Consider the following 288,358-nt stretch of genomic DNA (forward strand, 5'->3'; position numbering starts at 1 on the left):
TTCCTGTACCTAAAGGGGGCCTAAAGGAAAGCTGGGGAGGGACTCTTGTCAGGTGGCGTAGGGATAGGACAAGAAGTAATGGCTTTGAACTGTACAAAGGTAGGTTTAGATTTGATATAAGGAGGAAATTCTTCACACAGAGGGTGGTGAGGCAGTGGCATGGGTTGCCCAGAGAAGCTGTGGATGCCTCATCCCTGGAGGTGTTCAAGGCCAGGCTGGATGGGGCTTTGAGCAGCCTCGTCTGGTGGGAGGTGTCCCTGCCCATGGGGTTGGAATTAGATGGGTCTTTGAGGTCCCTCTCATCCCAAGCCATTCTATTATTCTATGATAAAAAACAAAAAGCAGTTTTGGACAAAAAGTAGTAATATGACTGAGAATTACTGGGAGGTCCAAACCATTAGGTCAGCATCTCAGTGACACACAGCAGACCACAGCTGACTTAACCTCGGTGAGTGCCACTGCCACAAACATTCTGCCGTTGTCCCTGTGGATTCCTTATGACTACTTGTGGTCAGATTGGGTTGTCTTGCACGTACGAACTGAAGACAGAATAGTCTCTAGGAGTGATCTAATTACTTTGGAAAATACTTCGCTAGCACATTGAAGATTAAAACTTCTACGCAGGACAGATTCCCAAAACTTAAGGAATAACACAGACACGAAGCTGTGTGTTAACATTAACTGAGTGTGTGTTGCTCTGGAGGTTACCCATATAATCTACATTATTTCCCCCTCGCAGAGGGCATCTGATAAAAACGGTCAAAACAAGACCTGTTGCTTTCTCCTTCTGGACCACAAAGCCTACAGCAAAAGGTTAAGGGAAAATTAATCACTCAACCAAAGTGAAAACTCCTGTGTGGGGGCAATTTATTGAATACTGCATATTCAGATCTTTTAAGTTCTCCATGACTTGCAGAAGAAAACAGTAAAACGCTAGGAAAATACAGCAATAACCTAAAGCTGGTTGGGCTGTGATTTCAGCACTGATGCAAAACCAAATAGTCCAGCACAAAGGAAGTGTTTGGAGTAACCTCTACCCTGAACTACAGTAAAAGCTAACCCAGAGATGCTTCAGATTCAGAATCTCAAGTTCTGCTATTCCAAATGTATTTCCACGGAATACTTTATAAAAAAGGGGACAAATCTCTGTAATTTTATAGAAGTGACATAGCAAAGACTGAATAGCATTGAAAACAGTGAGCAGTAATTGTAATTTAATTACCAACAAGAATTTGTTTTGTGCCCAGTACTGAAGTACTTCTTAACGCTTCAGACTGCCAAAACACATTAACTTAAACAAACAACTAAAACCCTCCAATAAACTGACCTAACTTTACAAGCACTCTGGAGGAAAGTTCACAACCTACTGCTCAGCAGCCGAGCTCTGCAGCCGTAACCCGTTTGAAATCAGTTGCTATCAAGAATAAATACAAGAGACAAAAGATAAAGTGCCAGGAAAGGTTGCAAACTGCATGTCTACTACATATTGCAAGCTACAACAGCTACTAAGACTTCCGTGTGACTGTATTCTTTAAATGCTTGTACTTATTTCAAAACCAGGAAATGAAGATTGAGTTCTCCAGGAGCTGGGATCATACTGCTAATTAACGCCAGGTTAATGGTCTGCAGACAGTTACACAGACACTAAGAAAAGGATTACAGTCACGGACTGTACCTAACCCAAGCAGCAGCATATTCTAACTGGCGTTGGACAGAACTGCCTTCCTCCCCAACACACACATATTACACGGTCAGCACCTACAGAAGAGGTTCCCACATACAGTTTTATATGCGACAGACGATGAAGCAGTCACCCACCCAGACTTCCTCATCCTGAACGCTACAAAGCAGACCCACAGTAGGGTACAAAACCCAAATTTATCCCACGTGGCTTCAGCAGCAAAATGCATGAAGCAGAAGCAATGTGTGTTCACATAATGTTACAGACTTCTGGGCAGCAGGGGGAGCATTTGGCTCAGAACTGCACTCAGTGAAGAAAACGATCTATTTTAAACATTGCTCACAGCATTCCCAAGATTATCGGGCAGCAGTGCTTTGAATCAGGAAAGAGACACAGTCCAGCAGTATTGTGCAAGAGTCCAATGTCAAATGACTGCTGACTCTCAACTTCAGTACTGCAGCATGCACCATCAAATGCAGTGATCTTGAAGAAAATTGGTAAATATATTTAAAAGCAGTGCATTTTCATTTTAACCTAGAGAGAGGGGGAAAAGTACACACGAGGAAAAACAAAAAGCATTAAGATATACAAGAAGAGAAGACTTGGTTTAACGTCCCAAAATAAAGAATCCTGCTGGAGGTTTTTTTTCATACACATTTTCTAGGGGATCACATGAAGACTGACCCATGCATCTCAGCTTACGCTGACTGTCTTTGCAGAAGATGACAGGTAAAACCACCTTCAAACAGGAAGCCAACTTTCTTCCTGTTGTTTAATCAACAATTACTAAAATGAGACTGTTTCTTTCTTCTGCACTTCAGCTATGCCCCAGGATTTGTGGAAGGCCAAATACATACAGATAAACAACGTGGTTAAATCTGCAGAACATTTTGTGTGCCAGTAGAGTGCTCTATGGCTTATTCTATGGGGGAGTGGGACAGCACATGAGGGAAAAAGTGTTTCATGCAGAAAGCACAAAGAGACTGCCAAAAGTGAGTGTGGGCTTCTCTTTCCCCAATGAATGTAGGTAAAATCCCTCTTGCTTTAAAAAAATTCCAAAGTGTCATCAGGGGAGGAAAAACAAAAGTAATGATTCTTGCCATACAGGTAAAGCATATGAAAAAATGTGTAATAAAACCTCTTTTACATGACGCCCCCATCTTTTTCCCTCCAGAAAGTAGAGTATAAATACACTAAACAGCCTAATGACAACATATCAGCTCTCATTACATATCACAACTGAAATACTAGCACAGAGACAACCAGAACACTGACAAGATGTGCAAAGTACTCATCTTCAGCTGCCTTTCAGTACTAATGCTTATGACTACAGCTTATGGAGCACCTCTATCAGAGAAAGACAACACTCTTACAACTTTAATAAAAGATTTAGAAAACCTGGGAACAAGCATGAATGTAAGTGGATGGATTTCCTGTATTAATTCTTTACTATTTGTCTTTTCTACTTATTTTTTGTCTATTAACTTTGTTCACAAAAAATAACTTTTTACCCCTCTTCTCTACAGGGGATTGATCTTGAGCTCTACACACCAAATGACACAAAGGTGAGTTCAAGCTTTCTGTCTTCAGGACTGCTAAGATATGGCTATTTTGAAGTTATGTGTTATTGAATTAGACCAAAGTAATTCACTTATCAGAAGACCTGATACAAAAGACAAATTTGAGCTGTCTGAACTTTGTGTGAGGATAGCATAAGCTAACCTAGAAGTACTGGGCACAAGGATAGCAGGCTAACCTAGAAGACATTTCTGCTTTTGATTTGTATTCTCAAATATTAACAGGCTAGCGTACAGTATTATCTTCTTGGTCTGTAAAATACGTAACACTAAATTATTTGTATTACATTAATTTTGCTTAATGCACACAAAAAATATTCTATCAATCATTGAAATGTATTATATTTGCAGGAGGCAATCTAGTTGTATCAATACTAACCCAAGAACAATTTTGAAAAAAAAATAGACTTAGAAATGGTTTAAATATTTATATGAAATACTCATATTTTATTGAAGTGAGATGCAGAGATATTAGTAGGTTCTGTTTAAGAAGATACAAATCTTGTATATCCCATCAATAATGAAACTCAGTTATGCTCTACCTAATTCTTTTCAGGAGCAAAACTTAACCACCCCAGCTTAGATATATTTAGCTGTACATTCACGTTTTATGGTATTCACTTAATACCTAAGACTTAGTTCCACAAGAAAACTGTCATCGTGGTTGCATTTTTTTTTCTAAAATATTGCGCCTCTGAGTACAACAGCATTCTAAGTAGAGCTGGACTACCTAACTATTCACCATCAACAGGCTGCTGATCTGTACTGATTTTCTGATATAGCGTGCAAGTATACCAATTCATCCTCATGCAAGTTAACTACTTTGACCCTCCAATTAAACTTTTAATCCAACAGAATTTTCACTTAACAGTAATTTCGTTTGAGTAAAGATTTAAAGCCAGATTCTGCAACCACTTCCTCATCTGAGTCATTTTTCTCATATTCTGGCAAGATCAAGATGTAACTATCTCAGAGCTCCAGTGCTCAAACGCAAATGTATGAGGCTGATTAATAACTTATAAGAGTGCATGAAACAGCTTTTAAAAGTGATGTGTAAAGATACTTACCCAGATTCAAAAGTGAGATCGGATACAACTAGAGCAACCAGAGTGCAGTGACTGAAGATGGCGCTAAAAAGGTTACTGTAAAGCTTGAGAGGTTTTACTATTAATTAACCCTTTTCCTTAAGACATGATTTCCACACAACTGGGAATAAGTCTCAGTTTCGGAACTAATATAGCAGCTTCATATTCTCATAAGATACTCCAATGTTCAAAATGTCCTGCAAAGATTGTCCACATATCAGAAGCTACAAGAATATAACACAGAACTAAGGCCACAGGTAGAACCTCAAAAACATGATTTTGAGGGGAAAAAATGAAATATACATTTTATAAAAAGCAGCCTAATTCCTCATACAAGGATAAGAATGTGCAAATAAAAAATAATAATAATAATAATTTAAAAAAAAAAAAATTCAGTTGTCCTCAGAAACAATTTTACATATCTTTTGATTTTGATGACTGTTTTAGGAGTGCAGCTGGCAAACTCTGCAATGTTACTTGAAAGAAATAGTCACCTTGGAGGAAGAAATTGAAGATGAGGATGAAATTGAAGATGAGAACGTATCTAGTGTTCGGAATATCAAAATGAATCTCCAAAAACTTACGGTAGGTAACCTTTTTACCTAGTTACAAAACAAAACAAACAACAAACAAACAAAACCACGTTTTAGTGCTAGTGAAAAGCAACATTAGAGTCAGCATTTTTATGCCTCGAGGTTTGTGTGTTATGGTTTCTAGAGCGTTCAGGATTTTGTATAAAAATATGATAATGTTAGACTATTTGACACCATCTATTGACGTAATACTCCAACACAGTAAAGCAGGTTTGAGCCGTAGTAATTATGCAAGTCAACATTTTAAAAAATAGGAAATTTGTTTTCTTTGCTGAATCGTGTAAGGCACCTCATGCTTACAAAAGCTTGTTTTTAGAAGGGTAACACTTATTTACATAAGCCATGGCTTAGAAAACCATGCCATAAATTTATGGCTTTAAAGGACCCAAAAGTAAATGTAAAACAAATAATACAGAAGTACACTTTGATAAACTACATATATAAACTCCATGGCTAAGAGATCCTTGTATCACTCCAGAACTCCTCAGGCTAGAAATTAAGATTTGCATCTGCTACAGTATTTATCATAGGAACTGCATGTGTTTAGCTTTTAATATTTTTACATTTACAAGAATCTCCCTTATAAGCAGCGTCCTTCATTGTACCATCCCTTAACAGCTGCCCACTGAAAAAAAAAAAAAAAAACCCTCCTGAAATATTAAGGGTTTTCTTTCTTCTTAAAAGAGAAATTTAGCATACAAAAATTGACATATCATTGTCAAAAACAGCTGATAACATAGCTACCACCAATCAACAAAAATATCTGTATTGCAGGACCTAATTCCCCCAGGAACGGGATGCAATATCTGTGAAGCTAATGCCAACAACTTCCCTGAATTTCGCCGAGAGCTGACCAACTTCCTGAGATCTATGCTAAAATAAGCAGATGACCATTTCTATTTTTACTGCTATGTTATTTATTTAACTATTTAATTACAAATAATTTATATATTTTACCCTGGGGCTACCTAACTTGCTGTCCACTTTGGGACCACTGTATGCTCTTAGTGTGGGTGATAACGTGTCTGTTCTAAGATCACATTTGATCCTTTTATGTAAGCCCTACGGGCTCAAAACATATGTTGGTAAACTAATTTGTTCTCGCTTTGTCAATAAACCTAAAATGTCAACTATTTATTGAAAGAATTGTTAAAAGTTACTTGTAGATGATATTTAATAAATTTCAGTAACCTATAAAAATATGTTTAGAGTCTTCTTTGTTAAATGATATTGTCTTTCATTGGTGACTCACTAATCTGCTTTTTCTTAAAAAGAGAATTTTTAAAAATAACATTATTGATATATGTGTTCACATACCATACTCAAAACAGGACACCTGCAGACAATCCAAGACTTTCCAACTTTTTAGAAGTGATATAAAATACCAGTTTATGCTGGCATACAGCATGAGGTGTAGCATGGAAAAACAGAATAAAAAGTATCAAATTCCTAAAAAAAAAAAAAAGGGGGGGGGAGAGAGAGAGAGAGAGAAAGAGAGAGAGAGAAAGAACCTCCAAGCTCTAAACTTCTTTGTTACTTGTTCTACTTAGCCACACAGTCTTTCTGCTATATTTTTTGCAGGACACATCTCTCATTGTTGCAAGGAAAATCTGTGGTACTCAAAAATCTCCAGACACAGAGCAACGTTACTAAAACAGTAGAACACCTGAAGTCACAGCTATACAAGTAACTTAGGTGCCAGCATCCCCAAATGCTTACATTGCCAATTCTTTCCAGCCATGACTGACATAACATTGATAATTAATATATAAATCCAAGTGAACATATACCACATTCATTATTCACAAAAATCTTCTTCTGGAACCTCAGAAATGTGCTTACTTGAAATGAAGATGGAGTCAGTCATGTGACACTAAGTTTTATGCAGAAGGAGACTAAGAAGAGCATCTTTTACAATCCAAAAACCACCATGACATGCTAACAATGCAAATTGTAATGGATGAAAGTAAGCCGTACTACAACAGTTATCATTTTATCATTTAGTCTTTGATGTGTTTTGCTGGTGGGTGTGGTATGGAGTATTTCGAGTCATACTTAAAAACAGACTAACAATGGAAAAAACAGCAGCTTTCTTGAGTGCTGCAAATAGAAAATAAACCTTAATGATAGCTTTCTGCCAAAAGTTGGAAAATACTTACAGAGTTGATATCTGTTGCTCTACTTAACTTCTCTTCCCACAGTCAAGTGCTTTGTCCCCACCCACAAGGACTCTGAAAAGCAAAATACTGTCAGTCATCCTAGCCACAAACAGATCAGCTCCACCCTCTTCTCAATCAGATGCTTTCCAAATGACAGCCTGCAATAACAGTAAGACCTAAATACTGCAAGACGCAGAACATAAGAAAATAAGCAAGAAATTTGTAACAAATTCTTTCTCCTTTGTCAACCCTTATAGAACACTAGCTTTTTTTACACACTTTCCTTTTTTACATGATAAAATCTTAAAAGCAGCATGCAAAAAAAAAAATCTCTAAAATTAAGCGGGACAACATTAAAAAACACAGTAAGCACTGAGCCTATGAGACAGCATTAAAGAGAGCCTAGTCTTAAAAACACATGTAAGAACGTAAGAGTGATCTACACAATACTACTGATGGACTACTGAATACTACTAACAATTATGGGGAGCAGAGGCTGGCACCTCCTTCTGTGCTTCCTTCCCCTTCTCAGGAGGTGCAGAGGGCAGGGAGGTCGCCTCTTCTCCAGGCTGGGCACCCCATGTGTCCTAAGCCTCCCCTGATCTCTTCCCGCTGAGCTGCTCCCCAGCCACTCATCTCCCAGTCCATACCAGTGTCTGGCAATACTCAACCCTGTAATACACAATAAAAGTTTGTTCATTGTCTTTTGTATTATAAAAACAAGGAGTTCCGTTTGAGGAGCGGGAGTTGCGAAAGCTCCCTGCTGAAGTAAGGAGCTGTATAATACTTGGCTAGGCACTATGAAAATTCTTCTGCTTAATGTGACAAAAAAGAGAGCCCCCTCCCCTTCTCTCCTTCTGCATCTCAGTTGCCTCTTTTGTTCAAAGACACTGCTGCAAAGCTCATGTAACCATCTCCTGATAAGTTGCTAAACTAGGGTATCAACATCCTGCCTTCCTGTCTCACGCTGGGCCAACATGACCAAATAAAAAAAGAAGTTGAACCACAACGCTGAGGAAGACTATGGCCTTCGTCTTCACGACCACCAGAGGGACAGAGATGACCCCCTAGCAACAGTGTGCGCAGTTGCAGAATATACCAGGATGTGCTGCATAATCCCGGAATTACCAAGATATAAAAAGGGAGCCTGGCAGGGGTGAGGTGCACGCCGTTGGCGGAGCCGAGACTCCCCGGCCGCCCAGCGCTGTTTTGCTTGCTGTTGCTTACTCATTAAATTCCTTTCTATTACTAATGCAATGCTCTCTGAAAATTAATTAAGGGGGCAATTTATAACAAATTTGGTGCCATGACTTGGATGAAGGCAATCTGATTGAAAGACCTTCGGAGGGGGCGCCCCGCTGATTTCAGCAGCCTTTGCTAGGATTACTTTCATTCAAATCCTTCACCGACGAACCCTAAATTCGGCAGCAAGCAAATAAAGCCGGCAACCCCTAGTAATCTTTGTGCACGAAGCCCGAACGAAGACTCAGGAGTGAGTAAGTATAGGCCGGTGATCCGTTCGGTTGGGGTTGGGTATCCTGGAGCGTGTCGCTGTGAGACGTCCAATTGCAGACGAAGCGAGTGTGGACCCCTCGGTAGTGCGGTTCCCACATCCTGCAAGGGACTGGGCCACGAAAAGGGGGAAGCGATTCGTGCGTGTGTGTGTGAAGGCACTCCGGAAGATGGGACAGAAGAAGAGTAAACCTTCTGGTCCCATGGGTGGGGTAACGTCTGATGTTAGGTTACCCCGGGATTAATGATTAAAAATTGGGAGGATTCCCCTTTTAGGCGGGGAAGGAATAAAGTAAAAATGATACATTATTGTGTTGAAGTTTGGGGTGGTAAACAGATTTGAGGAGACCACCTTTACTGGCCCGTATTTGGGTCCTTTGAAGATTGGGTTTGCCAGGCCCTAAATATTTATGTAAACTCTAAGGAACCTTTTAGTTTGGAAGAAAGTGAATATGCACATTTGTGGATCAGCTCAGAAACTCGAGACAATTTATATCCTCTAAAAGAAAAAGGAGGGGATGGGAGGCACAAGAAAAACCGAGAATTAGAAATCCCAGCCCCACTGCCTCCCTATATTCCACCACTCCCACCTGTAGCCCCTCCGACTCCCGGGCTTCCTAATCCGCAACCCCGGGGAGACTCTGATAGTGACTCCGACTCTAGCGCTCAGGGACCAGTGACTAGGAATATGTGGCCATCCCCATTAACTCCGGGGACGTCCAAGATTTTAAGAAAGAGACAGGAGGAGGGTAAGTGAGCTTTAATGGCAACTGGCACAATGTTTGCAGCTGCTGAGCTGGAAACATTAATTCTAACTGGAATAATAACTGTACGTTGTATATTGTATATATAAAAGCCCGTGCATTTTTGTTAAAATGTTCTTTTATACATATGTTAATATGAAAATATGTAAATATAAGAACTGCCATTCAGGTGTATGTCTAAGGGAACAAAATTTGCCCAGGCATATTATCGGCTCATCAGGTTTAAATGTCCTCAGTGTAATTGTCTACAGGCAGTTAATTTACAGTGGTCTGATTTTACTTGTGTATCTATATATTGTGGATTTTGGAGGGATTGGGATGACTAGTAAAGAGCTTCTAGGAAAACGGTGGAATATTAACCACTGTAGATTACAATAGGAAAAGTTCAAAGCAAAGAAATCCCGAGGAAAAGCCCCCTAGGATGTATACTAACATATTGGAGGGATATAGTGGGGTGAGAGGGTACAGAGAGTAAAAGAACCCTTATCAAACATTGTAATCAGTGGTGGCCACTTTATAAACTAGAGGATGGAGCGGAGTGGCCCCTAAATGGAACTATTAATTATAACACCATATTACAGTCAATGTTGCTTTTGTGGAAAGAAGGAAAACAGCTGTTGTTTCAGCATCTTGGAGGGAAAAGGTATGGAATAAGTTGGCCCCTGACTGAGCCTTTGATGTTGGCATTAGAAAAGTTAAAGGCTAGAGAAAGATAAAGGAAGTGTTAAAAGGTTTGTTGAAAGTGTTAAAGGTATTCAAAGTTGAATGAGCAGGGAAAGAGGATGTAGGAATGTTAATAGTTCCACCTCAGCCCGAGGCTGAGATCCTAAAATCAGGAATGTTGGCCCTCTGGGGCAAAGGGATCTTGATGGTCGAGAGAGAGTTGTTATGGAAACAGAAAAGCAGCTAACTCTTAAAACAACCTGAGTTCATGTGTGAGCTCAGATTGCCGATGGGACCGCTCAGGGAACTGTGGACAATTGCATTCCCCTGACCGACCCAACTGAGACCCTAATCATCCCGAAAATTATGATCGGTTAAGTAAATACTAAGATCTGGTTGAATTGGGAATTGAGAATATTGTTCCGAGATACAGAATTATAGAAACACTTGACTCTGACCGAGGCCCTCATTTTGTCTCCAAAGTGTCTCAAGAGACTATGAAAGCTCTAGGAACAAGTAGGGAATACCACACTCTGTGGCATCCTCAAAGTGCTGGAAAGGTAGAGCGAATGAATGGTGAAATTAAGAAACGACTAACAAAACTTGTGCTGGAAACTAAGGCTTCTTGGGTAAAATGCTTACCTCTTGCACTGTTAAACATATGGACGCAGCCCAGAACTGATGTAGGAATTTCTCCTTTTGAAATGCTATATGGTATGCCCTATGACTTGGAATTGCCACTTGATCACCATCAATTCTAATTAAGACTTGGAAAGAGACTTCTTTAACACCACGATGGGGAAGGCCCCTATGTTGTTTTGCTTACCACAGAAACGGCTATTTGAACTGCGGAGAAAGGATGGACGCACGCCAGCCGTGTGAAAGGACCAATCCGGGAAGGTAAATGGGAGGCAGCTCCAGGCCCTGACGACTTGAAGCTGACACTAAGACGGGCTCAATAAGTATTGTGTATTATCTGTGTATCGTGGGAAGGGGAGGAGGCCCTGTTTCAAAGGCTCCCTAGTAGGTTCCCCTGAAGAGCACTGCTGCTGCCAAGAAGAACCGATACCTTGTAGTTCACTGCAACCGAACTGACTGCTTGCTGTTGCTTACTCAATAAATTCCTTTCTATTATTAATGCAATGCTCTCTGAAAATTAATTAAGGGGGCAACTTATAACAAACCCCACGTGCAGAACCTGGCATTCTCCTTTGTTGAACCCCATGCTGTTGCTAACTGCCCAGCGCTCCAATTTATGTGAATCCCTCTGCAAGGCCTCTCATCCCTCCAGGGAGTCAGCAGCACTGCCCAGTTTAACATCAGCAAACTTGAGGAGGATGCACTCCACTCCTGCAGCCAGGTCACTGATAAAAAATATTGACCTGGGCTGTCCCTAAAATTGAGATCTGGGGAACACCACCAGCCAGATGTAGCCCCATTTAGTACATCCCATTGAACTTTACCATTAAGCCTGTTTATCACCCAGCATAGGGTGAACCTGTTTCTCTCACAGTTGGACAATTTGTCCAGAAGGATGCCATGAGGAACGCTATCAAAGGCCTTACAGAAATCCCAAATATTATGTCCACCACCTTCCCTTCATCCACCAAGCAGGTGACCTTGCCATAGAAGAGACCACAGAGATCAAGTTACTAACGCAAGATTTTCCCTTCACGAACCCATGTTGATTATGCCTGGTAACTGCTTTCTTCTGTAAGTGCCTTTTGATACACCCTTTGACAATTTGTGTAACTTTTCTAGGGACTGAGGTTAGATGAAGAGATCTGTAGTCTTCTGGGTCTTCTCTCACACCCTTTCTGTAGATGAGTATAATGTTGGCTAGCAACATAAGCTCTTTGCACGTCAGTAGTTGAGGCAAGTTATTTATCTCATGTTAACAAAATGCACACTGAAAAACTGTGCAAACACAGTCATGACATTCTGTAGAAAAACTAAGGCAAAAGGTAGTGCAAAAATACCTCCAGAACTAAATGTTACTACTTAGACCTAAATTTCTTTTGTCATACATACACTTTATGATAAAAATATGTAGTTTCTTTTATGTACAGATCAACAGACGTAAGCAATGCTACTAGAAAAACACGACACAGATTTGAAGGATCTAATTCGTACAAATCCTAGTATTGGTATGTTTAATGATGAAGTATTTACTTCACTGAAGTTAGAAAGGCCTACAAATTTGGAGACTTTTAACCAGCAATTTCCTGATTTAAAGCAGGTTTCAGAGCAAATTTCTGATCAAAACTTAACATTATGATGAAGATTCATACTCAAGTTGCTGTAATTTTGCATTCCACTGTGAATGAAAATAGTCGATTTCAATATCTTGAAGTCTTTAGCATTAAGAAACCATATTCTAGGCATTCACTTCTAAATTCCATTTCTAAACAGAAAAAGCCAGTGAGACGTTACAAGCAAAAAAAAGTTCTTCTGGATTAATTTTGTTGCATACAAGACAGTAATTATTGTTTTAAAGGGTTCTTAAAAATTCAGTACTAATATGATAAGGGCAGTTTTTCATGTGCATTATCCATGCATATATTAAATACATAGAACTTAACACTGGGCTAGAAAATAGAACAACAGAAAGCAAGTGTAGCAAACAACAACAATGCAGCAGGATCTTTGCAAAAAAATATTTTTTGGGTCAAAGACGTTACAGCGGTGGTCACTACTTTTCTGTGTGCAAAGAGGTTTAGACCACCATAGGATTTCTGTATGATAAGGCTGGGTAACGTGGAGTTTAACAGAAAAGGTAAAAGCTTAAGCAAAATGAAAATATACCGCAGGCAAAATGTCAGTTGGGCAAAACTGACAAAGATTAGTTTATGTTCGTCCACAGCATTTCTATAAAAAATGCACGATGGATTTCTCACTAAAATGTGTACGTTTGCAAACACAGTATTTGAATACGTTTATGAAGTTGTATTCAACTTCATAAAGTTGTATTGTACACGTTGGCCATGTATTCATGTGGCCAATGAACAGATCTAGTTTCATTTAATGAAACTAGAGGTGTACTTTCCTACCTGTTTTGCAATACTATCACTGAAGTCCATTCAGTTGCGCTTTGACCTACTGTCAAAAAGAAAAAAAATATATTTTTAATTCTTATATTCTTTACAATAAGTAAACTCTCCCATCTATTGAATGTGCAACCGATGGTAGGTAATATCATGTACTATAGTAGCTGCAGGATCAGCTTCTTTATTTGCCTAATTCCTAAAAGAAATCTCTGAAGAAATAGAGTATTACACTGAAAGCACCTGAAAACGCATACCAAGGTGAACTTGGTAACTTTTCCTGTAAATTGAAAACGAGCAAACTAAAACAACAACAGAGCCCCACCTCAATGGAATCCCATACAATAAATAAATAAGGGCTCCCAAGTAGCTAGCACATTGTACGGGCCCCTGCCAGGGCTGTCCTGGCAGAGCCTCCAACCCTGGTTGCCTGGTTGCGCAGCCATGAAACCCATCAGCATGGGTCAGTGGGAGCAGCTCTCCTTCTTGGACTAGGAGGGTTCACTGCCTAGTGCTGTGGGACACATTATGGGATGAAGGGCATGACCATTTTGGGATTGCATAGGACTTATTATGGGTTGTTTTAGGGGAGGAACCGAAGGCAGGAAAACTGAGGTGTTTATGTGATCTGGGGAAGAACAAGCGTGCAAAAATGAAAGGGTAAGGAGGTAAAAAGGTCCACTCATATAACAGTACGCTGGCCAGGACATGGCTTTTGTCTTGCACTTAATCACCATGGTCTGTTCTAAAATTCCTCACAGACACTCCTGAGTGAGGGCTCTCCACTCTCTGTCTAAATTTGTCTGTGTTCCACATGCCCACACAGTTGTGTTTTCTGAGCAAGTGCAAGTGTGCAAGGGAGCATGTGATTGCCAGCAACAAACAAGCTGTGGAGTAGACCAAGTGGCCTAGGAACAAGGGGGTGAACGGGGCCCTAAGGGACAGCTCTGTGTAGAGCACCTCTGTATCTCTAGGGCCATGAGCATGGTGGGGGCAGCTGTGTGTGAGTGACTGCACAGCTCTGGAGGTGAGAGCAGAGTGGGGCCAGCTGTGGGGAGCAGGGAATTCCCAGCAGCCCTCTGACTGCACCTCTGACAGTCTGTACCAGCAGCGGGCACAGAGCTCTAGCCTCTGAGATGTGTGTGTCCAGATGCCAGAAAAGGGGGAAACCAGGATCTGGGGGTAACTACTGGGCTGACACTGTCTGCACACAGGTGCTGGAGGAAGCCACCTTGTACATATCCACCTTCTGCCCGCCAGAGCTCCATCTCCGGGGGAGAGACTGAGCTCCCACCCCGAGGCTGCTGGTGCTGTCTGTCTTCCGGTGAGTGCTCCTGTGTGCCCCTCTACCATCACCAGGGCTGGCTAGGGACATACGTGGTGTATTTGCCTGCCAGGAATACATCTTCAACTCCTGGACGTGCAGATGCAGCCTTGCCTCTCAGCATCTTGGATCCAGCGTGACTTGGTTTTCCTCTAACAGGTACCCTAGGTACCTGGAAACTTATAGAATCATCCCTAGCTTTGTAATTCAAAAAAAAACTTTTGTGAGAAAACAAGCCCATAGAACAAGTATATGCTGAAATTTACTAGCTCAACGTATTCTCCATATGCTGCTAATTAAACAATGAACAATCTAAATATTAAAACTAAATCCATGCAGTTATTACATAACATTTCAAGGATACAGCTATCATACACATCCTAACACATCTTATTCACAACACAACCTCTCTCATTGTGGAAAGGAACCTACAGTCAGAAAAACAGATTAAGAATAAAGCACTGAAGAGTTGTTTTTTTTTGTTTTATAATCCTTTTACAGTAACAAGCCAAAACATAACTACAGCACTGTGTTATTACTGATGTGTGAAAACTTTTATATAACAGCTTCCCAAACTTAGATGAAATACAAAAATCAACACAATGAAAACGTAGTATCTAGTATATATACACTAGTATTTCACAACAAACAAAACCCAACTATTAGAGTTAACAACAACTTCTTAAACATTACCAAAATATTACCATAATTGTATCATAACTTACAAGGAAGCAATTTTCCTCTCAACAGACAGTATTTTTTATATCATTATAGAGACAATTTTGCAAGGACGAATGAGTGTAGCGATGAAGTAATCTGCGGAAGGAGGTGTCCACCCAGTCTCACATCTCACAGCTGTTGGGGCAGCCCACACAAGTTGAAGGAACCTTGTTTCTGGTAACTTCTGTGCTACATCACACTACTCTCGTTTACAGCTTTGACACCTTTAGAACGCTTTAAACCCACTACTAAGAATAGTGATTGTCAGAAAACAGTTGATAACAGCCTGATAATTCAGTTTCACATTTGGAAGTACACAAATGACTTCTTAAACCATTCTACCACCACCAACAGGTAGTGAACTACAAGACGCTCAGTGAAAGATAAATACAAAAAAAAAAAAAAAAAAAATTCTACCAAAGGATGCCTACAGATAAAGTACAAATTGTCAGTGATTCTCACACATTGATACAGTTTTTTGTTAGTTTTTAAGAAATTCCACTTCTACTGATTATTTTTTTCCTCAAAGACAGACAGTTATGAAAAATGCAGGGGGGTGGGGGGGGGGGGGGAAGAGAAGAGACTGATGCACAGCAATCCTGAAACTAACAGGAAAAACATGTCAGTGACTCCCCCGGGGGGGGGGGGAAGTGATGAGGTGATGCTGGGAGGTGAGGCAAACCAAAATAGCCATGCAATGTTGTCAGATACTCCTACCTGTGAAAAAACTGTGTTACACTCAGCTTAATACGTGTATTTAAACTGATGATAGGAAGCTCTAGAATGATTTTATCCCTGTGAACATTAACCCGACAGTTAAACGTTTTACCTAACGAGAACTGCATTTCACTGAAAGAAATCACACAAACCAAACTTCACACGCAATCCGCCTTGCAGTTAGTCCTTGAACTGTTCTATATGCGGAGGACCTTCACAATCCAGGACCCATAACCATGTTCCTCCAAGTAGCTGTGCAGCAACTTTTTAGCTTCTTGATACGATTGGGGACTGAATCTAAAAAAAAAAAAAAAAAAGTATTGTCTTGAAATCCTTCAAGATCCATGGTCCCCAGAGATCTGCATTCTTTAACACTCATATAATACACGTGAGAACAAACCTCACAGAAAAAAATGTGAACAGATTTTACAATTCCACTACTTGCTGACAGTGAAGTACTGTTACAGAATCCAAGAACTTACTATTTGTATATTTTTGGGCATTTACTGGAATAGGAGAACTGTTCTGTTAAATACAATGTGATCTTTTTTTCCCTGGCATCTTTTCAGTTCCAGTAACATATTTACACTGAAAATAAATTAACATTCAATGACACTCAATGAAGAAGAATACAGAGGAGTTAGACTATGGACTTCCAAGCAGGGACAAGTGAGTAAAATTTATTTACAGCAACAAAAACTCATAGTAACTCCTTTAGGTCATTTCTCTGTCTTTTTATACCACAAGGGAAAGCTTAGGAATTAGTGATAATGAATGATTTCTACTTTCCTCTCCCTCTGCGAAGTAAGAATTCCTACACAAAAGCACTCTGTGGCAGAAAAATACTAATGCATGTATGAACTGAATATAAAACAGTTGGATTAAAAAGACAAAAAAGCTTCCAGCATGAAACTAATCTTACTGTAAGCAAAATGTCAAGCAGCCTTCAAATCCTGAGACAAAATATGAAAGATTTTCATAGAGGATGCGTCAAGATTAGTTTCACTTGACTTTACTTGAAAACAGCAACTTCAGAGAGCTTTAGGCAAAGATGACAGGCAATAAAAGAATCCAGATGTTCACGTGAACTCTTCAGCAATCCAGATCATCCCAGCCTACCAAAGCAGTTTTGAGAGAAGCCTTTCAGAGATTTAATATATTTTTTCTCCCTTACCAGCTTACCTTAGCTTCGTGGTATGTAGCAATTTGAAGTAAATCATTTCTTTCTGCTTCCTTGGCCAGCAATTTGAAACGACTGAGCATTGCCGCCTTGCAAAGACGACTTGCCATGTAAGTGCCACTTTTGAACGGTGAACTGCAGTCAGAATGACAAAAAGCACAGTAAAACTCAGTAAGAGGTGCCTATCAGGTATATTGCTCTGATCATGATTGTATTTTCTTGCCCCAGTGCTTTGTGAATTCAATCACATGATGCTGCTTCCACTTTGAATGAGCAAAGCTAATGCAGGTAAGAGAATGTAAAATAAACCAAGAACTGTTTACAAACTGGAATTCATAGGAACTCAGATGTTACTTTGTTCCATGCATTCTGAAAAGCAAAGTATTCACTACAACAACTAAATATATATTAATTCACGTTTCATATTTTGGTATGTCACTGGATTGTTAAAAGATCTCTAAAATTACATCTAACTATAGGATGGACACACTTAACATAGGAGAGAATCTCTCACTTCGGTAACAGCGTAGGCTCCATGCATAGCTTAAAAACTGAACGTTCGAGATGAGCCAAAACAGAACAGCAAGTCTATTATTTTCAACATAAGGGAGAATAAAATTCTGACCGTTCAGTGGTTTTTCCATTTAATCCATCCACAACCTCCACTGATGCATCTGACAGCGACCAATTCAAACTCAGAGACCAGTTTTTCATATCCATCTGAATTGGCTGTGCAGTGTTCACCAAATAAATATGAGATCTGTTGACCACATAAAGCATGGGAAGCTCTACTGTGAGTGCATCATCAATACGCTGTTTTACAGCGATTTCTAACCCTCTCGTATCCTTGCAGTTTCCACTTCCTGTTAAAACAAAACCAGTCACATGTAAGAAAATCAACAGATTTTCCAGTCAACATTATATCGATTTTTCTACAAAAAAACAGTTCAGAAAAATCAGTTCCAATATTTCTGTTCTGTTTTGAATGGTAAACTAGTTAAAATGACAAAAAGCATAGTAAAACTCAGTAACAAATGCCTAATATGTATATTGCTCTGATCTGAGCAAACTGAAAAATTTCACTTTTTTTCCCCCTCCCCAGAGCCATCATCATTGGATGCTTCCTTTTTTTTGGAATAAATAACTCTTCATTAACTTTTGACCTCACAGAAGACACCATTAAAACAGAACTTCCATGTTCTCCATTAGAAAATACACTAGCCAATGTGTTCATATTGCTCCATACTAAAACATCTTTTTTAAGGGAAGATCCCAGATTTCTTATGGTAGAAACTAACAAACCTCAGATTTCAATTACACACATTCAAAAGAAAAAAAAAAAAAGCTACCTGAAGAAACATTAAAATATACATATTTTGTTTATTTTGCCTGCCTAAACAAACATATTTTGGTCCACAGCATCTCAAGAACGGTCATAAAACATGTTACTCTTCTATTTCACGTGTATTATAGATTATTATGCTTACTTTGAACACCACTCAAGTGAGCACGAGGAGCTTTTCTATTGCTTCTTTTAAGCAAAAGTGCCCCGACTTCCTTAGAAGGGACATGGAGTTATTCACCAGTTACCGCAAAATCTTTTGAAGAACTTCAGAAACCTTCTTCAGTGTTAGAAAAGGAAAAGCTGATACAGCTCCAATGTCTGGGCAACTCAGATATGTGTACTAAGTCTCATAATGCAAACGCTCAGAGACAAAAACACCTTAAAAACTCAAGGATAATACACATTAATTTAATTTCGCCTTATAAATAAAAACAATTGAAATGAGCTCCGATAGCAGCAGCATCTTCCTGAATGCTACAGAAACCTGAGAATTCAGCATTACCCTGGTAATCCCCATTGCACAACAAAACAGCTATTTGCAATAACCAATACAAGGTAGTGAAATAAAAAAGTTAAAAAAAGACAACTACTTTCTAATATAGCTGCTAAGGTAACCCAGGGTGAGGCTTACCCAGAATTGGACATTCTGATATTTTCAGTTAAATACTGGAGCAGTTTTTCCACCATCGCTCACTTCTACAGTTAAGTGACTGTCACCTTAAAGTCACCACATTTGATCAAATAGTTAACACAGTATTTGTCACACTTATTTGGTATTCTCTCAATATTTAAAATTTCATTTGTTTTAGAACAAAACTGAATTTCTGGTATTACTGCATTGCCACTATACTAATAAAGGGAGGGCCATCTGTAAAACTAAAAAGAAACCAGAGGACAAAACAATTAGACTAATTGAGTTTCACATTAGGCCATTGCCAAGATAAGTAAAAACAAAACAAAACATATCCAGTAGCTTTTCAGAAAGAAAAAAAAAAAACAACAACAAACTACTCTGCAAATCTTTAAAGACCCACCACTGTTTAGTTCATTTTTTGTAACATATAATCACAGTAGAAGATGAAGACATACCAAAAAAAAATTGTCATTTGTTGAGCTTACCTACAAGAATACTGTTGATATAAACTGGTTCAATGAAGTGACTCAGCAATGCTCCCTGAATACCAACCACTTCCCATTTTGTTAATTTGTCAGTGGCTGACATGCTCCTTGCTCTAGCAGTTTTAGGTGGACAACAAACCGAAAGGTAAATCCTGCCTTCTACAGCAACATGGAGACTCAGTTCTTCACTAGCTTCATAAGCAGATATAGATTGGGGATTGAGATGTCTAAAGTAAGACATGAAAAGGAATTGCAGTGAGGAAGTAGTCAGAGATTATTATGAAGTGGTATCTAATGCTGTCTGCCCCAAAATACCCAATTGATTACTTGTGACTTTATTTATATATAGATAGATATCTTTAAAGTAACTTACTTTGTATATAAACCGATCTGCCATATTAGAGTAAGTTATTTCTGAGTTTGTCACAGTAGTGTACATGCACTGACCAGAAGAGACCAAAAGCGAGAGAAAAAACTAATGGCGGATCTGTGATCTGTTAACTATCATAGGGTAGCTGGCAAGCTGCACCCAGTCTTGTTAACTATTTCCTTCTAAGAGCAGGCTATGACAGAGAGAAAGTGACCTGAAACCTTCAGCACTTCTTGCAGGAAGGATTCCCCCAGTCAGCACAACCGACAACAAACTGACTGTGACTTCCAGCCCAGACGTCTACCTTCTGAGCATCAAAATAGGGTATGAAGGTACCTGGCTGCCTTGTTATTCCACTGCACCACTCACTAACGGGGAAACAAAGCAATATTCTTCATTTTAACTTGGTTAAGCCACCGAATGCTGCTGTTCAGTCTCAACACTATTACTAAAATTTCAGGAATACAACAAAGGTTAAAAGTATAGAGGTTAAGAACAGACTTGACGAGGCAAGTATACTCCTTTCCTGTTCTTTTTTCTACAAAGCAGAGCAGCTTTGTAAAGTCTTTTATAGTATGCAATCCACAACTTTTTGTAGTCGAGTCCTGGGGTACAAACGATGACATTAAACTACCACATTTGCTTCCTTAATGGTTAAATTAAGAGTATCTCTGGGTGAAGGATTAAGAGGCAAATAAATGATCTGTAATAAACAGCATCATCCTGAAATTACACCCAATGTAAAAGTTTTGTGTATCTTCATGTTAAGCTGCATCTCAGACACTTATCACTACCACCCTGTACACTAATGCTTCCAAAACTCAGAAAAATAATCAGCAGAGGCCCCCTGCTATTAAAAACACGTAATGATGCCTATTTTTCACACTCACATTTGTCAATGTAAACAAACTCATCTTCCATTACAACACATCTGAAAATAGCTGGGTACTTACAACTGTGATTTCAGCTGCGCAGATCCTTTTGGCAGCTGATTCATATAGAGGAAGATGTTTGTATTTTGTTTTAGGACAAGCAGCTTTGAGCCAGGTGCTGTGCAAAATATGGACTTCTCTGTGCGTGCTGGATTTTTATTATAGAACAGCATAAGATGTCTATAAAAATATCTAGAAGAAAGTGGTAACAGTAAGTGGGAGAAATGCAAAGTTGTTCATGAATATGTGGACAGTCATTTAATTTACTTTGTTCAGTATGATTTGATCATAATCTAGAAGGTACTAACTAAAAACATGCAAAGGCACTTATATTTACCTTAGGAAAAGGAAAACTAAGAACTGGCTGCAAAAGAAGTGGTAACTATCGGTACCCACACTCTCACCTAAGGAGAGAACGCCTTGCGGTAACGATGGCATGGCTGTCATGTAACACTCTTCCATGGGGCTGATAGTCCTGACTGTAATTGCATTCTCCTGTTCCCAGAGCTACAATTTCATACTGTCCACCTAAAAAGAACACATTTTTATGTAATCAAGCAATTGCCTTTTTCAAACTTCTCCTTTAAAACTAGTTAAACAGATCTAAGAATGAGTATTTTCAGTTTAATGAAGATGTTCATTTAATAACCTCAAGAACTCTAACATCGAGGACAGCACCATTATGCTTAAAAAACCACGGGGAGAACAAGTAGTATTTGGCTGGGCGGGGTTCATTAATGCAGGTAGGGCAAACCACGTGGAACAGGCTCCATGGATGGGCTGCTGAAGGATGCTGATGGTTTGCCTCACACTGCTGAAGGCAGCAGCACACTTAAGAACACTCAAAAACAAAGCCTGGGACAGATTGCTTGATGTTCTGGCAGCAGCCCAGACAGAGCACTGCTCATGTCAACATGTGTTACCACACATCAGTGCTTCACTATACAGAAGGTGACAATGATGACACGATACATGACAACAAGTAACAGTGATAGTCTAGCGTACAGCAGTACATTTCACATGGCCACACCTAAATTTAGACTCTCTTTCAAAAAAATCACTTAAACTCTTAGTGAAAAAGACTTCCCCCACATGTCATTAGCCCTGATCCCTCTTTTTATTCTTTTAGCCGTCTTTGAGGTCCACCTTGGCATCTCTACCTCATCCAATTTTCTCTCCTTGGACCAGCTTAAGAGCAACACACAAGTTCTCCTTACCCAGGATATTTGTGGTAGCGCCATCAGGAGAGAGCATGTCAGAGGAGAACAGCTGCCATTTATGTCTATTTGTCAGATCAGAAACACATTAAGAAAAGCTCTCTGGGAACAAAGACCAGGCCTGCACTCAGGATTACAGCAGACTTGCCTTTTTCAATGATGAAGGCAGCCAGTGAACTGCCACAGCTTTGGTACTCCGGGTATTCAGTAGTCAGGCTGCTGAACAGTCTTTCCAGCATTGCTGAAAATTTTTGATATATGAGACGTCTTCCTTCTAAATAGAAGAAGAAAAGCCAGCAAGAAACAAATTTGCAGGGGAAAAACAGACAGAAGCAAAACACTTCCCAAATTATCAATTGAAACCCATAATAAAAGCACTACTGTGAGCATACGTGGTGATTCTGGCAATTTTAAGGATGGGCACGAATAAATGAAGGACAAGGATACCTGAAGGATACCTTCATGGTTTTATTAGTCATGACAAACTGGGGATATGGATTAAGATTGATCATCTACTGGAAAGAGCATTTCAAAAAAAAAAAAAAAAAAAAAAAAAAAAAGGACAGAAATACTGCTTCTGTCACACATTCAAAACTGCAATTCAAGCAATTTACTTAAGTGGCATCTACCAGCCAGTTGCAGAAGCAGTGGTCAGTCTCCCACTTCTGTGACTTAACTTGCGCCATTCTTCAGAGAGATGTCTAAAGCAAGAGTAACTTTACACAGGTCACTAAAGGTTTTACGAACAGCATTAAAGAAAAACAAAAGCATTTGATGGGTAATCTGAATCAGTGTAGAAAAACAAGACTATTCCTTACCAGAACAGATCCGCGAAACATAAGCAGAGTTTGCTGGAGCTTTAGGCTCAACAGGAATACAGGGAGGACCTAAGAATTGAATAGAATTTCAAACTGGGGTTGACATTACAGATTTCCAAACATGGATGGCACACTATTTCCAGCAAGCTAAACTTTCCGGTTCCCTACAAATCGTTTTTCTGATTCTGAAGTCCCTACAAGCGTAGAACTGTCTAGGTAGCAACCCTTAAAAGAAGTTAAACATCATGTAGCTCAACTCTTTTGGAAATAGTAACTCAGTGTTTTGAATTTTTTTTGTTAAGAGTTCTCAACCACTTAGGATCAACTTCACGTTGCTGTAAACTCATGAGCAGCAAAACAAGTGCAACAGCAACAAATAGATTGCTTCAGTAATTCTCCTCCCTGTGCTACAAACTCTGATGCAACTCCTAGTATATAAAAGACGAAGGGAAAACACAGTTTCAGAACCGCATGACAGGTAACTCCACTCAAAGGATCCAAGAAAACCGACGGAAGGCACGATACAGAAACACTCCATGAAGCTCCACTGAAACTCTGCACAGAAAGTCTTTAAGCAAGGCTTTTCAAATTCTGTTTAGGTGCTGCTCGAGTATTTACCTGACTTGTCAGAAGTCACTGCCCCTGAATACTCCAACTCCAGGATCTCATCAAGAGCCAGTTTAGCTGCATTGAATTTAGCTTCCTTCTTGTTCTTCCCCAATCCAATCTTGTAGCAAACACCACTCAACACAGCACAAAAGGCAAAATAAAGACTTATGACGTTGCCTTTAAAGGAAAAAAGGGCACACAGAGTTAGTAATTCTATATAATGTACCTTTATCAATAGCTAGCACTGTGTGCTTCCAGCCCCAAAAGCCAGCCATACCCTGGGCTGCATCAAAAGCTGAGAGGCCAGCAGGGTGAGGGAGGTGACTGCCCCCTCTGCTCTGCTCTCCTGAGACCCCACCTTGAGTCCTGCGCCCAGCTCTGGGGCCCCCAGCACGAGAAGGACAGGGAGCTGCTGGAGAGAGTCCAGGGGAGGGCCACAAGGATGGTCAAGGGACTGGAGCACGTCTCCTATGAAAACAGGCTGAGAGAGCTGGCTGTGTTCAGCCTGGAGAAGAGAAGGCTCTGGGCAGACCTTACAGCGGCCTGCCAGTACCTGAAGGGGGCCTGAAGGAAAGCTGGGGAGGGACTCTGTCACAGAGCGTGGGGACAGAAGAAGGGGGAGTGGCTTTGTACTGGAAGAAGGTAGGTTTAGATTTGATGTAAGGAGGAAATTCATCACTCAGAGGGTGGCAAGGCGCTGGCACAGGCTGCCCAGAGAAGCTGTGGGTGCCCCATCCCTGGAGGTGTTCAAGGCCAGGCTGGATGGAGCTTTGAGCAACCTGGTCTGGTGGGAGGTATCGCTGCCTATGGCAGGGGTTTTGGAATTCGATTGTCTTTAAGGTCCCTGCCAACCCAAAGCGTTCTACGATTCTATATCCTATGAGAAGCTTTCATGACAGAGAGCAAGAGGGACTTGTTTTAAAAGAGCTCTTTCCTCTAACCAGATCAATAGTGACAGCACCCTTTGCTATAGAATTTCTGAAGAGAACAACAAAACCAAAAAAGAGATCAGATAAAACCCCCAGAAATAAACTGAAGTTAAGTGAGTTTCACCTTCAGTAATATGAACGTAACAAGGAAAGAGTCCTATGGCTGTGTAACAAAGAGGCACTTCTACTACATGGTATGGACTGGGTGAACACTAAAAGGGAATCAAAGAGATCACATTAAAAAATAAATAAAAACAACATTCCACCTCAGGAATTGGCCAACTCGCCAATATTGTATATATTTCACAGAGGGGAAATGCAGTCATCTAAAATGGCTACAAAGACCTCCAATTAACCACAATTAACATGCAATTCTTTGTAGCAAATTGTGAAAGAAAAGATGATCCACAGAGAGACAAACTGGAATACAAAACCATATTTTGTCTGGTTGAGTTCATCATCCTTTAGATGAACAGTGGACTTCCAAAAAAAGGAAAAATATGGCTGGTCTCGACGAGGTAGATTGAATTATATAGAGCCCAAGCTGGAATGAAAAAGGGGGAAGACAACCAGGCAAAAGGACACCTTCTCTTACGAAGAACACAGGAATGCCCGGGTTTGCTAATCCTGCCCTCTCAGACAAAATAAAAGGAAAAAAAAAATACCAAGACAGCATACAACTGCTGCACCCCAGAGAAAGAACTGCTTACAGTAAGTAGAAGGCAAGAACGACACACAAAGCTGGGAATGAACTGGGCACGAGGGAAGTCAGTCTGCAAGTCAGAAGCAGCTTCCACTGCAATCAGCACAGTACTACCTGAGCAACAAGCAGCCATGGGGATGTGAAAGCCAACCTCTTCTGAGATGAAAAATGATTACAGTTCTGAGAAGAAAATGCTTGTGGATCTGACTGCTGGCCAGGACTTCCCTTCCTGGTTCCTGCACAAACAGAGGCAGGACTGACACCTGTATTGCTCCAAGCACGTGGCAACACAGGGCGTATGTTACAGCTAACGTGCGCCCAGAGAAGACATAAATGGCTGCACGAGGGCTGAACAGTGATTTCACATAATTTAGTGAGAAAGCCAGAAGACATGCTAAGGTCTTCTGTAACAGTAACTGCCTAGGAAGACTAACTGCTTGACTACACAAGATAAAACAAAAACGATGTCGAGAAGTAGCATCCAGAACTTCATACAATGAATCCAATCAAATTCTGTGGTAATTAATTATAAAACATGACTGTGTAGACAGTAGAAGGGTAAACAAAAAGCAACATAGGTGGCAGTAGTTCGTCTAACACTTAAAAAATAATCTGTATTAGCGCCATCAACACGAGCCAGAGAAACTGAAATCATCTCTAGGATAAGGAAACACAATTGTAATTAAGCAAAGAAGTACTTACCTGGCGCACTAGTTTCTTTCAATTCAAGTTTTACTCTGTGCATATTTGCAAACTGATACAAAGCAGACACCGGGTTTATTTTGCCCTGCTTGTATGTTTCAATAAACTCTGCTAGCACTTCCTTTGAGGGAAGTTCTGATTGCGGAGGTATACGGGGTGGTTTTGACAGTAAAGGCTCTGGAATAAAAACAAAGAATAAATTTAAATAAAGAACCGAACAGCCTCCCCAACAGTTTACATCCGTTTAAAATAAATGGGTTTTAGACACTTCTTCAAAGACAAAGCAAAAATATTTGCTCTAGCAAACAGTATTGCTTTCTATTAAATCCTTTTAAATCCATTAAAATATAAGCAACCCTGGCATGGCTTGCACCTCCTCTTCCGAAAGCACCAACGTGTTTACTGTGAGTACCAAGTCCGCTAACCTCTGCGCATGGACAGATACTACACGTAAATCCAAAGTATACTTCAGCCCCAACTGCAAACCAGAGATCAAGTGAAAGTTGCTGATGGCACACTCAAAGCAATCAAGCACGTGGTTTTTCACACAACACAAGCAGTGGAACTCCCTGTCATGACACCATCAAGGTTCAGGAAGCACATCCATTCAAAAAGCAAGAATTGAAGAGAAGCCACCCCCCTGCAAACTGCTGCCTAAGGCAGGGACAGCACCTCCCGCTGAGGTGGACACGGGCTGAGAGCAGCATGGGCACTGTGACCCTGCGGGGCCCCACCATCAGCCACACCTGTGAGCAGGAGAGTAAGGTGGGGAGGATCCTCCATCTGCCCCTACAGACCCCACGTGTGCTGCAGTGGTGCAAGTAGAGCAAGTCCTCCAGCCCCAAAAGGCTTTTCCACACTCTGGCAGCCTCGAGGCAAACTCACAACTCCTGAGTTTCATTCAAAAGACAAGCTCTTTCCAAGGTGCACAGGGAATCTGGAAAGTTGTCTTTGACCTCCCCTCTACCATAACCAGCAACATCTCCTGCACCATCTAGTGCTGCAAGGACTGCTGCGGTCTTTGAAATTAAGCAACAACGACGTCAAACCTCTTTCCCTTTATCAGCTCCAGGATGGATGGGATTTTCAGTTTCAGGGTTGCCATATACTCAACCACAGATCTGGGTCTTCCAGCAAATACAAGAAGTAATAATAATAATAATAAAATGGTATCTCAAAGCCCCAGACCCATAAATTGGTGCCTTTTCCCTATTGCAACTATTTGAAGAGATAAAACTCCAAATGCATCCAGTGACATCCAAGACTACAGTTAAACTTTTCTTAACAATCTGTTAACATTTTTCCAGCAGTATCTATCACATTAATTGAGCAATCTCTGCAGCATTTTTATTGAGAAACCTGGAATTTGAAATTACGAAATGCTACAGACTATGGAGTCAGTCTAGCCTAAAACAGTTTTCTTATGCTAACAAACTTGCATTGCAAAACAAAACTGGAAAAGGAGGAACAAGTTCAAGGAGGCGCTAAGAAAGTCATTTGAGAAAATGCAAAGATAAGAACAAGTTGCAGAGTTCCAAAAAGGACAAAGTCATAAAAGTTACTCCCAGTAGCATTAAGAGGTCATTACAACAGCCATTCCTAATGAATAAACTCAAAACTATACCTCGATTTTGTGCCATCTTCTGAGCAAAACCTCGTCCACCGTACCTCTCAGAAGGTGAGGATTTTGGCCTTACAGCCAAGTACTTTCCTAAAGGCTGCTTTGTAGAAGGCTGAGCTGGCAAAGTTGTCTTCTGCGTGGGGTCACATTCAGGTGCTGGGGCACTCTGGAAACAGTCACTGTTACTAGCCATTTCATCAACCTACATTCGATAATAGCATTATCGGATGTTAAAAGCATTCAACAAACTCGTCTTAGCTAAACCATTCCTCAGAAGAAACTTCCACAGCAGACACCCTCCATTTCCCTACAGACCGAAGCAGAACCAAAACGCGTCCTCCTTCCAAGTCCTACCTTTTGCCAGCCAACGTGACCAAGCCCAAAGCCACCTCCCCACACACCTCCGACACCGATTTGCGGGGTTTTATCCCTCCACCACCCCAAGAAGCAGCCCCGAGCGGAGCTCTCCCCAGGGCCCGCTCAGCACCACCACCAGCGCCTCACACGCAGCCGCCCAACCCCGCCATTTTCTGGCGGCCGAGGCGCGAGGGAGGGGCCGGGGCCTCGTCCCGCCGCAAAATGGCGGCCGCGGCGCGAAGCCTCCCAGCCACGCTGCGGCGGGGCGCGGCCCCCGCGCTGTGTCTCGCCGGCTTCCCGTGCCACGGCCGGGGCAGGGGCAGGGCGGCGCCTGAAACCGGAGCCTGAAACCGCCGGAGCGGGGCCCGGTGCTTCCCCGGGCCGCGGGGCCGCCGCCCTCTCCCTGCGGCTGGGCGCCGCCGCCGCCTCTCGCTCTTTCCTCCCTGCGGGCGCCGGGAGCCCGCGCCGCCTCGTCCCAGCGCCCTGAGGGGAAGGGCGGGCTCCCGGCCATGAGGTGCGGGGGACGGGCAGCCCCCGCTGGAAGGATACAGGATGCCAAGTTACACTTAAAACACTTTTTTAATCAAAGAGGTTGAACAAAAAAAAATCTGTACAATAGTTAAATTTTAATACAAGTGTAATAAACTTAACGATTTTTTTTTTTTAGCACTTAGGCAATCACAGTTTCATAAGTTATGTATATATATAATTTACACGAGTCTACATTGACGAATCAATTACCAGTCACATCAACATAGGGTTTTGTGTTATGGCAAATAAAGTTTCTGAAAATTCACAGTTAATCTGCAAATATTTTGAAGATGCAGGAATCATATTGCACACAATAAAACAGTGGAGACTGAGGAGCAGATTTACAGTGTTCCAGCTATTCCTTCACAGAATATACATTGGTCTTAATCATGCAATACTTCAAATACAGAATGGTATCATGTACCACAGTAAACAGTTACTCACAATGTAAGTTTTAAATAGAGTAGCAAAAAGCTGTTAGGTTTCTCTTTAAACCATATTTAAATTCTTACAATAAAACACTTCGATAAAATCAAACGGAATTACGGTTGTCACATTATAGTTTTAGTATTCTTCTTTGTCTTTTCCTTTCTTTTCCTTTTCATCCTGTAGTGCAGTACCAAGTTTCTTTATAAGAACTGACAAAACTTTGTCCAAAGGATCCATGACACCACGCTGCAGCCACTTGGGAATAGTAGTCCTTGCATGGTGAAAGCCCAGCTTTTGAAGGATGTAGTCAACGCCAACAGGATCAATTTTTCTCCCAGTCCAGGATATTAATCTAACAAAGCAACAACAACAATAATAGGCAACTGGATCTCGAATTTACATAGCAACTACCATTTGTCTATATAAACACCCATTGTTACTTCTGCCCAACAGGCTTCAAGCTTGGTATATACAGATAGTTGAAGATAACCAACTCTCAAAGTAACAGGATGCTCAGGGAGATAAGAATTCATTTGGCCTGGGTTGATGTGTGTTTTGATATGCAGTGAATGAACACTTACATGCACTAGTAGTGTCAGCAGAGGTTAAAAAGCAAACAAACCCTGACAAAAAAAAAGTCATTTCTAGGGATTAAATGTGTATATTGAGAGCAGTGGGTTGCTGGTATATATCTGGTATATGTGCTGTTCTCTTGTGTTATGCTTAAACTGCCATATAGCAACTTTTATAGATATATATTTTTATTATTATTTTAAGGTGACTGCTGAAGTAATAACTAGAACTACCTAAATTCCTGCTCTGGAAGAAAAAAAATCTTCCCTCTTGGCATGGTAGTGAGGAATTTGTTGCCAAGTGTCAGCAAAGTATATATGTGAGGAAAAAAATGAAAGAGTTGTCAATACCTGAAATTTTCAAATTCATATTTATCATTAACATGCAACTCAATTTTTATATTATGCAAGAGTATAAAGGAAGTTCTTCTGTAGAACTGCTTGTAAGAAAAGAAAGACAGCCCTTCAAAATAAAAACGGTAAAATACATGGAATGGGCTAAAGTTGTGCCAGGGGAGGTTTAGGCTGGATATTAGGAAGAACTTCTTTACTGAGAGGGTTGTGAGGCATTGGAATGGGCTGCCCAGGGAAGTGGTTTTGTCACCATCCCTGGAGGTTTTTAAAAGATGTTTAGATTTAGAGCTTAGTGATATGGTTTAGTGGAGGACTTGTTACTGTTAGGTCAGAGGTTGGACTCCGTGATCTTGGCGGTCTCTTCCAACCTAGACGATTCTGTGAAAACTGCAAGGTGAGAAGTTACATGCTAGAAACTGAATGAAATGAAGGACAACGTGAAAAATAGTCGTCTGTGGTTCTTGATGAGTTTAGTTTTATTGTCCTGATTTTGAAGAGCCTTAAAGATTCTTTTAACCTAAGTTTACCTTCCAGAAGTGCAATCTAGGAGTTAATTAATGTGATAATTGCATTATCCAGCTTTTGTCATGTCCTGACCATCTTTCATACCAGCACTAATAGCCAAAGATGAATCTCTAACAGCATCCATGTGATCAATCCTCTTAGTAGCTGAACAGAATCAACTTGGAAACGCTTGTGTTTTGAAGGACAGTACCCACAGATAAAATGCGTAAAGAGATTGTGGATAAACATGGTTGTTACCTGAGCGTGGGTTCCAAATGCCAAGTATTGCACATAAATTCTCTCCAGTCGACTGTAGTGTAAGTAATGCTTTCCTCTGCTTCTTTCTCAGTGGAGCTGTCCTCAAGTACACCAACAGAGTTTTTCTGCCCTGGACGAGAAGCCAAAATGCGAGGAGGAAAAATAGCTACAAAATGGAGATGGGAAAAAAGAAAAACACACAACAAACCATCAGTCTGTCATGAGCATTTGATTTGAATCCTCTTTGGACATCTTAAAAGAAACACCAGAGCAAATCTCAAACAAGAGAAAAACACGTTATGTTTCAGCTTGTTGTAACACCTTTACAGAATTTCTGGCCAACATTTTTGGTTTGAACAAAGTGCTAATAAAATATATGAAAAAACTTAATCATTGCTGGCTAATACTGGGATGTGGAATTCTTCTCCCTACAATCCCAAAGCATCCATGTACAGGGTCTTCCAATTTCATCACGGCATGAAACAAAACATATCACATTTCATAAACAAAATTCAGACACACTCCTAAGTTTGGATTTTTATTTTTTGATTGACAGAGGAGGAGGATGGTGAGGTAACAATTAAGTTCAATCTTTGTCCAAAGGCATCAAGGAGACCTGAACCCAGTTCTTACTTGAGTTTAAATCATGGAATATGGAAAGGGAACAGCAGCTCTTTCTCCTCCAAACAGCACATTTTATAAAATAAAAAACAAATCTGTGAACTGGGACTGAATTTTGAGTTACTCTGGATAGCCTGAAACCAAGTATTTTTTGACAAAGTATTCACCAAAAAAAGTTATTTTCCTCTTTTGTTAGCTTCTGCACCTCTTGGACATCTCAGTATAAAGCACTTTTAGGAAACTTAGTATCCCTGAGCTCCATTGTACACAACATATTTTGAAACGGTTATAGAAAAGCCATTTGTAAAATAATAAATTTTAATGTGTTATACTATTTATGTTATACTTATACATACCATCATCTAACATGAATGCCAGATGAGTAATAAATGCAAACTACTATGTGTAACACTCAATTTCATACACCAGAAAAACAAATGTGACTTTCACTATGGTGGTAACTCATTGTTTACACATACATTACTGTCTTACATTAGTCTTTCAGGAAAAAAGTACAGGAATGAGAGTCTGTACTAGGATTTCTACGGAAAATTTGGAAACTGAAGAAGTTTTAGAACTTTGAGTAAGCTGCTTTTATTTTGAATATGCTTTTTAGATGTCATCATCAAAGTAACATCTCGAATTTTACCTATGATGAGCATCTACAGCGCTGTTCTTTCCCAAATCTTAACTGATTTAATACGTTTCAGATACTTGTGGAAATAATTGTAAAGCATTAAAGATGCACAATCATGACCTACTCTTCAATATGCAGATAATTATAGAGCACAGTCATTTAGTATTGCATAGTTTATTCACATTAAATTTACAACAACCAAAGTCACTGTTCGTCACACTTCACGTATACATCGATTTCTGTTGTCTTCAATTCACTCTTTCTAGCAACGGCCACATATTCTTTAAGAATCCATGTGCCAAATATGAATGCTCTAACTAAACGTGTTCATGTGTAAAGCACTCTAAAGTCACTAAAGCACCCTGTATGCAGCTACTCTGCTTCCAGTCTTACGGGGCCTGACTTAAAGTCAGCTCAAATATTCCTGGACAACTCCGTGCTTTTTGTGGTTAAACTTCACTTACCAGTGATCAAAAGAGGTAGCTACCATTTCACAGCACTAACAATTTCACAAACATTTAATACTATTTCTGTTGATTTCAATAGCAGCAATTTAGGCACTTTTTATTATTATTTTTAATTAAATAAATTTTTAAACAAGTCAACTGTATTTAGAAAGCATGCAAATATTTACTATCAAGTAGTCTGACAATTACAGACTGTCAGGCCAGTCTTACCACAAATAACAGCTTACCTTTTTCTTTTTCTTTTAGATAAGCAGACACCAAGTCATGTAGAAACATAATCAATTCAGCATCCATAGTTACACAAATGTGGTCTGTAAATTCAGTTACTACACTGCATTCCACCTTTGGTTTAACACTTGTATCTACAATCAGATAAAAATAGTATTAATGCATTTTAAGCACTTGCCATATACAGAACAGTACACAGAATTTCAATACAGATTACTTGCAAATGTAACTGCTGGTACCGAGTAGGCTTTTCCCAACAGTTCTGACTGTAGTCTGAACATAACATTTTGAAAACTGACAAGGTATCTGTATTGCCTTTGAAATGTAATTGTTAGACTTGTGAGTTCCTTTCTGACAACAGTATGGCGCAGTACTTTTTCAGCCTGGAACTGCAGACACCCAAGGTAACATGGACTGTTTCTAAGGGCTTCACAGAGTTGATTTAAGACAAAAAAGCAAGGCTACTGGCAGCAAGTTTGAATTAACTGTACAAGAGTCTTCATCTCCATTGGAACAGTTTTAGGAGCCTGCAGAGAAGACTGAGAATTACTGGCATACTGCAAGCACTTTTCTTGCATCACAGGAATAGAAAACCTTTTTCTTTCAAATGTAGCCCATCTTTAATTTTCTTAGCTTAGCTCTGTAACACTAACCAGGAGCAGCAGCTGTTGCAACATTTTGGTTTTTAATTTGAAGGGAAGTTGCCTCTATTCATGGTATTCATGGTCCAGAAATATGGCAAATTGTTTTCAGCCAGTATCATCTTACTATTACTAACCGGTGCTTGTTAGACCATTATTAATTCCTCTACCCCAAAAAACTCTCATCTCAAGGACAGATTTCTCCATAGAGAACATAATAGGATGGAAGAATCTTGTGTGCATTTGCCATTTATGGAAGCTTAGAAGTGTAGCTGGCAGGTTAAAAAAAAATAATCCCGTAGATAAAGAGCCTCCTGTGATCTTGAAATTTCCTAGATCTTCACTTTCTCATCAGAACTCCCTCTGCATTTTAAACTGTGTACTTTCTTGCACATCTGCAGTAATTTTCAGATTAAAACCTCTTTTCTTATTGCCACAGTATCTTTGTATTTAAACCCTTGTTCATGAGAAACAGCTTTGGGTCAGGAAATGCAAATGATTTTTACTGTACCTTGTAATGATGGCTCTTGGGGCTCTTGAACATGAATAGATTTAAAATCCAGCTGCATTCTTGGCAATGCAAAGATGGTTTCCGTTTCATGATTGTAACTGGAACCGCCTCTAAAGCCACTTAGCAAGCTTGAGCTTTTCACAGTTGTGCTGCTCTCTGGGTTATTAGCATCAACATTTCGAAGTAGGTTTAACTCTACAGGGATAATGGGAAATACCTTAATTCGCTAATCCTTGTTAAAAATAAGTTCTGTCAGTACAGAGAGTGACAAATTTTCAAATTAGTTGTGGCACTTTCACACACTGAAATACATCTCATAATAAAGAAGCGGGGAAGAAATAGGTAAATAGGTTTATGTATTAAAACATATAAGTACTTCTAAGAATTGTTTGTTTGTTTTGTGGTGTTTTTCGTTTTGTTTTGTTGTGTGTTTTTTTCCAAGCTTACAGTCCAAATTTTATTCATCTGACCACCCCATCACAAGTTTATTCTAATAATGAACTTTCAGTTAAGTCAAATATAGACCACATGTTCAAAAGCACGCCCTCTGTATTAGGAAATATGATAGGACTTAAAATGAAAATAAATGTTTCCAATGGATACAACTAAGACACAGAGGCAACATTGATGTAAATCACTATTTAGAAGGAATCTGACTTTGTCACAATACTTACGGCATAACACACATGCAATATCATCTAAATTACTTAATTAGTTTTCAGTCGTTAAACTTGTGACAAGACAGAAAGTTAAGAAAGTTACTAGATTGTAAAGCTTTTCATTATATCCTTTAACCAGCTCTCAACAGCATGGCTCCAAAAGGTCACATTATCAGATGTTGTTCTTGCTGGTGTACACAAATGCTCTGCATGTAGCAAAACAGAGCTATGTAAAAGCATTTAACAGAATGTGCCTCTGCTTGTTAACTTCAACCATTACATCCTGTCATGTCTTTCAAAAGGTATAAATATTAGTACTTAGTATATTAGTATTATTAGTATTGACAACTTGAAAATATGTTTTCAAGACAATGTAAACTGCTCATTTCTAACTATATACCATATTCTGCCATTCACCTTTCACAGAAATTCAACTGATTCTTCTACTGGTTCTATATTTTTTGTGAACACAATAACAACAGCTGTATTTTAGGATTTGGTTTTGAGAGTTTTATTTTCCAACTAAGTGATTTAAGTATATGATTCAAAATGTTTTGATTCCTGGAAGCAGTGATCACAGATTAAAATATATTCCCACTTTAACTTCATCTGTTACTTCTTCATGTACAGTGAAATTACTCAAATGCATCCTCATGTTAGAAAATCTGGACAACTACATGCAACAAGAAATATCTCTGCATGGGGTGAAAGAGGAAAAAGCAGAGGATTAAAAGTGGAGCTACTGCAATAAGCAATAAACATCCCATTCACTAACAGACCACTTTTGGCTTTACTGCACAATTTGCAAAAAGGTCTTCGCTCACTAACACTTCCAGCTGTTCAGCATATGTCATGTTTTATTCCACAGTTTACTGTAAGGTTCTTAAGAAGAAAACTGTTATTTCTAACTCCCTTCTTCATAACCCACTTGAAATATAGCAGCTTTTAACAGCACGATCTGTACTGACTGACAAGCAAAATCCCAAAACTTAATGGATGTGAACCTCACCTTCATTCCTCGTGGCTGTCACATAATTGAACCACTCCTTCACACTAGCAACTCCATGTGGGGGATTTTCATGGCGGCGCCTTGTTATCTTTGTGATTGTTGCCATGGGGCTTTCAAGTGCTCCACATGGTTTGGTGACCATGGTGTTATGGCCCAAATGAAAGTCTAGTGTCTGTACAATGTATGTAGAATGTTCACTAGTACCTGTATTGAAGATGTGAGGGATATTGGGTTGGGAGAGAAGAAAAATGGGAAAAAAACTTTTAAGGATCATAGGGTTTTTCATATCATTTGCACAGGTATCTACCATGAATAATTACTAAGCCAGTAGCATTAAAACCCTCATGTAATGGTTGCAAAATAACTGGAAAAAATAATTTCTAAGTAGCTACAGACCAGTAAAAACTTCAACATAAAGACAAAAATAAGCAATAAGACCTCCAACATTCATCATGTAGAAATGAAGGATTCTGTGAACACAGACATGCAATTAACCAAGCAAACAATCCCCTCCCTAGATATATTGCCAGGGACATATTTAATAAACTTTAACTATACAATAATATATTTTGCATTTTACCACAGATAATGAAACGGTGATACAGATGGAGAGGGAAGAGATTATTATTTTAGGTACACAGTATATTTTAGGGAAATAATCTTGATTCAGAATTCAAAGAAAATAAGTTTTCCTTGGATTTATTCTGATATACCAATATATTCTTAAAGTTAATTTAAAGAATTTTAAAAGATAAGGGAATGGTTTAAATTACCATCTTCCCAAACTTTCTGTGCTTCTGTCCAAAATGCAATATTGGGTTCTTCAAGGTGAAACAAGGCCCAAGATTTTGAACGGAAATTAGGTCCATGAAAACAAGCCAGTGTCATATGGTTTCCATGCAAACTCATGGATCCTCCAAATTGCATTCCATCTTCTGGCAATGGCATCTGAAATAAGGATATATGGCACCCAGACAACACCTTCAAAACTCCTGGCCAATGACGGTGATGGGCTGCATCCAGCACTAGAAAGGAAACACACAATGGCAAAAACAAAATTTAGGAAAGAGAAAGATACAGAAAAGTTTGCTGCCGTAACTCCATATTTTATTAAAAATAGAAATATGATTAGAAATAATGAATGGGATTTCATTGACATCGTTTCATCTTTGCCATCTAGGGTCATTGCAGTTTACGAGAACCTGAACAAGTGTACTTGGAAACCTAACTTGTACTTGGAAATCTAACTTGTTGCGTTCAGATAAAAGATGTCTTCAGCTCACAATTAACATAAAGTAAGCATAGCACCACACAGCTACTCAAAGCAGAAATAATTTTTATGAAATAGACTTAATAAATTTGCAGTTTTCAAACTGCAAGAATATTTTAGCAAAATACACATTTTAACTAAAACCTGAAAAATGTTATAAGTTAGTTCCTTCTTGTACCACAGATATAACAAGATACCCGAGATATATGTCCTCCTCATTGAAAAGCCTCAATTTAAAGGGCATAAACATATTGAAGAGATTATTTTAAGTCAAATAGATGTGCTTACACGCATAAAGTTGCTCAGATTATTCTGCACAATTGAAACATCCAAGCTGGAAACCATACAGTTTTTTGTACCACTTACGTTGTTCGTGTGAGCTTCTCTCTAAGTTGTTGGCCATTGTCTTTGGTGGGAGATAAGGAACTGGTCCCCAGGTAGACAAAGCTCGCTTGCTTGTGTCAAACTGCTGAGTAAAGAACTCCTGGAGTTTCATTCCTATTTTTATTAGGTCTGGTGTGGTCGATCTTGAAATCATCACTTGGAAGATATCCCATTTCAAGTCCCCATGGACAAATATCTCACTAGATATTAAAAACCAGGAGAACATTTGCCGTTAAGCTATTTCCTACTGACACTACAAAAAAATAGACCCTTTGATTTCTGTCAGACTTACAATTTCAGTTATCAACATTGGACACATTACATACACATAGAATTCACCGTTACCAAACATGATAAGCTTGAAACACAGCAAACCTTTTATCAGAGATGCTCGAGTCCAAAGCATTATACAGATTGATTTTCCATTCATCCTGTAGTTTAAGATCTGCATTACTGAAAATCCCCATTAGGATACTGGATCCCATGTAGTCAACACGTGCTTCAGTAGAACCCATGGTAATCTGAATTTTATGATTGGGCTGTTGGTTTGGGTGCTCAGAAATATGAGCTGAAATAGAACAAAAGCAACACAGAAATACAGCATTAAAGGCAAGAAGATCAGTTTTACCAGAAACATCACCATTATGCCATCCTCACGATACAGAGAGACTGAGGAAGCGCTGGATTCTTCCAGATGCATGGGAAGGTCCTGACACTGATGTACAGCAAGAATACCCACCCAGTCTCTTTCCAAAACCGCTTGTCCTTTTCCTACACCTTAAGCATTTGGGAAAGTCTAGGAAGAGCTGAAACGCTCTCAATCTCTTCAGTTGACATCTGTCCAAACAGCTGAAAGGGGCTGGAGAGTCGCACAGCTAGCTGGTGCAATTTTAGGGCAGCCCTGACACTGAATGCACCCTTGATCAGGACGCTATTCCTTCAATTCAAAATGTGTTTCATAGTCAGAAAGCACAAATACGAATGCAAAGTCTTTATGCTGCCTATTACCAAATTCACAAAACAGGAGAACTGTGTCCATGCTTTAGCTTTCCAAAGCTACTGTCCAGAGCATATACTAACACCAAGCAGCTTTCCAACTTACCCACCATCTCCAGTGTGTTAACATCTATGGTACCTCCAACAACCCCCCCTCTGGAGTCCAACTGGGATCTTCCCAAACCAACAGACATGCTAATTTCCCGATCTCTGCTACTGCCCACAGATAGGCGACCCTGACTTTTCAAACCACTGGTGGTCCACCTAGAACAGAGATGAAAATAAACAAACATTTTCCAGGCTTTCAAAAAAAAACCAGAAACTTATTTACTACTTTGCAGTAAATGTGGGGCTTTATGATAAAGCAGCTACCAGTATTCACAAGGGGCTTTACAGTTCAAAACTGGAAAAGTTAGGAATTTCAAGTTAGAAAACAACAGGCTGTTAATGGTCAGTGGTGATTTTTTTTTTTTTTTTTTTTGCCCCCAATAACAGTGTCTGCTACAGTATGCTTGAACGTGTTTTATACTTACGTGGTATTGCCCATTACATTGCTCATATTCATTTGGACATTTAGTTGTTTCAGGTTCATAGCAAATACAACTAGTGTTTCCCATGGCGTTCCTTGTGGGCTTCCAGCTTTATTTGACTTATTAAATGGAGTTGACGTTTTTGTGAGCGCATCTAAACAAATAAGTAGGCAAAAATTTAAATGATTCCACATACTAAGAAAAACTGGCAGAATATATACATTGAAAGACATTAAAAAAGACAGATTTACACCCTATTTAATGAGCACCACAAAGCTACAAGTAAGTATAAGTGAGAACTAGAGGATCTGTGGTACATATTGTTTTAGCTGTAATAGAAATTGATGTATTTTACATGTTGAGTTTTATTAAGATCTTTTAAATAAAAGATTTTAAATTTGCTGTTCAGCATGCAGGAGTATGTTTTATATTCTTTAACTGATTAAAAGTATACACAAAAAACAAATTATTAGTAGTAGAATATTCAGGTAGTGGTTATTTGCACAAGTGCCAAGTTCAAGAATTAGGGTTTTCCTCACTCTTTCCTCACAAAAACCCCAGAGATACTCTTATAAGATTGTGCAAAATTTCATATGAACAAGCCACTGTACTAGTGTGTATCCTTCTTCATCTGTCTTGTCTTAAAAACTGTTCACATACTAATATCTTGCTTTCTAAATAGAAAAAAACAACCCTGTTCTTTCTTTCCTAAAGATATTTTTCCTATAGTAAAATATATAAAGTAGTAACAATTTTCTTCATCCACCTGATGAAAATATTTAGAAAAATAAAAAAAATAGTTGTCTACTAACCTCTCTGAGGCACTGAAGAATCAGACACACTCCTGGATCTTGTAACAGCTGGAGACTTTAAGTTATGAGATGCTGTCCCAGGGGACATACTACTACTTGCACTATGTTCACTGAAAACATTAGGTGATTGTGCCATGTGTGTAAACGAAGCAGATTGGCAGGGTTGCTCCCACGTCCTACAATATGCTTTCCGTGATGATTCAGGAGAAAGATGTTGGCTTACCCCTTCGATTGAATCTGGTGTTCCAGGACCAGAGGCTACTGGAAAAAAAAAAGACAGACATGAAAGGCAGCAAAATTATTTTGTTTTTGTTTAATAATACCCTCCCACATACTAAACAGTGTTTGGAGAGTTTCAAAATAAGTGTCATTTGTCATAAATACAGTTTATTTAATATATGTATTATTATTTGCTTTAAGTAATTTAATGCTCTACTTTAGAAATTCTCTATTTCTTACTTCTAGATTTGTTTTTATTAAATTAATTAGAATGACTGCATATGGAGTTATAATACATTTCTATTTCTGCATTTTTATCTAGTCACATATGAAATAATAAAAAAATAACATATGTTTATGCAGTTCCTACTATAAACCATTGCACAAGAAGGTTTTCCCTGATAAGAAGCTGTATCTTACCTGGCAGATTTATTGTTTGATCACCTAGGAAAAGCCGTCTAGCAATGCTTCTCCTGTACCATGCCCTTGGGAAGGCTAGAATCTCACTGAGTCGCCGCATATCATATTTAAAAGAAGCAGATCCTATATCACAGACAGCTGAAAAAGAAATTACACATATACGCAACTGTAAACTCTCATTAGTAACAGGTTTTGGTAACCAAATGTAATTAACAGACCTTCAGTTAAGTCAAATACTTCTCTACCCCAGCAGCACAGCCTCTGCTGTAATGAAAAGCAGTTGCTAAAACCTGCAGTTTTACTGAGGCGTTGCAGCTTCTCCAAATTCAGAATATGATACAAACACATTTCTTGGAGGAAAGATGTAACCTAACAATATAACTTATGTTGGATTCTACTTGTGTAGTATCTGCATCTTAGACTCTGAAGGCTTTAATAGCAGATTAATCACAACTATTCTGCTACTTGCCCATTAACTCATGATCCCATGTGCAGTGGGAAAAAATATCATAAAAACCCACTGTTACTTCAAGGTTCTTTGAATGTTCAGGAGTCCAGCTCTCAATGCAGCTTCATAGGGAATTGCACTACATAGTAATTGCACTACACAGTCCACTTCAGTCTTTCTCCATGGGGAGATGGCTTGAATATTTCTAATTCTTATTTAGTTAAAAAAAAAAAAAGGAAAAAAAAAAGGTGAACATCTGTAAGAGACTGTCTTATTCAGGTAACAAAAAAGAAAAAAAGAGCTTTGAAATACCTGTTTCTGAAGAGAGGACTATGAAAACTGTTAGTGATTAACAGACTAAGTCCATCTGAAAACCAACTTTGGAAATACATTTAGCATAAAGTTAAATAACATTGTTTTAGTTCTGTTATAAAATGTATAAAGAGATCACTCAGCAATAACAATCTGACTTTGCCCACTGTTCTGTCCTAAGGAACAATGACATAACGGAGCATTCATAGCTGGGCACTGGGTGGCCTACAGAATTTCATTCACTTGTTTCTGACTCCTGCATGCATAGATGTATTGAAGCTACACTGTATAGACATCATGGGCATACTGTGATTGCTTTTTGACTTAAGCAAGTTAATGGAGAGTGTTTCTGTAACACATTGTTAGGTAGAATTCCACTGTGCTTTCTCAATATTGAAAGCTCAGAAACCCTGTACAAAAGGCTCATCATATCCCTTTTTTGTGATTTGTAGTCACTTCAACTGACTGTTCTAATAAACGTAGTCTTTTGGATTACTAATGCTCTTTTTGATCACTAGAAATGTTCACAGATTAGCAATGGGCATGTGGAAGTGAAATGGCACATTTAGTGTTTGAGGATTTCAAAACCACTATTTTAAATGATGCATGACAGAGAAGAAGGAATGGGAGGGCAGGTACAACAAGAACTGCAGGTGTAGTTAATACAAAAATATTTAAAAGCTAAGCAAGCTACTGAGTTTGTCATGGGAAACAAAAATCATAAATGAGAATTTGCCTTTTACATAGTTGTTTGTTACGACACTGCAGTCAGACTTTTGGGGTCTCAGACTCAGCAGATACATGTGTAGATGGACAACGCTATTCAAAGACTCTAGTCTCTCAGGCAGAAGGGTAAGGTATACTAACTATGGGGTGTTAGATCTGAATAAAATAAACATTGTTCCAGCAGGTGGAAAATAACCACTCTTTATTGCATCATCTTAGCATGAGAAAGTTGAAATACTACGATTATTACTAAATAGAGATTTAAAATCACTTTCTCCTGACACTATCCAACAGAAGTACTTGCAATACAACCAGAATGACACATAACTTAAATCTGACTAACCAGAAACAATTTAGGCTTCATCGCTGTTATGGGATGGCCCACTATTTTAATAACATATCAAGCCCTACTTCATTCAAAACAAACAAAAAAACCACTGCACACCTACAGGTATATGGTTCTTATATAATATCTACAAAGCTGCTGAGCATAAAGTATGTTATTAGAACAGCACTTCGCTAATTAGCTAAATAGATGGGATTAAAATGAAAAAAAGCACTTACCAGATATGTTTATCAAGGTAGTATCTATCTTGCTTGTAGCTTTACTTGCAGACTGACTCTCAAAAAAGGAAGAACCTCCTGAGCGCCTTATTCGTGACAAGCTGACTTTCACAAACTCTAGGTTAATGCTCAAAGAATCCTTCCGACCAGTGACTGAAGTTGATTCCTCATCCACATTACCTAGAAATAGAAAAGAGAGAGTTTAATCTTCCACAGCCTTTTCAAGCCTCCAGTTCAGAAAGCCACGCCAAACTTCTACTACGTCACCAAAGCTAATGAAAACTTGTACTGTACCTAGGGCTGCTGATCCAGGAGTTAGAACAGTAACAGCAGACTTCTGCTTTCCAGCTCCATATGGATGGAACACGTAAAGGGAAAAGTCAGACATGCAGGCAGTAAAGCTCAGGCCTGAAGAGCTGCTGCTAGAAGTAGTCAAGTCTGACTGACTGCTGCTGTGGCGTGTTCTGCCAAGAGGACTGCCTAGTCCAGGTGATGAACCTAAAGTCAATTTTTTTTTCTGAAAGTTAGTTTTAATACAAAAACATTTTCAAACATGAAATAATACTGAAAGCAGGAATACTAAACAGACCAAATGCACATCAAATTACACCCTTGTAGTAGCAATGTAGCTTAAATATTCTGTGTATTGGCAATAGCTGTTTATAACAGGTTAGTTTTATAAACAACTAAACTTGTTTAACCAAGGAAAGAAAAATTCCAGTATACTGTATCTGTGCGAGCTTTTACCAAAGGTAAAGAAACTGATACATGAAGCAACCCTACTGAAGTCATAGTACATAAAGATAAATGTGACACAGAAAAATAGCCATATGGTCTGTAAAAGCTCATTTTTAGACAAAGCTTATTTTCCAATTTTAGACAAAAGAACATTTTATTTTTGCTACAAGCTGCATATAGTATAGCCATTCATATATATTTTACCTGGTGCTCCAGATTTACTAACTGAATTCTTTGAGCAACTCTGTGAAGTACTGCCACCAACTGACACACTTCTGAGGGGTACATTGTACCTAACGTTTCCAGTTCTCCTCGGTTTGAAGAGAAAACAAGATCCAGGGATGGCAACTTGAGCATACATTCAACTCTTGATACTGGCAAGCAACTGAACTTGATTTGAGAGGGCTAAAACACAGAGGAAATAAAGCACATTCAACTTTTTAATAAAGCATATAAAATATGCTTTATTTTATATATACCACCCCAAATTTGGCTTGTAAATTTATATATATATAAATTTATATCTAAAAATATAAGCTAATTACAACCTTCTCAGACTGGTTTTAGAATTAATAAGATAACTCTAGGCAAGTTTGTATAGATACAGGGAATCCCTCCAACAACAGGAGTATTATTTGGAAACAGTTTTTAGAAAACAAACCCAGGAATCCTGTATGCAGCATATGACATGGACATACCCCTCTCTTCCTCCTCCCCAGGTCAATTCATAGTTTCACCTTATGGAAGAACTATAAATGACTCTTTAGCTTGGCTAGATGAGATTACAGAAAAAGTTGAGAGGAGCTATTGATTGTTGTGGTTAATTTTCCTAAGCATAAAACAAACTTCCTTTTGAAGATGTTCAATTTGGGAATGTAATCAAATTTGTACCATGACAAAATGTTGTTTTAGCAAAGCAGAAAAAAACAGCAACATGCAGATCAAGCTCAAGTACTCTGCCTCAGTCTGGAGTAGCATTATTCCCTCTGAAGCAAAAAGTCTAGACTCATCAAATATGAAGCAGTATGAACATGTATGTAGATGAGCACTGTACATTCCTGTATTTTCACATTTACCATATAAATGGAGAAAATCTGTTGGTTTGTAATGGTACCTACAAATAACAGATGTAAATACTAATTATGAACGATATTTAAGAAGTGATTGGACTGTGCACTTAGTCACATGGTCTAAACTTTTGGGTAGACCTGTGAGGTGCCAGGAGTTGGACTTGATGATCCTTATGGGCCCCTTCCAACTCGGGATATTCTATGATTCTATGATTCTATATCTTCCCAAGAGAAGTCCAAAAGAGACAAGGAAGAGGTAAAGGTTAAAAATGCTTGGAAATTTTGTGATTTCTCAGAATTTCTGTTGGTCTCCATGGGACAGTGTAGTGGGCGGAACCACGACAGACGGAAAGATGTCAGAACTTCTACTGAAATACATCTTACCTATTATCATGCTAGACATCAGTATCTCAAAACAGGCGCCTAAAAATATTTTTTTAACTTAAAAAAACAAACAACTTAGAAGCAAAGACTGTCTCAAAGACTGTGATTGAAGTTACTTACTATACTAAATGATTTAAAACCTCACCTGAACTCGTACATAAACCACCACATCTACAGGGAAGGATGAATATGCTGATGTCGATGATGATACCAACGATGTCGTGGACTCTTCTAACTGATCTTGTATATCAAATTGTCCCATGTCTTCATCTTGTGAACTAACAGCTTTTAAGAAACACAAGAACTCATTAGAAAGTGGAATTTAAAGAAAATACAGCTCAATGCCATCAGAACACAATAAAGAAATGCTAGAATACTAAAATATGAAGATGCAACTTACCTGTGTAATTCCTTTCAATCGGTGTAATTGGAATGGTTTCAAGAGCTTTCTCTAGAAAGTCCAATAAGCATGGGCTAATCACCATTTCCTCTGGCAATGACTGAAGTGCAACCCATGCGTATAGTTTAGCAGTTTTCACTCCACCGCTTCCTTTCCCTTTGGCTGCAACATTGAAAGATAAATTTGTCTAATGTAAAACCATTTAACTGTAACTGATAAATATTAGAAGATACTTCATAACTAACAGCTGTTTCTTCTAATTTTCAGCACCATCATCTGGAAAGGCATAAATCAGATCAGTTAGAAAAAAATTCAACTTTAAGATTTTGCTAAGAAAACTGTGTAAAAAAGAACTATTATCCCATTGTATTTGAATTTAATTGCATTGTGCTTGTTCTTCATGAAGCACTCCTATGTTTTTTTATTTTTAAATTTTAATAACACCGAAATCAGCCACACAAAATTCTTCTCCAAACACAATGCAAAGTAAACAGAGCTGACTGGAAATGGAAGACAACTTAGGAAAAGAAAATACATGAGTTTGGGAAGAATGACAGTTTAAGCAGTAAAAAAAAAAAAAAGACATTCAAAGATTAAAACTGTAAATGGCAAGTCCTACCATTTTTATGCAAAGAATAACTGAGGATTCTAAACCCACATTTTTTAATGACTGGAGCTAGCAAGACTATAACGGAAAAGACCTGTCTTTTAATGTATGGAAAAGGCTAGCACTTGGAACCATGCTTATTAAAAATATAAAGATATTTCTGGCAAATTATTCACAGAAGGTATTAGAAGCAGCTCAATTACTATCTGTATGAAATGCCACAATTAGAATGAATAGAGACAAATTATATCATTTATATTCAAATAAGAGATACTGATTTGAAGCTCTCCAAATAAAATATAAACATTGAATCACTAAAACAGAGATGAAAAAGACTTTTACTTTGCTAAAATAAGCAGCACTAAATTTTCATGCTACGTAAACTATTCTGTGCAGTCCCTGTGTTTAGACTGTCCTATCTTGCCCTTATTGCAGATCAAAGACAGCAAGAGAAGATGGTTTTCACTGCAGGGGAAAAGTAATATAAATAAGTACAATGTATTAAAACAAACCAAAACTAATTAATATTATAAAAATACAATATATAGAGAAGCAAACTAACTGCAATCCTTAGATTTGGGAGACACTCATATCATCCTACAAGTGTAATTTCCAGAAATCCTTCCAAATCTAAAGCTTATAGATATAAAACTGGACATCACATGATTAAAATTAAAATGGCAAATAGAAGAGAAAAAGAGAATAGATAAATACGCATTAAAATTGAGAAGTAGTATAAACCAAGATAACACAATACGTAGTAATTACGAAGAAGATGGCCATTTAAAGGAGTAAGAGCTAATGGCTTAACAGCATGGACAATTGAGGAGAAGTGTCACATTTCACTGTTCTCTCCCAGCATACCAGTTACTAATTTTTCCTGCTTCACAAATTTTGACAAAGTTTTGACTTTGTTTTTAAAGTGATACTCCAACATCAAAGGCGAGAAGAGTGAATGTCTCAGAGGTTGGAGGTGCAATCTACATACCTCTAGATCTGACATGATGTAACAACGGGCTCCTACTTGAAAACAGGAATCGTTTGAGATAAAACAGAAGTTTCAGAACTCATGTTATTCCAAATCATGCTTATTTAATTGGCTGCAACAGTTGAGGACGCTAGTCTGGTATTTTGATTAACACAAATATCTTTAATACAAATACTGCTTTCTGGAATTGGGTTATTCCAGATAGTACTGACAATACTCAAAATTGCAGAAAGAATTTCACACACTACATGTTTGGGAAAAAGCAGTGGAAAACTTAAAAAGTATTCTTCAAATGTTACAGTGTATGAAAGCAAGGATTCATCTCATTTTTTTTCTTGGATTACGAAGAATAATGTAAATCAGCACCCACTTTTTATACAGATACTTAAGCTTTGCTTTTCAGTAATAAGCTTTACTTTGTTAAGTGAAAACTGGGAAAAGGCAGTACAGCCTTTCTCTGTCATATGGAGTCTCTAACACATATTACTGAGACTGGTTTGTCCAGAGATTTCTAAAAATGCAGCCTTATCAACTGCATTCATGCAGTCAAAACATCAGGTTTCTGCAGTCAAAGTTAAGATTTGATAAACATGTTTTTCACTCATGTCCAGGCAGATCTAAAGCTGGTAGATTATATGAAGGAAAAATATATATCCATGACAGTTTTAGAAGGTTATTGTCTATAAGTACCTGATGGGATGGGTGGGGGTTGGGGAGGAAGTAAGGTGTTAGTCTTGCTGTGGATAGTGCTAGATAAAGGAGGAGATGTGGCAGTATCTTTCATACCATACAGCTTGGACTCTTTGGAAAGGGTTCTTGGCAACGAAGATCCTCGAGAAGTATTTGGCGATTCAGTCTTTAAAGTCTTTGAGTTGTAGTGTAACTGAAAGCAAAGAAAGATTAATGTTCTTCATAGCTCAATTCTATACAGCAGTTTTATGCCACGCCTTTCTGCTTTTTTCATTATTTACCAAAATATCATTGTAAGATACGTTACATTCCAACCCATGTTCTACAGGTACAGCCAGTGCACATAAAGATCTGAAATCTTTGTACAAAACACAGGTAAATTATAAAAGAAAACAAAAAAGGAAACACAGCAACAGAGGAGATGAGCTATTTCTCTGTAAACCTGACACCTCCTGTACAACCAGCTATTTTTCCTGTCCACATTGCTTTCTTTCTGTATTACTGCAGGGTGAAACTAATCCTCTACTACAAGTCTGCATACACAAAATCGCAAAAAATAAAAAAGAACAAAAACAATTCCAAGCATTCATACCTCCTATATGTGGATAATACACTGTCAGTAAAATTACAGAACATAATAAAAGCTGTAGACAATCTACAGCTATTACTAAATTTGACTAAAAGCAACAGGCAGGACCTGAGGCATAACTCTTATCTCTGAAAATAGCTTGGAATACTAGAAGGTGGACATACAAAGTCTTTCCACTAGAGGAAGACCTGAAAAACAGTCTATCTCATCTGAAGAACATTTGATTTATGGCACTGAAGCTTCCATGCAGCAGTGATCTGTTTTCCTGCTCTTACTCCATAGGATTTCAAATCACAAGTACAAGAACATGAGAGCTTTGTATGTTATACAGGCCAACTACCAAGCTGCCCTTCCTATGAGTTACAGACACCAAGCAGACAAATCTTTATTTTAAAACAGCATAGAATATAAATTCCCTGTCAGAGAACAAAATATCCAAGACAAATGCTTAGACAGCAAAACATAAGTGGAACTTAATTCTTTTCATTATGTAGTATCACAAACACTGTTTGTACAGAGCTTCAGTTGACACAGCTCTATTTGTGATGGTACAAACGAGCTTTTATTTTTATTCCCTCCCTAAGAAAATGAGGGGAAATCATCAGTTTTGAATGTAGTATTACAGGAGTCATTATTTCTATCTTAGCAGTACCTACACAGAGCTGAAAAGACTTTGGTGAGTTGCTCTGTATCGTTGAAATTGCGTATACTGCACCAATGGATTTGAAATCAGATTTTGGCAGAGAGAAAGACTCAAGTGTTTCCTTGCTCAGTTATACACAGCTTTTACCTTTACGTCCACACCAGGAATGTAAAACACTGTTGTTTCCACATCACTAGATTTTGTCTGTAGAGATGATGGCACTTTCTTGCCAGCAAGTAAGTGAGTAGTAGATGCATAATTAGTTTGAAATTTCTTCTTTTTTGACGGAGACTCTTGATCCAAACTTCTGGAACTCCGATCATAACTCCTAAAATAAATACATTGGATGCTATTAACACCACTCATGTCACCTTATATGGTTTTAGAAAAAAAAAAAAAAAAAGTGTTTAACTAAACAAAGCAATGTGAGAATATTAGCACGCTTTTTCAGGAAAAAATGGGAGTCCTTATGGACCAATGAGGCAATGCATAGCCTACTATTAGTCAAACCATTCTGTTTATTCATGAAGTTGTAGCTACTTGTTTGGAGGCTGGAAAAAATAGAAAAAATAAATAAGAATCCATGTACTTGGAAAGCCTTAAATTTTGTTTATGGAAAATAAAATGATTAAAAAACAAACCAAAGGAAAAAAAATCAGAAGAGAGGCATACACTGATTTTTGCTAAAGCAGTGCAATCCCCTGTGCCATACTCAGGCATGACAACTGCAACCTGTGGTGATGCTACAATGTAGTAGAAAACTAATCTATAGATCTTCTGTGCTTTTCAAACAGGTCAGTGCTTAAGAATCATTAATTAATTAATCATTAATTATTATATGGTAATAACTTAGGAGATAGAAATATCAGGATGAATTCATCAGCTAAAGCAGAATAAAGTACCAATACTCTTCTTCATGAAGCCACTATGTAATAAGACTCTTACCTTCGTAAACTAATGTCATCATGTTCTTGCTGAAGTGTTGTGGGATGCAGTACACATTTTCCACAATCAATTTCAACCCTGATATCAAGTTCAAAGTCAATATTTCTCTCTGTGGTTGTGCCAGTCATACTTCTGTTTGTAGGTGTTGTTGGCCAGCGTTCAGTGAAGAGTTGGTGGACAGCAGCAAAGCCTGATGCTTTCTTGCGGGAGGTGCTCCTGCCGACACAATAATGGATTAGATATTAGCACAGCATTCACCTGAACAGATGGTAGGAGGCGCTCTAGACTGTGTTCACACTAAGTATATGACATTTTAAGAAGTTTTCCGGAGAAAGCCTTATCTCATATACAGCAATGCAATGATCCATCTCTATTGATATACTACTAAGTATACTTTCTTATGCTATGGTAACACAAAGAGCCATTCTTAGCTTAAATTCTCAATCAAGAAAAGGCATGAAAACTTATACAATATATTTTTTTTAATTTTTAATATGATGCTCACATTATTGCATCCATTTTGTGGAGTTATAAACACAGAATTTACAAGTTGGAAGGAACCCATAGGGATCATCGAGTCCAACTCCTGGCTCCATAAAGGACCACCCCAAAACCAGACCGTCTGTCTGAGAGCCTTGTCCAAAGGCTTCTTGAACTCTACCAGGCTCAGTGCCATGACCACTACCCTGGGGAGCCTGTCCCAGTGCCCAACCACCCTCTGGGTGCAGACCCTTTCCCTAACCCCCAGCCTGACCCTCCCCTGTCCCAGCTCCATGCCGTTCCCTCGGGTCCTGTCGCTGTCCCCAGAGAGCAGAGCTCAGCGCCTGCCCCTCCGCTCCCCTCGTGAGGGAGCTGCAGGCCGCCATGAGGCCTCCCCTCGGCCTGCTCTGCTCGGGGCTGAACAAACCAAGGGACCTCAGCTGCTCCTCACACACCTTCCCCTCCAGGCCCTTCACCATCTTTGTAGACCTTCTTTGAACACTCTATTAGTTTTATAACATTCCCACATCGTGGTGCCCAGAAGATATTTTTAGCCTTCAAATTTTACTTAAATTCAATATTTCAAATGCATTTTTGAAATTTCCATGTTCTTCCTTAGGACCATTACTTACGGTGGTTTCCTATAAAAATATGCCCTCTCTCTGTCATGGTCATCCTCCTTCTCAGAATCCTCACTGCTTGATGATAAGCTGTCATCCCGACGTCCTTCTTCAGGCTGGAAGGGAATGCCAGGTGAGAAGACTGCTGGAGTTTTGGGTGAACCAAATACCGAACATGAGCCTTCACTAGCAGATGAGTAATGGGAGGGACCATCAATAGTTACAGACAACAGGTCCATTTCTGTCTCCTCTGGAAACTGATTGTAAAGAGACAAAGAGTAGTTAAATTTCTACAGGTATTTCAATTAAGAATGCATTAGATAGCTCTGGAAATAATAAAAAGAAAAGCAAGAGTGCTATGAGAAACTCTCAGTCCCAAGTTCCTCATAATGCAGTGATATCAGGTACAGAAACTGCAAGATGGGTTATGAAAAAGAAAGAAATGAAAGCTTGGTGTGAAGACATTTGCCATCACCTAGTGATTGAGCTCAAGCTGTTAGCTAAAGATGTATCATGCTCTGATCAATTCATACAATCAGAAGGAATGGATACATTTCACGTAAATTGTAAACATATTTTGAAAGAAAAGAACGAAAGGAAAAATCATCATCAACCTTGTAAAGGGGTGAAGTATCCAGAAGCGTTAGTGAGGTGTGCATGAATGCTAACACAGAATGTACGGTCTCAATTTGCAATTCTGGGCTGATCTCCTCAACATTTTGAACAGAAGTACTTTGACATGAAATGAACTTCAGGTCACTTTTCTAAAAGGGTCCTATCTTTATTTCTACCATAAAGAACACCACAAGGAATTTTCAAACACTAACTTTTTTTAACATGTATGTGAAAAAATACCTAAAAAAATAACACCAGCACTACCTATACAGTCTTATTATAGAGCTACACAGCCATCATCTGCAAATCCAAATGAGAACTGTGCTGAAGTTAAGAACTGGCATCATAATGTCAGTAAGAGTTTGGGGGCATGAGAGGGAGGAATATTCAACATTTGACACTTCTAAGTATTTGGTAACATTTTGTTACACCAACAAAACTTAACCTATATATAGGTTAAGTTTTATATATACTTATATATATATACTTATATATGTATATATAAGGTAAGATAGCTTTAAGGAGCAACAACAACAACAAAGGCAGGATTATGAAGACATTTAAATGTGCAAAGCACATTTCTACATTTGATTTCTCCTCCCCTCTCAGAAACAAGGATTTATTTCCTAAAAGGATAAGGTGAGTTGGAAGGTGTAAAAGGTATGTTGCTATCTCTAAAGTTGTTTGGGGGTCCGTTTTTGTTTTTATTTATTTAAAGAAAAAAAAAACCTACAAACCTTGCTGCTTTTATCCCTAAATATGTTTTTTTTTTTAAAGCATGTTAAAAAATCTATTTGCTCTCTATGTGTTAAGTTTTGAAACATTTCTTGCTCACTATGACTTGAAAATGTCTTTCTCAGCATTAAATACAGGAATTCCAACAGAATAAAGTGTGAGGAGACATCCTCCCACCTACCAATTATTTTGTACTGGTGTTAATGACTGCACTTTTAACACAATGCAACAGACGAGGACACCTGCACACTAAAATCCTTCCAAAGCACATTCTTAAGTCTAAACTTACGTCACTTTACAGCAGCCTTGATCAGAGTCTTCACAAACATGATCAGAAGTCAAGTAATTCATTTTTAAGAGGCTACTAAGTTTTAGGTGTACGTGAGGATAGACTCAGAAAGTTCATCAACAGCCTATCATATTCTTCTGCTTACTTTACATATTTAAATACTTCTAGATTTGATATACATTCTGTTTAGCTGCATGCTAAAGAGATGGAATATTGAAAAGCAGCTCCCTGCAAGGTAAATTAGTTCTCTGGCAAAGATGGTTCCTTCTCAGAAATACCTGAAAATACCCTTCCCCTGGACAGCTGGATTGTTGTGCAATCCCCAAAACTGTTTTATTCAACTTAATTAGAAGTGAAAAGAAAAAGAAAAATTAAAACAATTGCAGTAATCTCAGCCATGAAAAAACAACATAACCGCACCATTTGTAAAATAAGAAAACATAGCAACTGAAACAAAATTGAAGATTCAACAATCAGTCTCAGACACACAAAAGGCTATACCTGTAGGGCTACAGCAAACTTATTAATACCTGTTTCCAAAAGTTTAAATATATTTAAACATAAACACTATTAGATGATTCTTGCACACATCGAGTAAAAATGCCAACAGAACTGTATTATTATTGTGCCAACCTAAAGAACCCAACAAAATAATACTAATATTTTCCCTAATGTTTCAAAATGATGTCATCATTAGCAATCAATTAAGATTGCTAATCTTAATTGTTAAGATTAACAATTAAGAACTTGTTAATAGTTAGTTCTTAACACTTGTTAAGTGTTAAGAACTCCAAACACATCTATCTTCTGTCAAAACAAACCTATCTTCCAAATATCAGTCATTTGAGGCACACACACACAAAAACATAGAAGCAATTCAGGTCTGTCTAGGTGCACCCATCTCATGGAACTTGTGATCAAATGGCATAGGGCATACAATTGCATGGCATATAAACTAATTCTTACAGAATCTTGAATGTTGAAAGTTACTCTTGGCCCAGGAGATGCAGCATCTACCCGGATATCTGGGAGATCTTCACTGTCTCCAAGTCGAGAGCTATGAACAAAAAAACAAAACACATCTTGTTTAGTTTTCCTACAGGATTTTACATTCATGCAAACATTTACCTACACAAATACAAGGCAATACAAAAGCATAGTCAATACTTAAAATTTTGTTAAGAAGACAAGTATTTTATCATAATTGGAGCACTTATGAAATGGTACATGAAAAGGAAAAAAAGGAGGGGTGAAGGAAAGAGAAGGCACCTACTCGTTACTTGGAAAATAGTCTATTGCTAAACACTCTATGCCTTATTTATTTATGTGACTTTTTTTAATCCTGAGCTAACATGCAGAAATTATAGAAAAAAGCAAGACACACATCTACCAAATGGTGCATAAAACACATTGGCAGATTATGCATTTTCTCATCCAAGTGAAATTAATTATTTGGCCTTACATACTTACTACTATTCATTCACAACCAAGGTACTTAAGTTTTTCCACTGCTTTGTTTCTTATCATCCTAGCCAGAAGAATAATTGACAGAGCAACACAAAAGCCTAATTGTATTTCCTATACAACTTTTAGTTCTCTTCAGATAACCTTGTGAAAAGGTAGAAAAGTGGGTTTCATCCAACAGATCTTGAACTAGAACATTCATACCTTCAACTCTTACTCAGCTTTAATCATCAATTATGCTAATTAATTCTGAAGAACAATTTATTTTCAAAGGTACCTTGAAAAATAAACTTCTGAATACCTTTATTTAAAGCTGGCTTTTATTCTGGAATTTCTGCTGTCTGGTATTTTTCACACCTCAATTATTTATAAGTTTCCATTCACTTATTTAAGTGTTCAAATTTAAAACATAAACAAATTTCTACAAAGAATTCTTATTCTTATATTTAAAAAAAAATCAAAGAATTCTAACATTCATCTCCACCTTTATTTTAAAGTCTTTTATATTTAATATATAATTACGCAGCATATCTTTAATTCCAAACTCTGAACTCAGCAGCTGGACCTACAGAAGCAACAGACTCAAACGTGGATATTCTAAAACCAATGCAAATACTTTACTGAAAGGTGTCTTTATGCAAGTGTAGTTTGCTTAGCAGACATTAAATGATGAAACAAAAAAAGCACATACTATACAGGCGAGGAGATTACAGCAAGTTATCATTCACAAACTAAAGGAATGCCCCTTCCCTTCTCTCATTAAAACAGCCCTTTTCAAAAGCAGACGATTGAGAATCAAATGTAAAAATCAAATTTTTTTACACTATGCCTTTTTTGCCTTATATGCAAGTTTTCTTCAATATGTCACAAAGGCAGAATTCTATTAAAAAGCCCTGTGTTTTTTTTCTCTGTGCGTGCAAGTAGAAACATTTATTTGACATGCCACATGAGTCTGCCTAAGAGTGAAAAATTACTTTTTCAAATGAGTTTACCCATCTTCCAAAATAACCTCCTCCTATCCAGTTCAACCACATACAACAACTGCTGTGTAGTAAAAAAAATATATAAATAAATAAATAAATCTAATGGCCAATGGTTCCTCTTCCACATGCTGTTGTTGCCATCACAGATCTGAAAGTTTACCTTGTTCTGTCCATTCTCTTCAGAGGTGGTCTTCCTGATGCTGAAATACTCTTTGATCGGCTGTAGCTGGGTTTGTAGCTGAGACCCCATTTGTCTTTCAATGAAGCAGCCTAAATCAAGAAGAACATTTAAATGCAACACTGAGGTTAATGAGAAAGAAATTCCAGAAAGCTGAAGTCTTACTTTATGCAGGTGTGCCAGTAAAGCAAAAATAGATTTTTGTTTTGTAGTAATTATAATGCATCTCTATCCAGAGGCAAAGATGAAAACACTGGCAAATACTGATAAACTTTCACCTTTTACACTTGCTGGAATTGGTAGAAAAGTATGCCCAAAGTTAATATTCCAACCACTCTGACAGACATCCTCCCTACATACCACTTACAACAGAAGAACATGAGCTAGAACGAGAACACCTGGGACAGAGCTGCCAACAAATTATTATTCGACTTCCCTCTTTAATGAAGCATCATACTTGAAGCTGATGCACTGATGTATGCTGAAAATAATGTTCTGTCACTTTTGTTACCTGTGTCTGGGGTGACAGCCACAAATCTGTGTACTAGCTGCAAAAGTTGTTGCTTTTTTGTGCAGTTTCTTCTACTGCCTTAGTAGCTTGTTTTTATTTTTACAGCACTTAATGCTGGAAATTTAATGTTCATTTATATATAGAACTTGCTTACAGAAAACATACACACCAAATGGAATACAATACGTATCTATCGCTTGCCCAGGCTGTTAATGTGCTTGCATTTGTATTCATCAGTCCAATAAAGAACCATTTCAAAATGCTCTAAGAGTGAAGAGCAGACTATATCTTCAAATATATATGTTCTGATCTTGTGAATGTGCAATAAACCTATCTACATTACAGTACTTGTAAAATTTCCATCTTTCTATCCCTGTTATTACAGGGGAGAAAACACCCTTTCCCACCTCCTCCTGTGGCTAAAAGGGTACCTAAATTGTTTGATATTCTTAATCTTTTTCTTCATCTTTTTTTTAAGCTTTTTTTTTTTTTTTTTTTTTCCAGAAAAGAAAAAAGCAATGCAAGTGCTATTATATTTCTGAAGTCAATTCATCCTGCTCACCCTCATGCTGGATCGACGCAGCTTTTTTCGCACATCTCGGCGGATATCGTTCACAGCCACTGATTCCAGTTGCTGATAGCGCTGAATTTCTTGATTTATGGTTCCTTCACTTGCACCTAATTTTCTGGAGAAAAATTATGGGAGGGTTATCTTAGAAATACGTAGCACTGTGTTCACCATTTCAAAATCTGTGCTGCAATGATGTTCTGCTTTCCCTGGAAAATATCCCATTTTCTCATTTTTTTTCAGTAGTTTCATCAGTGCCAAATAAAGCTCCAGAAAGATTTATCCTTGTTTCATCACACAACTTTTTGTCAGTTACATTTTGTTCTTGAAGAGGACTTCTTGATTTTAGTGTTTTGGTCTCCAAATCAATTAGCAATGTAGACAGAGGACGCAGAACAAGGTTGCATGCAAAGAGACCACAAACAACAGTTCTAACATTATGTTAACTAAGGTGGAGAATAAGAATGTCTATGCAACTCTCTGATTTCAAAAAGTACTAGCTCTAACACTAGATTTAAGAACTTCTTATATACTTTCAATCATGTGACAGTTGTTTAATTACGCCCAAACATAATGGACAAATCTGAGACTCCTCAGCAGAATGCAGAAAAGTCCTTCTGTTGTGACAGTCCGAAGTCCTGCCACATCTATGACAGCCTTCTACAGTAGACTACATTCTGAAGAAAAACAAAAAGCACACCACTGAATAATTGGGAAAACTGTGAAGTTTTTGCTATTCTCAAAGAATCTCACTTTCCTGTAGCTCTTGTACATTGAGAAGACAGAGAGACAAAACATAACTTTGATTACTGAACTCGCATTAGAAGAAACACTTAACCTAAAATCCAAAGTTCAGATATGAGTGCTCTGGTGGATGCTAACAACTCTTTTATTCCAAGTACAAAAAAGCAAGCATCTCCACTTTATTATTTAGCATAATCACCACGCTCTATATTCCCATCCCAGACAGATAAATAGGTAAGTCTTAGCCTGTCTTAGATGAGAAAAAAAAAAAAAAAAGAGCCCAAACCATGACTGAAAAATAGTGACATTCACAGATAAAGAAATTTTACGTAATTCTTTCATCGGGGTTTTTATTAAATACAGCATACGTGATTTAATTTTAAAATATCACATACACTAGACAAAGAGTTGATTATAAAGTTTCTTCTTCCAGTGGAGAAGACTAAGCTTATTACAGTTATAAAGCAGTACACTTTGTTAAAGCAGTCACGATAATAAGTCAAGTAGTAACTGCAACTTTGGATCAGCAGGAAACTGACTGTAATCATAGCTGTAATGGAGAACCAGAAAGAATATAGACTAACTGTACACTTGGGAAAGAACTTGAGAAATTTGATAGAGTACTTGCATATATATTTTTTTCTGACAGATTCAGAAAGGACATTTTGTATTTATTAAATAAAGAAGGGAGAAAAAGAACAATTCCCACTTGAAAATCATAGTGCTGCAAGATAAGGAAAGAAAAGAAGTCAGCTGCAGTTTGTTATTCCCAAACTTTGTGTGAATTAAAGCAAAATCCAACTTACTTTAAGTCATCAATAACTTTAGCTTGCTCATTGAGTTCTCTAATATCAACTAAACGTTTCACAAATTTTCTTCCTCGCTGTTCTCCAGTTTGGATACTAGAAGCTCCCTGCCGTCGGTGATCAACAATTTCCTATTTAAAATGAAGATTTAGTTAATGCCCTCATCAAAAATCGGACGTAAATATGATTCAACAGTGAAGTGAATTTCACACCTTAAAATTTGGACTAGTGCATGCAAAAGAATCATTTCAACTCAAAAGGCAGCTGATTGGAACTCTTCCAGTGATCCAAACCCCATCATTCAGTTAGATGCACTATAACTACTACATACATGTCCCCATGAGCAGGATCTGCCTGCTTTCATATGTGATCTGCTAGACTGAAGAGAATCACACTCCGCTGACCCCCACAGATATTCTACAGGAACAGAGTATCGATGGTTTGGGGGGCTCAAACCCAGCAGGTGATTTACAATCCGCTGCCCAAATGTTAGCTTGCGTGCATCTCCATATAATGAACCTCCACCTGATTTCTAAACAACAAACAGCAACATTAGTGTTCTGGGATGTTTTCAACATCGGCAGGCAAGAGACATATACAACAGCCATTAAAGAACACCTGTTAAAATAGCTTAATGTGAAACCAAAAAAACAAGGTTAGCAGCATATTGAGTAGAAGTACCAAAAAAAAAAGTTTTCCTAATTTGCTTATGTTAATAATTTGCTATCTAAGAGAACTATCTACAGTCACAGCTTTTCCAGTTCAGGTTCCTGAAGATAGGTGTCATATTTCCATGTTTCCAAATCCAAATTTATACATAACAACAGCAGAAATACATTCTGTGACTTCTTGTCTTTGAAGTATGGTGTTAGAAAGATAACACTTTTTTTTTTTATTTTTTTTATTTTTTTTAAGAACACAAGTTATATGAGCCATAGAGACTACCATGTTATGCAAAAAAATCAAGACTAAGACCTTTCCATATGACTGAAATCTTTGTCAAGACTTCTTCAATCAGTAGCACTTATTTTGGCTGATTCACTTACTGCATGTATGGTAGGTGACATAGTGTCAACTTCATCCTCATCTGACAGGTCAGCTATGTTCACAGAGTTGAGGTCAGCAATATCATCAATATCTTCTTCTCCTGTCAGTGTTGTGAGGGTGTTGCCTAAAGCATTCAGTCTTTTCCCTATGTTTGGATCCATATGAACATCGATACCACACATCTTCCATAACACATTCAGTGTCCAGGTTCCAGCACTGCTACTTTCTGTAATTATTTAAAAAATATATATAATGCTTAACCAGTTTGTTTTTATTTTGTTTTAAGAACAAACAAAAATTTTGTTTTAAGAACAAACAAAATCCCCCGCAGTAAGTTCGTATTAGTTAGACAATACAGCATTTGTCAGTTATGAAGCACTGTCTTTTCTGCCCACTTGGGAATAACATTGATAAAAAAAATCATCTACAGCTGAAATGCATGTTTTAACTATTTCACAGATCCTAAGTTAATATTTCTTAAATATATATATATATGTATATTATATATACACTCAGTAGAACTCTGAGTTCTGAACAGGATTTCTAGAAGCAGAAAGCCTAAAAGATGTCCATCTGCATGAAAAAACAGTCACTTTTTCCTTTCTTTTAAAACCATTTTAAGTCCTTTAACAGTGATGCTCGAGGATGTTATAATACACATATAATGTGTCTGTCAAATACCATGATACCATGTCTTCCCCAGATTTTTCTAATGAGTGCCACCATGAGTGAGTGCCATGAGTGAGTGTCATCACAAGCAAAACTATGGGGATAGGAGACATCGCAGGTCCAACATCTGGGTAGACAGATGAGAACCATCAAGCAGCAGATACGATGACTGAGACAGACAGTGCCAAGTATTTTTCAAGACTTTGACGAATGTCAGAACTCAGCAGGACAGGGAGTTTGGGAAGACCATGAGCTGCCTCTGGAAGAACAGCACTGCTGTTATAAAAGACTATTCTCCAACCAATGGGCAAAGTCACACACCCTGTGTTTCCCTAGAGGTAAAAATCTAAAGCCAGTGTTACTGACTGGACTTAAAACCTGGAACAGCAGAGCAGTTCTACAAAAGAAAACAAGATACTAAGGACAAAAAAAATCCACAAAAAACAAAAGCACCAATCAAATTACAACATGGTTATAGAAGGATTCAATTTTCGTGATTTATGAAAGCTTTATTTATACAGGAATTAAATTATTTTAAAAGTGTATTACCTGCTGCAGCTTGCCCTGTTGTCCTAGAACATACTTCATATGTACCATCTGGTACAACACCTATATACAAAGCACATATACTGGTTAGGCAGAGTCAAAGTTGCTTTAGATCAGCCTTTCAAAATTCCCCCTCAAGTCCCTCTGCAACTTAAGTGTAATTGGTATTGGATTGGAGTTTTAGTTTTAATTCCCACTTCATTCTTATTTGGTACAGTGAATTTATGTGGTTACATCCAAGTTTATATCAACTTGAGATTCTATATAAATGTTTGCAACTTCAGTGTAATGTAAATTAAGATCTATATTAGAACACTAAAAACTTATTTGGATCTTATGACATTACATAAAAGCTATACATGGACCTCTTCCAACATCTCAGACAAAACTAAAAAATCAACGCTTGTGGAAGACATACAGTAACAAATCTCTTAATAAAGGAAAGCAATATATTTTAACAGTAATACAACCTTTTAGACTTGTATTATTTTGCTTTCAACAGGCCAAAGTCTTTTCTTTACATTTATGGGGAAAAATCAGCAGTTTAAAAGGCACAGCAAAGGTTAAAAAGGGGATTTACATCTGAAATACTACTGTGCAGTATGAAATCACAGCCACTTACATGCATTCATGACTAGATCTCCTCTTATTTCTGGTTTCCAGTCATCCCAACTTGTCTCAAAGCCATCAGCAAAGCGGATACAGAAGTTTTTAAAGTGACCTTTGCTAACTAAGGACTCTGAGGAGCAGGCAGTGATTAACGTGCTCTCAATAGTCAGGACTAAAGCAGAGCCAGTGTCAAGATCTGCAGTGTGGTTAGACTGGAAAAAGAAAATCCAAGAGAATTGACTGAAGATTGCAAAGTTAAAGTGATGTCATATATACATTTAATAATGTTTATCGTTCCCACTTAGAAAACTAATCCTGTTCTCATATCTTCTTGTATGTTTTCCTTCTCTATTTTTCCTTCTTCCTCTGCAGGAAGTTTCAAAAGCATCACATCTATCCAAACAATATCTTGAATTGCTGCTTTCTAGTAAACACAATTACCTGAGGTGTGTTTGTGATTGGCAGGCAAATTCCTAAGTCATTGACAGTCAGCTGAAGAAACAGGGTCCCAAAAGCCTGCGCAGACGTTTGTTGGATTCCAGGCAGCATATCTACTACTTCTTTTGTGGCCATATGAATGTCTTTATGCAAAGCCATTCTCTGCTCATTCCAGTTGTCATATGCAGCTTTGTAATTCAGCCAAAACAGCACAGCTTTACAAAGAAAACAGAAATGCTTAATTGAAATGAAAACATAACAGAAAAATGCACATTCACTAAAAAATCTTATTCTTTTCAATTTTTACTGTTTCTCCATTATTTTTAAGACTGTAGATGTGCAACAATGGATACGAGTGCAAATACAAACACATGCACACACTGAGGATGTACTGAAGAGGCTCATGCTGCAAAGGACAAGAATAACACTAAAATACAGAAAACAATGCTGTTCTCATATATAGAAAATACTTACAAAAGTAACCTCCTCCAAGCCACCTGAGAACTAATCGTTCAGCAAATGAAATTTTTGACATTATCAATTATCGATCTGTTGGCATGCAGTAGATCTCCTCAATTTCTCAGCTAGTTTATTTTACCAAACATTTTGATTTGGCTTGAAATAAACTAAATCTTCGATAATCAAGCCTCTTTGCCAAAAAAATGTAGCTTGCTCAGAATGAAAACAGATTTGTAGCAATTGTCTCTTCCATACCTCTATCAAAGGCCACAGGCTGAGCAAAAACAATTGGTCTGTTCAAAGTAATAAGGACAGCTTCTCTATCCGATGAGCCACTGATTTCTTCTCGGAGAGCATTTCTTAATCCAATTCTTGTCTTAAAATATGCAACTTGATGAAAATCTGAGCCAGCTTCTTCATATACCTTAGAACATTCAAAAATAGGAAGGGGGAACAGTTTGTGACACGGAGGAGGAAAAATAAATTTCTTTATTTGACAAAATATAAGATTACAACTAGAAGTAAAAAACTCTTCTTTCCCCTTTTTCTTTTCTATCCAAACCTTCTTTGAGGATATTCAGTTTCCTCCTATTAGATTCTAATCAGTGTTATTTTTCATATTTATCATAAAATGTTAACTAAAGTAACTATTTATATATCCATATCCTTTATGGAGACAGTACATTTATAGATGCTAAGACTTGTATTTTTTTTTCCAGGCATCACAAAATATTTTTGTATCATAGAGTTGGCGATTAGAGGTGCGAGTGGGTTTAAAAATCAAAGAGGTAAAACTGTCAGACTATGACAGACAAACTAGGCCAGAATGTAGGTCTAGCAAACCTTGGATCTTATCCAACCTTATTACTTCATGCATGTACCCTAAAAATGATAACAATATAGATGAAAATTTTGAATTTGACTCTATAGCAAGGCCATTACTGCTACAAATGACTAATAAATTTTAAGAGTATGAACAGTATGAAACAAAATTCCACAGTTGACTCCTTACTACTTTGATGCACGTATGTGAAAATTTTCTATTTCTTCTGAAAAGCTATCTTCAGCCACTTCTAGACTCAAGTGAGAAGACTTATTTTAAACTCTTTTAAAAAATGAGTATATTCAGGAATATTCAGGAAGCATTTCTACAATTGTGCACTACAGAATGCTTAAGTTTCTATCAAAAAAAAAAAAAGACAAAACAAAAAAGCCCTCCACAGTTTATACTCACTCCATAGCCTGATCAGAAAAAAGGAAAAAACAAAACAACAACAACAACAAAAAAACAAAACCAAAACAAAAAACAAAACAACACACACACACAAAAACAGCAATTTAGGACAGCCTCTTGGCTTGTTTCTATATTTTTAGGATCATGCCCTATTGGGTCTGAACACCACATGGAAGGAAGGATGTTGAGCACTAACCTGATGTTTAACAATCTGTCCTAGCGCCAGATTTAAATCCACCTGGCATTTCCCAAACAGTTTGAGGTAGCTGCTACTTCCAGGCATTGCTTTGGTTTGTAGTCTGTTTGAGAGTTCAAGTTCTATCAATCCAGTTTCAAATCTCACAGCTCGCATTGAGGGAGTTGTAGCTGTCACTTGAATTCCCTAATGAATAAGGAAGACAGTTGTTAGGATGTGGTTCAGAGACAGAAAGAGAAGGGGGTAATAAAACAAAAAACTCTTCTCATTGCACAGCCAAAAAAAGGAGTGCATAATGACTTTTCCTAACTCATTTTTTATGCAATGCCACTAAGCTATCTTAAAAGATTATACAGACCAAACTTGGAGTTAGATCTTTTTCTTCATGCAGATATGCTTGATGCAATTAGCTGTCATGTAGAAACCAAGCTGTTAAGCCTTTAGTAGCATCTAGAACCACTGTTTTGCCATTATACGATTACCTTAAACTGTAGGCTCAATGAGTAAAGAAGAATTTTTGGTTTTTCTCCATCAGTTGTGCCATCGTGTTCATTCCAAAGAGGTATTGGCTGCTCCCCTCCTACACACAAGAAATATTCACATTCAGAGTTCTAACACAGAAAGCACTTTAAGACATGTAGATATAAAAACAGGTGACATTGAATTCAGCCTCCTTTCAAACAGTAGTTTGCTAAAGATTTATAAAAACAAATAGAGGTTGAAGACAGAAGACGTACACAGGCGCAGATTCACCTCATTAAATGTAGCTAACAGCCAACTACTACATATGGTCAATTGTCTTAAAATCAACACTACCCTACATCTTATAGCAGGAACTACTGTGTTCATTAACTAGGTTTGCATCTGTGCAACTCCACCTTATGTAGCATGCAATCAGTATTTTAGTGCAACAGAAACCGTATTTAGAACATCCACTTCAGTATATTACACTAATTGGGAAGCTCCAGCCATGTAAATTACTGTTACAAGCTGCAAGGACAAAAGCTGTTTTTTCCCCCACATCGTTCTGCATTCTGCATCCAGACCCTGGGTCTGGATTGCTGGCACCCAACCATGTTCCTGCTGAATTACCACAATACAGAAGGTAGCAGTCACATTTCAAACAACATCAGGCTGCTATTCCCAATACAAATTTGTTGTCTGAGAAAGCAAAGAACCAGCAAATGGTAATAAATCCATCACAGAAAAACAGAGAAGAGACTAAACACTAGAGACTGAGGAACCATGTAAACTAAATCTAATATACCTTTCCTAATATACCACTTCATTCTCCTCTATAAAAACTGTTCTAATACAATAATGGCAGCTGTTAAAGGTTTATTCTTCCCCCAAGTGTTCTCTTAGTATGCAACGCTGACATTTTGCTTGAAAGAAACATCTGGCTGGGCAACACTGGTTTCTTTCTACCATTCAGAGATTCTGATATGTTCCTTTTTCTCCACTGCATCTTTTAACCCCCCTGAGCGTACGTCATCTTGACCCGCAGATTTCTTTTATGTATATTTGCGTGTGTGAATATGTACACACATACAAAGCTGTACATCGGTGTGTATGCACACACACCTTTCATTTAGTCACCACTACCTAGATTACCTTTCCTCACGATGTTTCCAACTACTACTGAATCTTTCCACTAAAAAGCAGCTATACTTCTATAATAGTTGTTTAAGATAACTAAAAAAAACTACTAAAATTCAACTACTTGAAATTCCACCCCATTTCTACTGTTCTTTATTTCTTTGCTTTTCTGTTCACCTCCTCACCTATTGTGTAATATCCACAGTAAATTTTATTCATGTATTTTTTAAACTACCAAAGGATAACTAGTTTGTAAAACAAAGCTTCCAGCCCTTACATTTCCATTCAGGGTAATCCCATATCAGTCAAAACAAAACAAAACAAAACAAAACAAAACAAAACAAAACATTATTTTATTTTTTTATTCCTGTCTTTGGGGTGACAGAACTTGTTTGCTGAAGTGAAATATCTCTGCATGGCCCTAGCTTTTTGGTTCTCTTTCAGTTTTGGAGGGTTTTGAATTCTCTTTCAGATTTCAGACAGATGAAGTCTTTAACACTAACAGCTGGAAGCGCTTGGACCTATTTTTAAATGCCGTGCAAATTCTGATTCAGCCTACATAAAAAAAAACCTCCATCAGATTAGGTAAGAAAATAGACGCTTTGTAACTGTCTACTCAAACAGCTGAACACAAATATTTCCATTTGATACTGAAAAAGAGACAGTATCAAGTGATTTTGCAACTGTTCTCTGCTTTGGTTTCTATGATAATGCTTGTTTCTTCTGAAACATTTTTGGAAAAGATGAAATAAAACAGCCATTTCTGCAGTATATGGCATGACTGACAAATCAACCTAATGAATAGCCAAGTGTCTTTTTCATCCAATACTGAAACATTCTCTAATAATAATTTAAAAAAAAATATCAAAGAGCTAGGAATAGGGAGATGCTGGAAAAATACCAATATTACTATTGGTATTTACTATTTTCCCCAGACACAGCTGTTTTCCTTAAAATAATATGCTCAAATTATTTTACATAATGCAGTAGATTATGACCTTTGTTCTGGAGGGGAGCAAAGTGAATACAGAATGTAATCATGTCTGTCAAAAGCAGACAGAGAGGCTCGTGTCCAGAATAACAAATTACCAGGTTTCCCAATAAAACATCCTGACTCTGAAATAGATACAAAAACTTCCAGAGCCTCTGTTCTTACTTCAAACTCAAGCTCTACTGCTTCTTCCTGTTCAATGCTAGATGCAAAGTAATGGTGCCTGTGAAATAAAGAGCTTATCTAGAGAACTATATAATGTTGCCATCAAACAAGGGTTAAGGATTTTATTTTAAAGTTGGTTTTAAGTGTTTCTGCTTACCTGAAACCTTCTGTATGACTTCATTTACCTCCTTCATGAACACTTTTTGCACAAATACTAAATGATTTAAGAGATCAGTTGTGAGATTATGTTCAAAGGAACCAACCTACAGAAATAAAAGCAAAACAAAACTTTAAAACAGTTATCATAGCTATGTTTTTTTTTTTTTTTTTTTTTTAATTAAACTTTCAGGTATATATATTTCAATCCCAATCATAACATTATTGACATTTCAAAAAAAAAAGTTCTGTATTGCAATTTTTCTGCTGTGAACACCACAGGTGAAAACTGAAAACCTTTGCTATTATACAAAAAAGTTTATTCTCCTGCTTAAGTTTAGCTTAAATACCAAAATGCAGGAGGTCATTAAGGTTCAGAAAAGAATGCAAAATTCTACTTAATTTCAGATCATAAATAAGAACAAATATAGAAGTGAGCTGTCCACTTCTAGAAGTCTATTTCTCTAATTATTACAGATGAACAAGATTACTGATATCTACAATGGTAACCTTCATGTGTCCAATCCAATCTTAAAGAATATTCCTAAGGAACTGGAGTCTTCCCAAGACTGTTTAAGTTTTCCATTAGATATTTTTTAAAATAAAATCAAAACATAGATATTTTATGAAATTACTTGGGCTTGGCTTTTGGCTCTCCTAAGCAGTGCCTCCCTGTTTAGATTTACACACTGAACAAATTCAAGATCTGTGAGTATTTCTTCAGCCAGGAAATAACACAAATGGGTTGAACAAAGAGCAGCACCCATAATCTTCTCCCATAAGGATGCTAACATCAGAAATCTCACTCACAAACATGCTAAACAATTTTTTTGACTGAAGAAATATAGAAAAGCGCCACTCTTCCCCACCAGATTAGTTTCTTTTAAGCAGCAAGATTTTTCTCTCTGTGAAAAGTATCTGTGCATATTGGTATGCAAATAGAACTTGTGTCTAACACTGTGTATAAACAGAAAATTTTAGATCATTCACTGAGGGTGTATATAGGATATATATCCTTTTATCTATGCAGCTATCTAAGCATAAAGAAATAAAACAATTCAAATACAAATCTTTAAGTATCTTTTGCACATTGTATGATAATTATCTGATATAGAAGCATAAGTTATCGGTTTAGAAGTTTTACTTGAATCATCAGTGTACTATGCTTTTATTCAAGCTGACTGATGAGAAATATTCACTCCAAAAATAAAAACAAAAAATGTTACTAAATAAGTCTTTCTTATTTATTTGCACAAAGTAACATATTCAAAATCCTCCAAATATAGCATTCTTGACTGTTTAATATGTTGGGTGCTCATCCGACTAAGAACACAAAGTTCGATTTCTATTTCATGCAATAGCAAATGTTATATTTGGATCAACCCCTAAACCCAAGAGTTTTGGAGAAGGCAGATAATTAAAATAAGATGAAGTTGCAGAAACAGAAATAAAACAGAATGGAAATAACTTATCAAAGCTGTCCACTCTTTTCAACACCTACCTCAGCCACACAACGTAAGTAGTTCCCTTGTAGATAGTAGCCTTGTTTAGCAGGTAGTTCATCTATGCTCCAGATTTGATCTGAGTAAGTATCATGTTCTTCCATGATGTATTTGCCTGACATAGTGACAGGAGGAAGGTTAAGACTTGCTGAAGGAGGAATGGTTGACATATCAGTGGCTGAGACTTTTGAAGTGAAGCGCAATCTGTGACTTGGAAGCTCAAAATTAAATCTTGTCTGGGCACCTGTAAAAGGGAAATGGGGAAAAATATATGATCTGGCAAAAGAATTTCAATTATTTTTAAATTTAAGAACACTTTTGGGATAATAAAAATAAAAAAGGGCACGTATCTCTACAGCTATACATACCCACCCACAAGATTTTGGGTTCTCTTAATTTTTAAAGAAAACAAAGACTTGACTATACTTTGACAGAAAAGTGAGTCTAACTCATCTAAGGCTCTGTAAGAGTATTCTTGACTAGAAATCAGAATTTGATTAATCAAGCATCATAAACTGATTTTAACAGAGGGGGAAAGCTATGTATACGAATGCATACATTTCTTAATCCGACCTTGTATTCTGCCTTCAAAAATCATGTATTATTAAAGCAGGGTAAATTCTCTCTATGGCCCCACTTGATTGAAGTACAGATTAAAAAAGCCAACAGCAACAGAGTCAAACCTATCAAAATCACTCAATGGAAATATCCAGTCCTCTTGGATTTTTTTTTTTCAAGAAAAAATGAAAAAGCATAACATTTCCGAAGTGTCAGAGAGCTGTTACCTGTCATTCCGTGACTCCTCATTCTTCCCATCTTATATTCCGCCTTTAAAGAGGGCAAGAGTGCTGCTCCAATAGCTATACCATCTATCATAGCACTGAATTTAAGAACTATAGGCTTCTTTTCTAAGCCTTCTGGCAGCTGTGGAAATTCATTTGTTTCAACGGGTGTTTGATTAATACTCGTTGGAGTCTTTTCAGAGGGCAAAGGAGTTGCAACGTCTTCTTTTGTAGGCTGGGGACTGGATACCAAGACAAAGATCAGAAAACACCTCGTTATTCTAGCCTGACTCTCCCACATGTGCTCAAAGTAGCACAAGGCTGTTGGTGGTCTTCAGAAATGCCAGGCCAACATCACTTACGCAGTTGATGGTTGCCTGATGAGATCTGAAATCTGCTTGGAGAGCTGGTGAGAGCTGCGCACCATCATGCTGTGCAGCGTGGCAGGGTGCTGAGGAATGTTGATGCTGATGGCTCCAACCTTGACCACAGCAGCATTGTTTGTTTTCAGCCCCCTCTGGGCACTATACAGGGCCTGGGATTTGGCAATGCTGCATTTCACTACAGTTCTAACAGAAACGAAAATAGGACTTAGTTGCACACCCTTTAAAATAGTTACAGCTTTATGTTCAAATGGGTTTTTAAGAGTTATTTGAATACTTAGAAATTCAGCTGATTGTTTATAAGCTACATACACATGACTTTTTCTTCCATTTTACACACACAGATGCACTACATGCCACAGACAACTAGATTATAAGAGAACTACAAGGCATGCATTGCAAAAATACCTGTTAAACTGTTATTCTGGCATAACAAAAGACCAATGGACTTTATGCACACTAGGCTACACAGACACAGACAAGTTTTCACATACAGAAACAAGAGCCTTCCATCTCAGTTCCTTTTCAGGAATACACCCAACTCATCCTTTGGGTAAGATGACTTAGTAAAATCTGACTTCAGCATCCAAAACGGTCAATGGAAAAAATACTCACTTAGCAATGTGATACACTGAGTAAACGATAATTGCCTTAACAAATTAATCCTGATGTTTAATAGACTTCATATTTTGGAAAAGTATGAGTCAAAACTTGATTTTAATGTTATTTGAACGAGGATTTGGTCCACAATGATTACATAAGATAAAACTCAACTGTACAAAGCTGCCAGTTGTTGATTGTGGAATGAAGTTTTGGCATTATCGGATTTCACTAAGCTCCTATTAAAAAGGACGCAAGAGGTAACACATTGTTTCTCATTTCTGCCCAATGGGAATATATTATGTAGCCAGCAGAAAGAAAAACAGCCTCAGAGAGAAAGACACACAGTTTTGGATATGTAGAATGTTCGCTAAAATGACTGAAAAATAGCCTCTGTAAGATTGCACCATTCAACTAAAGTTTCTCAAATGCTAACTTAATGGACGTAATCAAAGTAATTTTTGCATCATGATTTAAACTGTTACGCAGACAGTTTGTTTTCACGGTGAAAGCTACATTATTCTATGAATTCTAGTCCCTAAGTAATGTTTCCTCTGTGAAACCCTAGCAAAGGGTCAGATATTGCATGTTAAACATTGGCTAGCCCAGAGCATCCCTGGTGTGGAAATACAAAAAGAGCCATCTTCCCCCTGCTTACAACAAACAAGTCCACAGCACTGTTGGGCAACCACAGGCCTATCAACAGTGAATTAAAATTTCATGGTGGAAGGTCAAGCAGAAATTATTTCAATTTTTTTTTGTTTAAGAATTAACATAAATATGAAGGAGGAATGAAATCTTAATTCACAAGTATTTTCAGAAAAAAATAAAATTACTTAAATACATTCTGAAGAAAAGGGCAGGCTTACTCTATTCCACCTCTTTAAAAGAAAAAATTGTATCTCTGTTGATGTTTCCGTATTTCCTGTACAAATCATCTCCTCCTGTTAAGCTTCTGATTGAACTATTGTGGCAAATCAAGAATACGAATTTTTTCTAATCAATAATGCAAAATAGTACCAGATTAACAGTTGAAGCATTTAGGGTTTGACGGACAACTTCCAACTCATGGGAAGCTGCAAGATCTTTTCCTGTTGCATACTGGATAGACAGTGTAGTCTTAACTGTGCTTTGCTTAAAAGTTAAAAGCAAATATAATTGGAGTTAAAGGCTGTACTGAGTTTATAATAAAATCTGAAGATATGAATTCATGCCACTGCAAGCATTTCCTTAATTAAAAAAATACACAACCTCACACCAATACAGCTGTCGTGGAAGAATCAGACTGAAAAGAATTTCCTCAGTTTGGACTTCCCAAGTATTCAGCAAAATTAACTGTGCTTCTCTGCTTAGATATTGGCTTATTTCACATAACTGATGAATTTCACTGTGCAGTCTACCCAAAGCTTACTTCCATGACAGGACAGAATGCAGACCTGGGTGGCTGCGTATTTATTCCGAATGAGCACTGCACATCACTTATCTGTAGTTTGCTTACATATGCTGATACACATACAACAGACCTCATTGAATACTGTTATAAAAAATAATACTTAAGTTACGGACAAGGCACACATTCAGAAGTAATCCTATGTTCTTACATCAATTCCATAAACAACAGCTCTCCAGGTTAACTCGTGCCCAAAGGCTTTGTTCCGCTACAGAACTGGCTACAAGGCCTCCACTCAGCCTAACCCATGCTAGGGAACTATAGGAAGACGGCTTCCTATAGAGAGTTTGTCCCATGTACCAATTCCCACCTTGACCACTACTCCAGTGAGACCCTCCCAAGAGCTTAGCATCAGGAAAGAAAAAAGCAACTAGAGAGAAAACACTGCATTTTTTCCTAAGAGGAGGGTAAAAAAAAAGACACCTGCATTCACACATAGGGAACTGGGGGACATGAAAAGGTTCACCTTCGTTTGCAGTAGATGCACAGGCATGACTTTAAGGAAAACATTTTGTTAGCACAGTCTAGTCAGCATAGCTGGTATCTTAACCCAGCACTGAGGTATGTAAAGACAAAAGAAGTGATCCTGATCAAATCACAATCAGTATTATCACTCCAAGCACAGCAGTTTCTTACCAAATTAAAAATAAATCTAACCTCCACGTTTATCAGCATTGTTTCACCTCATTAAAATAAGCACAGAAGCACATCTAAAGAACTGAACAGTCAGTGAAGCTGTTCTAGTGTTACAGTAGTGACAATACAGTGTAATAATGTCTGCCCCTAAAGCTAGATTGTTAAATGAAAACTTAAAAGTTGGGGTTTTTTTTTGGACAGATATTTGCAGACTACATGAAAAGCTTATCTAGCTAATATTAGATGTTAATCTAAGATGTATTCAAGCAACATCTGCCTAGACAATCACACACACTGGGAATGCAGCCATTAGCTACACAACACAGGTAGTTGCAAGACTATTAAACATTATAATATGACATACAGAAATTCTTGTTTGGCTGTGCTTGTAGGAGATGTAGGAAAATCCTCCAGTCTAGAGATGAAGATTGAAGAGAAAGCAAGAAAAACAAAAACAAAGCAAATAAAGAATAAATATTCATGCAAAATTAGTCAGTTAATTATTTGTAACCCACAATATGACACTTACTTTCAAAGTTAACAAGTTGAAGGTTTGGGGTTTGTTAGTTTTTGTTGTTGTTCAAGATTTAATGATTATTTTCCCCCTTTTCTACCATTCCTATACAGAAGTTCAGTAAGATTATAGCATAAAACAGACCTGAAGAACCCCAGCCATCTTCAGAAACACTACATGGCTGTCAGATTAGAACTTGTAATTATTCTTCTGAAACACATTTATCAGGCACAATTTATCTGGGGGTATTAGTAAAATTCTGTACTATTTAACTTATTTACATTATCTTCTAAACTAAACAGGGATAAATAAAAGAGAAAAGAAAAAAAAAAGAGAGAATCAAGTCATGTCATTTAGCCCCTTTTCAACAACATTATTAATATCCTAAAACCAGATCACATACTGAGGGTTACCCAACTAACATTCAAATTGTGTGAGGGTGTTCTATGTTACAAAGATTTGTAGTTTAACTGTTGTTTTGCAACTCAAAGAATTCACCTAGAAACAAAGAAAAATAACGCATGCCTTTTTTAAGTCTGTGTACCTGACAAAATAAAAACAACAATGTGGATGCTGAGTAAGTCATTCAAGATGTTCATGCACAAAAAAGTGATTTTTCTTTTCTTTTCCAATTATGTCAATTATATAAAGGGTGGAGAATGGATATTAGAATGGTAAAAATGACAAAAGAAACATGCAACATGGGAGTTCAAAAAGATATCTATCTGAGTAACAATCCAGATCTTAAATAGGATAAAACAGTGTCATTAGGTTTAATATTGCCTATAAAAACTTGTTTTGTTTAGTAGAACCTACAAGCTTCCAAAACAATTAGAAGCATAACAGAATCAGTAAATACCAAAGTTTCTATGTGTACATCACATGGAATTAAATTGGTGCAGGAAGAGTTGCCTGTATGATCATTTATGTAAGACCCGTTCCCTACATTTTTTCCAGTCGTCACCCATTTACACTGCAAATGTACAATCGACAACTTACTAATACCTTTCACTAGAAATAAAAAGGAGCAGGAGTATTCCCGTTCACAGAATTACAACTAAAACTTTGTTGGCACCCTAGACTGAAACCTACCAACGTCCTGTAAGCTATAATCCTCAGCTCACTCAGAGCTGAAGCCTTTCATAGAAAAGCTTCCTGCCAACAGGTACACACAATTAGCTTCAGGACGCAAACTCAGGCCAAGCTCTGCAACAGCTGCATGACTGTCAGACTCTGTAACTTAACAGATTCTATCTAGAAACATATCTTCAAGGCTTTCTGCACAGTAAGCTGCACAGCTTTACCATCACACAACCGATACCACTTCTAAGCATTGTACTTGAGTTATTTTAAAATCATCAGGCTTCGTACTTACTGAATGTTTGGGGTGATTCCCTCCAGCAGGACAATATTGACACCTCCTATGTGAGCAGTGGCACATGTCTCAGTCATCTTTTGATGCAGTACATCTTTAAGAAAATAAAGATATTTAACTGTACTTGATTCAGTGTAATACCTCCAGGTATGCCTACTGCTTTCAAAAATACAGTAGCAACAAAGTAATTCAAAAATTAGAGTCTCTGTAATCACATTATGCTATATCAAATTTAAACTCTGGCCAGAAGAAAGCTTTTGAAAACAAAAGGAGTAATTTCATCTTCTGAAATAATTTTGTTCACCAGTCATTTTCTGAAAATCCTGCATCCTTTTAATTTTCTCAGCATCTTAGCAATAGCTTTTAAAAAGAACATACTGACTGTTACAGTACCCACACCCAGACACGACGTACATTTATTTACAAATAAAACATTACAAATACATATACAGGTACGCACAGGCACACATACAAGGTAAAGCCACTACTGACTTTAACTACGGAGTACGTCTAAGTTCATTTATCTCACCTTTCATTTTTTCTTTCAGGGTGAAACTGCCGTGGATTCTCTTCAGCTCCGACTCCATTGTGAGACCACCGATATCCGCCTCCAGGTGGGTTCGATTTACCATGCCGATGCCAAAGACTATGAGGGTCACGTGCTGGGGCTCCGAGGTCACCAGGCTGCGCTTCCTCTGCGCGTCTCTGCCATTATCCTGCTCGTTCTCAAACACAACTCTACAAGCAGGTTCAGTTGGGCTTCGAACACCTACGAAAACACAAATATTTAAGGATATTTTAGAAGAAATTCTTAACATATCTGATTTACTTTTGTGTTTGAAACCAAAGACCATACATCTCGCATATAAAGAGAACTCTTTAGGCAAAGAAAAGTTACTGCAGGTATCATATCTGTGGGTATGGTATTCTGTACAAGAATGATATTCCTTTCTTCAACAAACTCCCATTTCAGTATGATACACTTACAAGAGTAACAAGGGACTGAATTTTAAATCAGTTGATTAACACTTACTTGACTAAGTCTGAGATTGAAAGAATCAAAGCATAATATAAAGCTGGGAAAATACTTTGTCTTTGTACACCATCTTGGCAAGTTAACTACAAGATGCTCAACCCCACTCCCTGCTCCTTTGTTCAAAGTTAGATGAGGTAGACAATTTTCAAAAACCCCTTCTGGTCATGCTGTAAAAGAACAGACTTCTGCAAACTCATGTACTCCAAATTATTTGGATTCGTGAACTGATTTACCTGTTGGTCCAAAAGTTTCCGAAGACTTCTCTAAAATTCCGGTTGGATCAGAAATTAGTGAATAGAAGTTCAACAGTTTGTACATATTTTGCCAGCACTCTGCAGAAGGTTCACTCTGTTCTGACACAGTAATAGAGTCAGAGTCATCCATGTGAATAGTCACGTGGTCAACTACATCTTTTGAACCTTTCCTGGACACTTTAGAAGTTCTCCTTTCTGACCTGCCCAGGGAATTCTTGTTTCGAGATTCTTTTTTATTGTTCTCGTTGTTTGTTCGTTTGCTCTTGGTGTTGTTCACCCTGTTACCTCCATTAAGACTTCCTCGAGAGCTTCGGCTAAAATCAGAGGAGCGGAAGTCTCTGTGTTTGCGGGTTTTAAAAGTAGGTGTTGGAGAAGCTGATCCAGCTGTGTATCTGCTAAGCTTGATGTCCGTCTGCGTGGCTTTGATGTCATCAATCATCGTACTGAACTGATGAATGAGACGAACCAGTGCCATATCCACGTGCTGGCTTATGGACTGGCAAGAAATTGTAAAGTTACAGTGAAAAGTATTGTAATAGCGTTTATTCAAGTCGTGAAAAGAAAGGGCATTGGTGGAGTTATGAGGCGTGCACATGGATTTCTCCATTACAACAGCGCTAATACTGAAAGTTTCCAACATTAAAGCTGGTTTGAATTCAAGAGGAGGAAGGTTGACAGCTCCTTGCCTAGGAAAGAGAAGGTAAAAGTTACACTTTGTTTATCTTCATGACTAGCATGGAGTCAAATACTTTTTACATGATGGTACATCTGATTTACCCCATCCAAATTTTCACTTCCTTCAGAGTATCACATTCTTAACACAGTTTAAATATTGAAAATGAATTTTCGTACTTCCACACTGTGTGTTACTAACACAATAATCATTTAGTTCTAGGAAAACTTAGTTTGGCATGCAATTATTCTATCATAACATGAAGTTATGATAGAAGCTTATAACCCAATACACTCAAGGGGAAGAAAAAAAGAAAAAAGACTCAGCATTTACACTCAAAATAACAATCTCATTATAGGATTAATCACAAAATAGCACTTCATAGGCTTTCAAGTTTCTCCCACTGTTATTCCCACCTTTACCCCCTTCCCCACCCCAGTCTCCCATTTACAAAAGTAGGTGAGATTCAAAGACTTGAAATTTCCAAACCACTACACAGGAAGATAAAAAAGAAAATATTATAACAGGAAGAGAAAACAGGTAGGATCAGAAGAAAAAAAGAAACTGCTCCTTATTCTCTAGAAGTGCTTTAGAACTCCATTTGACTTCTACTTCACAATGAAGGCCCTTATTTATCTTCTTTAACCAATACATGTATTTTCAAATACATGACATACCTTCGAGCTCGCTTGCTTTTTCTTTCCTTTGCTGTATCTGAATCAACAATATCTGCTCTTAAGCAGTCCAAAGTTCCTGAGAAAGAAAGGTACTCTCCAAAGTACATTCTGTAGCAGAGTGGCATTGCATCCTGAGACTGAATTCCCGTGTAACTTAGAAGAGGTTTGAAGACAACCTACAAAACAAAATCCACCAATTTACTTCTCACTGTCTAGATTATTCCTATATTCCCATTTCCCTGCTCCATCATTTGTTGATCTATCATATTTACAGTAAATTAGCTATGTAATATGGCAAAAAGATATTACAGTGGTGTAAAACAGCAAACAAAGAAAAAAAAAAGTTTTATGCACTTTTTGAGCACAAAGATTGACTACACAGCAAGCTAACATTGAGCGCGTAGCTTTAGGAGTAAGCTTTCTGCAGTACAGTTGAATGTTCCCCCCACTAAAAAGTACGCTGTCAAACTACGCTGTTCTCAGAAATGCTCCAAACATTCTTTGAAGTTATTAAATCATGTTCCATTATTCACCATTAACAAAAGTTGCTACAGAAACCTCAGAGGTTTCTTGAGCCTTTCCATCTTTGCATAGGAATGCGTAAGATAAACACATACAAAACCAGGATAACACTCATCATTTTAGGATTTAATAAATATTAACTAGTTTTCTCTTACAGAACTCCAAAATACATCTGTAAACCACGCCTACCTGTGCATCTGCTAGCTGGACAGCAGGAAACCCCTGGTTACCCTCTTCTACACCTGCAATGTCATCCTGACTGGTGCTGTGCTGTGAGTGTGTGCCATCCAGGGTGTTCTGGTCACTAGATAAAACGGTGTTGAAGTCTGAAGCAGAGGGTATTGTAGGAAGATTTGGTGTAACACCTAAAAAATAAATACCCATGGAACACGAACACCACAGCAATTTTCAACACCACCAACTCTATAAAAACTCAAAGTTAATTAATGCAGACACACTTGCTATACACACAGGACATCAGACTCCTGATCTAGTCTATAACCTCTCAAAAATGGCATTCAGGGTATCAAGTCTGATATTGGTCAAAACTCATATTTGAAAAGCAGAGACTTTTCTTCCTTCCCACGGCCTCTTGCCTGTATTGCACTCTCCAGGGTACTTAATACATGCGTTTGAGCTACAACAGAAAACTAATTTGCCTGTACCATCAAAAAAAGCAACGATCAACCACAGTTACAGGTAATTACTTCTAGCTATCAATGTGCTATGTCTGTTTTTTATTAGTCCTAATGTAAGACACGCTAATTAGATCTTTATAGATTAGTGTTTAGAAAACTTGCTCTGCAATGCTGAATTATTTGTGCCTTGACTCTGGATTGGACTGGCCTGCATGAGACAGAGCTGCTCTGCCAGTGTATGTCCAGGCTGAATCTTCCGAACTCCAGTTTACAGCACTTACCAGAGAGCCACAGCTACGCGTGTTCACAGAAGAATAATTGGGATAGACCTAATTTCAGGAGTATAAGCTTGTGAACAAACTATGACAATCTCAGCATTAAAAAAATGTACCTTTATCTGAAAGCAAAATTGAACGCTATACTTCTACCCTGTGGTTCCTTTGCAGAAAAGCACATTACAGTTTTCAGAAGGGCCACACTGGCTGAGCAATAAGTAAAGCACAAAGGTGTTTTCTGGAATCAGACTATTTGTTCAATATTGAAAACAAACAAGAAGTGGTAGAAAGACTGTTAACCAAAGAAAAATTCAAATTTAGTGTTGCAGAGAATAAAAATTTACATGTTTGAAAATGATAAATGGCAGGCATATAATAATAATAAATAAGCTGCAACAAGTTGTTACGTGTCTTTCTTCAATACGCTTAAGTGCTTCAGTAGTGTATCTGTCCTTTTCTCCATTCCTTTAAACCTGATGACTATTTCCCATCATAGCTAAAAAATATGTTTATACTCTGCTTCAAAATTGAACTGAGAAAGATCAAGGATTCCAACATTCAAAATCTTCATTGCAAAAACATGCAAACTACAGATGAGAACTAACTAACAAAAACTAACAAAAAAGGAACCTTGCAACGAAGGATGATTGTACAGCTTACCTTTTCACAGCTACACATGGTCTTGGCAATAACATTTACAGTTCCAAATGTAAGGAAAAGATTTTTTTTTTTGAGTGAGGGTGAGAGAAATGAAAAAAAAAATTGTTTTAATGACTTTTTTCCATTTTTTGGTTTGCTGAGAAGTCCCACAGGTAGTATTTATGTCTGTTAAACTTAAGCCACTTGCTCTATTACTTTCAGAAAAAGAAGTAATAAACACAGGAACAGCCAACCCAGAGTCATATCTTAAATCCAGCTGTTAACAACTATACCTGTTGGAAGACTGTTGTGTCCAGATTTGGTGGCTGGACTTTCCTGTACCACGCTTCCTCTGTTGCCCACGGCATTTGACATCCAGTTATAGAAACTCACAGAAGATGGTTCGGACAGCAAAGGATGTTCAGATAACATATCTGTGGCCACCGCGTTTCCTACGCAAACAAATCAGAAGCTTTAGCATTTGTTGAATCAAAGTCAGCAAAAGCAGAAACACAGCACAATTTTACTGAGAATACACATCTAGTATTAAAATAGTAAGGCTAGCCCTCAAGTTTTATTCCAATGAATTATGGGTCAGGAAGAACTCTCACAAACTATATATGCTACCACAGAACTTCCACCATGACACTAATAGATGTTAAACTACAAATGTCATTGAATTTGTTCATTTCTGCCATAATTAAGCCGAAGAACTCATTAAGAAACCAAAATACCTTTCTTTCTCTGTATTTCATCCCCAGATACTAAAAAAGAGAAGTCTTAGACAAAATGCAAACTTACCCATTTGTCTTTATATAAATAGTAACAGTGCATGATGAACACTAACACAATGTAAAAATTTCAATACACGTATTTCAAATTTCTACAAAGCACATTTGTTTGAAGAACCATTATTAAATATTAAAAAATAAGCAAATTACTGTTATATACAAACTAACTTACTGGAACATTCATTTTGGTCCACTTTTTGACCTACTTACAAGGTCAAAAACCAACTAACAAATACAGATTGATCACTTAATTTGCATATTAATTCAGAACAACTCACTTATGTAATTATGTATCTACATATATGCCCTCAGAAACTAACAAATCTGTGTAAAAGGAAAACGTTTTAGTTTGTTAGCTGTCATATTTTTTCCTAATCTGATGTATTTGATGCTTGCTTATATGAAATCATATGGTGCAGTGATCTCTAGAAAATATAGTATCTTTTCTACTTAAATTCTTAAAGTCAGCCCTCTCTTCCCCTCCCTCCCGCAATTTCAGCTACATCATACCTGTTCTTGTCAAAGAACTACTTTTAACTGCAGTTGTACTTCTTTGAGGAGTTCCTTCCAAAAGATTATGCAAGCTAGGAAAGCTTCCAGTAAGATAGCTGAGCAGACTCTCTTTTCTTGGACTTTCCTTGACTGCCATGCCAGAACGGCCAACATGCACTGGTGAATCCGTAGCTGTGTCTCCACTAGTGTAACTTAAGGAATGATATGGATGTATACCCTTGTAGACAAAACAAAGAAACTAATGAAGTATTGTGTTAACTGTAAAAATGGAAGTGAAATTTGTTCTGAATATAAGATCGGAACACAGTAACTACAAAATCTAATTCCCAGAAAGTTTAGGCATGTAGCATTCCACTTGGGGCAGGTTATATGCCATACAGCTATTGTGTATAAAGGTACTAGCAAAATTATTTTAACACTTGAAAAGTAAAGTGCAAAAACAGTTAAAAAAGCTACAACATGTAACAAGTGAAATTGCAGATGTGTAGAATTCATCTAAGACAGATCTCCAGAAGAAACAATACCAACCACTGACTATAAACCTCATTTGGATTTAATTTTTGCCTGAGTCCCTTATATCCCTAGTATAATGTAAGTGCAACCTCCAGGAAAAGCAAAGAATGGAAGCTGGTGACTTCCAGCACCAAGAAGAAGGCTCATGCTACACCTAAAGGCATACAACTGCAAAAAGCATCTCTGCCCTCACAGCTGAAGAGGAGCCAGATGTGCAAAGCATCTGGGCTACTTAACCCTAAGCCATGCAAGACCATCGGAAGGAAGCAGTGAGCGGTATCAGTGGATGGCTCCCTGCTGCAGAGGACAGAGGCACACATCTGCTGAGCTGACTTATCATCTAGAGAGGTTTGCTGTTTGGGGGGTGCTCTGCAAAACAAAGGCTAAAGAGAAAATCCACAAACTTTCTGTTCAGAAACTAGAAATAAAAATAAAATCTTGCAGCTTTCTGAACATCTTGTGGAAAAAGAAAAAAAAAAAAAAAAAAAGACTGATTTTACTGCAAATTATTGAAATGTTTTGTTAATTACACTTTGTGTAATGAGAGTTTAAAATTCCACTTCTGCTCCCATAGATTAAAAGCCAGAAAACCACTAAAGTTAATACACATCCTTAAATTACGCACATTTATGTTGTTTTTAAGTGGACTCTGAAGGTAACTGGCAAGATAACCAATAAAGAACAGATGCAGAATATATATTAACTAATCAAACATTGCTTTTATGGGATAAGGAGCACACAAACATTGCTTTTATGGAATAAGGAGCACGCTCTTCATGTATTAGTTATGCTATAAGCTTACCTTTATTTTCAGAACAGAATCACTGTGAGTGTGAGTCTTGGATAACTTCCTCATGATCTCAGCACCAGTTACAGGCCCAGAAGAGCCACCAGCAGGCGGAGGACGATTAGCTGTTCCTTCCAAGAGCATTGTATGCTCACTGACAGTAGCTGGAACCAAGCAAACAACTTTTCCTCATTTGGATATATTATAAGGAACCAAGATTGTCTATTATTAGACACATTTATTTACAAGCAGTCACGAACTTCCAGGTTCTGACACATATAACTGTCAAGGGAATTCAAGGGAATTTAGACATATAAGAAAACCTCAAACACTGGCTTAGTGGATTTGCTTGATAATACAAGTACAAATCTTTTTGTCCTTCCAATGCCATACAACTGTTGCTTTGTGCTACAGATCCAAAATAAACTTGCTATAGTTGTGAGCTCACTTGCACACAAAACTCCTGCATATCTCTCTCTTTGCAACTAATCCCTTCCTAAGAGTCCTCAAACGAGGCAGCATCCACTACAGGATTGCTTTTTACCTATCCTCATGCTGAGCCCAGTCAAATCTCACACCTGCAAAAATAAACAGGTACACTTATTACTGCATACTACTGTTATTCTCTATCTTTTAATAGCCGGAGGAATAAAACTTTGTTTCAAGAAGACAAAGATGCATCTGTTACCTCAAATTTCAAAACAGGGGAGCCCGTACCTTTTTTGTTATTTTAGAAGAGCTGTCTGGAGAACACAGACAATTAAAATACCAAAATGTAATTTTCCATAAAGAAACAAATTTCACTTTTTTGCTACTTCTGGCATGTCTGATCATTTTTTGAATTGTGGCGTTTCTGTGCACCATCAATTACTTCTACAATTAAGTCTACACAAGAAGGCAAAATTGCCACTTAAAATGTGGCAAAAAAAAATCCTTCATGCAGCATAATTAAAATTTTCAAACAAGTACACCTTCACTATCGTTATCTTTAAGCTTATGACTGCTGCTGGGCTCTTAACCAAAAGCAGATTCTTCTCCTGATTTTAAATATTTTTTCATCAATGTTACGTAACTCATATTTGAGAAAAGAAAAACAAATACTGCATTTCTGAGAACAGTAACACTGCTCATAGATGCAAAAACCACTAAATAAGTAAGCCAATTCAAGACAGCTATAAAGAGCATTCCAGCAACATTTTGTACCCTAGGAATATTTGAGCCCTTCCTTTTTATGGTTCTTATTTAAGCCAGCTCTGTATCAAATAGAGAGCTTTATCCGTAGTTTTTGTTAAACTAGAAAGGTGTAAGTTGGCAACAAAAGTATACCACAGACAAAGTAGTAAAAATGGAAAAAAACTAGGATTTATGAGAATATGTCTTCACAAATGGAAGAAGGTAGATTTGAAGCTACTCCTGGAAGACTTCACAGAATTGTGTTACAATTCTAAATCAAGATCAGAAGCTGGAAAACAAAGTCCTAATCGCAAGCTAGCAAATAATAAGGTTGATGTATTTTCTGCTGTAAATGATAAGACGAGGCATGTGAAGCAAGAAATGAGGTCTTCTCTTGTTTTTCCTCAAATGAGTGACAATTAGAACATTACAATAATATTATTACCAGCAGCTTCAAAAAGAAGATGATTTTATTAAAGAAGCTTGACAATTCTAAAAAAAGAATATCATATATTCAGGCATTAGAACTAAGTAAGATGCAAATGCTCTGAGAGGAGATACTGATGCCTGTGAACTTTTAGAGGGCAAAAACACTGAAATACCTGCATCAAATTCAAACTCTGCTCCATCAGCACTTGTGTCACTCTGAAGACCCCCTCCGTTGTCTAATCCAAGCCCATCCTCATTCTCGTGGCAGGCATTTGTCTGCAGTTTCACTGGCTGAGCTGGTCTGTGTAAGCTGACTCCTTTAAAGGCTGGGGTCACCACAATGAACTTCATCCATTGCCTTGCCAGTGCAACTAGACCTTTCTTTAAGGTAACTAGGGCAGGAAGGCCATCACTCTTAAAAAATGAACAAAAATGCATTTTAACAAACTGTATATAAAAAATCAACATCATAAAAATATTTTTAAGTAGACAAAATACTCCCATTCCTAGATTATGATAGAACTGTGCTTGCACCACACAATACCTGAATAAGTAGTCACAGGGCTAACAGATAAGAACTATAGCTTCATTAAACACAGTAAATAAATTCATTTACAATAAAAATCCCGAGGATGTAGCCCAGTGGGCCAAGAATAAACAACAGGAAACAAGACTATCAAATATGAAACACGAAGTGCTGAAGTAATTATAAGGCTTTAAACTACAGACTAAAAATCAGAGCAGCCCTAGAGTGACTGTAGAAACAACTGAAATTAAAAACTGAGCGTTTTTTTTCCTTTGTTTGTAAGCAGTCATTTAAAAACATAGAACTGACGTAAAACCAGGGATTGTTTCAATTGCATCACTGAATAGTGCTTAAAAAAACACACACACCTTTATTTTTACCACAAATCAAACAGAGCTATTTCTGCCACAAATTGTGCTATTTATGATCATTGGGCTCTCAGTTAAACACAAGGAAAAACATATTGTTCATATCTGTCAGCCATGCAAATGGATTATGAAAATGATGCAAAATCAGGGACAAACACTCTTCCCTTATGCCCAACAAATGTGTCCAAATAATTATTTACTATTACAATCCAAGTATTGACACTCTAAAGCCACCAAAAAGATTAAATCCTTAAGTCTTACATTTTTTACAATTCTAGCTTTTTTAAACCGGCGAAGTGCCTGTATTATTCTAATATTTCTAAGACATGAAGTCTAGTTCTCAGAAAAAAATAATTGAAATATAATCTAATTCGGCCATGTACTTGCATCAATAATTGAGATTTCATTTTAAAACTACAAGTTTTTACTACTTCACTCTTATCTCTAAGAAAAAGTAAATTTGATAAAGAGACCATTAAATAAAAAGGCATGTATTTAAAATTGTTATGATTTCATATATATTTGCCAATAAAATAGCTAAATAAAAATTAAGCACGTACACAGGCCACAGGCCAAGAAAAATAGCAGACCTAAAAGAAAGTGACGTGTGAGAAGCCATGTCTACTTAGCAAATGAAGTATTTATGCACCAGTTTAGGTTTATTTCCTTGTTTTTCGGCTTTCCTTACACAGTTACCTAATTGAAAATACTAGAATTGGTTTAAACTAACATGCTGACTCATTTACATTTTTACAGGGTAACTTACCATGGTGGCATCCTCAATAATAGAGTAATTTGCTTGGTGAAGGTAGTGGTGCAATATATTACACAGTAAACAGGAAGGATTTTCTTGCAGGAAACGAGCCACTTTGGTGAGCCTGTTGTACTTGCTTCTCAGAGGAAAGTGCACGCTTTTATTCTAGATTAAAATGCAAATATTTTTCACACATGAACATACTTGCAAACAGAACATGCATATGAATGATAAATTCAGCTACAATAGCACAAACTTTTAACTCCATTTTGAACTTCTACAATGAAATTGCCACATGGATAACTACCATATTTTTTAAAGTGGTATCTGAAAATATCATATTTGAAGTTTGTTTATATGCAGTGATAAAGCTGGATTCAATCCCACACTTTTGCAAAGTTATTTCTGGACTAAAGAATATATTTGCTAAGCTAGCTGAGATTTCCAAACGAACTGTTAATTCCTAGTTAGATAAAAAAACACTTTTCTAATTTGGCTTATTGGTAGAAAGAAGAATTGAAAAAAAATAAAAGGAGGTAACAATAGGGGACTGCTGCAAAGGGCAATTAGTAGAGCATAAAACTAGCGTGACACTAAGCTCTCAGTCTTGCAATACACGATGGGATCTCACCAAGAGATATCACCACTCTTCAAAATCTTCCCACTAGATGGTGCTAATTAAACAAACAGCAGAAAACTGCCTACACACACAAAAAAGCTCCTTAGCAAATCACACTAAGACCCAATTTTTATAACAGCTCTACCAATAATACTTTTCAACAATGAAAAAAAGTCTATTTTGCCCTTCTCACTAGAATTGTTCACCCTCACTTTGCTTTCTCTAACAAGTGGATCTGATGAGCACAATAATTCAATGCACTGCAGGGGCACAGAAGTTCATGTTTTCTCCTCAATACCCTAAATATTCCATGATCAAAGCACACTTTCAAATTTCATAAGACATATCAGATATCAAAGCCATACTTCTTTCAACAGACAGAATCTCCAATTATTTTACATGGAGATGCACACCTGTAAGAAGCACAAGACTTCACCACCAGTAATAGCTGTTTTTTTTCCCCACTGAAATTTAGATTTTGTGCAAAAAGCACAGGCAGTAAATTCTTGTAACCAATTCTTGAAAAACCGTCTTAGGAGGCACTGTGAGTTTCAGTGAAAATATTCAGATCCCCAAATGAATATGTATTACATATTACACTGCTCTGTTCTGATTTGCCTCTTGATTTTAGGAAGGTCATTTACCTCTAATGCTTCTGTCATTATGCAACCCATAACAGCACAGATGCGCAATGTTCCTTCAGTTTCTAGCTTATTTAAAGATGACTTCACTTGATCAATGGGAACAAGCCAAGCACCAACTGCAGGAGTTGCAGTACTCAGGAGGTTCAGTTGCCTAATTGAGAAAAATAACAAGCATTAGGTACTCACATTCAGCAGCAGCAATTAGCAAGATTTTCTACTACTACTACTACGAACAACATTCAAATAGGTGGAATATGAGAACATTAACTGAATCCCACATTAATTGTTATACAAGGTATTGTGATGAGATTTTGCTGAAGGACTGAGGCAAGGATATTAGGCAAAAAAAATCACAAAAATATTTTCTAATTTATAGTTATATACTGACAGGAATATTTAGTTTGTTGAATTGTATGTTTACAATGTGCTTGTTCTATACACGTACAAAATTTCATTAAGTTGACTTTGACCTTTAGAGATACTTAGTATCCATTATAGAGTATATAACAGAAATTTTCAGGTGTTGACAGAGTATGAAAAAAATATCTCAGAAAGATTTATCTTGAACCTTAGAGTGCAAAGTCAATAAAATAAAGGTTTAAGCATTATGCTGAAGACCAAAGTAGTGAGTGGCTCTCTCCTAATCGAACAAATATTCTCAGTCACACTCCTTGCTCTCCTTCATGCATCTCATTCTCACCGGAAGTAATTCATTTTTTTTATTTCTATCATATCTAATTAAAAATTTTCTAGCAACACTTTCTTATACATGATGGCAGTTACAAACTGAAGCAAGAACTACTGTGATATATGTAAATTCCAAAACCAGCATTTCAGGACAAGCTTCAACAATTATTGAAGTTACATTCAGAATTTACCACATACAACTGTAATTTACCAAACCAGAATTGTTATTCTCTTTCTCTTAAATCAGATAGAGTCATACCTTGAAAATACATGGGCTGGAGAACGCACATTGGTAGGAGCTGCAAAACTAAACCAAATTTCTTTGATCGTCAGCTTCATGCTGCAGGAGTCAGGGGGAGGAGGCATCAAGGGTATGTCTTTTTTCAAATCATCAGATTCAACCCCTTCATCCTTAAAAAACAAAACACAAAGTCTTTTACAAAGTATTAGAAGGCACTAGCCTACTGTGCACTGTTGACAAAAAAATAGTTTCATATCCATTTAGGCAAAGAAAAATAACCTAATGCTGTTCATCAACTCTCCCAACACTAATAGACCTTAGAGAAAGCTTAAACTGTAATGCACAAGAAGGCAGTTTGAATCAGTTGGTACAGGAACAGATCTGTCAATTTTCAGTTTTATACTATAAATCGTAATCACTTTAAAGAAACACAACCTAAGACCAATCAATTCAGCCCAGTATACATACCTGCTCATCTGAAACTGAGTTTCCATTAATATCTGAAGAAGGACTTATTCTGTCACAAGGGAGGTTATCATCAGACACATCAGTATTATAACCACTACCAGTTGGAGAATCTGAAGAGTTATTTGATGCGAGCAGTCCACCTCTCTCTGTAGCACTTGATTTCCCCATGACTCCGAATGTATTATACAATACTGCACCAGATTGCCTTCCACCTAGAAAAGCACACACATTATGTTTGCCATGCACAAACTTCTATGTTACATCCCACAGAAAAAAAAAAAAATACACTTAAGAGGATAAACACATGATTTTGGTTAAACAACATGCATTCCCAATTTTACATACAACTTAAAAGCTAGTTGTATAGCTGTTCCAAGTGGATGAAGAGTAATCACAATGCATGGAGGCTGCTTTTAAACACTATTCCCTGACAAGAACAACTTGAATGACAGAAAATATATGTAAGCTCTTTTTCTTTATGAAGCCAGCTTTCCTCCTGAAAGCAGAATTCCAGTCCTACATTCATACACATAGTGTGGGTATGATTGCAAGGTCAGGATTTAAATAATCAGTGAAAGCACAAACTCTTACCTTCACTTTAGCTTCCAGAACTGTTGAAAATAATGTTCATGGAATTATTTCATATACTGTCATAAGCAGCAACAACTACAAATTCCTGTATTTTAGAATTTACTATGTGATATAATTTATGTACTATAGACATATTATTTATTATCATCCATACTCACATATTTGAAATCAAATAATGGCTAAAATAAGACCCAACAACAGAGCTGTTATCAGTATCATAATACTAAGTAATACAAAGCCTATATAGTCTTACCTTTTATAGTCAAATTTTCAATTCCACACTCGAACATTATCCAACCCCACTTCTCCTGACTAGGACCGATTCGAGTTACATCTGGTACAGCTTGCTGGTCTGTTTCATCCACAAAAGCAAACTCATCCAACTCTTCCAAAGTAAAAAGAACTTTTGATTTCCCAAAGGGAATAGCTGTTATTGCACAAGTTCCAATATCTGAAAATAAACATATTTAGCATTCTGTTACAAAAACTTCACATCTTCAAACAGCCCTCAAGTTTACAGTAACTTGCAAGTAAAGTATTTTGGAATACTCTTTAGTATTCCTCAAACAGGAAGAAAAAAAGAAAAAAAAATCAAAGTACAAGCAAGAAAAAAAATTGTTCATAAAGCCCAAAACCCTTCCTCCTAGAATGTTTATTTTATTTGGACAGGGTAATTTTTAAGTCTGGAAAAGCAAGAACGGAGCAACTCAAAATTCAATCTTTTAGATGTTACCAATCCTAACATATATGCCTTCTTCATCTTTTTACAGTCATGGTTCCAAAGATATGTGTACAAACAAGCTCTTTTATCTCAAGACTTTTATCTCAAAGTACCTATTAGCCCAAAGTTTTTATCAAAAATATTCCTAATAAATTCCTAAAGCTTAACAACAACAAATAACAGCAATACTGACAGTGCTCTTGGATAATATACTTGAATAGAAATGCATTTGGTATTAACTATAGCATAATTAGTGGGTATTTTAAAATAAATTTCTGAATTCAATTCAGAGACTGCTTCTCTGTTGGAAACATGCCTTTGTCTATACTGCAAGAATAGAAAGCAGTAAGTCTCACTGATTCCTAAGAAAACACTGCCTCAAGTAGTTTTTGATTCATTACAATCCTTGCTGTCTAAGATCCAGGAGGGGACTATGCCACCTTCATTTCTTTGATATTAGGATGAAGATTAAATATAAATCCTTTCTTCTAGTGACATTTCTGAAGGAACATTTTAAGAAAATTTATACCTGTTTCCTACTACCTCTCGCACAGAGTTAAATGTCAAATATCTGGGGAAAGTAACCACACTAAGTCAATTTATATTCTGTCCATACAATCCTCACTCTGTGCCCCCAGTTGGTTAACAGCAATCACTTTCAAAGCATAAGTGAAATGCTAAGTTCTCTAGAAAGACATTCCTCAACCCTTTTAAATAGAAGATGAGCTTTTTGGTTACAAGTCAAGCATTACCTGGCCTTCTCAGAAGTCTGTAGCATACCTCACACAAGACACTACAGCTGAGATTTCACCCAACTAAACAAAAATTGAGCTAGTCCCTTCTATCTTCTCCAATTTATTTTGTTTTCCTTTTGCTCACTCATCTTTACAAAGGCTATTTTGTTGCGTGGTTTTTATTCATACTAGTTTCACAGAACATTTCTTCATGGCCTAAAGACTCCTGCTCTTCATGGGACACAGTAAAACATGGCACTAGCTGATACAGATTGCACCAAAACTGAGTCAGATTTAACTTAGAAAGCAATCAAAATTTCAGCATGTAAAAGGTACTCAAGACTTCTTGCCAAACCACAACATAAGATCAGTCTCTACTTTTGCTTATCTTCATCTTTTCCGCCATCAGAAATTATAGCAACCAAAGTTAATTCATGAGCTCTTGAAAGAATTTCCTTAACAAAAACAAGAATGAACACAATCACGTAGATCTCATTTTCTGTTTTATAGGCACTACTGTTAAAAATCTACAGCTTCTCAAGCTGAAAGTGACAGTACATTCATGTTATACCTATATTGAAATTGTTAGAAAGTACTAAGAAAGCTAGTAAGTGTAATTCATTTGCTGCATTGGGTGAAAAAAATGGCAGCTGAGAAGGAAAGGAGATCAGCTGGAAAGAAGGGAGCCTAGACATGAAATTTTATCAGTCAATCTTTACCATGCAACCTGTTTGCCACAAAAAACGCTTAGAAATCAGTCTTGATGTTTTCCCTCTGTCTACGTTTAAAGTCATCATATTAGTAAAATAATAGAAAGCAAACGATTCAGAGTAACCATCCTAAACTTCTTTTTGGACTACTGCATGATCTCTAGTTTCAAATGTCTCTTTATCTGTGTTGATAAAAAATGAGCTTAAGGCAAACTATCACCTTCTATGAAAACTGACGTTTTCACAATAAAAAAAAAGCTTACCTGTCGTATCAAGGCCTCTAAGTTGCCCGTGAACACGATGGATGTTCAACTTAGCAGCAATTTCTTTTCCTTTTTCTGCTCCAGCATTGGATCTCAGTGAGCCAGAGGACTGGGGCTGCATTTTACTGGCTTGGATATAACGATCAAATGTGACAGAATTCCTCCCAGTTTCTGCATTGTTCGAAGACTCCTCCACTATACCCCTTTGAACCCATGGGAGAAAAAACGATTAAGCAAATCTCTGATAGACGTGCTATTCTTATTTACGTAAAAAAAAAAAAAAAAATTGAGTGACTTTAAGTGACATAAGCACAGCAGTATTAAAAATTCTTTGTAAAGTCAGAAGATAATTATACTTTGGTAGAAAATTACTGAAAATTTCTATTTTATCCTGCATAATGTAAGTTAAATCTTAGGTTCCAAAATGATTCCAGAAGGGTTACTCTGCTTCTCAAAGAAACTGCAGTTTTAATTAGATATTAGCTGTTAATTTATAGCACACTGACAAGACATTTTATTGTTTAATTCGTTCATGACAACTTTTTAAAATACTTCCTTTCAGAACTGCAGACTATAATAAAAAAAAAAAAATTGTGAACACTAAGTCTTTTGGCTAACATAACAACAAAAAAAAAAACACCAACAGTGACATATTTTATTCTTACCTATTCATACGAACTTGTGTAGCAATTCTATCAAAGCACAAAGCTACTAATGAAACATGAGTCACAGTTTTACCAGAAGAAACCCCTGGAGATTCATCAACAGATGCTTGTAGTAAACACAGGTTCACCTGTATGTAAAATTTCCCCAAAGAATAAAGAAATTTAGAAAAACGTTACATTAATCATACATCACAAACTTCTGATATAGTTTTGTCTTAAACTTATGAGTAAAATCAAACTTTTAAAGACAAAACATCCACACCAAGATGTAAAAACATTACTTACAGACATTGCAGTCAGTTATCTCTATAGCAATTATTATTTAACTTGCATACCTTTACCTACCCTAAGATCGAACATCTCCTAAACAGTCTACCCTACTCATCACATTAGTTATCTATCACAAATACATAACTTCACTTAAGCTTCCCAGTACACACAATAAGGGTAATTTATGAGTTACATGTCTACCAATAAGCTAAACAAAAATCCTTACCTTTGGTACACTAACGTTGGCCTGAAGGCCTTTAATTGTCACATTATCTTGCTTAAGGGATAGATTTGTCTGTGCTGGTCCCTGGTTTGTTGTTCCTGTAGTAGTGGCATCTATTTTTGTTCCTCTAATGTCCTGCTTGGAAGATAACTTGGAGGGGAAAAAGGTGGTAACACTTAATAATCTATTCTCATTGAAACCTGGAACTGCTAAGCTGAAGTGTTTAGCAGCTCTGAACTGTTCAGCAGCACTGAACTACAAACAGATTGTGACTGCATTTAAAGCACAATGCCATCATTTCTAGAACAAGGACTGTAGCACGTACAGGTATGTTATGTTTAGATACCAAAGGGTAGCAATGCCATTCTAAAATAAACTTTCTAATGACCAGATTTCAGCTAAAAGCTTGAGTTCTGCATGTATCAGCTATGCAGAAAAAGTTGTTATGAAGTAAATAAGTAGTGTCAATTATACTGTGCAGTCTAAGAAACGCCAAATAAAAAATATATACATTTAGTCAACTTGGACAGAAAGAACTTTTAACTCAGTACAACTACCATAAAATTCTTTTCAAGCTAGATTAATATAGCATTTAGCTACTGCACCTCAAAAAATTGAATTCAATTAAATCTTTTTCTACGTAAAATAAAGAAATGACTATTCTTTCAAAATTTTGGATAATTTTCTTGTTCTCTTCCTTACATTTTCTGAGAAGCTTGTTTTGCTGTTCTGTACAGCATCTTGAAGAACTTTGCAGTGCAGATCATCAACAATAGCTGCTGGGTGTCGAGAGCTCGCACAATGCACCATTGCTTCTATATACCTGTGAGAGGGAACAAGCCCACAACAGGACACTTAAACTTCCAGTTTCATGTAACAAACCATCTGTAGTATTTAATTAACACTGCAAAGAGAAAAATTAAGCACACAGAGAGAGAGAGAAAGTGTACTTCCAAGGTCACAATAACGTCCTTCTAGCTTCTTTACAGGACAAGCAGAATAATATTCAATGGCTGCAAGGCACTGCCATCCCATCAGTCATGTATTATTCAATCCTTTTATCTAAACCTCTGCTCAACCTAACAGCTTTGAGACAATTTTTAGTACAACCAATTAACACCAAAGTAGTAAAAATAAAATTAATTACCTGTCCAATGCTTCTGCTACAAGAGGAGTCAGAACTACATCTACCGTTCCTTTTACTTCTACTATTGCTGTTGTCCTTGTCTGGAAGACTGGGTGATCCAGTGTCCATTCTTCTGTTATTGTTTCATCATCTGTGTTTTCTGCAGACTTCTTATCCAAAGGAGTGTAAGGTGTACTAAACAAGTCAAATACATATTAATAATCCTGATTTGTGAAAGAAATACAACAGTGTACATCACTAAATGCTTGCATCTTGTATATTTGTTTGACACTTTAATAGGACTCCAACAATAACAAAACATCAGTCTTGGATGGTAGACCCAAGACTAAATCAAAATTCATCCAATTCAAGGGAAGAGCCTACAGGCATTAAAAGAGTTAACTCCTTAATATTGAGCCTATGCATAGTGATGTGAGGTTATAGCCACATATTAGAAAATGTTCCTTGTCACAAACAACATATAAACAGGTCTTCAGCTTGTGAAAATTCTCCGGAGGCACTCTAGGTATCATTTAATACTCAGTAAAAGGCATACAATGGCAGGTTTATTTTTCTGCATAGCTCAGAAAGCACACAAACAATTTCAGGGCAAGGCCCTTACTGAGATTCAAGTTCAGCTTTAGGCAATGCAATGGACACTTGCCATAAGCACTTCCCAAAATCATTCAAGTAAACTGCCATTGAACTTTCTTTTGACCCAAACCAAACATTTTGTAATAAAATACCCTGCTTTGAAATAGATCTGTACTAAAACTAATGCTAAAAATCAAATTTGACCGGGCTAGCAAGAGCCAAATTACTTTACTAGAGTAACAGGGAAAAAAAATGTTTTAACAATGTTACACAATTTTCAACTTACTTAGATGTTGATCCTGTAAGCTGCATGCCTCTATCCAGTAATGAATTAGCTGTGAGACCCTGCTTAACAATCTAAGAGAAAAGTACAAAGAAATATATTACATTCCTTCTATTTATCAAAAAATACCCAAGGAATATTCAAATGAAGATTCTCCTTATTTTTTTTTTTCTTAAAAGAATCCTTCACATGCACATACTCCAATATAGTGTAAAAAAATAAAACTTTGATTTAACTTTATCAATGGCTTGACATTAGATTATGAAGTTTTTGCATAGAGGTATAGTTTAGTCTTTGCATAGAGTATAGTATTGCTTAGAAGGAACTTCAAATAATAATCTATGAAAGCACTGCATAAACATATAAAGCTTTTGCTACAAAGTGATAACAAGATGAAATTTCAGAGCTTAAACACCTTTTATCTATCAAGTCATTTCCATCATGTTTCATATGTTATGTCAGTTCTTTTGTTAAATACGTATGCTCCTATCACACTGGAAAAAAAATGCAAATGTACAAAAATAGTTTTATCAAATTATTCATTTCAAATTTACTGTAAAGTAACTCATTTACCATTCAGCAAAAATACCATCAGTATTAAATGTACTGATGCTAAAATTTCTTCATAGCACATATTTTAAACAAAACTCATGCAAATATCCTTCAGCTGTATATCATTCAACAAGTAGCATTTCTAATACAATAACAATAATTCAGAACACGCATCCTATTCACCTAATCTAACAATCTTTTTCTTTTCCAGTCTTCCAGCCACACAGCTGAAGACTTGAAGTCGGAATTCCAAAGTATTTCTTGACTACAAGCCAAAAAGTTTCAAGTGTATCGTCACTTTATACAATGTGTGTATTAGACCATTTGAACTTGTCTTGAATTTTTACTCGTTTCTCTAGTCTTCATTCCTCTATCTTTCATACCTTAAAAGTTGGGATAGAAAGCTGCTCAAACGATGATGAACTTTCTTCACTGGTTGGCGTGTCAAGGTCTAAGGGACGATGTAATGAGGATTTTGAAGTTCTTTTGTTAGTTGGATGCTTTACTGACCAGTTGATCACCTGGAACTGTGTAAGATAGTTTTGGTAACATGCCATTACAGGCTGCTGGGAAGTTATCTGCTCACTTTCTACAGTCTTCTCAGATTCCATGACATACATATTCTCAACATGCTCATCTTCTCCGCCTAGAGCTGAAACAAATGAAGCCTGTGAAGGATGAGTCTTAATTGGTAACGTTTTAATGTCTTGACTCATTTCTCCATGGACAGTACTTGTTAAGGGCCCTTCCACGCTGTGATAAATAGACCCTCTACTGTATTCAATTTTCTGAGCTTGCTTTTTTCTCTTCTTCCTCCCTGGGTAAGTTCCTGGTCCTTCATCGCTACTTATTGGCTCAAACTCTTCTGCTGCAGAAAAATAGGCTTCACTGTCAGCCATTGACATACTAGAATCCATTGAGCGGTACTGGTGAAATGAATTTGAATCTGCAGACGGTGTGTATGGAAAAGAACCAAAGCTCCTCCTCTGCTTTGGGGAGTCCAAGACATTCTCATCACTGCGAGACACATCACTGCTGAACTGCACACCAACTGCAACTGGCTGCTTGTCTCCATAGAAGGCTGCTGTGAGGCTCTTGGTGCTGCCGAGCCGGGTGGAGCACACGGACGCCTGCCGCTTCAGCGGAGACCTCATGGGAGACTGACCAACAGGCCTTTCCTGGCTGCTAGGGGATGCAGGGCTACCCTCTGCACCCTCACCTGCAACACTGGAAAAAAAATAAAAATACAATGGGCATTTAATTGGCTTGTTTTACTCCCAGTGCTTCTCTTTACATTATAAGAGCTGTCAAATGCTGCAGTGATTCTATGAATTTCTGTCAGTATAGCAATTATTTTCATAACACTGATGGCATATTAAATTCTGCCACTTGCTAGTCTGCTTGTCTACATAAGAGGAGATAGAAACGAATGGTAATGGCAAGTGTTGTTGTCATACATGCTGGGTTTTCTACCAAGATCAGGTAATCGATCCCAATTAGTTACCCAAATTTGCCTTCAAACCAGGAAATGGATGTTGGCAGTGCCATTGAAATTAACTAATACTCAGTAAGTTGCTAAATACAAGCTGTGTCCTGTATTAATATGCTCAATAGTCCCATTATACTCCCACCAGGACGGAGAGTACTAACCTTCCACGGCCATCTTCTCTCTTTGCACCAGACAAGAACTCCTTCTGTCCCAAGTGATCCTCGGTAGTAGACGACGGGCTGTCTTTCTCACCTGCCAGCAAGGGGAGGGCAGCGCTGGAACTGCTCGTTTCCTCTGAAGATGATGAGGAGCTATGGGAGCGTAATGGCACTTGTAGGCTTAGATGTTGTGCTTTTCTTTCTATTTCTATACCCATAGATCTACAATCCCAGTCTTTTCGTTTTACACCGTTTGCTTTACCTAGGATCATGAAACAGGAAAGAAAAGTTGAACATCTGATAACACATCTACGATGGCTTCTTTTCCACTCATTCAAATAATAATCCTTATTAAATAAAAGCCCTGGTTTTGAAAATGTAGACTAGCATGTTTAATAAAGATTAATAAAATCATAGCAGCAAAACATCAAATTCTCTTAACAGACTGCTTTCTAGACAAATAAAACAAATGCAAGTCAAAAAGCTTCTTTTAACTCAGAAAGGATCTGCATGTTAATACAAAAGCATATGAAAGTTCGCTCACTATTATCAAGGTATTGTCTGCACTCGGAAGGGCCCATACCACTACAGGACCTCTTGCACAAGAACGCAACAAACACTACTCACTAACCAGAACCAGACAGACCACAAAAAACAATGTGTTGTTAGCGAATTATACTTTGGGGCAAATAAGAATTAAGTTAGAGAACAACGCATTCTCACCATCCAAAATTTTAGGAATCTCCTTAGTAATAATCCATTCTCCTGGCTGCAGTAATGACTGCCCATAAAACATATCAGATTCTGCACTCGTACTTGAGAAAGCAGAGCTGCTTGAAGGTGTCAGTTCCTCCAGTTTGAAGAAGTCTAGTCCTGTTAACGTGCCACCAAAGAAGCGACAACCACCAAGACAGCCACACTTGTTCTTGCTTCTCTTATTCTTCAAATTATCATCAGGCCACAAAAACCACAATCTACACAAAGGCAGAAAAAAAAGAAAAAGCAACAATGAGACCACATCAGATTTAGTACATTTAAATTCAGTGAAAACCAGATTAAAAGATATTGCCCCTATATTTGTAAGCTCCTGTTTAATTTAGCAGGAAACAAGTAAGCACAATTTCTATCTGAAACACAGGTGTCACACAAAATGAATTATTAGCTCCAAAAAGGAATATATCAAAAACATATGCAGTGCTGAGGCAACTGTGCTCAGGCACAGATCATATCCACCTGCCACAACGTACATTAATAGTAACAGCTCGTTCTTTCAGCACAGAAGTAAGCACTGCAAAAACATTTCACTCTGGTGTATGTTGCTCATGCCAGAGGCGACTGCTCTTAGGGGAAACACAGAGTCACAGTTAGACATCTTATTCACAGCTGCTCAGTCTGTTCAGAAATCTGTAAGACCTATTTTCAGTCTAGCTTGAGAAAAAAAGGACAAACTGAATTCCCTCCCTCTCCATGACCATAATTTTGGGAGATGAGGGAAAACAGACTGAAAAGTATTTCCAAAAATAATAGCTTTGTATAGTCCAAGCACATTCAAGCCACCAACTAGATAGCTAAGCAGTCAACATACTTAAAAAAAAATAAAATTAACTTACACTGAAAAACATTCAAATCCATCTCATTCAAATCAATCTCTTACCTCTTTGTTCGGTTATCATGTGTCTCCAAGAAATGTCTCTGTACTTCATGTTTGGAAGGATGATCTGCAGCTAAAGCAATGTCAGCAGTGATGAGCCCCAAGTTGACAGATCCAGCTTCCAACCAATATGCCCTCCTTAATATTGGCTGAAGACCAGTTCTGCAGTTGTTCACCTGCTCAACGTATTGTCTCAATTGCAAGTCTTGAATAGCAGCACTTACACCTTCTCCAACAGACTGGTTGTGGAGGTTGCAGTTTGCAATACGGATAGTACCCATCTGAAAACATGAGTAAAAACATGAATTCTGAATACTTAGAAGTGAAGCAAAGATAAAGTAGCCTTAATCCAGTTATCACATCACCTATTACAACACACAAAGGTTTCAGTAAAGTACTCTCTCCAAAGATGACATGAGAACAGCTTTTTACATACAAGCACAGGCATACACACATAAGAAAGCAAGCTTAGAAATTAGCTTCAGACAATTGCAAAATAACAAAAATGAAGTCTGTACTTGGGAGTCTCCTGTTGTAAAGGGATCCAAAGACAATTCCAAACTGCAGACATGTTATAACAAACCATGAAAACATTTAATCATTATTAAATTCTTTGGTGTAATCATAAAAAAAAAAAATGTATCTTCTATTTTTGAATTCACAGATCCATGATTTATTACTACAATTTAGACTAAAATACAGATAATATACTTCAAATACACAGCTGTATTAACTGATGGAATACAGACATTCAACTCCACAATTAATGTATGCCTCAGTGAGAGAACCATGTTAAATGGTGCAAAATTCAAGATACAAGAAATTCCAAATCCTGAACCTCAACTCTGATCCTTTGTGTTATAATACCTTTGTTTCTGTGATCATATTCTACTTCTTTTATTGGTATAGCTCCAGTAATTTTGTGCAACCAAACAGGAGGCTACCCTGTCTCCTGTATCTGGAGAAGTTCTTGCTTTGCTCTCACACTAAGCTGTGAAAACAAGTCACTCCACAAGCAGCACACCTGCCCAGGCAGAGTCAATCCTCCCTGACATTACGGTACATAAAGGATGATGTAGCCCTGCCACACATGCTTAATTATAAAACTTCAAATAATATGAAGTTTCCTTCTATTTTTCTTGAAGGTGGATGGAGCTCCCTGAACAGCTTCAGTCATCTCCAAAAAGTCACCATGAAGTACCTGAATTTTTCCAATTTAATTTTCCAACTTTTGCAGCTGTCCTTACTTGCCCTGTGAAATGAACTCACCCATGGAAGAGCTATTCATAGGGCTAATATTAAATTATTACTTCTCTCCTTTGTTACAAACTATAAAAGAAGCACCGGAAATCCTTTTTTAAATATGAATGAAACTCATCAGGGATATAATTTTCTATAGTGGTTCGGGTTATTAAGCAGCCTTTGAAAATCCAGCCATTCATATTTATGCCTGCAAACACAGTTGATATTTGTGCTGATGCTTTATAATATTAGAATCAAAAGATTTTGAAGACTGAAGTGCTTTTTTTCTTTTTTAACTGCCACAAGGTAGCAAGCCACTCAAATGACAAGATATCACATCACTCAAAACGTATAAAATAATTGCTGCTCTCCTTCAGTTAAATTCTTGCTCATACTGTGAAGCTGTCCCCAGAGTGTCACATATTAAGCCTACCTTTTAAAACTGAATTTATTAATGGACAGCCCGACTATTAGTCATTAGCAGTACAATGCTTTTCTTCTTTTCTTGTGTTACTGTACTTTACTGTCTCTTCGCTTTTACTTAGCTACAATTTTCTCTTATATAAGATGAGAGAGAATATCGGCTCTTCTCTCCACATCCTTTTTTGAACAGAGACACCATGCAGTATTCCAGATTCAGTCAGGCAGCAGCACTAATACTTCTCCCATCTCTACCAATGATACATCTTAATTGAAGCAGCTGTCTCACACAAGTTATCACATGAGATGTCACACAGTGACTTGTATACATTCCTTCTCAAACATTTCCAGTTGCTCAGTTACTAACTTACAGTAAAAGTTTTTACTAACCGTCAGATACAGACACTAGCGTTTATATTGCCCAGTATTATTTTAATTTATTACACCAGTCTTACAGCTCACATTCTTATTTTGGCAGACATCTACCCCCCCTAACAATTTTCCAATATCATTAATGAAAGTATTAAATATGACCCAAATTGACCTACTCCTGGCCCAGTCCAACCATTTTAACACCAACCTTCTATCACTTAGTTTCGAATATTCTGCTTAGTCCACTGCATGTAAGCAAGCAATGAAATCAGTCAGTTATTTTATGAAAAAATACAAAGAATTCTACTGACCAAAATATTTTAATTGCTGTAAAGATAAATATTTTTTACCTTTATATTGGTGGCACAGCCATGTTCTACCACATACAGATCTGCTCCATCCATGGCTAAGCGTGTCATAGTGTACTTTAAGTCATCAGATGTTGGGCATGGCCCAGGGACACAGTTCATCTGAAAACCAGAGATTTAAACATATGTAAGGAGTTTAAACTGAATTTTATTTCTTATCCTTTTATTTATGTTCTGTTTAACAGAGACCTAAAGCTAGAGCAAAATATAGTTACTTGTTCCGCAATTTCAGCATGAATATGAGATGGGATGATTCTTCTGTCCAGCAACATAAGCGGACCCACCTGGCTCTCCTGGCTTCCACCAGCAAAAAGAAAATTGAGCCCCCTAATAGAGAACATCACAAAAACTGGAACCTATACATTAAAACAAGAAGGAGGTCAAGAGATGAAATTCAGGAATCATACTTTATATATCACAAGCCTCCTTAGGTCTTCAAGTGACTGCCCATACAGATTCCAAGAGGCAAGTACCAAAAGCAGAACCCATGATGACAGACAAATGGTTATCTGTTTGCTTGGGGCATAGCAGTAGGAGTCCCGTGTTCAAAAAAAGGTCTGTGGAAGCCATAAGCTGTTGACTTAAGTCCCCCATCAAAGCACAGTTTCAATAGAGGGTAAGGAGGTGAAAGCATTCAAGGAATGCAAAGGGAAGTGTGATCCTTGTTTCTTAAGAGAAACTGAACTACGACATGTGCCTCTTAACTGTCAACGTAGAGGAAAGAACTATGCATGACTCCTGCGGGCAATGTTTCTCAAAATAATTCATACAGTACTAAAACATGGTGTAAATCCACAGGAAAATACAGATAGAATCACTTTTCTTCCTAAAACACCTCAAATATCAAATAGGATATCCAATCTGACTACATATTCCATGCGTCTTGATAACTAAGACTGGATTTGTAAACTGTACGAATATAGTGAGCATTTAGGATGGATGAAAGGTTACCTTAGAGTCACAAAAACGACGATCAATTCCATGCTGACATATTATAACAGACTTTGGTCTTTCCAGTTCAAACTCACGGCACACAACATGAAACACGAAGGTCTGCCCCCATTCCAACAGACAGGCAAGCTGTAAGGAAGATGTTGTCTGATAGTAAGTATGCAAAATGAACTTACAGGATTCAACAGATTACTGAAAGAACATCACCAAAGGTCAGAAGGTGAGCAAGAGTAAAACCAAATAGAAGTCCCCACCGTAATATTCTGGCTTCATTACCTTGCTTACACATAGCCTATGGCTAACCCTAAATCCTGTCTTAATATAAGAAAATAGCTTTATTCTTACAGTCAAGCAGTCTCCTCATCGTAAAGACACAGCTCACCTTATTTCACCTCATAAAATGCCTCTAAATACCCTAACACCATTCATAATTTAAATGTCAGACTTCCTTGCATATAAGTAACAAGGTTACATTTAGAAAGCATAGGAGGAAACTGGCCAAACAGAACACTGCTGAATCTCTCTGGATCTGGTAATTAGCCAATTGCTGATTTAAATCTTTTATATAGTTAGCTTATTCATAAAGGAAATGAATCATAACTGTCTGTCTCTATTATGAGAGGGAAATGGGTTTTCTTTGGCTAACCAAAGGAAAGGGCACTTTAAATCAGGAGTAATTTAACTGGAATTTAATATAGCTATGACTGTCCTGCGCAAGATCTCTCTTTCTCCATTTAGTTGTATACCTTCACAAATTCTTGCAATACATCACACCGGGGAAGGAAAAAGACAATGACCTTGAAAGAGCAAGTTCAAGTTCTGCTTTGCAGCAGTGCTAACAAGAAAGTAAAATAAAATTCCTGTATTAAATATAAAATTGAGAATGGCTTTCTACGGGAAGAAAACCCTCAATTTCCGTCAAATATTTAGAAGAATCATCAAAATCTTATAACACTTTGATTGACTAGGTTTAATCTTGAAGCTTATAAGCACTGGAGTAAAAGCAATAGTTTGTGTAAATCAGTAGTAGCATTTCTGGGGAAATACCTCTACAGAAGTCTGTACAAGCAGCATGAAAATGTATCTGGAGTCTCTTCTTTAAATTTACAGAAACTGCTTGTAAGCCTGATTTGGATTTTATTTGCTGCAGAAGTCTTCTACTGAAAGAGTTGTTTAAAGCCAGAAAATTATGCCATTTTTTTTTCAAGGAATAAAAGGATGCAGAAGTCTCTTAATAATCAAACTGTAACCAGGAAATAGAATTTATGTATTTTTCTCACATTTCAGAACACAGTGATAAAGCAACCTTTTCTAAAGATCTCACAGCCCACATCAGAAATAAATCAAAGTGATTTGTCTAATGTGTGCTTGGAGCCATTATATATTGAAAAATGAAAGTAACAAAAATGGCAAAAACTAAAAGTAGTTAATATGAAGACTGACCTAAGAAACTTGTACACTGAAAGCAAACTATGTTCCAGTGAGACCAAGCATCAAAATTTATGAAGCTACCAGCTACTCTTCTGCCGAAGTTTGCCCATTCTATCTTCCAACAGGTCATCTCATTTTTCTCCTTCTTTAAAATTTGGCTTTGTCAGTAACTTTCTATAGAATGCCAAAACTTCATCTGCAAGATAAATCCTTGCCAGCTGCTCCATTTGATATCCTTCTTACTGGTAGCATCCCTGCAAACAAATGCCTACATATCTGCATGAACCTTACATGTGAGGGATAACAAATGGCTTTTCAGACTGCAATCACAACTGGGTACTTCATTTGCCCTTCCCAGAGTGTTAACCAGCAGGGTAACAAACCTGCATCTCCAGAATTCAGCATCATAAAATTGAAGTAACCTGAGAGGAAGTCAAAGACAACTTATCTTAAAATCTCTTATCTAAATTTATTCAATAGATTTTTCTTTCTCCTCTTTGTCATGTTACCTAGTTTATGGCTGAAATGGTCTCAACACCTGCCCTGTTTAGAATAGTAGTACTTATTCTACAATTACATCACTTAGAGTACACACAGATACTGTGGTTGCTTTTCTAATCAGTATTTAAGTACATCCACTTATATAGATGTAACATGCAGGTATTTACAGAGTGACAACAGTGTTTGCTCATACTCTGTTATGAGCACCCTTTCAAATGCTCATAAAACACCAGCCACCCTGTTATATCTAGATGGAAGATAAACATCAGATTCAGCTCGTTTGGCACCTTCTGTCCATAAAAATGGCCGTATTTTCAAACTATAAACTTAAGGTTATTTAAGGCATTGGATATATGTTAACGCATCCAATTCAGCTGAGACTACACGCTTTCCAAAATCCATGCTACGCCAGTTCTGCAAGGAAGAACAAAGGTAATACATTATGGCGAATTCCTAGATGATACCTGTGGTGCTGTAACTTTGGCTGTGAGACTTCCAGCCTGCACATCTATCAGCCATGCATATTCCAAAGTATCACTTCCAAGAGGCAAACCTTCTGCTGAAAACATCGCGTGAGCACGCAGCTGCAGACCCGACAGACTAATGTGTCCCTCTCGAAGAACTTCATCCACTGAAGGTCTCTGTTAAGGACAAGGTAACATTTAAGTTAAAATTAGTATTTTCAACAATATATCATTAGAAAGTGCAAAAAAATGTAGTCAGAGATATCTCTTACACATTCATTTTCACCTCTTAAATCCTGTTGATTTTTCTATGATTCTATGACTATACATTTAGTCTGTCCCAAGATTTCTCACCGTTAAGCATGCAGCAACATATATGCAAATCCTATGTGGGGAAGGGATCCTCATCTAACCCAAGTTTGTTTTAACAAATAGCAACCATCATCAACTTTCCCTTCCCCAAATTTCAATTTTAAGATCATTACAACTTCCCCAATACATATGCACCCACAAAAACACAAAGCTCAGCTACTACCTGATAGTTGTCATTCAGAAACAAATTCACTGGAGACAGTACAAGTTGAAGCATTGTTTCTCTAAAACCTTTCTTCATCTCAAAACACAACCTTTCCAAGAAAGCTGTAGGGCATTCAGGACCATCTGGACTGCAATGCTAAAGTAAAAAAACAAAACCATTTCAGAAACTGCAAACAGACAACACTGTTGAAACTGTCAGATTAGAAGCAAAGCTGTTAGCTGGAAGTTTGCGAAGTTTCCTTCAAGTTGATACTTTAAAAAAAAGCCCACGCCAACTTCAAAAACTTTTCCACAATTATATACAAACCCATTTGGGTGAACCCAAACCTTTATCTAGACTATTATTTAAATTCCTGGGGATCCTTCACAATGCAGCTGTGCAAAGCAGGATGCACCATTAGAGGACAGATTTGTTAATTATCAGAGAAATGATGGTCAATCCAAAATCCTGAACAACTGATGACACTAATCAAGTTTATCGAAAAACAAAACCATTTAAAAAAAATCTCCAGTTCACCTTCCAGGGAAGCAAAAACAATCACATTTTGAATTGTTTTAGATAGCCACAACCGTAATAAAGAGTAGTCAGACCTTTTAAAAAGCACCTCCCTAACCCAATGTTAGGGATTTACAGGGAGTTACATTTAACTCCAGATTACAAAACTGGAAAAAAAATTGCTGCTTATAGCAGCAAAATATTTTAAGATTCTAAAGCACTTACCACTGGCAACCGCCCATGCACTTTGTACAAGTTAACAAGTACAGTAATATCCCAGGGACGTAAAGTAAGAGGGTGAACTGGCTTGACTGAACTTTCATTTTCCTTTTTGTCATTTTCCACTCCAACAGCTGTCCACCCAGAGCTTGAAGACGTAGAGAGTGACAAAACAGGGCTTGAAATAACTTCTTCAAAATCAGTGTACATGTCATCTTCTCCAAAATAATTTTCCTGAGAAAAGGAATTATTTACTATTACCACAGGGAAAACAAATTAAAAACATACAGGCAAATAATGAAATACAAATCCAACCTTCTTCTGTACATTAGTCCTCCCTAAAATAAGCCATATATCTACAACTTATAGCTGAAGAAACGTAAATAGTTTTATTTTATGAAAAACAGGTAACTTAAGCGAGCAAATTGATACCATGTGCTTTGCAGAACTGGCTCTTAACAGTTCCCAAAGCACTGGTATTCCAGGTGCATACAGTACAAGTAACTATCCTGAAGCACTATTACTGCCATTTTTTTTAACACATTCTGTGCTTTTAAATATAAAAAAAAACTTCAGGAGATTATGAACACAAAGGAAGTCACACTTATCCACCCAGAAATTTCTGAAATTTTGTTGCTCTTCCTGCCCTCCAAAGATTAGTGTGATATAAAGGTAAATGTAATGAACACATTAAGTCTCTCAAGAACAATTTTTTCAATGATGCAAAATTATATTTTCACGTTAAGTCAGTATGTGGCAAGTGTTGGGGCTTAAACATTCTGGAGCAAAATCCTTTCCATGCAAAGAGGTTATGATGCAGACACAAACACTGCTCCCACCTTCGTTCTGAGAAAGTATTTCAGTCCCTCAGCCACTGACAGAAGTATTCCACCTATTACAAACCCCACTGCCAATTCGTGAGACACAGACCAATTGATACTAGAAAGAAGATCAAACTCAAGTAGATTTGAGTTTTGCACTTTGCAAATTTGTATTGCTTCCCTCTTCCCTTTTCTGTGCCTCATTTGCCTGCCAGACTTCCCAGTCCTTTTCTGAGCACAAGTCTACAAAGCAAACAAGCAAAGATGAAGTGTGCAACACAGAGGAAAAAAAGTAATTGCCAAGTATCCATGTCCTTGAAAAAGGTCTGCAGAAAAGGCAGGCGTTATTAGCCTTGAAATGATGACTGCCCTGGACACATGATTTTATTATCTTGTACTGAGTCTCCACAGTATTTTTTGTGTTAATAAACTATGTATGAATTAAGCACTGCTCAGTACTCAAAACAAAATCTCTCTGAGGTTAAGCAAAGCTAACTGGCTTTGCTTTTTAACAAAGGGAAAAGATAAAAGACAGTGCCAGGAGACAGACCATGGAGTATTTTTACTATGCAGACCCAGCAGAGGGTGCTATGAACTCCAGTATCTTACTCCTGGTACCTTCTGCCAGAGATTCACCCATCATTCATTCCAAGCCAGTAAGCCATCCAGTACGGAGCACAGTGCACTACACCACAAACTACCTCCAAAGAACAGAAAACTTTTCAAAACTGCACAAATAATGCACATACAGGAATCTCTCCCATGTGTATTTAAAAAGATCAATGAAAACATACTGACAATAACAATTAAACCACAAGACAGGAAAATGAGCATTAAAGAAAACAAACCTAGATATCTACTAAAAGATGCTGCCAGCACAGCTGGACAAACAGATGTAAACAGCAAAAAAAATAGTAAGAAGTACAGTAAATGCATTTTCAAAAACGAGTTATCTAAACTTTCTCTTGAGACTTAGAAGATAAAGGCCAGTTTAAAGCTGAGAAATCTGCACTTCAAAAATTAAATCATCACAGAATCAAGGGACCTAACGTAGCACTGCTTACATACATGTATACCTCCAGAGGAAATGAGCACTGAAGATGTGAGCTTGCCTAGAAATGTGCCTAAAGGCACAGGTTCTGATACATCTTTATATAAAAGTAGTTCTAAATGTAAACTATAATCATAACCATGGATTTTTATGATCCTATATGTTTATATATATATATATACACACAACTTCACAAAAGGAAAATTATGCTGATATAAGTCTCCACATCTATACTGCAAGTCTCCTCAGAAGCCTGTGCCAACTGAACTTATCCCAGCCATGTCCTATCACCAAAGTCATTCCAAACAAGCCCTTATGAAAATTTTCATCTAAGTCCACATATTCTGCAGAATTCTCATTTTCTGTTTCATACGAACCACTCCTGTTTCCTACATGCTTACCTTTATAGACAGAAAGGCTTTGAGCAGGGGTCCATACAGGGTTATCTGGGAATCTGGGGAGAGTTCCAGTTCCACGTGGAGCTTATCCGGGGGCAGCTCTGAGGGGTCGAGGGGCAGGCGGGTTGAAGCTGTGGGAGATGAAATCACACTCTCGGCTGTTTTCTGCGATGGCCTCAGCACAGATAACATTGTTTCTTCCATTTCTGACACTTGGGAGTAAAAGAAAGAAGAAAACAGATTTTGATTATGTTAGGCCTGTCATGAATGAAATTCTACAAATATAAATGTGTAAGAAATATACAACTTTATGCAACTTTCTAATTTGGATTCTAAAACTATGGTAATATAGCTATGCTACAGAACAGGTTTCTCATGCTTAGTAGCTATAAGAAGACAGGAAAATAGAGAATATTTTAGCCAACATCAACTATGCAAGAGAAAACAATCCTCCAACTTATGAAAAAAGATCAATTTATTTATCTTGCTTTTCAAGTTAAACAAAGACCTGCTTTTATTTCAGTGTAGCAGATTTCCCACAACCACATATCTATTGCAGAACAAACAAACGTGAATAAAAAGGCACATTTCAGAAGTTGTGTTAGAAATGTATTCTGAACCAATGATTTTGTAGGCCAGAATTTCCCCTCTACTCAATTACTCTAGTCACAAAAGAGTTCAGAAATCCAAAATTTTATTTTCCATTTCCTCTTTTTACTTGGAACAAAAGAGAAGCACTTTGTCTTTTTTAAGTGAGGAAAGGCCAATAGAAGGAAGCAAATAACTGGAAGTGACCGCCAAGAAGCAAAGAACTATATGGGATATAAAATTGTTGCTCCTTATGGAGTTGGACTTCAGGTGCTAGTTTAACTGGAAGAACCAGCACATGCAGAACTACCGTGAATATGTAGCCAGCAAACTACCTTCAAGGCTTTAAGTTACCACTTATTGCCTACAATGCTTGCTCAGTGCTTGCATTATGTTACAGAAGTTAGCTAAATGCCACAGTGAGAACATCAATTATTTGGAACCCGCACGTCTTTGGTCTTTGTTATGCAACATATTCATTCAAGCTTAGTGTTCTATCAGTTGACACAGAAGAAAATACAGATGGATATTACTGTAACAAACACACTGTGTCAGCATCACAGGATCAAATCCAACTGTAGCAGTGAGCTCAACTTGATTCTTTGAAGGATTATTCCTTGAAGGAAGCTCCAGGTGAAATTAGCTGTGTATATACAAACTTCCAAAACCAGGTTCAATTGCTCTGATTACAAGTGAATGTTATCAAATTTCAAATATGCAAATTTGACACAAACTGACAGAGTCTCAAAAGAGCACTTAATAAACATCTGCAAGATGAATCTTATTTATCCTGTTTCATACTCTAAAATCTGAGTTTTTAGATTTGAATTGCTGAAACTCAACACCTAAAAACCCTGTTTAATATCGTCTTCTAACACCTGCTCATTGAGGCCTGTTCAAATTAGCTCTCATTATTATTAGAAAATACCTCTCTCCTTCCTCAGTTCTTCCTTCTTTATTCTCAACCTGAAAGACTTTTATATAACCCCACAACTTCCTGCATACCTCCCTCTCCTGCACTTAAAATACTTGAACACAGAGATAAAAGTAAGGTATTCCATAGCTTTTTTTTTTTTTTTTGCAAGCACATATATATATGTTGAAATACATATATATATGTATTTCATCTCTAGAACTTCTAAACAAGCATTTTCAAAATTTAAATTTAAATTTTGAATTTTGAAATTACTGTTAGACTCGTTAGTCTAACACTCCTACCTGCCTGCCATGGTTCACTTCAAGAGTGCTAGCTACAATGAAATCTCGGAGTTCCATATACATAAATGTAACATGATGTTACTGTATCTCATGCTTATAGAGAGTTTTTAATATTAGAATGGTAAGAAAAATGCCATAATATTCAGGGGAAAAAAGGCTTAGAAAGTTTAAGTACTATAGTACTGCTCAAAATACCGTACTTCATATTTCATATACTAAGTGATACTTTATGCAGTAACCCATTTAAGAGATCTACTTTGCTAAGGACAAGGAGAAATTAACTACAGACAGTATCCTCTTTTTCCACAGGGAACTGGGACACTTTCTGAAATTCTGCATTGAAAGAGATGTTGACAGGTTTTAAATCAAAACTAGTGCATTCTCAAGATTAGCATTCTCCCATTTGGAAAAAGAACAGTACAGTTCAAAATCAATTTCTGTAAATTTAAGCAGTTAAACCCAACCCAACAAAGTTGCAGCGCTTCCTGAAATGCAACATGCTAAGAAGAAGGTATTGGCACTTACAGGATTGTTTTAACTGCTCATCTGCCTTTTGAGGATAAATTGGGTGCCATGAGTAGTCAATTGTAAACACAACACTCGGGACTGTCCAGCATTCAACCCATCCAGCCCTTTCAAGGAGAAACAGCATACTTTTATTTGAAGTACAAATAATTTCCCATCAACATGAGGTTGTTTCTTCTACTAACAAAATAAGTCACTACGACAAGCCAATATAGATACATAAACATAAATCAAAATAAAACTCACTCTTCTTGAGTGATGTTGCGCCACTTGGGTTTGCCTGTTTTCTGACCACTCTGACATTCAGCAGAAATGCAAGATTCGGGATTTATTTTATTAGACTGACAATCTTTCACCAGCATAAAAAGGGAATATTTACTAGGATGACAATCTGGTAGATACAAGCGAAGATCAACATCTTCTCCCTAAAAGCAAACGTTAATAACAGAAGAGTTTATTCACTTTACGTATAATGCTGCTCATGCTATTTGCACGCTCACGTGTACCATCATCTTCACTTTAACAGGCAAAGCGATGCACAAATCTCAGTTTTCATACGATTGCTGACCACAGCTCCCTCCAATCTGTAATAAAATCCTAAGAGCTTTGTAGTTCTTAGCAGTTTCAAGTCCAGTAACTTGAACATAAGAACACATCATAAGCTGTAAAACACAGGTGCATGGCTCTCAGGGATTCTTGTTCTTCTGTGGTTCAACTCATAATGCAAAGTTAGTGACTGGCACAAGACCATCCCTCATCTTAAATAAACCACACTTTTTTCTCCCTTTCCTTTCTTTCAGAAATAACCTCGCTTACTTTGCTATCAAATTATACAAACTTAACAACATCACCTTCAAATAGTTTTTATTGTTAGTAACCCCACACTGCTTCTATTTTAGGGAAAGCAAATCAAGAATTACAGCGTTCCAAAGAATTTGTTGTGTACGTAAAAAAAACTGTGAAATATCTTGAGGACATCTTTCCAAAATAGCTTCAGTTATCTATTCCAGAATTTTGTTTTTATCTTTAAACATGTGTTGGACTTTCAATCTCTAATGAGAACAGACTTCCAAGTGATAAAATACATATATATATAGACACCCACAATATAGCTATATATAATAAATATACATACTGTATGTGTGTGTGTATATATTATATATAAATATTGCATGCATATATATGTGTTTGTATTTACATGTGTAAAATGAAAAAAAAATAAAACAGCCTATAACTGGATGCTTCATGTAATCAAGGCTAATATATTTACTTCTGGGTTAGTTAAAGAAGAATTCTATGAACAGAAAGTGAAAGGTACTATTTTTCTTTCAGGAAAGAGTTTATGCAAAAGTTCCAAGCTGAAGAAGAAAAGGAAGTGAAACTATGTCACATTTAAAAGACAATGGGGCTGAGCAATGAGGGAAGAGAACTTACCTTTAAAGAGAATCTAGTATTGCATGTAGTTGGAACAAAGTCAGTGAAAGGCAGAGAGAAAACAATGTTTAATGTTTCTCCACAAGCTGCTAGATAAACTGGGAGAGAAGAAAACCAAGCAAAACACTGTTAGAATCACTCCCTATTTTGTTCTCAGGCAAATTATCAAACAGAGAGGTAAAAATTAAGGAAAAAACTGTTCCTGAACTCATGACAAAGGAAACTGCTATGCATTTAGAGTATAAATTACTATGTTACTATGAAAGTAACATAGTAATGAAAGTAACATAGTAACCCGACACACCTTTTCCCTTATAAAAGGGCATTGTACAATGAAACTACAAGCAGAAGAAAGAAAGTCAACTGCAACTAATATCTCGTGACTTTCTTTATTGCTTCACACACCGGTTCTTGGACAAAAACAGAACACAAAAAACAACAACAACAAAACACAGGGCAAGTTCCAGGCTTCTGATAAAGTAGTGAGCCATACTTTTAACAATAAGACAAAAACATGTTTTTTTATGCTTTCAGCTGTCTTACTGAAGATGTCAAGATCTCATGGTTTCTGTTTACAAGCCATCTGCTCTATTAAGTCAAATATTCAAAGTGTCCTCGAAAATGAATGCTAAAATGTGATCTAGAACTACTTTCCCAAGAAAAGGTATATATTTGTACAAAATGCACAAAATAAGTGAGGACATGCAGCACTAGAAGGATGGATGGCTTATGCATAACAACAGTAGCAAAATGTGTGGGTATCACTGAAAGTGTTTCATAGCAAATATCCTACCATTTTTATCACTTGTACATACACTTATTTCAAATTAAAAAAATTGACCTCACCATTTTCTTGCTGTTTGGTGGAACAGTCAATCCAGTTGTGCTGATTTGCTGCCCAAATCATTTCAAATTGATGAAACATGACTTTGAAGTTCCACATATAAGGAACAAATGAAAAAATGTCAGGTGCACTGTCACTGGACCAGTCTTGGATCAAATCTGAAATTACATAAAGTAGTAAAGATAAGTTAGTAGCAATCAAGTGAAAAATTTCTTCTTCTAGTTAACCTGGCTTTTCATAAATTGTAAATCTTAACCATTTGTCCCTTTATAGAAAAAGGAAATTCTGTGAAAATTAATATAACTATATGCATCATCACACCCATTTCTCAGGCACATATTCCATCAACACTTGCTCTGAACCCATCTCTTATTTCTCACTTGCTTTATAAGCTAGAATGCCATAGGTTTAATCGTGCTTTCTAGTTCACCTTTATTCAGTAGCAGTTACACATTTATCTATAAGCACTGGACTACCAAATAATTTCCTCTGGTTTTCCCCTCAGATACTAGGAATATGTACATGAGTCACACATCCCTACCACCAGGTCTAATACAGCAAACAATGTTGCTGTAGAAGCTCAGGGGTTTGCTTTGCACGTCTTGGTAGACTACACTGTGTACTACAGCACTTTACAAAGGACAACTCTGGCCCAATCAGGAGGATAACTTTATTAGCATGGCACTATGCCTGCACTAATTAATCCTCCATCCAGCAGGGCTAATTAGCGCAGGTAGTGCCACATTGATGGGAATATATTCTTTCTATTACTGCAGCTGGAACATTCAGCATAGTTTGGTGATGCAGGGCTGCCTTGAGTATGTATATTCTTCTTCACAGCCAAAATCCTAAGCAGCAAATTACTTTCCCTCATCATTTGTCAGCCACATTGACATGACCTAAAGCCTGAATAGTTGAAACTCAGTCAACCAAAGAAGAGAAGTATCAGAGAAATCAACATCCTCAGTGACAATTATTAAATGAATCAATAGCTCTGGTAAGATAAATTAATTTGAAATTTAGGATCACTTAACAAAACTGCAGATCAAATTTAGTTTAGATGTTAAAAATTAAATTATTCAGTATCTCTATTCATATATAAGATTACTGTGCAATTAGACAGTAATAGCCCACAAAAGACATCAGGAACTTTGTCCTCAGAAATAATCTGTTGTCCTAAATATGTGAAAACACATCACCTGCCTTTGCATACCTTTGTAAAATTTGAAGAAATTGTGAAGAAATTATATTTAATTTCATATATAACTTATTTAATACAGCACATACCTGTGAAGAAGCTTTTCTGAGCAAAGATAAAATGATATGTTGCTTTATAAACCTCAAGTTCACATTGCCATGTCTGTGGCATGTTCCATATCCGGGGATAACTGGCATTAATATGAAACTGTGAACGAGATATTAAAGCATCAGAATTACTTGAAAACATGACAATGCCTGACCCTGTAGCTCAGCAGTTTTCACACATGTACTCTGCTGAATAATTAAAACACTTTTCCTGCTGGGATGAACAGAATGCCTCTCCAGTTCCTTAATAATTTAATCTCACTCTGTCTTTCTGTGTTTGAAGGTCAAGTGTTAGTGTATTCATTTATGTGGAAAGGTATTCTACAAACTTCTGATGCTGCTCAACAAATACACCATCTGTTACTTTAGATGTACCCAACAACTGATGTGATGCTCAAAAATTAAACGTTAAATTCATTACTTCAGTAAAGTCATTTAAAAACTATTAATAGAAATAATAAATATACAAAACAAGTGATGTGGAACACAATTGCTCACCCCCTACTGACCAATGCACCGCCAACCCCAAGCAGCAGCTGCTCCCCCAGTTACATGTATACAGTTACGTGTATATACATGTATATATAAAGTTCCTTAGATATCAAAGCCTTGTAAAATAAATTTAAAAGGCTTATTTCTGCACTGCCTACGATCCTGAGGAACTTCTCTATAGACAGAAAAACATGCTCTTTATTAAAAATTCTTTGAAGGCTGAAGCTTTGTGCTTAATAATGCAAACTTACAGCTAGCATTTCAGCTTCTAAGAGAGTCCGGTACTGCATGCTGCTGGTCGCATCAACGTGTAGAAGCTGTCCTTTAATTGTAGGTGAATAGCCTAGTAGATAAAAAATATAAAATAAATATTCCAGTGTAACAGTTACACACATTTTAAGAAATGATAACCAGTGATTTCAACAGTCCCCTAACAAAACTAAGAAATATCATGGTGGAAATTAGCACTGTGATAACTCTGTCCTCTAACTTTAGTCAATCAAGAGCTTAACGTGTTCTATCTGCATATAGGAGGGATGACAGAAGTCTCGCTAGGTTTGGAAAGGCTTGGATTCTAGAGATCTCGGCTTAAATTGCAGAATGCATGAAAGAAAATCAAATATACAAATATATTCTCAATCAAGAGAACAAACACTTCAGCAAAAGGGCTTCAAACCAGCCAACAACATGAATAAATCCAAAACCCCAACCTTAACTTTGCATTTATCTGATTTTCATCTCCAACTTTGGAATTTGATTTATTTAAAAAAAAAATACTGCTGAATTATTAGTATGCATTTCTCAGCATGATTCAACAACTACACTAATCCTACACAAGATGTCTTCTTGCTTTGATTTGACACTGTATATGTAACCTGCTTCAACACACACATAGTTTAATGACCAATTTTCTTTTAATTACAGATTTTCTTTTGGCTTTCTTAACCCAAATAAATAATGAAAGTGACTTAATTATTTAAATACATAAATGATTTAATGACTTGCAGTGAAACATACAAGGAAATTCTTCTTGTTTCCTTATTTAATTCTATGCATATATTTATATGTGTATATAAATATATTTCTTTGTATATGTATGAATTATACATAACTTACATAAGAACATATGTATCTTACAGTTAAAGGTAAAACACTGCAAGATGCTCACACTTAGATGAATTAACACAACTGCTCAGGAAAAACATTAAGAAAACAAATTACACTTAGCCTTAACTCACCATTTTCACCTACTGTCATGGGAATGTTTATCTCCAAATATGATCCTGCACCAACATTTACATGTACAGCGTTAGTTTCCTACATGGTTAAAAAGAAAAAAAAAAAAAGAAAAAAAGAAAGAAAAAAGTCTAGCGTTATTTCTAGGCCGTCAATATGAACCAGTGTGTACTTTATGCCTCTAGCTATCATTATCCACACCCAGATTAAAGAACCTGATGACTGAAGTCTTTCTTCTCTGCTGAAAAATTACTAATGAACTAACTATGTGCAATGAAACAAGACATAAAGTCACACTAAACCCTATTTATAAGAATAGCAACAAGGAAAAAATTCAACCCCACCACGTATATGCATTTTTTGTTTCCCCCTGTATTCTCTCTACCCAGTGATATCAGGTATTCATCCAATATCAGAAAAGATAATGTCTTCATCAGTGAGAGCTCCATCCTAATGGACAATTGCACAGGAAACATCCAGATGAAATATTTCCACAACTGTAGGAGCTAGCATAGCTTAAGATATAGGTTCAAGGCATAAAAGAAGCTTATAATAAGCCAACAAACATTGATGCCTTTCAGCCAGTATTTCTCTTTGAAGGGTTTACACCTAATCACAGAAGATTAGTACAATCTCTACCAGCTTTTAAAACATAAACACCTGAGACAACTAAAAATATGTACAGCCAAAAAGCACACTGTAATCACAGTAGAAAAAATGATTTTTCAGACAAGACTTCATTACTCACCCTATTTTTGGTAAAAAGCAAATCAATGGTGGCATCTGCAATTATATTCATCCGCAGCTCAAAAGCAAGAATCTGTCTTGGTTTCCCAGGCTGAGCAATTTCAGAGACTTTCATAACTTGGTAGTCTGGCGGGAAGAAAAATTTCCACAAGCAATCCCTAGTGGGAAAAAAAAAAAAAAAACAATCGTTTTTATTCACAGCAGAAATGCATATACATTTTTGTATTTATTTGGTTCACTTAATGATTTTCCACTTAGTTATGCTGCTGAGTCTTAAGACAAACAGTAGATACTGTAAAAGGGCTGCTTGTTTGGAAGACTTCCTTATGATGAGACTAACTCATTACCAAAATAAAACTCCAAAAATTCCAAATAGTAAGAAATGCCTATTGGATGAAAGCCATAAGTCACACCTTAAAAAATTTAGAACAAAAATATCCTAAATCAGATGGCAAACTATGTCTTTCTTCTTACTCCTAATCTTTGGTTTACAAATCTACTACAGAAAAAAAAACAACGTAGTAAGTAATCTGTTTATGCTTTCGTTTGTGCACAAATAATCAACGTACTGTCAGAAATAAACAAAACATTAAGATGTTTGGGATTTCATAATGGGAATGAAATGAAGCCTACACTTCCACAGACTCATATCTGAACATGTAATTACATGAAAGAAAAGCTACAGTGATGTAGTACAGACAGCTTAGCTTCTTTGGTTCTCAAGGGGGAGGAAGCAAGTCTTTAAACAGTTTCTGTGCACTCAGCATCTGACCACTAAAGTAATATAAACGTTAAACAACAAAAAACAAACAACAAAACACATGCACACAGTCAAATCTGAAATAGTGACACCTGCCCAGGGAAACCCAACTCATTATCATATGAAATAATAAAAATAAATATTTCTAGAAGCCCTTCTATGAACTGAGAGAACAAAGTCCACAGAATCTCTACAGATTAGTGCTTCTTAAAAGTTCAGGCACTTTCCAAATTTATCTTCTATCCATGGCATGATGACAAAGTTTTCCCAGGTATGTATCTATGAATTATATGCACATTACATAGGCAACAAACTGCCTTTTGGCTAGCCTTTTAAAATTATAAAAATCATATCATCAAAGATCCTGCTTTCTTGGTACTGCTTATTAAAAGTATTGGTAATGATTCACTGACTTCATGTTCCTAGCAAAGCACTCCTTCTAGAAATTAGGGTTTTCTCTTAAGTTCAGTAAGACACTGTTGTATCTAATGACTTCTCTTTGGTCTGCCATCTTCACACTCCTAAGAGACAGTTAATCAAAATAGTTTCACAGGAGAATTAAAAAGGCCAAGAGAAGTATTAATCTGTAATTAGTAAGGGGAAAAAAAGGGAAGGCACTGATTATGCCACTTTTACTTAATAGTCCTTTACTCTCTAAACAATCCTACTGTCTCCAACAGAAATATTCATGTGCGAAATAGAGAAGGCAGAGTGAAGAATAGTATTAGAGCTCTGGCCAAGTATTCTATCACTAAAATATCTATATAATAAATACTTTGGAGACTGCATCGAGTGGTTGATTCTCCCAAGCAGTAATAAATGATCACACCTCATTTTCACAGCCCGATTATTACTTTCAATTACAAGATTAAACCCTTAAGTATGTAACACTTGATAGCTAATAAAACAAAAATATGAACATTGATAATAATCATAATATATTAATAATTAATAATACAAATTCACTGGCTTTAGAAGGACAACACCCTAAACAACAATGAATTTATTAATCCTAAACCACCGTGGCAAAACTCTTCTTTTAGGCTCCCTAGCCAAACCCCTACAAATGCCAAGACGAAGCAATCGCATACTGGAAACTCTGGAATGTTTCCTAATAATAAGAGATATTAAGGATTAAAATTGAAGATATAAATCATCATAATACCTCTGTCTATCAGCCCAAGGTCCATAGTTGAAGTCTGTTCCTTTTCCACAAACAATGTCCAAACCCCAGCATGGTGGTAGATCCTGTAATTTGCTATCTTCGTTGTTTGCTTCTCCATCATTACTTTCCTCTGTCTCCTCTGGTACAAGACCTGTATTACATAATATAATAAACAGATTATCTAAGGAAGCTGCTTCAAGTTAGCATGAAAAATGCTCGCTAAGCACAATACAATTAAAGTATTCTGATGTCAGTTTTATTTGAGACCACTATAGCACAGAGTTATCAAGCCACAATTCAATACCGACTCACATGGGAAGAGCAAGAAATGATCGAAAATACTTGGGATTTTCTGAAGTACTGCTCACTACTGTCAGTGAAATGCTGGCATAAACAGCAGTTTTATCTGGTAAGTATGCTTTTTACAGGTACAGGCTTTCGTGTAGCCACATTCAGTTCCCAGTCCTACTTAAAAACCAAGTTTTGATGACCAAGTAAAAATAATTTCCACAGACAATGTGGAAAATTAAAAGAAAAAATATACTACAGTAGACCAGGAATCACTAGTAAAAATTCAAGTAGTTTTTCAGCAATGTTCCGAAGTAGCCTCCTATCCTCTACCAATAAACATCATTACTGAATGATTTACTTTTTATTTTATTGAATGTTTTGATTTTATTTGTTTTATTGAATCTGTTCAAGATTCAGAAAATGCTTTAAGTGGATTCACAGTAAAAGCTTTTGCAAAAAAAAACAAAAACTGCAAAATAAAGTGGTAACATAATGCGCTGGATTTAAAGTGAAAAAGACAGAGACCACAACATTCAGAAATAAAGGCATCAAATAACCTTTAAAAAAACAAACAAACCAAAAAAAAATCAAAATATAGGAATAGGCATTAACAATAAACTGCCCCAATCTACAAAATATTCTTGGAAACCTGCATCATTTAAGTTTACAGCTTCAAAAAAACACTTGTTTTAAGTATTAATATTCATTGCTGTACACGGCATATAGACTCAAGAAAGGCACTACTGACAGAGTGCCTACATCTATATAAAAATACTCAATACTCAATGGTCAATAAAACCATTAGTTCTACATGTAGTTATTTCACCCTTGGAATTCCCCAGGCCTCCTAGATGGACTGGTCTATATGCTGACAAAAAAAAAAAAAAAAATTTGGGAAGGGGGGGGATTTATTTTTAAATTTACAAAAAAAATTAAGTACAAACCTAGGTAGTAATACTTATGAATGCTTTTATTCGCTTCAAAACATTACAGTAACTGTTTCGGTATGAAAAGAAATTATCTAGCAAGTGCAGAAAATTAAATAAACAACCTTCACATCCCTCAAAACTTTAACAGAACGTACCTGGTTCATCCATATAATAATATATATCAACATCATTGGACTGCATTACCACAAAACCTTCACCCATCAGCCTCGGTGGTCTGTAATGGAAAAAAGCGCAAAGATTAAAAATAAAAACACCAAGATTCAGTTTTATAAATGCAAATAATATTAAATGTATAAAGTTAAACATAATGGAAGAAACAACATGGGTCGGATTCACTTGTAACTTGCATGTAGTACATATTTAAGTATCATCAATAGAACTGCTAACTGCATCAAACAAGCCATTCTAAACAAATACTGAACTGAGAATATCTGTATAGACTTACACAAGTCTCATACAACTATTATTTTTAAAACTGAGAAGGTACAAAGGTTTGTGGAAAACCTCCTAGTGATCAATTCCTCCAGGGTCTTCCAATTCAGTGGAATGTCACTGCAGACCATGTTGCATACATTTCTGCCTAGTAATGCCAATTTAAAAATAAAAATAAAAATCAAAGATTCCAAAGTATTTTACAGGCTTGAACAAACTGAATGCCAATGCTAACCCACAAGCAACATGTCATACACTTGGAAAAGCCTTCTGATTCCAAGAGATCTCAGCAGCCATGCTAAAAAAGCCACACCGTATGTCTACAAAGAACAACAGAAGGGGCCATAGAATGTGTAGTTCTACATCCTCACGGCAAGTACAAGCACTCGTGCAGTTTTGTCCACATATGAGCAGGTTGAAGAAAAGCCAAATCCAAGCAGGAAACCACAAAGACACATCAAAACCCGTTTTCAGAAGTCACCTACGTGCAATTTGCCTTCATTGCTGAACCTCTGATGCCCACCCATTACGTTCACTGAACAAAAAGACCTGTAGTGCTGGAGATACACCGTATGCGGTATCCAGGAAAGTTGTGTGTGAAGGACTCCAGTTTGATGCCATCCCAAGGCAGCAGCTCCACGCATCCATGCCACTCTTGGCAGCAGCCTGACCTTAGGGCGACTACAAGAGCCAGAGCTACCTTATCTGCTAGGCTTTGGTGCCAAGGCATGACCAGAAGGGTAGGTGTAGCATGTGGAGGGGCCCAGCCCAGCCAGGGCACACACCACAGGCTGTCTGGATGCAGTTGTTTTGGAGTCCATTCCAAGTGCAGGTTATAATTTCAGTTACTCTCTTTCCCTCCCTATCACTGCTGCTTTCCAGGTCTATGTGCTACCTAAATTAAACACGCTTCTGAAAATAAACAGTGAACACTCAGCCTCGTCTGAAGTCTCCCCTCAACAAAGGCTGCTGTCACATTGCTGGGCGCTGTCTACCCCAAACTGCAGAAACTATTTGATCATTACATTATTATTATTACATAAAATAGCCTAGAGGTTTAGTTAACTCATGCATTAAAATCACAGGTTCCTCTCTGCACACAGACATTTCTCAAGCGTCGTAACCTACAATCAGCTACTGAAGTTCTACTTTCACTGTTTCTTCTTCATCAGGAGTTCCTTTCTCCTTGTCCTACAACAAGTTCTTTCACCTGCTAATTGTTTTCTTACTAAAATAGCACTCAGAACCAGAGGGACAAGCCATCTTCAGTAATTAGACCATTAGTTAAGAGGGGGAAAAAAAAGCTCTCTTCTTCCTTAATAACATTTCCCTCATAACATAAAAGGACCTAAATGCTACAGCTAATAAATCAAACACTTTCCCTACCACTAGTATGCTAGCCGTACTATGACACATTTCTCACAGTATTACAACATATACACACTTATACATTACATTTTACACTCCTAATAAAAATATTATAATGTGAAAATTATATTTTCACTGCAAGACACATCTTTCTCGCTTTTCAACCACTTCTGTATGTTTGCACTTGTTATCAAAAAGAATAAAATTTGATGACAAAAATACATGGTCAATGTGTGTGGCCTGGCAGAAGCATGCTGTCCATCGCACCACACCTCACCTCAAAGGCAGAAGAGCTCGGGGAACAAGGCAGGCAGCAGACACAGAGCCCACGTACTGCCACTGCTTCATAGGCAGCTGAGTGAGAAAGTCTAAATCAATTTTACTGTAAATGGCAGCAGCGAGAGATGAAATACTTCCTATTCATTTTAATTTTCCACTTAGTTGTTTTTCCTGTGTAAAATTGAATTGGCCTCCCCAATGAGATGTAAATATAGCGAGATCTGGAAAAACAATTGTTTAGCAGTTCCTGAATAGAACAGGGAAGAAAAGTACTTAGAGATTTATAATAGCAGTTTATGAGGGGAGCTCAGTTCATGCTGCCTGTGCTCCACAACGCACACGCTCGGGCCAGCAAGGCCAAAAAGCTCACGGCTGCTCAGCAGCCCCAGGCGGTCACTTCAGCCTCACAAATTTCAACGAAGCCGCTCTGCTTTGTAATGCAGGAGAGGAGAAGCTCACGGCGTAACAGCTGCCTGCCTCTGCCACACAACTAACTCCTCTGAGCAATTCCACAGCTGCTGTACCACCTCAGCAGGGCACCTTTTGTCAGGCAAAGTTTGTGTCTTATGTAAGAAACTTCATTTCACCACAAAGGTCAACCAGCTGCTGTGTGAGGTGGCCTGTGTACACTGCCAAATTTTACTTTTCTGCTCTATCTGGTACGTATTTTGTTCTGTACAGTACAGAATAATACACCCCTCTCACATGAAGTGTGCTCCCCACTCTGACAGCACAGAGAGTGAGTATTTTCATACCACACACATTTACTTCAGACTATACAAATACATTGGAGAAATCACATTCCTGTTTTAACAAAACTGGGTGTAGTCGTACGATATGAATGCATACAGCACACCAAACAACTGTTTACTTCTGCCTTCCCAACAGCATTCACCTATACAGACTTTGTGTTGAGTTTACAGCTTACAACAAAATTGTTAAGGTTTTATATAGAATTATATATAAAGATTTTGAGCTAAGCCTTCTTCAACACAATCTGAATTCACCAAGTCCACGGCCTACCAGCCACTGCCACTCGGCTGTAGGAGAAGTGGGAAGTGCTGGCAGGAAAGCCCTAGCAGCTGAGAGAAGGGCCAAACCCTCCCCTCAGAGACCTGGGCTCATGCCATCCTCTTCACCTTTGCACTGCTCCACTTCCAGCATAACACCGCTGAGCTCTTAGGCTAAACAGGAGTGGAGGAGGAGACGGGATTAGCACATGGTAGCTGGACACCTTCCTCGGTCCTCCTCCTCCTCACATTCTTCTAGAGCATATGTTTACTGGATCTTCATACTCAATTAAACCCTTTTCCTCCTTGTTCTTGTTTTGATCTGTCTGAACTCATTACACTTGTAAACAAAACAAAACAAACAAACAAAAAAAAACCACCTTTTTGCCTGTTCAATATGTTTCTTACAAGCCTTGTTTGTACACAAATAGGAAAGTTCAATTCTGTACTGTGGTGTGTCCATGGTTTGATTCTCTGAAGGAGACTATGAAAATACACAGAAGGTAACTCAAGCAGCTTATCATTTTACATTACCAAGAAGTCAGAGGCCACAGCAAACAACACAGTAGCCAAGAAAACCAGTCTTTTCTTTCATAATACCTTTGCTTATGCCAGTCCTAAGATGGCCATATGTTAGGGTGACAAGTGACAGGTAGTGAACCCAGAACTGATTTAGATTTAAGACCAACATGCATTTTTCTTAACAAAGATGAATTCCCTCATCAGTGTTCACTGCACAGCCATGCAAACAAGACAACAGCACTGCTTCCTCTAGCAGTATTCTCAGCCTAAAGCACACCTGAAACTATCTGCAAATAACTTGGGAGAGGAAGACCTAATGAGGCCATCTGACCTGTTCTCTTCTCCTCCCTCAGCAGGAATAGTTAGTTACACCTCACCTGACTGAGGTGGCAGAACCCTAGAAACCCCACCACAGGCCATTCACAAAGACGGGTTAGATAATCATCTCCTCCACTGTCATTACCATCATCATCCAAGACTATTTCCTAATATCTACCTGAAGCCTCCGCTTTGAGCATGCTGACTTAGTCACAGATCTCCAAACTCATACTGACCTGCTTTTCCTAGCACTTTTCTTTAACTTGTGTTTCAGAGTATTTATTTGCAAAAAGTGGTGGAGGTGTTGAGGTTTCCTTTATAAATCGCTGCTGTCAAGCCTGCTTTTTGATGTTTGTATTGATTAGTTGGTGTGCTACAAATTTCACTGTCACTTAACTGTTTTCTATACATATATTGCCTGCAGGAATTTCTGAAAGTTAAGACACGCGGCTTAATTTTTAAGCCAAAGAAGCACAAGAGGGCAGGCTCTCAGGATTCAAAAGCATTCCCATTTTTCAGTGAACTGGGTCATTTGTTGAATCTGCAGTAAATTAGGGCACATGTTTTCTGCGCACATTATCCTTCAGCCATCAGGAGCTGTAGGGATGGTAATAGCATAAAAGGAAAATACTTAGCGGAAGCACGAGAAAAAGCTAATAGTTTCAGTATCTTAATCCTATTTTGTTTTAATGTTGTTAGCTTGTTTTCATTATTAGTTGGAGAAGTTTGCTTTGTCGTCATGTTTGAAGAGTGGGATTCTGTATATACCCACTGAGTATTATTTAAAACTGAAAAAATATAAAGGTATTTTATAGGTGACAGGATTTGGCTGATACAAATCCAACCAAGGTAAAGTCAAATGAAGCACAGTTTATTTTGAAGCATCATAATTAATTATCTGGATACTGTTGCTTAGAAGCTATACAGATAGATAAAACCATTTAACATGAATGCATACATGCAATTGTCCAAGGATAGTATGCATTATTTACCTTTTGTTGACCAAATAAGACCTGTGAAAGACTTTGAAATTTAGCAGCTTTGTCCAAATTATCTGTTGAATATATAATTTTATAAGCATTGAATAAGATGATGCAGAAAATTCTGGCTATGAAATTCATACCGTATCGAGAGTATTAATATAGTATGTACATGAATGTCTATCTGGTTCAAGTGTAATAAAACCTGAAACCTAGTGTCAAAATACATCACGCAAGCACCCCATTTTTTTGGTTGCTTGTGTTAGCTTTATTTAGTTTGTTAAAGCCTCATAAACCTGGCTGTCTAGGAACAGAATATGAAGAGGTAAAAGGATCAGCAATCTGCCTTCAGAAGATAACCTCATTTCTACTACATCAAATGTTGTGCTGTTTTTCCCTTTTTTCTTTTTCTTTTTTTTTTTTTTTAATCATTTTCCAAACTATATGCAAATCACCTCTACAGAACTAAACACCTTAAATCTTGCGTAAATCCTAAACTTCTACTGTTGTCAAAGCCTGCATATAGTTATAATATCCAAGAGAAAGAATATAATAACTAAATACGGAATACTAATCATACAGCATAATAGACAAAACAATCTGCAATGACAGAAAGCCAACTCTTTTTTTCATGAACAGTTTCAAAGATCCAACATTTAATAACCTCAGGGTGTTAAAAATGCCAGCCATCTAAACCCACTAAGAAAAATAAAGTCACAGAAACACAATCAACTTTGTCTTGATTTTCTTAAAATAAATTATGAAATAAGGAATCTAAGCAATAAAAAAAAACAGCAAAACTTACTCATCATTTTGAAGACCAACATATCTTGGACTCGGAACCAGCATGACTCTAACATTTTCCAATTTTCCTTTCACGATATGCATAAACTGATCAAGGTGGCTCGAAGGTGGTTTTGTGGTATATGTCAAAAAAGCATCATCAAAGTTAATACAAAGTGTTTGTGGCTGATAGTGATTCCCAAACGCCAAGCGACCCTAAATTAAAAAGAAGACCCAATCGATTGTAATACACTGCTTATTGCATATATGTATAGATAATTCACCTATAATAATACAGTTTAACCATCCCTATGCAAAGATTAGGGACCAAAATCTTGTACATAACCTGCGCATAACTAAAATACCACCTTGCACAACATTCCAATATTTTATATCCTATTATGTCAGTAACAGTTTCCCTGTTTTTGTGAGGCAGCATTAACTCTTAAGCAAAATGGCCAAATATCCCTATTAAAAGATGTATGGAAACAAACAAACAAAAAAATGTGTAACACCCATTACCTAGCTTAATTACGTGATATTCTTGAAATCATTACAAGCCTAAGAAACAAGTACTTCCCAAAATAGAGAACATAACTTTGTTTCTATGAGCACCAAAACTATTATAAATCATGACTGAAAACAAAAATGAAATAGAATGTAAAAGAAAAATGAGGCACAAGCCTGATTTTTATGAGTATTTTTGATGAGATTTTTACGAGTATCAGGGACTTGTTTGACTTACCGTGCTCACATTGACTTTAATGACAGGAATAAGCGATCTCCATGAAGAAGAAGGGTCTTGAGATTCTGTTTTTACTTTAACACTACGGAAAAAATTGTTTTTATTATTTTCTCTTTTCTGCAGAAGAGCTAACCAAGCTTTTTTTTTCTAGGGATCTGCAGTGCACAGCTCTTGGGGAATACTTTTTTCCCATGAGAGTGCCTCCTCTCAAGGACCTGCTAGCAGCCTACAGACTCAGAGCCTGGAAGCATGTCCAGTTACACTTTGGTGCTGGTGTATTGTGAGCTAATACAGGTAGAAAACAAGCATGCCATGTTTTAACACAGAGCAAGTTAAATACATCTTCCTAAGGGGAACTTGGTCTGTTCTAAAAACACCTCAAATACTCATTTTAAGTCTTCGGTGAAGGATCTGTCACTTTGCAAAGGGAAAAGTCCTTCATGCAAGTGTTGGTAAGGGTGTTAAAAGAGAATTATGAAGAGATTGGCTCGAAGGCACAGCCCCTACCCAGATTCAGGACTGCCACAGCATGCTGCAAGCAGCCTACTACATAATTTAGTAACACATACTGGCCTGGCCAGCAGCATTGGAAGGACTCAAGTCTCATTAGAACTTCTGTCCCCTTGCCAATAAATCAGTGTGAGGTGATTCCGTCCAGAAAGAGGCTTGTGATTGAATACCTGACACCACTACAAATAAGCTAAATAGAGGAACTCTGTACATCCACACCATGCTTTATGGGGTACCCAGAAAGAGTAAAAAAATAATTAAGTTTGTGTATTTACACAGGCAATCATACACCACTAAAAATGTAATGCAAATCAGCCTGAGTGTAACGCTCAAAAACCATTTAGTCCTCACAACACCATATGGATCCTCACATTTTGTCTATTCAGTGTCCTGAGGGACTGTTACTTCTACTGAGCAATGCCGTTATTATTCTGCAAGCATAATCCTTTTCAACACCTCCTCCCTTTCTACAGAGTGCTTCAAATAGATTTTTCAACCTTTTTCTGATCATTAAACAAGGGGTATTTGGTTTGTTCAGTTGTGTTTTTTTTTTTAATTGTTGTGGTAGGAAGTCTGAGGGAAGGAAAAATATTCAGGCTGTCAGGCCTGTCAATGCAATTTCTCTCTCCACTATGCTTCAACCATTTGGCCTCCAGAGCATATGTTAACAAAACATTACCCAATTAGTTCAGCACTTCGCAGAACAAAGCATCAACAAAATAGCAAAATGAATAATAATTTACCTTTCAAGATTGGCATGTGTTCTTTGCCTTCCATTCACTTGTGCTTTTTCATCATCTTTCTTTGCTGGAATTATCGTGGGATCCAAGCCAAATAATTCTTGAAGTTGTCCATAAAGCTCAGAACGGTTGTACACATGAAATTCAAAGTCATTCACCATAATATACAGTCTTGTTTCTGCCTTTGGATCTAAATGAACAGTAGGAAAAGAGTTCCTAATTCTACCCCAACATTTCCTTTAAGTATTTACAGTTTTACAGATGCATACATTTTGCAAAAAACTATCTACGTGGTAGTTAACAGCTGCCGAACAACATATTAAGAAACAGTAAAAAAAAAAAAAAAAAGAAAAATAAAAGCACACAAAATATTTATGCCATTCCAAGCAAATCAATGAAACTTTGCAAATAAAGCAGTTGTACACAAAGCATAAAACCCGAAGGGAATTTCACCCTTCGGTCACAATGCAAAAATAAATCCAGAAAGGAGATGCACAAAATGGTAAATGAGGGTTATTCAGTCTCACATATAAAACAAAACAAACAAAATCACTTGATACACAGCACTGAATCCTCAGTGCCAAACCGAGAAGCATCTTTGTTTTATAGAGAAACAGAAAGCATAAATACGGAGAACTAACAAGAAGCATACTGATTTCATGTAGTCATTCCACATTTTCATGAATTTAAAATTTTAACTGTAGTAGCAACCTGGCTCTTTAATACAGAAAAGTGAGTTTAACATCTGCTGTTTACATACAGAGCTGTTTGAGATATACTTTCACCTTGAATAGTATGACCTAATTATGTAGTTAATGTGAGGAAAATGCTCACACAACTCCCCCCGACTACCTAGTTGAAAGAGTGCCCACTACACATTTACTCAGGAGATCTGAGTTGCTCTAGAATCTGATCTGGTGTCTCTAAGCCAAACACACCTTTGGAAACTGAAGCATCAATGGCTATGACAGCAGTCACCGATCTGTAACTCACAGGGATTAAACTGAAGGCAACGTTCCCCACAGACACTAGAAATGAGCACGCCGGAGCTACCACCACTGCTGTCATCAGGAGCAAGAGAAGGAACCCAGCAGCCCATTGTGTATCTACCCAAGAGCAAATATTTAGAGATCTTGACTGTACTTGTCAGAGAAAGGGACCAACATCATGCAGCTCATCAAGGGGAAGTGCAAAGTCCTGCACCTGGGGAGGAATAGTCCCATAACCAGTACGTGCTGGGAGCCACCCAGATGCAATGCTTTAGTGAGGTCTATGAGTACTTCAGGATCCTTCACTAGCCTTCTCTGAATAAATAACAACAAAAACCCACCATGGCCAACATCCTTAAATTTGTTAAAATGAAAACAGACTGAGGTCACACTGTTTTTATACTAACAAGACCAAGTTTATCACTGCTATCAACAACAAATTCCCCTTCCTGCTCCATTCCTCACTGCACCACCCAGCACTTCAGGTGCAAAATTCCAAAACCAAGATAAAACAGAAAAACATGAACTAATCTTTACTGCTCACACTTAGGCCTTCAAAAGATGTACTTTTTCCAAGCAAAAATTTTAGAAGACTTAAGGTTTGTGTTTTTACAAGAATCTGGTGGCATTTTAAAATATTTAATAGGCCAGTTTCAGTCTATGCATTTTCCTATAGGCACATTTCATGTCTATTTTGTTTTTCCTTTTATGAGGGATCTGAAACAAAGGTATGCATCAGTAATGTCTAGCTACAACAGGTTTTCCAAACACTCTGTGACAGCTGCAAGAGTAATCCTCAAAGAAACCAGAGAAATCCTTAGGATGCAATTTAGCAGCAGCCTTAGTGATTTGGTCAGGTATCCGGGTTGTGATGAAGCAGATTAAAAAGTATGGGGAAGAATATACTACAACGGGCTAAGAATTTTTGAAGATTTAATTTTCCTTTTAAAAATGAAATAATCTCTGATAAATAGTTGCAATGTAAAGTAAGCAGGGTTATTTTTCCTAAGAGAAAGCAATTATTAAAGAGAGCACTTTATTCACATTATTTTGTTGTCAGACCTATAGACCTCTAATCTTCTCAATTACTTGGATTATTTGTCTGCTAATTATGCAGTCCTAAATGCCAGCAGAAATGGTTAAAGTTTTGGAACACTGCCAAGCAAAAACACCACCAAAGACAGACACAGCTATCCTTACTGCAGTAAGTTCAATTCGTTTTTCATTCTGTAAGCCACTAGAGAAATATGTTTTAACTAGCAGATGGAAAAAAATTCTATGAAAACCTGCTGGATGATAACCTGTGGTTACAAGAATGTAATTAACTTTAAGACTAGCTTCTACTTCCTGAATTAGTCTTCTTACAATGTAAAGAATTTGTATTATGCAAATCTCGATTAAAAAAAAAAAACATGGGCAACCTTCCCCGTTTTATCTCAGTATTTTGAAAGGTGTCTCATATCTACCTGCATAACGTGTATGCAGTACTCTTACCACTGCTGAGCTGGTACTGAAAAAGCAACAACTGTATAAGCTTCCTGGCAAATCTAAGAGGCATCATGCAATCAGAGGCCATTCCAAGGGAGAGAGGCATAGCGGGGGGAAAGAAGGCCCTCCAAAGTTCAGTCACCTTCTCAATTAGTGCCCTCCTCAAGCGGCATACAAATGCCACCTCTGGACCTCCCTGAATTAGCAATGGAACTGTGACACTTGAAAAGTCAAGAGAGGCAGCCCTTGAGACACTCATCCAACTAGATTCTAATCCTATAAATGTCTAAGCACACATCACAACGTTATTTATGTTTTCTCAAAGTGTTTTCTGCAGATACAATTAATCTCTTATATCCAGTATTACGCCTCCTTCAGCCATAGATAAGGAAGAAAAATAAATGAGTTTTTCCCCACTTCTGCACTTCTATGACGACAGATGTCATCAAGACACAGGGTTATCAAACAGTAAAGAATATCCCTTATTGTAACACTTCTGCTAAAATACTGACAGAACAGCAAACCTGAAAACTAAAATCAAGTTTCAGAACCTCAGAAGTCTCTATTTGTCATGGTTATAAACTTCAATACCGAATCAATTATGCTCAGACTACAGCTAATGAAGGCTACTATTAAGATTAATAGCGTTGTCTTGAGAAGGCCTTGAGTCCCTGACTATAAATCCTTTATTTATTTCATTGTGTTGTTCTAATCCACTAACGTAGGTGAACTGGTTAAAAGAACTCTTACCTTCTGATGTTTTGATGTACTTCGGGTACATAATAACAATTGAACTACATGCACGCAATTGTGCAAAGGAAATATTTTTATGTAGATTACCTGTAAACTTAATTTAAAATGTTAAGCTTTTTTAAGATGCCTACCATGCTGCTTCTGCTTAGGGTTGTACATCTTCCACCAGCGAAATATGATAAATCCATCCTGGATTCTAAATTAAATAAATTAGATAAAACAGAAGTTAAAAGATTAATAATCCAAAATCCTATGTGTAGCTGCATGATGTGCTGCCTTATGCACTGCAGAGATCTGCAATTTCAACAGTGTACAAGCAATAGTAAGGCACAGAGAAATGTGAGTCTCATAGTACAGTATTATACAATTACCACGTTATCTGAACTTGTATAGAACCTACATGTATACCCATTGTCTACTCAGTGTTGTACAACTTTTATGATAGGAATCAAAGTTATAAACTATTTGCTAGTTTGCAGTTCATGAAACAAATTATTCTCACTTCTGGGATACAAATGCCAAACTACTTGGCCGAAGCAAATCTTCAAGACTTAAGCTCAAGAGTGTGGACTGCAAGCCATTAATTAAAAACAGTTCTCCTTTAAACTCTAAAATGTTTTCTTTTACACATATTAAGGGCCACTAGAATCTTATTCAGTACTCACTTCCAATTGATAATGCTCAAACAGCAGATCAGCTAACAAAATGTGCATCTCTAAGAATGTCAAAACACTTTAATCAAAATAGTTTATTTTTAACATATATGAGTATATGTACTACTCATTTGTAAAATGGCACTTGGGTATGTGTTACTTCGACATACACATTTTCTGTATTTAACATCAGTGTTTAGAACAGTGACTCCCTTGGAAATCCGTACCTGATAGACATGTCTTCTGTGATGAAATAGATTTCTCGAACCATGACTTTTCCAGACAGCACAGAGAACGAAAAGGAACCTAATTTGAGAGAATTTACAGGGTGTTAGCCTGAAATTGTTGATGCTTTAACTTCTGAACAGGAAGAATACAGTGGTCAGTTATCTGAAATATGTTTACTTGGTATCTTGAACTTCAAAAACACATTGACACTCAGAGGAGAAAGGAAGTCAGAGGTTTAGAACACACATGACAAGCACACGGCTCTAAGAGGTGTCAGGTTTGGCGTCATCCAACAACACAACTGACCGTCTGAGAAACACAAGTCACTCAGGAACACCCAGGTACCTTGCAAACTTTGTGGGACGATCTAGGGGAGCTATTTTGAACAATTTTCCTATTAAGCTATTGTATGCAAGAACTATATTAGAGAAATATAGATTCCTGATTGAAGAATTTTTCAAATTTTAAATAGCTATGAAGTTTTCAGTGCAATTGTTTTGACAAATTGTGTTTACAGCAGGAAGGGATTAATGAGTATGAAAAGATCAGCAGGTATTGCAATAGCCCGTAATTTTCCTAATGCTTTTCATTTCACTCACAAATGTAAGTAAACCATGATTTGTTAAAGCAAAAAACCACCACTAATTGATTGAAGCCAAGCTGTTAATCATGGGATTTAATTAATGTTACGTTCTTCTTACTGATTAAGTTGATAAAGAACACCATATATTTGGCTAGCTACGTCCAGCTGTCTTAACTTAATAGCAGTTTCACATAGAAATTATAATAAAAGCCTATAGATCAAGTGTAGCAGCCAGTACGATTTTCAGCTACACTGCTGTTCAAAAAGCTGGATTTGAAGCTAGTTTGGATTACAGTTCTTAAATTCTTGAGGACATATGTAAATTAATGCAGGGGTCAATTTGGTAGGTGGGTATGGCTGAGGTTGTGGTTTTTGGTTGTTTGTTTTAAAGTTAACACTCCATTTATGATCAATAGTTGCAGAAAAGTCCAGAAGTAAAGTAGTAGCCATTCTGGAAAGCAGCGAGAGGAAGGCATGCAAGAATAAATGAAAGTCAGAAGTGCAGTCAGAGTGAGGTTGTGGGATACAGCCCTCTGTGACTCAACATCAGATATTTCTGTAATGTGGGTGAGTGCCCAAGTGATTTGTACTGACCTGTTTTATTCAAAAGTGTTTTAAAATTATAAAAAAAAAAAGAAGAAAAAAAAAAGAAAAAAAATGTAATGGATTTTGATGGAAACGTTCTAGCCAGTATAAATTCAACGTATCACACTGCCAGTATGGACTAACATTATTAGTTGTTCTGACAGCTTATTTAGAAAGCAAGGACACTGCTATAACAAGGAGCCAAGCCTTGAGACACCACCATGCTCCTTTGAGCCCAACCAAACAGTTTCTCCGCCTGCTTCAGATGCCATATAACCAGCCCCAGAGGTGTGGGGAGTGGGAAGCTGTGCCCCTGAACACCAAATCACCAGGCAAAGTCAAGCAGCTCGTGTAGGCTCCTTGGGACCAACCTCCTCTTAGGAGGCGGACCATTAATGATATAGGGCTTTGAGAAGGTAATGGGAAACATACAGGCTTTACATACCTAAGTATAAAGAGTAAACAGAAAAAAGTACACCTGACAATAAAAATCCATCAAGTGAACATTAATACAAAACAATTAGACAATGAAAAAGAGGGTGTTTTCCTACCTAAACCAGAAATCATTTCCTGAAGCATGTCATTGAACTTGTTTCTTTCTTAAATTAAAACCATACTGATCATTTCCAAATTACTGTAACAGTAATTTTACCTCCACTTGGTTTTCAGCAAATCAAAGTATAATAAAAAGCAGTAGGTAAAAGCAACAGCGTTACAGCAATCTTCACTTACCAATATGGATGTAGCCATGCTTATATAGCCTGTTCAGAACCAATGTTAGAATGAGTCCAATGTTCCGGGAATTATAATAAGTTAGGTAGATAATCCATCCACAAGACAATATTGTCGCTGTTGAAAGATTACAATGAATTAAAATATTTTTAAAGCATTCTGGCCTAGATAAAAGCCTTACCTATTAAGACTATAAAACCCTTACCTATTGAAATTATAAAGTATAATGTTCTTCCCACTCTCAAAAAAAAAAAAAAAAAAAGAAACTGATGAGGCATTTCAATGGGAAGGAGGGTATGAGAAAGTTGTGAAAAGGGGAAAAAAGCAAAATGCAAATTTCAGAAAAGTACAGTCTTTTATTCCCCAATTTGAAGAACAGGCCTACTGAGGGCAGGAGACAGGCACCATACATTTCACTGTCATCTCCTATCCTCTTAAATTTCACAGATCAAATGGTAGCAAGCATTATGCCACACAACCATTGTATTTCAAAATACCTAAGAAAATATGATCTACAGAAGTCAAACGACATTCCTTCTCCACCCTTTTCCAAACCACGAATTGTAACTTAAATTTCCTGAACACAGACAATTTTACTCTCACACCTGAAACTACATGAATTTCCTAAGCTGCTGGACCTCGAGAGAAACAGACTAGTCTATGGGATAGCAGAAAACTGTCAACAGTTGGAACATGGAAAGAGGAAAAAGCAATCTCGTGAAAAACATGCTAAAAAAAAAAAATTAGGTCTGCTAATCCCCAAAGTAATTTTCACTTTAGTTGATTAAGAGTTGGTAACCTATTTCTAACTACAAGGGTTCTCAAAGATTCCAGAAGGACAAACCCAAAAGCAATGGGGCTGCCAGGGAATGGACTACTTCTAACTCTCACTCAATAAATTATCAACCTGCTTAGTCCAGAGCAGAATAGGGAATAATGCAATTTTTGTATTTAAGGTACCTCTGTTTGTTATATTAACTGACCTTTATAACAAAAGTTTTCCTTTTATATCTATTCTATACTTAAAAACTCAGATTTATTGTGCTTTTTATGGGAAAACTGAAGTGCAGAAAAACGCACAGGTGTGATGTCTTCACTCTGCAGAGATTTCAGGTAATTGATAAAAATTTTACTTAAAAAAGACTTGTTCATTTACTAGACCTTAACATTTTTGCAGTCATCTGTTCCACCACAGTGCCTGCACTTTGTCAAAAGACGAGGAAGAGAAGGGAGAAGAGAAAGACTTGTATGACTTTGTCTTTTTGTTACTGGAAAAGGGATCCAGTCTAATCAAAACTGAAGTAGCACATACACCTGGGCAAGTAAGCTGCTTGCCGTGTAAAACAAATCAAATCTTAGGTCAAAGCTCTGCACGGGTGGTAATTCCACAGGAACAAGGCATGGAGGGTTAAAACGAAACCCCAGAAAAGAAAGTGCTGCTGGCATTCAGAGAAGGCACGCTGCAAGGGCAGCATTTACCTCACCTTGCTTTTAGATGAGTAAGCTGCTCTATCAGTGAAGGAGAAAGGTGGCATGACTCACACTCAAAGGGTCTCATTCCAGTCGTAAAACTTAATTTGAGATTAAAGTTCATCTAGGCACTTAACCTAAAGCCAAGAAGGTCTCCTCTCAAGGTGACATTCTGAAGAAAATCAGCAAACCAATACACTTCCCAGGCACCACAGTCCTATACACTGCCTATATAACTTGTCTCACATCTGCCCCAAATTTTACCCTTTTTTTTTCCCCCACTCACCAAATTTCGTCTCCACTACTAAACGACAGATCCTATAAACTCTATTAATCTCATTATTATATTCCTTGATTTTAAAAGCCTCTTCACTGCAATTACATTTTTGGAAATTATATTTGAAACATTTCACTACATGTGATTTTTTTAAAACAGATTGTGCTAGAATTGTGCAACAACTCTTTGAAGAGCATGTTCATTTCTGAAATTCATCACCTCTTACTTGAATCAATATTTAGCTGTTTCAGGATTAAACAGAAGATAAACTGTTGACATCTTTTTTTGTTCTCTTTTAACAGGATGCCATAGGTCAGCAGATGAAAGCAGGGAAGGAACGATTGGTTGAAACTGGGTCAAGATTAATGAACATTACTTTAATGCCTTTGTATCCATACTTCATAATAACAGGAGGCTACCCAGAATTTTCTGTTGTGTCATTGTTTTTAGAATACCAGGCACCCCCTTACAAATGAAGAGATCAGCAGCTCCCCAAAACTGCATAGATGTACATAGATCAATCTACCCTTAGAAAAAAGGAACAGACTAGATTATGTCTTGAAGTTCCACCCACTCTTCCTTGGAACATAAATTTGTACATTTAATATGCTCAAGCAAATAAGAAAGCTAAGCAAAGCCTTTGGTTTGATTTATAGTTGTTAAATGGAATTGCTTATGTCCTACATACTTCCCAAGTAGTATTAGTAATTGTTTGTTCTGTAAATCCAGTGCAGAAAGTGAAAACCAGAGGAAGAAAAAAATCTGCAGACTGCCATTTGACACTTTTATTCTTTGGTGAAAGACCTGAACACCCCTAGGTCTTAATTCAAAGCTTCCGGAGACAGAATTTGCAGATCTGTTCCATGTCCTTTCCATATTTTATCACAAGCAACTACTGGCATGGTGACTTCTCTTATCTTCATCTGGATTACACTTAAAATTTACGTTGCATGCAGATTTTCCACTTCAACATATTAAAAGTGAAAATTAATAATATTCTGGAAGCAGCTTCAGCTATCTGCCTATATCCATTTCATTCAACTTGGCCCACTGAAAAATAATTGCAGTGCACCAATTGCCAACACACACACACCCAATTCCCAAAAGTCAAAAATGAAACTTTTTCCTCTGCTGCCCTTTGCTCTGGGTCTAGGAATCAAGGCTGAAAAGCAGGTATTGCTTGTTCTTGTAAAAGTCACAGTTCAACATACGTCTAACGCCTTCATCCAGACCTGAATCTAACTCAATGGTTATTTTGCTCTCCCTGCCCCACTCGTTCACATGTTCAGGAAATACAAGTTCCTACACACAACTATAAACAACAGCACCAGTGTTATAAAGACTAACATAAGTCTAACTAAGGTACATTTACAAGAACTACCTATAACTGAGCACCCTGTGCCTAAAGGCTTATTGTGACACAAAGTTTGGTGTAAAAGTTATGTCATTTAACACAAGTGTCTTTATACCATGATTCAAATGATGCATGCTGTATTAAATATCTGTAGAGTGAAGTTACTGTATCTGCCTCTCATGTGCTACAATGCCAATCCTGTCATTGTATTACTGTTAATCAACAGCTTATTCTGGTGTTAAAATAAACTTATTTTGCAGAGAGTTCTCCCTGGGCTCTTATTTTGCAGAGCAGCAGCTGCAGAGCATCATTCTCTGCACACTGGACTTCACTCCTGAGTGTCCCAGCAATATTAGTATTGAAAACAATACTGTATTTTCTTTCTGAATTACTTAAATAGCATTGTCATACATCACTAAGCAGTTATATGGCAAGTAAAAATCTGTTTTCAATGCTTTGATGTCTTTTGGCCAGAATTTCTCTATTGGTATACCAACGTTTTGAGAAGCATGTTTAAAAGTACACACAAACAAAAGAACAACACTTACCCAAAACAGAATAAATTCACCTTACCTACTAACAGCCAAACAACATTGGAGTCATGTTCTGTTAGGAAGTCCTCCAGCTGTGTGATACTTGGGACAAAACTATCATTTTTCCTTTGATCCATTGCTAAACTGTTGCTGTGTCAGCACCTATAGAACTGAAAGGAAAAAAAAAAAAGAGTAGTAAGTACAGCACGGTGTGGAGAACATTAGGAATGTTTAACGTGGTGTAACAGTCTGCTTCACACAAATGTGAATACATTTTATTCCTTCAGTAGCATCTTTATGATTCTCAGCTATCCTTTTTTTTTTCTCCTCTAGAGCAGAAACATTTCCACCCAGAGCAGAACACTCCTATCTGCTGAAACGAAGTTTCCAGGCACGTGCTTCCCTAAAACAGTGCAGATCAACAAAATCCCAGACTATGCTCTCTAAATTTAGTACTCTGACTGCCCTGTACAGAAAATAATAGCAAACAAGTTTAAAAGGCTGGTGTACCATAGCACTGAGTTAAAAGGCAACTGAACATAGAAGTAAAATTGTTAAACTTTCTAAAAATGTAACAGGAGACTAAGTGCACACTGTGTTCGCTTCGTAGAGGTTTGTTCCGTAAGATGTTCCTTTCAGAGCAGCATTAATTGCAGTTTATTTCAAGATAATTGCTCTATTGCGCTTGTGAATTAAGAATCTCTCGACTCCGTGCTGTAACTTAATCCCGCAGTAACTCACGTCTTTTCTACCACTTACTTCTAACGTGCAGGATGGCAAACGGATCATTTGAAAACAAAAAGGACACATGCTATTTCTTGCACAGATGCACCACTCCCTAAAGGTCATTTCTGTTCAAATCTCTGTTCATGTACCATTGCATTTCTTAACCAGCTCCTTAATTCCTGTTTTTTTCCCCCGAGTGCTTACATATGAACTTTTCTCCTCATTTTAACGGGTGACACTGGAGAGAAGAGGCAGCAGGGCAGTTCTTCGTACCAACAAAGGGGCAAAAGTCCTAGCCCAGGACAACAATTCAGAAGTTCAGGTTTTAATTCCTAAGGGAACAGAGACCTATGGAAGTATTTGTTCACATCTGATGGTTTCTTTAAGCAACTGAGTGAGGAAACCTGATTTCACAGAAATTTACTAGGATGGAAGAAACCTCCAAGACCATCTAGTCCATTTGTTTCTGTAGGGGAGGAAAGCAGTACATACATGTAAATATCTCAGACTCTTGGGGCTGCAGACTGTTTATGGATATATGCAGATGCCCAGGAGTTGAAAGGTAGTTAAACCTGGTACAAAGCTTTCACTCCCCATTTGTGAACTGCACTAAACCAACGTTTAATTCACAAAACAAAACAAAATAAAAGTTCAATCCCTTGTCTTGAAACCATCCCAGAGCAGTACAGCTCACTCAGCAGAGCAGCAGCAGCCACATGCAGCAGCCACACAGCCCCCTGACCACACACCCTCTCCCCATGCATGCCATAAAACTCAGGGATGAAAAATTCGGCTGCCTTCAGGTATAGCTGCCTAACGCAGCACAAGGTTGCCCTCAGGCATTGCTGCTTGAGGCAGCAGTGCGGCTTTGCTCCAGCCATCCCACTGCCATCCCACACCCCACAGCCACTTCCTCGCACGCTGGGGCCCGTGGCGCAGCCCCCTGCACCCCTGGAAGGCAAAGCTCAAGGGTGCACGGCCAGGCAGCCTTCAAGAGCAATGAAATATTTCCATAACCTCTTAATCCGGCGTGCCCAGTAATTCCCTCGCTTTGCGATGGATTTGCATCGGCTTATAAAAACTGGCTACATCGTGTCACTGGTACAGGGAAAGCAGAAACCCAGTCCTTCTGATCTCACGCGCTTATTCAAAACAGCCACAAATCATCTCACAACTGGGTTATATTAATTAAGTGTGATTAACAGGGAGTAGCTCAATTCCATAATATTTATAATCATCCAGCGCTATTTTACTTGCATTACTTTCATTTGAAGTTTTCTCCCTTGGATATCATCTGTCAAGCCTTCTTACAAGGAGATCATTCTGCTTTCTTTCTTTTTTTCTTTTTCTCTTCCCTTTTTCTTTTTTTAAACACCTTCCAGCTCTGGCAGCCTGCCTGGCTGTCAGCCTTCAGCCCTCAAACAAATCCAGGTAGGTTTCGTTTCCTTTCCTTGTCAAATGTCTGACACTCTCCGTCAGATGGGGAACACAAAACTGAATGTCATCGACAAGATCTTGGGTTTTGAGCAGCACGAGCATTTAGCTCAGTGATATGGTTTAGGGGGGGACTTGTTAGTGTTAGGTCAGAGCTTGGACTTGCTGATTTTGGAGGTCTCTTCCAACCTAGCTGATTCTGTGATAACATTTCTGAAATAATCCCTATTTCTAAGTGTTAGCAAAGGAACTAATATTTACCCAGGTATTCCTGTAATAAATAAACCCATGCCATCTCTCACTACTGTAACCTGATAAGAAAACATGGAAGAGAAGCTGAAAAAAAATGCCCTTTAATGCATTTGTCTCTCCTGCATCTGGGTAAGTAGTACCTTGAATTAGGAGTCCGTGTTTTGAAGTAAAACAAGTGCAGCCCCACTAACAAGCACTAGCAATTTGCTCCCTACCTCTTCTGATAAGAGAGAACAGAATGGGGAGGAAAGATGAGGAAAGTACTAAGCAAAACACAAAACTACAAAAGAAAAACCACCAGGCACTGCCTCCAGGAGTGGCGACAAAGCAGCCGCTACGGTAGCTCCCCTACCAGCAGGACTAAGCAGCATGACACACACATATTTTTTAAGTCCTTGTTTTAAAGGGACGTTACAACGGCAAATTAAATTATGTAATGGTACGGTGATTTGCTTTAAGACATTCACAATACCCTAATAAAAAACCTACATGCCAGCTTGTATTACAAAGTAGATGATGCTCCGCAGGCAGCCTCTAGGAGCTTTTAACCTGGGAATGGCAGAGGAACCGGGGAGACACCAGCCTGTCAGCACAACAGGGGGAGTCTGTTTCTTCCCTTCAAGAGAAGAATCAAACCCTCCTTTTGTGATCATGACCACTGTGGAAGTGTTGCCAAGTGGTCAGGATCACCTCAGCGAACAACACTAACAACCCTAAGAAAGCAACTTGTGATTTTCCTAGAAATTTATCTATTCCTAAGAAATTTCCTAAGAAATTATCATCAAAATTCCTACCAATTTAGCAAATTACACGTTTCCTAACTTCCGAAGAAATAAACTAGTGTTATACAACACTGAGGCAGGAAACTGAATGCTGTTACGGCTCTGTAGGACTGTGGCAAGACAAGACCGCGAGCGACGGGATGCTGATACTGACCGGCTGAAACAAAGGCTGCGTTCATCACATTTTGCCACCACTAGCCCAACCACAAGATGGATATCCTTGGAAGTTTTCTGGAACACTTTTGCTATTCACACACAAATAAACAAAGGAATCCCGCATCAGGCAACGTTTGCAAGTTTTAGAGCTCCACCACGGATCCTTTGAGGCCTGGGCCCACTGACGGCACCCCCTGCTCTCAATTGAGGCACCTGAGAAGCAGGAGGCAGAGGATGGGAGCCTAAGCTTGCAGAAACAGGCAGCACTACCGCCTGCACTGGGTGCACATGTGTCTCAGAGGGCACAGGTGCTTAATCCATTTTGATTACAAAGCAACTGCACCTCAAAGATTTAGGGCAACAGACAGCCGCTGCAGGCAGAGACTTAAGCAGGACGAGCTACTGATGTCGCCCTTGGGCATCTACATGGCGTGGAGGATGGAGAGGCAGGATCAGCAGCGTTAGGAGGCAGAGATGCAGCCTTTCCAGGACAGCCACGAGCTACTTTCCATGGACGTTACCTTCCATTACATGCCTCCACCCTCCGTGCCCTGTGCACTGTGCACGTGGCCCAGCTCCCTGCACGCATCCTTGCTCACCCCAAGGGCAAAACTCCTCTGAAGTCCGCAGAATCATCTAGGTTGGAAGAGACCTCAAGATCATTGAGTCCAACCTCTGACCTAACACTAACAAGTCCTCCACTAAACCACATCACTGAGCTCTACATCTAAATGTCTTTTAAAGACCTCCAGGGATGGTGACTCCACCATTTCCCTGGGCAGCCCATTCCAATGCCTCACAACCCTTTCAGTAAAGAAGTTCTTCCTAACATCCAACCTAAGCCTCCCCTCGTGCAACTTTAGCCCATTTCCCCCTCGTCCTGTCACCAGGCACATGGGAGAACAGACCAACCCCCACCTCACTACGGCCTCCTTTGAGGTACCTGTAGAGAGCAATAAGGTCACCCCCGAGCCTCCTCTTCTCCAGGCTGAACAAGCCCAGCTCCCTCAGCCACTCCCCATAAGCCTTGTTCTCCAGGCCCCTCACCAGGCCTGGCAGGGAGGTGCCCCACAGCTCTGTCCCCACTCGCACTCCCTGATGGAGCTCAGGGAGGAGGTGGAGAGGTTGAGGGCTGCCCCCAGGCTGAGCAGGCTGCCCCCCAGCTCCCACCTCACACACACGGTGTCTCCGCCACCCTCAGGGGCAGCAACACAACACCAGGCAGGCACTCTGCAGGGATGCTGACCGGTGGCTTGGTGTGCCTGTGGGTTCAAAGCGAGCTGCTAGTGTGTTCTTCTGAAGGAACAGCACGCTTGGCAAGTCTTAGGGGTGTCCTCTGGAAAGCACAGGAGTGGACGAGAAGCTGACCCTTACCAGCACCAGACAGAGCACACATCAGTGGAGATGAGAAACCCAGAAACCCACGTGCATCTCTGCACTTTTTTACAGTATGTTCTCAATGTCTCTACTGGTTTGTGATGATGATCCCAGAAAACAAGCCAGAACACAGTCCAGAAATATAATAACCACCTTTTTTTTTTTTATAAAGAACATATTTACTGTTCCAAATGTCACTTACAGCTTTTATGAGCTGCCTGGCACACTACCACAGAAAGTTGTGTGACTTCTGAGAGGAAGAAAGGAGAAGCAGCAGATTTTGGGGCACTGCAGTGACAGAATCACCACTCGTTTATTTTCACATCAGTCTTTTAAGGCGTTGTGTAGTCTCCCTGCTGCAAATGAGAGCGAGGAGAGATAGAAGGCCCAGCCCTCAGTTTGTGATGCCCACACAAAATACTTGGGGCCTGCTTTCCAGGTGCATGTTTGGATTGAATTGAAGATGTGAGGGTTCGATGTTACCTAGACTTGCTCCTCCCGGTCAGACAGGCATTCTTTAGAGGAGAAACACACACTTAACAGAAAATGTAAAAGTTTTAATTACTTGACTCATGTATTATTCAAATTTTATCAGTACTAAAAGGATGTAATTGATGGAAAATGAGGGAAGTCATCTGACAGTCCTGGGGGATGTGCTTCATTTCCAGCCTGCTCCCAGTATTCCAACCTGGACCAGGCTCTCAGCAAACACTCCGTTCCTGAAAACGCCACTCACTCAGAAGTACCTACATCAAGCCTTTATAAATACATTTCAGTTACATCAAATACATAAACTAGTGTTAATGTCAGCCTGAAGTGCTAACACTTAGCTTGAGGGGAAAAAAAAGCCCTGCTGGAACAAAATACTAAAAAGTTACAGAAGGCACGCATATATAAAATGGGTTACAACCCCAAAATAATAAAACAGAAGCCCATCTGAAAGGTGGATGGCCAACACACAACACCGCCGCAGATCCCATATCGTGCTTTGGCTTCATTCAGGCGGCTGGCTGGGCAAAGCACAGCACGTGAAGCTGTGCAGGGGCAGGGCAAGAAGATGAGGAGCCGGCGGACCCGCTGCCAGCAGAGGCCTTCCAGCATCCCCTCCGCCTGGCAGAGAGCTGAAGCCAAGGGAACAGCAACGCAGCCACGAGGGCTCTGTCCTACACCTGCAACTGGAGACGAAAGCAACAGGTATTTTACTCAGTGCCTGGGAACGTCACAGTAATATCGGTCTTGGGCTGATAGAAAAGGAGAGGAAAAAAGGAAATGCTATTTAATCCCATCCTATGGAATACTCTTTTCTTCTGGCACACCTTGCAGAGATGGCTGATTAAAACAGTATCCAAAGATGTGAACAGAAAGTAAAATTTCATAAGGCTCGGGGAAAAAAACAACCGTATACGGTTATGAAGCAAGTAGTGAAATAAAGAATGCTGCCAATCCCCCTAATCTTCTGACTAGAATTTATGGGGGGGTGAAATAAATGGGAGTGAAAGTTTACCAGGGACATTCCTCAGAGTTTCAGTTCAGAGAAATCAAGTGTTTACCAAGTATTTGTTAATTTGGAAAGCAAAGCAAAATCTGCTTTATAAAATAATGTCCACATTTCATTCCTTAAAAGTTAACTTCCAGTCGGAGGACATAACTCCCAGTTTCTACAGCATTTACAAGATAGCTGAGCTGCAATTGCACCCAAGACACAAGATTAAAGCAGAGGAGGTAAACTCCCCTAGTCCAAACAAATCAACTCTGATAACACGCACGGATGCTTCACATCTCCACTATGGGAGCCATGCCCACAATAGGTCCTTGAGGCCAAGAAATGGCATTTCCCTGTTCTACCCGCTTGGTCACTTTCTTTCAAAGGGTCTCCAGCAAGAGCTGGTACCAAGTCAGAGCCTGACGTAATTCAGCGATGTTCGAAAGCAGTCTCACAAATGCAAACACAACCCAGCTGAGCTTCCCTCTGAGGGCACACGATGTTATCAGCACCTAGGCGCACATTCAGCGCATTTTACAAAACAAGAAGCTGCCAACCTTGGCGTCTCTCCCAAAATATTCCGGCTAGGTCTGGAGACTTCAAGCCGGTCCCAGACAGCGTAGGAAGCTCAGTGAAGTCCTTAATCAACAAGTATGGTGAAGGGGAGGGAAGAGAAGTTGTTCTCAAAGCGTGCACACACACAAAGTAAGCTACGGGATAGCACTTACACAGCAATTCTGCTATCCGAAGAGTTGCATTTGCTTCACATCCTACAGCTGACTGAAGGCTGCCATAATTTTCAGCAGAAGAACTGAGATTCGGGCCCAAGCTCCTACCCCTCAGCCAGTGCTTGAAGCAACGGTAGTGGGAAACTGTAAACAAGCTGAACGACTGTGTTAATTGCACTAATGAGGTCCTGCTCCGACCTCAAGCAGACACAGCCCAACTCCAGCCAGAGCAGAGCTGGGAGCCACCCCTGTCACGCTGCTGCCTGGGCAGCACCACTCACACCGCATCTGCGCCACAGCAGCCTGCCTTCGTGAGCAATGTGTGTGCTTAGAAAAGGAGGTAAAATTAAAAGCTTTCTTCAAAGAAGCTGTGAGATGCAGAAGTGATTCTTGCAGCAGTCTACCTGCTGGGATATGTTATATCTAACAGAGAAATAGCAACTACTAGAAAAGCATCTACATTGCAAATACACATAACGCTCCTTGAGGAGGAGGAAAAAAGCTAGTTTGAGTGGTTTAGACAAGTACCAGCGTCCAAAAGGAGTAATAAAACCCTTCACATCTACTGATTCAGGCTCCAAACAACCCAGTGATGCATTTTATCCCAAACCTTTTGAAAACACTGATGCTCTAAATACTTCAACATTATGATAAAGAAAAATGAGTTACTGTGATAGGTGATTTCCCCTCCTTCCCCCCTCCAAAAAAAAACAAAAACAAAACAAACAAACAAAAAAAAAAAAAAACAGACCGGTTTTGATAATTTATTTGTCAAAGTGCAGGGCACGAGTCCCAGCACAGAGGACCCGAAGGGGTGCCTGGTGTGGAAGCAGCGCTCCCCCTGCGCGCCTGGCTCCGGCTGCCGCTTCCCTCACTTTTACTCCAAATTCTACAAAATACACAAAAACTCCTAGCCACGTGTCCCGGCTTCCTCACGGGAGGGGGCTGCTTTGCTGCTAACGCTGCCGGTTTGGGCTGCTGAGGGGGAAAACCCCCGCGGAGCCGCGCCAGCCCCTCAGGGCTCCTCACGGCCCGCCCGCGGCCGCCATCACGGCCCCGCCACCCTCACGGCCCCCCCCGCGCCCCCTCCCCCCCCCCCTGCGCCCCCTCCCCCCCCCCCTGCGCCCCGCACTTACGCCATTTTCCTCCGCCGCGGCTCCCCCACGGACCCGGAAGCGGCGGCGGCCCGGGCCTTCCCGCACCTCCCGGTGGGCACCGCCCCCGCCCCGGCCGCAGCGCCGCCGCAGCCAATGGGGAAGCGCCGCCGGGAGGTAGGGCCAACGGGATGGGAGGAGGCGCGGGGCGGGGGGTGGAAAGGGCCAATCGCGAGGCGCGGGTGGAAGAGGGGGGTGGGTGTGTGTGGGGGAGACCACGCCCTTCTTCCGCCCGGCTGTGGGAGGTGTTGCGCATGCGGGGAGACGGTGGTGACGCCGTGCGGGGGCTGGGAGAGGGCGGGGCTGGGGGTGAGGGAGGGCGGGGAGGGGTGGGGGAAAGGGGAAGGGAGCAACGTGAGGGAAAGGGAGGAGGGGAAGGGGAAGGGAAAGGAAAAGGGAGAATGATACGGGAAAGCGAAGAGAACAAGGGAAAGGGATAAGAGAAAGCGAAAAAGGAAGAGAAAAAGGAAAAGCAAGACCAAAATTTGTTCTTAAACACTTTAAGGTCCAGGGCGGAGCGTGTCCCACAGAGCCACAAACAGCTCGGGCTGGAGGGACCTCCACGCACACCCAGTCCCAGCCCCTGCCATGGGCAGGAACACCTCCCCCCAGCACAGGCTGCCCACAGCCCCATCCAGCCTGGCCTTGGGCACCTCCAGGCATGGGGCAGCCACAGCTGCTCTGGGCAGCCTGTGCCAGCGCCTCACCACCTCCTGGGTGAGGAATTTCCTCCTCAGATCCAATCTAAACCTCTTTCAGTTTGAATTCCCCCTCATCCTGTCATTATCCAATGAAGCAAAGAGTTGCTCTCCATCTTTTTTGTGAGTCCCCTTCAAGTCCTGAAAGGCTGCAGTGAGGTCTGTTTTCACAGAAAGGCCAGCCTAAGTCCAACATGCCACTGCGTTTATGTAACAAGTGAATACACGTGTGTATTTATAGCGCAGCCTCTCTAACAGCATGCTTCCTTTCGCCTTAGGATGGCCAGCAGTACTTCTGTATGAAACATCTTCAGTCCTTTGCTCGTGCAGCAGCAGTAGGAACTATTTCCAAAACCGATAGCAGGAGCAGTTTTGCAGTCAGAGGCAACAGCCTCATTTCACGTTCAGGTTTGTGCGTCTTGGAGCCCATCATTTGGCCCCTACCACTTCCACACCCGAGAGGTCAGTGCTCTTTTGCCAGCATCCTTGGGCCAGGGGTGGACAAACGCTGTGCTGCAGGCTCTCTTCTTGCCCAGGTGGGCGCCTGGGGCTGCACTGACGCCCCTTGCACCACAGAGCCGGGTGGCTGTCCTATTTTAGCACTGACTGGAGGTTTGTGGATTCTCACAGCACCCCTGCCTGATTGCCTGCTGCTTTTTTGAAGATTGCATTTTTTTGGATGTTTGTCTGCATTGCTGATTTCCATCAACAGTTTCATTCCTTCCATTGCCTCCCCTGACCTTTCGGGGGAGTGTCCACAAATGAGCTCCTGATATTTTCCTCCAGCTTTCTGTTTCTTCTCTCTCTTCTTTAAAGAATTTTCTCGTAATTTTCTTCCCCATAAGTAATGATGCTGGATTGCTTCTTTCACCTCTTCCTCCTATATGCTGATGCTAAATGATAAAATATATCTGACATTTGAAATTTATTTGTAGAAATTACATTTGAAAGGGTACACGATAACCAAAGGTTCAAGATGTGTTATTTGCATAAACAAAAAAGAAGGAGCTGATTCATTGACTTTGCCCTTTATAACCCAGTCAATGAGTCAATGATTCACATCTGAAGCACCAAGAGAGCTTCTCCTGACACATCCAGCCATCCTCGAGGTGCCTGTAGGCTAAGAGATGAAATACACAATGCACTGTAATACAGTTCAATACCTTAAAAGTCATGCAACGGGGTGATTGTCACACCTAGATTCAAATTCCCATGGAGGGGAGGTAGTTCAAGGGGTTCTTTCACCAAATCCTCTCTGGGCTGTACTGGAGGCTCAGCCTCTTTGTAGGGGAAGCGGACAGCTTGCAATGGCATCGCACGCATGCACGCAGCACAATCGGCCCCGGCTTGAACGCTGTCCCTGGGGCATAGCTTTTCAAGCTTGCCCAGATTTTTCTCATGGTCTAGGAAACAGCGAATCATTCATGCTTAATTCTTTTCAGCGAATGATGCTGCGTCTCCGGTTATCAGCATGGGAATTGACAAGAGGTTTTATAAATGTTGTCTCATCATATAACTTTCAAGTTGAGGAAAATTATAACCCTGTCCTCTACACTTGAACTTATTCTAAATGAGGTGGCATTCCCATTTGCCTCAGAATGTTTATTTTTATGCCTAAGACTCCAAGTTTTTTCTTCGTTTGTTTCTGTTTTGACTTTTTTTCCACTTTTTTTTTTTGGTTGGTTGTATTTGTTTTTTCTTGAAAGAGGGGTGGTTGAGCAAAAGCACCATCTCTAAATTATCTGTACCTCTTCTGTTTTTCAACCAAAGACATCTCTCCAAACATTGTTCTGAATGCTGCCAAGTCTGTTAATTCACATTGTGTCTTTGGTTGATGCCACTCAAGGGTCAAAGTCAAGCTAATTCTGAAGTTGTCCGAATGTATTTATACAAAACCAGAAGATTCTGGGTACATGACACTATTTAACAACAGCAAAAATGTGACTGGAAACTTTAATTCCCATTTCTTGGACTTACAATTTACCTTTTTAAGGCAGCTGGGTACTACCGCCATTTCCAGGGGAAGCGAGCAGCCACTGCTCCAGCTGACGTGACCCTGCAGCCCACAGGAACAGCCCCTCTAAGGGTCAGCACTGGGCGCATCAGTGCTCCTCCAACAGAAACATGACAGAAAGTCAAAAAGAAAACAAATCAAGCAAGCAACACTTCACTGAGCTGCCGTATGCAAGTGCTTGAGCAGCTCGGATCTTCTTCCCCCTTCAGCCCACTAATCCCGGAGGTATTTTCCCCACGATCCAGGATCCTCTCCCCAAGCAGCAGGCAGAACAGGCAGGGAGCCAGCCCAAAACACAGCTGCAGAGCCTCCAGTCCATGCATCCTCCTGCCCCAACCACCACCACAACCCTTCCTCACCCCAAAAAGCATCAGGGGCCTACACAAGTTGCCTGCCAGCAGGGTGAGCAGGATCACGCACCTGTGGTTGAGGAGCAAGAAGCTGATTCATTGTCATCAGTTGGTTTAAGAGACAATTCATTTAATCAGGAAACTGTAAAGAGCCTTCACAGTCTCTATCAGATTGAAAAGCCTTTGTCAGGCAATCCTCTTGCACTGAGCTCTCTAATGATATATGGTTGGGAAATTGTTTTCCTGATGCTGTGCTCAATATCACAAGAGGCTGCTGAAGTGCAGATGCGGGCATCTCACATCTTGGGTTGGGCTCACTTGGACTGAGAGCAGCATGGTAACCAGCTCAGAATTTCAAACATTTCCTTCCCCCAGCTCTGAGAAAATTATCATGGATCGGTAGGGAAAAAGCAGGAGCTGTGCTTTATGAAACTACATTCTTTCTCCAGTTGTGCTTCAGCGAGTGCTTTGAAGCCGATGGAGCAGTGAGCGTATGAACAAAGTGCTGCTTGGTTTGTGCTATCTCTAAATGACACCAGTGTTTACTGTATGAGTTCATTCTCAACTGCATTCAAAGCAAACACTGAGCTCAGGCATAAATATTGTATAAATTGTATAAATACGTATCCAACTCCTTTGTACAAAATACTTGAGATGCTGCCTATAGCATAAGCCAAAAGCCAGCAGCCAGTGGCCCAGAAACACACCCATGCCTTAGCTTAGTGGCGAAATCTTAAATTCTTTGGTTCTTTTCATTCAAGGATGAGATCACAGACACTCATTTCAACAAAACAACGAATATTAATACTTTGCATTAAGTATATAATTTGCCAGAGCTGGAAGTCACCTGTTACCAATTACAGAATTAACTTAGTTTATGCTTGACCTTCATCAGTACCTTGCAGGGTTTTTATTTTATTGCGAAGTCGCTTCATTCAAGTAGCTTCACTGAAGGTTGTCTGTCTTTCAGTGGAAGTCGTCAGTCTCCTGTTGTATCTGAAAACTGATTCCAAAACAGATTTCCTTGGAAGAAATCCTCCTAGCTCTGTGCTCCCAGATCTTAAATGAATATAGGAAACACAGTGAAGGTTAAAGCTATTCTTCAATAAATGGCTAAAAAAAAAAATCTGTAAGAAAATATTATTTACTCCACAGGCTGCCATGTTCCTCTAAACTAAATAATGTAGTTTTAAAGTCAATCAGCAGTAAGTGTGGTGTATTAAAGTTGCTAACAACACACGGCTATTTTACTTTCTTCAAAGAATTACTTTAGCAAACTTTTTCCTTCCAACGTCATTAGTGACTGTGATTGTAAACCAACACCTATAATAAAACCTCTATTTTAGACAGGTGCTGTTCAGCAAAATGTGCAGAAACGATCTCATGCATCTCATTCAGACCTCTGTTGTGCAGATTATTCTGTGAGGAACCAGGCATCAAACCCTCTAAAATGAACATTGATTTCAGCCACTCCAGGAATTAGCTTGCAGAAGCCAAAAGCCATTACCTACAACTTGTTAAAATTCTTCTATCAAAACCATTTTCAGACAGCATTAGAAATCATATACCCGTGAAGAAACTGTTACTTTTAATTTCAGAAAATAAAAGACAGGTGAAAACATGCAAACATCTAAAGATCCCATCAAACCTGTCACCATGTCTTGGCAATTATTAAAACACACTTGAGTGTCCTTATGTGGCATCTGTACAGGTTTTTCCCCAAATCCTTCATGTGGTATGTTAAAAGCCCTCCTTCCTCAGCTTTCCCCCACATCACTTGCTAGGCATGCACACAGGAAGCTTAATGGTGCTGCAGCTTCCTTTTTTGGTGCAGATTACAACTTCCTTACTATTAAGGAGATTGTTGCTATTAAGGAAGTTATTGTTGTTATTACGGTCCCTGAGACTTCCTTCATCCCATTGCCTTTTCCTGCGATCTGTCCCCTGAACCCATTAATAACCTGTGCCCGGCTTTGGGTGTGTGTACGGTTGGTGCACCGTCTCTCTGCTCCTTGGCATGGCCACCAGCATCACTACATGCACTGCAGGCAACATCGGTGTCCAGCGCTGTGGAGTTATACCTTGAGCCTTTCTCCTCATTTTTGTTTCTGGCTAGCTGCATTATTGGTTTAGATGGGATTTTACTGGGTGCCTGTAGCCCTACCAGTACTTGTTGGGGAACTATAAGCAGTTCTTTCCTTCACTGTTCACATATCACAGCTCCACATGTCACTTTATTATCAACACATTCTTACTTTGAATTTGAAAAGTGGTCTACAGAGGTCTACAAACTAGAAGGCCCTCCAGGGGCAAATTATGGCTAGGTCTAGCACATGTTCTAGAGGAAAGGTAATTGATCATTCCCTTTCCAGACCACAGAGCCAGGACACCCCAGGAGAACGTGGAGCACAATTCGGAAACCTCTCCCAGCAGAAAGGCATTGGGCTTGCCTGGCTGTGCAGCTCCCGCTGCAATACTTACGGGACCTGGCTCACAGCAGCACAGAAGAGAGCAAAGCATTTGGTCCCTGCTAAAACGGGACCACATGCAGAGAATGCAAAGGGAGGAAAGGAAGGAATTTGTTACATAAAAGAAAGAAAAAAGTTGCCTAGAAAGTTGTCTCGAGTACAACTGACAGTGCAGCTGCGTCTTGCTGATTATGTTTTATGCTGTTCTGCTGGTAATAAATTTCATGAGATTGTAGGTTAGCTCTAGTTTTTGTTTTTGCATTTCACTTATTTTTAGTTATTTCTGCTCTCAAAAGAAGTGCATTGTACCAAAACACATTATTAGAAGTCTTTTTGTGCTAGATGTATAGGCAAATTGTATATATTTTTTGTCTAAGTAATCTAAAACCTAGTTTGAACATATAATAATCATTCACAAAGTAAAGTTTCTTTTTTAAACTGGAGCCTCCATTACTGGCCTCAGTAGTTATCAGGAAGAATGAACTGGCACACAGCAAGTGGGTGTAACACTGTGTTGCCAGAGAAAGAGGAGAAAGCACAGGCTTTTTAGTTGTTCGTGATTATTTTTAACTTCAATTTCCTTTGTAATTATTTCCTTTCCTGGATTCATAAATCTGCAGTAGCCTGTTACATAAATCTCATCTATCCCATGTTTACAAATAATTCTGACTTAGACTCTGTGCCTTTTGCACTTTGGAAATTCCCACAGACTTGGAGTTTGGGTGTACAAAGACGTATGCAGGATACCACCCCATGTTTAATACTAGCTCTATACAATAAGTCTTTTGTAAGAACAAATACCCACCTACATTTTTTTTCAACCTCCTCTAGCGTTTTTGTTGGAGAAGCTACATTTCACTTGCTGTCTTAAAGACTGCTGTGTCGCAGGATAATACTGAGACTTTGTGGGGGTTTATTCCTCTCAATGCTTGTTCATTTTTGTTTTTAAGAAAAGAGGAAGGGGTGGGGGAATCCAACAGTGAATTCTTCACGCACAAATATACCATGGATTTTAAGGGGTGATGTACTTGCGCAAGTGAGGGAATAATCACACTTAAGTGCAGTTGTTATGAAAATGAGTTAGAGGGGAAAGAAGAGACGACGAGGAAAAAATAAAACATATACTGGAAGGAGAAGAAAGGTATCTGTGTGAAGGCAATAATCACGGCACTGAGAACCAGACCAGAGGTTCTCAGAATGGTGCTCACAGAGAACAGATGAGGCAGTAGATAGTCGGCTGTGCAACAAATTATAGTGCCATACAACTTACCCACATTCAGTGCTTGAAATCCTCATGCCCTGTGTAGCCAGTGGCTTTGGAAATTGACCGGGAGATCCTCTGACACGCTATACATTGGTAGTGTCATCTGTTCCTCGTCCCCTGGGACAGCTGCCTGTGCAGTATTGGCAGCGAACATGCTCGGGTGGAGCAGTGCCTGCTCCTGTCCATGGGGGAAACAACGGCCATGCAGGCATTTTCCAGGTCTTCTGACAATCTTCTGGGATAAAAGGGAGAAATAATGGTGAAACATGGTCAAAAGTGCGAGAGCAGTGTCTTAAATTCAGTGTAGGTACCTCCACACACAAGGGCAGTGGCACTGGATTGGAAAGATAGTGCAGGTCATAGCAGCCATGCCTCTCTGCCCCTTGGAAAGCTTCACTCAGGGTGTAGAGCTTCTCACCTTCAGGGCTTACGGCACCTAAGAATGAGCAAGGTGACTTTTAAAATGCAACTGAAACAGCAAACAGTGACAGAAATAGAAAAGGAAGAGGATGAAGACCCCCTGTGTTGGGTGAACTCACTGACCCGGCGGTGCCGGGTGAGGAGAGCGAAGCAGATGGGGCAAGGCCTGCTCCTGCTCTCGGCGCAGGCCCCTCGTGTTCTCCAGGCCAAGCACATTGACAGGATCACCGTGTAACCAGACCAGATCCCCGCTAACCCCACGTAGTTCATAAAGCAGTCCAAATAAATATGTTGTTGGTAATATGCGTTGTTGGTAATATGATGAAAACTGGCCAGCGGTAACGTTTAATAATAATCTGGCAACCAGTGCTAACACTCAGCTCACAACCGTAGGCACACCTAATGTTGAGGATTTTAACTAATAAATACTTCACAAATTGTGTTTACAAGCAATAAACAATTTATAAATAAGCAGCTTCTCAGGTTTGCTTTTGTTAAACTGTCTAGCTTCCCTGCTTGTACCCTGAGCATTGTATTGCACCCTGAATTGTGGTGGTTGCCACTGTGCAAGGCTGGGTTGCTTTTGCTTTAAATAAGGCTTTTTTGCCTTTTGCTCTCTTCATTTTATTTTCCTCGCACTTAACTGGAAAACGATAGCTCAACATTTTCTGTTTGCACACTGTGTCCTCTCTGCCTACCTGAAGGTCCTAAGCCATCCTTGAAAACAGCTCTCACCAGCAAGTATCCCTGAACTAAGGGTGAAAGTTATTTAAACTGCCAGTGTTAAAAAGACAAAACTGATAACTGGTTCTGTGCTGTTTCAAAAGCTGTTATCTCAAACGCCGGATGCTTCTTCTGACAGTGGTGAAAACAGTTTTCCCCCTGTTATGACAGCAGGTTTCAGCTCAGGGTGAAAGGGAACCTTTCCGATCACAGGCTAATTCCCCAGTGCTGGAAGAACATAAAACAAAATCGAACAGCAAGCTAACTACATTTATTTGAGAGAGCAAAAGACAGCACAGCTGATCTGCTTGGATTGGGCTCTGTCCAGCATTTCAAGCATTCCCACATTTCCAGGTCTCTGAGCAATGCAGCACAGGAGCAACACATGGATGCTGGCTCTGGGGAGGCAGTGAAGCACTGCCTATCTCCTAGCTAAAGGAGCTGCACCATTTCCCTTTCAGCCTGTGGTTAGCCTCCTTCGCAGGGGTCAACAAGTGCACAGGAAAAGAAGAGTTTGTCTGCACACTTACCCATTGCCCAGGATGCAAAGAAAGCCTTATTTTTAAGCAAGGAAAGAGTCAGTAACACTCTGGGAACTGGTTATCTCTAGGGTGCACTTTCAGGAAATGTTTATGCTTTTTTTTATATATATACTGCTTGGAAAAAAAGTGTTAGGAAACCAGCACAGCACTGATCCAGAGAGCTTGTAAAGGAGGAGATCCACAAGTTGTTTGCTTTCACCTCTGTTCCAGTGTCCTTCCTGTTTCTTAAGGGTTCTTCACAAACATCTGTAAATTCTCACAGAAATAAATCATATTATTCTTTCCAGAGAGATGTTTTTTTGTACTTTAGATAACACTGTGTTGTGAAAAATGTGACAACAATGTGTCAAACATTAACACATTTTCCCTTAGATGCCCAATAGGTAGCTAAAGAAACAGCCTTTTACTATTTTGTCAGTCAACAAAACAAATCTAGGCTTTTCACACAAGTGCCAACAAATACCAGGTTTGCCACGACTCAAAAAAATAGTAGAAAACTGGTAAAAAGTCTGAAGATTCACTTCCTAACCATTGTGTATTTCTTTAGTGAACTTCCCTTAGAGATGCTACTAGAAGACAAGAGGTGACATGAAGTTTCAGGGAACATAGGAGGTTTTTAGATTTCTGCTTTGAATCCTTTTTGCAGAGTTTACATTTTATTATTATTAAATTTACATTTGCAAGGGACAGGGAAGGACAGCAACTGAAAAGCAAACTTATTATGGAAACTGTTTCCATTATTAACTGTGCAGTATAAACAACCTTTCTGGTACCAGATTTTACAAGTGCGACTTAAAATTCTTTAGAATTATGCTTGTGCTAAATTGACAGCATTCCTCTGATTTTGACCATATTGGTCGCTAGTTTTGCAGACTTAGCAAGAAGGAGAACTGCTTACTTTAGCACCAGCACTTCCACTAAACAGCAAACCTTCTCAATTTTGGCTTCAGTGCACTGTATATGCCAAGTTCATATTTCAATCCAGAATGAACATTTGCGTCAGTCCAGAGTCAGCTCTTGCTGGCAGGGAGCAGCCCTGTCAAAGCTTTAGATCAAATGGTCACCCTCCAGATGTATTTGTCTTTGTCACTGTCACCCACAGACACTTCCTCTGAAAGCCAATGGCCCGGCAGTGATGCAGCTGACTGCTGAGCAGGGTATATCATTCAGGCATTAAGATGGTGTTTGACTGGCAGAGCCCCTAGAATTGCCGCTGTTTTTAACCAGCACTTTCAATACTTCATATTGATTCTGGGCCTAGCCCCAAACCCGCTGAAGTCAATGGGGATAGGCTCTGACGGGGTCTGATGACAAATGATGGAAGTGATGGATTTGGTACAACTATCTGAAATCATGTAACCCTCCTGAGGGCTGGGTTTGTTTGTTTTTTAAATTTGTTCTCCATTTTCTTCACGATTTTGTTCTTTGTCACCTGCTGCTCTGTCTCTTACCACCTCATCCCCAGCTCCAAAGTTTGGGATGGAGGAGGTTGATGCTCAGGGACTGGAAACATGCAGTGAGAGCAGGGGTGAGGTTTGCCAGCTGCATTGCTGGTTTGTATTGCAAACAATCCTAGCCTGGCACCATGACATGGCCTTTTGGGGGCATCAAGAGCCTTTCTGCACTAAGGACACACTTTCTTCAAACTAGGTCTGCCCGGGACATATGGGTGAGGTCTACCCTGCCTAGCAGCTATGTATGGTGAGAACCTCCAGCACTAATCTACCATGCGCAACTAATAAAAGCTGCTAATATCTGTAGAAAACAGCAAAATTCAGTACCTTTGAATGGCTGCTGTTGGGCCCTCTTCATGCAATACCACAAGGTTTGTAGGGCTATATTTTTCTGAGGGATACAGTGGGGGTGCTTGCATTTTGGGCTCGCAAGACTTTCTGCAACCAAAGTGGATTTTTTTGTGTTGTTTTGCTTTTCTTGCCTTAACTACCAAGATGTGCATTTTAGATTCAGAAAGTAGAAAGCTCCAGCAGGTACTTCAAAAGATTATCATACACCTGATGCTAAAACACATTCTTTCACATTCTGTGTAAACCTCTTAAAAACAAACAACAACCACAACAAAAAGAGCAACTCTCTGGCCTGTGCGAGTTCTTCCTCTGTCCTCTTAGCTGGGTTCAAGTAACAAAGTGACTACAACGGCCCTCCTTCCATTCAGCTAGCAACTTCCAGATGACCTTAAGAAAACTTTGTCAGCACTTTACTCTTGCGCAATTCCTGTAAAAGACAAATGTAATATTGAACTAAACATATTTATTTTTCCTTCTCAGGTGAAAATGCCAAAGGGCACACTCAGACAAACTGTTTTGCAGAATTTCATAGACTGTTTCAGTAAAAGCTTTCATAAAAGAATCGCAGTATCCGCTGAGTTACCTTGCCTCAAACATCAGCTGTATGCTTCTCAAGCATTTAAGTTGCTGCTTCTGTAAAGTCTCTGTCTTTATCCAGACTGATAAGGCCTCTTTATAGCAACTGCTATTGATTCCAGTCTGCCGAAGGTAGCACCAGCAGCAGCAGCAGCATTAGGCCACCATCACACAACCAATCTTCTCTCCTATTTGTTAGCAGCTATCTGCAGACAGTCATATCCTCACAGTTCAACCAGGAAACAGAATATATGAGCTCTCCTCACCCACTCCAGCACAAAATCAGCTGAGTTACTTGACACAGCCACAGCATCAGTTTCAATTAGATCAGCTGACTTCTGCAAAGCTGTTGATGAGGAGCACTCAAGTGATTTGTTCCACGAGCTGAACTGTATGGGTAATTTCTGGCAGAGGAGGAACAAGCAGCTGTGGATAGCTATGTCTTAAGCTACCTCCATCTTTCCAGCAATGATTGTCAGTTCACAGCTTTAGTATAGGAAATGCTTAAATTACTGTCAGGAGTTAAAACACAGTACCATTTTTCAGGAGGACATGATAATATCATGGTTTACCAGAGGTTTCCAGAGCCTTCTCTGACCATACCTTGTAGGTTCGTTTTATTTTCTCTGCGATGTGTGAAAGAGAAAAGCACATGCAGATTTCCACATTTGCTGTGCCCCTGAACTTGTGAATTCACTGGTCTTTTTGAATTGATTTGTTAGTTACTGAAAGTTCAGAACAAATAAAAACTAGAGAAAGAAAGAAAAAAAAAAAAGAATAAAAACATTTTTCCACCTTTGTAAGATTCTTAGAAGTTAATTACAAGTTGAAATTTAAAATTAGGAAGAAGAAGGCCAAATAGGCTTTTGTTCTTATTGAACCATATACAAAGACCGAATTTTATTATGATACAAAAGGAAAGAATTTGTCATCATTAACTGTAATGTTTTTGGGAAGGAGGTTAGATAGGAGACTTAGCATCATTAGATGTTTTTATCTAAAGATTTCCTGCCTCAAGTAATTGTTCTGAAGAAGTAAACACACAGAGATTATGCGATTTATTCTCTTTAATGAAGTTCTATGATATGTGTTGTTTTGTAAGCTCATTTGAAGAATTTTAACAGAATCTTTGGGTTTTTATTTATGTATTTATTTTACAGATGCTTTGCAAAACTGTGACCAAATAATATGTTTAATGTTCACTGTGTTGCTACTAGCTTAGTTCTTTGAAATCAAATGAAGCCCCAGGTTAAGTGATTTCTTTCCATATTTACCAGTGGCACAACACCACACAACACTGACACAACAAACATGGTTACAAATATATGTTAACTAACAGCAACACCATCCAACAATTCTTATCAGAAAAGTCAATTTTCATTTTTTTTTTCATTTTTCAACCAAGTTCTATTAAATTTGAATTCTTAAAATAGAACCATTGAATCATTAAGGTTTGAAAAGACCTTTAAGATCATCTGGTCCAACCATCACCCTACTACCGGCACTTAGCCATGTTGAACCTCATCCCATTGGCCTCTGCCCGTCAACCCAACCTGTCCAGGTCCCTCTGCGGGGTGTTCCTGCCCTCTGGCAGATTGACACTTCCCCCCAGCTTGGTGTCATCTGCAAACTTACTGAGGGTGCACTCAATTCCCTCATCCAAATCATCAATAAAGATATTAAAGAGGATGGGCCCCAACACCTTCTTCTTTGGGAAGTTCTAGTTGTCTCCCCATCCTGTGGCCTAAGGGCTTAAATTTGCCTGGAAATTAGTCTTTGTGTCACTGATGAGTCTTCTGCTTTCTACATTAAAAAAAGAGCCAAATCTCACTGAGTATGAAGGTTTCTCTGGCTGCCCCCAGGCCTGCCACCAGCACATACAGCCCTACAGCCTGCTCCCCTCAGGCCTTGTAACAAGCCCTTTGGCAGGGATCCCATCCAGCACCCCAGTATACGACCCCCGTCTCTTCCAAATATTGCAGCCGAGTAGCAGAGACTCTTTCCTTCAACATTTGGAATGTGTTTTCAACTTCTATGGGAAACCATGAAGAAATTTCTGTAGGTACCCTTCCTGTCAGCTGAACTAACAAAAGTGCTTTTATCTTTCTCTTTTTATCTGGTTGTACAAAATTCTATTTTTGAATGCAATTTTAAAGAGTTTTTCCAAACAGATTTATCCTCACATCCTTTAATAAGATGTTTCTCTAAAGGATTCTTATCAGAACTTTTTATCTGTTCTTGTATGGCAAGCATGGCCTATTAGAAATTAATTTTAAACTTATTTTCCTGATTGAAGCAGCATTTTGGCAGCTATTAATGGTGCAAGTAGCATTCTGTCACCAATGAATTGGCTGATTACAGAATTTGGGATGTTCACAACTGGAAAAAATCACGAATGCTGGAAGGCATGCACTGCTGATGGTCTCAAAACTTGTCTGCCCCAACCGATTGCCCTCCAGAAATCTCTCTGATTAAAGACCACAACATTTGGACAAGTTCTTTCTGTACACACAGAGGCTTTTTCTGCTGAGGAGATAATCTGTCTTGTGAGGGACTAAATAATGAGAGTTTCATGATCATTATCTTTATTTCCTGCTGTTCTTTGTTCTTGTGGTGTTAATACTTTCCAATATCATCTGATAATTTACCTTCCTCACCTTCCCCTGCTCACTGTGAGATCTGAGTACCTTGAAGGGTCTTTCAATCTCCGTGTTCTGATCTGTTTTTCAGCATGCTTCTTTGCTTTTGGTATGGTTAACCTCTGGTCAATAAATTAAATTTGTTTTGTTTTCTACCTTAAGTGTAGAATCTGATCCTCTACCAGTGATTTAACCTTTGCTATTCTGCAGAACAAAATGAGACTAGTTTTTACTGTCTTTATGATGATATTACTTTTCCCCTGTAGCTCTCAGTACAGTTCAGCAGCGTGAAAAGTGAGGGGAAGTAATCTGCCATTTTCTTTCTCACCAGAAGATTTAAATACTGTTCGCTCTTCTGAAGAGTCACAGTGGAACTGCTGGTAAGGACTCTGTAATGATTTGCCAATGATTTTTCAAATGCTTCCATCTTCTTCAAATTTTCCTTGAATACTTTTTCCACACTTACATATGCGGAAAACTGAAGAAAAGAAAAACCACAACACTTTTTATAACTTAGGAAAGTATTTGTTTTCTAGTATGCTACCCACTTGAAAATAAATTCTTGCTAAATTTAAAAAATAAAAATAAACATATCCTTTTGCTAGAAATCAGTGTGATACAGCTCAGCACAAAGAACTTTCTTTTTCTCCTATAACTTTATACACATCTTAGGGGGATAACACCAGAATATGACTTTCTTAACCATTTTTCAGCTGATTCTGCAGGAAATATATGAGAGCTCATGCAATGCAATACACAGAAACCGATGCCTTCTGGAGATTCCTAGTCTCACTGAAATGGTATGAGCAGTGAAGGTTTAATGCACAGCATACAAATGCTTGCTGGCCTGGCAATGAAATTCAGTGACTGCCATTTATGCTCCTGCTCCAAAGTGTCTGTGTAGGACCTGCACTACTCCATGAGCGTGGACTGCATGGGAGAAACTTGCACAAGGATGGCCAAAGAAGCTGTACAGCAAAAGCTATACATCATTCCTCCCTTCTGAAGAGCATAGGGCTCTCTGCTCCAGTTTGCCTCCTTCGTTGTTCTCAAAGGCATCTTAGAGAAGAGGGAACATTTGTTCTGTGTCTTTCTGAAAAATGAGCAATCCTTTCTATTAACTGTTTAGTACTTACCAGATAAGTACTTATCTGTAAGATACCAGACAGTGTGTTTTGGGACAGCTACTCTCAACTTTTGCATCTGGGCATGTGAAGGACAGTAATGGTGGTTCCAAGCACAAGCATCCTCAAGATAAAAACAATTGCTTGTGCAGTGTCTTGAGATTATGTTTGCAGGATCCAAAGTAGTACAGTTCCCTGATCTCTGAGGTAAGACTGCTTTGGAAAAATACAATACTTTGAGTTGTTTTGTTAATAGCATCCAAGCACGCAGGTGGGATGTAGCTCTCCTCCTACAAAGCAAAAATACACGAATGATTAATAAAGGGTCTAGAATTCAGGGGATTATTCTGCCTGTGACTTAAGCCTGAGAAGGATCATTATCACCAGCCAGCAGAGGATCTAAAAATAACCCATGGAGCTGAGTTTAAAGCATTAGTTTAGCCTTTCAGTAAAATTCAGTGCATTCTGTTAGTGTGGTTAGAGGCAAATATTATCTTAAAGCAACTTATTGTTTTCTTCACAGCAGCAAGGAAATAAGCATTTCTTATTATCGGGATGACTGACATTATTTCAGCCCATCCCTAAGACTTGTGGCAGAACAGGAAGAAAGAACAAGGCAAAGCTGCAATTCCCCAGCAAGCATTTTTTCTCAGAAATGTGAAGGAGTGGATGCGTTAATTCTTGAAAAACCTGACTAAAAGTTCTGGAAATCGATTCACACTGGTGAATTGATTCATGGGCAGGTAGAGCAGAAGCAGCAGTACTGCTGAGACCTGCCAGCAAGTTTCCAAGCTGCCTGGAGGTAGTACTGGGAGAAGATCTCATGCTCCAAGTCACTCAGCTACTGCCCCAGGGTTGCTAACAGAGCTGTAGGGTAGGACAGGACTGGGATCTTCGTGAAGTGGGTAGTTGCCCGCAGAGAACTAACTAAGCTAACTACCAGCTAGTTTTGAACAGGGGATTCAACCATTAGGTGGTAACAACTTCTTGTCACTGAAGTCTTCATCCAAACTGGAGCAGGTGACAGTTCTCATGCACCTCCACTTCTAGGTATCTGGCATTCGAGGCAGGCAGTCTCTTCTTCTACTCCAGATTCTGAATGAAAGGTTTTTTAATAAATGCTTCTTTTATATGCTTCTGTAAAGGGTACGCACATATTCTATTTGGCCAAGTATTTTGCATCTCCTTCAGCTAGTTGGTTAGCATATAATGTAAGTGCTTGTGAGCTTTATCAGATGGTAGAGTTACACTGTTAATCTCCATGCGTTCAACCCCATGCCTGGTAATACAGGTCCTTACATTGTTAGTGAAAAATGTTTCCTGCCTGCCAATGAAAGAATACCATATTTCTCTTGCTAAAACAGTGATATTAGCCTCAAAAATTTGATAAATGCATATATGCATATGCTAGGGTAAAGCAGTCCAATACCAAGCTGCTAGGACTGCATTCATTTGAAAATAGTGCTTGAATAGACTAAATCTTCTGACTTAACAATTCAATCATTATTCACTTATTACTAATGGCTAAACAAATTGTTTCACTGTTCTTAAGAACACTTAAAATCTTTCTGTTTGTATTACTTGTCTAGAGATAGTGAGGCAGCCTGATACTTCCCTACTGCAAGCAAGATGTAAATGAAAAAACAAAACAAAACAAAACAAAACAAAAAACAGAGCTAAGGGAAGAGACTTAAAAACAGTTTTTAAGTGTAAAAAGCCATATCACTGTCCTTGGATAATAACAGTATAATAGTCCATTCAGTATGAATGTAATTATATATATACCAGCCTATTCAAATATGGGAAGGTGGATAAGAATGAGGCTGTGCCTGAGCCCTGGAGGAGTTGGCCCAAGTTGACGAGTGACCACCCTGCTGGTTTTGTGGTCACCCCTTAGTTTCTGGTTCACCGTCCTTTCTGCTGCTCCCCAGTTATTACTTAATATTCACTGGAGACAGCTCAGGAGAATAGGACTGGAGGAATTACAGACCAGTCAGTGGGACTCTGATAAGGGAACAAATTATAAAGCACTCACTCTCTATTCATCCAGAGGACAATAAGGGGATAAAATCAGCCAACGTGGACTCATCCAATACAGGTCAAGCTAGGCTCTTCTGCTTCCTACATGGAACACCTCATCTAATAGATAAGGGTTAACCTGTAAGCATGCTGTAACTTCACTTTAATTAAGACCAATTACACAGTCTTACATGTTTAGGTGAGTGTTGAAAGCTCACATTCAAAAGAGTTCCAAAGCTGGGTCTTGACCGTGTCAGACCTGGATGTGGGCTTATTTAATGTTTTAATTAACAAGCTAAAAGCATAGGGAGTGCATTTATGTAACACTCTTTCCAAAGAAAAACTGAAGTTTCCCTATGTTTCAGAAGAAACGTAGCATGTAAGTGAGATACTCCGTTGTACTCGGAACTTGACATGACCTAATTCACAGCGCAGTACTTCCACATTTGAGTACCAATCTCAGTCTCAAAAAAGGTTAGGACAAATTGGACTGGTGAATGAGTGGTGAGAGGTTTAGAAAATAAGGGCTACAAAGGAGAGTTTAAAAAAAATAATATTATTTTTTTTTTCCCACAGGAAAGTGAAGATTTGGAGAAAGAAAGGCGACATCAGACGGATAAAAAGTAGTTGAAAGAGCATGGTGACCATCTGTTATTCTCTGTGCCCTCAAGAACAGAGCAAGAATCAATCTACTTTCTTTATGGCAAGGGAAAAATCCATTTCAAATATTAAGATTAATTTTCTAATTGTGTTTCAGCATTTAGCAAAGAGATTATTTACAGAACGTACAGAATCTGTATTATTGGACATGCCTAAGAACAGACTACACTTGATCCCAGAAAACAGAACTGACAGATTGGATTATACCTAGTACTACATTTCTAGGGTTTCTGAGACCTCTATTTAATGAATTAGACCTTAATTTAAATGTGGTATCTTGTATTGAGCCTTCTAGCAATGTAGTAATGTAGACCCACAAGTATCATCAGCTCCAGCTACAGTACATTATTACCTTAAAATGGTCATTGAACAGTTTTCTAGATAAGAAAGTTTAATGCATAATTGATAAATATCTTGCACTCTAGTGATGGATATATACTAACATGCATTTTCCGCAGTCTGACTGAGAAACTCTTATCACATTCGTAAACCTAGTTACCTCACTGCCTAAAAACACAGGAGAGAAAATACATTTTAAAAGTGGCCAGCACTAAGTGGAGTGAACTGCACACATTCAGTGTTTCATAATCTGAAGGACCAGTTGTATTTACTGTTATTGCAATTACAAGACAGAAACATATTCCCAGAAGTGTTCCCTGGAATAGAGCAGGGCCTGTTAATACAGCAGCAAGATGGCCAATCTGAATTCAGGGCAAAAGAAGTTGGGCAATGACCCAAATATATTTTTCCTGAGCTGTGAATTAGTGAACGAGAAATGAACATTTTGGTTGAGATCAGCTCTCACATGGAGTGCTTTATTTGCCTTATCCCCAGCCTGTCCTGATTTTAATTGTATGTCAGAGTTATTTTTTATCCTTGAAAATTAATGAAAATAATTTAATTTCTCATGCAGAGATAAAAACGTGTACATATTTTATAGCAACTAATATATATATATTTGCCAGTGATTTATTTAAAAGCTCATAAAATTAATGGTTTTGTTCTAATAAACAGCAAAGAACAAGACATAAAGCCCTTGAGACCCCATATTCCCTGACTGCACAGAACTGCACAGATGGCGGCAAGCCTCACATAAATTTCTGCAACCTGAAAGCTGTAGTAAACCTTAGGTTTCACTACAGTCTGGAAGATGGGAGAGGTTTGCAGGCATATCACAGAATCACAGAATCACAGAATTTCTAGGTTGGAAGAGACCTCAAGATCATCGAGTCCAACCTCTGACCTAACGCTAGCAGTCCCCACTAAACCATATCCCTAAGCTCTACATCTAAACGTCTTTTGAAGACTTCCAGGGATGGTGACTCCACCACTTCCCTGGGCAGCCTGTTCCAATGCCTCACAACCCTTTCAGTGAAGAAGTTCTTCCTAACATCTAACCTAAAACTCCCCTGGCTCAACTTAAGCCCATTCCCCCTCGTCCTGTCACCAGGCACGTGGGAGAACAGGCCAACCCCCACCTCGCTACAGCCTCCCTTGAGGTACCTAAAAAGAGCGATAAGGTCACCCCTGAGCCTCCTCTTCTCCAGGCTGAACAAGCCCAGCTCCCTCAGCCGCTCCTCATAGGACTTGTTCTCCAGGCCCCTCACCAGCTTCGTCGCCCTTCTCTGGACTCGCTCGAGCACCTCGATGTCCTTCTTGTAGCGAGGGGCCCAAAACTGAACACAGTACTCGAGGTGCGGCCTCACCAGAGCTGAGTACAGGGGGACGATCACCTCCCTAGCCCTGCTGGTCACACTGTTCCTGATACAAGCCAGGATGCCGTTGGCCTTCTTGGCCACCTGAGCACACTGCTGGCTCATATTCAGCCGACTATCCACCATCACTCCCAGGTCCTTCTCTGCCTGGCAGCTCTCCAACCATTCCTCTCCCAGCCTGTAGCTCTGCTTGGGGTTATTGCGCCCCAGGTGCAGGACCCGGCACTTGGCCTTGTTGAACTTCATGCAGTTGACCTCAGCCCATCGGTGCAGCCTATCCAGATCCTCCTGCAGAGCTTTCCTACCCTCAAGCAGATCGACACACGCACCTAACTTGGTGTCATCTGCAAACTTACTGAGGGTGCACTCGATGCCCTCGTCCAGATCATCGATGAAGATATTAAAGAGGACCGGCCCCAGCACCGAGCCCTGGGGGACACCACTAGTGACTGGCCTCCAACTGGACTTGGCGCCATTCACCACGACTCTTTGGGCCCGGCTATCCAGCCAGTTTCTAACCCAACGAAGCGTGCGCCAGTCCAAGCCAAGAGCAGCCAGTTTCTTGAGGAGAATGCTGTGGGAGACGGTGTCAAAAGCCTTGCTGAAGTCAAGGTAGACCACATCCACAGCCTATGCAGCATCAAGGAATGTAATTCTGCTTACCCACAAGCTCCAAAGAAAGAGATTCAAAATGCAGAAGGCATTAGGCCAGGCAATTTGAGAATCAACCTCTTCATGCAGCTAACTTGGCTTATTACCCACAATCATCTCTGTTATCCCACTTTGATCATCACAGTTTTCAGAAGTGACTCAAGTTTGTGCCCAAGACTTTTTTATTTTTTTTTTTCCTGTGGAGGGGATGATCTGGCCATAAACTTGTTATGAAATTAGATTTTGCTTAACATTTTGAGTAGTGGGTGCATTGTAGGAATTATTAATGTTCTTTAAACTTTTTGAAAATATAAAGTATTCTGCAAGCATTAAAAATCTGTTTGTATGGCAATCCAACCATTCCCAAGCTAATTCTTGCACAGCATTGAAAGGCCTATAAGGAAAACATTTTTAAGCAGCAAAAATTCAAATACACTCAGGTCTCCTTTTTGTACTTTGCTCACAGGCCTGCAAGTGCTTGCCTTCCTAAGCAATGCCCACTCCTCCTGTCCATGTCATTCCTTGCAAGTGAAGATCTTCGCCTGAGTGTGGTATTAGCGGAACAGAGGGAGCTAAATCCTGCCAGCTTTGAATAGGAAGGAGGAGCACCTTTGTACTTGGGGCCTGGTAGGAAGTCAGAAAAAAAGATGAGAAATTGAATCCAAAATGATCTCTTGCACAATAAATAGATAAAGAAAAGGAAAAAAAAGTAAGGAGTTTAGTTCTTGAAATAAAAGTAAGAGAAAATCATCAGCAAACCCAGGTGTGATCCCTTTGCAGTCTCCATGTCCTAAAACAGGTGATTATGCAGGAATTAGCCTTGTGCAGATACAGATTTTAGTGGCTTTAAAGCAGATTTCATGCTCCAGACTTCTCCAGACAAGACTCAAATGTATCCCTTTAACACCTGAAATGAGAAAAAATCTTTTCTGCCACATACAATGGTCTGACAATTAAGCAAAGCTGTGTTTTGTTGTCCCTATAGATATAAACTGTTGTTTATTTCTGTACATAAACACTGAGGACAGAAGTACTTTATCAATTAAAAAATAGGATTTTGAAGCTAAACTCATTGGACTGTCTCTGCATGCTGTGACATTCAAATGAAAGATTTCTGGAAGTATAAGTCATTGCAAGTAGACCGTTGATACAGAAGGAAAGTACCTGGTGATTTTCTGGTTTTGCCACTTTCATGGCAAACAAAAGTAATATTTAGGGTGAGAAGAGACAATTACTAAAGATAAGTGACAACAACAAAAAAAACACATCTGCCTTTCAGTACGTCAGTACAGCTTAGATGTTGGGTTGGTGTTTTGTTTGCTTATTTTTTGTGGGATTGTTTTGTTTTGTTTTGTTTTGAGGACCCTATAAAAGGAAGCTCTCAAAAGTATCTCTCTACTATTTGGATTTTAGAAGGAAAAGCTGACAGCTGCTGCCCTGTAAAAGCTTCAGCAACTAGATGACCTGAAGTTTCACATACAGACTTAGCAGTATTATACAAAGATCACTTCATACCACAACCACTGCAGAAAAGCTTATGATGTTGGTATGCATTTTGTAGGGAACAGAATTGTTGCCATTGCATTTAGAGGAATATATTTCCAGTTCTCAAATGGTGATATGTAAAGTGATTTTTCTAACAGCAGTTGTTAAATCAGGGAAACATAAAGGCTCCATTTGTTGCCTTTCAGCTGGCTGCAAAACTCCTGTTTCTATCCTCATTCAACACCCTGGAATACCTGACAGCTACCGCCCTGAGTGAACGCTGGCAGAACGATTCTATCAGGGCAATTTTCTCCTGCCTGTCTAAATGCCATCCAGCTCCACTATCTTTGCATCTCTGAACAGCAACAGAATGGTAACTAGTAGTCTAGACTGCATTTTTAAAACGTTCAGAAGAGAGGGGAGGTGTTTGAGTATGATTTTATTTTGCAAACACACTGTATAATTTTATATTTGAAAGGAGCCACGTACTGAAACAACATCAATAACAAAACACTTCTGAGTGGTCTGATGAAAATTGCCACTTAAAGAGTATTCAAGCACTCTGGAGAGCTTATAAAATAGTATGACACCAGAATCTTCATGCAATTTCCAAACTGATCATTGGAACCTTGTTCTTGTTATCAGATTTAACTGGAAGTAGCCAACGCCTTCTTGAATTTTCACTATCAAAAAGGAACATTGCACATTCCATCCAGGGAACGTGATGCCGTACAACTTCCCCTTACATACAGCTGACAGATATCCTGCTCAGATGTAAATGTTGAACCAGACGCCACCAGCATTTTCCCGACATACCAGTCAGAAGATGGCTATCTCATATATTATTATTATTATTATTACTATTATTATTATTATTATACATTAATTATATATTACAATACACATAATATAATATAATTGTATTGTGATTATATATTCTATAATTATATATTTATATATTATAATTATATATTATATATTATATATTATTATATATTAAAATAATTCATGTTAATAATATTATTAATAAAAATATTATTATTGTTAATAGTAGTAATAATAATAATAGAACTAAGTTTGACCCTCCCCCCCCAAAAAAAAAGAACAAGAATTTCCATAACAAGTTCCTCCCCTTCCTAGCAAGGACATGTGATGCCAGCTCAGAGGCTGCCAGAGAGAATTGTTCTTTTAAAACCTCTGCATAATTATATATGTATATAATATAAATATATATAAATATAAAATATAAATATATAAATATATAATATATATATATAAAAAATATAAATATATATAAAAATATAAATATATTTTTAAAGAATATGAGAAAGAGAAAGGAGGATAGCATGGGGGGAAAAGGAAGTATCAAGACTAACATAAATGTTTGAGTTGCACTTCTTGTCATCTAAAAATAAATCATTTAGGAATAGATACCAAGTGTTTGGAAAGTGAGCTCTGGACCCAAATAATTCCCATAGTGTTTCAGTTCTGGCTTTAATTCTGTCGATGTTTCAAAATTTCAAAATATGATTTATTAGTAAAAAGGACCAGGGCACAATTGTAAATTGAGTGTTAACAGTTATATATTATAAGTAGTAGCTCTGTTATGATATCACATAAAATCCGCATTAAAATACAGCGATTTTGGCACTTCTTTATTTCATAAAATTCTAGAATTCTTCCATCTCCATTTTTTGCTAATGAAAAGTTATATTCTCTGTCACAGTAAGACAGAGATTGTAAGATTTACAATTCCTTTAAGAGCTTCTACTTAGTCACTACAATGCACCACCAAACTTCAGGGACCAAATGTAGGTGGCTAAATTGGAAAGCTCTTCTTAGATTCCCGAATGTGGACACCTAGAGTGAGCATTTGGAGGAGACTCTCTTTCTTCCGCTGATATATAAAGAAGCTAGGAAGACAGACTCTTAATTCCTTAAAGTGGATACCAGAAGCTAGACAGTGTAACAGTCTCCTTTGCTCCTCTTACTGCTCACTGCAGAATGTCCACCCAAGCTCCGAAGTAATTTAATAATTATGATGTAAGCGACTTGGAGGCAGATGGATCCTAAAGGCTTTTTGCATTTATTACTGTGATAGCTTTATAATTTGTGTTCTGAAAAAATGATGTGCAGGGATCAGCTGTACAGTGCTGCATTACTGCAGGGAGGTGCTGTAGTCACTAGACCACAACGATGGTGTTCAGCAGGGGACCAGCCATGGAAAATGAATTATTTGGGCAAAGGGTTAATATTCTGCAACAGCTTCCTAATAGAGGAGAGAGAAGTAGGTAAAACACCTAACTACTTTCAAGACAGCTCCCTGTAAATTTAGGGAGAGGATTTGGTCTCCCCAACTGGCAGGCAGGCAACCACACCAGATGCCCTGCTTTGTGCTTTCGCTAAGGGCACGGACCCGCCACAAAGAAGGCAGTGGAGAATGACACAATTCTGAGATGTGTACCTAATCCAGCCCTGCCTTCACCTGCAGAAACATTTATATGTTTGGTGTTTTTTTTTTTATTTTATTATTATTATTATTTCTTAATGCTGGGTTAATTCTGAGAAGAGGTTTTATGGAAGTGAGCTAAGTAGGTTTGTGGCATTGTACTTCCTGAATGATAACAGAGACAAGTGATCACTGAATTGTGTCTCATTTTTTACAGGGCAATTTAGAAGAGCAGCCTCCTCGCCCGATCTTGTTCTAGCAAAGCAGGCTCAAAATGTGACTTAAGTAAAATAACTCACTGGCATCACTTTTCCCTTTAAGATTTCCAAAGAGTTCTTTTTCTTCTCATTCAGTCTCATTAATAAATTATTGTTATTCTGAGGTCATCTGTAAAGCAGACTGCAGCACTGAAACCACAAGGTTACACAGAATAAATATGCTTTAACACAAATCTCACAATTTAAATATATGGAAGTTCAGAAGGACATATACACTTACTTTTAATATCAAATTTGAGCTTGGAACAATGCCCTCCTCCCGTCACTTTTAATAGGAACATGGAATCTGCCACGCTACATTAAGCCAATGATCCATCAAGCCCCATATTCTCCACTCTGCTTGGCAAATGCAAGATGCTTCAAAGGAAGGCAAGGTGCCCATCGTGCACTTGGCCAATTTTTCAATTTGAGTAGACCATTGTGCAAAAGCCACTCCATTCTTCACGTCAAGTCCTTGTCTCATGTGGCTACAAATGTTAAAGTAATCAAGTGACATGAATGACCCGATGTACCATTTTAATAGTATTTAAGGTTACATTTATGCTCTGATCTGGTCTGTTTCTCTTGAACTGTCAACTGGTTTTGTGTCCAAAGCTCCTCACATTCATTCTTTGTACATCTCCACTTCCTACTACACCTCAATCCAGCAGCTAAGCAAATCAAGTGTATTCACAAGTCCTTACAAATTTACATCTACTAAAAAGTCGGCTATGATTTGTAAATAGCAATTAAGGGACATTTCTATTAGCTGCTCGGCATTACAAACCATTATGCAGCAATCAGAGAGTTACAGAAGCGCCCCACTGAAGTTCCTTCATCTGAATTATATTCTAATGCTGGACATGAGTGTCTTTGTATTTCTGAGGTGAGAAAAGGCTCAGTACTTCACAGGTATCACCTGTGCTAGTAAATTGCTGGCTAAGGGACATGTTGTGCTGTGACCTACTAGAAAACACAAGATGTTTTTGTTATTTCTTTTGATTTTGCTTATTTCTCTATTTATCGTTTTGTAAACATATATATTTTTTTTCCATTCTTGTTCTCTGCTGTTTACCTTCAGGATTTCATTTACTGTTTTAGGGCTTGGGACCTATTTTGCAATGTTTTCACTTTTCTTTTCCTCTCGCTGTCTTGGACTTTGGTTATAACTTAGGAATCGGGGTTTGTCAAGCCATCTCAGAGAAACGTTGGTTAGGTCTACTCTCCTACAATAAGAGTATCTTATATTCTGGGCAACACACAGGTATCAGAAGGCCATTAGCAGTACTCTAGTGAGTGGCACATTTTCTATCTATATATAGATTATACGAAATACATGGAATCAATAGAATTTATAATCTCTACTGTTGTGCTCTGACTCTCTGCAATAGAGGAAAGTGGTCACTATGGCATGATCATGGTGTATGCATTTAAAAAGCAGAAGCAAAAATCTTTCAAGATTAACTACATAAAAAGAGACAACAAATAGAAACAATAACAATTTTTTTTCCCATTTAGGCTAATTGGGGGTATAGCTTCTATTGTTTAACACTGCTTGACAGAGTATCTGAGGGATCTGATAACTCTAAGGGAGACAAAAAATGTAGAGGAGACAAATGAAGAAAAGCTTTATACAATACATGGAGTGGCTGAGAACACAGAAGAGAACAATCACAGCTTTGACTGGAGGCCAGCTAAACAATACATCAAATGCAGCAAGGACTGATCAAAATGCCCAGGTAACATTTCCCTTAGCATCTCCCTTCCCCGTTTCCAACAAAACTCACTGCAATGCCAGGTGTTTGCTGCCAGGGCTTTGCTGCTGAAGTGAGCTTCAAATGCCTGGGCTACTAATAGTTGTTACTCTGCTGTGTGGGGATGGCAGGGTAGGGGGGAAGAGGAAAGGCGGGCAAAGTAAAGGAATGTAAGGAGGAAACTTGGGTACAGGAAGCTTTTTTTGATTTTCTATGCAAAATTTCCCCCTTACTTTTCTCCTTTGAAGCTCCTGCAAAAATCAAAGACATGCTCGTGCCATTTATCTGGATATCATTTGTGGTTTTCACAAAACTGGATGCTGACTATTTAATTGGCTCAGCACAATCAGACAATGGGGAATGTAATAGGGCTACAGGGAGGCACTATTAAGGAAAGTGTCCAGAAGCCCTTTCATGATCTAATGAGCTGCGTAGTGATAACTGGGGAGGTGGTTCACGGGGAAAAAAGGAAGAAAATGCCCAGACACTGATCATTTCTTCCCTCCATTCCATCTCAGTATCTACTTCATTTCTGTGGTGATGTCATCTCTGAAGATGACCGAACCGAATATTGCCTTCTCCACAAAATTATTTCATTTTTTCCTGTGCACCTCACTGGTTTTGGAAAAGTCATTGTATCATCGTAGAACTTTGCTTGTGTTCCCAATTATTTCACCCTCCCCTTTTTAAAATGCATTGGTTTATAATTTGGGGTCGTTTTTATCTGATACAAGTATTTTCATTACAAAGCATCAAGAAGAAAAAGCAGGTAAGTCAAGAAACATTTCTATCACTCATACATGACTGAGACACCATTTCTGTCAGATGGTCATCCACTGATTTGCAGTCACTCCCTTCCATTTTTGAGTGTCACACAGAACGGGTAACACAACAGATTCACTCTTATTAAAAGGTTTGCTCAAATTATCCTGAATTATGTTCAGCACTGCCTGAATCTGAAAATAGACCATTCCAAATGGACAAACCTAATAGCTGTTTTTAAGTGAAAGTGGTTTCACTATTAAGAAGTTAAAGGATTCCCCTTTGATGGCTTATGATATAATTTCGAAAATAGGAAGTGTGAGGCTCTTGAAATTATTGTATCTAATACTACAGGTTAGTTATTTTTTGAAGATTGCAGTTATAAAAGTGTTTTTATTAATCTCAGAATCTGATATAAGCCATATTTTTATTTCTACCAGTTTTTCAAATAATCCTGTATGTCCTTTTACATGGTATTTTTACACCCAGGATGTATATTTGCATGTGTGTTTTTAACAAGTCCTTGAAAAAGCCTTTGGATCTATTCCATGGCTTTCACATGATGCCCACATCAAAGTCCAAATTACCCAGATTCCCAGCTTTGCAAAGTTTCTGACTTGCCAGTCATATGTTTCTATCAACAACAGTTTCATCTCATAAAGAAACCATTTGTACCACTTTTTGCTTGTAGACTGATATAGATGCTCAAATTCCAATCTTTCAGTGCTTGCCTTTTGCTATTAAGAAGAAACTTTATTTGAGCTCTCCAGCAGTACCAAAAGCAGTCCCCTTTAGTTGAATTTAGAAGTCCTGGAGGGGGCCATTCCTAGACAAAGACTGCCTTGTTGCATTCAGTTCACACTCAACTGTTAGTGGGATGAAAAGTACTGAGGGAAGTGGAAATACCTCTGTTGTGGACATACAAATGCTTTCTACATAAAAGACATTTTCTTATGTCTGTCATGCTATTGCAAAATAGTTTGCATTCTACTGCTCTTTTGCTGAATAAGCATCTCTGTTTTCATTTTGAGTTTTAATGGGAACCGTAGTTACTATTTACTCCTAAAAACCAGGACATAAGGCTCCTAAAAACCAGGACATGTGCCTTTTAAAAATTAATGTGATCTGCAGGGGTCTCCTGAGATTTACTTTTTCTCCTTGATTTGTTTGAGGTACCAGTCTGGTTGAATTTGGCTGTGTTCTAAAATCCTGGGGAAAATTCTTCCATTTTTTTTCATGAGCTTGGGTTACTGTTTTTATAAAAGAAAAATAGGAAATTCAAACTCCATTGGAAGTGGCTGCAACATTGCCATTGAGCTGAACTCACCAAAAAGGTGACAACGTCCTTCCAGGTTTTCTTTCCTAAATAATTCCTGAAGTTTGAAAATGAAGTCCTGAGAATACCGGTAGGGGAAATGTGGCCTCCATCTCTCTGTGCCAGCACCTGGTCACACATGTGATGGGAAACACGGACTGTTGGAAGGCAGCAGCACTGAGGTTCTCTAACCCTTCTCCTACCTTTCCAACCATCTTCGTCCCCAAAATATCTATTAATTGAATAGGACATCTACCTGTTACTGACAGCAGTGGAGTTTTGCTAATTTTCATGGGAAAAGATATTGTATCGTCACTAGATTTTGGATAAGCTTCAGGAAATAATGTATAAGTACAGTCCTATCTCTCTTTTCTCACACTTTCCCTGTTTGTTGCTTGGAAGACTGTTGCCAGCAAGTGAAGTCTGTTTGCACAGAAACCCGTTTCTTCATTTCTATTATTTTTTCTGTTATTGAGCATTTCTGAGTTCCTAGAAACTTTGGCATCTCCTCACTCCATTTTCTGAAAAGTGTCTTCTCTTACATACAAGGAGGGAAGCTGTAATTAAGGTACATATGGGATCTTATTTCATTTTATAGCACAGAACATGTACATGGGATCCCCAACCTTGTAGGACGCATGAATTTGGTGGGAGTTGAAGGTACTGTGTGCTACACAAGAGCAGACAGCTGGCAGCTGGTGGCTGCTTTTATCAGATGTGTATATAGCTTCATTGTCTCTCATATGGATTCTGATTACTTCCTATTCAACGTCTCAGAGCACATCTTACTTCTGAGATAAGTCGTGCCCTCTTCATAATAAGCTTATCACCAGCAGGCTTAAGACTAATCCACCAGTTGCCATCATCATCTCCTGGTCACTTGGGAGTGATGACATTCAGAGTGCTCTGTGCTTCCCCGTGCTCTGAGCAGCAAACCATTTCAAGAGTAAGAATTATCTGTGGGAGCTCGAAGCCTGATTTTTGCCACACCAGATACTTGAATATTTTCTCACTTAGCCACAAACGACTGCGGAGCTCTGCAGGAGGGTGTTTGCCCATTCAAAGCACAGCTACGCTGCTTCACGAGATCTTCCTGCAGTCTACTCCCCTTGCAGTGAGCTGTCTGTTCCTCCAATGCAGAAACAAAGAGGCTCCGACGACCCACTGGGTTGCTGTTACTCACGTGGTTAGCAGCGGTGTGTTATCGCCTGTCCCGCAGCAGTGCATGGAAGGAAGGATTATATTTTCAATCAGCACACAGAACACTCTGCACTGTGGTTTTTCCTTCTCTTCCAACAAGAGGAATCGAATGCTTTGAGGCACATCAAGTAGTTTGCACCATGTGGTATTCATCCAGGGGCTCTGATGTGATTTAAGAAAATTAGGCAGAAAACTATGACAGAATCAGGTAATCTTCCAACCCCAACCACCAGCCAGCCTGGGCAAAGGAGCTTTCAGTGGTGAAAACCGGGATGGAGGATTTTCTCCTTCTTATGCTTGTCACTCAGATTTGTCTTTTATAACAGTAAGCTGCTACTTAACTTTCTTTCTTTTAAGGTGTCACGAGAGTAAATGTGCTCAAAAATTAAAATAATTTTCAGTATCAATTAAAAAAACAACTTGTAAAATCCACTTGCTTCTGAATCTAAAACCCATTGTGAACTGTTTTAGTTTGTTACGTGGCCTGTTTGTTACATGCTATTATTTTTATGATGCCCCGCTTCTCCTATTCTCATCCCCACAGTGACTCAGATCCTGCTCCCCCAATTAGAGAAAGATTGAATTGTGTCCAAATACATTCAGACTTAATTACTCGCACTGGACAGAAATCATTGCTAATTTGCTAAAATAGGAGCTACTCTGCACTCCATACATCCACCGTGACGCTCAATCTCATTAGTTGTTTACAGAACATGTCCTGCAAACCTGGAGGGCGAGGGAAGGAGTAAGCAGAAGGGACAGCCCTTGCTGGAGGTCCCTTGCTGAAATATGGCAAAACAAGGCAGTGGCCAGAAGGTTTCCCCAGCTGATGCCCTGCATGAGGTTGAAGCAACCACTTCCCGAAGGCAAATGTCTGTCTTCTTTACTGGTACCACAGCACACTGGAGGGCAAGGTCTGGAAGCCAGAGGTGGATAGCAGACACTGGCTCTGAACCCCATCTCTGCTGGGTTTCAGGTAGGGCTGAATGCCTGACCGTGGTCTGTGCCTGCAGAGTGCTTCCTTAGAGATGCACACAATAAATCAGTTGTTGTCAGAAGTGGTCCCTCCAGAGCACGATAAAGTGGGAAACACGGTGCTACTGCTTCCCAAATGGTGTCCCAAGGATTTCCATGAGACTTTGATTTGGGGCTGTCAGTCTAGCAACTCTCCTCAGAAATCTGTCTGAAAAACAGGGTGTGTTCAGTTGTGATTTTCCCAGTGAGCCTTCCCTACTCACACAAAACTCAGGGGTTTTACACTGAGCAGTGATGAAGCGGAACAAAACCCGAGTATGACAGAGCCACCGGGCTGTGTACGTGTGCCTCCCGATAACAGTCTTTCCTGAGCTTATCCCTGTAAAATGCATCATCCTAGCAAAACTCCTGAACTTTACAATTCCTGATTTAGCTTTCACGTGGGGAGCGGTCTCATGATGCCAATACCGACAAAATTCTATGGCATCACAGCTTGTGCCTTGCCAGACCTGACCCTTAATACCCGTATCTGGGGCTAATTTGAGGCATTCACTCAGTAATTCTCTTGTTCTATACTCAGCTTGATGACCTTGAAGAGAAAGGGATGCTAGTCCCACCCTGAGGGTCAGAACACATAATAAACTGAAACACCGAATACACACGTGATAAACTTTTCTCTGACAACTGGCAAGGGCGTAGCAGGATGCATTGTATTCACCCACCCATATTCGCGATGCTGTCAAAAAAAAACATGCAGTAGTTAAAGATGTTGTCCTGTGACAAAAATTTTACTTATCACTTGGTTGCCAGCATCCACTTAGCAACAGGGTAAGGTTCCTGTTTGCATTTGCAGGGAGTATTGAATGAGACAGGGGCAGAGAAACTAATACAAGGAAGAAAATCCAGCCTCATATAAAAATGATAAGTAAAGCAATTCTTACTGCACAGAAAAGTGTACCTTTTCCAAGTTTATAAGCTATATACAGTTTTTGGGGCAATGTACAGATAAGGGAATTGGTTCTGCAGTCCCTTTCCTAGTAGCACATTCATTAACTTCCAATTTCTACTAGAATAAGTGAAAGAGAGGAATAAAACTACTCATGTAGGTTCAGAATCCTGTGGATTTGTTCAGATGTGTGCAAAGACATTGGATATATTCAAAGAAGTATCTGGCTTGCCTTAGAAAAATGGAAATAACAGGTGCAAACGTGTAAATGTACACACAGTTGCCACTTGTAAAAATTTATTTATGTAAAAATAAATTTATTTATGCAAAAAAAATTATTTATGTAAAAATAAATAAATAAACAAATAAGGATATTTGCACATTTTGTGCAGATAGACATTTTGCAGGCCTTAGGAAATGTAGCTAGTATCTGTCTAATGGTTTTATTGGCAGGAGACTTCAGTAGCCTTTTTAATATCATAAAGTAGACCACATAATACAACTGCAATACCCAGCTCTGAGACCCTGGTTTCAAGTGGGTGATTTTACAGTATTTTATACCCCCCCCCCCCCCCCCCCCCCCACACACACACACTGCCTGGGCCTGAACGGCTGCACAGTGTGCATGAAAATACAGGCTCAAGCCTCAGGAATTTATCTTTTCATCTAATTTTAAAACCTTGAATCATAATATTAGCTCTGAGGCTGAGATGTGCTTACAGATCAGTGACATCACATCACTCTTTCTTTTTTCTTCATGCTGATTAACCTGTTTAGACTTTCATAGAAGTCCTTGGTATAGGAGCTAAACGTCCTTGAAAACACTGGGTTCTTGGCAAGTAGGCGAATTCCCAGTATGAGGCAAAGAAGGCCAATTTTGCTTTCATTACACTGTTGCTATTCCCACCAACTTCCCAATTTTCATGAAAGTAGTACACACACACTTTAGAGAAGGGTTCTGTGTACTGCACGACCTGGATTCTATTTCTAGCATTACCATGAGTGTCTTTTTGCCTCTCTTTACCCATCTCTTCAAGCAAATAAAGAAACACCGTTTTGTCTCTTGAGAGAAGATACTCTGACTTCTTTATAAAGCTGCAAAACAATCATTTGACATAATCGTATGGCATACAAGGTTATTCTGCAAGGGAAATTGTTACTAGAGGTTTCTTGCATATTGCTGACTCTTAAATCTAAATCACTTTGCTTCAACAAGAAGGTTTTAATGTCAACAATCCACGTTTCAACAAGCAGGGTAAATTTATCTTTGAATTAATGTTTTTTAAATGTACCTCGCAGAAAACTTCTGCCACGAGAAACCCCCTGAGCATATTCATTAAATGACCTTTTTTCCCCATTACCTGTCACAGCCCTACTGATTTGCATCTCCACTCAGCTAGGTGCTTCACAGACTTGAAAAGCATTACTGCTATGCTAGTTTAGGCTAAAATCTGAATGTATTTCCTGATATGTCTGGCTCATGAATGCCAGCTGTGATGCCTGTTACTGCATTTCAGATCTTTATGCCATTCATTTGCCTCTTTTAAAGAAACTGGAAAAAAAAATAATAAAAGAGAGGGAGAAAAGAGAGAAAGATAAATTTGGAACTCATGTTTTCAACAGTGTTTCAAGGAAATTTATTACTGTTGGTTCTTTAGACACCTTACTTCTATTTAGAAATGCTGTTTTTGATGACTCACTTCCAGCTGAAGAATACTACCAACAGAAATTTTTAAATCTGAATTGTATATTTTTCATAATGTTGAAAACAGAAAAATTCCAGCAGGGAGTAGCTGATCCATGCAAACAAAACCCCATTCCAATCTGATTTCAACCTGTCTCGATCAAGCCACCCTGGTGAAAGGAACGAGGGCCTCTATTCCGGCCTCATTACAATTTGAACATGAAATACTTATGGATTAATACTATGGATTTAATGTCCCCAACAAACAAAAGCATGAAGAATCATCTTGCAAACAGCACCTTTGATAATATTATATTGTATCTGTTGTGCTTCACTGTTTGCTGTAAATCTGTCAGGCTTTTCTATCAGTCTCTGTCCTTACAGTAGTATGCTTTTTTTTCTTCACTCTGTCTAAGCAACTTCCAGGAAACGTTTTTCTAAATTAAAATGACATCACTTCAAAACCCTGTAAATTCAAGTCAGTGTTCACAAACTGCACAAGGCTGGCATTGACTGTACAGTCTTTAACCAGATGAGCAACAGACGGCACAAGCCTTCCTGTGTTGGTCAGCCTGGTATTTCACTCACGTTTCATAGCTTGGTTGCACTGACATCTGATACTTTGATAACATCAAATATTTGGGGGAAGAATAATGATTTTGGAACATCAGGACTGCTAACATTATTAACATTTTCAAAAATGTGTAAATGGCTCATGATCAAAAGTCCTTCTTCAAGAACATTTGGCCATGCCCTGAATTTTGAAGGTGCAGTTTCACTAGACAGGTTCCTTGCTTGTTCTGGTGTTTCAGAAATGTAGCTTAATGCATCTTCTTTGTCTGAATCTGGCACTTTGACACAGCAATGATTCTTAAATTCTTACCATCAGGTAAAGGCAGCAATGGCTGAAGTCTAATCAAAGATTCTTATATCCCTGTCCTGATACTGTGTTCTAGTAGCAGCCTGATCCTTCAAACTGGGGTAATTTTTCTGTATATAATTTTAATATGACTGAGGTTGTTTTCCTACACATTTCAGTTGGGAATACAAAATAATTCTAAGACTATAACCATACAAAGTGCATTTGAGATATATAATGCATTCTCTTCTTCCCATCCTGATTAGTTTTTTGGGTAGGATTTCCTTCAAATAAACAAAGAGAAAAAATTCTCCACCGTTATTGGGCAGGAGAGTTCACATGCAAGCAAGTTCTGGCCAAAATTGACCAGAAAGCAAGCAAAGCAGGAAGGGCAGGATGAAGAAGAGCACTTAATCTAAATGCACATTAGGAGCACTGCATTTTGGCTGGGCAGCTTTGGAACAGTATCATGAGAAAGATGATTTGGTCATTTTTTCTTGTATTATCCTTCTCCTTCAATATCAAGACAAAATGTTCCCCTCTATGAAAAACTGGACTGGCACTTCCCCTCTAACATGGGCATTGAGGAGAACACAGTGATGGTGGTGAGGTGGAGCAGATTTGTCAGAAGTCCATGTTGCTAGGGTATTACGCTGTAAAAAAGTTACCAGACTTTGGAAACAGTTCAGGGGAAAGTTCTGTGGGATGAATTATATACTGTAATACGTAGCATTGTAATTGCTTGGAGAGTTAGCAGCAATTTACCCCTCAAAAAGGAGGGATGCATCAAGAAGGCTGCTGCAAGGATCGCTTCCAAGTGCAGTATCTTAGTGGCTTGGATAATTGAATAGATAGTAGTCATTAACCTTCACTGTAGAAACAGCAAACCAATTTCTCTTTAGACAATACTCATATCATGAAAAATACAGTCTGTGGAACACCTAATACAAATTAGTGATATGAAGCACAACAGACAAAGCAGCAGTGTGACTTTCTTACAGCAAAGAACCAACATTAAATAACCCTTTTATCTGTTTCTGAAAAGAAAAGAAAATAAACTGTGATATGTGGGAACCTCACTTTGAGTATATGTTTGGGAAGCAAGAGCATTTTTCGTCTACTTTCAGCTCTACTTCTATATTTTGTTCTCAGGAGAAACTGTAGAGGCAATAGAAAGCACATTTGTGTAGCCCACTGTGAAAACAGAAGAAAACAGAATACAATATGGGCACTATCCTTGTTGTAAGCCAAAGAGCCCCTGCCAGAACACAAAGCTTGATGCAAACAAACAGATTGTTGCATGCCTATGTTCTATAATATGTAAGACTTATTTGTGGTGTATAACTAGCCTAGACACCTAGACTGTCCTAGAGGAATAACCCCAAGTAGTTCAAAGTTACAGTAGCCATATAATACATCAGTTCCACAGAAAGCAAAATTTCCTCTTTCCATACATACCATGCATGTCATTCCAGTGAAGCTAAATGGGCTTTTCATGAGACAAAAGACATAAAAACCCACCTCCATAAATAGTTTAAAATGCAAACTAATTACACTTACAAAAAAATCCAAAGCAGTTCTTTCCTCAAAGTTGTAGCAGACTAAATCATCTTAGTGAAAGTCATGGTTGTTTTTTCCTTTGCTTCATCAGTACAAATTTTCTATGTGTGGAAAACAATAAAGGCAAAAGCTTGGCTGATCCTGAAAAGCATACAGCATGAGGTAGTGAGCATTTTGTACTGTGCCTATTTAGTGCGGCTCAGCAGTGAGAAATCCATCTACGCAGTTGCATTTGGATTTAAAGTCCACTTTCTCTGAAGCAATTGGAAAACCTGCATGAATTTCAATTTCACCGGGATCTGAGTTTCTGAATACAGGTTCATGCAAATTCACGCTGACGGCCACAGAGTGCTTTGAGAAAGTTTAAAGCGAGAGAAAAATGTCACCTCAGCAGTATGCAGGTAAAGCAATGGCTGAATTGTATATGTAAATCAACACATGTAGTTTCTGTGTACCTACTCTTCTGCATAATCTGTGTATGAAAATACCCACAGCCTGCCTTGAATTTAATGGGGTTGCAGTTTTGTGGTATTTTCCCTACCGCATAATGCACTGAAAATCTTGCAGAGATGTAACATCTCTGCACATGTAATGTCTCTGTACAGCAGGAACCCTCACGACGGGTGTCTGTGGAGCACAATTAGCGCTGATCGCATGCAACAGGCGTCCTCACACCTCGCACCGCTGCCAGCTTTACACCACGTAGCCTCAGATCGGTCACTCGGACTACTTTTGGAAAGCTGGACTCTCACCAGCGCCAAGCCCGTCAGAAATCCGCTATTTTCACTAGAAAATCTTCCTTCCACTACCCCCCGCGCGGGGCAAGACTGTTTCTGAGAGGAGCGAGTTAGTTTTGGGGGGACTTTTTAGGGGCTGGGCACCGCTGTGGGGCGCGGGCCCCTGAGGCGCGGAGCACCGCAGCTGCCGCCACCTCAGGGCGCCTCACGGTGTTCCCGCTCGCCCCTGGCTGAGGGGCCCCGGGGGTCCCCCCCAGGCTGTGGCCGCCTTCCAGGGCTCCCCAGAGGCTCGCACCCAGCCTCTTAAAGCCAGGGGAGCCGCTCGACACCGGGCGGCTGCCGCCCCGCCCCGGGGCGGCCGCTGGGCGGGGGCGTTGCTGGTGGTGGCCGCAGGTGGCGGAGGCGGCCCCGGCCCCTCCTCGGCCGGTTGCCGGTGCCGCCGCCTCAGTAGCGATGGTGCCCTAGCGAGGGAGGATGCCAGGGGGAGGAGAGGGGCAGAGCCGCCGCCGCCGCCGGGAGCCCCGTCTGTCGCTCGCCTCCCCGCTCGCCGGCACGGAGGAGAGGGCAGAGGGGCGGCGGGGGGCTTGCGGGCAGGGTCTGTGCCCCTGCAGGTGCTGTGCCCGGCGCCGGGCAGGGCTTTCTGCCTCCGCCTCCTCCTCCTGCCGCCTTCCCCGGCGCTGCACGGCGAGCGGCAGCAGCAGCAGCAGCAGCAGGGGCCACCGACCATGTCCAGCAAGAGCCGGAAGAGCAAGGAGCAGGGGAGAGTGACCTTCCCCCCGCAGCACCAGCAGCAGGACGAGGAGGAGGAGGAGGAGGAAGGGGCAGAGGAAGAGGAGCAGCAGCGCCGGCGCCGCGGCTGGAGAGGCGTCAACGGCGGGCTGGAGCCCCCTCCGCCACCTCAGCGCGCCGTCAAAACCCTCCGGGAGCCCTTCGGCTACTACCCGCCGCCGCCCTTCGCCAGCACCATGTAAGTGGGGCCGGGGGGCGGCTGAGCGGGGTGCCGGCAGCACGATGCCCCGGGGCAGCCCCGCTCAGCCCCGCCGAGCCCGGCACCGGCACCGGCACCCGCCGCGCCCCCTGGCGGCCATTTCGCGCCCCGCCCCTCACAGCGCGCTCCCCCGGCCCCTCTCGTCCTGAGGCGAGGGGCCCGGGTTAAAGCCGCAGCCAGGCGCTTCCTCGGGTTTGTCTGGCTGCTCGGGAGCCGTGTGGGGAAAGGGGGCTGTGAGCACGCTCGGTTTGCCTCGTGTCCGTGCGGTGGGTGTGTTACGCAGCTCCTCCTGTGCTGGGAAAGCCAAATTTTTGTCTTGGCAAAGGTCTACACGGCCTCGCTCCCCTCCCAGTGCTGTCACATTGCTCTTGTGTCTTTTAAAATAACTCGGATAAAGATGAACACCTGACTCCTCACAAAAATCTAGGACGCCTGTGCTGGAAAACCTGTTTTTGAGATATGTTTTCTCCATCTACGTTTGATGTCTTAAAGAGTTTGAGCTCCTTGGTATTAAAGACGCAACCATATATATGAACAGCACCCACCACTAGGACTTGCTGCGAAAGGAGTGAATTCAGTTTTACTAATAGGAAAGTTAACTTCTTTTTCTCTGATTTACTGAATGTTGCCTGCCTATGGGTTCACTCGTTTTGTGACGCGCTGCAGTTTGGTTAGGCTCCCCTCTGAGGTTTTGGGTATTTTACACTTGCAGGACAGCATTTGATTCTTAATTAAATATCTTGATTAATAAATAACAAATGCTTTGGCTTGAGTTTTAAGATAACGTAGTCAGCATGTATAGAAAGAGCCTTAAATAAAATCACCCTAGAGATGACTGTGAAGTACAGGAATAATTAGAGTAGGGTTGAGAGTGTGCTAATCGCAATTAAAGTGGTTTCTGCCATGCCGGTGCAGAAATTCTGCACAAATGCCTTGTCCCCAGCAATCTAGACCTCACGCGAAGGAATCTTTCACCTGCGTATAGTTGCCTGGAAGTTAGTTGTGCTCAAGTTGTTTGTCTAAGCTCCCTCTGTAGTCGAAGGGATGAGAGGAAATGGCAGTGGGCACGCCAGCTGAGCCATTTTTCTTCTTTCTCGAGGTGCCTGTCTCTTCCCATTCACCATAATAGGAGCCTAGAAGATTAGTTCAGGCTTGGACACTCGATTTTTGTACAGCTGGAGCTGGGCAGACGAATTGTTAGCCTTCAGTCTTAACTTTCTGGATCTCTTTTTAGTTAGCATCGCCAGAACTGTTGGTGTGTTCTTTTCCTTGACAAATTGATGCCAACAAGGACTGAACCTGGAGTTCAGACGTATACAGCTGTGCGTCCTCAGCCTGTAGTGAGCTGTGTCTGGTGGAGTTTCTTACCAGTGCATAACCCTTTTGAGCCTGTCCTGGGGGTTGTCGCAGCAGTGGCAGCAAGCTGCTGTCTTCTGGTTGATGAAACGGCTGCGGCTGAGCCATGCAGTGGAACTGGCAGGGCATTTATGAGAGACCCAGAGCTTATCACATCCCCAGGGTCATCCATGGTATAGCACTGGGCTTTTTCTTCCACAGTAACGTTTTGCCTTTGCTGCTAAAGCCTAAAAATGTCTGTAAATAGGATGAATGAGCACCAGTTCGCTTGTGATGTGCTCAGATTGATGCGTGTAAGGCTTTGGTGTGTGCAGAGTAAGAGAGTCCTAGACTGGAAGAATTTGTGATCTAAATATTCAGAACTGACAAGGGGAAGGAGGCAAGAAGATATGAAGCAGTTTGCACGGGGAGGTACACTTAGATGATGTTTGAAATGTCTTCACTCTGAAAGCTTGTAACTTGTGCAAGGTACCTGTCAATGTACATTGGCTCCCTCCTGTGCCAAATATTGCTGGAAAAAGTAATTAACCTTGGATTTCCACCAAGACTGCAGACTGGATGTAATGCTTCTGTTACACGTGGTACGATATGTCCCAGAGAGAAAAACGTGGACAAAAATTGCAAATGAAGTGTAGTGGGCATCTCACGCCTGACTTCCTGAGACTCTCTCAAAACCATAGCGAAGTTTTCCTGAGCAGAATGAGGGAACACAAATGAAGGACAGCGTAAAAGTGGCTTTAAAATTGTGTGCTGCCGCAGCCCTGTTTGCTTGGTTCTTTCCTGCCGAGGCTTCTTTGCCTTTTTTGATATGCACACAGATGCACTCCTCTCACCAAAATGCAGAACTTCTATTTCCACAGGAGTTCAGACAAGTTTTTTTTTTTTTTTTTTTTTTTTTTTTTTTTGTTTTGTTTTTTTTTTTGAGTAATTAGTGGTGAGCAATGGTAGGAAAAAACTCCACATAGTTTGGGGAGCAGGGGGAAGGAACAAATTAAGTGTTGGGTATACCTCCTCCTGATATCTCATAGGGCTTTGTTCCGTTTTTGACTGTAGCTCTTTCCAGTGCTGAGCCACAACCTCTGCAAGCTGACATGAGGGCGTTTTGGATGATGGATTATGTCATTTCGGAGCAGTGGGAGCACATAGACTGGGGTCAGATTTTGCAGCTGGCCTGATTTATGTTCTGTTCTTCAGCTGAATTACCCTGTCTCTTGCAGACTACTGCCTGGGCTGCCCAGAAGGGAGAAAAAAGCTGTCATTTAATACATTGCACGTTTGGTGCGGAGATTCCCAAATTGTGTGAAACACATGCAAGCTTCTTCAGAGTGTGGTATGCAAAGATGTAGGAATGTGGCACCATTTTTACTGGTGGAAAAAAAAAAAAAAAAACAACAACAGCCTCTTTTGGCACGTGACTGTGGCAGGGTTTGGAGGGATGGCCAAGGCCTCGTTTGAGTGAGGCAGTGGTCTGGAGGGATTGCCCATCTAATGCAGCCTGAGGCACTGCATGTGGAGCAGCACAGCCTCTTTGTGGGGGTAGCCAAGCACATGTTTGAGATCTTGTAATTTAAAAGATCTCAGGAGTAACGAGCAAAAACATTGCTCGTGCATATGTGCATGTCTGAACACTTAGTTCTGGGAGTAAGGCAGTTACCCATCTTCAGTCTTAAAGCTGCGATCTCAGAGGTTACTTGTGGCAGAACGAGAGGCACAGTCTGTGTCTGCTGTGTGGCAGGTGACAGTGTATTGCTTCTGAACGCGTGCGTGTGTTGCTGTCTGAGTGATGTGCTCGTCTGAGCTGCCTGTAACCGCTGGCCTGTGCTTCCTTTTCAGGGCTAGAACAGAACCAAGACTGCTCGTGTTGTACCGCAGGTTAGCAGTGGGGTAAAATGCTTCTAAGTCACTGGTGCCACCTTTTATTGCATTTAACAATTCAGGTAGAATAACAGCTTGTTCTTCTGCGTAAATGTTGTAAACTTGCTCTTTAGGTTTGGGAAGGCCCAGAATGAAACTTCTTTCTCTAAAAAAAAAAAAAAAATAATAAAAAATGGCTTATACAGTTTGCAGCATTAAAAAGTAGACTTGGAAATGTGATTATAGGTCTTCTCAATTGCTGTTCATAACATAAACAGCAGAACACAGGTGAATATCATCTGTCCCATATTTCTATCCTGCTACAGTTCTGAAAGCTTGGAAGTGAAAGGAGATGGGTAAGATGAACAGAGTAGAAATCAGTGACTGAAATAATCCTTGGTAGAAGCAGAGGAATCATAATGCTTCCTGAGTCCTTAGTGTGCTACTCAGGTTTCCACTACTGTATTTCAGAAATAACTATATCCAGAGGAAAAAATAACCAATTTCAGGAGTACTGTCCAGTATCAGGCAACACTACAATGCGGTATGAAGTCGTAGTGAATGTGATGCATGCAAGGCACAAGAGACAGAGAGGTCTCTTGCTTGATTGCTTGCTTAGTGGGGAAAAGAAATTTATTTTTTTTATTGCACATATAAAGGTCAGGCTTTTTAGACAAAACCTTTAAGGTAAACTTAAATGTATTAGATACAGAATAGTTAAAGAAATAAAACCTGCAAGAACATCCTTGTTTTATTCTGATAACTGAAAGATTGTGAAGTTTTCAGTACAGTTACTGGAGTTCTTCCTTCTTGCCAGTGAAGCCATTTGGCTCCTCAGAACAGCAGCAGAGCTGGTGCATGCTTAGGGCCAAGGGAAGCGTGCCCTGATGGGGGTGAAACTGGCGTGCTTCAGTTAACATCACTGCTTTTTTCCAATTCCATCCTTCTTATTTGTGCTGAGCAGCAGACAAAGGCTTGAGGCTTTATAGACCCCTTTTCTTGCAGTGAAATGTGAAAAACACGGGTGGAGAAAAAATGGGGGGGTTCAGCTGCTGCTTCGTGTCAGCAAATGGAGGCTGAACTCTGCTTTTTTTTTTTTTTTTTTTTTTTTTTTTTAACCTTTGTGCTCCATAGTATGTAGCATAATTACACAGCCTGGGTGCTAGGACTGGAATTCACGTAATGCTGCGGTGCACCTCTGGTGAAGGATTAAGGTACAATAATTGGACACTTCTCTTGCTTGGTGTTCTGTTCTTGTTTGCCACAGATTCTTATTTTTGTTGTTGGTTTTTTTTTTTTGTTGTTTGTTTGTTTTCAACTACTGGCATCAGGCAGGAAGAATATCATGTTCTCCATCTCTTCTTTCTTTTGATATGAGTTGTCACCTCCTTACAGAGTCAGGGTTGAGAAAATGAACTTTAAAAGCTCTAGAAAATAGAACACAATTAATACAAATTTACATCTATTTTAATCTCAGTTTTAAGCCACTCTAATGATGTTTAGAGATATGACTTGACATTTTGTTTTGATTACTGAAGTTGACAAATTCAGTATACTTTTTTTTTTTATTTATTAAAACAGTTACATATTTTTTTCTTAAATAAGCCACTTTTCCTGATCTTTTGCGATAGCTTAAAAAATCCTATTTGTAAGAACAGGAGAGCAGAAAATGGAATAGGCAGCCCTGTACCTGATAATTGCTGCATGCAGTGCTCTGGCCAGAGCTGCGCTGCCTCCAAGGTCTTTGAATTTGCTGAAGGAAGAGGAGGAGGAGACAGAAGGGAGGTATGGATGACCCTGACAGTTTGCTGGCTCTATGTGGAGCTGTACGCAATTTTTTGTTCTCTCTTCATTTTTTTCAGAAGACCTTGATGATATTTTAGTCGTGAAAACACCAAGCAACTTTCATCTTTATTTTGATAAGATATTGCAGTAACTTCAAATACATCATTTCTGTAACAAGATTTATAGCTAAGGAAATCTTCCTCATTAAGAAGATCTTCCAGTGCAACACCTTTGGAACCATGTATCTGTTTATACAGATGTCAGATGAGTCACCTCAGTCAGACAATGGATTTTGAAAGAAAGATAGATATAACTGAAAATAAAAGTGGCATATTTTAAATTATACTGAATATATAGGGGAAAATGTATTGTTCTGTATTCCATAAAAAGATAAATGAGATTCAGGGTGACTGTTCAGAGTCTTAAATCAAGAAATGAGCATGAGTCTGTCAGTTCCGAGTTTATTTCTTGTTTTTGTACACTCACTTACTTTTTCTATGTAATATTATAGTAAACAAATACATTTTTGTAGCTATATGTTTTAGGAGGTGGAAGAATGGAAACCTACTAGTATAGCAGGCAATAAGTCTTGTTATCTTGTTTGAAAGGTAACTATGAAAAGACTTTATTGTTACACTTCTTGGTTTTGTGGGGGAATAAGGCAGTAGCATACTGTGGCTGTTCACTATAAGCACTCTGGGCTCAAGGCACCATATCCGAATATTCCCAAATGTGAAATATACCTGAGCTTTACATATTAAACCAATTCCATGTTTGACACAGTCATAAATCCTGTTATGCAAACTAAATTTTCATAGATTTAAGGAAGGTGGTACAAGAATGAGGAGAAAAAAAAATACCTGTCATATGTGGCAAAGGAGTTTCGGCACATATTTCAAGAAGTAGTGTGAGTAATGCTAAATGGTACCTACAGTGCCACCCAGGTCATTTCTGGCAGTCTGGAAACACCAACCACACGTGGAAATAGAAAATGTAGATCCAGTGCTACGTCCCAGGGGAGCGCTGCCCTTGGTAATGGATCTCCTCTCTTCTCCTCTCTTGCTCTGAAATGGAACTCACCATTTGTGCTAACCCCAGTATTGTGTGGGGGCTACCTTTTGTGGGGCATGGAGCTTTGATAAAGTGATGGAAATGTAATATTTTGCTAAATTCTTTATACCTGATGTAGACAGCTGAAAGGCCAGGCATATTCTTACAATCTGAATGGAATTAGGTCAGCCCAATGAAAACCAGGAGGGCTGACATTGCAGTGTAGGGGGAAATCCAGGTATGTCAAAAAAATAAAATAAAAACATGCATGTGCATGTTGCATTTGAGAGAACATTGCTGAAGTGGTGGTTTTCAACACATGGCACTCAGGACATCTAACTTCTAAAGCTGTCCTGCACCTTCCACTAGGTTCTGTTAAATGCGTGGCCTGTGTGAGCCCAAGGTCTGAGTGCCATTATTTCTCTTGGTTCGGTCTTTTTGCAGACTTACAGGGTTTGCTTAAAAAGCACTGTTTATTATTCTGTTTTGCCCTGTGTTTATTTGGACCCCCATTTTCCAATGCACCTTACTTGGCTTTTGCAATGAGGGCAGAAGGATTAATTTCCTCTGCTGTTTTTCTGCATGGCTGTTTATTCTCATATCTGATTTTTTTTCAGTGAGGTGTATAAATTAATTTTCACAGTGCTCCTGTAAAACGGGAGGCAATTGTTCTTATAGATGAGGAACAGAGGCATAGAGGACTCAAGGCCCAAACTGGAGATTTATAAGGCCTGTTTGTCTCAGACTATGTAGTTTATATATATATATATATATATATATATATATATATATATTTGTGTTATATGTATCCTAAGCACACCCTCCATTAAATCATATTTTTATCAGCTGTGATGATGCCTCTCTGCCCATCAAATCAGCTCAGGTGATCTCTGTCCCTGCAGTTAGTGGATTAACTGCAGGCAGCTGAAGGCTGTCTTCCCAAATGCTGAGCTGGCCTGGAAAGGACAGGGGGACTGCTGGTAGGCTTCACGTTTATCTGCAGGCAGTAGCGAGGGAAGGTTATGGTATCCTAAAGGACCTTTTCAGGTCTTTGACCTGTGCTCTGGCAGGCAAAAACGCTTTTGTTTCTCCCTGCAGCTGTGACCTCTTCAGCCTGATCCCATCTATTCTGTTGTTTCAGACCTCTCCAGACAATTGCTTCTTGTTGTTTTCTCCAGCTAGGTGATGTTTGCTCCTCAGTCTCTTAGCCTAGTTTTCATGCCTGCTCCTAGACTCACTTCTCTGAAGCTCTCTTTTCCTCTGTAGTTTTCTTCCCTAGCTAGTTCCAGCTTATCATCTGATGTGGTTATTTTCTCAGTCTGTTCACATTTGTCCCTGTTGCTATTAGCCCGTGTTTTCTTTACTTTTTTTTTTTTTTTTTAATTGCCTCATACATCTAGTTTCTTTGTTTCTTCATCTTTCCCAGTTGGTTCTCAGATCCCTTTCCTAAACAATCTCTCATTACTACACCTCGATTTCTTCTTCCCACTTTAACCTGCCATCCCAGTTTTCATTCAGTAACTCACTTTCCTATTTTTTGGGGGAGCTATAGGGGCTTATATTACAAGAATGCTTTTTTGTTGTTGTCGTTTTGTTTTTCATATATATGTTCCTATGGTGACATTAGGCAGCTTCTTCCATTCAGCTCCTTGGTAAGTAGATGCTGTAATAGAGGTAGGCCCACATGGTGTGCAGTATTGCAGAACTCCAGTTGGAGTGAGAGCTGATCCCATCTAGATAGGACAGCACCCAGGGTCTGGAATCTGCAAGCAGTTTAGTTACCAGTATCTAGAAAGTCTGCTCAACATGTGTGAACTTCGGTTCTTCCAAGACTTCTAACTGGACCACAGTCATCTGTGAGTAGATCCTTCCAGATTGGTTTAACGTTTCTAGTAGTAAACACTAAAAGGCATGAGATCAGGCTTCGCTGCATGTTGCTCAGCAAAACAGCGGGAAGAAAACTTGTCTTCACCTCTAGCTTAGGCAAATACAGCATGGTGAGTGTAAATATTGCCTACCTTGAACCATCAGCTTGAATCCCTGTGGTGGAGGGTATTAATTGCTGTTGAAAGTGCAGCTTGGTATAGCAGATGTGTTCACATTTTGATTTCTGAAGAGAAGTGACATCTGATATTGAAGAAAAAAAAAATTGACCATACTAACAGAACAGAAATGGCCTGTGGAATTGAACCTGCGAGTGCCCTTAGATTGCATACAAAATACCTGCAGGCAGAAAGATCCCTGAAAGAATGCTTCTGGTTAATAGGTGGGCAAACAACCCACAACAAAATGAGCTACGTAGCCATTTTTGTAGCCTCCGGAGAGGTGGAAGCTGCAAATAGCCAACACTGAAATGCTGTGACATTTTCATTTCTCCCCCTCATTAGGTACATTGAAGAAAGTCCGTCTCTGAGGCGTATGACGATGATGAGGGAGAAGGGGAGGCGGCAGGCCATCAGAGGCCCGGCGTTCATGTTCAACAACAGAGGCACGAGTCTAACGGCTGAGGAAGAGCGCTTTCTGGACGCAGCGGAGTATGGGAACATACCTGTGGTGCGCAAAATGCTAGAGGAGTCAAAAACACTGAATGTCAACTGTGTTGACTACATGGGCCAAAACGCCTTGCAGCTTGCTGTAGGGAATGAACATTTGGAAGTGACAGAACTTCTGTTAAAAAAAGAGAACTTGGCACGGATTGGAGATGCCCTGCTGCTCGCAATCAGCAAGGGCTACATTAGGATAGTGGAAGCAATTTTGAATCACCCTGGCTTTTCAGTAAATAAGCGACTGACTCTGAGCCCTTGCGAGCAGGAGCTCCAGGACGATGATTTTTATTCCTATGATGAAGACGGCACCCGCTTTTCTCCAGACATCACTCCCATCATTTTAGCTGCCCACTGCCAAAAATACGAAGTTGTGCACATGCTGTTGATGAAAGGAGCAAGGATAGAAAGACCTCATGATTATTTCTGCAAATGTAATGACTGCACAGAGAAGCAGAAGCATGATTCTTTCAGTCACTCTAGGTCAAGAATAAATGCCTACAAAGGACTGGCCAGTCCGGCTTACCTGTCCCTCTCCAGTGAAGATCCTGTACTCACAGCTCTGGAACTCAGCAATGAGCTTGCCAAGTTGGCCAACATTGAAAAAGAGTTCAAGGTAATGCTGGCTTTGTACTTCTCTCTCTTTGTTATTTTTTTCAAGCCGATGCTACTTTATAATGTCCTTAGGTGCTTGAAATTATTTCCTGCCTGAACTTTTTCAATTGCAAATGCTTTTATATTCTTTCTCGCTCTTGATTTTGAATTCTCAATACATAAGCCTTCCAAAATAATTTCTAATAAATAAAAGTGCTTTTGTGCCCGCTGTGCATGGAGAAAGGCATGGTGTATTCTGATAAACTTGCATAAGATGAAAACCAACTTTGCTGTAGCAGACAAATATTGTTTTTCGTTACAGATGCTGAATAGCATAATGCAGGGAGCAGAAACGTGCTTTTCTGAAGCCTACTGCAGCACTGACCTTCCCATTTTGCTATTTATACTAATATTTGAATGAGGTCTCCAAATTGTTAAGAACACAGGAAGGATTTTTTAATCAATCTTTTAGAAATGTCACTTGTTCACAACTGGTTGTTAAGCTGATTAAAGATGTAGCTCTAAAGCAGTAACAAGAGCTACATCTGATTTAGTAAGTCAGCATCTAGACTTCTTTTTGATTTGCACTTCTGTTTAGTACCTTGAAAAGTACAGCTTTCCCCATGTTGTAAAAATAAAACAAACCCACCAACAAACAAAGGAAATACCCCAAACATCTGAACCTTAGCCCTCGTAGCAGCAGCAGGCTGCGTGTAATAAGATAAGCCTAGCTTGGGGAATGACAGATTGCTCTCAGTGAGTAGTGATATTAATAGCGCTGTATCTAGCTGGAGCAAAAATTTTAATGGGGTTCTTCAGGGTCAGCGTTGGGTGCCACTTGTTTAAATAATATCTTCATAACTGATCTGAGAGAGGCAAGAGATGCATTAATCTTTTCAAACAACAGCAAGCATTGCTAATGCTGGAGTACTCAGAAGTAGCATGGAACAGCCTAGAGGAAAATAGGCAGAAATGGAAAAAAGTCAACTTGGTCACGGGAGAAAGCATCAGATTTAGATGACTGAAAAAGAAAAGCTCCAGACAGAGCTAAGAGGAGAAAGGAAGCTCCTGTGTTGAGGAAGATTCAAATATTCCCACTCACTAATAAAGTATAAAAGTCAGCTTAAACCTTTTCTCTTCTTCCTTTGCTGAAGGAACCTCTGGATACCATGCTGTCTGTTGTGTAATTTGGAAAATGGATTGAGTATTTACTGGAATGTATTTATTCAGGAGTATAGCAAAAATGTCAGTTTTTTCTTATCCTCTGCTGAGAAAGTACTGAACTGGGAAAGCTCTTTGTGAACGTAAAATTGAAGAGTTGGGGATTTTTATATATGTGGTGCCTGTTGGCTTGTGTGCTTCACACAATGGATTACAGTTACATGCCTCACTTAGACACCATTATAGAAGGTTAAATCTCTGGTGTGTACAACTCAGTCTGCTTTATCATTAATTTCTTCTCAGCTAGGCCAACAACTGAAGAGCCACAGGGTCTCCAGAATCATGTGCCGAAGATGGAAACTTATGGGGCTTCTGAGTAACGCTTCAGCAGTTGAGGATGCAACTTTTTTTTTTCCTCCCAGTTTTTTAGGAAGAACTTGTCTGGGTTGACACCTCAGTGTCTCTACTATCTACTTTGTGCTACTGCATGTAAGGTGTGAGCGTAGCTGTTCAGAAATGCTGGTGGGCTCAGGCCCTCAACTGAAGCATCACATAACTTTGTAGGCCCCCATAATACAACCTCTTTCACCAAATGCTAAAGTAAGGCAAGCCTTATGGTAGTGTTTTGTTTTGTTTTTCTTTTTGGGGAGGATGTAGATGACAAGAACTGAACAGAAAAATTTCAATAAAATTACGGTCACAAGAAACTCGCGTGCCCTTGGCACTGATACCATTGACATGAGTTTAGTCTAAGAAGTAGAGTGAAATTTTGAAGGAGAAAAAGCAGCATGTTTCAGCTGGACTTTTTTCAAAATAGAACTTAAGTTGCTTTAATTTTTTAAAGACTAACTTATCACAGAATAAAAATATTCTGTTTTTTGTTTGTTTGTTTTTGTTTTCTTGAACTGTTTAGCCTCTTGATATTTTGGGGATGCCTAGAACACATGAAATTTACTACTCACACAGATTTCTCCATTTGTGAATACCACTTGCAGATTAGCCAACCTTCCCAGGTGTACGGTATAATTCTGTTTCAGTCCCTATTGTAGAAACTTCCTGGCTCCTTGTTAGTCTGGGTAGTCTAGCTTCTTACCAAAATGACAGCATTCCAGTGGAAGCACTGGTTTCCTTGTTGGCCTTGCATTGATCACTTTTCCCCGTTTCTTATGAGTGTCAGGGCATTCGTCTGTTCCCTCACTCCAGGTGGAAGGGGTGCTTGTTTGTCTCTGGCATCAGTTGTTAACTGCCCTTCTTTGGAGGAAGGGGGAATGGAAAAGTGAGGAGGAGGTAAAATGAGCAAGGAATTTTTTTAGCATGACTCAGTCTGGGAAGGGCTGAAATCACACAACTGACGAGAAGGCTGCGTCTTCCTCTGGGGCTGTGGACAGGTATTACAGGGCTGGTGGCAGCATGAATGTTATACAAGGCGCTGTGCTGACAGCTGCAGAGGTAAATTTAGGAGAAATCAAGTGGTGTTTCTGTGTCTGACAGAAGTCGATTGTGAGAGCTTGCCACATTTGATGCAATTCCAATTTGTAGCTGTATGTTCGGTGCTTTCTTTCTGTAGGTACATCATCCGAACGTGTTTTGCTAATAACTGTGTGCATTGTCACGTCCCGAGGGAGAAGGTTTCTAGTCTGACACTTGCACACCCTGTAAGTGAGAATGACGGATGGACTGTTGGTGCCTTCTCCTTTAGTATCGTCATGGGAAATGCTTAATTATTCCAGTCAAATTCTAAGCATTGCACAACGCCAAGCGTAATTGTTTCAGGGGAGAGAAAAATGGACAAAATCACTTTCCCACAGAAAATGGGTGGATGGATCTACTTAAAGGGATTTCTAATGACATTCATTATTTATTCCTACAATCCATGGCCCATCACATCACCTCTGCATGCTTCCAGCAGCACTGCACTTCTTGGGCATGGAGCAGTCACGCAGCAAATTTCTATCTAGGTGGCTTTCCCACAGAGGAAGAATATAAGGTGAAGCTGCTTAAAAACGCCTGAGGACAAAGCTTCCCAGTATATGCTTATTGAACTGAACTTTACATCTGCATATGCAAAGTCCGGTCTGCTCCTACCACTTAGCATTTGTTAGTGCAAATGCTGATGTTCACGTGCAAACCAGCATTTGCACAAGTGCATTGAAGATGTGGGAAAGTAGCTTAAGACATTCACTCAGGACAGTCAGTTCTCCAGTGCAATTAAAAAACTTAACTATGCCGATACCAGGTTTACCTCGTGAGAAAGGATTCAAAGAAACACATGAACCCACATTTTTCTTGGAAGATGTAAGCCATGTAGCTAAAAAGTACTGAAAAGGAGTAATAAAAAAAATAAAAAAAAAAAAAAAAAAAAAAGTAGATGGGGAAATGGGAGCCCTGAAGACCACTTTACTCTTTTTTTTTTTTTTTTTTTTTTCTGTCCTCAAGCTTCCTTACTTTGTACTTCTTTGTGAAATCCTTAATCTAAGCTCTAGTTGCTTCTTTTGCTACTCTTCATATATTTTATTGTAGAGTTTCTTCTTGATCCTATTACTTCTTTTGTTCTTGGCTTCCACTTATCTTTTTTTCTGCTATTTAGTTACCTTCTCAGATTTTCTTATCTCCCTTGTAAGTGCTGTTCTGATTTTCTACTTTTTTCTTTTTAATTCTCTAAATAAAAAAAAATATATATCTGTCATCCTCCCCTGAGGTTTATTCTTGGGCTTTCTAGTCCTGGTAAAATCAGGATAGTGTGTCTGAACATGCTGGTGACTCCTCTTTAGGTCTGGAAACTAGCTGGGGGAGCAGCAGAGATTATCAGTGCCTGGCAGTCAAAGCAGCAAGGTGGTGTTTTAGTGACTGCTGTAACAGCATATCATACCTCTGGCCAGAGCCAGAACTGCAGCGTTTCTCTTCCTTGCTGATCTCAGTCATCATTTCAGCAGGATTTCAAAAATTCCAGTTTTTGTCCAAGTCAAGACAGCTACCAAATCCTATAGCAAAATCCCTTCACTCCGCTGTACCTATTGCTTTCGCACTAAACATCAGTCTATAAAAGGAGCTGATTAAATTCTCTCCTGTCATGTTTTCAGGAATGTTTTACGTGTAGTAGAGGTAATTAGAAAGCAGCAATGCTGATGAAGTTCTGTGTCTAAGATTCGGGACCAGAATTGTGCATCACTCCAGGCTTCCTTGTTGTTTTTGATGTTTGTAAGTGATTTATAACCAACGTGCCTGATCAGAAAGAGTCTTCAAGGTGTGTTGAAACTGATGGCTTGATTCTGTTCTTTTGTTGAAAAGGACAAAACCCATTAAGTTAGAAAATGTTATGGAGTGACATCCTATGGGTATCTGTTGTTACAAGTGGTTAGGGACTTCTAAGGCGTACTGCTTTGTACTTGAGAGACTGGCTAGAAAGGCTCAGTCTGGAGCTAGATCTTGTCTTCCTGTAAGCAGGTGTTCATTATAATGGTTGGAGAATTAGGTTTTTGAATCCCAGCAGCACCACAAAATGCTGCGTGATACAAATATTCTAGTTTTTTGTCTCCTTGTTCTACATTTAGCAGACCCTGGCCGCTGCACTGCTCTGGATTCCTGAAGTTAACTGGTATTTGCCCTCTTCCTTGAGACCTTTGAAAAATGTTACTGCACGGTGATGGGAGGATTTCTAGCAGTCAGAGCAGCTGATGGAGCTTTTCTTTGGAGTGACCAGAGAGACACAGGGCAAGGTGACTGAGAAGCCACGTGATGGTGTGCGTGTAGCAGCTCTCAGCGAAATGCAGTCCCGCGGAGGCCAGCTCAGTTCTGTCAGTGAGAATTGCGCTCGCTGATGACACATCCAAATTCAGCCGACCAGAGCAAGTATCACAAAGGTCCTAGCTCTTTATATATCTTATGTATGGGATAAATCCCCGCTCCTAGTTCTGCTCCCTCTGAAACCAGCGGAAGATGTGGACGTGCATCTAAAAGCGGCACTTGTCTCTGTTCCAAGTCAATTTACATAGTGTTATCTCAGCTGAACTAACAAAGACTGTTCAAGCTTAAGCTATGTTTAGGCCCAACTTTCAAATGACAGGGCTCAGGTCCATAATCATTAGTGCAATTATGTCCTTGATTTGCATATACAGTTCCTACAGTTATATATGCAAACTGGCTAGCGAAGTAGTTGATCTCAAAAGGGCCATTTAATACTTCATGGTAAACATGCATGTGTGAATAATTGTATATGCTGTGTTTGAAATAGTCGTGAACTGTGCTGCTCGCAGCAATGTGCCTTTTGGATAATAGGAAACAGATATGTACTTCACTACATGAAGTTACTTGTTACATTTTCTTTAGAACAGTTTAAAATCTTATGGATGAAATCCGCTTAAGGTTTGTATTCATTTGATTGATTCTTTGCACATGTTGTTAATTTCTTTGCACAAAATTCTGCAGGAACTCATGAGGTGATCTTTAATATTGTTAAGGAGAACAGAGTACGCAGAGGTGGACGGGCTGAGGTCCAACAGGTGGTACGTGATGAACTGGCAGTGAGGCACGGCTCTGCAGCTCCACTCGTGAGCAGTTGGCCATTATCCACCAGTGTCAGCTACGGTATCTGCAAGATGTGGAATACAGGCTGCTATTTTTGATGTTAAAAAAATGTCCGCATAGCCATTAATTTCTTGGAGAGAGATCATTTAAGATGATAAAGCTAGCAAAACCAGCTGAGTCAGGAGGCTGTGACTTCATTGAAGAAGCATTTTGTTGATCAGGGAAGCAGAGTCCCCTTATTATCACGAAAAACAGGCAAAGAGCCCCGCTGTATAAGCAGCTCTGTTAGTGCATTACTCCTGGTTTGGCATTCCCCCGAAGAGTAGCTCCACTTTAAGGAACTGCCAACTTGTGCAGCATATAGTAGGGCTTTTCAAACACGGGCTTGGGTGCTTCAGAAAAGGAGTTCTGCTGGCATCATTAAGGACAAGGAAGGGCCGAGTGATCTGGTGACTTTGTTCATGCTCATTGTCTTCTCAGGAGAAAGCAAAGGTGTGTGTGGATGACTGAGGCCACAGATTCTGCTTTCTGCTATTCATGCAACACCCCAGAGGCAGAAGATTGCTTGAGAATTGGGTCCTGTGATTATAATGTGGATAACATTTGGCTGTTTAATTCTATGAAGCAATCAAATATCCTGAGAGAAACTTGATTTTACTAATAACTAAGTAAGGACCTGGAGAGGGAAAGCTGGCAAGTATTCCTACTGTAAGGTTCAAAGCCTCAGTCAGATGCAAACAATGCACAGACTGGTTTTCAGTTCTCATAACAGCATCTGTAAATATTATAGCCTATATTTAATAATTAAATTCACAGAATTAGGCTTAATCCATTGTACATCTCACCTTGCCTAGCAAAAACATAGCTTTTACAAGCAAGCGATCTATCCACCTATCAGGAATCACTAGCACTGTTATTTTTTCCAGTTGAAATGCAGGTAACTCTTGTATAGTAGGCAAACAATCTGTGCAAAGCAGCCTGGCCTCCAGCAAGCAGCAGGGCTGTTCACGGAGCAGGTAGGTATATTTTCTGGAGTGCCAGATAGCAGAGCCTGAGCTGCGAGGGAAGAAGCTTTGCACCCTCTGCCAAGATGAGTCAGGAGGCCTGATGTGCACGTGGAAATGAGTCCCTGTTTGTGAGAGAGAATGGTGAAAAGAAACATCCTGTGGTCTGTTGAGATAGCAGCCTGCATGTGATGCTACTGCCGTCACAATTCATTTCCCTTCTTACCGTAGTAGCGTGATTTTGCAGTGCTTTGCTGTTCGCAGGCAATAATTCACACTTGTAGCTACCGGTACAAATATATTCTGCCTGTTTAGGTCGTACTGATTGAGAAAACTGTTCACTGAGCAGTTGCTCAAAGGGTGTGTGACTGTAGCAGAAATTTACTTTGATGTTCACATTTTATGAAAGTGATGCCAGGTATACTTGTGTACCTGTGCGTGTACGAGATTTGGTGACAACTTACATGCAGGGAAATAAAACTTTATATTGGAATTTGTTGAAAAGTTACTTCTTGGCAATATAATTTCTTGCACAATGTTTCTGTGCTCTTTTAAGGAAACAGAGGATAATTAAATGGTAAAGAAAACAGTGAACCTGTATCAGGAGTAACTACTTCTCCTGTTTCTTCACAGTTAGCAAAGAAATGAGGAAGAAATATTTTAAGATGGGATGAAGATGCAGCCCACAAATAGACAGCACATATTCATTCATCCAAGGACAAAATTAGTGATGCATCATAAAGCACTTGAATAATACAAAACCATCCAAACTAAACTTTATTAAACTTTAAAGAGATGTCACCTTTGAGCATAGGATAAATAACAACACTAAAACAGAGAGCTCTTTTTCTCTGGTAAATTTACAAGTGCCTGCAAATTCAGGTGAGAAAGAACATAGCTTCTTTCAGCTTTTTGGTTTCTTTTTATATAGTACTGCTGCTGAAGTCAGTGAACTTCCTCCATCTTCTCATGTGCTGTGAGTAGTGGTTTTACAGCTACTTTATAGTGCTAAAGGAAAGTGGATTACCAACCTTATTCCTGTTTGGCTAACATGCTGCATCTGATTATTTTTACTTTTTTTTTTCCTGAACTATTTCAGTAAATGCCTTTTTTAGCTGTAGTGAAAATGTGGAAGCAACTCCTGTTTGAAATGGGAAATTAAAGGGGAAGTTTTCAATCACTAATGCATAGAAATTACGTTTTGAAAGCAACTTCATATAAACAATGCTAAGAACACAGGAATTAAGTAAACTTGAAGGCAAGGTACTGTTTTTGCACCTACTATGGTTATCTTTAATCTCTGCTCTGTCTTGGCAAAAATACTCATTTTCTTTCTTTGTCGTCTTGCTAATATGATAAAGAACCTGTGTGTGCTTTACTTAATATCCTTCACAAGCCTGGCTCTTAAGAGTTTATCTTTGTAGTACTTGGCTTCTATGATGATTGCTATTGAGGCCAACAGTTGCGGAGCCCTCCTCTGCAAGGCCTTTAGCTATGTAGGATTTGATGACTAATAATTTTCACATCTTTCACTTGAAAGCCTTTTCTACCCTCAGACCTCCATGCTTAAAAGTATGTGAAACTCCCTTGACTTGATTTCTTACCAGACTTTGCCTTTTTGAGGTCCTAAATCTTGGATGCTTGCTTATCCTTTTGCTGAATTTAATCCTGAACCCTGGTATTTTTATAATTGGTTCTTCTCTGCTATTCTCCTTGATTACTAAAAATTAAACTGAAATAGCTGTGTTGGTTCAAAGTTGTTCAAGCTCATCTATGACCAAAGAAAATAACTGGGTCCTGTTTGGGTCTATGATTAGGACTGCTTGTTTCCAAATCTGTATCTGGGACATCAGTCTTCCATAATATGACAATTCCTGGTAGTATTTTTCTGTATCCAGTAATGTTTCATTTTGATTTGTATCTGAATCTGACTTATGGGTTTGTTAGCTGATTCCTGCAATTACCCTATGCAGCTTCTTTTCCCCAAATAATTTGATGCTAGTGAGAGCATGTTAGTTCCTCTATCATGTTTTATAAATGCTAAGTTAAAAATTTAATAAAACTTAGCAGCACAAGCAACGTACTTAGACAAAGGGAAGAAAAGTTAGGTTTTGGGGGGAAGAAAAATAGATTTTTTTCACATGATGAAGACAGAAGCGTTAATGAAGTATTTTCAGAAAAATTGGAGCCACAAAGGAAAAATCAGTGTCTCTAAAAGTAATTTAAAAAAGGTAGTGATTGCAAATGAACAGTTCACTGATGAACAGTGAACACAGGAAAAACAAAGAGACAGAGGACTCAGAATAGCATTCTGATGGGGGGAAAAAAAATGAAGAAAAGCTGTGGAGTAATCAAAAAAGAAGGCTATGCTACTTTGAGCTGGATTCTAAAACCTTTGATATAACAGGGTAAAACAGGTACAGTCAAGTTTCCTCCTACAGCTATAGCTTTTTGTGAGGAGTTCGGATGCTGCATCACATGAAGTCATGGAAATCTGGCTGAGAGGTCACAGATACGCGTGAAGACTGAAGTTTCTGCCGAGCTAGATATCAGATAAGGGCTTAAACCTAATGTCACAGTGGTGGTGGAAGACCTACAAGCATAAAAAAAAAAAAAAAAAAGTGCAAATAAAGACTTGAATTTGCATGTTATACTGTTAGCTTCAGTTTTTGAAAAGTAACCACAAATTTTGCTTATAGGGAAGCAGCACAAAGGTGCATTTTTTTTCTTTGCTCTTGACTCAAGGCTGTTCCTCATGGGCTGTTTTCTCTAACCCTTCTGTTTCAGAATGACTATCGCAAGCTGTCTATGCAATGCAAGGATTTTGTGGTTGGTGTTCTTGATCTTTGCCGAGACTCGGAAGAAGTGGAGGCCATTCTGAATGGGGATTTGAATTCAGAGCCAGTTGAAACGCAGAGACACAGAGCGTCACTGAGCCGTGTGAAACTGGCCATCAAGTATGAAGTCAAAAAGGTAAGTGCTTTTAGACAACATAATAGGAACACCATGTCATCTCACTGGCCCACACGTGTTACGAACTGATGCTCTGTTGCATTAGAGGCAGCCATAGTGCGTGTAATCAAGATTTTCACAAGGCAGAAGGAGGCTACAGTGAAGGAATTTTAATCCATTTTGCACAGCTGAGAATTGGCAGGAGATTTTAATGATATAAATCAGCTGTGTTAGCAAGGTTATGCACAGTTGATCAGATTCTTCTAGTGATTAAAAAAAAAAAAAAAAAAAAAAACAAATGCAGAGACAGATTTTCACTTAGTAAAAGTAAAGATGTATCTTCCTGCCAGTCTGTGATAATATCTACTCAAAAGAGAAGGCTGTTGTTATAAAGGAATTGGTTTCAACCAAAGAAAAGACCAGGAATGTTCATTATTGCTTCTTGTTACTTTGCTTTCTGCTTTAAATAGGGCAAGTAAATTCTGGAAAGTAAATTTCTGAAAGTCTGACAGCTTTCTACTAGTGTTCTGTGAACACATAGGTATTTTTGGAAAGAAAGGATTTCCTTTTACTACTTTGAAAATGGAAAAGAGAAGATTTAAGTTGCCAAGAAATATTTTTTTTCTTTCATTTAAAATATGACAGTAAATCAAAGAGCTCATAAACAACTGTGTGGATTTCAAGAAGTGGTATTACGGTGAGAAATCTTGAGCGATTTACTTTGTGTATTTCTTTTTTAAAAAAAAATAAAAATCAGTCCTGAAAATTAGGGAATATGTGTGGTTAATTCATCAGTTACTTTCAGTTTGTCACTTATGCACCAGTATTTGTCAGCATTTTTAACGAATGTGAGTTCATTAAAATTTTATGAATAAGTGTTACGTAAAGGAAGATGGAGTTCAGTCGCACACATTTGATAGGATGCGTATCCATTTGTTGTAGCGGTCTCATTATCTTCAAGACCTCACAGCACTAGCACAGAAAATAGTTAATACAGTGTCCTACTGTGAGAAGACTCAAGAAATACAATATCTATGTATATTATTTACAGCTACCTATTTACATAGTTACTATCATTTCCATTCTTAGCAGCCATTATACTTTCATCATCTCTGCAAGAAGTCTTGTGTCTTTCAGAATAAAAAACACTGTATTATGTGGCCACCCGTTGAGCCCATCTGACATATAAAATGAATTGTAAGCAACCTGCTAGATCAAGTGGGATATGGTGGTGTTTTCATGTCCCCAAAATATGGAAACAAGTTGTAGACAGATTCCAAACAATAAATCCTTGTTTCTGGTATAGAATTGTTCTACAGCTGATAAATGCATATTAATTGCCAAAACTCAAATTAACATACATAAGGTATTAGATTAATTAAGAGTGGAACAGGGAAAAATAAAAGCACATAAGCATTTAAGTTATCATGTCTAAATAATGTTTCTTTGTTCTGTATTTTAAATAATGATTCTTTGTTTTGTATTTCAGTGTGTACCAAACCTTTTCTGAGATTCACATCTTCACTTTCTTGCTGAAGACTGTGGGTCTCTTCTAAGAGTTCATTGTTGCTGATTAAATTCATTGCTGAGCAAAGGGCCACCCAGGTCTGTTAAGAATAGCGGAGATCTACATAGTGCAAAAAAGACAGTTCCATGTAGCAAACTTGTTCTCGTCTCCTGCAAGAGATTAGTTACTTGCAGAGGAACTCAGGGTTTTGGCTCCAGTTCCTGACAAATACAGTTCCGACTCTACAAGACTAATGATGGTGGTGGGAAGACATAAACAGATAGTGCAGAGCTGTTACCATATTCATACAAGTGCTGTTGTCTCTAAGTGGCTGTTAGAGAGGGAATGGCAAAAATCAAGCCAGGACATTTCTCTGCTGCGGTGGGCCTTTGATGCTGGGTTGGCTCCCTTACAGCTGTGGCAGATCATTGCAATGCTCTGACCTCAGAACAGATTCAGGTGTGGGAACTCCACGAGGGGTACTTTGAATCCTGAAACTCTAGGAAGCAGGCAAGGTTTCTTAGGTTGCAGTATTTCTAGCCCTGCTTCTGGGTCAGGAACACTAAGGTCACTTCACCATTGCAGGACTGCTAATGCAGCCAAACGGAGCTGCAGTTCATGGAAGGGTTAATGAGCAGCGTGTCCTCTGCGGGGGGAGGAGAGACAGGGAACAGCATATGACAAGTGAGCAAATGCTCTCAAATGTTCACTGCTGGGAAATGCAGATTTTAATTCTGTTAGTAATGAAATTCTTGCACTTAATACCCTAAGCACTGCACTAATAGAAGCCCATCCTGTAAACAGGCTGTGATTTTTGGTGTTAGGGTTCAGGCTGGAACTGCAACCCCAACAGTGAACATCTAAGGGAATCAGAAGCCAAGAAAATTGGTTCCAAGTACTGTGCTCTGTGCTGAATTGTTGCTGCAGTATTGTTTTTAGTGTTGTATCTTAACTTTGTCTGTAGACTGCCAACACAATTTCAGAGAACTTGCTGACACTGAGCCACATTCTTCATGGGAATGATATTTCCAAGTGAAATCAATAAGGTTTGAGTAAAATTACAATGTTTAATTTTCAAACACTGAAGTTTCTCCTTGATAGGAATGAAAATCGGGAAATCTGTGTTATGTGCTTGTGTATCGGAGTATGTGAGGATCTTCTCCTGCTAGGTCCCAATTCAGTCATAAGGCTGTTAGGAATAAATAACATTCTAATCACCTTTAGTCATACAGAAAAAAATATTTACATGCTAATCATTCGGTTCATGGTCATATAACAGAATGTGTCTAAAATGTTAGTCAGTTACATGCAGATAAAATGAAAGCAGATAAGTTAAATTTGGGAATTCCTTAGTGACCTGATACGGGCCTCATGCGTCTTCATTGTACACTGGGGTTTGGATTGGGTCATAATATATTAGACAAATGTAATAATTAAGTAAAATCAGCATATATAATGAAAAATAAAAGACTGCATGAGAAGTAGGATGAGAGAAGAGATGAAGAAGGAAGAAGGTCTCAGCATGATATGGCTGCTAGGTAAAAGGTGACGTGAACTACTGTGCTGTGAGGAGATGAAGCAGGGGGGCAGGTGGATATGCAGGGGAAAAAAAAACAGGTTGCAGTTGCTTTCAAAATAAATACATAAAAATCAAATACTTTAACAGAGACAGAAGGATGAATTGCTGAGCTATTATGGATGGGACAAGTGACATGAGTTGCTATGAGGAATTGGAAGTGGTGCGTGCTTTTGCAATTACCAGCAGTTAAATACATTGCTAAGATGTTTAAAGAACCTTTAGATTTACTGCCAAAGAAGAACTTGCTGTAACCATTGGCATCTTAGTCGTTAACTTCTCCCTTTTCTGGGGAAAATTATAGCCCAGGCAGATCTCCTCTTGGCATCAGATGAGAATGTTGACAGATCATGAGAAATAAACTAGCACGCAGCTCTGGGTAGATGTAAGAGGGCCCTCAGGCTGGTTCATAGCCTTCGGCAAGCTCCCTTAAACTCCTTTGCTGCTTTTTCCCATTTCCTCTGGTAACAGGAGGAATAGCGTGGGTGTTTCTTTTCTCTCCTCTTCCCTACAGTTTTAAGTCTGCTTTTTAAACATGTCTTTGTAATTTGAAATTATTATTTATTTTTTCTGTCTTTGCCCACAGTTAATCTGCTGAGGTATTTGTCCTTTGATGACCTGAGTTGAAAAGGAAACGTATGCTCCCAAAGAGGAGATGAGAGTATGTCAGAATGTGTGCTTTGCACAAACAGCCAAAAAAGTCTCTTTTTTTTTTTTTTCTTCTGGCCAGGTTAGAAGCTTCTGTGGTACGTAAGCTTCAAAGGTGACAGCCTATTAAAGAGAATAAATATAAAATTCAAGTTGACATCAGTTTCTGAAGGACTTTTAAAATCTCTTTTTTCTTTGTTTGTTTTTTGTTGGCCATGCAGTTATAGGAACAAACTGTGTGAATGTGTGATCGAATTGGCTACCAAATCATGCACCAAAACACTTAGGGACTTCTGTTTTAAAGAAAAATAGATTAAAATATGAAAATTACTTCCCTGTTTCAAGTACATGCAACAGCCTCAATTTTTTCCTCCTGAGAGATTTAAGGTTCCCTGTTCTCATTGCCAATGAGTTAATTTTATTTTTTGAAGAAGTCTGCACTACTGTATGCACTTATTAATGAGGTTTGGAATATGAATGGAGTTTTGCAGAAAAGACCTGGCAAACAAGGGCATATATAGTACATTATGATCTCAACAGAGTACAAAGCCTGATAAAATCGATATACAATGTTTACAGTGTTTTTTAACTATAAGTAACTTGTGTCAAATCTCATTGTTAATCCAACATGGGGTTATCAGAATTATAAATCAAATCCTTTCAAATCCTTTTTGTGATACCAACTAGCATTCTTTAGTCCAATTTACTAGTAACCAGTTTGCCAAGTAGATACCTGATTTCTTCAATGGGCTGTGGTAAGTAGGCTTTTTACCCTTGTGCTTAACCAGTGTCCCACATGCTTTTCTAAGGTGGCAGTCTCATGGGACATGGCATAATTACAGTAATACTGATAACAATGAGTGCAGTAATACTTCAGAAGTGGACTTTACCAGAAATATAAATATAACAGGAGTGCAGGCAGCCATAGCACTGTTCCCTCCAACTCCTTCCACTTCTTCTGCACGCTCTTGGTTGTACGACGTGGGACTGTATGGTCTTTTCTTCGCAAGTATCAGATTGCTTAATCCTAACGAATTGCAACAGTGCTTTAAAAACGGGGCAACACGTGTTCATCCTTCAACTTAACCATGAGTGTTCTCAGTAAAATTAAGCTTTAAGAATATCAAAACAAGTGCAGTAGGTGGCCACAGCTTTTTTTTATTTTTTTTATCATTCCATAATTGCTTCAATAAATACATCCGTGCTGAAGTCTTCCTGACACTGCATGGGAGAAAGCTGGAAGTTGCATGGTTGGTTTTTTGTTCTGTTTATGTGAGTACTAGATCCGTAATATTTGCCATTTTAATATCTAAATGTCTCGGTGCTTGCTTTCAATTTTTGGACACTTAGGGAGGAATCTGTGGAAACTAGGGACTAATGAAACTTGTTTAGTGAAACAGTATAAAAGGCTCAGGAAAGCCAGTTTGTTTTATAATAACTGTCTTGAGAAGAAGCTGAACGTAAATCTCAGGTGCATTTTTCTGCTTATCTGTTTCTTTTCTTGAGTAGATCCTGTTAAATTCACTTGAATGCCCAATTTCTTTGTCTTAATGGTCTTAATGTTTGTCTGGCTTATTTATGTGTTTTTCTTTTCTTCTTTTTTTTGGGGGGGAGAGGGGCTGCTTGTTTTGTTTTGTCTTAAAGCACATGGTTACAAAAGTGCTTGATGATGTCTTGGCCCTGCTTGGTTGAAGTCAGTTGAAATTTTATCATTGAAATCAGTGGACATCAGAGTCAGGTCAGAACAGAGGAAGCACATATTTGACAGTTGTCTTTCACATGTCCATGTTTGAGTACAAGTGGTAGCTGTGCATGCTTTGACTGCTACAATCAGGATATTTTGTTTAAATGCTTAAATATTCTCTCAAAATTAAGTGTGCGGATTTGAAAATATCAGCGTTAGGTCTTTATATCAGAAACTATATTTATTCAAATATTTGTACAGATGGACTCTTGTGTTTTCCCCAATTCTGTTTGATGCTTGCTATAGATTGTATACACTCAGGATGCTATAAAGTATTAAAGTAGTATAAAGGAACAGTTATTTTTCAAAAATGTGAAATTTGAGTATTTCGTATTTTATAGCTGAGGTATCAAAGGTATGAATTTAAAATAGATAAAATACAAAACCATGGGATCTATTGCAAAATGCAATCTATTAGCATACTTAGAGCATCATTAAAGCCATAGGAGCGCCTTTTCATCTGACTAACAAACCAGAATTTCCTTGTGTCACTGAATAGTAAGTGTTATTTTCCATAACACACCAAAATGTCTTTGTAGGACCTGGCTTCTTATTGTATTTTTAATCCCAGGTGCATCCAAGTAGAAGCGGTACCTAGCACCATTGATGCAGATAACAGAAGAAACCCTTTCATTATCCATCTCTGTGCCTTTGTTGAGGTTTAAAATTCTGTGCCATAGTTTTGCTTCACTTATTTCTTGCCTAGTAAGTTTTAGACTTAAAATGTATAGGTGGGAGGTATTTGGAGCCTTTGCAGAAGAACCAAATCCCAGGGCAGTGATGTTTAAGGAAGTGGATGTGCAGAAAGGGAGAGGCTCAAGGTGAATTCTGGGTTCCCCAAAAGGTCAGGGCTCCCATCAGACTCTGCATGTGCCTTGGATCAGCTGAATTTGCTGAGAAATTGTTGGAAGTTAGCACCAAGGCTCAACTCTGACTCTATCCAGATGGGTATGCAAAGTTATTCTAATGATGTGTAAAAGACTTCCCTCACTGTCCACGTGTGTGACTCTGTCCTCAAAATGCTTCTTTTAATGAGCTCAGCAGTTTCTTTTTTACTTGTTAACCATTATTTTAAAGGAAAGAAAAGAGGCATGGTTCTAAAGGTCAGAATTAACATCAGATTTTTAAGGTTTACCGACCCTGTACATAGCAGTCATATAACTCATCCTATAAAATTTAACGTGTCTTGGTTTTCTTTCTTTTTTTTTTTTTTTTCTGCAGTTTGTGGCCCATCCAAACTGTCAGCAACAACTACTGACTATCTGGTATGAAAACCTCTCGGGACTGCGGGAGCAGACCATAGCTATCAAGTGTCTGGTTGTGCTGGTTGTGGCGTTGAGCCTTCCTTTTCTAGCCATTGGTTATTGGATTGCGCCATGTAGCAGGGTACTGACTCTTATAAATTGTGTATCCTATACTATTCTGAGTGCTGTTTTTAAGTTTCTGGCATTCAAAATGTAATGATGTGCCTCTAATTCTGTTGTTTCCAATTTTTAGCTTATTAATGATAATTGTAGTCGACAGCTAAGAAATGCATTTCACTTCAAAAAGGAAGTTTGCTCATCTCTTGCATTTTTCAAGGGAACCTGGTGTTTTCTCTGGGTTAAATATTTGTTTACTTTTAAGATAAACGTGTATGAAATAACACAGTTGTTGTTCTGATTGTTATCTGAAATATTTTCTGTGCTTATCTTTAGTGAAGATATTCCTCACAGCTCCATGTCACAGAAACATATTAATACTTTTTTTTTGGTAGCATCTAATGTGGAAAAGCAACATTTGTCCTTGAGCTTGAATTCTCAGTACCAGAAACACCTGACATTTTTCATAGTTCTCATGTCAAACAAATGCAGTGTACCTCCAGACGGGTTATTTGATATTGTAATTTCAAAATGCTTTCTAAAGGTCATCGGCAGGAAAGGAACCTGGGATTGTTTGCACAGGTAGTAAATGCTGTTTAGCGTGTGCTGGTCTGCTTAGTGCATAGTAGCTGACCCCAGTTTCTGAAAGCCATTCCTTGAAATAAGAAAGCTACTTACAGTTCCCCACCTGCTGAACTCATTTTGTTTCTTATACAATGCCCTCCGAGGGATGGACTTGGCGCTTTTGACGCTGGCTTGCAGGATGAGGCTAGTACAGATGCAATCACAGGCTCTTCTTTTTTGTACAGCGAGTAACAGCAACAGGCCCATTGCTCTTCCCAGCATTGTCTTCAGGAGTCAGCTGCTCCTCTCCTGAGCTACAGAAGGGCTGCCTGTGTTGTGTCTATTCTGTCCTAGCAGGTGCAGATGTTGAAATGAATTAGCTGAATTTATCTGGAAGTAGTATCTCTGATTCTTTCTTAGTCCACTGTGATGGAATAGTCATTGGTTTTAGTAGACATTTGCAGATTATTTGTTTGGGACCTTCTGCTCTGAAAAATGTTCTGTGGATGGAAAACAGTAGCCAGAGATGAGAAGATGAGTCTGATTTTTTTTTTTTCCTAGAGTTAGGTTATAGTCACAGGCAAGCTAATACAACTTTCTTGTTGTTAGTTGCTACTTGGGGCTTTTATTTATTTGCCATAGGCTTGCTCCAGCCCCCCATTGGCATCTGTGGGCATTAGATAAAACTTTTTCTGTGAGTGCCAGTGTACACTTGTAACTCCTTGGAGTGTTTCCCCATAAATATTGCCATTTAGAGTTTATGAAATAACATAAACACACACTAACGGGACAATATAATCCACGAGACTGCCTTTGAGAGAGTTTTGTCTGAAATGGTAAAGCACCACAGTTCAGGGCACTTGGAGGAGTATCATGTAAAAACAAAGTGTCAGACTGTTCTGAGCACTGAGTGCCATAAATGCTTCTGAAATACTTGACAGAAGAGTTGGTTTCTTTGGAAAAAAATGTGACTGCTTTCATTCTGCCTTTGCAGCTTGGAAGAATTCTTCGAAGCCCGTTTATGAAATTTGTGGCACATGCAGCATCCTTCATTATTTTCCTAGGCCTGCTGGTGTTCAATGCTTCAGACAGATTTGAAGGCATAACAACGCTGCCGAATGTCACCGTCACTGATTACCCTAAGCAGATCTTTAGGGTGAAGACAACTCAGTTCACCTGGACAGAAATGCTGATCATGGTGTGGGTACTTGGTAAGTATAATGCCCCTTCCATCTCTGTCACTGTTTGCCTGAAGGTAGAAATCCTAAAAGAAAGGAGAGAAGCCCAGGTCCCGAACCTTGGCTCTAGCTGCAGCACAGTTAAAATTAAGCCCTCAGGGCAGATAACGGCACACTGGAACTGGTGAAAGCTTCTCTGTGCTGCCCCCTCTCGTAGCATGGGGTTAATACTTGTTTGCTGATCGGCAGCGACTTTGCTGCAGTTCAGTAATTCTGACTTTTGTAACAGGAACACAGGCTTGCTGAAGAGAACACCACAGAAATTTTACTTGGGTTTCCTTAAGTAGGATCGGCAAGCATGCTGTGCTGCTCCGTGTGCGAGAAGGTGACCTCGGTGTTAATGAGCTGGTACAGCAGTGCCTGTGTGGCTTTGCTGCTTAGGTGGGGTTTGGAGAAATCACTGATTCCACCCGTGTCAGGGGACTAATGAGTCCGTTCTCATTATTCAATATTTTTCACAAAAGCTAATCAGCTGTTGGCCTGATTGAAGCTATGTATGGCAGGAAGTGCCATTTTCTAGCTTTTCATCAGTTAGGTGCTTTCTGTAGGAAAACAGCTACTTGATAATGTAGCATTCTCAGCTTTTAGAGGCTGCAGAAGAGAAAAGGAGTTCTGCTTTGGCTGCTGCAAGTTCCTCACTCTGCCTTTTGAATCATCTGTATCTCCTGGCTTAAGCGCTGCTTAATGTCAAACTCTGTTAGGATATGGAGATTAGTATACCTGGTATGCTGCCTGCTGGTAATCCTATTACAGACTGATGGAGAGCAGCCTCTCTGTGTGGCAGAAGGCAAGGACTGAGATTGTGGTGGTCTTTAGGACTCGGTCACTGTGAGAAATTTCTTGGACACTCGAGAGACAAGCAGCCCCAAGCCAATCCAGCATGTGGCTGCTGTGCATGTTGTTGGGGTGACAGCAAAATTACAATTGAGATTGGAGAATCCATGGCTCAAGCCTGAAGCAGAGCAGTACTCCCTCTGAACTACATGGCCAGGAAGTCAAGGAGAAAATTTTTCTTTTATTTTGTTCTTGCTAACAAACCTTTTTGAAGTAAGAGAAGGTCCTGATTGACAACAATTATATCTCAAAGTCTTGATCAGGCTGTGACCTGGATTAATCCCACATGAACGAATTTCTGAGGAGGAGTTTGAGTAAGAAAGCTGAGTTATAGCCGAATTCCACTTTCTGTGCTGAAAAGCATCTTATTCTGTAAAGAGAACCAGTATTGAAACTGTGCCATTTATATTTTGGCATCTGTGTAGCTGGGTTATTGTGCTTCTCTGTGTAAAATAAATAAGTAAAAAATCCTTCTGATTCATGAGCATTTTATGAATGTAAATGTTAAGGAAATGAGGGGTTCTTTTTCCACATTTAACTTTTTTCTTCTTTAGAAGCCTAACATGTTGTCATGTTGTTGGGCTATCGCACTTCCACTGCCAAGTTGTGGCTCTATACTATCCTGTATGGAGACAGCCAAGCTTTATCCTTGCATATTTATTTATGTCTTGTCATTTGATCAGTCCTGTTGAGACAGCCTTGCTCAAGTGTGTGACAACCCTGTGATGCTGCAAGTAGGTGAATTTTTGTTCTGCTGGTGCCGTGTGGTTTCGTGGAATGGGAGAACGCAGGAAATTTAAATGGAAATGGCGTGGCCAACTCTGCTGTGTTTTGTCGTTTCTTGTTGCAGGTATGATGTGGTCAGAATGCAAAGAGCTGTGGCTGGAAGGACCCAGGGAATATATTCTGCAGTTATGGAATGTTTTGGATTTTGGGATGCTGTCCATTTTCATTGCAGCTTTCACGGCAAGGCTTCTAGCATTCCTGCAGGCCACAAAAGCACAACAATATGTGGACAACTACATTGTGGAGAGTGACCTCTCTGAGGTCACACTTCCTCCAGAAATAGAATATTTTACTTACGGTGAGTTTAAATTTTCTGCAACATGGATGTTAAAGTAGAAAAACTAGCATTTGAAGCCTTAAATGGAATTTTTGCTTGTGTTTGTGTTCATAGCATTGTTCATGCTTACCTGGTAGGGAAGACACCATGATGGTTTTCCCAGGGTGAGGCTCATCCCCTGCTCCAGGTGTGCTGAGCCCTGCGATTTCCCCAAATGTGGGAAACTCGACTGCATAACTTGTGGTGGGTGGGGGACTGTGTTTGCGCTCTCCCCTGGCTTTTTTTGGGCCCTCGAGGTCCCTTCCAACCCCTCCAATTCTGTGACTGTTTCTATCTCCCCATCTTTCATTCTGTACTATTTAAACAACAGTTGTTATGATACCAATTTTGGCAAATGTTTACCAAAGCAAACAATGTGCATACGGACAAAAGTTCAAATGTAACTTCATTATTTAACTGTCTTTTGTTGTAACTATTTATACAGAGTTAAATTTGACTGTCTTAATTTTAAGTATTTGCAAGCTTTATTTTATTCTCAACATAATGCACAGCAGATAAAATTTTCATGTGATTTTTTTGCTTGGTTCAGTTGTTTCAATATTGTAATTCAATATTTCACGATAAAGGAAGGATGCGAGACCCAGTAATCTGTTCAAATAGAATGGAAGTAATAAACAGTTGGTTATTGCAGTGCAGAAATTAGAGATGTGATGAATTTCTTTTTGCTGCAGCAGCAAAGGCTGTATTTACTCCTGATGGCTCCTTCGATATATTACAATAGCAAATTTGGTTTTGTTGTTTACTTTAATTGCTATATAATCAATTTGAATTCGGATCTATGTAAATACACACTTAGAAACGTGGTATTTTGATATCAAAGGCTTTCAGTCAGCAGTGTTGTGTTAAGATGGCACAGTAATTCATGCAATAAGCAACTTAGGATTCTATATAACTATCTATATATATGATTCAATACAACTATTGTTTCTGTGTATATTGTAAAAATCATGATCCTACACCCTCTGCAATCTACTTTCAATGGCAGTATTGTCTGTGAGTTCAGTGAGGCCTTGGTTATATCCTAAATTATTAACAATGGCAAAAGCTTGGTGTGGTTCATGAGTGAAATTGTTCATCAGCCAACACCGTTAAATTCTCATGAATAAAACCCCTAATATGAATAATCAATAAAACAATAATGCTAAGAAAAGCAATAAGGCTTGTTTATTCTTATTATAGTTCAGGTTAAAGTGCGAACTGTAGAAGAAAATGTTGTGTTTTTTCAAGTATAATTTTTCTTCTAGTAAAAGGTAATTTAGTTTATTTTCATGCTGTGTTACTTACAGGAAATAGGAAGAGAGTAGCAGGTGCTAGACTCTCCCAATATTTGTCTTTACTAAATTCAGACATGTGTACAGCAAATCCTATCAAGATTTATTTTTAAACATTATGATAAAGGAGTAACACTTTGTATTTACCTCTGTATTTTGTATCTTCCAGCTAGAGATAAATGGCTCCCATCTGATCCTCAGATAATATCTGAAGGCCTTTATGCAATTGCTGTCGTTCTGAGCTTTTCTCGGATTGCGTATATCCTGCCTGCAAATGAGAGTTTTGGGCCCTTGCAGATTTCACTTGGGAGGACTGTTAAAGACATCTTCAAATTTATGGTCCTTTTTATTATGGTGTTTCTTGCATTTATGATTGGGATGTTCATACTGTATTCCTACTACCTTGGAGCTAAGCTAAACCCAGCCTTTACAACGTAAGTATGCAATAATATTTAAATGAAAAGCAGCTATGAAATTTTGAGTTTGTTACAAAGGTAACAAAGTCTAAGATACTGTATGCTCCCTCCTTGTGTCAAAATTAAACTGAAGACAACAGGGGTTTGTGGGAAATCAGATATCTCAAAACCTTAGAAAGCAGAATACAAAAGGCCAGTTCTTTCCTACTTGAATAATGGAAACTGTCACTGCAGTCTAAAGTAATTGTACTAGTATATTGTGATAATCATACAGGCTTGTAGACAACTGACTGCAACAAACTATTATTGATTCCTCCTGAATGATGTTTTCCTAAAGAAATTGCTGTAATTGTAATCTCTATCTGGGCTCTGTCAGACTTAGGTGATAAACAGAGATTCAGCCTAGGTGTCAGTGGTAGGTCTCCAAATAACACTTTCTTTTTTCAAGAAAGGGGCTTACTGGTTATGTAGATGGTGTATTTCTACCTTACTTCAGTACTGAAACAAATCTATAAACTGCACTGGATTCTTTTGGATCAGATTTGCAATCTACATGGTAACTTCTTATTGTTAGGTGTGTACAGAAGGACAGTTATATCTGTTTTCATGCAATGAGATGGTTTGCTTGCTATGATTTTCTCTGAAGCTTTCATTTTTTCCATTTCCGTATTTATTTTACTTTGTGACACAAAGTGGTGCTGGAAGTGTTAACTACTAAGGGCACTGCAAACCAGAGGTAATTTCACAGCATGGTAAAATTCCAAACTCTTCCCTTTTTCCCATGCTCATACAGGAGAAAGCGCAACTTCTTTGAACACGGTTGTATTTTCATATATCTAATTCCATGACTTTTCCTTAACGTGAATATGATTTTTGCACTTTTTTTTTTTTTACAGTATTTGATATCAGTTGTCTAATATGCATAATATTTGAATGCTTTTTAGAATCTTAGACTATTCTGAGTTGGGACCCACAGGGATCGTTGAGTCCAATGTCTGGCTCCACACAGGACCATCCAGAAATCAAACCATTAATATTAATTGCTTAAACAGCAGTGGTATTTTACTAGACAATATACCTATTCACATAGCTGTGTCCCAGTGATGTGGAAGTCAGCCAGCAGCAATGTTACATGGATTTCAACAGCAGTCTTGAGCAAATCCTATGAGATCTCTTTGGATTCTTGTTTTTGTTGCTAAACCTGGTGCTGCCCATTTTGGAGTGCACGCTTCCGAATGGATGGTTTAATCAGAAACTATTGAAAAGGAGTACAGTGGTTTTCTTCCCATTAGCCCCATTTTTACCTTTGTTAGGACAGGGAAGGTCTGCCCCCTGCAGAGTTAGACTGGAAAATAATGAGAATATCTTGAAACCTGAAAACATGATGGCTTTCTAATTCCTGTTCTTTTGCATGCTTTTATCACACCTGTATTATCTATGATGCATAGATGGAGCACAGTGAGGTAACTGAGCATACTGTGAAAAATATTTTCTTGCATCTTTGTTATTTTGATCAGTTCTCTACAAACCTGATTCATGGACAAGTTGCTTGAGACTGTTTATCAATTACTGTAAACACAGTTTATATTTATTTGTGTAGTAGTAATAATGTTGTCTTTTTTTTTCCTTAGAGTGGAAGAAAGTTTCAAAACCTTATTTTGGTCAATATTTGGCTTGTCTGAAGTAACCTCTGTTGTCTTGAAATACGATCATAAGTTCATAGAGAACATTGGTTACGTTCTTTATGGCATATACAACGTAACGATGGTGGTAGTTCTGCTCAACATGCTGATTGCTATGATCAACAGTTCCTATCAAGAAATTGAGGTAGGGATCTTTCTCAAATTGTTCTCTTCTCATGTTGAAAAAGGGCAGAATTATTAAGTATTATTTTAGTGATTGCATCTTTTGCATGATGCAAAAGTATGATCAAGGGATAACCTCAGTAAAAGTGATCACAAAAACCACTGGTTTTGGACTGACTCAAACAACCCGGCCAAGCTGCAAATCCTTGCAGGACCTGAACAAGTAGTTGTGGCAAATGTTTGTGTCTGAGGAGATGGCATCCATCCAGAAGTCTTAAAAACTAAAGTAATGTTCAAATGAAGACTGCTGTGAAGTAGAAAACAAAGCTACTGGGCATAACATTTTAGGCATGGCTAATTAATTCCCTGTTCACTTAGGATGCTTACAGGATGTTTTCTTTATGTAGTGTGCTTCAATCTTTGATGGATCATTAGGATATGGATTAAATGTATTTTGCTGTGTTCTTTTATGGAAATCTGGTTTTCAGTTCAAATCTTTAGCCTTTTTAGCTAAATGTGCAGGAGTTAGACACTACAGTCCTTACACCACTACCATGCACACTTCATTTATATAACTGCCTGTACTTGGAGTCTGATGCAGGTGTTTTATCTTCACGGCTGTTGCGACTGAGTCGCAGTTTGCAGTGTTTACAAGCTCTGCTTGTAATATGTATTTTTTTTTCTGCTTAAGATACAATATCAAAATTTGATTGTAGGTTTGCTGAGCTTTCCCATATGCCCTGAAACACTGCAGCAGTATTTCTCCAAGTGTACCAAATGACTTGGTTGAACAAATATTTGAATTTCAGAATTTGAGTTCTTGGCTGCATTGCTTATTAAAAGAGAGATGTTTTATTTAAATTTCAGTATGGTGATAAAGTATCTTAATTTTTAAAGGTAGTTAGTTAAAGTAGAGTATTTGGCATACAACTCCACTAAAAGTCTGGGAAAATTCAAATTGGATAAGATACTTGCTTTTAGAAATCAAACCCAAGTTGCTGAAATGAAAATAAAAGTATAATTATAGTTTTTCAGACCATAAATCCTGATATTATTCAGAGTACTACATTCATGCATGTGTGCACACGCATCAGCAGGAGGAAAAAAAAAGAAGAAAATCTCAGACTTAGTGTACAAATTAATATGACACTTCTAGTACTTTCAGTGACTTCTGGGGAATGTCAGGGAATTCAGCTGGAGAAGGCTGGTTATATTAAACCAGCTTTTCAACTTTGTAGTAGACCAAGTTGAGCCTTGCAATACTTCAGTAAGAATGTACCAGGACAAAACGGGTTTGTCATTTTTTTTTTCTGTGAGTACTACCACTTTAAGCAATGTCTGCCTTGGAGCCGGTACTTCGTCACTTGTTTGAGTACCAGGTTCATGTGACCGACTTAAAGAAAGAAAAAAAAAGATTTAATTCAAGAAAAGTTTAACTTTAAATAGCATGGAGTTTATATGATAGTTTTCACTCCGTGCAAAAATAACACTTGTTTAAATTGTTCAGATGTTTGAGCTAAGTACTGACGATGAGATGTTGACATAAAGAGACAGCTGAAATTTATTTAAAAGTTTTGATAGAATGGTTACATTTTTGCAGAGCTATTGGGATTCTTATTAGCAAGCAAATAAAATTTACATGAAAACAGAAAGGGTAGATATTTAAAAGAAGTTTTATTTGGGAGGAAGTTTTTTGCATTTCATTTTTTAAAAAGTATATACTTTTTTTCCTCCTTAATACAGGATGACAGTGATGTAGAGTGGAAGTTTGCTCGTTCTAAACTTTGGTTATCATATTTTGATGATGGAAAAACATTACCTCCACCATTTAGTCTTGTACCAAGCCCCAAATCTTTTTTCTATTTCGTCATGAGGATCATTAACTTTTCTAAGTGCAGGAGAAGACGGCTACAGAAGGACATTGAAATGGGAATGGGCAATTCCAAATCTAGGGTAGGTACTGAAATCTTTTCATTATCATGAAGGAATGTATTTCCATTCCAGCATTTTACTTTTCTTTAACTTTCAGTGTGTAAATTGTATTTCTGATGATAGTACGGTGATAAATGTAGCATTTATATTTATAAGTCTGTAATTCAGATTGTTTTGAACCAGTACATCTAGGCAAAGAATGGCAATAAATTTTCCTAGGACAACAAGGTCCAATGATTAGAAAAACATGGTTAAATCATAAATAACCGACTCTTCAAAGATGCAATTAATTCCCATAAGGAATGACCTAAATATTGAACAAAGATGCTTTCATCCTCCACTGGAAAGATTTTTAGTTCAGGATGGAAAAAAAAAAAAAAAAAAAAAAAAAAAAAAAGGAGATAGAACTTTTTCTTTCACTAAACCAGGTAAACAGAAAATGCTGTGAGTATGATAGGTACTTCCTGCTGCCACAAGCTATGTTCCCAACAGAGGACAACAGGAAAGAGGCAAATTAGGTGGCAATAATCTTTAGCACTTCCATGACATTCTGAATTTAGGTATCTGTTATTTTTACAAACATTAATGAATGCAGTGTCGCAACACCCTTGTGAGAATTGGATAATTTCTCTGATTTTTCAGGTAAAGGAGGTTTCATTTGGCCTTTTCTTGTTTCTTTTTCTTTTTTCTTTTTCTTTTAATACTTTTAAGTTAGGCTAGAGGTCCTGTATGTTAGAAGGACTCAAAACAATATTTTTGAAAATACATTTTGTTTTGGTTTATTGTAAATTACCAGAAATGGCAAGTCCAGTTATCTTTTAGAAAAGATCTTTTCTAGAGCCTGGATGTTTTGATCTGTTGGTGCTACTGAATCTTCCATAAAGAAAATATTTTCTCCAGTTTTCTGTAAGCAGTGAAAGTAGACAGATGTTTTCTAAAGTGTCAATTTTAATCAGTTTAGCCAAAAGCACTTTTTCTTTGGTACTAACTACTTAGTTACTCTGTAGTGCTCCAAAAGCCTTCTCTGTGCTCGCTGCTCAGAAGATGTGTTAAAAATAACAAAAATAATTGATTCCTTAAGATATGCCATTATAACAAAGCATTCAGTAGTACTTCCATATCATACAGCAGCAGCTTAAACTGTAAGTCACTAAAGAACAAAAATTCTATCTGAGTCACTACTGAGACAAGTCAGGTTGAGCTAGTTCTGTTAACTACAAACCAAATAATCTTCCTCTGGGAAGGCAGCTCACAGCCTCTCCTGAGTCGGGCTGAACTGGCACAGTTTTACGCTGTGTACAAAGATAAATCCCGGCCCAGTCCATGGGATTGCCCGCAGGAGAGCGGGCAGCCTGGAGTAGGTAGAAACACCCCACTTGTGGCCCACCTTAAGTGACAGGCTGTGTGCATTATAGGCACAATATATGTGACACAGAAAGCATCCAACTTACTGTGTAGGTGGAGGCAGACTTCTCTTTGCTCCCCTAGCCCACCAGAGAAGTCAGCCGTCATTGAATGACTGGTCACACAGAAAACTAATGACCGATACCGATTAGGGCATTCTTCTATGGATACACGATTTTACTTCACTCTCACCCGTGCATCTGAAGTAAGAATTAGGTCCCTGAGTTGGTAGTTACAAACCTTTGGCCTTAGTCACAAAAGCGTCTTGTCTGAAGTGATTTTTTTCTTGTTTCTCACTCACTGGTACAAAAAATAATGAATTATTTGGGACCTGATGACTTTGTGGTGGAATTTGCTAATCTGTTAATAATTGAACTCTGACTGTTTTCTAGCTGTATTACTATTCCTGATAATTGTGCTTTAGAAGAATACTTTGTACTGAGCAGGAAGGGTTTGGAGCATGTATTTGCAGTGAAATATATGCTCAAGTGTGCGGATGTTAAACACAGAGCACAACAGCTCTGTTAAAGCCAGACTCTCTCTTCTTGCTATGGTCACTCATCCTGACCTCCAAGTCATAGTTCATTTCCTCAGCTGTGTAAACATAATTGTTTTAGAGCTGTGCTGTGAACAGTGTGGCTAAAATAATCATTTTTTTTCAATTTATAAAATCAGACATACCAAAGTGGTGGGGGCTCAGAGGGGCTGACTTCTAAATGTTAATTCTAACATGCATATTAACTTTTCCTTATTGCTTCCTAGTTAAACCTTTTCACACAGTCGAACTCCAGAGTTTTTGAATCACACAGCTTTAACAGCATTCTCAATCAGCCAACACGCTATCAGGTAAGTACATCCACTGGTTGCTGTGTTGAGTAATAGAAGTGTACGAAGGTACTAGCAGAATGATTTTTTGCCTTCATGAGATGAAGAAAACATTATGTAGACAACAAACCCCAGGCTACTACAAAAAAAAAAAAAAAAAAAAAAAAAACAAACAAACAAAAAAAAAAAACAAAGGTTGTCGTTGTTCAAGCCAGATTATTGTAAACATTTAAAGAAACTGACCCAGACAAAACTTAGATTTTAATTTGACGTCCCAGTTCTGAAAGTTCAGGAAGCAAGTTTTGGAAACTGATTTCTGGGAAAGAGCTATGGAAGCATTGGTCTGCCTAGGTTAGCATTACTTTAACTTCATTTCTTCTCATGATGTGACATTCAGAAATTCTGCAGATGGGAATATTCCTGTCTGTTAAGAGGAGCCTGCTGGATGTTAGCTTCCTGTGTTCTTTCCTGTTCAGAAATAAAAGAGTAAATAGAAGCTCTTGTTCCCCTAATGAGCATGCGGAAGGTACATAATCCACCTGTACAAACTCTGTAAGGCAAGTTACATTAATTCTGGTAGCACAGTACAAGAGTATTAGTAAATATGAGGAATCCTGGCAGTTGCAGATTAAAAATACAGTTTTCATGGCTGATGTTGCACTATCATACTGTATTATTTTTTTCTTTTTAAAAGGTAAATAGCTATTTATTACTATTTCAGACAAATCCAAACGAAGAGTAGACCTATTCTAAATTAGGTATGCTTAGATACCATGCTACCGTGCATGGTCAGTTTGTAGCCTGGTAGTGCATCTGATGATTTCTTAAAAAGCGAATTGGTGACAAAAAGCCAAACTGTCTGGTTTCCACCTGTTAGCTGCATAGAAAGAAACAAAATTACATTCTATATTTTCCCTGTTGTCCTGTTCCATCCCAACAGTTGTGATATTTTGTAACTTAAGAGGTAACTGGATGAGAAAGGTGCTTATTTGTAATGGTGAATATCTGCATGCCACCAAAATAAAACCACATATGAAGCAACTGCTTTATCTGGGGCTAGTCGTTCTTTCACTTGCCTTCCTCTCTCACAACCTCAGAAGGAAAAGTGAATAGTTTCTATATGTGTGCTTAACCTGATCATATAACTGTTTTAATCTGGCAGCAAATAATGAAAAGACTGATCAAACGTTATGTTCTGAAAGCACAAGTGGACAGAGAAAATGATGAAGTAAATGAAGGTAAGAAACAGCATTTTCCAAATTCCAGAGAATTTTTGTCATATTTATTTGGAAGTATTACAGTGGTGCATGGAGGCTTCAGTTAAAACGAGTTTGCCTACTTCAGGGGCACCGAACTCACGTAGGTAGTAATGGAGTTACCCCTGTGACAACAAAAATAGACGATTAGAACTGAAGAAGTAGAACTTCTGAGAAATATTATGGGCTCCATTGGGGTGGAGAAAACTGGGGTACACACATGACACACCTGCAGTCACAGAGGAAACTTGTGAGGAATCACTCACAAAGTATTCACACTTCCACAGTCCTTGTCAGAGCTACAGGATATCTTTCTCTCCATTTTTTTTTAACTGAACACACAAGTAACCAGACCATGAACCACTTGTGTTCCCATCTTTGATAAGCTGTGTGGAATACTCATCTGTTGTTGCACATCATTTTGAGAGAAAAAAAAAAAAAAAAAGCTGTGTACTTACCTGTATGGTGAGGAAAAAATGAGAATTGTAGCTACATTTTTTAGTGTACAACCAGAGATCTTTTGAGAGATGATGTGTCTGAGCTTTGTGTCTGTGTCAGCACTGCAGGTGCTGGTGCATGCTCCCACTGAGCTGAGACTAAGGCACATCCTGTCCTTGCCTGGACAGGCCCCCAGGTGAAATAAAGAGGGTGCAGGCAGCATGGAGCTGACCACCACCAGTAAAACACACCTGCTTAGCATGAGCAGTTCTAGTCTGGGTAGCTGGGATGATTTCAGTGTACCAGAAACACTTACCAAGCTGCTCAGCTGGCAGGTGTGTGCTGTCCAACTGGTGGGAGTGACGAACAACGTGGGACAAGAACAGCTTTTATTGGCACAGATGGATCAGGCAATTGCACGCATATATGATGTGAGGGGTGTTACTAGCCTGGCCTCCACTGTTGTTTCCATTTAAATGCTGTTTTTGTCCTTGTGTCAAATTCTAACAATTTTAAATTGGTTGACTCTTTCTAATTCAAAGGCTGTTGGTAAGGAAGAGGAGAGAGACCCAGAAGCTGTGAGTTTATCGCCAGCTCTGCCACACTTTCCCTGTGTGATCTTGGCATATCACTTCAGAAAAAAAATCTCTTTGCCTTTTCTCCCTAAAAGGGGGGTACTAATATTTACCAGCTGTTCAGCAGTGTTGCTGTGATTAACGCATTAACCTGTGTAAAGGGCTTTTTTTGAGTCTTTGGAGTTCTGTATACATGTGGAGCACAACACTGGAGTTCACTGGAGCATCAGAATACCTTTGGTGCTCTCTAGGGGTGGACATGTCTCAGAGAATGAGGAAGAGGTAAAGCCTTCTGCCCCACCCCACCACCTGCTCCCATGGACATTTCAACAAGCAGGGAATAATGTGAAGCCGGCACTGATGTGACTTAACGTTATTTAAAGAACACTAAGCAGACTTTGCTGACAAGTGTTTGGTTTTGTGTTCTTTTTCTACTACAGGTGAATTAAAGGAAATCAAACAAGATATCTCCAGTCTTCGCTACGAACTCTTGGAGGATAAATCCCAAGCAACAGAAGAGTTAGCAATTCTAATACATAAACTCAGCGAGAAACTAAATCCTAACATGTTGAGATGTGAATGATTCAACAAACGAACCGTGGCTTCGACTACAGCACAACTATTTATTGGCAATAATATTTCAGTATCTTATACTTGAAAAATGTATTGTAGATTTTTAGCACTCAATAACTTTATGTACAGCTTCTCTCGAATTTAGTCTTAGGACGTTTTATTAACACACCATAAAAAGATTGCTGTCTTAATTTTAATCATCTAAAAGCAAGAATTGTCCAACTTTTTTTTTTTTTTTTTTGCACTTACGCATTAAGAAGGTAATTTTATGAGTTGCTGATATTTTAACAGGTTTCTGAATACATACTGAAACTTCTTTGCACTAAATTTGCAAGAAACAATTAAAATAATGGCTACAGTGTAGTATTCCGTTCCTTGTACCAGTAGGACCTTTGATAACACAGTAAACCAAGTAGAGAGCAGCTAAGGGTTACGTGAAGTCTGTATTCTTTATTAGCGATGCTAGTCGTGTGTAGGAGCTGAGACCTCACGGTGTGATCACCAAGAGTTTAACAAAATGGGGTAAGTGTGCCTGGAAGTGCCGTAGCACTGTGTAACGCCTCTGGACACACCCGTCCCTGCCCTCCCGTTTCTCAGTTCAGCGCCCTGACTTGCACCCGTGTTTTTTTAATGCCTTCCCGCGGCGCCGCGCTCTCGGTCTCTTCACGTGCTAGAGCTGATTTTTTAAGATGCCCCACGCCTCCGCTGCTTCCTTATTAAATAAAAAAAACCTTTTTTCCCCTCACCCGCGCCGCGGTCCCGCTGCTTTGGCACGGAGCGGGGCGGCCCCTGTGGAGGCTCCTCCCGGCGGCGGCGGGGAGGCGCTGAGGGGCGGCGGCCGGCGCCATGTCGGGGGTTGCCGGGGTGACGGCGGCATGGAGCTGAGCCTGGCTCGCGTCGACTACCTGCAGGTAGGGCCGGGGGGCTGCCCCCTCACCCACCGACCGCCTGCGGGGGTCGGGGAGGTGAGGGGAGGGGACGGGAGGTGAGCGAGAGCCCCTGTGTTTGCAGGTGGGGGTGACGGCGCAGAAGACGATGCGGCTGCTCCCCGCCTCCGGCCGGGCGGCCACGCAGAAGGTAGCGGGGAGCGGGGGGCAGCGGTTTTGGGGGGCCGTGGGGGGGGTGAGGTGTAACGGTGTGCTCTGCTGCGCCAGGTGGTCGTCGGAGATCAGGACGGGGTCGTCACCTGCTTCGGCATGAAAAAGGGAGAGCCTGTGGTAAGTGTAAACGTGCCCGTTACGCGTACCTTTAACCCGCCTTACGTGGTGCCAGTTCAGTTCTTTTTCTCTTCTGTGACCCAAGGCTTAGCTTAATAAAAAATAAATAAATAAATAAATAAATAAAAATCCTCTTATTACATATATATTATTCCCCTATTGGGATTGGTAGCCAGATTGCAAAGACCTTACAGAAACAGGAAGAAATCCATATGTCCTCTGGAATAAGAGTGGAACACAGGAGGAGGAGAGAGCTTGTGGCTGTTTGTTTTTAAGGAAAACAAAACCAACAAAGTGCTTTTTACAGCCGCCAGCTGTCCTACAGTAGAGAAATGCTAACAATAAATTGTAATTTATTCCTTTCTACAGTTTTTTATGCTTCTTAACTTAGAAAGTGGTTCATTTCTTTGCAATGCCAAAGAGAAACACACAGATGATTTTTGTCTGTATATACTCAGCAGTATCCATAGTTTTGCCAGAAATTTTAAAGCAGTTTTATTACTCTTTTTGTTAAAAGATGTCCACAAATACAAAATTGTGATTGCTTTCCTTTTTTTTTTTTTTTTTTTTTTTTTTCTTTTTTATAGCCAGTGTTCAAAACACTGCCAGGCCAAAAAATTGCAAGATTGGAGTTGGGAGGAGCTCTTAATACGCCACAGGAGAAAATTTTTGTGGCTACGGGATCCGAAGTTAGAGGTTTCACAAAGAGAGGGAAGCAGTTCCTTTCCTTTGAAACTAACCTCACTGAAAATATCAAAGCTATGTATGTATAATATTTTGTGTTTGTTTCATACCTGTAGCAGATTGTCAGCTTACAGTTTTATGATGTTTTTTAACCATATTGTGTACATGTAGGTAATACTACATGTCAGTCCAGCTTTAGCTTGTGCCTTGACATGAAGGAAGGAATTTAGAAAATTATTGTTAAGCTGAAAAAGGTTATGCAGGCTTGGAACCGTTCTAGAGGCCCTCTAATCGGTGCAAATGTAGATGAGCGTAGCTGGGGTTATTGGATTTGTGTATTATGGCCCTGTACCCTTGCTGTAGAAGACCAGGAGCTACCTTTGTGGGTTTTTTTGTTTGTTTGTTTGTTTGATTCTTCGATCTTGATTTAAGATGCTTACCATATAATAAACAGATTAAGAAAAATTGATAAGAGTGTATTAATGACATCTCTGTAAAGATATTCTTAAGATTTTACACAAAGATAGAACATGCAATTTGAGAGCTATAGAAATTGCATAATCTTAGCGTTTGTAAGAAACTTTGTATTTTAATTGAAGTAGCTTGCAGGGCTCAAAGTGGTAGTGTGTGTGTATTACTATACCTAAAAGAACATCACTGCAAGTATTCTGGCAAAATGCTACAAGAAGTGTTTTCTTTTTCTCAGGCATATTTCAGGAGCAGACCTCTTTCTTTGTGCGAGCTATATCTATAACCATTACTGTGACTGCAAAGACAAACACTACTACCTCTCAGGAGATAAAATCAATGATGTTCTCTGCCTTCCTGTGGACAAAGTGAATTCCATTACACCAGTACTTGCATGTCAGGATAGACTCCTCAGAGTTTTACAGGTTAAAATACTTGCTTGTTTTTGTTTTATGTATTGATGCTGTATTACTGGATTAATTCTTACGGGAATCAGCATGGTTTAGATATAAATACATGCATGTTCCATCCTATTTGGCAGTGTTAGTATCTATAGTGCTGGTACTTTTTTATTTCTTTTTAATAGAAAATCATGACAGTAAACTTGCAAAATGAGGATTGATACAACTCTACTACGAATAGGCTTTGGAAGTCATTATGGTAGTAGTTAAAAAATGGGTCCATATTCCACTTTTACCTAAGAAGTGCTTACACAAGGGAATTAAATGTATTATTCATTGGAAACTCTTACTTGCAAATTACTTTTGTAGCAAGTCTGAGTGGTGTCAAGTGGTAACACAATTATTTCTTACTGACAGACATGCTTAGATTTTGTCATAATTTTTTTTTAATGGTAACATATATCAAGATCCAAAAAAAAAAAAAAAACCACTGTTTTATTTATATAAACTTTACTCTGCTTTGGCTTAGAAATGTCTTTCCCACAAGGAAATTAGTAAAAATGAAAAGTAGACATAAAACTGTTTTGCCTTTGTGTATTTTTACTTATTCAAGATAGTTCTCGTCTTTAGGGATCTGATTTACTGTATGAAGTAGAAGTTCCTGGACCACCTACTGTTCTTGCTTTAAACAATGGAAATGGAGGTAATGGAATTTTGTATGTACATTCTACTAAATAATGTTCTTTTAATGTGTTTTTGAGATTTAAAAGCTTCTATTTGTTAATGACATTTTTCCTGGGTTTTGAATTTGATTTTTAAAATGTAATAGAAAACTATGTGAGGCCATTTCTTACATATGTATTCTACCTATAGAACAAGATACAGGATAGTGTATCTATGTAGATCTATTCTGATCAGATTGGAATCTAGTTGTACTACAGAAATGTTGAACTACCAATAAGTCTTCAGGGAAAAAAAAAAAAAAGCTGAAGTTACTTGCATAACTTACTCCTATTTGGAAAAGTGGGGGACCAAACCCACTTCTAATAATAGTATTGACTTTTTTTGTTGTTGTTCATGTAATAGAAAAGGTTCATACGTGGAAAATAGGATGAAAAGTGTGTTGACGGTAACAGAAATCCTGAATTTGAAGCTTCCTTTTTCGTGCAAAAGATCACTGTTTCTGAGCCAGAGTTGCAGTATTTCTACTCATTAGGCAAGAGGCTGAGAAAGGAGTAGTACAGTAGTTTTAGGTTGAGATGCTGGCAAAATTGCTGTGGAGGTTTGGAAGTAGGGATTACTTCTGTTTTTATCTGTTCTGATTTTGATTCTCGTATTGATACATATGTGCGTGTTTATTTATAAACATACACATAACAGATACACTCTCTATATACATGTATACATGGAATCATTCAGGCTGGAAAATGCCTTCAAGATCATCTGGTCCAACCAAAAACCAAAGCTTTGTCAGAGCTATTTAAAGAACATCTGTCTGAATCCAGTAGCGCATGGCTGTTTTAATTCTAAATGTTATTCATGTTTGATTGAAAGGCTCTTAGTGCAGCAGTGAGATGTAAGGTGATCCTCTTGTGTAAAGAGGAGAACTGGACTTCTGGGGTCCTGCCCAAGTGCTGGGATTGGGTTTCTTGTACATGTGGATTTTCACAACTAGAATCACTACCTCCATGTGTCCCTGGATGGATGAGAATATTGAGTAGAGCTTACATCAGCTGAGACTGTGGAAGGATCAGGCTTAAAATAGTTTGATCATCTTTTTTGGTAATCTGTTCTAACCTGATATAAATCGCTTTAGTGTGTTAATCTGGTGCTTAATTTAGTTTCCGTTAGGTTATTTGACAATGTTCAGATCTAGTTTTGGAAAATAGTTCTTATTTGGTTAAGTCTTGGGACAACATTCATGATTAGATGTGTGCTCTGAGTGAGCTACTTCTCTTCTGTAAAGGCAATTAAATAGTCTGTTGTTCCTTAAATTTAAAGTATTGGATTATGAATGTTTTTTAGGCAGAACTCCAGTACAGGGGCATCATTTCTTTTAAAGCCTGACAATTCTGTTACACCATACTAATATTATTTTCTTTTTTCCCCATATGGGATGCAGAGTATAACTACATGATATTTTCAAACCTTTTAAATAGGTGTGCTTAATTGTATTGATTCTAAATTTGACTTATGATTTTAGGTGATTCTGGAGAAGAAATTGTATATGGAACTTCTGATGGTAAACTAGGTCTTACCCAGATTACTGGTTCTGCTCCTGTGCATAAGTGGGAAATAGGAAATGAAAAAAAGAGAGGAGGTATGTTTCTCAGGTTTCTCAGCAGGTATGTTTTCAGGCACAGCTGGGGCTTTATTACAATATAATAATCAGGAAATATATTATATAGGTCTTTAGGAGATATATTATAATTTTGTTGATATGTAATATTAATGAATAAACTCTCATTTTTCTGATAATCTTATAAATAATTCTAATCATTTTGTCTTGCATTGAGTTTTCTGTACTTCAGTATATTTTTATTTCTACAGTAAAATTATGAAGTGTCCTTTGTAAAACAGTTCATTTGTATGATCACTTGAGGTTTTTATAATTTTGGTGACTATTTTGAATCCTAATATACCTGCCATATTTTTTCAGATATTCAGTGGCCTTAGAAGTCCCTTCAAAATTCAATGTTAGCATCTTCTCTGGAAGACGTCCAAAAAAAAAAAAAAGCCATTATTAGGGTTTTTGTCTGAAGATGGAATAAGGCTCTCTTCACAGCTCCATAATGTGATGTAACTTGTTAGGGCATAGTACAATATTTTCCCTATTTTAGCCTTGATATGCTGCTTTTGCAGCGTGTGTTACTACTTACTCCTTTATAAAGGAGAAGAAGAGGGATAGATGTTTTTTCTTAAATTTAGTGATCTCATGAAAGATATTGCTAACCTGTTTTCTTGAAATATCTCTTAGTATGTCCTTGCTCTTCATATGAAACGAGTCATAAAAGTTAAATTCCATCTCAGTTTTTGTACAAAATCTCGTGCTGCGTTCTTCTTCCAGACCCTATCTTTGTGTCCAGTCCAGCCATGATTAGTTCTTGTTGTAATGGCCTGCTTGTGGGTTTTTCCACTAAGATGACATGTAGCAGCACAAACTTGACCTGTGTCCACGCAGGCCTGATCCCTGTGTTTGTCTCGTCAGCCAGAATTATTAGAATCACAGCAGTCCATTTACGAGGGACTTTCTGTCAGCTGTAGGAGACTGACTGATTGCTGCTTCAGCTAGCAAAGTTGGGCAGAGAAATACTGAATCCGGAGAAAATTTGAAAGTGGGGTGCGAAACCCTTCAGAAGTGAGCTGTTTGAACAGTAGAAGGGAGTGTGTTCATTGCTTCTCACGGGGGAACCGTAGTAGTTTTGGTTGCCTTAAAACCCACTTCATTATCATGAACCTCAGGCACTTCAGCCCTCTAGTGGACCCTTTCAGAAATAGCATCGATAAAGCCAACCAAGAATTTCTGTGTAGTTCAGCCGGGATGTTACTGTGTAGTAAACAATTAAAGCAAAATAAACACTTTGTTTCCTTTTCCATTAGGTATCCTGTGTATTGATAGTTTTGACATTGTGGGAGATGGAGTTAAAGAATTGCTTATTGGGCGAGATGATGGAATGCTGGAAATCTACAGCTTTGAGAGTGTAGATGAGCCTGTCCTTCGATATGATTATGTAAGCCCACATTCATTATTCTCTTCTTTGCTGGAAAAATTAATTTCAAAACTGTGTTTCAAAGCTTCAAATATTTACAAGATTACTACTGCTAAAATGTATTTTTTTGGTTTTTGCTTTTTAATTTGATATGCTCTGTAATGCTGATAGCACAAACTTTGTAGCACTATGCTAATATTTAAGAAACAGAAATGGAATTGCAGAAATGAATTGCAGCAAAAATCAGATTAGTGTGGAGGATATGTTAAAGCTCTGGTTCTCCTAACTGCTGAAGCTATTGAGTGAAACCTAATATGGTGCTTCTCTCTCAAGGGAAAAAGAGCAACACCATATTGCATGTGGTCTGTTTTGCTTATAAAATAGTAAGGTGTTAGTTGTTAGGACTTTACTAAGCATCATTTCTTTGGTTTGAATTGCTGAAATACTGGATTTGATCCACAGTGATGACTTCAGCCTTCAGTCAGACTGCTAATTCATGCTGCAAAGATAGTGTCCATCAGGGTTTTGCTTTAACCTATCTTTTACTGTCTGTGTCATGCAGGGTACAATCAGAATGCATTTCTTAAAACATCTAGATTTATCTGTAATAGTTATCAGTTAGCGTACTCCTTTGTGGATCTAGATACTCTGCATCAATGTAGGTATTTTGCGGTGCAGCTAAAAGGAGGAGAGAAGCCTTTAAAGTTCCCACAAAAAAAAACCCACAAACTTCTAAATCAAGTGCAGTGATATTTCTCTCTGCTTGAATGTATTTATTTGAAGGCTTTATCAGAGAGCATTGCGTCAGTCCAGGGTGGCTGTGTAGGAAAAGATGGGTATGATGAAGTTTTAGCATCCACATATTCAGGTAAGCTTCATATCATTTACTCCAATAAGATTTGGATTTGGTGATGTGGTAAAAATAAAGTAAGCTGTGTCATTAGTGCAGCTCCTGTCTCAAAATTCTGACCTGGTAGGAACCGGGATAATGTGTTGTTGGAAAGATCTCTCTGATTTTAATATTTACACTTCAAAAAATGTTTCCTCCACTTGAAATATATTTCAAGATATTTATGTATTCTACACTGTAACACAGTGATTCATTATTCTCTAGTGTAGACTGCTCCTATGATGACATAAATGTCGTATGTCCAAAGGAATTTTTTTTTTGTGGTATTAAAAATGTTGATAGATACGCTTTTTTTTTTTTTTTTTTTTTAAATCTGTCATCATTTTCCATTCTTGTCAGCTTTTTGGGGCTCTGCATAGGATTGATTTTGCTTTTAGTAGAAAGTAGAGCTTCTACAGGTGAGGCTTTTCAGCAGCCCCTCCCAACTATCGGCCTGTCAGAGGCCATAATTAACCAACTACAGACGTCAGCTGCTGGGAGCCAAAATACTCAGTTCCCTGACTTTAGTTATCTTCAGGGCTAAAAAAATAGCCTACTGAAACCTCTCAAATTCAAAATGATGTATTGTGCTAAGATACAAAAAACTTGAATACCATTAATTTTCTATAAATGACTGAGAATTGTATTTTAATAGTCTAAGTAGGATCAAAAGGTGTTTCTATGTGACCTGGTATGGATTGTTTTGGTATGAGAGGCTGCAGCAATATCGTGGCTGAAGTCCTTGGTGGCTTATCTAGTGCCTGTGGGAATGCTCTAAAAATCTATCAATCACAGAAGAAAAACCCAGTGCTCACCTCTGGGTTTTCAGTGTTAGGCTTTCTTGTTACTTAAACTGGATAGCTAAGAACTGTGGACATATCAGCTTTTAGGGTGGGTTTTATAATAAAGCTGTCTCTCTGTATTCATTAGAGTAGGTAACTGGAGCTAGAAACACCTACATGTATTTAATCAAGTCAGCATATCGTATCTGAGCTGTTAGGACATAGGCAACTAATTTTTGCTTTTGTAAGTATGTGTAGTTAAGAAACTTTTTTTTTTTTTTTCACTTCAACCAGCAGCATTCTATCTCAAAATGCACTGTGCAATACGTAGTTTGCTGTGTTCACATTGCACATTTTTTTTTTTTTTTTTTTTTTTTTTGTTTTATTTTCAACAATAATACTGATTAGCAATAGCAAATTATTCAAGGTATTAGAGAAGGCTTTTTCAGAGGTGGGAAAAATGAAACTTTAAAAATAAAAACTGCTATGGAGGTATTTACTGCTCAAAGTACTTCCTGAAAAATGATAAGTTATGCTTTCCAATTTGTAAATTAAGACTGACCATAAAATTCTTTGCTCATTGTCTAGATTAATCCCCCAAAACAGGGTAAAATTAAATCTTGATTCTCTCTACCTAGTGTCAGAGACGAAAATCACTCTACATGTACAAAAACTAAGTGTAGATTTTTCTTTATAGCATAAAAGGAATATAAATTTCTTATATTGGTTTAGGCTGGCTGACAGGACTGACTACAGAACCTGTCCATAGAGAAGGTGGATCAGGTGAAGAACTAAAATTAAGTCAAGAAATGCAGAGCAAGATTTCATCCTTAAGGTAACTTCACTAGAAATAAACTTAGATGTTATGTAGTCTGTTTTGTCTGCGATGTTATGCATGTGGAAGGGGAGTTACCAGTCACTCTGCTTGGAAAATAGTGGACAGAAAAGAAACGTGGTTGCCTTGCAAGCATAATATACTTAATTTCTATTGTAGCTCTTATTGCTAATTTTTTGAAGAAATTATACCTGATTACTCTTTTCTAGGAATGAACTGGAACACTTACAGATGAAAGTACTTCAGGAACGTGAAAAGTACCAGCAGTCTTCTCAGTCCAGTACTGCTGTTTCTTCAGTACCCACATTTAGTGTGAACGATAAGTTTACATTAAATAAGGATGATGCTAGCTACAGTCTCATCTTGGAGGTGCAGACAGCTATTGATAATGTCCTAGTACAGGTGAGCATGTTTCTATTCTTGTTGGCTTTCTTGATCTATAAATAAAACAATCAGACTTCCTGGTTAAAAAGCCAGGTGATAATCGGTTAAGTATGTGTTTGTGTTTAACTATCTGAAGAGGTATAGGAGGGAATTGATGTGAATAGCCTTGCAGTCTTGAAGTAACTTGTATATTCTTGTTAAGGAACACATCTGACTTAAATCTTTAATGAACAGAACAACATAAATCTGCTAAAGTAGACCAAAACACATACAGTACTACCAGGTTTATATATGTAATTTTTGTGTTTACTCTTGCATGTCCCTTCTTGTTTAAATAGCAATTAGCTCTGTAACTCTTAAATGAAGGGTGCAGCTTCTCACTATCTTTTTAAGTACCTTCTGTAGTATAAAATTAGTTTTGAAATGGTGTGGGCCATTGTGGAACAGCATTTGATCTATATGTTACCTGTGACAAATATTTCTGGCAAGTCAAGTAGCTGTAACGAAACATCCTGCTGCTGCATCAGCTGAAATAAATGTTACCTTTGGTAGTTAGAAAGAATAATGAGACTGAATTAACTTCTTTTGGGATGTGCATGGAGAGAAACCTGCGAAAGAGGAATTTGTTAGGTGAAATGGCCATAACAAGTGTAAGAGAACTACTGTATGCATGTATTTTTAAGTTTTTAATTAAAAAAATAAAGTTACCAGAGCAATGCTAAACTACAACTAATTTGTAGGTCTATAATATCTGCAGTTTCCTTACCTAAGCAAGGAATAATGAAATTGTTTGATCTAGGCCTGAACTTATTATAGGTTTTAAAGCTTGGGGCTTTTTCTTTAAAGAAATAAAAAGTTCTGCCCAGTATTCTTCTGCTGTTGAAGAAGGCAATAAAACTGCTTATAATTTTTTTTAGGAAGTATGTTGTCTTTTTATCAGTATTTCCTGGCGCTTCTGTGAAGTTACAAGGCAGTACTGAATAAAGTAATTAATCATTTTTATAACTCTTCAATCGTATTTTCAAAACAGTGTTAGATTTTATTTTAATTCCAGTAAAAACATACCTAGATAAGAAGTGTTCTGTGTCAGAAGTATTAGTGTAAGTCAAAGGATTGTTAATAGTTATCTAACATGATCCTTCGTTTCCTGAATGAGCGCTGTAATCCCCTGGTGAAAACAGAGAAACACTTCAGTCCTGAGTATACTTCATGCATGTCTGAAAGATAAAGTTGCACATCTTATATTGACATTGCTGTAAGCCGCCCACACAAGAGTTCAGGACACAGCAAGAATAAGAGAAAGATCATCATGTTACTCTGGGATTAAATTTTCAGGAGTAAGCTGCATGTCTACTTAGCTTTTATCACTTGCATATAGATGATGAAACAATCACCCTTATTAAAATAACTGCTGACAGAGGATAAGTGCATTAGAAGCTATGCAGGAACTTAAGCTCTTCATTTTTCTTTCTTCATATGTTCTGCAGAGTGATGTCCCAATAGACTTGCTGGATGTGGATAAAAATTCTGCTGTTGTTAGCTTTAGCAGCTGTGATTCTGAGGTGAGTGAAACAAGAGAGATAACCATGTCTATATAAATGGTATGATGAACGATCTCAATACAGTATATGGAAAAGAGAATTTGTATTTATATGTTTGTAACTTAAAATACATGGAACAAAACCACTTATTTGGTAATTTGAGAGATCTTAATTTGATTAGAAATTCTGCAGAATTAGGTGTTTGTGGCAGGTCTTGACATAAGACAAAGCAAAATATGCATGAAGGGATGTGGGAGTGACTGCTGTTGCACTTTTTTCTGCCTACTTTGGAATCTTGAAGGCATGCTCAATGTTGTTCTCCAGTCTTTGTCATTTGTCAGTATCCTTTATGTTTATTTCAAAGCAATTTAGATGAAGATCATCATATTTTTTTAATTACTGTATCACGTAAAAAAACACTTTAAAGCATGAAAATTTTGCTGTGAAAAGAGTTGTGTGTTTGAGTGAATTTTTAATATAATTATAAACTAAATTACTTATGGAATTGTGTATGATGCTTCTTTGGGGAGAGGAGGCAAGCTGGGAATTGAGAAACTACCTTGGTATTATGAAAAATCTTTCCTGACGTCTTCAGTAATGGTCCGCTGAAGTGTTCTAGTTTTAAGAACTGAATTTGCACATCATTGCTCTACACCAGAGCTTTCAGAAATCAAATTTTTATTTTAAGTTTCTTGTCATTCAGTTTAGCTTTTTATTTATTTATTTTCCATTGTGCTTTCTTATTGATCGTTAGTTTTTGGATGTTGGGCTAATACTGCAGATGAGTGGTAAGGATGACAGATGCATTCTTCAGATGAGAAGTTTCTATCTGTATAATTTTCGTGGTAGTATTTAGGAATAAAAGAGACTTCAGATGATTTGTGTGTATACAGAGGAATTTTTGAAACTCTGTCACCATTAAAACTAATCGGAATTTTTTAAGGGAACTGAAGGTTACATTTTTCGCTTTTGACTTGTGTAAAATAGCTGTGCATAAATACCAAAACTTTACAGTACATCTTTGTTTATAATAGACCTGTTTTGTATGATCTTTCCTCTTTTTTCTTTTTTGTGTTCACAGCCCAATAGCAATTTTCTTCTTGCAACTTACCGATGCCAAGCAAATACTACGAGACTTGAACTTAAGGTAAAGTGCTCCAAAATGTTTTCCATAAGAAATTCTGCTGTGGGATGGAGAGATCTTCACCTGGATTGACTATTTAACCTGAGCAAATGATCTATCCAGTTTTTGCTGCTGCTTGTTTCCTGAGAAGTTTCTAGTCTGGTGCTACTATTCCTTTATATTTGCGTATAGAGTTTCTAAAGGCTTCTAAAAATGTATTACTTTAGAGGACAGCCTGAAATCTTTTGAGTGTCCCTAAAAGGAAAGCAGTTGGGAAATCCCCAGTAGTGAAAACACTTGATTCTGGAAACTGGGTGGGATTGAAAGTGGAGAAGTGTGGGAAGGAAAGCTCTGGCACTTTTTGTCCTCAGAAGTGTTTAAGGGAAGTTACACTGACGAGGGAATATAACCAGCACTTATATTTTGCAGAAGATGCAAATCCTGTAGTTCTGTGCTTATGCTAAAGGTATGTGAGTGTTGGGTTTCTTTTTGACAACACAACAAATTGAAACTTTTTTATGGCTTCCACTGGGGAAAATAAGAAAGAAAATTATGCTTAGTAAAGGTAATCCTCAAGGTGCGCATGGACTGTAGGTTTTCACTCCATGCACTCATCTGACTCTTCAGCCTCCTAATCTGAAGAGCATTTATGCAAAATCAGCAGTCTAAAGATTTTTAGAAATTCAAGCCTGTGTAAGAGGCATCAAATCTTGAAGAGTTCGTTTGGTTTTGTTGAGGTCACAATAACAGACCTAGTAGACAGAATTAAGGCACTTATTTTCTGGGTCCCTTTCTTAAGCAATGCCGTTGGGTGCTTTTTGACTCTGAGCAGGTCACTTTATCTGCCCATGTCTTCATTCTTTTAATTTAGGGGTATGACCCTGGCCACTTTTACTAGTAAAAATAGAAGCTGAAGAGTAAATGTCACAAGTTTAAAAAAAAAAAAAAAAAAAAAAAAAAAAAAAAAAGTTTGGTTACCTTCCCACTGAAAACTGTTATAAACTTGCTGCAATGTGTCGTCATAGTGCAGCCTGTTGTCAAAACACTGAAGTACCACTCTTGCACTTGGATCCTGTTGTGATGGATCCACTCTGCACGGGTTCTCCTGCCACCTCACCTCAGTACACTGTGGATGCCCAGGGAATTACTTACCCAGCACCTGCCACATAGTGTTTATTTTTATTTATTTATTTATTTTATTATTTCCCATATACACATAGAAGCAGTACAAGAACTTGGTTGTGATGATTTCATTTCCAAAAAGGACTCTCTTTACTAATGTATTTTTACTAAAACATATTGAGGTGGATGTCTCCCAGGTGACATAATCCAGGTTAGAAAACACACCTGTACTTGAACTCCACTCTGGTCTTCTGCTTGTGTAAAGCTGTTTCAGTAGCTCTTCTGTCTGGTTTCAGAGCTACCCAGATATATGGGATAGTATTTCTTGTTGACTCTGCCTGAGTTATTGGCAGGTGACAGACTTCTTTGTGCAGCCTGTGCAACTGGTCTCTGCACATAAGCAGTTGTTGCAGTGCTGCCTCTTCAGAGGTACAGAGAGTGCTTACTGTCTTGGATGTGTTTGCACATCCTGCTTAGTGGGTATTCTGAGAATTTAATTTAAATCTGGTTTCTTCGTTTTCCAAAACCAGCTCACGGGTAACTTTGATTGTTAGGATGAGATGTACGGTGTACAGACAATACCTTTAAATTCTGTTGACTCTTGAAATTTCTTCTATCTTATTCCTTAACAGCTATATGATTTTATTTTTTTTCTTAAAAAAAAAATAAAAGACAGGTAATAGTAATGGAGCCACTGAAGAATTAAAAACAAGTCACAGACTCCTTATTATAACTAACCAGAAATTAAGAAAATAAAACCTACTGCATTCAACTACTATGACAGCAATTCACTAGACACCACTTCGTCTAGTTTTAAAATGTTCTTGATCTGCTCTTTATATAGTGGCCCTATCAAGTAAATGTAGTAATCTATACATTCTTGAAGTACTGCAGAAAATCTACAAATTTTCTTTAATATGTTTTGAATAAGTAACAGTTTTCCAAATCTTGGTAAATCAATCTATTTTCTTTCATCCTTCTTGTGGTTTCTACTTTTTCCTCTTCAGATCCGATCAATTGAAGGACAGTATGGAACACTTCAGGCATACGTAACTCCAAGAATTCAACCCAAAACCTGCCAAGTTCATCAGTACCAAATTAAACCACTTTCACTTCATCAGAGAACTCATTCGATTGACCATGACAGGTATCTGCAAAGAGAAATTAATCCCTTTTTGTGTTGAAAAACTAACATGGTCCAGTCGAAACGCTTAACTCTGTACACATAAGTGTGTCGTTCCTAACCTACACTTTTGAGCCTGTATTGGATTTTATGGGTTTTATGGTTTGTTTTTTGTTTTTTTTTTTTTCAGGAAAAAAGAAATGCAGATTTAACAGGTTCCTGTTTTTCTTGCTGTTCTTAACCGGTTTTCAGATTATTTTTCACTTTGCTGACCTGGGCTGCAGTGCAGCCCCATGGATTAGTAGAGCTGAGGGCATGGTAGAAAGGAAACCCTCCTGTGATAGTAACCGCAATCTTTTCAGTTTCAGCCTCAGTCTCCCCTCCACCCCTTTCATGTAATTTTTTCTCATAGTTAATTTGACTGCAAAATTGAGCCAAGACTTTTCTTCCTTATCCTTGTGTTTGAAATCTACTAATTTATTCAATTTCTACTTGATTTCCCTATCAGTTAACATCTTGTATTGCTGCCAAGGTATTGCTTGCATTAGAACAAAACTGAAAGATCGAAGGACTGATACCAAATGCATTGACTTGAAATGCAAATGTGTTCTTGACATAAATGTTACATCTGTGGTTTACAGCATGGGAGACCGTTGAGGCTTAGTCATATTTTCTACGTTATTAGTTACTTATTTTTGATATAGGTTTCAGGTTTAACAGTTTGAAACGGGATATGCCAGAAGCTTCCAACTGGTTTCTTATCCAGTTCTGACATGCCTGCTGTGAGATAAAACCTGCGTGTACACACAGCTCTTAGTCCTGAAATACAGCAAAATGCCTGTATGTGCAACCTGTGCTACACAACTGCTTAGCAAGATTCCTGACTTCATGCCCTGTATTGAGTTAAGAGATAACCACTGGGAACTCAACTCTTCTCACGTATGGATTATCAATGCACTGACAATGCACATCCTTTGTAACTAATAGATTTTTTTATTTTTTACTTTCATGATGTCATAGACCGATGAACACACTGATGCTCAAAGGCCAGTTCAGTTTTGCTGAAATTCACTCTTGGGTTGTGTTTTGCTTGCCTGAAGTCCCTGAAAAGACTCCAGCTGGAGACAGCATCACATTTTATTTTCAGAACACCTTCCTGGGCACCCAGCTTGAAAGTTCTTACAGGTAAAATACAATTAATAAAGCACAATGTGTCTGTGCTTGGCTTTTTGTGTATTTCATTCTTGACCAGTCTGTGAGTACCATTTCGTGCACATGCTGCTGTTGCCCCCTCCAGCTCCAGCAAAACTATTTGTGAGAACAGGAATCTTTTGTAGAAACCGTCGTCATACATTACTGGGGTGAGCACTGTCCAGTAAGGTTGCGATCTTTAATAGGCTTCTCCTGAAGTTGCTCCAAACCCAAAATTGCCAGGGAGGAAAGGCAATTTCCAAAAAATATGTTTTTAGGATGATGTTTTTTTTTTTTTTTTTTTTAAATTTTGAAGAACATAAATGGTTTAGTGAAGTTGTTTTGTGATGCGTATTGTGTTTTTTTATACTAAGGAGCAGAAATAACTTGAAAGTCATTTAATATTCATGCAAACAAAAACATTAATAAGTATTTAGCTGAAAAATTATTTTTGCGACTTAGATTAGACTGATACTTCATGTGTTTAAGGCTAACGCTGTTCACAATTTGATTAGTTATATCTTCCTTCTGCAAATTATATACTTCTGCCTGGAAAGGGAGCTGCAAAGTGGGGAAAAAATAATTATTGTACTTAAATGGATTCCAGCCTGCATCCAGTTAATATGTGTATTGTTTACTTGTAACGTAGAAAGTTGTTGGGCAGTGGGCTTTAGGAGGGTGATATGTTTCTGATTGTTTTCTTCCTTTCTGATGTTGAAGCTTGCCATTTGTCTTCAAAGTATTGCAATGATAAAACTTGGGAGGAATTAATACCATCAGAAGTCTTACTTGTGTAACCTTAGTGCCATGTGTGAAAGATAAAACTGCTTTGTCTTTGTGCAAAGATACTGCTTTGTCTTGTGTCCTGAAGCAAATGACCTCCGAGAGGATTACAGTCTGAGTAGGAAAGAAAAGGCTAGTGTAGGTGTATACAGCCACCTAATGTATGGAGAGTCATTATGACCTCTGTAGAGGCTAATTAATATGAACATTCATTTGTAAATCTTACATCTTAATATAAGGACAAATCTAATGCATGTGTGTGCTTGTAAGTTTGTTCATGTGAAGTTTCTCTTCCTCTATAGAAAAGGTGAGGGATGTTTCAAGTCTGACAACATTTCTACAATATCCATCCTAAAAGATGTGCTTTCCAAAGAGGCTACGAAAAGGAAGATTAATCTCAACATATCGTATGGTAAAATTTGCTTAGGTGTTTTATTATCCTTGGTTTCATTTTATATTCTCAAAAATAATTTTATTTTTCTTGACTCCGTGCTAGATATAAATGAAGAATCCGTGAGGCACACATTAAAGCTCATCCACCCCAAATTAGAATATCAGCAGCTGTTGGCCAAGAAGGTTCACTTGATAGATGCTTTGAGAGTAAGTATCTGAACTTCTGTGGAAGGATTTTTGTGGGGATTATGTTGTCAGATATCAAGCTGTATAGCTAAAGTCAAATGCATGTCATATGGGTATCTGTTCTGTTTCTATTCCCAGGACATGTACTTTAATTATCTGGGAGACTGCCTTCTCAAAGTAAAACTCCAATTTATACCATATAACTAGTGAATAACACGTAAGATTACTGACTGATGTTGAGGATGCTTAAATCAGAGAGTAGAAGGCAGACAGCTTTGCCATCTAGCATTCTTTTTGCTTGTAGTTATTTTCCAGTTCCATTTTTGTCTCTCTTCACTAACCTTTAAAAGCGTGTGTGTTTTTTTTGCTTTAAGATCTGGAGGTGATCATTCACGCTAAATAAGTCTTCTTTGCTTTGTAATGTCATCCCAGTGTGTCATAATTTCTGAAGTTTCTCCATCTGCTTATTAATCTTTGCTTAATTCTGTCCTCAGTGATTAGTCTCTGGGAGGTACCACTTAGGCAGCTTGTTGGAGTTCTCCAGCAACCAGGATTTTATAGTCAGAAACTTGCTATCGTCTCTTTTGGTGTATTATTGGGTGTGGGTGTGAGAGAAAATGGACAACCAGTTATCTCTTGTCTTTCGGTGGAATCGGATACTAATTGTCAGAACACTTTAGTCAGTAGGAAAAAGGACTACCGATGATCATTGTGTGTATATTTATGTTATTATGGCTAAAGGTATTTTACTTAAGCTTGATTTGACCAAGTGGGAAGATAACAGAGAATTAATTTTTAATGCATGTTTTGTTTATGCAATAATAGTGAAGTTGAATGTCTTAGAGACAGTGTTTAGTGCTTGTAGTTTCTCTTTTAGTCAGCAAATCTTTTTTTGTCACTCATCTTTTGGATAATAGGCAGTAAAATAATCTAGTGCCTGATGAAAGCTATTATCCCAGTAGACTCGAGGTGCGTAGCCTTTAGTCTAGAAAAGAACGGCATTTTTGGGGGTGGTAGCAGGACTGCCCTATTGACCGTCTTAAATTGATCTGACAGTAGCTAGGGGCATTTTAGAAGAAGTCTTTAAAATCTCTTGCTCTCATGAGTTTGGTGATGCTTCCAGAGATTACTTTTACCTTTGGACTTTTAACACGTCACACATTCCAGGAATATACTTTGCCTAAAAATGAAGGCACGGTGCAGGCTTTGAGCCTTCAGTAGGTGTGATTCTGTAGGGGCAGAGCTGTGGAGCGATGCTGTGTTTGGGAGGAGCTGGAAGCTCTAATACATGGAATTTTGCAAATCTAGTGTATGAAATGACAAGTAACAGCTGGCATGTCATTAGAAGCCCTAAAAAATGAGGCTCTTTGAAAGTAACTCTTGCTAGTTTAGAAGGGGATTGTCTTGTTTCTGAAGTACTTCCTCTTGTCAAATCAAAGCTTTGTTTCTTTTTTACTTCTATGTTCTTATACTTAACTGCCTTTTGATTTTTATGATTTAAAATCTTTTCAAGGAATTACAAGTTCATGAGGGAAATGTGGACTTTCTGCTGCCAAAATACCGCAGTATTTTGGAAGAGGCGGATCAGCTGCTTGAGGAGTACAAGAAACAGCCTGCACATCTCGAGAGACTTTACGGTTTGTTGATCAGTTTGGCTTTTTGTTCTAAATGCAGATTAATGTCCAGAGAGCTCACTGCCCATTGCTGAAATAGTTATGAAGTCAGCATTAGTAGAATTGAAATAACTTGATAAGTGGGCTTACAAAGCTTAACTAAGGCTGCATGTTTGCACAATAATGAAATTCCAAAGTTAGAGGTAAGGCAGCAAAACACAGCATGTATTAGAACTGGTTGTTTTATGCCACTGTTAACTTGGAGGAACTCTCTAAAGTTCTTCAAGAGTTGTTCACCTGAGAATTACTGAATTGATTTGTTACTGTGAGCATAGTACTGAGAAGTGTGAGGATTATTTGCAAGAGGCTGTTACAGTTCCTACTGGGCAGCATTTTTAATGTGTGTGATGCTTGGCTTCTTGGACAGGATCAAGGGACAGGTGTGAGTCCAGGCTGGCATTATGAGTGTCCACAAGTTAAATGAGTGATGAAGGTCTGGGTGGCGAGGTGTTACAAAATAGCAGAAAGGCAGAACAACGCAGGTGGGATGGGAAGTGAGTGTGTTAGGAGAATACCAAATTTAGTGAAGGGAGTTGTGACCTGTTGTGGTGGTCTCCATGCAGCCTTCAGCTTAGGGAACCTCTGGCAGCTTCCTCTGGCAGCTGTAGGAAGCCTGTGTCTCTGGTGGGAATGCAGCCCTCATCGCGCACCCTGTGAGGTGGGCTCCTTCCTCAGGGTCTTGGATAATCAGAAATCCTGATTTGGGAATTAAGCTGTTTGGGGTTTGTTTAAAAGGCAATCATTGTTTTTAAAGTGATGTAGTTTGTGAGGCTGTTTCTGAAGCCCCGCTGAGGCCGGGGCAGGTGCCATGTCCCCCTGCCCGTCCCGTTGCAGGCATGATCACCGACCTCTTCATCGACAAGTTCAAGTTCAAAGGCACCAACGTGAAGACCAAGGTGCCGCTCCTGCTGGAGATGCTGGACGGCTGCGAGCAGGACGGCCTCATCGCCTTCTTCGAGGCGGCGGCCTAAGGGGCAGCGCGGCTCGGGGGCCGCCTCCCCCGGGCCAGCCCCATCCCACCCCTTCCCTTCCCCTTCCCCCCCCCTCCGCCATGAAGCGCCTCAGCGCCCGGCCCCGCCCCGCCCCGCGGTGCCGGCGCCGCCCCCGTTGCCCATTGGCCCGTTCAAGAGTCGCGGGCCGCTTGAACGCCGAGCGCGGCGCCACTCCGGGCGGCGGCGGGAGGCCGGGCTGCAGCCGCCCCGCGCTCCCCGCGCCCCGCTCCCCGCGCTGCCGCCATGCTGGCGGAGCAGGAGCCCCGCGAGGACCAGGAGAACGTCCCCCCGCTCCCCGCCGCCACCGCCAAGGGGCCGCTGCCGCCGCCCGCTGCCGCCGCCGCCGCCTCCCGCGTGGCGCTGGGCCCGCTGCGGGGCGCGCAGCAGCAGGCGGGCGGCGGGCGGGCGCCATTTTGCGGCGGCGGGGAGCTGTCAGCGGCGGGCGGCGGGGAGCAGGGCACCAGGCGCCGCCCGCCGCAGCCCCAGCAGCCGCCTCAGCCGCAGCCCTTCAGCGTCTACCGGGATGAGCCCGACGGGGAGCGGCGGCGGAGCGGCCCCGCGGCGCAGCGGCGGAGGAAGGAGGAGGGTGAGGAGGAGGATGAGGAGGCAGCGCTCGGCGCCGGGCTGCGGGCCGCCGTCGGGGCCATCGGGGAGCGGCGGCCGCTGGCGCCGCTGGGCAACGCCATGGAGCTCAGCTGCGGTACGTGAGGGAACGGGGGCAGGGAGGGAGCCGCGGGTGGCCATCCCCCGTCCCTTCATCCCCAGGGGAGCACAAAGCTTCCTGCAGCAGCCTTTGGGCTTCCCCACATTCTCCTCAGTGACAGCCCAAACGCTGGTGGAGCCCCCGTCCACCCGCGTGTTGGGGACAGGGCAGTGCCCTGCGCTGCCAGGTGCCCGCTCTCACGTGGCTGTTGTCTTCCATGTAGATTCTCCAAGTATTATGGATATTTCGATAACATCAGAAGTGGAAGAGAAAAAAACAAACGTTAACAATGTGCCTGACTATATCACTGATATCCATACCTACCTTAGGGAAATGGAGGTGAGATGCTGCCTATTTTCTTGTTTGCATGCAGCTTACTGGGGGGAATATAAACACTAGTTACTGCTCCAGTGACTAAAATAAAGCTTGGTTGAAATAGCTAAATGCTGTGCTTATTGCTGTGCTTATTGAAACAAGACCAGTTTCTCGTCATAAAGTTGACTGCTATGCACTCAACACAAGTTAGGAAGATTACAGAAACTGAGTAATTGATGCTGCATTTACCATTGCTCACTTCTGACCTGTTAAAAATCTCTTTACCTGTGGTAAATGGAGCATAAATAAGTGTTTCCCTACAGGCACTTTGTCCAAACTCAGTCTTGTCTGTCATCTAAACCTACAGGTGAAGTGCAAACCTAAAATAGGCTACATGAAGAAGCAACCTGATATCACAAACAACATGCGGGCTATTCTCGTGGACTGGCTGGTGGAGGTTGGAGAAGAATACAAATTGCAGAATGAAACCCTGCACTTAGCTGTAAACTACATCGATAGGTTTCTTTCTTCAATGTCTGTTTTAAGAGGAAAACTCCAGCTTGTGGGTACTGCAGCTATGCTGCTTGCATCGTAAGTGAAATTCCGTAGTTTAAAAGTCTTCCTGCTGGTTTCATACAGACAGAAATCTTGCGGCTCTCACATTTTTGATGCTTGTAGTTGGGTTGAATACAGAGGGCTTCACACTAGGTGAAAAGGCAGCAGTTTTCTACCTCAGAGCCTGGCAACCTGTGTGAAGCCCTGCAAGCATGGTTCTGGGATATCTGCGTGGATTGGCCTAATGCAAGAATTCATGCAAATGCAAGGATTCTAGCTGCAGCAGCAAAGTGCTTCTTAATGGTATTTGAGGAAATGCGCACAAAGACACAGGATTTTTCCTGCACCAATTATTACTCTAATGGGTTCGTCTGGAGTTTTAGTAACTCTTGAGTCCCAAATTGCTTAGTCCCACAAAAGCAGCCTATTGTAGCGCTCTCTGATTTCAAGTTCTGGTGATTCAAGACCTACTGAATTGAGTGCAGTAAACTTACTCAGTAACCGTACCTGGCTACTTCACAAGTCAGAATTTAATTTGGCAGGCTGGTTTTCATTAAATGTTGCTAGTTACCTGATTCTTCAGTACCTAAATATTTGCTCTTAACCGTTTCTCATGGCAGAAAGTTTGAGGAAATCTACCCTCCTGAAGTAGCAGAGTTCGTCTACATCACGGATGACACCTACAACAAGAAGCAAGTTCTAAGGATGGAGCACTTAATTTTGAAGGTTTTGTCGTTTGACTTGGCAGCTCCAACAATCAACCAGTTCCTCACTCAGTATTTCCTGCATCAGCAGACAAATGCTAAAGTTGAGAGCTTATCGATGGTAAGAATAATTAGCAGCTTGGTCTGTGCAACTTGAGAGTTACGTTATCACGAACGCACCTCACAGGATCTGTATTTGTAGAAAACCAATGGCACGGGGTTCTTCTGTCCAGACTTTCTCATCTCCTGGTATTTTTACACGTGTGAGTGTGCACAGTGTGCTGTGCGCTCCTCCAGAAGTGGTGCTGCACTCCTGGAGACAAAGGTCTTGTTGCTACTGCTCGAGGCGCTCCACTGCTGTTGCAGTCTGGCACTTGGCTGGGCCCAAGCATGAATGCTATCTCAGAGCAGGCCCAGATTGATGAATTTTAATCCAGGGTTTGTTTCACTGCCGGGTACTTCCCTCGTTCCTGTCTAACATTGCCACACACACCCACCCACCTGTTTGGCAGAAAGGACTTCTGTTTTTCCCCTTAACTCGAAGTGAGCTCTAAATCCTGAGGCCAGTTTCCCAGCAGAGCACAGACAAAGTCTCAGCTGAAGTTACCTGACATCCTAACTGTATTGCAGGTACCAGAGCTCCTGAAAATGGAAGCCTTTGTCTGATTGTGCAGAGGTCAGACCAGACTGCACCTTTCCCTCTTGATCCTCTTGATCTTAGATGCCTGTAAGAGAAGATGTGGTGCTGGAAAAGCATGCTTGAGAACAGTGTTTGACAGTGGCTACAGTAGATGCTGGAAGTGAAGTATTTGTGATTGTACTCGTCATGTTTTGTTGCTGTTTAGAGATGCTCAGAGCCAGAGGTGGTTCGGTGCACTCACTCTCTGTCTGTGCCACTGCCTGCTTTTATCAGTGTCAACCTTGTCTTGAGGAGAGTAGCTGCATTAATTGAAAGGAGCAAACCTGTGGGCCAGCTCTGAGTGGAAACTTGTAAAAGCTGCTCCTCCATGCGGTGGCAGGACTGGAAGCTTAATTAATGGTCCTAATGAAGCTGTTGAATGCTCTTCTACTTCCCTTCGGAAGCAGACAATTCTCGCTCTTGTCTTGCAGTATCTGGGAGAGCTCACTCTCATTGATGCTGATCCCTACCTGAAGTACCTGCCGTCAGTTATCGCTGCTGCAGCGTTTCACCTAGCAGGCTACACGATCACTGGACAAACCTGGGTACGTAGCGCTGCGCCCTGAGCCTTTGCACGCGTGCCTGGTGTACTGTGCAAAGTTCTGAGCGCTGGTCCCATGCTGTGCGCTCAGTTTGGGCTGCAGCAGTCGCAGCCCCTCCGCGCCAGTAGCCTGTTAGGGAGGGATTGCTTCCCCTGGTATTGGAAAAGTGGGGGGAGCCGTTCTGGGAGCGCAGAGGCATCTGTGGAGGCGCTGTTCTGGGGATCCTCCTCAGAGCTGTAAGCAGCTTCTGTGGGATGAGGAAGTGGGCAGGACAAGGAATCCTTCAGCTTCTGCCTTGTAAAGAATACGAGAGTTTCAGGATTGCTGTAAATCTACAGGAACTGCTGGTCAGAGCAGCGGGTATCAAGCTACTTGGTGCTTGGCAGAGCCTCATTATCTCAAGCTACTAGGCCAGCGCAGTTTTAATAGGAAGCTGAAAACCTCTGCCAGCTCATCCGTGTGACAGAAAAGTCTTCAAATGCTCCTCTTGCCTTTCTTTTTTCTCAGCCTGAATCTCTGTGCAAAGTGACAGGCTACACCCTTGAACACATCAAGCCTTGCCTCATGGACCTACACAGGACCTACCTCAAAGCAGCACAACACACACAACAGTCCATACGGGAAAAGTACAAGAGTACGAAGTAAGTATTGGTAGGGCCGTGCAGCAAGCACGTAGTTACGCTGGAGTTGCTCTAGCACGTGATGGCCTAACGAGGGCTGGGGGGAGTTAACTGAAGTTGAACCAGGCCTAAGTGAAGTGGTGACAAGACTTCTCAAGGCTTCTGCCCAGCACTCTCTGCGCAGTGCTTCCTGGTCAGCAGGCCTGTGGGCACTGCCCAAAGCGCTGCCTGAGCGGTCAGGTAGACACCGGAGGAGTTCTTGTGAAATTCCTGCAACTGGTGGGCAGGAGCTCCTAAAAATCTGTGTTGGCATGATGGCTGAGGAGCTCCAAAATGTTTCCTGCTGGCTGTGCTGTTTGAGACATGTGCTTTGCTGCAGTATCTGTGTTATTCTTTACAGCAGAGAGCACCTGAGCGAGATTACATCCTGCATCTTTTTTTTCCCTCCTCTCTAGGTACCATGGAGTATCACTTATTGACCCACCAGAGACACTAAATTTATTGTAATGATCAAGAGACTGATCTTTTAGAGAAATGTATATTACAAGAAAATGATGTACAGTTTTAAAAATGGTTCAGAATTCTAGGTGTGATCACTCAAAATATTAATACAGGTTCTGATGAGCTTAATTATGAAGTTAGTTGTATGTGGTTTTAATGTAAATCTTTTGTACATGCAATCTTGTTAAAATACTTCGCTGTGTTGTAATAAGAATGTTGTCTTCAAGCACAGGATTAACCATGCAGACCAAGTGAAGTCAGATGGCTTCTCTACGTAGAGATTAGACAGTACCACTAGCAGTGCATTATTATGATACTAGGGCTTTTTCTCCTTCCAAGAGTGACTTGGACTCCAGAGCAGTATTTTTGTACTGTCTAGTTTACGTTGAGACTTAGTATAGATCCAAAATGTGGCCTAACAGCTGTAATACTGGAAGAAACGCTATAGCTACGAGGAGAACACCTCCCTGAAAGTGCCTTCTGTGAGACTGCCTAGGCTGTGCCGTGATTTGTGTTTAATGCTTGCCAGCTCTTCATCTGCTTGGGTGCTCTGCTGCAGGGACTGCGCGGCTAGGACTAGGGTATGCAGAAAACATTCCCGCTAATGCCTCAGCTGTCCCCCCAGCCTGTCCATGTCTAGTAAGAGTGCTCAAGCCACCAGCCTGCTGAGCTTGCGCCTCTTCAGAGGTGGTGAAGCGTTACAGCTGCAGGGTGTGAGCTGCTGCTCTGTGCCCCTGAGAAGAGAGTGTCCTCGGGGGTGCAGGCTACGTGCAGGAGCGTACAAATTCTGTACAGCCTTCTCACTGGGGAGTGGCTCCTCTGTGGCGTGCAGCAAAAACGTAAAGCAACTGGTCTTACTCCTTAGTTACTGGAACTGTTACATGAGCAAAGTAGCACATAAGTGTCACTAGATGAAATGGACGTCTACCTTCAACCTGTATCAATGGAGTGAGTGATGTGCCCCTACCCCTGTTCTTTGTATCTACAGTAGCAAATGCGTGGAAGTGGGTTTAACAGAGCCATTTCCAGGCTGGCAAATAAACAAATTTTACATCTGATATTAGTGGTCTTACCAATACCTTAAAATCACCGAGTGTTAGCACTACCATCTTAAATTGGAATTCATTTCTACAGCTGTGGCAAGGGCTGAAAGCTGTGCCACTTTAACCAGGAGCTGATTCAGCACTGGGGATCCGTACACCTAATGGTAGCAGTATGAATTCTACTTAGGTGTGAAGCAGTTTGTGAGGGCTACATTAAAAAATAGTAATTAAAGAAAAATACCAACCTCTATCAAGCAGACAGGCATGCATTATGGTGAGCCAATGTACACGCATTGATTTGGTAATTAAGACCCTGCTGTCCTGCCTCCCCTTGTTCTGCAGCCTGAGCCCTTCATGGACCAACTCAGCTGCAAAAGTGCTCTAGCCACGAGGCAGCCGCTCATTGGGTTAAGGCAGATGGGTGCAGCAGAGGCTGCCTCTTTGGCTAATCTTAGCTTCTTAGGGTGTGCGTTGTTCTAATATTTAATGAAGAGCCATGTTTCATTGGGCTACTGTGTTCTCCAGTAGTCATCAGTTAGCTTAGTTCAGTACCTTGCCGCTGGAAAAAGCTAAAAACTAGTTGGGAAAAACTGCACAGTGTATCATGTCTGGTGCTTGGCATTGGAAATGCTCTAACCTTGCAGGAGACAGAGTGTGTACATAGCACAATGTGTGTGCCACGGCTGTGACAGCAGCTGGTGACCTTGGAAAGTCAACCTAAAATGGTGGCTGGCCATCTACTGGTAATAAACTGTGGAAGACGAGCAGTTTAAGGAACGCTTATGAACCCTGGCCAAGAGCACGTATTAGTACTGAAGTCAAAAGGCTTCTGTTCATGGTAGTAGTATTTACTACTTAATGAAATGTTGCCTTGCTCTGTTTTGGATAGAAGCCATTCAATTAATGTCCCATAGCACCGAGAAAAGTTCTCCCCTGCTCCCTAAGCTTTGTTTTTAGCATACAGTGTCTGACACAGCTTCCTCTACAGCCTTAACAAATAAAAATAAGCCTCAGTCCTAGGCTGGCCTTTTTGCCCAGTGTGATTATGTCCCTTCATCTGTATTGGCTGCTCTTGTTGCTGCAATATCATTCTTTACAGCTTTCATTTTCTAAACCTAATTTTAAAGGAAATTCTAGCTCTTGCAACTAAGCTTTGTCCAAAAAATCCCAGGCTGTGCTGTCCTAGTGTTTTGCCTATCCCCTATGAGTCCTCTGCTTCTTTTCAAAATAAAGCCTCTACGGATGTAGGGTATAAGCTGTTACGTATGAAGAAGATAGAAAGAGTAGTGGCAAAACACACCGTTCTTTTTCCTGAAGAAGTCTAAGGTCTACAGAATCAGAACAGTGGTGCTACGGAAGAAGAAAATCTTCACTCGTTCTCGTGCTCTTGACAACAATTTTGGATTGGAAGAACTGACACTAAGCAAATGCACTGGATTAGCTCCTGGAGGGGCAGGGAACAACAATTATTATTTTTTTTTGCATTAAGTTCTAAAAGTAACTCTGGGATACAGTATATGTGACCGTAACTTTTCTCTTGCCTGTATTTCATAAAGATCAGTGGTTGTATGTAAAATAGTCCTAACTGCTCTTGTAAATATGTGCACGTTTCTAATGTGACTTGGTCTTCAAACAAAACAGGCAGGTGAACTGCTGTGGAAACCTCTTCTGTTTTGCCTCATTTTAAACTCAGCACAAGTCTTTAAATATAGTTCAAGAAGCATTCATGTCTGTTGCATGTAATATTTAATTAAACTTTTTATAAAACTTACTGAAGTATGAGTTACCTGTATACAGAAAGCATTGCCAACCTCCTGGGATTTGGCCAGATGTCCTATGCTGTCAAGGACTTGCGTTTCTGCTGCTTTTTGTACTAAGCCTTAAGGTATGGAGTAACCAGGGAAAGGTCACAGGCACAGCACACCACTTCCCCCATATGAAGACCGTTCCACACTGCGTTAACACCTATCCTAATCCAAAGCAGCTCTTCAGGGCATTGAACCAGAACTGTAATTCATTTTACCAACAGAACTCTCAACTAGCTACAGCTTATTTCAGAATTCAGGAGTTGCTGAGGCTGTTTTGTGCAGAACAGTATGCATCATACAGCTGGGACCTGGGTATTCTGTGCTGCAGCTAGGTGCTACCAAAGAATTTCACTTCCAGAGACTTTTTATTTTAACCTGCATACAGTAAGTTTATAAAACAGACATAGAAGCAGGACCAGGCTGGGGGGGAGAGATTATCTACAAAAATAAGTTCAGTAATAACAAACGAGATTATTTATTATACATTACTGAAGGAGAGATGACTTTAACGAGCAGCTCTCTTCTTTCTCCTCCTTTTGTTAAATGTTTTCTTACTTGTATTTTCTTGTTTCGAGGTGGTCTGTGTTCTGTGAGCAAACAAGATTTTTAATCAAGTAAGTGTATTTTATTTCAAAGGAACACGGGTTGAGCATCTGTAACCGTGCAACCACTCACCATGCTCAGTGCAAAGTTCGAACACTTCCTAGAAAATGTTCTAAATACAAGTGAAGGTTTAGGCTAGAGTAGAGATACAGCAGTAAAACTAACTTCTCTGAGATACAATTGTAAGTTAGCCGTAGAGCAGCCTGTAAAGTCTCTACAGCACCTGTAAGGAGTGGCTGAATCAAATCCACGTGTACACTCCCATTCCCTTTGGAGGGATTAACATCAGTTACAGAGATGTGACTACCTCAAACAGCTGCAGGTCAGCTGGGTGCCTGGCCTCCAAGAGGGGAACAAACTAGCCCCGCCTTAAAGCTCCTCACCCTGCTATATAATCCCCTTGAACAACTGAGACCCCTCCTGGCCTTGCCAAAGTTCTCAGCACAGACTGTCATCATTCTGTTGCCTGGCATTCCTTACCAGCTCCTTCCCCCTCTTAATCTCACATGACGATTACCTTGTTTTGTTTGGTACTTCCTGTGGTTCCAGGATGACAACTTCTTCCTCTTCACTGTCAGACAGCACAATAGGTTCATCTGGAAGGGGGAAAAAAAAGATCAGTTTCTGTAACAAGTCCCGTAGCTAATAATCACAGCATTTCTAAAAAGATATTGAAAGGGGAAAAGCAGGCTCACAATTGCTAGTGCTTAACCCGGCAGTCTTGCTATAGTACAGAAAACAAGTTTTCTTTTGAAGAACACAAGACCTGTCCAGGTGAAGTCAAAGTAGCCCAACTCTCACTCAGAACTATGAGGGAGACATCTTGCACTTTTTAATTCTAGACTATTAACAAAGTAGTGTTGTAAGCGTATGCAGTATTGAGACAAATGAATACTCACCCTTAGCTTTGCTTATTGTACTTGTGTCCTCCGTTTCCATTCTCTGGCACTCAGAAGTGGCAGCCTCACTTTCACCCTCCTCTTCCACTTCCTCTTCCCTCTCCGATTCTTCAAGGTCTTCCCAGGAGTTCTCTATTCCTTCCCCAATTTGGGCTGTCCCAGGAGCGTGCAATATTGGTGTGGCAAAACTGCAGTAGTTAAGAAAAATTTTGGAGACACTAAGAATTAAGTTACCTAAAAGCAGTTAGAACCAAACCCAAGAGAATGTTGATATTCCCTCTGATGGCTATATGGCTACCCTGAGCTGGGATACATCTTGGGCATTTAGCTGCTAGTGGGACTAACACGGGGAGGGGGAAGCCTGCTTTTTTCCCGGACAAGAAACAGAAAACATACACTTCTGAAGGAGGGTCAGCTTTAGTTATGATTTCTTCTGCTTGTTCTTCCACGTTGTTGGTGTCTACAGCAGCACTTTCCATTTTGAAGGCAGTGATCTTTTGGTTTGGTATAGATTCTGCAAAGCCAAACTTCCCACCTTCTTTCCTAGTCAATAACAACAGACATTATTTCAAGGTTATTTCACATTTATGAATGTTTTCTCTCAGAGTTCAAATATACAAATACTTGCTCTTTAAAACAATTACAAAGAAACACAATTTGCTATTTCTTAAATGCTCGTCACCATCCCTTCCCAAAGCACTCACCTAACTTTCTGGTCGTTCTCCAAGGCTTTCTGAATTAGTTCTGTTATTTCTGCAACCTTAACAGCTGTTATTTTACTGCATCTCAGAACCTGTTACATACACAACAACCGTTTACAATGATGAAAGCACAGGATTTTTAACTAGAGCTGTAAGACAGATCACAGGAGTAACACTTAAAATTAGGTATCTAAGTAAAAGGGACCGGATCCACGATGAGGTGATCCAACAGATTAATACAACAACCTCTAGCTGTGCATGAAGACACAGTCTGAATTTGTTTACAGCCTCCAACAGCCAAATCACAGGGAAAAATATGCCTGTCTGACCAAGCAATGGCCCTTTTCTACATCTGTTCTTCAGCACAGATGCACAGTAGCACACTCTTCCACTGGGTCTAAAAATACTCGATGTCTTCCAGTGAAATCTGACAGCTATCTGTTTCCTTAGCTTCAAAATATTAAGGATATTGCAATATCAAGATTACAAGCCAGGAAGCAGTTTATACCTGAGACAAAGACCGGTCAAGGAAAAGATTTACCTGATCCATTACTAGCATAATCCCTCCACTGGACTGGATGGTACAAATTTCACGATGTTTATTCATGGCAATTACAAGGAGGCCGTCCATTACACGTTCTTCTCGTTCGCTTGGATCCACCAACAAATATGTGCTGGAATCAAAATTTTAAATATAACACAACAATATAAGTTTGAAACTGAGTTTGACTCCCCCAGGAAAGTGTTCTTATCACCTGTGAAAGCAGCTGGCTACCAGCACTACACAGTACACATACATATGTCTGTGGCTCCTCACTTTTGACAAAATTCTTTAAGAAATCTGTCTGTCGAGTTGCCCTTTTTTTCTACAAATCTCTATGTTTAAACTTAATTCTGCAGAACTGATAATAAGTTGTTTCTGTCAATAAGGACTTAAGAAAAAACACCTTACCCCTGCTGGAAGAAGGCAAAACTGACGCAAATAGGCATATGGTGGATACTCAAGGGGACAGGATCACGCTCCTCAGGAGAGTACTTGGAAAAGAATTAGCCCAGAAGACAATTATTTACAAAATTCATTTGGTTTTAAAATTATGTATTGCACAAGAGGTATTTAAAGATATAACAAGCAAGAAAAAAGGCAAACATTCATCATCTAAATATTAACAATCTTATTGGTCTTCTTGTATAATCCTGTTTACTACCTACATAGGCAAATTCAGCACGTTCATCACAATTTTTTTTACAATTAATGTTGCCCTAAATTGAAGTTGATATAGTTTTACACTCAGCAGGCTTGCTTACTACCCTTTTACATTTTGAATAGGAACACATGCACTCCCAAACTCTATGTATCCTGGAGTTTATCTGCTTACATCATCATTTAATTCCTTCCTTTCAGACAGAAAGGAACAGCTACCCAAGATACTATACCGGCATCTAGTACGACTTACCACTGTCACTTCCTCTCCTTGCACAGAGACATCTGGTCTGCGAAAATGACACAGGGCTACTATTGCTGCTATGCTAGCAGCATCAATGATGTTACCGTCATGATTTAACAGGTGCAGGTCCACACGGATTTGCCAAACCTGAGAAAAAAAACAAACGTAACTGCTTGGTAATGAGTAAATGTGATTCTGGAGAAGCTATTGCTTTTCAAGACACTTTCTGTTTTTGAATCATAAAAAGGACCAGTGTATATTCTTTGTGTCTTTCCTTGACAAATTAGGATGAAAAAGCTTGGTATATGTAAGACACCAAGCATGCTAGATTTAAAACCTGGTTAATTTGACACGATACACAACAGTCAAGTATGACTTAAAATTTGTTTTGCAAAGAAATATTCAAGTGTGCAGGATCCCAATTATTTCAAAAAGTCTGTATAGATCTGTAAGTTAAAAATACCTACAGTCAGATGGGTCCTCCTGAGGTCTTAATTTCTAGTTTTTGAAACAAAACAGACCACCTGAAAAACTGACTATACACACCCTTTATTTTAAAACCATTTGAAGTTTAGTTTTTCATACCTTTTCACCAGCAACAACGCAGAGAGATTCAGTATCTATACATTTGGAATTTCTCAGGCATCGCTCTATCAATCTGTTCAGTTTCACCAGTAACTCAGACTGCCTGTTAAAACAAAATTAACCCAAACTGAATACAATTATTCTGCACACTTACACGCTTCAAAACAGTGGCCCTTTTATAAGTCTTTTTAAGAAAGCTACATACCTGCCAGGCTCAAAACCAGGTGCGGCCATGGGCGACAGCTCGAGGTTAAAGAACAGTATCCCTTCTGTAGCCCGATTTGGCTTTGGGGGCACAAGTTCGCATGATACTTGGCCAAGAACCCTGCGGAGGGCAACAAACCACTAAGCTACAGAATGAGGCAGAAGATTGCTGGATAAAGGGATATGAAATTAGACTCGTCATCCACCCGTATGATATAAATTATTTGTAATTTATGGCCTACCCCTAACCCCAGCCCCCCGTTCCCCGCGGTGCCCCTCTGGGAGGCGGCAGCCACCTGGTCCTGCCCAGCTCCACCACGCAGCAGCCGCGGTCGGGCCCGAAGGAGATGCGCACGTTCCGGTAGTCGTAGCACTGCCGCCCGTCCAGCCGCTGTGGGGAACGGACACACAGAGAGACACACAGACGGACAGGGGGTCACACAGACGGACAGACAGACAGGCATGGCGGGGGCCGGTTACCGCGGGGGCGGCCGGCCCCGGGGCGGCGTGAAGGGGCAGGGGCAGGGGTAGGGGCGGGGGGGGTGATGGCAGGCGGCCCCCACCTTGCCCTCCCGCACGGCGCGCAGCAGGAAGCGCCGCTCGCAGTTGGACAGCGGCGTCTCCCTCATGGCGGAGCGGCCGTTGGGTCGTGAGGCGCGGCCGTTGGTGCCGAGGCCCGGCCGTTGGGTCGCGAGGCGCGGCCGTTGGCGGCGCGGCGCCTCAGCGTCATCAGCGCGCGGCGACCGTTAGGGGGGGGGGCATTGGGCGGGCTGCAGCCGCCTGGCGCCCCCTAGGGGCCAGCGCGTCCCCGTCCCGCCGCGCCTCAGGCGGGGCTGAGGTGCACCGGCAATCCGTCTTTTCTCACCCAGAATGGTTGAAATGTCTTAATCACACTTTCTGTTCAAACCTTGTTGACACGCAAAGTTCTAGACAAACTAAAAAACGAGGCACGCCTCAGAAGCTTCAAGTTCGTGTGAGCGAGGACAAGCGCTGTCAGATCCTCCGTGCTAGTTTTGTATTTTCATATATTTCAGTAACTTCAAAAATATTTAGTCAAAAATATAAGAGAATGTTCAAAAATATAAGAGAATACTGACATGAGATTATACAGACCACCTTGCTCGGTGGACAAAAATAAGTATTTTTTCTAAATGGTACCACATAGGAAGCAACACTAAGGAGCAAAATGATTTAACACTGGCAACTTCTCCTGTAGCCACAGACACAGAAACTTCTGGAGAAAGATTCTCTCTCACTGCTGCTATATGGCCGATCAGGTATCTGCCTTGAACAGCAGGCCTTAGGTGGAAAATTCTGCTTCTGCTTTTTTCATTGCTTAAATTTAGTGATGATGTTCATTAGTGAAGTCTTGGGGTTAAATTCTGGCAGTTTTGCCATCACTGAGGGAGAACACTGCTCTAGGACCAAGTTTGCTCCATATTCATAGCCCTAAACCCTGCTGTGCTTTGGCTGAAACAACTTTTTACATGAAAAGGAAATGTTAGGTACTAGTGGTTTGCAATCCCTTAAGATGTGATAAGAAGGAAATTATTTTGTCAGAGTTAATTTTGACTCATGTACAGTTGGAAAACTCATATACAAGTAGAGTTTCTAAATCACTGAAGATAAGTATATTTGGAGTAATTTCATTTATAATTAGCAGGAAGATACAATGTGTATAATAAAGCTTGGTAAACACTGATGGTCAAAGTTTGGTAAATATGTAAGTTGAATAACCAAAAAGAGAGTCTTAAAGAAGTGAGACACAAATTGTAAGCTTTGCATTTCAAATGTCTAATTTAAACTTTTTGCTCAGTGTATTACTGTAAATCCTTTTGCATCATACCAATACTTTTCCTTTGTTTTACTGAAGCCTTTGTAATGCTTTCACAGAAGTTCACTACAAATTTCACTTGAGTTGTATTGAAGAAGTATTTCGTTTGCATGTTCAAGAAAATATATAAATATATATATATATATTAAACCTTGAAAATAAATCATTGTGAGAATGATTTTTTTTCTTTCCAGTAGAGGGACACATGCATTCAATTAGAGGGGTGTATGAGAATACATGGTTCTGTGTTATCATACATGTACTTGGAGCTGAACTGAAGCAGTTGTAACATGTACGTGCACTTTAAAACAATACCCTTTAAGTCATGTCCTCCACATACACCCATACACATACACACAAGCTTTGATATTATAGTTCTTTTTTTTTTTTTTTTTTTTCCTCATACATCCAATACTCCAAACCATTAATCATCTTCATGATGCAAAGGAGTACAGATGCAGTCACAAAAGTGCAAATGAATAAGAAAGGAAAGTGGAGTTACTTTTTTTTTTTTCTATTAGTATTTTTATTATTACTTATTATAATTAATATGGCATAGAAGTGTTTCTTAATTTGTGATGAGTGCTCTTCAGGCTGAAATGCTTGAATTGGATTATTTTACCAAACTGAACCATGAGGGAAAATCTCATTTGAGGAATTAAATAAAAAAAAAAAAAAAGAAACTGCATCAGAATCTCAGCATCTTGACTGCAAGCCTCCAGCTACCATGCTTTATGGCCTTATAAAAATAGATTAATAATTGATCTCTTTTCATGGTAACCTTCGCTGTTATGTGCCCCATGCTGCTTAGCTGCAGGTCCTGCTCTCCGCAGTGTCTCCAGTATACACGTTTACACATGTATGCACAGCGTGATGCATACTGTGTTTCAGCATATAAAATTGCTTGGGAAGAAAGGCTTCACATAGATTAAATAATATAATTTATCATTTGATTTTATAAAAGCTTCTGAGACCTTGAAACACATCATCTCCACTTGAATGGGAGGGTAGGTAACCACTGCGAGCAGAGCAGCCTGCAGAAATAGGACTGGAACAGGAGATAGCGTGCTGACCGTCTCGGTGCAGCGAGGCACTGAGTATTCTGGCCCTGATCCAGAGGAGCACTTAAACAAGCTCTTTATCTGAAGCACAGCTGTAAGCGCATTTGTTCCTTATTTCTTAGAGGGAAGGTGTCACAGCTTGTGCATGAAACATCAAACATCTCCACCGTTCAAATGGATTTCCATTTCTGAGTATGAATTTTAGGGCACAGCTGTGGAGGCAATGCCTTCCCATCATGCTGGTGTGGTCACAGGGCAGAAACGTGAATGGTGCTCCAGCTCCTCTGTTGTATCTGATTGCCTGTCTTTCCAAATGAAGGTTGATGCTGCTGGAAGCCCCATGTCCTTTTGCTTAGAGGGGAGGAAAGGCCACCTCTTGTGCAGAGAGTGCCTGTCCCACCTTCCAGAGCTCTTGTTGGAAGTTTCTATGGCCCCAGTGTCCAACTTCACAACAAAAGATGTGTACCATTTTGTTTAATCAATGAAGAGCCAACGGCTTTAAAAGATTTGTCAGACGACTCCTCTTGGGATGATGTAGACAAATAAATTGTGGGGTGAGAGAAACAGAAGACACAATCTTAAGTAGTAAATCATTCCTGAGTTTGCAAAGCAACAAAAGTGACCTGTACTGCATACAGCTGGGTATGCTCTCCTAGGAGGAGGCTACATCTCCTTTTAATAGTGTCTTGGGTACATGGTTAATGGTTCAAAAAAAGCAATTTGGATTATCTAAGTGACTTTTGTAGCTGCTGATGTGAGACAAGTAGCTGTTAGAAAGAGCGTGATGGATGTGAACTTAAAACCAGATCTGGAAGCTGTACACACTTGCTGCTGTTTCTCCTGCATGTGATTAGCAGCAGAGATTTTCAGCACTGCCAGGAGAGAAGGTGGAAAGGAGTTGGAGAATTGTATTTCTAAAGGCTGGCAGAGCCTGCAAGCTGCACTGTAACTGGTAGTGTGTGGCCTTGTTAATATTTATGCTGCATTAAGGAGACATTGAGACAACTCTTTGTCCTAACTAACAGCAATGAAGTATTCAGAGGTACCCATTCTTTTGCAAAAGATCAGCTGTCTTTGCTAGAACTGGTTTTGCTGGTGCCTTGATTGCTTTCTGAAGGCAGATGTAGCTATTCTGCTAAGCTTTGCTAAGCACATACTTTTCCTCTGGCTTTTCTTTTCTTTTTTTTTTTTTTTTTTTTTTTTTTCCTTTCTTTGGGGTGACTGATGTACTCAAGTCAGTCCTTTCCACATGATACAATTGCCATGATACAATTGCCATGTTAACACCGGACATGGGATGAAAACTCAGTATTTTCCTGCCCAAACTGGGAAATGCTTCCTGAAGCCCAGCTCAGACTTGCTGCCTTGCTCTTCAGCTCCAGACCCTACGAGAGGAATTGGCCTCCTTCTGCCTCAACGCCCTCACCCTCATGTCTGGCAGGGGGACCCCAAGGCAGCACACACGATGCTGCCTGGCAGGGAGATGTGGAGGGGCTTGTTAAGGCATGGCCTGGCATTTTTTCAGGGCTTCTGGGGCCTGCCCAGGGGTTTTCTGCCCAGCTGTGGGCGCAGCTCAGCACCCTGCTGCCTTTCAGTGAGGTGCCCTCTTGCTCTCTCTTTGCTCCCTAGTTTGAGAGCAAGCCTTGATGGTCTTTTCATAAGCCCCCAATGAAATGATCATGCCAAGAGTGCCTTAGGGTAATTTGTCTGTAGCTGAAATGATGTAAACCACTTCTATGTTAAAAGGAAAGATTTGGTTAAAATGGGAACTTAAACTTTGTCACTGACTTCCTAAGGTCTGCGTCAGCTGTCCCAGCTTTGTTTATTGCCCTGGCCAAATGTGAAATCACTGAAGACTCTTCAGCTCTCAGAAGACTGGATATTTAGCAGAGGAATTAGAGATCTACAATAAATTATTGCCCAAAGACTAAGCATGGAGAGAAGATGATTTATCAGTGATCTACACCTGTCCTATATTCACAGGATTCATTCCAACTCAGCTGAATTCAATCACCTCGTACAAGGCTAAAGTTGGGAGGGAAAGGTGCCGCCCCTGCTCTGTGTGTGTGCTGCTGAGGGTGGTGTTTGGCCAAACCCCACCGCCCCAGTCCCTCAGGTGGGGAACTGAGGCACAACCTGGCTCTGAGCATACGGAAAGTCAGGGTTATTGGTAGGGGTACAATGTGACCCCGTGGTGGGGGCCACCCACTGTGGGCTCAAACAAAGTTTGTGATTTGGCCATTAGGTCTGGAAAACACAGTGTTTTCTTCCTGCATCCTGCTGCTGCTTGAAAGGCAGGTGAAACTGCGTAGGGGGTAAGGAGTGCTCACCCCAACACGGGTTTGTTTTGCCACGTGGGTGGCTGGTTACTGGGGGAGGAGTCGAGGAGACTTTGCTTGATGAGCCTTAGCTCATGCTGGTAGCACTAAATCCCCTAACAGATTCCTTTTTGACCTCCCCTTTCCGCTGCCAGCTCTGTAATAATGTCAGGCTCCAGGGAAGACCTGACAGTGACGATGCTTTAGAAGGTAAAGACTTCAAGCATAAGCAAACACCCATGTCAGAGGCAGAGCCACCTGATGTGAGAAGACGTGTAACAACCTAATCTGCGTGCTTGTCTCAGCCTGCAGCTCTGCGAAATGAAACACTGCCTGGGAGCTTCTGCAGGACAGATTTCAGCCTTTAAAGTGAACGAATGATTCTGTAACTGCAATGTTAATTTAAGGAGAAATTACATTTAATCTAGTCTTTTTTTCTAAAATCTGGTATCTCCAATTTAGCCCAGTTCTTTGAGCATATTCTGTGTGTGGCCTGGTTTCTCACTGACCATTTGAAAGCTGTTTTGCTTGATGCATTCATGAAATATCAAATTTAAAAAGCTTTGCTTGACTGAAATCTGCTCCAACTATGCAGACACGAACTGCTTGAAATTCCAGGGGGTATTGAAACTGTATCCATTGCTAGTGGGGTGGAAGAAACCCAATACTTGTATGAACTGTGATGGTTTCAGTTGCAATCTATGCTGGAGTAACCCTCCTTATCTGCAGGCTTTACTGTTTTCTCCTTATTTGTTCATCATTTTCCACGCTACTGTAGGATTTGCTAGTGTGTAGTTTCTCTGGCATGAAATCCAATTCCTCAATGTGTATCACACGAGCCAGATGTACATGCAAAGTCTTGCCTAGGACTGTTGACAAATAATCAAAAAACTCAGGACTTTTTTTTTTTTTTTTTTTTTTTTCTTTTTACTCTACTGCGTTTTTTCCCCATCTATTTACTCTACTTCATTTGGATCAGGCCCACTTCCAGCTCAGAAGCCAGCTTTCCTGCTCCAAATACAAGCTCTTGGCATGAGATGATCGATCTGTCGGAGCATTTGACTTAGCGATTGCTGTCAGGAACCTGCTCGGTTGCGTACTGAAAAGGTAGCAGGGGACCTGCTGCCAGGAGACTCCTGGAATAAGGTTTGACCACATGTCAGGACTTTGGAGGACTCATGCATCATCACTGTCATTCGTCTGCTTCACCGCAGACTTAATGCCTGCTCAGGGGAGAGCTCAGACCCTCTCCTCCACGGTTTCAGTCCCAGGGCATTGCCACTAGATGTCCCGTTTTCTTCACGGCCTATGCCGCTTTGAAAATCACTGGTGTCATTTTGTTTGGAGTATGGGAAGGGATGGCAGTATGTCAGCATTTACATTATTCATATTTTCGCTTCCTCTTTGATGATGACTGGAGCTATTTCTGAACGAAAGCGTTGCTAAGAGTGGTTTAATGTTGTTTAACTACACTTCCTACAGGGGCCGGGACTGGGAGCATGGGTCTGACACAAACTACCGGCATCTTTCTGTCACTGTATTCAGCAGGGTGACTCATGATAACTTGCTCTGGAATTACTGTGTAGCAGTGCTGCTGTGCTGGGATGTACATTTGAATGAAATCCTCGTACAAAAACCCAGCTCTTGGGTCTGCAGCTGCAACCTGTGGCAGGTATTCAGCATAAACTGAACTTTGTGGGATCCTTTGAATTTGAAGCAAAAACCAAAGCAATCATTCTGAGCAAAAGCTATGCGTAAATTCTGTGTGCTGCACTGTGTGGGGGTCTGAGCAGAGGGTTTGTGCCTCCGTGCAGGGGTATGGGAATTGGGCTGCAAAATATAACTGATGCACGCCCCGATGGTGACATTCACTGCTTCCCCTGTGCAGATTACATGCACTACGGCTCTGAAACCAGGTGGACACAGCGAGTATGGATTCTGGCCTCTGGATCCCGAAGGTCTGCTTCATGGTCTTCTTGCCATCACCCTGAGCCCCCCTGCAGTGTGCACGGGAGCTCTCTGTGGCTGTGACCCACGGAGCTGTGATGGGGTGCTTGCCACTGATGGCTGTGCAGATATCTGTGTGTCTGCTGGCTTCCTCCTGCGGTGAGAGGCACAGCCACCGCTCTCTCTTTCCGGGACGTACCCTGCTGTGCTCACCCTCTTATATCCTGCCTCTTCAAGCAGCAGTTTGGCAAGGTGAAGGACTGCTCACAAGTGGGAAAGGGAAGCCCTAGTTAGCCATAAATATCTACTCATTTTGGCTGAAGGAAAAAAGGAAATTTATGGCTGCAGCTGTCTTCAGCAAGTAGTATCATACCACGAAGCAAAAGAATTTGGTGTTAAATGAGTAAAATACATCTCTTCCTGTTGAGTAGTCTGGATGCAAAGTTGAAATGTGCTGCTTCACTCAGTCCCATCACACAGGTGTAAACTCACCACCTTTTCCCAAGGCAAACAGTGTAACTATCCCATGTATATAGACGCTATAATGTCTTGCTAGAGAAAATCTGCCATTCAGGTTCATTATTTACTGCAGTGATTTCTGATGATAATGTCTAATATGCGTCTTTAGCTGTATGCAGGCTCTCCTCAATGCCTAATTCTAGAGAGTGCTCAGCACTTACAGCTCCTGCTGGTATCAATCTTATTAGACAGTTGGCAGGGTTGTGCCCTAATGCTTTTTTTATATATATATATATATTTTTTTTTTTTTAAATGAAGTTTTTGCTACTGTCAGTTTTCTTATGAACTAAGTTTTGACTTTTTTCATGACAACTGTCTGAGGGCCTGACCTTTGTTTATTTTTTACTACTAACTCACTCCTCAGGTAACGTCTTGAAGCCAGTGACATAAGTGACACTTCAGTGACACGTATCATTGAGTTGAGTGTTTTATAAAATGAATTCAGATGACTTCATTAACAGCTGGCCCTGACTTCTCACCGAAACCTCATAGATGAAGTTTCTGCAAAACACATGGAACAACAGCAAATGCTTTTCCAGAAGCCTGTCTGGTGTTTGAAGGACAAAACTGGGATCTGTTACACTGCCTGTCACATACGTGTGGAAGAGAAAGTTCTTGCTCTTGAAGGTGGTGGTATGAAAAGCAGAAATAAAAGGGTTAAAACTAGGATAAAATGTACAGAGGAATGCTTTATATATGTTCCTAATGACAGGAGATAAATGAAGTGTACAGGCAGGAATGACAGAGACAGTAAAATTATAGAAGGAATAAAAAGGTGGGATTGTCACAATTTATCACCAAACTGTCCAGTGCTAGCTTTGATAGTTGTTCTTCCCCTGGCTGTTTAGAAAATGAGAGCTAGAAAATGATGACTGCTAGAGCAGCAAACTTCTAATTCTGTCTTGAGCAGAGGCTGATGACCTTCACAAAAGAGCAGACAGCGGACCAAATAAACATCAGGGACAGCCAGAATACGAGCATGCAGTTTGTGTGCCGTCTGACTGCTCCGTGGGAAAATGTCTCATGCTTCTGCAAGTCTGCTTTTGGACAGCCTGATGCTGCAGATCCTGCCTCTGCCAATGGGACAGACGCTGGAGGGCTTTAAAAGAGATGGAGGGATCTGAAATTCCTCCCCTTTTCCTTGGTCTCACCAGCCCAGAGCTGAGAGGTGTGCCGTTTATCTAGGAGCAAGATTTGACATGTATCAGTCCTGGAAGAAGAGACTTGAAGCCTTCATGGTAGCCTAGTAATGGATCTTGAAAAGGACTCCTACTTCATTCCTCTACTGTGGGAAAAAAAAAAAAAAAAAAAAAGCTGTCAATATGATCAAGAAACTCATATTTTCCCTTAATTACTTTATGTGAATAATAGCTACATATCAGTTCTTACAGCAGGATGGGGAGAACTGCTTTGAAATGACCAGAATTGCAGCTTGCATCAGGATGCAACTTATTACTATGTTCCCATCTCTATTTTACCTAAAACTTTGCTGTAATTATTGCCACTGGGAGTTGGTGGTGTTCTATTGTAATCAGTTTATGCTTGAAAATGCAAATGAAGATGAAAACACTACTGAAAGCCTCCAAGATGCAGAGGCAATGAAGCTTTTTAGAGCAATATTACCCCAGGCATTACTCCCAAACTAGTATTTTACTTTCAGGCAAACAAGTGGTTTAGGAAGAACAGAAATATTCTGTCTTACAGTCAGCTGTTAAACACACAACGGGGGCAAGTTTACACTGCTGGCTCTGTTGGCTACATATAAAATTTACCAGAAGTCCATTGCGTTTGATGACTTGCTTTGATAAAACTTGGGCCCCTTGAATCCCTGAACGATATCATCACCTGGAAATATCACCGTCCATTAAAACGAACAACCCCCCCAAATACCCAGCAGTTCTGGCTATGGATTTGCAGCGTGATCCAGGTAGTTATGAAAGAAGCGGGTATCACACCATTGGAAACCCAGTGCTGGATTTGAACTGCAGGACCAATGATCTGTGGAGGGAAAAGCCTTGTGCCTGACAACAACAGGAGAATGCTAAGAAGGGCTGTGTGAAAGGCTTTTAAATTCCTCTTGAGGAGAGCCCTGAATTTGGGCTATGGCAGGCCCTTCAGCCTTGTATGAGTGAGCGAGAGAAGGTCAATGGGCTCTCATCCTGCATGAGGCTACACCTAAACCCTCACATCTGTGTGCCTTTGTCCGTGCATAAACCTTTGAAAGCCTTGTTCATCTTTTAAAGGTCCAAATTTGAGTAAAGAGAGTGGTTTTAATATGGAGTGCCTGTGAGCACAGTGGTGATGACTTATCAAGAGCAATTGAGAGATAAACATCTATGTGCTGACAGTTTAGGTAGTTTTATCCTAGTTCAGATGTCAAAACATATGCAGCAAAAGGACTTTAGAGGTCTCGAGTTAATTGCTGGAAGTGTTCCTGCTGTTTGCGGGAGCTGGGGGATTTATAAGAACTTCTGGAAAGAAAGAAGTAAATTAAGATCAAGGGAAATGATGTAAGCTCTTTAAGACACTAGTGCCTCCTGATAAAACCGCGGGGTTATTTAGGTGGTGGTGTTGATTGCACACCGATTGAAAATGAAGCACTCTGTTGTATGGGTTTCTGATGAATGGTGGCTTGGAAGATTGAGATCAACATGTTTTAGAAATGTAATGAAAGGCTGAGGAGAAAACAAGCCAATGTAGGTGTTGTTTGGTTTTGCCTCCAGACATATTTCCTCATAATTAAAGTAAAATGCTTGTGGGCCTGATTCTGCTCTTACTTACGGGAGTCAGTTTGTGCTGCTTCAGGTGAGAATGGCCATGCAGAGACAGGAGTGTGCTTCTTCTCCTGACACCTTTAGAATAATTTATGGCTTCTTTTTCTTTGCCAGTGAATATGTAAACCAAGGAGGCAGCTTGCAGTGGCAGAGGCCCTTCAGCAGTGTAAAGAAAGAAAGAACAGATCGGTGCAAGTCAGTAGCTTGTGACTTGAAACCTGGCTTCAGTTACCACTAACCAGCTGTGACCTTGGGGAAACCACTGAGCCTGAGCTTACCTTTATTCTCTGTCTGAAAATGAGGACAGCAGTGCTGCTGTATCTCAAGACTCTCATGGGGATGCTAGGTGGGTCCCTAGACAAAAACAAGGTCTCATTACAGGACCTCACCTAGAACAGTTTGTTAATAATAAATGCAAAAGGCAAGTTTACTTGGTGATGTTTTGCCAGTTCATTTCAGCTAAATTGACTTATTTTTCTCTTCTCCCCAGAGAGACAGACATGCACTCAAGGCTGATTTTTTTCTTTTCTTATTTTTCTTCCAAATTTCCATTAAGCTAAACCTCCACCAAACAGAACTGAATGTTTTTCTCTCTGCTTCTCTTTCCTAAGTATAATTAATGGCTTAATTGGTTAAGGGAAGTATGTTTCTGAACTTGCACTGGTTACTCCTGATATTTACTTAGTGTTATCTCAAAGGTTTGTAGTTTCTTTAAAATTATTTACAGAATGATATGACTTCCTCCCTGGGAACAAAAGCAGTGTTCTGCTATTATTTTTGGGATGTCCCCTCATACGTGCTCTGTGTGTGCATGTGTCACAAAGTTATCTGCTCCTGATAAAAACTGCAGTGCAGATCAGCCAGAAATATAACCAAAACACCTGCCTCCTTTTGTCCCAGTTTGCCCCAGAAGAGTCAGTCCATATCCCTAGCCATCAGGGATGGAAATCCTGTTTCTTGGGGAGAATTAGGCAGCCTGGACAGCAAGCCTTGCTTTAGCAAGGTGCGGCAGGGCTGTCCTAGGAATGAAGGCAAGCTTCTAGGACAAGTGTTGGAGTCTGGCTCAAGTGATTTCACTGTTTGAATTCAGATTATTGCACTGATGACATCGTTGTGACATATCTTTCTGTAAAGACAATTTCAAAGAAAGCTGTACCTCCCTGACTAAAAGAAAACAAAATATTTTTCCGGTAAGGTGAATTCAGCTGGCTGCTGCTATAGCTGGTATGAACGCTCCTAGCTCCTATTAACCTTCTCACATTGTACTGGTATCCCAGGAGAAATCAAGAATCTGACAGAGCACGGCTCTGTAATGGGCTGTGGATCAGAAGTAATGAATCACTTACAGGAAGGTGTCTTTGCTGGAATAGAAACCAATATTTAGTCTTGAAAGCAAGTCTTAAAGTGCTTTGAAAAAAAATTCATCTTCCCCTACTTTGTACTCTTAGGCTGTCCTTCAGCAGCCCCTTGATGCCAGCACATGCAGCATGAAATAATTTTATAAACTTTCTGTCAGTAATAAAATCTGAACCTTTTCTCCCTGCCTGTAACCAATGTATCCCCTCTGCCCTCTCCCTTATTTTAGTAGTGTTGCTGTTCACTCTGTGCCTTGTACCTTCCACCCCAGGTGCTTGAGCACAGCGTAACGCTCTCTCCATTTGTGCTAGCACTTGAACTGTTTGCTGGGCTCGTGTAAGCACGGGGTGCAATGAGGCTTTGAGAAATTGCAGTCCTACGGCATTCAGCTTGGAACAGAATTTCTTCTCTGTTAGTATGAATCAAAGGATGAACATGAAATTGCACTTTCCCCCTTCCCTCACCTTTGCTTCTGAGTTGTGGTTCATATTATTTTTTTTCTTTTTACTGTTTCACTTCCAAAGAGACAATAAAACGTGAAAAGCATCTAAGATTGATCTTCAGTTATAACTTCATAACAAAACCATGACTACAAGCATTAGCGTGTTCTCCATAAAATTTCCTAAGCCTGAAAATCTTCTTTGGTAAGCCTATTGCCCTTCAGTCCTTCTATAATGGGCTTTTCAAATATTTTGCAGAGGCATTTTTTTCTTGAGAGAACATTTTAGCTGGGATACTAACTGTCCTTGGCCTTTCTGTATCATGTGTAGATGGCTCTTACGTGATTATTGTGCTCTGACTGTGAGGTTAACTGAAGGGCCTTTTCCTTTTTAGCAGCCATCTGATACAGAGCAAAGCAGACTTGCCTATGTTGTGTCATATAACACCTCAGAAACATTGTTGGGAGCAAAATGATGCTTTGGGGCAGAAGATGACACATGGTGGAAGACTGCTCTAATACTGCAAACTATCCATCCCTTTATTTATTTAAAAAACAAACTTGAAGCTATAGCTCTTGCTGCAATCCAGCAACACGCTCTTGACAGTAAGAGGTCATGCTTTTGAAATGAACTGCTTTTGTGCTAAGTTTTCATCCTCTGATACTTTTACCTTGTTTCTGGGGGAAAAAAAAATAAAAAATGCAGATGCAGTCTAGCACTACAACCAGTCTTTGAAAACTCTTTCCAGTCCCTTTTTAGAAACCCCATGCCAAGTTAATTATTTGATTTACCTGGTGGGTGTTATATGCAATCGCTGCTTCCCTTTTATAACTATAACCACACTGTTGTGTAACTGGCATGATGGCAATTTTAGACTTCATACAGCGGTCAGCACCCAGGGAAAATTTGTTTGCTTATTTATTTTGAACAAATATGCCTAGACTACTTGCACATCTGAATTTCATACAGAAGCAAGAAGGTTTACTGAACTAATGCTTCTTTGGGTACTGTGTGCATACTATTTTTGTCCTACATAACTTGCAGTCCTGCCTGCAGGCCAAAGAGTATAGGTCATACTGAGTTTTTGGCTTTATTTAAGAGAAAAAAAAAAAATAAGCAGAGCAAAAACTTTGGAGAACAGAAGGTAGCTTTTGAAGCTAGAAAGTCTTTCGAAGCCAGAACACAGTCATTTCCTCAGAGTTGCCTTTTGAGACTGAAGCTCTTTCAGCTACCCGTCCTGAAGCAGAGCACTTATTTGGGAAGCAACAGAACCCATCTTCTTCCAGTAGAGAAGTGTTTCACATGTGAAGATGGGCCCTGAGTTAAGAATTGTGTCCTCCTCTCCTGCCACCTCCTCTGCAGGATGATGCTGTGAATAACCACAGAGTAGGGTTTCAGACTTGCCACATGTTCCACAGGTCCTCACCTCAGGGGAACAGAAACACGCAGTGAGCAAGCCTTGATCTAGATTAATCATCTAATTCTGTTGTTATTATGCTGCTTTGCATTAATGTGTAGCTTTTAAAGACCCTTTTCAAGAGCTTAGGTCAGGGGGGCAGTAGGCTCTAACACAGCAGCCAGTGTCTCCAGAGCACAAAGCTGAGCTCAGAGAGCATCCCCGGACTGACACAATCCCATCCTTGTCTCCCAAGGAAGTGCAAGGTACCTAATGTCATCTGTGCTCCTGAGCTTACTTTGGTTTTCTGCCTGCTCAACACTTGGTTGCCCAACCAAAACACTCTCAGCTTCAGTGTGGTATTTCAGCACGTCATTTCGCTTTGAGAGCATGACTTGGAGACCAGCCTCAGAATTTCCCACTGCGTGGGCTTGGAAGCACATTGGGAACCAGCAGAGCCTGGCTTCCAAAGTCATTGTGTGTGCTAGAGCTAAACAAATCATTATGGCACCACTACTCCGTTTGTCACCATATTTTATTTTATTTTATTTTTTTATTTTTTTATTATTCCAGGTTGTTTACAACCCTGGGCTAAGGAAATACTGGTATGTGCCAGCAGCACCAGCACTGGGAAGTGGACTGTTACAGCCTGCTACGATCCTGCTTGCATGAAAATCTGGAGGACAGGGAAGGGCTCAGGTGGGCGAAAAACTGCTTTCACCTAATGTATTTTTTGTTTGTTTGTTTTTCTTGTGTGAAAATTAGGCTTTATTGACAAAGAAACAAACAACCCCCTAAATCTAAAAAGTTATTTCTTGCTTTCAGGTGAACACTATTTCATACTAGAGCAGCGGTCAGGTTGAATACTTGTCCATGAAGGTCCTGTATCTGATGTCAGGGGTCACCATCTGTAACTCTTCGAGCCCATTCCCTTCCAGTTATGCATTTGTGTCTTCTTCAGGTTGATTCTGGTTTTGCTGGTACAGCTATTCTCTCCTCTTCTCCTTGCATTCAAATTGATGCAAAGGCTGAAGTTCTGTGGTCACTAGATTTTTTCAGAAATCTGCTTTTGGTAAATGGACTGGCAAATTTTAATAATCTAATATCAACCCCCTCTAGGCCTCCTCACTCCATGAAGTTGTGCAAATATTTATTTGCTTAATCAAATAGTGGTGACATTTTAGTTTGGCTAGACGTTCTAATCCTAACTTCATCTGTTGGCAGCGAGACCACTGTTTTCTGCTCACTTTGACCTTTTCTGTTGCTACAGTTACAGTTCATCTTTCAGCAGGTATTTCAGACCGCCTCCAGAGAGGGCAAATAAATGCTCTGTTCTCACATCCAAGGTTCTTTTCCCTGTTCTTTGTGGATTTAAAATGGAGAGGTTACCTTTGGCTGAATGTTACCTCATGTTTGGCTGGGGGTAAGACTACACACAGGGTGAAATAACAAGCTACTGTGTGTAATCTGCTCAAAGGTAGGAGATACGAAAACTATTTCAAACACCTTGAAATGAAAGAAGGTAAACTTCCTCCACAATAAATGAGAAGCAAAGTGTACACACACTTACCTCAGGGGAAAAAAAAAAAAAAAAGTTAATATCCTTCCAAATCCACAACCTCCAACACAATATTTAAGGAGAAAAGTGGAATTAAATACATCTCTTACTATTTGATACTTTTCTTAAATTTGGGAGTTGCTCAATATCAGTAAAGTATTAAATAATGCATAGGAAACAGAAGTAATTTAATCCAGAAAAATACACTCTCATAGCTCAGAAGATATGAGAAGAGCTGGGGAGAAAGCAAGTTTTTTCTTTCTTTCTTTTTAATGTGCAATTACACACATCAAAATTTTGCAACACTTTGATTAATCTATCAGAACTTTTGTGTCATGCTGCCTAGTTTAAACTACGCCTGGAGTTACAGAAATCCAAGAATTCAAAGCTTGTATTGCAGCTCTGGGGGAGCCAGGAGGGGCTTGCTGCAGCGGAGGGGAGGGAAGGAGAGCAAGGCTGTTGTTTCTCCCAGGCGGTGCAGTCACATTCGAGGTGGTCAGATGCTAACTGCTAAATAACTTGTTAGTGCAATATGTGTATATTTTTCCTATTTTTTTTTTTCAAGAGCTTATATTATTGTTTGTGAAGCTTCATAGATACATTTATATCATTAAAGGCAATATCCCTATCTTTGTGTGTTTGCTGCAGTAGAGAGATTCTACAAAGCTATTTCAAAGTGAAGAGGATTACAGCTCTATTAATTTCTAGACGTGTCGGTAATTGTTCGCATGATATTGATAGAGCCTTTCTAACTTTCTCATTACCCAACAACTGCTCCTTATCACACATCTGAGTCACCAACGAAGTTTGAATTCCATTGGGCTGTGCTCACACCTCAGGCTTTTGGTACTCTGTGTACACGCCTCAGTCTAATCGATACAACTGTGGAGTGTGTTAAAGAGGGCAGATTTACATTGTTTCGTGGGTGCACTTTCTAGATGGCAAAGCTTGAGATGTGGTCCCAGTTTGACCTGCATCTGCTCTGGATATAATGAGTAAGAAGAAAAGGGCTTTTACTTTTTCTGAAAGGGATGTGTGTGTGAGAGCTAGGCTGTGCTTAAACTAAAAGCAACCAGTCTGAACTTTAACCATTATTTCTGAAACTGTTTCATAACTCACTGTTTCCTTAAGAACCTTGATCCTACATTAACTGATGTGTGCACTTCTAGATGCATGGTGCAAGAAACTCGCTATTCCCTTCATTTGACTGTCATCACATCTAGATTGCCACTTCCAATGGATTAGAAGCAAATGAGGCTTCAGTAGGAACATCAGGCCACTTTATCAAATCATTTGGCTCGTGGTCCTGCAAATAAAGGCAGCTGGGTGGATCCCGTGTTTTTCCTGAACTGTTTGCGCTCTTCTGGGACAACAAGAAATGATGGGCAAAAGATTGAAGTTGACATCATGATCTGCAGTCCTGTCAGTATTTTCAGAGCAAAAAAAAAAAAAAAAAGCACTCATTTTAAGACAAAAGTGACTGCTGCATATCAAAAACCTCTCGTCATGAGGTTGTGCCGTATTTTGGCAGAAACACCGAATTCCATTTGTGCTGTAGCCTCTTCCCCTCCTTTCATCCAGCACACAGCTGGATGGCGTTTGTGTGGGTGAGGGAGCAACCCTGCAGCACCAGCGGAAAATGGCTATCGAGCCGTGCAGACTGCACCCCCCGTCTGTTAACCCACCTACCTCGGAACCCAACTGCTTGTCCTGGCACGTGAAATGCCTGCTTGGAAGCTCTGAGACCCCATTCCCTGGCAGGGCGAGCCCCTAACCCCAGCGGGCCCCCTCAGCCTCGGCCCGCCCCGGGCGGTGCCGGCCCGGCCCCCGGGCGGAGCGGGGCTGCCTCCTGCCTGCTGCCTGCTGCCTCCTCCCTCCCTGCCTGCTCCCGGAGGCTCGGGCTGTGGTGGAGAGCGGGCACTGACCGGCACCATTCGCTTTCTGCACACTCGGACTCGATCCCGGCCCGGCGAGCTGCGAAATGGCGAAGGTGGGTGCCGGGATGGGATGGGGTGGGATGCCCCCGCCGCCCCGCTCGGCTCCGGGCTCCATCCCCTTGCCTTTATCCCACTAATGTATTGCTGCTCTGCCTTAAATCAGCCTGGCGGGGGACGTGGAGAGGAGGAGGAAGACGGGGAAAGCGGCTCAGTCATGTGAGGAATACGTCAAACACAACTTTATTATTTTTTTTTCGGTCAGTTTCCACTCGTTTGGCCAAGTTTTCGGTGCCGCGCGTTTGCATTGCGCCTGGGCGTTGGCGCTCGCTGCTGGGCGAGGGAGGAGGAAAACCCAGCGGTGCTCTTCCTCGACGGGCCCTCCTGCTCTTGCTTTGCTCTATCCCGCTTAGTTTTTCTGAAAGTTTTGCAGCTACGAGACCAGGACATCACCTGAGCCTTTTTCCTTGTGTCGGTGTCATGTTTGAGCCTGGATGGAGGCTGGCAGTACGAGGCAAACCCGTTTGTTTTAGCCTTGTATCGAATACATCCACCATATGCTCCCAGCAGTCCAAGGCTTGGGTTGCTTATTTATGGACTTTGTACGGCTGTGGAAAAAGGGAGCCATCAAATTTTAGGATTGCCTTAGCAGAAGTCAGTGTGATTGTGCAGTGATGTATGAGTAATGTGATGGCAGGTGAACTAGGTGATGCTTGAAGGTCCCTTCCGACTAATCTGTTCCTATTCTAACTTAATTAGCTTAATTAGCTTAACTTAATTTAACACTGCAGTGAATATTTACCCATATTCTGTCTGGATTTATTTTTAAGAGAAGGAAATTAGTTTTTTAACAAGTTATTTTTAATAATATTCTGCTAAGTTCCTCCCCCCCCCCCCCTTTTTTTGGAGGGGTAAAGAGGGGATTCTGTTTTCTTCTTCAGGCATCAAGCATGGTTTGTCTAGGATGCATCTCAGAAAAATAGACTGCTATCCAAGCCAGCGCAGGGCATCAGACCTGAGAGATCTACCTGAACAGCATTTTGTTACAGTTCATGTAACATTGCTGATATGTTCAGTGGTGACTTCCTCTTAGTAAAAACATGCAAATTTGCAATTCACTTGTAGTCTGTTCCACAGACACACTAACTCTCAATCTATTTAAAAGGAATATTTCATTCTTCATTAGTGTAAACCAGCTCTTCTTGTCCTTGTGCAGCAGAACTTTCTGCCGCCTGAGGTGACACGGGCTTGAGCTACTGAGTGGGGTGGGGTGAGTTGTGCTGGGCTGAAGTCACTGGAACTATGAAGTCTTGTACCAGGTAGGTCCAGCACTCCAGTTTCCACGTTCAGATGGCTGCTTCCCACTGATTTCAGTAGTATTCTTTACCTGTGTGATTATGCAGCCAAAAAAGAGAAAGACTGAAAGTGTTAAAGCTTTGCAGCTTGTAATTAATAAAATAAATAAATAAATAAAAGTTGAAGAATAAGCTCTGCTCCTCATGGCAGGTATCTGTTCTTAATTTTATTGCACCGTGAAGTGATGGTAAGGCATGAAAATACACATCAATTAATTATGAAATGTAGAGTATCAATTGACAATAGTTATTTATATGTGCAATTAAAGGTTCAATGTTCAAAAAGACTTGACAGCACAGTGTGCTAAAGTCCAGTGTAATCTAAATATTTCCCTGAAGAATAAAACCTTTGATGAAGGTAAGTTATCTTTGGAGTCTTTGTCGCTGGTTTTGCTCAGGAAAAGGATGGCATGCGCTCCGTGGCCAGGAGAAAAAGGTTCATTCATTTTGTGGGAAAACTGCAGCATGCCATAACGTGCTGTACAGACCGGTCCCTCTGTGCCTGTGTTTATCTGCTTTCTTTGGAGGATCGCTGAAGTCTTAACAAGGCATCTTTTCTCACACATCTGTGTACGTAGTGATCTTCATTAATGTATAGATGTGTATGAAGAACTCTCCTGCTTGCTGAGCTATCATCTGGAAGTGCTGCTGTGTGCTTGCTAATTGGGAAACCTTGAAAGAAAGCAACAAGAATTATAGTCTGTATGTTGAGGACTGGCCTGTTTTGGTCTGCTACTCCCAAACATTTCCCTGCAATGAAGTTGGGACTGTGTAGTGTGTCTATTTATAAACTGGCAGGAAGGTGGAGGTGTGGCTGCTGTGTGCAGTATCCGCAGCTCCTGGTCTGTCAAAGTGCTTGTGTGACTGGCAGCACAGGAGTAGTATTGCTTTAGAGGATTATTTCACACATCCTGAAGTACAAATGCCTTTCTAGAGTTGTGTCCTGAGCAGTTCCTTGGCTTTATTGCGGTTATTTGTGAGGACAGGTTCTCTGACAGTTTTTGCAAATGTCCCTGCGTTGGTTCCCAAGTTGCCATTGCTTGATCTTATCTTCTTACTCTCTCTCTTCTGCTCCTGCTTTCTTTTTTTTTTTTTTTTTTTTTTCCTGTTCTTTCTGTCCTCATTATCTTTGGTATCTCTATGGTGTATTGACTCATAGTTCAGCACAGCTGTTGTGCAATTCCGTCTTTTTGTCAGAAGTGTAAATATAGTAGGGCAGATGTGAATATGGTCTGCTGACCGGAGCTTACTCCTTCCCTATAAGTGGGCAATCTGAAGCATTGCTAAACTTAGAGAGGGGTTTTGTAGAAGTCTCCTTAAAGTAGTTGCAGATTCACACTAGCTCCATGGCTGTATGCATCCACTCACAGCATCACTTATGTCCTACTGCTGTTGAAATTTTAGTAGGGATGTACAATCTAATTCTTATATGGCATCGACTCTAATGCGTAGTTTGAGCTGGGCTCTGTGCCTGGTCTTCAATGACCACAAAGGCTTCCACTTTGCTGGTGGGCGCTGTGTTGTGCTTTATCTGCAAGATGGGTATGCTCATTTAAAAAATAAACAAACAAACAAAAAACAAACCAAAAATAAAACCACACAACTCAAGTTAGTCTTTAATTTACTCTAGCACATGACCTTCTGGGTTCTTCCAGTGCTCTGAAAATAGCGTGCCTTCTCTGTTTGTCAACCTGTGTGCTGGAAAACATTCTCCACTTCCATTCCCACCACTCCACAGTTTTCCTATGCCATCTGGTAAGCAGGTGGCTGATTTAAGTAAAAATCATGTCACATATCACCTGCTCTGCACTAGACACTGGCCTTTCCAGCAGTAAATTGATGAGACCCGAATTGTGTTGCTGCTGTGCAGCATCATGAGAGGGGGTAGCTCATCACGTATGGGATATCTGGATGGTAAGAACTTGCTGTGAGAGGGTACAGAGCAAGGGCAACCAGAAATAAGTCCGAAGCAGTTCAAATATGCTCTTTTGTTAGCTGATAATGAATGCTTTGTATCGAAGGGTGGCTAAATGTCTTGTGGGTAGGAAATCTTGTGTGTGCTTGGTGGGGAAAAATTAAAAGGAACCTAGTTAAGTGGCTATTGTTGATTTTGCATGTTTCCTTGGCTGTTGCCAGGGTATGTGGCCACATGACATCAAATTGTGAAGCAAAGTTGTCTGTTGGGAGAAATTAAATATAGCTGAGGTGCTGGTTAGAAACAATTTGCCTGGTGAGATTGCATCTTCCTGTTCTTCTGCAAGCAGTTGTTAGAACAGAATAAATAAGAAAAAATTAACCGACAACATAATTTCTTTGTTGGAGGGCATGAGATCTAAAGCTAGATCTTCTCTTGCATTTAGAGTTATATATATATTCATATAACATACATATATAAATATATTTTTTTCCTTTTCTTTTTATACTAACTTGTGTCTTCATTAGTCCTGTTGGTAGCTGCCTGGAGAAAATGGAAGCTGCTGTTTATTTCTAGTCTATCATCTCAAATTGTCCTTGTGCTACCCAAGGCTGTTTAGCAGCAGGCAGTATAATGGGGTATGTAGAAAGTAGAGTGTGGGTAGCTTTGGGGTGTTACAGTCTTGCAACACTTTTTCTGTTGAGGCCTGTTGTCCTTCTCTTTGTTTTGTTAATCCCAATGTGGAGTGTTGATATTTGCTAAGGGATATTTACTAAGTTGATATTTACTATTGTCAGTGTCACATCTGCCCATTGGTGGCTTCTGAAGGTGCTTTTGGACTGCAGGTTGCACTTGGGCCTGCAAAACTGCATCCAACAATGTCTTGTAAGAGCAGTCCCTGCTGATGGCAGGGCTGTAGCACTATTTCTGATTTGCAAGCTGCAGCACTATCTCTGATTTGCAAGCTAAGTGCCACTCAAGTGCTGCTTGAGGGGGATGCTGTAGCCAAACTCCAGTAAATGGTGCGTGTCAGAAGGGAATGCCTGGAATGTAAAAGGTACAAGAAAACTGTTTTTAGGTTACAGCTGCAGCAGAAGTATTTCAGGAACTGTTCATCAAACTTAGTACATGGTAAGGCTTTCCACTATGTGCTTCGAAAGAGAGCAGAAAGTTTCTTAATAAAAATAAGAAGGATGATTCAGAGTGACTTTTAATCTGTGTATGCACAATGTTTGTGCATACTTTCTCTAAAACAGCCACACAGTGATGTTGGGCCCTTGTCACAAGACTTAGGAATTACTTCAGGAAATGCCCCTTGCTTATAACAAAATAAGCAAAAGAAAACTTTGAATTAAGCAATTGTTTTATCCAGGACCGATTGACCAGAGGGTGATTTTCCAAGGAGGATTGTGGTAGTTGTCTAATACTCAGTGATACTAAAGCAGGAGGAAATACACTTCTAAATTACCCCATTCTGGCTGGTACAGTAATAATGGAGGAGGAGAAAAACAGAGGCTTTTCAGACTTTATCTGTTCTACCAGGTTAAATTCCGTTTATAAATTTGATCCCAGTTCCTTGAGGTTTCTTCATTATAGCTTTTGGAATAGGATAGGAAAAAGACTGTAAGCACATATTACTGTACCTAAATTTGAAGTACTGCCTAAAAGCTTGCTTGTAATGGGAAAAACAGACTGCTCCAGGGGAATTGACGTGTCCTTAAAGTAGGCTGGCTATCGGAAAGCATCTACCAGAAGGAAGTTTGTTGTTGCTCTTAAATGCCGTGGTACTTTGTGTTCTGGATTTCTGAGGTACTTTGGGGTAAGCCTCACCCATTACTACTGCAGCAGGGGGAGGGATAGGGATTCCCTGTTGGCAGTAACACACGGATGGCCTGAGAGGCAGCAGTGCTTCAGGGCAGTTTCTGGTACGTGCTTGCCAGTTCTTTTCTCTCCATGCTTTTCTGGCTGACCTACCCTAGCTGAGTAAATTGGCTTGAAACCACAGCACTGTGAGGCTGAAATTGTTAACTCGAGGGAAAGGCCGTGTCACAGAGGCCAGATGGCTGTGCTGTCTGCGAAACAGGCTGCTGTCAGTCTCGGTGGAAGTCTTGGCATTTCCTTTTGTGTTCTTCCTTAGGATTGGAAAAATGCCCTGCCCGCGCTGATTGTTACTTTAGTATGCCAATACCTACGTTAAATTTTCCTTCTTCAGCTGTTGGAAAGCCTCCCTATTCCCAAAACCCTGCTGTTTCTTGGCCTTTGTAGTTTATAAATTACCTGTATGTATATAGCACAGTAGGTTCTTGAACTGTCGTGTTTAAATAAAGGCAAGACTGTTCTGTGTGGGTGATGAATATCTTTTTTGTGTTTGACTCAAGCAGAAAGTCCCTGAAGAATCATTTTCCATGGAAACATAGTGGAATTCTGTTTGTGTTTGGATGGGCTTATCTTTTATCTTTGGTGTGAACTGTTATTTCTTCTTGGCTGTGAACTACCATGAGCAATGTAGCTGAATCACATGAGTAAAAAGGTGCTTACGCCGAAAGAAACATGATGGAAAAATTGAAAGTCACTGAGGAGTTCAGTAGGTCTCCTTTTCAGGGTGATGGAAAAAATCAGTGTGATACTGGCTGAAAGCTCCATCAGGCTTTTCTTGGGGAAGGAAGTTCTTATTTCTGAATGTGTCTAGGATCCTTGTATGGCTTATCTGGCCTATGTGATTTGTGCAATTAATTTCCCAAATGATTCCAGGAAATGATCATTTCTTAGTCATTTTCCTGCATTCGTGCTCCAGTGTTGTGAGCACCAATCCTGCAAACTACCTTTATGTAAACAAACCTGAACTTAGCTGGCCTACTGCTGAACCTTTTGAGTAGAGCTGTGTTGAAATACCCACAAGCTGCTATTTAGGCAGACAATTGCATTAAAAATGCTATTGTTCTTTGGATCTTGGATTCAAATCTAGTCTGAGCTCGTGTATGGAGAACTGAAAGATGCTGTTATCTTCTATTTCTTTTTTTTTTTTTTGTTTTTTTTTTTTTTTCCTTTTCCCACCTTTTTCTTTTTTTCTCTTCCCTCTAGTCCACAAGAGGCACTGTGACAGCATTCTCTCCTTTTGATGCCAGAGCTGATGCAGAAGCCCTTCGTAAGGCTATGAAGGGAATGGGTAAGAACAATTTATGTTATGAAGAAGAAAGAGTTCTCACTCCTGCTTTGAAAACATTTTCTGAACTCATTTTTTATGTTAGCAGATGAGGATAGGGCGTGTGTCCACATGCTATGGAATGACGGCCCTGGGACTGCAGGAGTCTGGGCATGTCCTAGTTCTGACTGTGTGTCTCTCAAGGATGTTGATTTTTAGATTAACAGAAGTTAAAAATGATGGTTTGGACACTTCCCGTTTAAAATCTGATACTTCACAGGCTTCTCTGCCCATGCGGTTTTATTGCTCAGTAAGATAGACTGTGAATTTAAAGGGAACAACTGTGATGAATTACCACAGAACAGCGGAAGCTCTGTGCTTGGAAAAGGGGCAACAGCTCCCTAGGTCTGGAAGTGGCTAAACACTGGGCAGTTATTGTGACCAAAGAACACGAGCACACAGAATGAATGTAGCCTGACAAGTGGTCTCTAAGCTCATGCTGTAGCTTTCTGTCCCAAAACTTTGCTGTGAGAATAAATGCTAATTTGATACTTTCTTCGAAGCTGCCTGTGGGAAGAAGCAGAGAGAAAGGAAGAATGGAATTCAATAAACCTCAGGTCTATGGACAAATTCAATAGAGCTAGCAAGGTGCTATGTTGTGAGGATAAATTTGTAAACTACTGCATATAAAATCAATAATAGCTCCATACTTCCCTACTCAGGGGTGTTTAGGATTACTGGCCTGTGGTTTTCTGGGAGTTGACAGGGCATTTATTCTGAAGTATATCTCTGGGGGAGCCTGACAGCAGGCTTGTTCATGGAATAAAGATTGTGACTGTTTTATACCTGATGGCTGGGATGCTGGGGGCAGTGTCTGGAACAGGGCACTGATGGAGAGCAATGTGTATTCTCCAGTCATGTTCTTGCTACAGCAGAACACCAAACCTGGTGGCTCAGCTTGAGGTGTGGACATTCGTTTTTTAAATGATTGTGCTGTTTATCGGTAGATTTTTATTTTTGAAGTGTTTTTCATTGTTTTTTTGGTTTGTGTTACTGCTGGGTTTTGTTATTGTTGTTTTTAGAATGTGCTTGTAACTGTTGTTGTTCTTTCTTTCTAACCTCAGGGACTGATGAGGACACTATTCTGAAGATCCTTACCAGCAGAAATAATGCTCAGCGTCAAGAAATTGCATCTGCCTTTAAAACGCTCTTTGGCAGGGTGAGAAAAAACAAACGAACAAAAAACACTAGAAATGAGCTGAATTTGGCCTATGATGATTAGTTAAAACTGTGAAGTGCATTCATCATGCTCTCTGTAAAATATTTCTTGGAAGAAAATCTAGTTTAGTTATTGTGTCCCCCTTCTCCATATAGAGTGATGAAATGGTTTGGGTTGGAAGGAACCTTAAAGGTCATCTAATTCCAACCCCCCTGCCACAGGCAGGGACACTATACCACTAGACCAGGCTGTTCAAAGCCCCATCCAGGCTGGCCTTGAACACCTCGAGGGGTGGGACATCAACAGCTGATCATCTGAGCTGAACAATGCCAACTCCCACAGCCTGTCTTCAGAGGAGAGGTGCTCCAGCCCTCTGATCATCCTTGTGGCTCTCCTCTGGACTCTCTCCCACAATCCACATCCTTCTTGTTCTGGGGGCCCCAGAGCTGGGTGCAAGATTCCAGGTGGGGTCTCACGAGAGCGGAGCAGAGGGGGAGAATCACCTCCCTCTTCCTGCTGCTTTTGATGCAGCCCAGGATATGGTTGGCTTTCGGGGCTGCAAGCGCAAGTTGCTGGCTCGTGTCAAGTTTCTCATTCAATCAATGCCCCAAGGTCCTTCTCCCCGTGGCTGCTCTCAATTCGTTCTCTGCCCAGCCTGTATTTGTGCTTGGGATTGCCCCAGCCCAGATACAGGACACTGCCCGTGGTGTTGTTGAACCTCATGAGGTTCACGCTGGCTCACCTCTCAGGCCTGCCCAGGTCCCTCTAGATGACATCCCTGTCCTTGTGTGTGTCAACCACATGACATAGCTTGGTGTCATCGGCAAACTTGCTGAGGGTGCAGTCAATCCCACTGTCCATGTCACTGACAAAGGTATTAAACTGCGCCGGTCCCAGTACTGCCCCCTGAGGAGCACCACTCATCACTGAGCCACTGACCGCAACTCCTTGAGTGCGACCATCCAGCCAGTACCTTACCCACCAAGTGGTCCATCTGTCAAATCCACACCTCTCCAATTTGGAGACAAGGACATCATGGGGGACAGTGTCAAATGCTTTGCACAAGTCCAGGTAGATGATGTCAGTAGCTCTTCCTCTGTCCACCAGTCCTGTAACCCCATTGTAGAAGGCCAACAGCTTCGTCAGGCACCATCTGCCCTTAGTGAAGCCATACTGGCTGTCCCCAGTCACCTCCTTATTTTCCATGTGCCATAGCATAGTTTCCAGGAGGATCTGCTCCATGACCTCACCAGGCACAGAGGTGAGACTGTCAGTAGGTCTGTAGTTCCCCAGGTCTTCCTTTTTATTCCCTTTGTAAAAATGGGAAATCCTTAAGTTTGGCTAGGTTAGAATATTCCATTTAGATTATCACAAAGAAGTGAACTTTTTCTGTACCTTGTTAGAATACATCAGGTTTTTGTGCAAAAGCTTACATAGTTTCCCGTTAGTATGCTTCTAGTACTGACCTCATCCTCAGTATGGAAGGAGTTATCAAATACTTTGGCTCAAAGTCTGCCATGCAAAGTCGTGGCAAGAAGAGAATTTTCTTGACAGAATTCATTGCAGTACTGTTTGTTCCATATTAGGATCTTGTAGATGACCTGAAATCAGAACTCACTGGCAAGTTTGAAACGCTGATGGTATCTTTGATGAGACCAACGTGTATTTTTGATGCTCATGCACTGAAGCATGCAATCAAGGTAAGGAGAATGCAAGAGATTGAGTATATTGTATACAGTGTTTGTTGCTCTTTTGTTGTGTATAGGAATGAACATTCAGTTAGTAAGGGAAATGATGATAAAGTTGTCTTTTAATTAGTAATGTTATGCTAACACCTGCTAGTATCACTAATGCAATTGTTTTGATTAAAATTTGCATAGCATAAGACTTGTTCTGATTTAGGTTTAACAAGCAGATCAGTGGTGTTTTTAAATTCTTTTTTGCTGCTGAAGTCCAGTGGATGCTAGTTTTTCTGCTGTGAGCAACCTAGGATTTGCAAATTAGTTCACAGCATTTCATTAACACGGTAGCTTTGGTTGTCTCTTTTTGACTGTTATTTAAGCATTAAGTTATTTAGCGCCTGATGAAAACAGTCAAACTCCAAAATTGGTGGGCTAGCATGCCTGTGTAAACTCACATCGAGCACCAAAATTATTAGGGGATGGTATCTGTGTTGAATGTGTTCTAAAAGCTCCCTCCAGTAATACAGAGACAAGAGCTGACAAATCCTGTCAGTGGTACTCTTTTTTTTTTTTTTTTTTTTTTTAACATTTCTCTCTTTGGTGAGTGCATTTATTACCTTTCTGGGAAGGCTAGGTGAAACAACAATTTGCAGTCTGTATGTTTAGATATCTTAGTGTGTTTTTTCATGGGTTCCTATTTTTCCCCCTTGATCACACCTGTTTGATATCCTCAGCCTGTGGAAATTCAGGAATTGGATATCCCTGGGTTTTCTGCAGAAACCTGTTGATTAAAGTAGATGACATTGAAGTTGGCTGGTGTCAGCTAGTGCTTGGTTGGGTGACACTAGCACTCCCCAAATCCTTGATGAGCAGCTGGTTAATATGTAGTCAGCTGTGCAAGCTAGTGATTATGAACCCATGACCCAGCAAATAATGTCTCAGCCAACAGAAGCTGTAATCCTGGAAATTTTTGTAATGTCTTTATGTGCACTGGGGGAAGGGAACATGGCACCTGACAAATAAACTGATAAAAACCTGGCTGACTGAAAGGAATGAAAGTATTCCCAAGCTTCTTGTGTTGACTTAAGGGTCAAAGACTGACAGGGAAATGACAGAACAGATGGGTACAGGAGGAAAACAGAGATAGTGGAACAGGAGTGTTTTTGTTCTTGTTAGTTACAACAAATGGTATTAAACACAAGATCATAGGATCTCAGTGAATGTCTCTGCGCAGGACGAAATGTTGACACTAGCTGCAATTCAACTAAAGTGGATAAGAGCACTAAAGAAGATGTGGCAGCAGGAACTTCACTGCAGGATGACGACTCAGCTAAGGGCATTGTCTGTGCTGAAGATTGAGTTACCTACTGCTGCTGCTACAAGGCTCCTTAGAGAACTAATGTAATAGTGCTTGCCTTACTTGTTGAGTAGGCATATTCTTAAAACAATCTGTATTTTGAAAATGTTTATGTGTATCCTATTAGATTTATACACAGTATAAATCTTTGTACATAGTATATTGATTTTTTTCCCTATAGGAAGTTTTCTCTATAGGAAGAACTGTAAATAACACACCACAGCAAAAAAAATAAATAAAATGCACAGGGTAAGGGCTCCCTTTGGAGTGTAAACAGCAATGGCTTATTCTTATAGGCAAAGTAGACACAGATACGTGGCAAGAAGATATTGCCTTGGCTTTTGTAAACTTTATCCTTGTGAAAGCAGAGTGCCTGTTATGGCTATGTATAGGCTGCAGCAACTATTTGAGGGCCTGAGTTAGCGATTCTGTTGTAAAATGTGTTTGCTTACAATGGAAGGGATGCTGGGTGACTGTTCATCTGTGTGCTAATCAGTGAAGGGCAGTGTGTGAACTTGTGAAATGAGCTGAGATGAAAACTGTTCACTCAGTTACTGTCACGTCATCAGCTGTAACAGTGAAGAATGGAGGTATATCAGGGTGTACTTGACTGTGGAGAGGCTCATCTGAGTCCTGCAGCATGAGCTTCTTTACGTGTTGGGTTGATTTTGAAAACAATCATTCCAGAATGGAAAGAAATTATTTTTCCAAGCCTCCCAGGATAGACTAGGTATTACCAGAAAAATATTTTTTCTTTCTCTGATCCAGATGTATGAGGTGATGCTTGCCTTTGGTTGTCAAAGGGAACGCTTGTTTTCCTTCTGTTACTCAATCAGCTGATTTCCTCTTGCACTCTTGCAGGGAGCAGGAACCAACGAGAAAGTGTTGACTGAAATTCTTGCCTCCAGAACACCTGCTGAAGTGCGGAATATTAAACAGGTTTATCTGCAAGGTAAACTTCAGTATAAAATTAAGTTCTGAGTTCTCCTTTCAGTTCTTTCACGATGATTTTAACACGTTTAAAACAAGACCTATCTGTAAACTGAGGCATGTATCCAACAAGTGAGATTTTGTTCTGCTGAGTTGGAAACTTTATATTGCAAGAAACTAGAGTGGACTGCAAACTAAAATCCTTTTTAGTTTGGGGCTATGATTGGGATATGCAGTGTTTGGTCTTTTTGTGCTTTACAGTTAGAATTTATTCAAATGTTATTTCTTTATTCCACCCATTATTTTCTTTCTTTTGAACAAAAGAGGGTTTTTAAAAATTGAAAGTCAGAAAACTGGCATCCCATAAAGAAATGGGATTTTTTATTTTATTTTTTTTGATTTTCACTTTGTTATAATGTATTGCATTTTTTGATCTTCCACAGGAGTACGTGCTCTCACCCTGTGAATGCAGGGGTTACTTTTTTAAGGCAATATTTAATTCAACACTTTTGTATCTATGCAGATTTCTTTCACACAAGAAATCCTCATATCTTAATGAAGTTCAAGACAAAACTTAGAGTTCCAAAGGACAAAATTTATTGGAGCAAGACTTTTATAAGCTCCTTTCTGTTGAACAGTTGTGAGACTGCCATATTTCTATATAACTCCAGATCTGTATGCTCTTTAGTTCCTTAAAGAGCTGAACCAGTGTATCTCATTCTGGATTCAAAATATTTTAAGTAATCTGTGCCTGCAGCTGGGTGTGAGATGGTGCCTTACCATCTCTTAGAGTAATGTTAGGTTGCAAGGGATGGCAGAATATGTCCAGTTGTTAAAACTGTTTCTGACAAACGATTCCACAAGCTGTGAGTCAAATCCATTTTTTGCTTTTCCCTATTTTCTCATCAAAATAGCAAGGAAGTCCGTAAGGTAGTGAATGGGTGTTGCTCTTTTGCAGAGTATGAGGCTAACTTGGAGGATAAGATCACAGGAGAAACATCAGGCCATTTTCAGAGAATGCTGGTGGTCCTTCTGCAGGTCAGTATCTCCGTGTATGCCTATGTGTGTGTATGATTTTCCTTTCATTTTGTCTGATGTACTCTTTTTACTTTCTGCTTACTGACGAGGGTTTCTAGATAGACTTGGTGATAGGCAAGATTGGTTCAGAAACTGAATAACTCTCCCTGAACTTATGATCTTGAGCTCTGTAATGAACCATTTCCACAGCTCTGGCTTGAAAAGCTGCTATGATACTTCTGGGTATAGCAGAATGCCTGCTGCATAGGTTTTTGAAGGTAATAAAACAGAACGGTTATTTCATAAAGACACATCCAAGCAGAAATGAAAAGTGGGGCTGTTTTTGGATAAGGTGCATTTGGGATTGAATTCTCACAGCGATTTTTGCAATCTCAATATATTAGGTGCTGTTTTTTGTTGTTGTTGTTGTTGTTGTTGTTTTGTTTTGTTTTTTGATTCACCTGTCAGCTTAACAACTTTTAAATTTTTTTAGGCAAATAGAGATCCTGATGGCAGAGTTGATGAAGGTCTTGTTGAGCAGGATGCACAGGTGGGTGAATGACTTACTTTTTGTTGGGGGAAAGGGTATTTCTACAATTACCTCAGAAAGAACATGCATAAATACAGTTCAAATGTGAGAGAGAATTTTTATGATTTTGTGTGTGTGTGGTTTTTTTTTTTTTTTTTAATACATTTTGCTGCACTTTTATATGTTCTGGACAAAAGAAGTGACAAAAGGTGAAATGTTGGGATCAAGACTTGTGGCACTTCTGTGTTTCAGTGTAAACCACGTCTTGTTTTATTCATTACTTGTTGAGGTGCCTGAACAGAGCAGTGACTAGGTCATAAGAAGAGAGAGTTGTGATTGTTGAGGCTGTGTGGTGCTGAGGCCCTGACTGCTGGAAAACAGCAGTGTGTTACTAGTTCGTTGTTTAACATGTGATTTGGGCTTCTCTCTAAATTCAAGCCTAATATATCTTGTGTCATACACATGTTACAGAGAAATAGTAATGCTATTTGGTATAGCTCAGATGTATGGGATACATCCAGAGAGGGTGAAATATTAAAAAGAAAATATTCCAAATACTTTGTGCTACTGTAACAAATTGACAGTCCAAGAATTGTCCTCTGGAGTTTCTAGGGACCCACCCATTGCCATTTGTGAGTATTTTCCATGACTTTGTCACTGATCACTTAACTTATGTTGTACACAGGAAGAGAAGTACCAGCAATAAATTTGTATCCCTGATGAAGTCTTTTGCTGGATTCTGTAGGGTTTGTTGTTGTAGTTGTGGTCAATATTTCAGAGATCTGATTACAGAAGTAATGCATGTTTCTTCTCAGCTGTTTCAGATCTCTGGGTTAGAAATTGTCTCTCATAAATTGTCTGAGATGAAAGAAAACATATGAACTGTTAAGGTGACGAGGAGGAAAAAACAGGATACCAGATCAATAAAACATTCTCTTGATAGCAGGGCAAGGCATAGAGAGAGAGAGAGAGAGACCTGTGCCAATAAGATATATTTTGTCAATCCTTTGTTGTGTACATTCAGAAAGCATCATTCTCCTTCTATTAAAACTCATACTGTGAAAACTGGAGCCTGGAGATTAAGGAGACACTGTACCTAAACGTAGAAATGTGGTTTTCTAAATGGTCTCTCTGGTTTGTTACATATGTTTGTCACATTTCTCTTAGCTGTTTTATGCAAAGATATAGCTAACATAGCTGGAATGGATGCAGAGCATTTCTGATAATTTCTAAGCGGCTGGGGAAAAAGCATTTGAGGTGGTATGGGCGTGTCGGAAACTTGTAAGATTTTTCTGAGGATACTTAAAGGGGGAAGTGTAACTTCTTGCAAGACGTTTTGTGAATATCACTTCTTAAAGTTATACAGTTGAGGTACACTTTAGGTATTGCATAGTAGCAAGGCCAGTGAAATTTTAATGCAGTTTAGCTATTTTTACAATTATGAACTTTGTTCCTGACAATAAGATCAATATGAACAGCACCTGGCTTAATGCTTGTTTCCAGTTTCTTTGTAAGTCAACAGACACGTCCCTGATTTAACGCTTGTTTGAACTATTATTCAGAATACTGCTTAAGACAGCTACTACACCACGTTGGTGATTCAGTTTAGGGGAAGAACTTCTTTTATTTCTACATGATGGTGGGAGAATGTATGGAGATCTGTTACTTGCCATTAAGAAACTGAGATCAGGCTAGATGATCTTGCTTTAGTTTTAAGACATTACAAACGTTCAGTTTAGAAATAACAGTGCCTTTAGTCCATGGGAATACAAGGTGGGAAAATGCAGCCTAGGTGTTAGTAACTGTTAGAGCTTACATAAAATGCCATTCGCAGCTTCAGGTATCTCCAAAGAAATGCATTCCTGGAGCCTCTAAATGCTGTGGTGGCATGTGGATGGAGACTGCTGGTATTCGTTTGAAGAGCTTAGCATATATTTTAAACTAAATATCCTTGCAATGCTTTAATGGCTTTTTTTCCCCTGCTTTTGTGCTCTGTGTCATTAATGTATCAGCAGTCACAAATGCACTTTATACAGGATTGTGGGACAAACATAAATAGGAATTTGGTAGCTTTGCATTCAAGTTTTACAGTACGGGCAGACAGCTGGCCAACAGCATTGCTATGCAGGAGATCTGCTTGAATGGGTGTTTCTAGGAAATATTTGATTGTCTTAGTACAGGTGGTAACTTGTTTGCCTGCCTTCTGTTTGCTGAGGAGGGGGAAAAGAAGCTGTATGCTCTGATATCTAAAACCTTTCTCCTTACATTGTGTGGTGTTTAGCACACGATTGGAGAAGGCTTCTGAGTTTCATCCGTTTTGTTTTTCTTCTGCTGTCTGCATGAATTTTTGAAAACATTTCACTTTTCTGAAGTTTGCTAGTAGCCTTCAGACTAACCTGAAGAGCAATCACTGTGCTCTAAAATTATTAAAATCTGTTACTGATCTAGTTTTATATTGGTTAAGAATTTAGCATCTGACAAATTGTGTTTCTGAGGACTTTAAAATCCATCTGCCCCTCTTTTTTGGAAGACTTCCTCCTGGGCCGAGTTAGCAGAGTTCTTCCATTGAGATGAGTCATAATGTAATAAAGTTTTGCCAGTTTGATTTAAAATAGGGGAAGGAAAAAAAAAGGCAGTATTAGGAATGGATTTTATCTCTTGGATTATAACAGTTTCAGAAAACTTGAGGCTTATGAAAAGGACTATGCACATAGTTAGGGCCTTAAGCAGTATTATTCATGTGAATGCTTTTGCAGCCAATTTCAGACTTTAGAAAGGAATAAATGATAAAGTCAGTTTAGTATTTGGCAATTTTATGTTTTTTTTTTTTTTCTTCCAGCTATAGCTTGTTAATAATTTTCCTTAGAGTAAGAAGAATGGAGCTTTTTAGATGTGCAACCATATCACAAATGCTGTTGTTTTAATCTCTTCAATTTACAACAGGTCTTGTTTAGAGCTGGGGAGCTGAAATGGGGAACAGATGAAGAGAAGTTCATTACCATCTTGGGAACCCGAAGCGTTTCCCACCTAAGGAGGGGTAGGTAATATGGTCCATGTATGACTGAAAACTTCTGCCTGAATTCCCGCTGTTACCCGGGTGGTGGTAGAAATGGTAGAAGAACCATTTCTGGTACTGCATTTGTCAAGTCCAGTAACATTTATTCACTTCTTCCCTCTACTTTTATTTTTGTTTCCTATAATTCGCTTCTTCCACAGCAAGAAGTGATCTGCTGCTTGGAGTGTGCAGTGGATCTGAGGAACAGCTGGAGTACTTCTTTCTGGATGTGTGCTTATTGTTTTTTCCTTTGGAAAAGGTCATGGCAATAAAGTGATTCTGAGAGACTGTTATGAGTCACTACAATCTCATGAAGATCAGCCCTGAAAAGATCAACCCTTTTATAGGTGCATATTCTATTAGCTGATAATAAGGAGACAATAATATTTTTCCTGTTCTTCATCCATTCATAAGTCTGTTTTATTAAGCTGCTTAGGGCATTGGGAATAAGGATCACTACATTTTGCTTTGGTTCTCCAGTCTCTTTGTTTTTCCTTTACCCTTTGGATTAGTTGGATTTTCAAAGCTAATTTGGTTTGCGATTTTAAATATCTATTTATTTTTAATGTTACTGGCATTAAAACAATCCTAAAGTTTGTTTATATTCATCCAACGTGTACTTGGCATGATAGAAATGTAATGTTTCAAAGAAAAGTTGTCTTACCGATACTTATGAACACAGACTGCCAGTAGGACAGTTTGCATGAAGTTAAGTGGGTGGAGTAGCCCAGCACAGACAAGATCTTAGATTCAGGCTAAATGATAGCTGTGCTCTGCGACAAAATGCTTATCACTTCTTACAGCTTCCTATCTTCCCTCAGAGGGGAAGGATCACCTGCTGGCAACCTTCTGGCAATATTCTCCCCAATGTACTCCAGGATACCATTATCCTTCTTTGCAGCAAGGGCCCGTTGCTTGCTCATGCTCAGCTTGGTCCTTGGTCCCTCAGGACCTCCAGATCTTTTTCTGCAAAGCTGCTTTTCAGCTGGGTGGCTCCAGCATGTTCTGGTGCATGGTGATACTCCTCCCAAGGTGTAGGAACCTGTAGTACAATAGAAATCCAGTAGGAAATAAACATTTTAAAACAGGTCAGAGGGAAGAATGAGTGGACAACAGCATTTGAACAGTGGATGTGGAGATACAGATGTCACTAACCTGTCTGTACTGAGGAAGATACTGGGGAAGATATCTGACTACACATGTGACATTAAGCACGCTTTGTGTTTTCCAGTATTTGACAAATATATGACCATTTCCGGCTTTCAAATTGAAGAGACCATTGACCGTGAAACCTCTGGTGATTTGGAGAAGCTGCTTCTGGCAGTTGGTAATTACAGAATTAATTGATCTCAAACTGGCCTTCTCTCTTTTAATCCCTCGAATTCCACTCGTCACAGGAAGTGGCATGAAAACATGGTTCCTTCTTAGTGGGACCTTAATAGACCCAATTCTTGTGTTTAGAGAATAAGCCTCTACTCTTTTTTTTTTTTTTTTTTTTTTTTTTTTTTTTTTTTTAATAGATGAGGGAAAGGGTGGGATGGTGTTGTGAACTGCCTTCTGTTCGTGATGTGCACCGCCACCAGAAAGTGAGACAAAGCTCTGCCTTTGTATTCCTGGCATCTCATTTTTGGACAATGCTACTTGTGACTGGGAGTAGAACTTGGCTAGTCAGGTCTCTTCTATGACAGCACTTTAACTCTTAAAACCGAGAGTTGTAGCAGAGGAACAGTCGAGCTAGCTGTATACTCAATTGTCAGCATTGGAGAGAACGATGCAGAAGCATGCAGAAGCCTTATCTTGCCAGTGACAGATTGTCTCGTGTTGAATAGCAATCAGTAATTTAATCCTTTGCCTCTTTTTCAGTGAAATGCATCCGCAGTGTGCCTGCCTATTTTGCTGAGACTCTGTATTATTCCATGAAAGTATGTACATGTTTTCCATAAGTCACTTTCCTTCTCCTGTGGCTACTGTTCCTCACCCTTTCACTTGTTTTTCATTTCTTCTTTCACTGCAAATGCCAACAGGATACTGTATCACTAAGCATCTGCAAAAGGTTTGGGGTATGCAGATCTGGAACAGGCTACAAACAATTCATGTGCCTTTCTTTGGGTTGATCGTAAGTTTATCAGACCATAAGTATTTGACTGGAAACATCAGTCTCATCAGCTGTTTTTGGACTTGATCTTCTTACAATGGAAAACATCTGGCTAGATCCATCACATGCCTTCAGCTAGATAAACAGTGCCTTAAGGTGATGGATATATTTAGGGAGTAAAGATGACCAAAAGCTGAACTGCAGATTGTGTAGATTTAGTGCTCTTTGTTTTAGAAAAGAGTATTCACAGACTGAAAGTGCAGTTAGCTTTGAAACACAAGCTTAATGGCTTATCCATCCCATTTTGAGAAGGAAAAGTAACTTTTAGGAGAAAAAAGGAAAGAGATCTAAACAGCTATGAAAGATTCTGGAGGGGAACCCCATCAGCAGCACAGCTGTGTTTCTGTTGTCCTTTCCTTCCCTTGAGTAAGAAGAGATAAGCAGGAAATCTGTATTTTTAAATCACAGTGACTAATAGTAATTAAAACCCTAGGAAAGATGAGGTAGGTAGTCTTTTGTTTTCAAGCAAATTATCATCTTCCCTGAATATATTCCTCCCTTCCCCACGCTGAAAAGCACTGAAGTGTGTTTGTCACCAGGTGGTTGTGCTGAGGAGGTGTCAGCATGAGAATTAATTAAAAGGGATGAAACAGTACCTTAACTTTTAAAAGCTGCTTTACTGCTTTAATAACCATCAGTGTAAAAAATAGTTCAGATGGAAAATCCAAAACATGCTACCAGCATGCTGAACTATATGAGGAGGACCACTTTTTTATTTATTTTCATTTTTACTTTTTAAAGGATATGGTAGAGAACTTTTTTTTTTTTTTTCTGTGGATTTAAGAATCTTTTTGATTTCTGTTGTGAAGAGCGTGGCACAAGTCTGTTGGTGAGATCCAAATTTTTTTCAGTAACATCGTTAACCTCTGTAAGAAAAAAAATCATTGTTTATAACTTTGGCAGAAGAGTGTGTACTTGTTATTTAGCAGTTTGACATGATAAAGTTCTACAATCTGTCTGCCTTCATAATAAGGTGGGGCAGAGCCTGGCTTTTAGCAGATTTTAATGTCAAATCCTACTCTGAAACAACTGGACTCACGGCGTAACTTTTGAGCAGCTTTAGGGCACTTGTAGATGTAACCCAGGAATATTACAGCCAGTCGAAGGATTGAGTGGCCCTGGACATTAGGCTGAAGATGATCGTGGGGGCTCTGCCAAGTCCTTCCTTGAGGTGCATTAGCAGGTCAGCATGTGAAAATGTGTACTGCTTCAGCTTGTGTGGAGTCTGACGTGTCTGAGCAGGAGGGGTCGGCGGGTCCATCTGACACCACTTGCTAGTGCAAAAACTTAAAATATTTAAAGCAGCGAAGATGAATAAAAGAGTTCTGTGGTTGGAAAGGGGATGTGAAGTTTGTTTTCATAATAAACAGCTAGCTAACTTGTGGAATGGGTTGCTTTACAATGCTACGTGCTTGGTTTTAGTCCTTAGTTAGGATTTATGTGCCCCCTTCCAGAACTGACTGCACTTCTGCAGTCTGAGACTTCACTGAGATGGTGATATGCATGTGATTCTGATTGTAGCAATCAGATATACTGCTGTGTAATCTTGGGACTGGATTATTTTAAATTTATCTGGGCATTGGCAGTTGGTGTCAATGAAGATGAAACAAAATTAGAGGGCTGACTGTACAGCACTTCACCAAACTCTTGGGGCTTGGAGCACCTCACATGGTTGGTCTTTGCATTTTAGCGTGAATGCCTTGTGATACTGTCCCAAATACTTTGTTGCAGAGTAGAAATGTAAAGCACAAGTGTTTTGAGACATCACTTGCTCATTTTTGTTTGTTGTTCTATGACAGTAACTGTCCATGACAAACTCACAGTGTAATATTTAAACTTCTCTTTGTAGGGGGCTGGCACTGATGATGACACCCTGATCAGAGTCATGGTTTCGAGAAGTGAAATCGATCTGTTCGATATTAGACAAGAGTTCAGAAAGAATTTTGCTAAATCGTTGCATCAAATGATTCAGGTAAAACTTCTATTTTGTCATCCGGGAAATTAGGGGTATTTAAGATGCAATTGTTTCCAATGTTTGTTTTTGTGGAAGGGAGGGGGGCGGATGTGTGTAGAGCTGGACCTCGCTGTGTTATCTGAGAGCAGCAAGGGCTGATCTGCAGTTTTATGAAGTATCCAGTAGTGTCATTTAAGTGGGAGACATTTCCTAAGAAAAGCTGAAGGTTTCTTTCCAGTGTTTGCTGGGAGAGCAGATGTGGTTTTCTGAAATTACACTTACTCATTTTTTTCCATTTTTAGTTGCTGCTTCATTTCCTTTTCCTTGTCTGGGTTCCTTAGGATTTTCAATGCTTCAGAGAGGGTGCTGGCTCCAGAGAAATAGCAGTGGGGTTTGGAGTCTGCATTACCATGAAGTCAGAGCTGCAATCTCTGGTTGTGGTGTGTGGAACCTTTAGGACTACTTAAAGTGGAAGAAATTTCACTGGAGTCATTATCTGAATCATTATCTCCTTTAAGTGGGTGGGATGGAGCAGGAAGGGAAAGAGCTAGCAGGAAATCCAGAGCCAGCAGTTGCAGGATCGTTGTATATTTGCTGCAAAGTTAGGCCAAAATGCCTTTTTTCCTTGTAATTTTTTGGGGGTATATTTTATTTTAAATGCTGCTTTTTGTTTGTTTGTTTGTTATTACTCCTTATTTGATAATCTGTCTGTGACAACATAAAGTTCTCTGCTTTGGTGCTGCTTCTGGATTCTCCTTTTCTTGGACTTTCTCATTTGCAGTTGAATGCTTTTTAATGTGCAATAGGTAGCTCAGTTCTAGTGAAGCTTTCAGGAGCTTTTATTGTCTCTGAAAGTCTGTCTGTGTAAATATAGCTCTAACAGAAGAGGCAGAGAATTTTTTTTGCATCATTCCTGAGCTGGGAGTAATCCAAGTGAATTTCCTGTGGGTGGGACAAATGCGTAATGTGTTAGTCTTCATTGGTGGCTGCTTTTCCTTGCATTTCTGTGGTTGTGACTCATGGCAACTGGTTTGTTATATTAACAGAAGGACACGTCTGGGGACTACAGGAAAGCACTCCTGCTCCTCTGTGGTGGAGACGATGAGTAACGGTGGCAGCGACACGAAGGATTTGTTGTACTCCAGCTTTGCAGCCCTTCAGTTAGCATGCCTGGCTAAGATTTTGCATCTTAATGCTTTCTGGCTGT

General features: G+C 39.4%; 7 protein-coding genes and 1 pseudogene across 7 annotated transcripts in view; 5 read left to right on the forward strand and 3 right to left on the reverse strand.

The window, feature by feature from the left end:
- Nucleotides 1-15,555: 15,555 nt before the first annotated feature.
- Nucleotides 15,556-27,838, reverse strand: ADAD1 (adenosine deaminase domain containing 1). Its single transcript, XM_032186754.1, has 12 exons — nucleotides 27,739-27,838; nucleotides 27,388-27,586; nucleotides 25,764-25,940; nucleotides 23,439-23,606; nucleotides 22,821-22,889; nucleotides 22,151-22,276; nucleotides 21,190-21,313; nucleotides 20,807-20,977; nucleotides 19,484-19,710; nucleotides 17,645-17,882; nucleotides 17,022-17,154; nucleotides 15,556-16,136 (listed from the first exon to the last, which is right to left on the reverse strand). Exons 2-12 carry the CDS (start codon nucleotides 27,575-27,577, stop codon nucleotides 16,107-16,109), a joined length of 1,653 nt encoding a protein of 550 aa, XP_032042645.1. The 5' UTR covers nucleotides 27,578-27,586; nucleotides 27,739-27,838; the 3' UTR covers nucleotides 15,556-16,106.
- A 469-nt stretch (nucleotides 27,839-28,307) lies between these two features.
- KIAA1109 (KIAA1109 ortholog) lies at nucleotides 28,308-141,786 on the reverse strand. Its single transcript, XM_032186753.1, is given in 86 exon segments — nucleotides 28,308-29,053; nucleotides 30,390-30,555; nucleotides 32,342-32,476; nucleotides 33,495-33,689; nucleotides 35,163-35,366; nucleotides 35,936-36,187; nucleotides 36,799-37,016; nucleotides 37,192-37,384; nucleotides 37,919-38,076; nucleotides 38,346-38,496; nucleotides 39,155-39,412; nucleotides 39,794-39,931; nucleotides 41,844-42,023; nucleotides 42,138-42,341; nucleotides 42,786-42,854; nucleotides 42,857-42,986; nucleotides 44,181-44,320; nucleotides 44,436-44,597; nucleotides 46,721-46,913; nucleotides 48,100-48,280; nucleotides 48,898-49,113; nucleotides 50,010-50,254; nucleotides 52,603-52,693; nucleotides 54,244-54,353; nucleotides 55,335-55,458; nucleotides 56,891-57,021; nucleotides 57,937-58,163; nucleotides 59,156-59,215; nucleotides 59,775-59,973; nucleotides 60,203-60,414; nucleotides 60,914-61,082; nucleotides 62,089-62,274; nucleotides 62,571-62,668; nucleotides 65,001-65,106; nucleotides 66,501-66,745; nucleotides 67,287-67,525; nucleotides 67,646-67,852; nucleotides 70,717-70,767; nucleotides 72,242-72,335; nucleotides 72,771-73,010; nucleotides 73,511-74,217; nucleotides 74,882-75,057; nucleotides 75,593-75,768; nucleotides 77,249-77,407; nucleotides 78,257-78,476; nucleotides 79,575-79,723; nucleotides 81,335-81,575; nucleotides 82,822-82,974; nucleotides 84,073-84,223; nucleotides 85,019-85,170; nucleotides 85,469-85,680; nucleotides 86,313-86,510; nucleotides 88,488-88,690; nucleotides 89,153-89,280; nucleotides 89,649-89,795; nucleotides 90,348-90,468; nucleotides 90,793-90,966; nucleotides 91,652-91,722; nucleotides 92,584-93,427; nucleotides 93,851-94,109; nucleotides 94,571-94,821; nucleotides 95,502-95,779; nucleotides 97,883-98,002; nucleotides 98,852-98,980; nucleotides 101,248-101,424; nucleotides 101,783-101,920; nucleotides 102,506-102,733; nucleotides 104,773-104,981; nucleotides 107,101-107,207; nucleotides 107,347-107,525; nucleotides 108,535-108,632; nucleotides 109,381-109,536; nucleotides 110,666-110,783; nucleotides 111,427-111,518; nucleotides 112,414-112,492; nucleotides 113,160-113,316; nucleotides 115,084-115,234; nucleotides 116,459-116,538; nucleotides 122,039-122,232; nucleotides 122,762-122,843; nucleotides 124,015-124,201; nucleotides 127,373-127,437; nucleotides 128,122-128,200; nucleotides 130,023-130,139; nucleotides 133,697-133,826; nucleotides 141,731-141,786. Coding segments are annotated over 85 exon segments (15,003 nt in total). The 5' UTR covers nucleotides 133,794-133,826; nucleotides 141,731-141,786; the 3' UTR covers nucleotides 28,308-28,836.
- A 36,222-nt stretch (nucleotides 141,787-178,008) lies between these two features.
- Nucleotides 178,009-219,035, forward strand: TRPC3 (transient receptor potential cation channel subfamily C member 3). The gene is made up of 12 exons (XM_032187201.1): nucleotides 178,009-178,366; nucleotides 186,820-187,591; nucleotides 197,046-197,231; nucleotides 203,907-204,071; nucleotides 205,605-205,821; nucleotides 207,533-207,766; nucleotides 209,246-209,510; nucleotides 211,124-211,319; nucleotides 213,041-213,250; nucleotides 215,396-215,479; nucleotides 216,621-216,696; nucleotides 218,168-219,035. The coding sequence occupies exons 1-12, from the start codon at nucleotides 178,125-178,127 to the stop codon at nucleotides 218,308-218,310; spliced, it is 2,790 nt and encodes a 929-aa protein (XP_032043092.1). The 5' UTR covers nucleotides 178,009-178,124; the 3' UTR covers nucleotides 218,311-219,035.
- On the forward strand, nucleotides 207,868-208,021 carry LOC116489303 (annotated as a pseudogene).
- Nucleotides 219,036-219,155: 120 nt separating the features above from the next.
- BBS7 (Bardet-Biedl syndrome 7) lies at nucleotides 219,156-237,847 on the forward strand. The gene is made up of 19 exons (XM_032187386.1): nucleotides 219,156-219,211; nucleotides 219,312-219,377; nucleotides 219,455-219,517; nucleotides 220,105-220,280; nucleotides 220,908-221,094; nucleotides 221,701-221,773; nucleotides 223,274-223,390; nucleotides 224,671-224,801; nucleotides 225,564-225,648; nucleotides 227,184-227,286; nucleotides 227,496-227,688; nucleotides 229,158-229,232; nucleotides 230,293-230,358; nucleotides 232,464-232,603; nucleotides 233,600-233,764; nucleotides 234,856-234,965; nucleotides 235,050-235,153; nucleotides 236,646-236,769; nucleotides 237,640-237,847. Exons 1-19 carry the CDS (start codon nucleotides 219,176-219,178, stop codon nucleotides 237,774-237,776), a joined length of 2,151 nt encoding a protein of 716 aa, XP_032043277.1. The 5' UTR covers nucleotides 219,156-219,175; the 3' UTR covers nucleotides 237,777-237,847.
- Nucleotides 237,848-237,932: 85 nt separating this feature from the next.
- CCNA2 (cyclin A2) lies at nucleotides 237,933-245,182 on the forward strand. The gene is made up of 7 exons (XM_032186563.1): nucleotides 237,933-238,497; nucleotides 238,724-238,839; nucleotides 239,183-239,406; nucleotides 239,991-240,195; nucleotides 241,185-241,298; nucleotides 241,803-241,936; nucleotides 242,371-245,182. Exons 1-7 carry the CDS (start codon nucleotides 238,041-238,043, stop codon nucleotides 242,420-242,422), a joined length of 1,302 nt encoding a protein of 433 aa, XP_032042454.1. The 5' UTR covers nucleotides 237,933-238,040; the 3' UTR covers nucleotides 242,423-245,182.
- A 99-nt stretch (nucleotides 245,183-245,281) lies between these two features.
- EXOSC9 (exosome component 9) lies at nucleotides 245,282-250,401 on the reverse strand. Its single transcript, XM_032186562.1, has 12 exons — nucleotides 250,268-250,401; nucleotides 250,001-250,095; nucleotides 249,706-249,825; nucleotides 249,501-249,603; nucleotides 248,925-249,062; nucleotides 248,423-248,505; nucleotides 248,012-248,144; nucleotides 247,474-247,562; nucleotides 247,166-247,312; nucleotides 246,770-246,957; nucleotides 246,388-246,466; nucleotides 245,282-245,854 (listed from the first exon to the last, which is right to left on the reverse strand). Exons 1-12 carry the CDS (start codon nucleotides 250,331-250,333, stop codon nucleotides 245,773-245,775), a joined length of 1,323 nt encoding a protein of 440 aa, XP_032042453.1. The 5' UTR covers nucleotides 250,334-250,401; the 3' UTR covers nucleotides 245,282-245,772.
- Nucleotides 250,402-266,838: 16,437 nt separating this feature from the next.
- Nucleotides 266,839-288,358, forward strand: part of ANXA5 (annexin A5) — a 21,715-nt gene continuing 195 nt past the window's right edge. Inside the window, exons 1-12 of the mRNA XM_032186257.1 lie at nucleotides 266,839-266,897; nucleotides 273,193-273,277; nucleotides 274,378-274,472; nucleotides 276,059-276,172; nucleotides 278,373-278,463; nucleotides 279,400-279,479; nucleotides 279,952-280,008; nucleotides 282,931-283,024; nucleotides 284,274-284,369; nucleotides 284,906-284,964; nucleotides 287,047-287,169; nucleotides 288,198-288,358. The exon at nucleotides 288,198-288,358 is cut by the window's right edge and continues 195 nt beyond it. Coding sequence (XP_032042148.1) covers nucleotides 266,889-266,897; nucleotides 273,193-273,277; nucleotides 274,378-274,472; nucleotides 276,059-276,172; nucleotides 278,373-278,463; nucleotides 279,400-279,479; nucleotides 279,952-280,008; nucleotides 282,931-283,024; nucleotides 284,274-284,369; nucleotides 284,906-284,964; nucleotides 287,047-287,169; nucleotides 288,198-288,260 — 966 coding nt within the window. The 5' untranslated portion in view covers nucleotides 266,839-266,888 and the 3' untranslated portion in view covers nucleotides 288,261-288,358. The remainder of the gene's footprint in view (nucleotides 266,898-273,192; nucleotides 273,278-274,377; nucleotides 274,473-276,058; nucleotides 276,173-278,372; nucleotides 278,464-279,399; nucleotides 279,480-279,951; nucleotides 280,009-282,930; nucleotides 283,025-284,273; nucleotides 284,370-284,905; nucleotides 284,965-287,046; nucleotides 287,170-288,197) is intronic.

Source organism: Aythya fuligula, chromosome 4, assembly GCF_009819795.1.
Source record: "Aythya fuligula isolate bAytFul2 chromosome 4, bAytFul2.pri, whole genome shotgun sequence".
Classification (NCBI taxonomy): Eukaryota; Metazoa; Chordata; class Aves; order Anseriformes; family Anatidae; genus Aythya; species Aythya fuligula.

Coding starts and splice junctions, on each gene's coding strand:
- ADAD1 (XM_032186754.1), bottom strand. CDS start 27,577: ATGGCTAGTAACAGTGACTGTTTCCAGAGTGCCCCAGCACCTGAATGT. Junction 23,607..25,763: donor GAAAGAAACTAGTGCGCCAG/GTAAGTACTTCT, acceptor TTTCCTTTAAAG/GCAACGTCATAAGTCTTTAT. Junction 16,137..17,021: donor CTACATACCACGAAGCTAAG/GTAAGCTGGTAA, acceptor TTTTTTTTTTAG/ATTCAGTCCCCAATCGTATC.
- TRPC3 (XM_032187201.1), top strand. CDS start 178,125: ATGTCCAGCAAGAGCCGGAAGAGCAAGGAGCAGGGGAGAGTGACCTTC. Junction 187,592..197,045: donor ACATTGAAAAAGAGTTCAAG/GTAATGCTGGCT, acceptor CTTCTGTTTCAG/AATGACTATCGCAAGCTGTC. Junction 207,767..209,245: donor AATAGAATATTTTACTTACG/GTGAGTTTAAAT, acceptor TGTATCTTCCAG/CTAGAGATAAATGGCTCCCA.
- BBS7 (XM_032187386.1), top strand. CDS start 219,176: ATGGAGCTGAGCCTGGCTCGCGTCGACTACCTGCAG. Junction 219,518..220,104: donor TGAAAAAGGGAGAGCCTGTG/GTAAGTGTAAAC, acceptor TCTTTTTTATAG/CCAGTGTTCAAAACACTGCC. Junction 229,233..230,292: donor TTAGCAGCTGTGATTCTGAG/GTGAGTGAAACA, acceptor TTGTGTTCACAG/CCCAATAGCAATTTTCTTCT.
- CCNA2 (XM_032186563.1), top strand. CDS start 238,041: ATGCTGGCGGAGCAGGAGCCCCGCGAGGACCAGGAGAACGTCCCCCCG. Junction 238,840..239,182: donor CCTACCTTAGGGAAATGGAG/GTGAGATGCTGC, acceptor CTAAACCTACAG/GTGAAGTGCAAACCTAAAAT. Junction 240,196..241,184: donor AAGTTGAGAGCTTATCGATG/GTAAGAATAATT, acceptor CTTGTCTTGCAG/TATCTGGGAGAGCTCACTCT.
- EXOSC9 (XM_032186562.1), bottom strand. CDS start 250,333: ATGAGGGAGACGCCGCTGTCCAACTGCGAGCGGCGCTTCCTGCTGCGC. Junction 249,063..249,500: donor GCGTTGTTGCTGGTGAAAAG/GTATGAAAAACT, acceptor TTTTTTTCTCAG/GTTTGGCAAATCCGTGTGGA. Junction 247,563..248,011: donor TTATGCTAGTAATGGATCAG/GTAAATCTTTTC, acceptor TGTATGTAACAG/GTTCTGAGATGCAGTAAAAT.